At 40.4% G+C, this 251,068-nt stretch overlaps 5 protein-coding genes and 1 long non-coding RNA gene across 8 annotated transcripts; 3 read left to right on the forward strand and 3 right to left on the reverse strand.

Annotated features, from left to right (window-relative positions):
• Window positions 1-58,450: 58,450 nt before the first annotated feature.
• Window positions 58,451-76,072, forward strand: LOC139669304 (uncharacterized). Its single transcript, XR_011697232.1, has 3 exons — window positions 58,451-58,581; window positions 74,322-74,395; window positions 75,559-76,072. It is a non-coding gene; the product is annotated as an uncharacterized lncRNA (long non-coding RNA).
• A 12,996-nt stretch (window positions 76,073-89,068) lies between these two features.
• C3H12orf75 (chromosome 3 C12orf75 homolog) lies at window positions 89,069-108,263 on the reverse strand. Its single transcript, XM_071550053.1, has 7 exons — window positions 108,038-108,263; window positions 100,922-100,946; window positions 97,775-97,843; window positions 94,640-94,675; window positions 93,553-93,642; window positions 92,731-92,771; window positions 89,069-90,170 (listed from the first exon to the last, which is right to left on the reverse strand). The coding sequence occupies exons 1-7, from the start codon at window positions 108,261-108,263 to the stop codon at window positions 90,124-90,126; spliced, it is 534 nt and encodes a 177-aa protein (XP_071406154.1). The 3' UTR covers window positions 89,069-90,123.
• Window positions 108,264-123,712: 15,449 nt separating this feature from the next.
• APPL2 (adaptor protein, phosphotyrosine interacting with PH domain and leucine zipper 2) lies at window positions 123,713-158,287 on the forward strand. Of its 2 annotated transcripts, none has more exons than XM_071551042.1 (21): window positions 123,713-124,202; window positions 129,172-129,270; window positions 138,642-138,701; window positions 139,196-139,267; window positions 140,599-140,686; window positions 142,745-142,786; window positions 142,905-142,963; window positions 143,926-144,072; window positions 146,285-146,367; window positions 149,998-150,156; window positions 151,323-151,511; window positions 151,818-151,860; window positions 151,937-151,993; window positions 152,107-152,195; window positions 152,629-152,781; window positions 152,905-152,957; window positions 154,188-154,362; window positions 154,972-155,008; window positions 155,128-155,268; window positions 155,928-155,975; window positions 156,762-158,287. In XM_071551042.1, exons 1-21 carry the CDS (start codon window positions 123,861-123,863, stop codon window positions 156,888-156,890), a joined length of 2,265 nt encoding a protein of 754 aa, XP_071407143.1. In that variant the 5' UTR covers window positions 123,713-123,860; the 3' UTR covers window positions 156,891-158,287. The 2 variants fall into 2 exon arrangements, with proteins under 2 accessions (XP_071407143.1, XP_071407144.1); XM_071551043.1 differs by lacking the exon at window positions 123,713-124,202 and adding an exon at window positions 127,946-128,146.
• Window positions 158,288-159,275: 988 nt separating this feature from the next.
• Window positions 159,276-201,497, reverse strand: WASHC4 (WASH complex subunit 4). Of its 2 annotated transcripts, none has more exons than XM_071551041.1 (34): window positions 201,366-201,497; window positions 196,974-197,113; window positions 195,866-195,919; window positions 195,692-195,757; window positions 195,482-195,527; window positions 192,393-192,454; window positions 189,567-189,649; window positions 188,553-188,595; window positions 187,922-188,025; window positions 187,141-187,261; window positions 183,967-184,090; window positions 183,745-183,872; window positions 182,915-183,075; window positions 180,606-180,732; window positions 179,175-179,300; window positions 177,952-178,059; window positions 176,189-176,335; window positions 175,989-176,068; window positions 174,996-175,101; window positions 174,102-174,218; window positions 172,943-173,111; window positions 172,650-172,804; window positions 171,069-171,143; window positions 169,810-169,914; window positions 168,796-168,930; window positions 167,961-168,069; window positions 167,458-167,524; window positions 166,650-166,736; window positions 166,053-166,200; window positions 164,695-164,791; window positions 164,014-164,210; window positions 162,893-162,992; window positions 161,419-161,494; window positions 159,276-160,703 (listed from the first exon to the last, which is right to left on the reverse strand). In XM_071551041.1, exons 1-33 carry the CDS (start codon window positions 201,424-201,426, stop codon window positions 161,427-161,429), a joined length of 3,516 nt encoding a protein of 1,171 aa, XP_071407142.1. In that variant the 5' UTR covers window positions 201,427-201,497; the 3' UTR covers window positions 159,276-160,703; window positions 161,419-161,426. The 2 variants fall into 2 exon arrangements, with proteins under 2 accessions (XP_071407142.1, XP_071407141.1); XM_071551040.1 differs by having other exon boundaries at window positions 192,393-192,460.
• A 7,352-nt stretch (window positions 201,498-208,849) lies between these two features.
• On the forward strand, window positions 208,850-243,478 carry ALDH1L2 (aldehyde dehydrogenase 1 family member L2). Its single transcript, XM_071551044.1, is given in 24 exon segments — window positions 208,850-208,995; window positions 208,997-209,077; window positions 214,927-215,068; window positions 217,450-217,684; window positions 221,109-221,274; window positions 222,097-222,198; window positions 223,748-223,837; window positions 224,890-225,024; window positions 225,424-225,549; window positions 227,291-227,382; window positions 228,240-228,387; window positions 229,073-229,192; window positions 230,328-230,455; window positions 234,245-234,395; window positions 235,105-235,175; window positions 235,277-235,382; window positions 235,747-235,834; window positions 236,586-236,679; window positions 236,930-237,026; window positions 238,391-238,489; window positions 239,225-239,390; window positions 240,317-240,422; window positions 241,567-241,766; window positions 242,719-243,478. Coding segments are annotated over 24 exon segments (2,898 nt in total). The 5' UTR covers window positions 208,850-208,896; the 3' UTR covers window positions 242,775-243,478.
• Window positions 243,479-244,560: 1,082 nt separating this feature from the next.
• On the reverse strand, window positions 244,561-248,400 carry NOPCHAP1 (NOP protein chaperone 1). The gene is made up of 4 exons (XM_071551045.1): window positions 248,290-248,400; window positions 247,563-247,649; window positions 246,196-246,332; window positions 244,561-245,305 (listed from the first exon to the last, which is right to left on the reverse strand). Exons 1-4 carry the CDS (start codon window positions 248,357-248,359, stop codon window positions 245,123-245,125), a joined length of 477 nt encoding a protein of 158 aa, XP_071407146.1. The 5' UTR covers window positions 248,360-248,400; the 3' UTR covers window positions 244,561-245,122.
• Window positions 248,401-251,068: the final 2,668 nt, after the last annotated feature.

Here is a 251,068-nt window from a genome sequence, read left to right on the forward strand (position 1 = left end):
AGAAGTTTCCCCCAATATTCCTCTCTCTGTGAGCTACTATTCAAAGCAGAAGCAAAGGTGTCAATGGTCTAATCCTGTCTTACAGTGACATAGTGCCTTGATCTCATTAGTAAAAGCCTTGGCCTCACAGCAGATGCCATACTGGCATATCAGTCCTCTGTACAGGACACTAACAGTTTGCATTTAGTGCTGCAGTAGCGACCAGCTGGGTCAGCATCTGCCAGTGATCATGGTGCTCTAATACACAAGAGTGCCACTTATTCCTCTCTTAAGCCCTCCTGGCCCCATATCTAGGCAAGAGAAAATCCTAGCATCTCTTACTCTATGATACCCACTACTAAATACAGATTCTGCAAAGTGTCACTTCTATGTAGACTTCTGCCTTTCTTCTATAAAATACAGGTAGTATATCCTTCTCATTACACTGAAACTCGGGTAAAATTTCTGCTTGCCTTTCAACTCACTTCCAAAATTAAGTTTAATCATTTGGTTTCACATGTATAAACACCTTCCAGTATGCCTTGATAAGTTTAAGAAGAACATTTTCTCATTTTGATCAGAATTTGTGCCTGGCACTTTCAACTAACACAAGGTTATATTTGTCCACATGCTCTGCATAGGGATAAGGTGGACCTAACTAGCTCCAGTCTAGCAGACTAGAGTTCCCTAATATTCAAGAAGCAGTATAGTCAAGGCAAGAAGAAACTGCTATACCATTGACTTAAAGAGCATTGCTCCTCAATGGATAGATATCTGGAAATGCTATAGTGTAAAAATAAATGCTATTTATTGTATTGCACGGCAGTAGTCTCACAGAGGAATTAGCACTTCAGCACAGCCCTGTACTTGCCTAGTAATTAAACTGTGTGATCCTCTTCTTCTTCCATCTCCTAGTAATGACCCAGCATAGCATCTGTGGAGAGCAAATATCAGAATGTTTTGTGAAATTTTGAAATACATAATCATTCTCATGAGATGGAACAAAGAGAAAATTGAAGATTATGTATGATAAATTCTACATGCCATAACGATATTACCTGGCCAGTATATTTTTGTTGCCCTCCCTTACAATTGTCTTGTGTTCCAGCATGCCACACTAACTAACCCATTTGCTCAAGAAAAAAAAATCCAGAAGGCTTTATGTTCTTTGCAGATCTAAGAAGAATGAAAAACTGTCTCGGGAATGATCAACTTGGATGTTGCACAGCCAAAATAATAAAACTAGTACATGCTTAGACTGGAATATCCATACAGATGTATTGCAAATGTGTCCTGCTGACCAGGGCTACGCTGACTTGCAGAGCACCCAGGCCATTTGGATTTGGTTCTGCTATCCAACCCTTGCCAGGCATGGGGATCAGCAGCTGGGGAAACATTCCTGATGCCTGGTAAACACGCCTTTCAGCAAAGCTTGTCTGGAGACACAGTGCCACACGCAGCACACTGTCGTGACTTCCCTCCAGCCTGAGGCTGCCACGCTGACTGTGCAGCTGACGCAGACTGCAGCAGGAGGGGAGCTGCACCGCAGACGGAAGTGGGAGACGGGGTCTGAGAGCATCAGTCTTGTCCTGACAGCCTTTGACTAGACATGTCTGGTTACAGCAGCTGAAGATCTGATCTGCAACACACAAATGCAGCATGAACAATATAAAAATGGAAAGCATCCTTTGCTAGGGGAACATCTGTTTAGGCGGTGAAAACCCCTTGGAGTGCATCATTCTGGGTGAATCAGCACAGATGAGATGTCTGTTCAGCTGCTTGAGTGGCAGATTTAATTTCTTCCCAGCTCAGCTTTGTGCCATCACTAAGATTTATTAGTCGAAGCACTGTACAATTCCAGGAGGTGCGGTTATCAGGAAGTCCTTGGCTCCCCAGCTCTGTTACTGGGCTTTCCACTGCATAAATTACAAGGTGTGCACTGACTAGAGATAAGCAGACCCTCTGTTATGCCTTGTGGTTCTGAACTGTCATTCCCCACTGTATCTCCACATTGGTTCTGATAGTACTGAACAAGAGCAAGATTCTTTACTGGTGTATATTGGCATCAACCTGCCAAAATCAGTGATGCAATGTGGATTTGCCCTTGCTAAGCATCTGGCCCAGCTTCAAAACTCTCTGGATGAAAATTATTTGGTTTCAGGAACTGAAGCTCTAATGCTTCCTGTAATAAAGCTGAGAGTGTGAGTTGGGACTGTCTGAGCCCTTGTTATGCTTCTGCAGTCACTGTAGATGGAAATAACAAACCTTGTTCTTCAGATGTTCTTGTTCATCTCCTCTGACAAAGCAGAACTGTGGTCACTTGACATGAGATGAGTATTAACAGCTTTCTCAAGCTTATGAAAATGAGCCCAGGAGAAAGAGAAGACCCAGTCCCTGTAGCCTTGAGATGAGTTCTTGAGGGCTCTAGTGCATCTGCTGCTCTCCTGAGGCTATGCCATCCCAGGACTGCTCAGACAGAATGAAAACTAACATTTATATTTTCTCCTCTGTTTAGGCAAGCCTTCTGATACAAGACCATCATTGTGCCAGGTCCATGTAGGTCAGTTGGTCAATATTGCTTTTTGTTATGCGTACCAGAAACTTATCAGCAAATTGTGATAATTTGTGATAATTGTGAACAAAAATGTACTTATAGAAAGGAATTAAGAAAAGAAACAAACAACCTGTTTTATGATACAATACAGAGCACTTGAACACTTCACAGTATCATCTTTGACTAAAAAGTCAGTTTTCTGTTTATTTCTGAGCAAAAACATATTGAAACACTTTCATATACAGTAGACACTTCAGAGGTCCTAAAATATTGCAGGAAATCCAATTCTCTACCAAAGTTGAAAGTTATAAAGCAAAATTTTGATAGGCTCCACCTGCATAAACCTTGAAAAAAAAATCTGTGCCATTGTTTTCTTACTCATACCTCAGCAGTAGCCATTTTATGACCATTGATACAGAACTCACATGTGAGTCAGGATTTGACGAATGCATGAATCTAGTCTAGCTCTAATTTGGCTATAAATCCCAACACCTTGAAAGAGGCATGAATAACCATTTTTCTCCTTCTGGCCTAACCTAGAGTTATAACCAAAGCTTTGGTTAGAGCAGACTACAGCAAAAGATGGTCCTCATCTTCTTCAGAAAACAGGATTTTCAATTTTTTCATCAGCTAATTCCAACTAACATCCAGTTTATCGGTGACCTAAGACATAGGAGACATGGAAATACGCTGCTCTTGAAGAGACTGGTCTTTGACCCAATGACACCACAAGTGCTTGGTCGTACAACACCTATCTACCAGTATTTGAGTATTTGTACCAGTATAAAGAATAAACCAATGCCCAAGTAAAATCTGGAAACTCAAAAAACTACCACTTGAATAAATCTTGAAATCAGAACAATAATTTTACTGAGATTATTTTAGAAATGTCTCTGCTCCATGGAACCAGACTCTAATTCCTTGCTATGCCCCACAAAACTGTGATTACACCTCTCAGCTTAGTCCTGTTTTCATGTCTCCTACTTGTTCCTAACCACCCAGCTGAACATCAAGTGGTCTGTTACAAACACCCTACGAACCCAGGGCAAGTATTTTGCTTGGAAAATACTGATATCTGAAAACACAATTAGCTTTGCTCTAGAGAGACAACAAAACCCCAAGACCTAAACATTTCCAAATTCTCCAGAAGAGATAGAAAAGGGAACAATGCATGTTTCTGAAAGCCAGGGGATGGCCAAGAAATCAGCTGACCCTAATCTTGATGTCCTCCTTCAAGCAGAACTGAGTTCTTGGCAATTTTATCTGACAGTGTTAAACAATTACTAAGTAGAAATTAAAAGGTAAAGTTGTCGGCTCATAACAATAAGTTGCTAAGTCTTGGCATACAATAAAATCCAAATTAGTGGAAAATTATAAAAAGCCCACCAGACAGTCATCTATCTATCAAACTGACACAACACATTGCAAAGTATAGTTTACCTTACCTATACTCTTTAACATGACTTGAGTAATGTTACTTCTCAGCCTGAGGGACAGATCTCCTGGCCCTCAGATCACTTCCCTCCTAGCACTTTGTTCTGTTATTTCTGAGAGCAAAACATGTAGAAGATGAATACTTGCTTGCATCACAACCTTAAACTCAGCACCTTAAATCCAGAAATGAGATAAAGATTATCACAGTGTTTATTTTCGTTTTCCGCAAGGATTTTATCTTCCCAAAGTTTTGTGTTACTGCTCAGCAGGGCAAGGCAGGATGCAACAAGTAACCCTGGCAACAATGTAAATGTGTTACTGTCATGTCATTCTATTGTCATGTTATTACATCGTATTTCCAAAATAAAAACTGGTTCATTACGAATCAGAAAATCAAGAGAAGATACTTGCTGTGAAATCACTGTGGGGAGAAAGGAATTACTTCTAGAACTATGTATTTTCAATGAGAGTTCCTGTAAAGAAACAACTTTTGAACTTTATTAAATTTAGTGTTTGAATACTTTTCCCCTTGGTAAAGACCTTTTATCCATTAATGCTGGAAAACAGCCTTTTGTGGGATTCCTTCCAAATCAAATTTAGGAGAGAAGCAGGGATAGTGTGTTCACAGACACATATGTGCAATTAAATGAGTACATTCTCTCATAACAAAGAGCCAATTCAATTACCTCCCAAGTATAAAGCTTACAAAGAAGATATGAACTTTATTCCAGAAGGTTTACTGAGCAAACACGAGAGAAAGAATGTGGAAGAAATTTATGTGAAAGCAAATACTTCATACCTTATAAAATCCCCATTGGCTGATTACTAAAAACTCTTGGAAATACCAATTAGTCAGGTGTCTCTTTGTCCTTTTTAATTCTCCTATCCTTATTAAATCATTATCTCTGACAACTTATTGGCTCCCCAATGTCTAGGTCACACAGAGAGGCAAGAAGAGGTGGAATGAAAGACTGTGCTTAATTTTATGCCATGATCTAACTGTGGGTGAGGAGAGAGGGAATAATTTAGCTTGATTAAATAACTAAATATGCAGTGCCTTGAAAGGAAAATTGGCCTTCACTCACAAAAGTATCAAGACAATCCCTGACCAAAAACCATTACCCACTGCTGGTTGCAAAGTTGTGACAAATTCTTTTCAGAGGCATTTCTTTTTTTTTTTTTTCTGCCCTGTACATAGGGACTTTTATCTCCTCTCTTATACCACTGTGTGAAGGAGAATCTCAAGACTGGGTCATAGCCCTCACTGCATCCGAAGAACCCTCTACCTGCATGGGCTAGAAAAGATTCTGCTGCCCAAGAGCTGCTGTTTGCCTCAGCCCTCTCCAGCAGGTGTATGAAGCCTGGTCATGGCACCTGAAGGACAGCAGTCACTGTAGACTTTTGTCAGATTCAGGGTTATGTGGGAATTTGGAATATCATAGTGTGGAATACCATACATTATAGGGAAATTACATCGTGGGTCAAAAATGTTCTGACTGAGGAAAGTAAAAATGAGGAGTACCAATCATCCACAGCAAAGTTTGGAAGGACAGAGCCTGAGTTGCAACAAGCTGATACAATTCCACTGACCTTAAGAGAGGTACCAACTATTTGCATCAGCTGGAGACCTGTCTAAGGGGGTGTATTACAATCCACTACTTTTTTAAATGATGGTGTTGGGTCAAGGTAAGTACTGAACTACCTGTTGAATGTGCTGTTCTCATTCCACTTGATTCAATACGACTTTAGAGCAACAAATCTCTTCAATTAAACACTTGATATCTAAAGAGGAGATAATTACTACCTAATTATACTCAATTCTCTCTTCCCATCCCCTCAAGACTGTTTGCGTTCTTGCTAAGAAAGCAGATCTTCCCCAACTCAAAGAACAGACTCTCAGAAAAGACTGTTTTTTAAAAAGCAGTGCATATACGTAAAAATAATGCCATGCATTTCTGGGAATCTAGATTAGATTTACATGCTTCTCAGTAACATCCATATGATATGAAAATGCTTAGAGGTCCCAGGGAGAACAAGAAGTAAGAGTATGCTAATTAATGAATTTTTATCTTAACACTTGCTATTGACTGAAAGCAGGGAGCCATATGGTGCAAAAAGGGCAGAGAACAGGACAGAGAGGGGCAAAAACTTCACAAAACCTTTTCCTTGATTTTGGAGATCAGTTAGTAGCTGAGGCAAAGCACAGATCAAAGTAGGACAGGAGGAAGATTATGACTGCATATGTCTTTGCCTTGATAATGCAAGGAATGGCATCATGGCACCACTAGACACAAGAATTACATCAGGGTTGCAATCAAAGTGGGAAACCTTTTCAATTTGAGAATTTTATTCTCATAATGCTCCTGCATCACAAATGAATAGAGTTATCTTCTGTCTGGAAATTAACATAATAATATACAAAGTGATCCAGGCAGGTTTTGAAAGGCTAACAATCATTTAGAGTGCAATCCACATCAAAGAGCATCAAGTTTTCAAGGAAGTCCATGTGTAGAGCTTTTGCTGTGTTAGTGTCTTTGCCTACTGGTAAGAGAAATTGTAAGAAGTATTAATCAAGAATAGTTTAATTTAAAAGTAGTCTATTAATCTGGAATAGTTTCATTTCAAAGTGATCTGAAACAACTCTTCCTTCTCCCTAGTTGCTTCACTTTCACAATGAAAGCTCGAAGTTGAGGAGGAGAATGACTTTATTAGGTTGACTACAATGGTTTGTTTGGCAATGGTTTGGATAACTAATTTCTTAAATTATTGAAGTGAAATATTAGCACTGAAAGTTAAATTGAAAAATCCAAATACTTAGAAAATGGTAACATGAATGCAATTGTTTGAATGACTAGAAATTGGTTTCATGGACCTATTCAGTTATGAAAGCAGAGCACCTTGTAATGCAAATCCCAGTTTTTCATTAAGAACATTTAAAAAAATGAGACATTTCTACCATGTTTGAGCAAGTGATTATGTTTGATACCAAAGGGAGTGCAAAAAGTAATTCTTTTTGCCATTTTCATCTCCTTGCCTTTAGTCTGACTTGCATGTTCTCTGTAAAGCAGTATAGCAAAGGAATTTGATGAAGGTTTTCAATGTACATAAGTGAGTGTGGCTGATTCATGTTTATTACAATTCTTTGACCTCTAGCACTTGATTTGGTCTGTACAACTCCTAATATTTCCATGCTGATGACATGGACAAAGCAAGGTAACACAGATCTCTCCTCTCACTGAGAACCATTAAAAGGGTTTTTATTCCTCATTTGGACAAATCAATTAATATTTAAGATGTCATGAAAGAACCACTGTTACTTCTTTTCTCATACTTTTGCCTATCAGAACTTTAATGCATGCGGCATAATGAAAATGATAGTAATTTCAGCACTTAGGGAGTTTCAGCTGCCAAAATAAAACCCCACACCTGCATAATCCTAAGGAAGTGAGGCTGCACAACTTAGGGGAATCTGTCTCCATGGCAGAGTTTCCTGGATCAGGGCCATTGCTTATTTTATATCCATGGACTGAAAATTCCTGAATTCTTCTGCTTTGCCTTCTCTGAGTTGCAGCAGTGGATGAGTCATTTTACCTCATACCTAACATGTCATTTCCCATCATCTATTGAGTATGCAACCACAAGAAGATGAAGCAAAAACACAGTTACTTCTTATCTCACAACAGTGTTTATTTTGAGCTAATCAGTCATACTGACATCTGTTTGGCCCTAATCCTGATTTTGTTAATAAACCATTTGTGTAAATCTGTTCTGTGCAAGACCATGCCTTACTGCATCCTGAAGACTGATGAATGCATTTTGGAAGCCAGTAAGACTTTAGGATAAGCCCACATTGAAACCTCAGTAATCTTCCAATAAGTGTTGTCCATGAATGAGCTCATGAACCTCTAGTATGAAGACCAACTTTATCTCTGGGGTCGAAGTCATTCTGTGGGCAAGTTTCCAAACAGGAAAACAAAGTAACCTCCTTACTCCCCAAGATCATCCTCCAGTCTCTGCTACTGCTTAAAAATGGTCCGCTCTTTGATATGAACCCTTGCAAATACTGTGGTTATTTAATTATTCTGTTTCTTGTCTCATGGCAATTCTCCTAGATCCTTGCTACAACAATGGTTCATATTTCTGAAGGCCAGAGCAAACCATACTGATCATCTGGTCTGACCTCTTGCATAACACACACCACAGCATCTCACTCTCTGATCTCTGAATCAAGCCTTGTACCTTGCGGGAGTCTCAGTGTATCTTGATTTTGACTCCAAGTGCCGGAGAATTTTCCACATCTTTGGTTATCCATTCCAGACATGTGTTGCCTTCATGGTTAGGACATTTTCAACTCATATTTTTCTGATTTTTCACTTTCAAGTCTTACATCCTGCTATGCTCAAAGCACAGTGAGGTCTCTTTGGTATCCTGTCCTTTAGCCCATGCAAAGACTTCAGGCTGAGAGCCAGGGGGCCTCTCTGTCTCCTACTCCGATACACACACCACCTGGAGCTTCTCACATCTTCAGCTGTCAGAAGTGGATTTAACACCAAATTCTCTGTGATAATTCCTCTCTGACATCTCTACAGGTTCTCAGCATTTGGTCTGAGGGCAGAGACCACTGTGGGAGGCAGCAGAACTTGGCAGAGTGGAGCACATTTTTTCCAGAGCAGTTCTTCTTGGACACAGGCCAGCCTAGTCTCCATGCTCCAGCCTCACTGCCACCTTGGCCCACTGTTGCACACTCACCCTCCCAATGGAACTTTGTCAGCACTACCCGGGACATGCCAGTTCCTCACCTGAGCTGCAGTGTTTATTCCTCGTCTGCCTAATCTCTCATTCCTCCTCTTAAAAATCATATTTTTTTCACCACTGGGCTTCCTGGACCGCACTGTTTATGTCACTCTGGGTATGCCTTCAGCTACTTATTTCCCCAGGAAATGCCACATCACCTGGAAATCATGTATTGTCTTTGTTACAAAAGAAAGCTTACAGTAATGAATTCTTATTTCTGTCAACTATCTTATGTCCTTTGAGAGGGTCCAGCTGCAAAATGGGAGTTCCAAGGCAGACTTCTCAAAAAGTCCATATTGTCTGGTTCCACAGGCCCTCACAGTCACTGGGATGTGACCACAGTCATGTTTCACAGGGGAGGCACAGGGATGGCTGTGCAGCTATAGCACTTTATCAGTGACTATATTCACATCTACACTTTTCATTCATCTTGCAGTGTGGCATAACCTGTTTTTGCAGCAGGCTTCTGTGAATGCACAAATAAATGTCTGTGAAAAGTCTGGTTTTCTGCCATCCTGTAGATGTTATCCCACAAAATGTCACAGGGATTCAGCTACTCCTGCACCTTCTCCTCCAGCTGAGCAGCAGTGGCAGAGCCTCTAGCTCCAAGCCAGATGCCTGTTTTCCAGAAAATCACAAAACCTTAGCAATGCTGAGGTCTTCATCCTTCAGCTACTTTGGCTGAAATAAGTCAACCACTTCAAAAGTTTCTGAGGGGAAGAGGAATGACATGCAGGCACACAGACACTCACACAGATGGACAGTCAGAGTCTAAAAGGGTGGGGGGGAGATAAATCGTGTGTGTTGTGGGAATTCATTCTCAATTACCTTACCAATCTTTTCTCCTTCACTTTATAATCTCTGCACTGCAGTTGCTGGCTGCTCACTCCTGACGCACACTAAGACAAATCTTATCAGCTTTTTTATCCTTCTGGCAGTCACTTGCCTAGAAAGATTTCTTCTCCTGGGAAATTCATAAACAGGAGCCACTGAAAAAAGCTGCAAAACCCTACGATTTAGTGTATCCAGGCTCCATCTGTTGCTTGCAGCAAGTCCCAGGAAAGTACTGACAGGCCTAATTTGCTCTGAAAGACCACTGAAATCTATGAGATTCATCTGAAGCAGCCCACGCCCTGTGAGTCTGAAAACACAGGAAGCATCCCAAGAGCTTTATTTGGAACCATGCCACACTAAGCACAGCCCCAGCGTGGCTGCAGTGTGCCAACACCAAAATCATTCCAGGCAGCCCCAGGTTGCCACTAAGGGGATCCCACTCAGCAGAAAAGGATAGCTATGTAAGTTTGGGAAGAGCTTCACCTTGGCTTGCCTGCTCCCAGATGGCTGCTGGGCCAATGTAGCTTTTCAGGGTGTAGATCTGGCCAAGTATTTCATGGTCACACCAGTTTGGGCTGGGATCACTCTATCTTTCTTTCTCCCTGAGGCAGAAGTGCTCTAGCAACAACAGAGTAGCAAGGTCAGACCCTGCAGTGGGAAGCAGAGAAACACCCCCCCTAGATGCCAGGTTTGCTTTGCAGGGATCGTAAGTGCAGTTAAAACACCTCCAACAAAGAGCAGGCTGCATGTCCAGAGTACATACAAGGCCTCCTCTATCAGCGCAGTGTGAATTTGCTGCTCTCATGGGAAAAATCAAAGGGCCCAGGGCAGCAGACAGTCTGTTAGCAAGCTACAGAAATAGTGAGTGGCTGATGTCTAGACTCAGGAAAGGAAATTCCTATCCATGTTTAGAAGAGCCACACACATACACATACAAATAAAAAACAGGAAGGCATGTGCTACTGAAGTCTTTGATAGCGGCCCAAGGGAAACGGTGTAATTTGGCAGAAGCAAACCAGGCATCCACTTAGACATAACCTGTCAGGCCTACTGAGGATGGTGCTCTGATAGATGAGTCTTAGAGAAACTGGTTCTGGCACAGCAGCACAGAGCTGCCTCCAAAACAACTGTAGGGGAGAAGGTCTGGGGAGAGATCCCAGACACAGCAAATAGTTCACAATCTCTTAACAGGAGAAGCAGAAGGTTGCAAGTTGTCATATTGCCTGAGAGAGATGCACATTTGAGTTTTTACAGCTTCTATCTTTTGGCCTGGGAGCCCATCTGTGTCCAGATACATTAATCTCTCTTTGAGAAAGGAACTGGCTGATATGCGCATACCCACAAGACCCTAGAAAATCCCTGGCCCAGACACATTTATCACATTATAATGACCTGTGGAAGTGCCAGGTTCTGGTGAGTACTATGTAATGTGGTTCCAACCACAGACTTTCTTGTCCACCATGATGTGGACCACAATCTCTTATCCAAAATAAATAAATAAATGAGAAGGATCAAGGATCTGCCAATCATGCTGACCTGGTCCTCTAATTAATAGCAATACAAAAAGGATTTTTTTTCCTTTTTCTTTCCCCCTAGGATATTTGCTACTAGACTGAAGAACACCTTGCTCCATTTAGCAAAGACCAGAACATAGTCATGAAGACTTGCCAGGTCTCAGACATTATGTGATCTAAAAGCAATTTCTCCACCCAGTCAACAAACACCGTATGTTTATTAATTTCATAAGAGGCTAATGAGGATGCAGGGAGGAGGGAGGGAGACAGAGAAGGAGGGAATAAGGAAAGGGGGAGGGAAGGAAATGCTCTTTGACCAAGTAGAATGCTCAGTGAATTTTTACTAGCACCGTATGGTAAAATTAAAGCTGGGCCATGTCTTTTTATTTCACAGTAAAACTTGCCTTAGGAGTGGAAATTAAGATTTCTGTTCCACTGGGCTGGCACACAGCATACAACACAGGCAGGAAATGAAGATGATTTTACCAATGAGAGGTCAGGGTACATAAATTAAATCATCTTTCTTTTGCAAAAGAAGAGTTTGGACAATAACTCTGGCCTTGCACATCACTAGACTATCTGCTGGCACACTTAAGCTAGGACAAGCCTTTCTGGTTGGCTGGACCACCACCACAACCCTCTCCCACAGACAAGCTCTTTGTGTTGGAGAGGGCAACTGTGAGCAACTTGTGTCCACTGGGACCCTGGATGCACAAAGCATAGCCAGGACTCTCAGAATGCCACCACAGCAGTGCCCACAGCTCTTGGGCAGAACAAGGAGTGTCTGAGTGGATCCTAAAGAAAAACAAAGGTCAGAAGAAAGTGATGGCAATTTGTAGTCTCCACATTCTGTTTCTCTCCTGGTCCCAAGTAAAAGAGTGTCTGTAGAGTCAAATCAGCTTAGAACAGTGAGCTCCGTGAATCCAAACAGCCTTGCTGAAAGCATGTTTTGTTGGGGTTTTTTTTGTTTTTTTTTTTTGTGCCTGGTGTCTCACCCTCTTTCCAGATTGAGCCTCACTGCAACCTTTTGATGGGGGCCAGGAACTGGTGCTTGCTCCTTCCATCTACCACCTTGGCCAAAGGACTGTGTATCACAGCTCTCCTTCCTTACCTTGCCTCCTGAGAACTGCCTTCTTTGTTGACATTTGAAAATTCCCTAAGGACTTGTCAGTGTTCCCACCTTAACAGAAAGGACTGTGAAGAAGATGTGGATGCACTTCATCCAGCCATATCCAAGTTAATGCAAACAGTACTTAGCTCAGTCTGTCCTGCCATTTACTTCCCACATAAAAGAGGCTTTTTGGCTGAACATGTAAATGCTTTTATTCAAGGCAAGTATTTGGTTTAGAGTGTGAGTCACTGAGTGAAAACATCGTAGCTTACACTACACAAGAGAAGGGGCTAATAGATCTATCTAATTCTGTCTTTTCCTCTTAAATAGGCTAGATCTTGCACATTGGGTTACATCTATATGGGACAAAGGAGAAAGATTGCCGGTAGCTCAGCTACCAAAAAAAATCCTTAGTAACATTTCTCCTGATAAAAACACCATAGTATTATATGTGCAGGACACAAAAGGTAATCGATTTTCTGTAAATTATAGTTGATATAGGGCAACGTGTTCTCCTTTGTCTGGTGCCCCAAGCTTTGTCTCAGGGAGGTTCCTATCCAGGAGCTAATGCCATGGTTGCACTCTTCATTGATGAAGAGTTATACAAAAGGGATTTCGAATACCATCAGCCATAAAGCATCTCCTTGGAATCTATTCCTAGAAGCAGATGGCTTACACTGCTTGCCAAAATTTCATCCAGCATGGAGAGCATTCACTGGGTGCTAAAACTTAATAGGTGATTTTTTTCTCTACACCAAAGGAGTTTGCTGTGAATTTCTGTACTGAACAGCTTTCCTCTCTAAGACAGGTGAGGTTGCCAGAATTACAATAAATACTGAGCCCAGTAAAACTGAATTTCATGTTTGTCCATCATGCTTTTTACTTGTCATTTCTGCTCATGTAGGTAACAGTCACTATTGAAAAATCTGAAGACTGTGAAGTCACAGACTAATTAAAAGCTTGTAGAAATCTGTCAGAAGTGTCTTCCTGACATCTTGGGCCCCCCATCACACCCAGTTTAAACACGCACTGTTTGCAAGATTCAAAGCCAGCTAGTAAGGAGAAAACAGGAATGCACCTGGATAAAGAAACACACAATCTGTTTATTTTCTTCCTTCTGTCCTTGCATCAAATTCATTTCTTAACGGGTAAAATATTTTTGCAGTCCCTTAAATTCCACATTCTGTTTCTTGACTTTTTTCTTAACTATATGGTACAGCCAGGTGGTGAACCAATAACATTTTTCACCTCAGTTGACACAATTAAACACTATGATTTTCAACCACCAAGAAAAGTTGGCTGGTTGAGTAAAGGCAGTTTGACAACTGAGATATTTATGTACAGCCAAAATGAGATAGTGCCCCATATTTTAAACAGTTCAAGTCAGAGGAGAAAAATGTAAAATTGGTTCCTAGATAAAAATGCCTAATCTTTGTTTTTATGGCACATTGCTGTGCAATTAAGGTTGGCTCACGAAAGCTGTGCATGAGCTTTCAAATTGCTGAATGGTCTCATAAATGGCAGGAAGGAAAATAAATATTCTACTGTTTATACTTTCTGAAGTAAAATCTTTGAGATAAACAGTGTGTCAGGCTGACAGGTGTGACTTCTTTAGCCTTTGCCTGATGAATTTTTCATTCACAGCTGAGACTGATAGCCTGAAACTGTTGATGGAAAAACCCACTGTTCAGATTTTGATGGAAATATGAATGTCTGGTTTTTAGAAGGATCTGACTTCTGTGCAAAGAATTACACACACTCTGTTGTGCAGGCATGGGGGAAGCCATACTGCATCAGACTGGTGTTACATTCAAGGTAAGCAATATAAGGGTATGGAACTTTCTAGGAAGATGGTCAGATGCTTCTCTCCCAGGATAACTGGAAAGCAGAAAGGTTCTTCAAAGGCTTCTCCTTAATTCTTCATGCACTACCACAGCATTCTTGACTTTGGCAAGTTCCTCACTAACCAATGTCCAGTTCTTTGTGGAACTGCTGTTTGTAAGCAAGGGACAGAAGCGATAATAGCATTTTACTCTGGCTGACTGGGTTTGGTTTGTCCAGGATTTTAGCTTAGGTCAGTCTGGGTCCAAGGAAGACTGAAGAATGGATGGAGAGAAATGGACTTGTACTGAATACAATTAGGGGGAAAAGATGGGCAGGAATCATCTCTACAAGCAATTTCACATTGTAGAAGAAAGGCTGCAATCTCCAGGCTAACCAAATGTGAAAAAAGGCTTGCTGAGCCCATGCCAGTACATGGAAATTCCAAGAACAACAAGCTAATCCAATAAGATCCAATAAGACATAGAGATTGAGAAGTAGAGAGACAAATTGTGTTCATACTCCATGAAAATATAGAGCAATTGTAAGTCCTATAAACTCCCCAAGATTATTTTTCCTGTCCAAGAAAATCACTTCTGTCTCATATGGCTTGAATTTAAACCAACTAGCTTAAATCCTCGCCCTTAACTCAATCACTGAGAAATTAAAGAGAAAGCAGGATCGAAGTTCAAAGTAAAGCTGTGGGGCAGCACATGGAGCTGGGCACAGGGATGGCATGCCAGGCTGACACAGACTCCTGTCCCACCACTCCCACGTGGGGCATGGACCAGATGGGATTTGTTACCTTAAAGGGCTATAACAGTGGGAACAAAAGGTGAACCCCTTCCCTGCCTTTCTAAAGGAATGTCACACTTAAGAGGACTTGTCAGTGGTCAGTGGCTCCATGCAGATGCAGGACAGCTCCAGGATGTCATTTCTGTATTGACAATCATCCGCGAGTGTTTGGGAAGAGGAAGAAGGGTATATGTTACTCTTCACTGCTTCTCTTACACGAAACTTTCTACTCCATATTAGTAGTCTTTGGAGCTGCTTCAGGCATAGATAATTTCAAGTTTTTCAGAGTAATTAACTGCACAATCCCCTTTTCCCCTCTGAAACAGCTGATTTATAATGTGATGGCAAGACTGTATTCCATCAGGTCACCTAGCAGTGAGGTAGAGTTGAAAACTGACTCTAAAACCTTTATCAGTTTTTAGGTGGCAAGTTACAAACATTGTTGAGGAAAGACAAAAAGATCAGAAAGCTCTGAGCATGCCTTAATTGTAAAACAACGGGAAAATCAGGGCTAGGCTATGATTAAATTGCACAGGAGTCTAGACCACACACACACACAAAAATACATAAGCCAGTTCAGAGCTGAAGACCAAGTATGGTTTTTTTCATTCCCACAGATGATAACTGAGAGAATCAATTCTCTCCCAGAAGTTAATTTTTACCTAGAATAGTGACTTGGTTAAATATCTGCTTTCTCTGAGTGTTCAGTATCTACCATGATTACTCCAGCAACCATATGGACATTAATTTTTGCTGTTGTTAACTATGAACAGCCAATGGAGTCATAAGAGTCAATTCCAAAATACAAAGAAAAATATTGTGACCAGCACGTTCCTTACTGTTGGTGGCAATTCTTCACCAACACATCTGGCAGTGACAGCAGTGAAGCATAGGGAATGAAATAGAAATCCTCTAGTCTTCTCCATTTACCACATTTAATCCAGGCTTGGCAATGCCCAGTCAACACAGATCTCCACACAGATGTTTGTTTTTTTCCAAAAGACTTACTATTTTGTCCACAGCACAACACAACAGACATATATAGCACTTCTAGAAGGGTGTATGTTTTCTTATTTCTTTGGGGGTTTTTTTTAGGACTAATCTCTGCTTTCTTCTTCCTACCTTAACTTTTCCTAAAGATTAAGCTGCATAATAACTCCTTTGATTTGTTTTGTTTTCTTTAAAAAAAACCCAAGCAACACAAAACCAAGAGGAAAGAGATTGCGGGTCTCTACAAGGCTATTTGTGTAAGACATCCTATGTTATAAATTTACATGCATGTAACAGTTAAATAAAAAGTCCAAAGCTCAATTTAGAAGGCCAGGACACAAGGATATGGAATCAGGGTGTCAGCCACATTTCCCCAAATGAAAAAACATTTGGTATAAAGAGATGCAGAGACAGAGGGAGAAGTAAATACACTGGGTTTTGCTTTGCAGAGCCAGGGAGCACCCAGCTGACCAGGGAGGGGAGGATTTGAGTTCCCAGCTGGGCATGAGGCACAGCATGGCTGGCAGCCCTGCAGTTTTCCCGCAGCTGTGATGGTGTCCCTAGAACATCTAAAAGGAAAACCTGGCAAGTAATATGGGAGCCAGACGCAAAGGAAAAAAGACTAAGGATTAAAAATGATCACTTTCCAGAAATTAACAGAAAAACCAGCCACCAATTTCTCCCTTGCATAGCAGAAGGCACGGGATACTAATATATATCAACAGTATAATACACTCACTCCTTCATTCATGTTAGCTTGCACTGGCTTCTTCACAATTTATCAGAGGAAAAGGCAGGAGTTTTGTTTACAGAGTGATATAAATAACAAAACCTGACACAAGGAACACGATGCCCTGGCTCTGCAGTAATGACAAAAGCAGAATGGCTGGCTGTCAGGCACGCTCCCCTAGCTGCTGGCAGCACAGTCATCCAACACTACACTACCCAAGGCTGCAGCCACCCACTGCTGGTCCAGGCACAGAACACGACCTTTTCCTCCATAAATAACAGTACTCCATCCAAGTGTCATTATTAAATTCTTTCATATGTGATGCAAGCCATCCCCAGGAATAAATAGCCTAGTGCATGATTATGCAGGATGGTTTTACAGGGAGACAGTTAATGAAAACACTGCCCACATCAGATTAGACTTGGACAAATCAGAGAAAACTATGAAATAGCATACACATTTTAAAAAGTGTTGTATTAAACATACTTCAAAATCCCAAGATCTGATTATTTGTATTTTTTTATCTGAGGCTGTTTAATCCCTAGCCTTAGGTTCCAGTAACTGAAAGCACTTGAGCCTCAGACAAGATGGTGTCAGTCTCACCAAAATCCCACCAAATGCCTAGTTGGAGCTGATTGAGTGAGCATGTCCAGGCAACACTAACTCTAATTCCATGAGGTGCAGCCAAGGACTGCTCTCCCATAATGCACAAAAGCAGGAGTTTGCCAAAGCACTGGTTTGCAGCCCAAACCAATACTCAGACAAAAACAATTTCAAAATAGAAACAATGTCCTAATTATATCTCCCCTGAATATTAATAGAATATTATAGTCATTAAAAACAGATCTTTCTAAAAATCAAGGCCTTTACAAGGTCTTCATCCACCCGCATCTCTCTCCCACACATTTGTTGTGCTCGTTGCCTTTACTCATCTGTTGCCATTCTCAAGATGCAAAAGGTCACACATTAATCCTTCCAGAGCAGAAGAGGTACAGGGTGTCTACCCACACACAGGAGGGATGTCAGATCAGATATTTTGGGAGGTGGAGGGAGTCTGAGCTTCCTCAGAGAAAGAAGCTCAAATCACTTTGGCATTGCCACCTACTTTTTTTTTTCCCAAATTCCTGTGCTTTAGGGAGATTTAGGCATCATCAAGCAACTCTGCTGCTCACCATATAATGCATTGTCCATATGTTTCTCTCTCTTGTCCATACTAGGTTTTGATATCTTGGCAGAGAAGGGTATTTGATTAAATCAAAGGTGTTCATAATTTTCAGAGAGTTCCCTTTATGCTATTCAAATAACAAAACCAATTAAAAATATTTCTGGTTTACCTTTGTGTGATGACACTAAGGTAATTCACTTCTGCTTGCTGCCTGCACTAGCACAAAAGAGAAAGAAAACTGGTATGAATGAGCATAGCTCCCATGACATGGGACAACTTCCCTTTTACCTTAAGTCCTCTCACTTCTCCTGACACCATCACTGCACCCACAGGTCTCTTACAGGAGTGAAGGAAAGAGTAACACTGAGCAATAGATACTATCACCCTGACAGTGCATTACCAGAAGGTGTTTGGAAACTGCCACAAATAAAGCCTACACAGGAGAGAACAGCAAGTGGGGGAATACTCCCATATTCCTCTTTATGGGAGTGGGCAACAGAGGAATTATCCTAATGGTATGTGAAGTAGTGTCAATATTTTGACTGAGGAGGAAGCCTGATCAAAGAAACAGTAACATTCTACCTGGAAGGACAGTAGGGGTAAGAGCACAGGGAATTCAGAGGCATCAGACAGACATTAAAAATTCTAATATGTGGTCTCTCTAGTTCATTGCTTTATAAACTCTAATGGTCCAGGGAATATTTTACAGCACTCCTGCCCCCTTCCCGATTTGGCTTGAAAGCAGTATAATATTTTGATCTTGAAGCTGTGCTGGCTCAAACATCTGCTGAAGAAAAATTAAGAAAAGACCAGCTGTGTAAAGGATAAACAACACTAACTTTATCAGCTCTGTTTTTTCCTCCACTAATATTTTGTTTATTCACAAAACTACTTTATTTTATTTGAAATTCTGGTGTTCAGCTGGTCTCAGTCTACACAAAGTGTCTTCTTCCAATGGCATGATACTGATCTGTGCCAGCTATGGATCAAGCCCTACATGTAGGAGACATACTGTATTTCCTGTTTTCTGGCCCTTGATCTCTGGGTTCTGATCCATCATAGGTTTGCCAGAGACATCTGCTTGTCACACAACAGCTTTGAACTCAGCCTGGGCAACTGCCTGATGGAGGATGCTTAGCATGTGTGTTCCTGGCCCTTGTATTCACTTTCACATGCATCTTTCACCCTCTCAGCTGATCATCACCATGCCCATAAATTTTCCCTGGGACATACAGTGAGAGTCCACAAAGGCATCCAAGCCAGCTCAAGCAGCAGCACAGTGGCTGACAAACAAGAAGCACTTCTCCCCTCAGGTGGCCTGCTCTTCCCAGTCAGCCACACACTGCAGGGGAAAGTAGCTGAAAACCAGCTGTCCGGCCAAAAAGGACAAAAGAATTTCTTGTGGGCAGTGTGACTACTTTATTTATTTATTTTACCTATTCACCACACTATAGTCACAAGCTTGATTTTCCCTAATCTTACAAGTCGCCTGCCAAGGACACAGAGCATCTGGCTTTCTTCAGCAAATAAACTGTTTGCCATGTGTCTGCTGTCCAAAAAGACATGCTGCCCCCAAGTTACAATCCTGAAAAGGATTCTGTCAACATGTTTTATCAACTAATAATAATAATAAAAAACCCTCCTGTGTTTTTCTTGCAGCTATTTATAAAATGTCTCCAGAAGCCAGACAGTGAATCAGCCTCCTTATCCAACTTTTGTTTCTACCAATGCAAATACTCTCGGGTTTGTTATTGGAGGCTTATTCAAAAACAGCTGGGCTGCTGGCATTCAAGCTATTCCTTTATTTAAGGAGTTTTGTTCTGAGTACAAAGACACAGATTCAGGGATCATTCATGGACTTAAAGCCAAGCATATACTTAATTACTTCACTGCACTGAGGCCTAAATCATTTGCATTGAAGCAAAGCTACACACAAACAGCCTTTCCAAACAAGCACACACACGCACCCAGGACAGGCTGAATGCTGGCAGAGATGTGCAGTGGTAGCTGAAAAGGGCTTGTAAATTCCCCTCACCCTGCTAAGCTGGAATGAGTCAAAGCAGTTAAATAAGCTGGGGCAAAGATTGTGTATGCACAGCTTTCCCTTGGAAGGTGGCTGTGGCAGAATATGGAGGGAATCACATCCTCAGAGATTTTCACACTGGTTGCCCACCTCATGCTCAAGCAGACAGCTTGGGTAAGGAATTTTAGCCCAGTGTTTTTCAGCCAGTTATGCTGCTCCTGGTACAAAGAAGCCAGTAGCAAACCAGCACAGTTACCTCCATCCTTCCATTCTCTGTCCTCTCTCCCACCAGGGCTGCATTTGCCCAGGTTCGTAAGTGCTTACTCGCTCTCAGAGTGAAGGTCCCCATTGCATTTCACAGGACCATTGCAGGGAACTGCTCAGCCATGAACTTTCTGTGAGCTAACTCAGTGTGCTAAAGTGTAACAAGCATTGTTACTAAGTCTCATTAAATGCCATAGGAGGATCTGATCCAACCCACACTGAAATCAAGGCAAAGACTCCCACAGACTTAAGTAGGTATTAGATCAAAGTCTCAGAGTTGTAAAATCTTCAGGGCAGGAACGAGGGCTTTGTTACAATACACGGTGTGCATTTAATGTACTCTCTAAGTAATAATAAATAAGAATTTGAAGGTAATTTGATGGTGGGTTGGGGAGAAGTTTCCAATGCTTTCCAAAGAGCCTTGTTATCCCAGCATACTAATGTATCCTACTGAAGCTGCGTTAATCTTTATAAAATATCTTTTCACAAAACTGTAAAATTCTGGTTGGTTACCTGGGTTGCAATCATTCTGCAACAGCTATTCATTACACATTAACAGTTCAACTTGCAAAAAAATACAATAAAAAGCCTCTCCATCTGTTATCATTCCTTTGCACATAATTAATGGCTTGCTGCTAACCTTTGCTGCACAAAATCTTTTTAATTTTTCTGCTCCCCTTCAGCTGCTTTTCCTCCAACATGAGATGCAACTCAAAAAGTTATCTTCAAGTTCAGAAGTCAACAAGCTACCCAGCACTTTCAGGGCTGTGCAGAAGAAGAGAAATAAACACAGGAATGAAGAGACAACAGAATCTCTAAAACACATCCTGTTTCCTTTGACTAACTAACTGATAGACAAGAACTGGCTCTTGCAGTTCACACTCAAGGATGATTGTAAAAACTTTTGACAGTTAAATGAGGTGGGTGGGTTTTTTTCCATAAAGATACTCGATTTACGACTGTTTCTTCCCTGTAAGTTATTAGCTCTGCCAGCTTTGAACGAGACATAGACTGGCCCCTTCAGTCTTACCTGGGAAATGCACAGGGCCACTGTCTGCTTTGTGCTAGTGGCAGACTTTTCCTTTCCATCTCAGCAAGACCCTCAAATTTCAATTCACTGACTGAATCACGATAAGAAGAAAACGTAGAATTCAACCTGAAATCTTGCTTGGAAGATTTAAGGAAAGTAATGTGCAAAACCCAGGCCTGCTGTATATCCCCTGCTTGACGTCAAGCAGGGGAATGTATTTATTTTACTGGAACTGTTATCCCAGGATCTCTACTGAGGTACTGACATTTTGCAAATGCTTCCTCTAAGAGACATTATCAGTTTGCAAAACAGGCTCTTTGAGTGCTCTCATCAGCTGTGGGTACAGATAACCAAAAGTGACAAGTAAGGCAAAGCACAACAGATTATCAGTTAAGTGGGAGATGCTGGTCTCATTTACAGTCACAAGAACTCTGCAGCAACTCAGTAACTCATTTGTGCCCTTCACAAATGTCACAGAGTTCAGGCACTGTCAGAGGAGGGTGGAGGATTTTTGTTTTCTCCGTTTTATAAGCCTAACTATGCACTGGTAGGTGTGAGCAAAAGTGGTCAGAAGTCCTCTTCTCTCTTAGCAGGCCTCTGAGAACCTTGCAGGATTAGAGGACAAGCTGCTGTGTGTAAGCTATCTGCTGGAGAAGGCATACAGCCATGCTCAGATGGAAGAGAGCAGTGCAAATCTGCCTAAAGTATCACAAACTGGGAAGACAGAATAATCTTTACTGAGGTCTCATATATAATTCAGTGAAAATTTTGCTCTCCTGCTTTATTGTTTTTCACCTGAGCAATTGCAGTCATAGCCTCATCTGAAGCTGAAACAAGGGGGTGTGTGGCCCTCCAAAAGCCCTCATTATGGTTCTGCACAGGTCACTTCAACAGAGGCAAACCAAAGTTAAAGTTTTCATTCCTTGTTTTTCCTTTTAGCTATTCTGAAAACAAAGGCCTTTCAGTCAAATGGAGGGTTTAGACAATGTACTGAAAGCCTGTCATCTGACCTTCACTGTAAAACTTGAAAAACTCTCCAGCTCTCCCACCTCTAGTGCAGCCCCCCAGCCAGCAGAGCTGCAGCAGCTGAGGATGAAGCCCTGTCTGAGAGTGTTAGATGTGTTCCACACATGAACTGCAAGACTCATTTCCATTGCCACAAATTACATAAATTCAGAGTTTAAAGAAACACCAGAAAGTAGAACAAAATTGGACCCTTCAGTCATGAAAGATCCACCTGAATCTCCTTTAAGGATGAAGCATACAGTTAATTTCTAGGCTCACATGAGATGTTCTACCAGATTTTTTTAAAAATACTTCCTGCCCTCATTCTTCTTTCAGATCCAACCTAATTTTCCCTTGATCCATTAGTGTTTTCCAGCCTTTACACCAAGTTTTCACTAGTGACTTTGACCAGCTAAGTCTTTCAGACTCAGAGGGGGTTTTTGGATGAGAAGAGGTATCTTCACACAGATGATTTCTTCTCTCTTCATTCTTGCTCAAGACACCATATTACACACTCACTCATACAGCAGAATTCCTTACACTGAACCATGACAAATCCACAGACAGAGCCATCCTGATCACTGTACCAGAACTAGTTTCAGCTTCCAGCTGCATTATTACATTATTCCTCATCTTAAAATGTAACGTTCTCCTAACCCTAATTAGAATTCTCCTAAACCTCTGCTTCATTGGCTAACCCTCTGCCTCTCTGTCACCCCTTCAGATGTGTTGTCTGCTTCTATCAGTGTCTCAGTTAGAGCTATCCTTTCAAGTCTTAATCCCTGAAACATCCTTATTTAGGCCATCCCTGAGTAGCAGACTGTAGCAAGGACAGATCTTTCCATCTGCTTCTCCAAATATCTCCACTGACTGCATAATTGACCTCAGTGCAACAGAAGACTTGCTCTCTGCAAGGAAATGAGAGGGTAGTTTGAAGGAGACCTGTGTGAAGTTGGCTGCAAATATCCTTATTGCTATACCTTCAGGTAGGGTAGGAATCATAATATCATCTCCATAATAAGAACATGGAAAAAAGAATAAAATGTGTCACACTGAGACCTTGTGTGGTTACTGTCCCTGAAGGTATTTAAAAGACATGTAGATGTGGTGCTTAGGGACATGGTTTAGTGTTAGACTTTGCCATGTTAAGTTTATGGTTGGATTCAGTGATCTTAAAGGCCTTTTCCAGCCTCAGTGATTCTAGGACTCTATGAGTGACTGCAGTAGTCAAACAAGGAGGTAGAAGGAGGTTGCAGCATTACTACCTCCCTCTGCCTCCAGCCACATCCTCCTCTTTATCTACAAATTCAAGCTCTGTTATCAGAAGGACAAGTGTCAGCAGCTTTACTCCCTCAAGTGATCCAAAGGACATTTGCGTTAAGCAGGAGATGGAGCTCAGGAAAGCTCAGGGAAGAGGGAGGTGGATTGAGAAGGGTTGTGCTGAGGTGAAGTGACTTGCTTATTGCCACATAAGAAGTTTGTGCCAGGATGCAAAGCAAGGTCTCCTTATCTGAACCACAGCCCTCAACTTTAGCACATACAAATCTTTTTATTTTCCATCTATTGCTACTCACTCTGATGCTATTTTAGCATTACATATAGTTAGACTGAACTAACTGTCCAGAGCAAAAAAGCAGCACTAGCATATCTGAGCTGGGCTTTTATGCACATGTAGGGAAGGTGCTTTACTGTTCATACATCGTTCAGATGGTTGTGAGCATGTTTCCTTAAAGAAAATAAATACAAATATTAGCTGTCAGACAGGGAAAGATTTGCCCAGTTTAGAGAGCTATAAATAACCTTTCTCTAAATGTAAAAGCACCATGAGGCTGAAGTGTTTAGACATGCTAAACAAAAGTTTAAGTAAATTACTTTGGAAGGAAGAACCTGTCTTTCTGAAAACCAAATGATGGGCCAGGGCAGGGAAGAATGGTAAGAGTTGAATCAGAGCAAGTACAGTACAATACTAACCAATTTATGAGCTTCCCGGAAGACTTCAAATATCCAGCACTTGTCATGAAGCCCAGTGAGACACAAAAATCACTTAATGCACTACAATAAAAGTTTAATCACCAAAGCAGGTATTGTAGTTACCATCTGTATTTCTTAGTGGCACATTAGTGAGTGGAATGTCTCCTGGTCACTCGAGTTTGTCTGCATCTCTGGTTTTGGTCCATATAATATCTGTGTTTAAGACAAACTAAAAAGAAATTTGCAACCAGTCTTCCAGAAGGAAAGAGGCAGACAGTTATTACATCTTGAAACACTCTGCAGTTTCAATCACAGAATCATAGAATGATTTTTGTTGGAAGACACCTTAGAGATAATCTAGTTACACTCCCCCTGCCATGGGCAAAGACATCTTCCACTAGACCAGGTTGCTCAAAATCCCATCCAACCTGGCCTTGGATGAAAGTTTCAATGCAGGTTTCATGACCTACCTATCTTAGCAGCATGCATACCTTATTAAACACTCCTGGCTTGGTTGGGTTTCTCGAGGCCTGACATTTCCCATCCCAGATACCTGACACTTAGTGACAGATCTGCTTATAAGTCAGCCTTTACTTTTGAGTGGGTTATTACCAGCACCTCTCCTGAGGTGGTGTACCCTAAAACTGTACTTTAGCCCATGGCAGTCCATTTCAAGGTTCCAGAAGGGTGACAGCACTCTCCCTTTTGCTTTCTTCACAATCTGGCAATCTGGAGTTAACCTTTCAAAAAAACAGGGAAAAGGGGATACTGCAGAGCTTTATTGTGGGTTTCCAAGAGGCTCAATCTCGCTGCTGCAATCATTACCCTTTAGCAAACTTGGAAGGCATAGGCTGTTATTATATCTGACAGAAGCACAGTTTTTTTACTGGGACCAGGCATATAGAAGAGATCAAGCTGGGACATGATGCAGAAATATAGCCAGGTTCTGAGTTCACTGCTATGGTCCATACTGTGTGCATAAGTTTGACAGATAATTGCAACTTTTTAAGGGGAGCAACATGGATATCTGCTCTTAACAAAACTGTCCAAGCTTGCTAGCAACTGTTGTTGCCAGTCCTTGTCCAGAAAGAGCATTACAAGGACACACATTCTTGCAGAGCTCTGATGGGAAATCCCCTATTGAAAAAGGAGCCCATGTTTCCATGCAGGACTGTTTATGTGCTGATGTGAGAGACATGATACACACAATCAGCCTGGCAGAGGGAAGTGCACTTATTTATTCTGCTTATTAATATTTTTGTGAGCCCTTTTATACCATGTAAATGGAACTAGCCTTAAAGCATTTGTATTTTAGGAAATGGCTTGAGTTTCTGGACATGGCCCTGGATTTGCAATCAAGAATTTTTAATCAATACAAAAAAAAAAAACCAAACCCCCTATGATCTTTTAGGCCCAAACTAGCATCAGAATGCCTCCCCAAGATCTGCACTCAGGCTGCAGACTGATAATAACTGGCTAATTTGCAAGAGTACAGCTCGGCAAACACGGCATTCCTCTAATGGATTTTTGGTGTACATTTGAGTGAGCTTTTAAACCACTATCTGAAAAAACAGGCGTAGCAATGGATTCCAGCCAGAGCACAAGAGGGATGGTACAGATAACCTTTCAGGCTTATTACATTTTGAGGTGGAATCACTGTGACCTTTAAGTGAGTCATCAACAGGGGACTAGTCAGACTCATTATGCTGCTCTTTGCCATGAAGCAGCAGGGAGCTACAGAGGCCCTTTTCCTTTGGTAGATAAGCTGCAATAGAGAACAAGGTCCACAGATGCTGACTTTTCTAATTCACCTAAGCCTATCTCTTTGTGACTCTACTCCTCCAACTCAGTGCCTGTCCTCATCTTTCCCCCACCTTCCTCCCCACCCTACTCCAGTCCCCAACACCAGTTGCACCTTCCCTTCTCTCCCCTCACCTGTATGACAACTGGTTTGCCTTTACTTTCTCTTCCTGCTCCATAGGTGAGTCATTTACCCTTTCACTAATTGTGCGATTTACTTTCCTCTTTGATATAGACTCCATGGGGCTTTGAGAGGGCTGAGAAATTTATATTTTATCACACCTGCGTAGCCAGCAGCAGCAGAGAAGGAGGGCCACTGAACCCAAATTGTGAACTTCTCATCAGCTCCTGAAACCACTGGACAGACATTGCATATTCACCCCGGCGCCATGCCTCTCACCTTCCCACTTGTAGCATAAAAATCAAACTCTGTGTACAACTGAGAGTAGTGACTGCAGGAGAACTACTTTGCTTCTCTATCAGAAGATTTGTCTAAGTATAATACTGTCAAGTTTTTAGTGTTTCTCAGACACTTCTTCACACAGGCACAACAGTGTAAGCTAGCTAGTAGCATTATTAAGCAGTCTCCTTTCTCCGACCCGGAGGCTACAGACTGGGTCAAACACTGTTGTAGCAGATGCAAAGATAGGGACCTGCAAGCTCTCAGCTTCATTTTTTAAGCCTAATGTAAATAGCCCGTGGCACCTGGAGGCTGGTGGGATGACCCAGGAGTCAAGAGGAGGAATTTAGGTCAGTTTACAGATCTTATTTTCTATTTGTTTTCAAGCCACTGCTTTCAACTTAAATGACTGCTGTTTGGGGTCAAACAATAACATGTAAAAGATACAGCAAAACCAACATTTGATTATGCCTGGAGAGCTGAATGTAAGCAAGTTGTGAAACTTCTCCCCTCTGAGTATGACTTCTGTCACACCGAAGGATCCCAAATTTGACAATTCAGATAATTAGCAGAGGTGAGGGGAGAGCAGAAAAAAGAAAACATCATTTATTGCAGTTCCCCATTTGTCAGTCTTCCTTGAACTTCATGAAGAGACAGCACAGGGGTGCAAACCCAATTTTAAAAAAATCCTCTGAAGATCTTGGTATATGTGTGCAGGCTAAAGAAAATTGCGAAGAAGATGGCAAAGGAAACTACTAGTCAGAGGAAAGTACAGCATACCTTTTGCAGATAGCACTCTTGCCTCCATATCATCATTAATTTAAACATCCTGGTAGAAGCTGCCTGGACTGTGTGTTAATGAGGTCTGTCTCTGTCAAACTGCAGGGAAAAATGACTATGGTCCGACCCCTGGGGGTCACCAATAATCCCACAGCGCTTCTCAAAAATATGAAGTTAAGCCTCGTGTCATGGGCAAATTGGCTTTATCTATCCAAAATTTAAAATATCAAACAGCAGCCACCATTTTAACAAGTTTGGCCCTCCCAGGCCTTGATGGTCAGGGCCACTGTTAACAAGTGATCAATTAGCCTGCTTAAAAGCACTGATAACACCATTTTTGTGTCAGGGTGACGGGAGGGCTGACTGCCAGTACCTAATTTCCTCCTTCCTCATGCAATAAGTTCTGAAAACTAAACAGCTGGAAGGCTGGATGACAACAGCACTAAAGCATCTTGCCGGGTTTCTTTTCAAGATGCACTCAGAGAAAGTAAGCAGAATTTTAAGACAGGTAAGGCTGAGGAGTGGGGTCAAACCCCCTTGGTGCTGCTTGTCTTGAGTGGGAACCAAGGGAGTCAAGCCCTTCCACCTTCCCTGCCTGTGACACACATGCCCTCTGAGGACTCTGCTGCCTTGGTGGGATCTAGGTTCGGAAAACACAGGTGGAAATTACCCTTTTATGCAAAAGACTGAACGAATGGCTAATACTGCTTTGGCAGCTGGGTGAGGATTGCAGATCCCAGCCTCGCTGTGAGTAGATCATTTACTCTTCCCATTGTTGATCTTCCCACTCCCATCAGACGCTTCCTTTACTTTCAGTCCCAGGGCTTCATTCAACATTGCTTGTGGTTTCACCTTGCTTTACATAAGCTTCAACCTGGCACTCCTTTCAGTCTTCTTAAGGCAGAGAAATGAAGCTAAATTTTGCCCTGGTACAAAAGATGCAGCTTCCGTGCCTGCACTTTGGCTGCAGCTGGATGAATAGGATCTAAACTCAGATTTGTAGGCAAAGGGCCAATCACAAGCTTTGAGGCAGCATGGGCAAATTGCATCCGGTGGGAACAATGGGTGTTGCCCCCTTTTACCCTAAATTCTTTGTTATCACCAGAGCAGCAGACTGCTAAGGCAGGAAGCTGCCTGTCCTGTCAAACTGTTTTCTTTGAATATTTGTCTCTATCTACACTGGCATGGATGGCCAGGCAGAGGCCATGCTTAGGGCTGGGTGCACTTGCGCCCCAGATGTGGAGTGCTCAAGACCACAGGGCCACATGAGTGTTGTAACCCCGGCTACAAGGCTGGAACCTCAGTTTTGCCTTGTACTGTAAAATGTCTCACATTATTCCTATCCTTACAATACAAAAGAACATTTCTTAATCACTCAGAAATGTCTGTGACCTATTATTTGAGGTTTTATAAAAGAACACTGCCTATTTTCTTAAAGATTATGTTGTCCAAACATGCAGGTTACCATGCAAAAAGACAAATCCCCAGCAGATCTGTAGAGAACATCATATGATGTGATCTTTACCTGGGTGAAGATCTTAAAAAACAAAAAGCAAACAAGCTGGCACAGCAGGGGCTACCACATTGCCTGAAGCCCTCAGCATTGCAGTGTTCAAGGAGACACAGAGCTGCAAGCAATGGCTTGAAGCCACAGCACCCTGCCACCTGCTTTTGCTCTTCAGTTGAAGAGGAGGAATCACAGTACCAGACCTATGCCTGACAGTGCAAATGCCACCTTTCCCAGTGTGCTTTGACTCTTTTACAGCAGTTTGGGAAACATAGGGACAGAAAGCAGTTACTTCTCTCCTCTCCCTCCCTCTTCTGCCTCCAGATATAGAAAATGTGGCCACCCCACAGATGCTGCTGCCTCCTTTTTGTGTATCCCTGCACCAGAAGAAACTGATGCAGGCAGCAATGGCACTTCATGCATATGCTCCTGCTGGCTTGTGTACCCCATCATCTGTCCCTGAACTGCCCCTATACCTAAAAACAAACAAGACCTTAGAATTTTCTCACAAACCCCATTTTTAACACAAATTCTTCACTGAAATCAACAAAACAGAATGCCAAGCCTCAATTTTACTTTCCACTTTAAGCCTCCCTTATATCCCTGGATAACGGCTGTATGAAACCCAATATATAAAGTCACCCTCAAGATGTCAGCCTAAGCAAAACAGTATTTTCTAATAAAATTCAGCAAACCAGGCCAGTTCAGGCAGAGACCTACCTGGGGGAGAAGCCTGAACCATGATGTTGTTGCCAGCTTGAGTACTGAATGGTGCCTTAATGCACCAAGAAGTCATTTTTATAAGCATTTCTTTGCAGTACAGCTGCTTTTGGTCTCCACATTTCCACTAATTCCTGCCATTTCAGAGTAATTTAAAATAATTCCTGTTACCTCACTTTCTCCCCTCCTGCCCATTACATTTTTTTAATCACTGATGTCACCTCAACTCTTTTCTTTAGTTTCAGCAGAAATAGTTTCTCACTCCCACTTTGACTTCTCAGTTTCTAGTCTTGTCACCTCATTCTTTCCCTGTTTCTGAAAACTTACACTTGTTTGGACTTAGCAAGTTTCTTTTGCTGCCCCTTCTGACCACCTCTGGTTTTTAAAAATGGACTCTACACTGTCCACCTCTCCTTGTCCATCCTGATATGGCTCTGAGAAGGTGCTCTTTTCTTTCTCAAGGCATGTTCCTTTATTCTTTGATTTTTATACAAGAGGATATTATGATTCATTCCCAAAAACTACCTCTTTTAGACTTCAAGAATGCTATTGCATGCAAAATCAGCTCCTGAAGTGTTGGTAAGATTAATTAACTAATGTTCAGAAAAAATTCTACTAGGCACTCCCTACCCCATGCAAATGCTGCTGTTGCCCTTACCTTGAAAGAAAATTGGTGTAAATTTACAGATGTGTTAGAGATATGCCCACTCAGGCCTAGTTTGTCATACAATTCCAACTCCTGTCCTTTGTCAGATAAAGCTGTTCGGTGTGTGTTCATAGTCCCACTGTATGTGAGAGCACTGTCTGGCCACCAGACATAGAGCTGGTGCTGGAGGGCTCTTTCTTTCCAGCCAGCTATGACTTGGGGGTGGGATTCACAGCAGCCAGCTTCTCACCTGCCCATGGCCAGTGAGAAGAAGCCAGAGACTCTTCCTTCATGTGAAGGGACTCAGTTTGGCTCCAGACTGGAGGCCACAGTTTGCTGTAGAGCTAATAATAAGAGCTTTGGTTCTCAGGAGGATGGTTTGAAAGTGGACCTAAGAGCCATTAGGTTGGAATTAGGTCATTGTGCAAGCAGGACTTTCTCAGGGATAGCACATATAATTGCCAAACACAACGTGAGTTCTGCCTTGATGATCTCATTGCTGAATAATTCAGTGATTCAGTTAACATCAAAAGGGATGACCAGTCTTCAAGGGGGGCACTGCCTCACCACAACCTTGTAATAGTTATCCCAGGTGTGAGGGCTAGGGGAGCATGGGGAAGACTAATCTGACAATGTGCTTTTCTATGGGAACATAAGAAGTTAATCTGCAGGTCCAAGGTCACCCAGCCAGCTCTTTGAAGACCTTCCTCAGAATTTCTCTCCACCCTACATTGGAAAGTGCTACAGACAGTTAAGTTGGGATGTGCAGGCATTCTGATAAATCACACAAGAAGTTAGAAAACAAATGTTGGCTTCTCCTCTCTAAATTATTTTACTCCATTTTGTTTAAATCTTAGAAGTTATTTGATTGTTTCTTTTAGTTTCGTTCTTGGCAGTCCTGAGACAGTCACACAAACAGCTGCAGAGAAATTGCAAAATAAACCCTCCCCCTTCTCTTTTATTTTCTGGTAAGTTATGTTGGGAAAATAAATATGAATGGCACAGATGTTCCATTTTTCTCTTTTTATAAAACAGTTTATGACATCTTGCAAATGCTGGAAAAATATTTTTTTAAGAAAGATTTCTCTTTCTCAAGCAGACTGTGCTTCAAAGAGTTCTAAGGACAGTAGTAGAGCAAAGACTGGTTTTTTTAAAGCCTTTTTTCTTGTTTACTAATAACATCAGAGAAGTAAACTGAATGTTTTCAAATTAATTTTACTGATAATTATTTTGATTAGAAAAGCTATTAAACTTTTCAGTGTCATTGATCAGCTGCAACAAATTTGTGTATCTCTGTAGGCCTCCAGACATAAGGAACAGAGTTTCAAAGCAAAGGGTACATCAGCTGCAAAGGATGACGTTAAGCACAGCAAGTAACACATTGCCCAAAAAATTGCAGAAAAAACAAGGAAGGTAACTTTTTCTCTTTAATTATGTAAAACAAAGATAACTAGAGTGGCTGAATAAAGCACTTCAACCAAAAGTATCTTCGTCACAGTGTACCAAAACGCCCACAAGCAGAGAAAACAGTAAGGGAACTAGATAAGGTACCATTCATCATGCATTTCCTCTGCTGTCAACTGACTGTCGCTCCCATAATAAGTAATTGGACCTTTCCCTCAGTCAGAACCACGTGGGCTGGGAAGGACCTTGAGAGGTCGCTGGCCCATCCCTCTGCCGTGGGGCAGCATCAGCTACACTTACTGTCACTCCTGACAGAGGCTTGTCTAACAGATCAAAAATCCTCCAGACTGGATTCCACAACAGCCCCGGGCGACCTATTCCCCTGTCACGGTCCTCTGGCCTTTGAGAGTTTTGTCTGGTGTCTCATCTGAGTCATGCCTGTCGCAATTAAAATTCTTGGCTGCAAGGGCATGAAGGAGAGGTGATTCCGACTAACTGTGCCACCAAACCACAGGTCTCTTTGCAAAAATCTCTTTCTGCAGAATATTTTCCATCCTCTGCATTCAGAGGCAGAGTTTTGGCACAGTAGGAATCAATGTCCTGAAGTCCCCTGTTGTCTTCATAAGGTTATAAATTTAACTAAGAAAACGTGGGAGTGAGTGGATGGTCACTTTATCTCAGGGCATCCCCTGATTAACAGTAATTTCAGAGCGGGCCCTCTCATTTTTCACCCTCCTTTATAGAATCATAGAATCATAGAATCGATTGGGTTGGAAAAGACCTCCAAGATCATCGAGTCCAACCCTTGGTCCAATTCTAGTTCATTTACTAGATCATGGCACCCAGCGCCACGTCCAATCTGTGTTTAAAAATCTCTACGGATGGTGAATCCACCACCTCTCCGGGCAGCCCATTCCATTGCCCGATTACTCTCTCTGTAAAAAATTTTTTTCTGATATCCAACTTAAATTTCCCCTGGCAGAGCTTAAGCCTGTGCCCCCTTGTTCTATTGCTGAGTGCCTGGGAGAAGAGACCAGCCCCCACCTGGCTATAACTTCCCTTCAGGTAGTTATAGACAGTGATGAGGTCACCTCTGAGCCTCCTCTTCTCCAGGCTAAACAACCCCAGGTCCCTCAGCCTCTCCCCATAGGGCTTGTGCTCCAGTCCCTTCACCAGCCTTGTTGCTCTTCTCTGGACCCGCTCCAGCACCTCAATATCCTTTCTGAACTGAGGGGCTCAGAACTGAACACAGTACTCAAGGTGTGGCCTCACCAACGCAGAGTACAGGGGAAGGATCACTGCCCTGGTCCTGCTGGCCACGCTATTTTTGATACAGGCCAGGATCCCATTGGCCTTCTTGGCCACCTGGGCACACTGTTGACTCATGTTGAGCTTCCTGTCAATTAGTACTCCAAGGTCCCTTTCTGCCTGGCTGCTCTCCAGCCACTCTGTGCCCAGCCTGTAGCGCTGCAGGGGGTTGTTGTGGCCAAAGTGCAGGACCCGGCACTTGGCCTTGTTGAACTTCATCCCATTGGAATCAGCCCATCTCTCAAGTCTATCCAGATCCCTCTGCAGAGCCCTCCTGCCTTCCAGCAGGTCGACACTCCCTCCCAACTTGGTGTCATCAGCAAATTTGCTGATGATGGACTCAATCCCCTCATCTAAATCATCACTAAAGATGTTAAACAGGACTGGACCCAATACAGAACCCTGGGGAACACCACTGGTGACCAGCCGCCAGCTGGATGCAGCTCCGTTCACCAGCACTCTCTGGGCCCGACCCTCCAGCCAGCTCTTAATCCAGGAGAGGGTACACTTGTCCAGGCCATGGGCTACCAGCTTTTTCAGGAGTATATTATGGGAGACAGTGTCAAAGGCCTTGCTGAAGTCCAGATAGACCACATCCACAGCCTTCCCCTCATCCACCAGGTGGGTCACCTGATCGTAGAAAGAGATCAGGTTGGTCAGACAGGACCTGCCCCTCCTAAACCCATGCTGGCTGGGTCACAGCTCTGGTCCAACCAATTTGCTCACTTTGCTTTTCAGACACCTAGCAAACAAGAACTTATCCTCAAGCCTCAGAAAGACCTGTAAGAACAAAGTAACACCTTGTTTGAAAGGTACTGGTAATTAGCATTCCCATAGACTCCCTCAACGCTGCCCTTAAGTTGCAATCAGGAGTACAGATTTCCATGGAAAAACATTTCTTGAAGGAAAAACTGTCTTCAGCTAAGTTAGTGAGAAATGTTCTACACTGACCACTTGTTTTCTCCTTGCAATAAGTTCACAGGTTTTATAAAGTAAATAGACAGCCCCCTTTTTTCTGAAAGAAAACCACAGGATTTTGACACAGAGAACATGAAGTAGCCTGCACTGTTCTTAGTACACAGAAAGAATCCACAGTATGAGTTTGTGCCCATGCACTTCCAACTTGGTAGTGAGCATTGTTTTGTTGTTTAGATCCAATCTGAATCAACTCTGATACCATTCTGGTACTCATAGGTTATAAAAAACCTATTGAGAAAAATCCTTTTCTCTCCTAGTAATTATAAATCATACTAATTTTCATCAGTACAGTAGTGCTGAATCCACAAGACTGGAAGTTAAAATAGAATTCACAGTTTCTACAATTAGAGCTGAGAAAAAAAAAGACAAACCCTTAAAGGTGATTGTTAACTGAATGATAACAATTTTAAGATTTATTGGGCAATTCAGTGTTAAAACACTACATGGACAGAGCACAAGATAACTGTGATTGTGGTTTCCATATGAAAAATGGAGAAAGAAATCAAAAGCAGGAAGAACAATCATGGGAGAAAACAAACAAGCAAACAGAACTTAACAAAATAGCACATACCCACCTTCTAAAATCAGATCTTTTTTTTAGCCAAGCTCAGACTAGTAGACTCTGATACTCTACACAGAGGTTCCTTATTTTTCAGTTACAACTTTCTAAAAAGATATTATGAGGTTAAAAAAAATGTTCACTAGATCAAGACTTTCCTGAGATTTAAATGTTTCCATCTGCAGTATAAATTGGGGTCACCTGCTATCATGATTCACTAGCAAACAAGGAAAGAAGAAAAGGAAAATGCAATCAAGCAACCATAGCACAGACCATGAATCGGGTCTCATTATTTGGCTCTGCCAAAGGCTTCCTGTGGGAGCACTTCACTTCCCTACCCTCAGCTTCTTCCATCTGCAAAATAGGAGCAATACCTCATGCTGTGAGACTTGTTTCAGACACTTATGAAGCAGTAGGGCACCCTAGTGCAGCAGTGTAAATGGCCATTTACTAATTATCAGTACTATTATAAAATAGAAATAATTTAACTTTTGCTGACATCTGTCCCACTTCCAAAGAGATCTTGCTCAGTCATGAGCTATACATTTACAATAATTCCTGCCTTTTGAAAAATAAGCTCCTTTGTGACTCTTGGTATGTTGTACTGTAATTTGTAAGGAAACAAAGGCCCATAAATGAACACAACAAGAGCAACTGATTGATTTGCACCTGACTTTTGAGTCATCCACATGTTTCTGTTTCTAAGCCTGACAGTACAACTTACAAACTCATGGCTTTTGCAGAACCACTGCTGCTCAAAATATTTGCATCAGAAGACAAGACCAAATTAAACAAATGAGTTGTTTTGTTCAAAGCCAATGCTCACATTAAACCCTTGAATGAAACAGATTAAAACAAAAGATAAGGTTTCCAACAATCCTGAGAAAAGAAACCACTAAAGCCATGAGAGCATGAAATAATACAAACCTGGGGGGCGGGGGGGAGGGGGGGAGGAACCACAAACCAAAAAGAAAAACAAAACCCCAACAACTTTTAGATACACTAAGGACAATTTTTAATCCATTTATTACTCTGATACCAAAATTCTTTTATGGCTCAATTGGGATTTAGGCATAGCAACAAAGCAAGCAAAATGCATCCCTACAATCACAGATCAGTCACTGTCTACCAGGAAGGTGCCTAAGCTTCCACAGCCACACAGTTTCTGACCTAAGACTTTCCCAGCAATTAACATGCACTTGGGTGTCACAACCTTGATAGGACTGAGTTTCACTCCTTCTACTGCACACCTAAAAATCCTGTTAAGTTCTTCTGTTTAGTGAAAGGATAAGGCTGAGCAGTTTTGGAATTCATAACATAGAGCAAGAGGTCTGAACTCCTCACAACATGCAATGACAATTTTTTTTTTTTAACAACCAGTACAGTTTTCCATTTGATCTTAGATGTAAAGTTCAATGCAAGCTGCAATGTTCCTGAGTAGAGGGTTTCTTCATCAACATGTCCTGTGAACATTATGATGATAAATGTTCCTGCCATCCTTCTTTCCCAAATTACCTACGCTATTCACCATCTGTGAAAGCGTGGGCATTCAGTTAAGGAACAGGAGAGAAGGTGAAAAGTGAGGAACAAAGACGAAGCTGCTTATCACACATTTCCATGAACAGAAGAAAGGAAAAGTATATTCCATAAATTCCAAGCCCTAATACAAATTTTCAGTAGGGCAATGGCTCTGCTCTTGAGGCTGAAAACATGGTCCATGTGGAAATAACTCAGCTTCATATCAAACAACATTTTTATTGAAAATTCCACTTATGTTTTCACTTTCCTAAGTGATATTACACAGGAAATGCCAGTAGCTGCATGGATCTTTGAAAGAGAGGGTAGATGAAATAGGTAAGAGTGTACATTTCAACAGACAGGACTTAAAATAATACGTATTACGACTTTTATGAAAAGCATGATACCTCCTTATTTTGCACTGATTTTTTTTTTCATTTTGAGGACTCGCAGCTTTGTCCTATTCTCTCTCTTTTCCCATCCCTCCCTTGAGGTCACCAAGCTGGGTCACACACTGTCCATTGCTAATAGTGAGCAGAATCTTCTTTACCTTTGGGATGAATGGAACAAGCAAATTCTCATTTGTGTGAGGTTTAGTTTAAAATTCATTGGCTCCCATATCCCCAAAATCTTTGAGTTAATTTGAAATTAAAAACTTGAAGTTATTTTTCATGAGTTAGGACAATAGTTTTTATATCTGTTGGCACATATCACTGACAGGGTACTGGCAACAGGCAATTTGCAGCATGAGTTGCCAATGCCTGTATGCTTATTTCTAAGAATAACTCAGTGTCCAAGAATTTGGCTTGTTATATCAGAAGCCAGGACTAGCTGACAGCTGTTTTGAATTACAGTGGACTGAATGACATTAGCTTTATTGTAGTTGGACTGATGCTTTGCTTTCTCTTAATCGTCCTAATGTACTGATTTGTCCTTTAGCTAGCAGTTGCACAGCATTTATTTATAACACTCAAGGTTTAAGTCACAAATGACAGATTGGTTGTATTGTCTTGTACACATGGAACATGATCAAAATAAACGACTACACAGTCAGTGAAATTTAAGCTTCTTTGCAAGGAACAACCTATAGATGCAAAGCTAGGATTTTCCTTGCATAGCAGAAAAGACTGGCTCTCAAACAGACCTGTTCTCATTTTCCTAGAAGGAAGGCATTTCTTCCAAGACTTGCACACTATTGTGAGCTATATAATCACATCCCACTTCAATTTCTTCTTGGGGAACAAGACAAAAAGTTAGACATGAACCTGTAAACTGCTGTGTACCTCGATTAATTACAGACTTTGGAACTCAATTATTATATCAAGCACTGATGTCTACTCAGGGCCAAATCTTGATCACATTATAGACAATAGTTAATTTTCCAAAGACTTTTCTGGGACCAGAGTATGGCTATTAAGTTTACTTGCATGTTAACTTTTAACAGGTCATTAGAAGTTTCCTATTGCTTCAGGAGAAAACAAATGGACACAGTTTGTTTTGTTCAGTTGTCAAAATAATGAAAGAAATAATTTATAAGGAATAGCAAGAAAAAGGCACAAAACCAAACCAAACCAAACAAACAAAAAACCCCCTCTGGATTCTGATTCAAAGTACAGGATGGAGTTCTTCTAATCTGCTTGGCACTGAGAAGAACCAGGTAGGTTCCTGTGTTCAACTTTAGGCACTACACTTCAAGGAAGATGTAGATAAATTTCCACAGGAAAGCAACAAAAGTAATCAGTCTAAATATAAGTCATATAAAAAGTGAGAGCTGTGGGAAGGTGATGGCAGAATAGAGTACTACATGTTGACAGTCTTCAACGATGTGAAAGAGTATGGTATGGTAGGAAGGATAAGCCCATTCTCCATTTCCAAGCATACAAAACCCAGATGCAGCAGGCTTAAACTGCAGCAACAAAATCAGTATAGACTCTTGAGATGGGCTTTCTCATGGAAAGGTAGGAAAGCAATGGAACTGCCTGGCAGAAAAACTGTTTGTCCATGCATGTTTTTGAGAAGAGCTTGATTATGTCACAGGTGGAGAGATGAGTAAGGTAATTGCCTAAGACACTCCCAACTTTATCTGCTAAGATCCTGTGATCTGTAGGGGGTTTTATTACTCTTCTAGTTTATTTGAACATAATACCCTGGATAATAGCCTTTACTATTTGTCATTACTATTACTACTTGAATATACTTGGAGTCAATAAGCAGAGTGATACTGTATACTATTAAAAGTATGCTGTTCAAATGCTTTCTTGGTTCTGCTGAAGCAATGCCATAGCACCGGTAGGACTTCACTGACATGCAGAAATAAATGTATAGTAAGTAAAACTAACAAAATGCCACACTTCCAGACTGATCTCAAAGAACTCCATTCATGGAAAGTTGTGCCAGACCCTTCTATGACAATGATTTGAAGGCTAAGTCCTTCAGTTTGTTCTACTCTATATTCAGCCTACAAAATGAAAAATAAAGGAAGCACAAGACAGAAGCAAACATATGAAAATGACAATACCTGTCTCCTTGTTTTGAAGATATTGGTTGAGCACTGGTGCAGCCAATGTAGACTTGAATCTTGCATTTAGCACCCACCATGGTCTACCTGTCTTTTTATATAAACAGAAGCCCATTATGGCCTATGAAGCTTCTGCTTAATTACACTTTGTCAATTGTAATTTAGTAAAGCTGAGTCTCTGATATTTACTCCTAATAAGCAAAATTGTGGCAGAAAAAAGAGTACCACTTTTTTAAAGGAAGTTCAGGTATCTGTTACAGGCTCTCTGGATCCTTTATGGTCTCCCTGATAAATGTACAACAGAAAAAAATTCCATGTTCATACAATAAAGTTTCCTGAACAGTGGTGGCTCAGTGGTCTCTTGCATTACAAACCTCAAAATACACAGAACATGATATGTTTTGTAAAGAGCCAAGAAATGGTCAGTAGAGCCTGCTAGTTTTGCAAAAACAGCAATGAAGAATGAAAATAAGTAAAACAATGCTACAGTGATAAATGGTAATGATAGCATCAGGGCTGCAGCTGTGGCCTCCTTCAGCACCACTCCCTCCACAGGTAAACCAGAACAGACACTCTTTCCACCAGTATTCCTTTTTCCACACACACACATACACACACACACTCTATCGTTTTCTTACTTATATTTGTTGAAAAAAAAATCCAGGATCCACTTTATTCTTTTGGCTGAAGTCCCATGTCCACACACTTAAGTCATTAAGGTATTTATTCCTTTGTTCCATTGTCTCATGGGGACTCCCTCTAATTCAGTATGTAAGGATTGCAAGGGATTAATAGAACAGAGAGCAAAACATCCAAATCTCTCATGATTCCGGAAATGGATCATTTCTCTTCATCTTTTCAGCTATTCCTCTTTGAGTTGTCCATTAAAGTAACTGCACTAAACCATTCTTCCTTCTAAAGGTGGTACACTTTTGGAAAGGGATTTATTTTTAATCAGTGCTAACAATCTATTATGGTCTACAGATCATGCTCAGTATGAAAGGGATAAATCTTCAAAGGGAAGTATAAAAATCTGCTAACCATTATATGGATTTTGCGGGTGTACCTCCAGCTTGCTACTTTGAACACTTGCCCCTTTGCCTGTCTTGAACTGACTGAGGAATTTCCAGATCAGATGTATCCTTAGAAATAAAGTACTGGATTGTGCACTAATGGTACTGTTTGAAATTTAAACATACTGGGTTTTCTATCTGTGAAAAAAGAAGTATTTCCAAGGAATGCTTGGAATGTATTCAGCAAGGAAATATATTTAATTATATTGAAACTGAATCCTAACTTTATTATAGATGACTACCCTTGCTGATAGCAAAGGACAAAGAAGTATTTTAGGAAAGAATTGCAAAAATATGGTCTAATGGCAAAAGCATTAAACAAGGTTAAGGAATAGAGGAGCTAAACTTACCATACTTAAGTCACATTAATCTTTTCATTAGTACTTAAAAAAAAAAATCACAACTTTCCATCTCAAGTCATTATGTTGATGGGGCATCTTTGATCTGAAAAAACAGCAATGATCCCAATGGGAAGCAAGAAATGTTTTTGATTTTTATCTGTAAAGTCTAAAATTCCTCAGGTGAAATTCAGTATGAACTGCATCCATGCAATGATGAAGGTGAGTGAATATGTCAACATCTGTGCTTTATTAAAGCTGGACTATTTTTACTAGGCACTGAACCAGAGAGACCAAATACTCTGATAAAACCAGAAACTCCAGGAAGGGTTCTTTGAAGGTATTTCTTGCTGTCATATAACTGAAAAATACATCTTAATGTTATTTTCCTACATCTTTAATATAACCAGTTTGGCCCAGTGCACATCATGATCCCAAACTGTCATCTAAAAATGTACAGGGAATGATGTAGATTTCTCTTGCTCACCATGGGTATCGAATGGATCATGAAAATGTGTTTTCCAATTCTCTGAGAAATGACATTTCCAATAAAATACAGTTAAGTCTGTCTAGGTCCAGAAATCTAAAATAAATAATCAGTATTTTATCTCATTAATATTAATTACTAGGACCTTAGGCTACCAGAGATGTAATGAATGAATACTGTAAAGCGAACGTTTTTATGTTCAAAATTCAAAGAAACTATACTGATCCTGTCATTTGAGTTCCTGTTTAGCAGAGATTACAATGTTCTGCCTAGTTAGCAAATGCTGGAGTTAAGCAGACCTAGCAGAAAGGCAATCAGCATTGACCTGGAGACACCAAAGATGGCAATTTTACCAAGAGAAAATCCAGCATAAGCGCAGCAGAGAAATGGAAATTAGGAAATGTGGAGGCTGCTGGTTGAAACTCTGTGTTAGGTAATGGAATCATTCCTCAATCTAAATGAGCTTCAAATTAGGCCATACTCACAATGCAGATGCTCTGTCTCAAGAAAGAGTAACTCCAAATGCATCTCTGTGCACAGACGGTAACCAGAGCTTTTCTTCATGGCTGGAGAAACATTAATAAATGTTAATTTGTGCATTTTTACTTTAGCTAACCTTCCATTTCCATATATTCATATATGGAAAAATTCAATTCTCATTAAGTTGGCCAAAGGCCAAAAATGAGGTGTCATGCAAAATACAAAACCCACTAAAAACTGCTGGAGACATCCTCACTAAGCTACACAAGGAAGATCTGTTGTTAAAAAAATCTTGTTATCTGTCTAATTGATTTTAATTCAATGCATTATTCATGGTACACTTCTGTTTATTTCCACAGAATTTCTCATGGCTCTTTGAAACTTGCTTATTAGCCATGCCTAGAGAACTATGGTGGACTTGCAAATTTCTGTGAGCAAGTAAATAATTTTAAACAAAGGTGTTACTAACCCAAAAGTAAATTACATACTAATTACAGAAGCATTTTAACACTTCATAATTGAATATAGGTGTTACAGCCTGTCAAGAGGTAAAAAGAAGGAAGATTAACTCAGTCTTTCACAGTTCAAAGAACTTTTGTTGTATTTCTAGCAAATTGCTCTGATGGAAATACAAAAACATAAATCCAAAAATAAAAATTGGTATCAATGTCACCATTAATATTGTCTCTGGAAGTTCAAAGGAATTCTGTGACACATTATCAAGCCAGGCTAAGGCCACTAGATCTGATTTTAAGAGCCAAAGATTTCTTTAGTCAGCACAGAGAAATTGTGATCATCTGTGGGTCCCTGATGTTTTTCCCCTTGGATTCCCCATTTGAAATACACAGGGATGTAGGAGCTAAAGCAGGAAAAAGATCCATCTCAGTCTTTTATGCCAAACCTCGACCTCATGTGCTTAGACTAACTGCTGCTTGGATATATATTTATCCCTCAGAGGTCCCATCAGATTCCAATCCTCCACATGAATTCTATGAAGATTTGCTCCACTCTCCACTCTCAGCAGTAGGTGGACTTATTTTCACTGTAACCATTGGGTTCCTTCAATAGAAAATTCATCTGGGCTCTACAGCTCAAAGCTAGATACAGACAATACCAAAGTTCAGGATGGCACATACAATTGAGGAATTGTGATTTCCATTCTAGAAAAGCCTCACCTCTACTTTACTGTTAGTACAATCACAGCAGAATTTATTTTTTCTCCCAGTATTTGAAATGTTCAGAGTGTCACATGGCCTAATAGTCCCTTTCTTTTCTCTGTGAGCTCTGGTGATTTGTCTCCTTATCAAAGATCCAAAGCTCACTGAAGGCAACAGAAGTCTTGAAGACAGATTCAAGAAGCAAAAGTAGTTGCAGTGCATGTAGGCGTTGTGTTATCTCATTTCAGTGTGTTTTCCAGTGTGAGATAATGTTTGCCTTTCTTGTTGCAAACATGTTACTATCTTCTATCTCTTAACATGCCTGCCAAGACCTTGTACATTCCAGCGATATTTTAAGCCAGGTCTTAAAGTAAAGGTCATGACACATTGCCCAAGGGCCATAAACCTATTTCCCTTCCCTGTCTCTGTTCTCCTTCTGAAACAGAGTTGCTTAGTCACTTGCCAATAGTCCTCCGATTCCAGCAGCGCTCTATAAATCACTGTACTCATTCCTGCCTGTTTACTTTGAAGCCCCGTGGGGATCAGCCTGGAGGATTGTGGGACACATTTAAGAAGGTCAGATAGAAAATAAGCAACAGCAGAGTCACAGCAGGGAGTGAGGATGAGGACACTCATCACAGTGATTAGCAAGATAGATGATACCAAAGATCTCATGATCCAGTTAAGTTTTTAAGTGTCCAAGGATCTCTGAAGGACGCAGATGGAGGGATACATATCGAAACTCACAGGAACAAGCTTCACAAAAGCACTTTCTGTGGGGATCTGCCCCTCAGTGACACAAGTTCTTGCAAGTGTGTAAGAACTGTGCTCACTGGTTATTTTTGCACATTATGGACAAAGGAGAACAAAAAGACATCTTTGGTAAACTCTGCCTTCCCCTTTGATGCTCAGATTGTCCAATCTGAGCAAATTATGAAATCCCTGGTATATGTCTTAATGGTGCAGGTTACAAGAAATTCCCTGTGCATCAGAGCTGTCTGTACCCAGTTCCTCTGGTGTGTTTGGCTGATGACTCCCTGTACACAGGCAACTCCTTGGCACAAATTATAACATTGGAGTCTTAAGAAAAGCTCTTGCATTATATCACACAGGTGTGGGGCATGTAAATGCCAATCGGCAGTAACTTGGATGTCATAGGAAGGAGAAATAAAAAGCCTGACTTCTGCTAAAATGAAATAACATGGATGGAGAAAGCAAAGTACTTTATGCTTGAAATTAAGTCCCATCTGTGTGCCTGACTCTGAAAATATTTGCAGAGCTGCTTTCATTAGGAGTGTTTTCTTTTGGGCTTTAGACACTTGAATGCAACTTTCTTAACCTTTTGATACAGAGTAATAGCAGAAAAAAGTCAGTTAGAGATGATCCTTTGTATGGTGATGTGGAAGAAAATACAGTTTAGGTCAGAGGGATATTAGTGCAGTCTTATGGTTGTGTCACTCGGTAGCTGTACAGGCTTCATTTTGAAGGGGGTTGTTATGCCAGAGGTGTCTGTATGCGAACAACTCAGAAGTGAAAGCCTTTCAACAGAGAAAGGTTTACAGAGAAAGGCAATAGCTTTTCTTATACCCATTAATAATGCCCCTTCCTACAAACTTTGCCTTATTTATATCCTTGCATCATCTTGGTTCAAATGCTGTTTACTTCAACAGCAATATATTTAAATATTTCAAAATACAGGAATCTTCTCAGTACTTTAAGTAAAGAGGCACACTGAGAAAATAGTGTCCCAAAGAAATACATCTGCTGCATGTGAGGCAAGATTCCCAGATGGATATCAGGGACCTTGAGAGAAGAAAGTGGGTTTAAAATGCAATGTACCTTTTCTGTCAAAAATGAGCAACGGTGTCCAGTTATCTCTCCACAGGAACATGCCTGATGGCTACAACATCTTCCACAGGAAAAGCTGAGCTACTTTGAGGCTCTCCTTCTTCCAATCTACTTCAGGATCCCATTTGTGAGAGGAGAAAAATGACAGCACATAGTACGTGAAAAAGGAGATTGTGTAGAAAATTGCAACACAAAATACCCGCAGGAGGTTGAAACTGTCCTGGACACATTTCACAGGTGGCCATCAGTACTTATCTCAGCCCAGGGGCTTTAGCACGGCTGTGTGTTTACACACTGTGCAGCAACAACCCTGGGCGCTAGCATGATAAAACACAAAGATTGTGCTGAAGCTTAAAAAAAAAAAAAGAAAAAGAAAAGAAAGAAAAAGAAAAAAAGAGGAAAATAAAAGGAGGGTTTCTTTCTCCATTTTGCCTTGCATGAGTGAAATCAAAAGACACCTAGTAAATCTGATTGAAGCCCCAGCTTCACACCAGGGAGAGAGCTTAGTCCTTCTTTGTTTGAAATTCAGACTAATGCAGCAGTGTGCTTCAGAGAAGCACCCAACCCACAGATGCTTTTAAATCCTTTACAAAAGACTTTGGTATTTGCAATGACAAGGTTAAGCCACTGGCACATGCAGTCACTGCTTTGCCACTGACACAGGTCCTTTTTTAAGCACAGTCCAGCCCACAGGACTAGGAGAGTTTATAACAATAACTTGTGGCATGATTTTAAAAATACAGTCTTTGTCAATGACAACAACAACCCTAAGGTCTACAGTGACTATGCTGGGGGAATGACCAATTTATATTTTCAGAGACATGTTGCAGTATTCCTGCCAGAAAAGACTGACCAGAGCAGGAGCACTGCTGTCCTGGTTTGAATTTTTGTGAAAATGCCTCTACCTTTAAGTAGACTTATTTAGTTCATGTTTCAAGATACATTAAAGTAACTGAGGAAAATTATGCTAAGCCACATCCTGCTTTCTGAAGTGTGGATCCAGGGCATGGCTCCTCTTTTGTGGCAAAATTTTCAGAAACACCAAGGATTTAATTCTAAGAAAATAATGTAAATTTTGCTCTAAGTTGATCACTTGGTACTGCAAACCTTCTGGATCCTTGTTTAACTGGTTTTGTGATGAGATCACAGGTTCAAGAGAAGGGGTGGCTCCACTTGTCCTAGTGTGAAATGTGCTTAGAAGAGTGTTTTGAGAAATTATTTCTGTGAAGAAAAATGCAGTAAACGTGCAACATTTTAATCCCATTAGCAGAGTAAAAACTGAAGCTGGGCATGTGATAAAAAGGAGGTAATGTAACGATTTCATTGACTGCCAAATTGAGACAAAGCTACTAATGGCTGGCAACAACTCAGCAAGCCAGAAGTTATATTTATGCCTTTTGGCTGGTCAGGAAGATTACATTTGAAGTGTTGCTAGAACTAGTAAAGGTGTAAACACAGTGTCTCTCTTCAGTAGATCACAATGAAATAGCGCAGATGATCTCAGTGTTCAAAAGCACCTAAAAAATAAGAGAGGGAATTCATTTATTTCTAATTGGTGATCTTGTATCTGATTGCAAATTTTGCAGTACTCCAACTCCCATAAATATTAGATTGGTTTTATGTTGTTTTGAATTAGTTTGGATGATTAGTTGACAATTTTTGCAGGATTTCTTATACATACGAAATGTTCTCATGGCCTGTAATTATTTACTGTGCTCCATAGTCTCTGCTATATGAGCCAAAGCAGGAGCAGGGCTGAAAAAGATGTTATATCAACGTTCATCACAGCTGGCCTTACATTAAACTATTCCTCAAGTTTTGATGGGGAAATTCTTGGTACAAGCTTGAGGAATTGGTGCACACAAAGTTGGCTCCTGCAGTGCTGAACATGGAGGAATTCCAATGTGGACATCCTTACATCTGGTCATTAAAACAGGCACTGTAATCACTTTTGGGCTGGTGCCTACCTACCCATTTCTGATGTATGTTAGTGGTCTAGTTTGTGTAGATATATGTTCCCTGTTGAGGGTTTGTCAGCACCTTAGGCATCCTAATTTGTTCCAAAATCTAACCCACTGTCATCAACACTCTAAGTGCTTTGAACACTTACAGTGGATGATTTCTGCCCATGTAATACCTTGTAGTGAAGGGAATAGCTGCAATTGTGTAGGAAAATCAGTTTATATTTGAAGACACACAATCACTAATGTTGCCCATGGAAGTTGCAGAATGTATTTTGAAAGCAACAGAAAAATTAACTCCATTCTGCAAGTTACTATCTCCTGTAGGGCCTTTAAATAGCTACAAATTCTGTTCTTCCAAGCATTAACTATTACACAGTAATCTACACTCAACCCCTTTTCCACTCCTACAACTTCTTGCGCTCAGGCACTATTTCATTCAAATCTCTTGTATCTCAGCATTTCCATCGCTTATAACCATGTCTTTATTTTCTGAACTGGCAAAATATTTGGAGTCTACAATTAACAGCTTTTACTGAATGTCGCTGTTTAAAACAACAAACTTTGCTCTTTTCCATTATATTCCCAGTATAAGCAAAGGCAACCACGACAGAATGTATTCAAATATGCACTTGCTTGTTGAGCTTAGCAAGAAAAGTAGACTGTTCCAATACTATTGGACTGTTCCCTGCATAATTTAGAAAGATAAGAGAAAGAAGAATGTACTTATTTTTGAATACCATATACCTAATTGCACTAGATTTATAGAACAATAAAGCTTTCATGAAGTTCAGCAATAGGAAGGGATTTTACCCTCTCAGCTATTGCTCCTCTCAGTGAGTCTAATCCTCCCAACATTCTTAGGAGATGACTTATAAACCAGTGAGTGTGTACACAGAGCTGCATAGAAGGGGAAATCCTTCCACAAAGAAATGAAGTGACTTGCTTAAATGTGGAAGCGCCCTTAATGTCAGACAAGGGACTGTAGAGTCTTGGCTGAAAACTTCTGCCTTGTGAGTGCTCAGCAAAACCTTTCCTTATTCGTTCACTTGCACAGCAAGATTGAAAACCACACAAGAGGCCAATAAATAAAATGAGTTGCTGAGTAGTGGAGCACAAACATCTGCTCTTCTAGGTGACAAGGGCTGAGCTGGGGAGAGCAGCTAGCAGGCACCCCTTTCGGACAGCTCTTACTGCTGTTCAGTGTAAACATCACGGAGCATCTCAGAGTAGTTTGAGCCCACACCAGTGAAATAATGCCAGTCAGAATGAGAAACTCATTACCAGGACTATCGAATAACCCCACACGTTCACTTGATGCAGGACATGAACTTGTCAGAATATTTCTATCCAAACTCATCCATCACAGGGGCTTTCCCATACCAGGAGAAGTAGCAGGACTATCTTTACTTCCAGAACACTGAACTCCAGGACTAGGAGCAGTACTACAAACTTGATTTCATGGAAGTTCTTCACAGGTGAAGCCACATCTGTGAGTAGATTGAATGGACTGAAAGGATGCAAACCTCAAACAGACAGAATTTCACTGGTAGTACAGGGGGTGGCTACTCTGCTGGAAACTTTTCTCTCAGCAAGAGAGGAGTTTTCAGAGGCTCATTGATTTATTGCCCTCTCTGTTCCAGATACACAGCACTGGATGAGAGAAGAGTTGGAGACAAAAGCACCTTTTGTACAATGAGAAGCTTTTGTACAATGAGAAGCTGGTTTCTTATCTTCCACAATCCCATTGATGTGTTCATGGCATCATCTTTTCTGCACATCTGGAAGTTTAAGGTAAACCTGTTATATTTATCCAGGCAGAAAAGAGAGCTTTCCAAAGCCCAAGGGGATTCGCTCATGCAGCTTTAGCTTAGTGTGTAGTGGGTACAGCAGGACACTGTACACCAGGCACACTGCCAATAACCCACCCACCATAAACTTTCACCTCTCAGAAGGGATACTTGACACATGCTGCTCTCTACACCTGTCATACTCTGCCGAAGAAATGGCAAACAGCAGCCTCAAAGCATGGGACCTGCTCCATGCCCACAACATATTTGCAGTCCATCTTTCCTAAATTCTGAAGTGGGGTGGAATTCATACATACATTTACTGCACAGGCAACTTGTTCACCATGAGGCTCCATTAATACTTCTGGGGGATCACAGGACCATCCCCTTGCTCATTCTAAATTCAACACTCATACTGAGTTCATCCTTCCTTCATACAGGATGAGAAGTTACATAAACTTAGTGGAGAACAGAAAACATTGTAGAATGTGTCAGGTACAAAAGGAAAAAAAAACACCACACCTCAGCAGCCCTAATTCATCCTCAACAGTCCAGTTTTTCCTCAAAAACTGTGCAACAAGTCCCAGGCTGTTCTTGTCCCCTCACAAAGCTCTGGGTGCTGGTAAGAGGACAGAGTTACAGCCCTGATATAATGGCAGGAGTGCATTCCCTGTTTCTGGGAAAGGAATAAGGGGTATGCCTTGAATTTGAATGCATATGCTTTTTCTACACACTAGTGCATGTCCGTGGAATAATTTCCCTTGCTTCTGCTGTAAGCTTATGTTGTTTGAGCCACTCCCAACTTCCTGTTCCAAAGTGTCAAGATAAAGGAGAGTTTTCTCTAAAGACCTGGTATATCAACTTTCTTAGGTTCCTCATTATTAAGGTTATATGAACAGCAAAAAAAATATAAATGAACCTCTTTTAGCAACTCACAGCCACTCTGATTTTGACAGAAATGGGAAATCACAGCTAGAAAATCTAAATCCCGCCTTGGTTTCCTAAACTTTAAACTACAGATTAATTTGACAGATGTCTGAGCCTCATTAATATTGCTATTGTCTGACTCTGAATAATGAGCCTGATGATCACTGTGCTCTTATGAGACATGCATACTTTAACAGTACACTCATTACTACAAAATAATGAAAATGTGCATTTTTTCACATGGTCATGAAAAAGGCATTTGAAAGGGAAATTTGTAATGTGTCCAAGTTTGTCAAAAAACTGTGGAACCCCCCTGGAAAATACTTAAAATCTGTGTCTAAGGAATTGACATGGCTGGGAATGCTTTCAGCTTCTTTTGTAGCCTCTCTACAGTATGGTTAAGCTGCTTTGACTTCCCAAAGATCCAGTGGCACTGCAGCTGTGTCAGAGTGACTGGACCAGGAGGAATTCCTGGGAGAATGGGGCCACAGCCAGTGCACTTCCCTGTTCTGGTGGTTACATGGCTCCTGCAATGGCTTTGCCAAACCAGAAGTTTTTGGGCATGATCTCAAGAATCCCCGAGACTTATCTCTAAAGCTCTGAGAGGCTTGCTGGCCTGTGGCACTGTTTTCATGGAAGAGTCGTCATTTTGGCCCCAAAGTTCACATGCAGCTTATTCAGACCCACAGGCCCAGCTGTCAGAGAGTGGATTTTCAGAACCACCTGCGCAAATGGTCTCTTTGCACCAGCTGTTTGCACACCCCATGGGGCTGCATTGCAGCTTGAGGTGCTGATGCTTCTTTGTGTCTGGAATCCACTGGATCCAAAACTAGAGCAGGAGGAAGCAAAACTGGTGGCTACTTGGAGGTCTGCAAGCAGGCCGTTGAGGATGAAAAATTAACCACAGCCTTTCAGCCAGAGCCACTGCTTCAATCTAACCTCTGAGCACATTCCAGCAGTTCTCTGTACTTGCATCCCAGGCTGGGATGGCTTTCCCCTTTCCACAGCTAGTCCTTTGTTCAGAATGGAACCTATCAGCCTGATTTGGGAGTGCAGACCCACCTCATCGGCCCTTCTTCATCTTCCTGCATGCAATTCTCTTCTTTCCACCCATTCCAGGCAGACACAACCTGAAGCATGTCTGGATCCAGTAGCTCTTTAGTCTCCTCCATTCTGCTGACACCAGACCACTTTGACTTTAAAATCTCACAACAGAGGAAACTCAAAAACAATTGCAAAATGGAGTTCTATCTTTAAGTTCAGTTCAGGACTTTACTGAGGGAAAGGAGACACGGCTGGAAGAGAGACAAGAGAGTTAAGGCAGACGAGATCTGTTCAGGGAGTCTGTTTTGGTTTGGGAATAAGGCCAGCTCAATTAGTCTACTTGAAGTTCCCAAAAGATCTCAAGAGGACACATAAAAGATGACTGATGTAAGGCTTTCTGGGTTTTCTGTATGCCAAGGTCCCAAGGCACAGGCCCTGCTTTCCTGGTGCTCCCTTCTCCATCACTTTTGGTTAAGGTGACAAGAACCACTTGAGGAACTGAATGAAGAAGTCAGGAAAAAAAATCATCTCTCAGGCCCTGTTAAATAGTTTTGTCTGATTTTTCATTTCAATCAAATCCCATGGGAACTTTTAGGCTCCTTCTATTGCCACTTCTACCATCCAGGCTACTGACTTATGTTCCCTTTTCCAAAATTCTCACTCTGATCCAGTTTTTCCCCATTTTTGTCCTGAAGAGAATTCCATTAATATCTGCCTTCCTTTTGCTGGCAGTCTGTTCCAAAATGCAAAATCCTTATTTCCTCAGTAGTGATATAATATATTCTCTTATTAAAAATACCGAAACACAAGCTTACTCAGAGGTGTGTTTTATTTGACATGAAAAGATGCAGTAAAAATGCTTCCCTGGGACAGCTTGTGTTTCAGCCGTCCTGCATGGATTTGGCAAATGTTTCCAGGGACTGGACTCTCTGTTTGACATTTTGTTAACCCCTTTCCAAAATGGTAGTTTCCACTATTTCCAAGTGCAGAGGGACAGAAATTTCCAAGTCTTTTGTCTCAAGCTATGGCAGAGGCAAAGAGCAAGCCTGAGTGTCTTTGGACACAAAGGAGAATGGAGTGAAGAAGGATGGTTAAAAGCTTTGTTTCTCAAACTGGCTCCTGCAGCATTTTACAAACAGGCAGTGAATTTGTCCTCCTGAGACACTGACCACCAGTGTTCTCTCCCATCATCAGCCCATAATGCTGCAGAGTCTCACTGTAAACAGGCAGGATAGAGCTGTATTCCTGTCTGCACAAGGTCAAGACAATAATAATATAGGAATAGTCAAGGGACAAACGTTAGGTGGAGTGCCAAAAGAGTAATGCTCTGAGCTCAGCAAGTACAAGGTCATGTTCACAGAGGGAGAGAGGAGTAAGCAGATCTCCCACATGGTGCATCTGTACAATGGTATGGCTATCCCAATGGAAAGATGTTAGGAACATGCCAGAGAAGTCTGTCCCAAAGCCAAGGTTTTCTGCTGAGAGCCCCTGGCCTTATTTAAATACTTTAGTCTCTTGCTGTTTCTCAGAGAAGAGGATATGAGTCTTTCCATTGACTTAAGTGGAAACTGGGATGACTTGCTAGGTTCTTCCCCTCCCTTTTAGTTTAGACATCTTTCAGATGTAGTTCAGTAGGTGTTTAACTTTCTCCTGAGCAATTTTCCAAGACAAGAAATTCTCCAAGTGTTGGTCAAATTAGAAAGGTCTGGCTGTGATCCCCTATGGTTTGACAACACAAGTACTGTTTTGGCAAACACATAACCTACCAGAATGGGTGTTAAAGCTCCTACCCCCCTGACCCTAGACCATGATACCTGACTCCTGATCCCAGATTTTTCACCTGATCTCTGAGCTTTGCTCCTGACCCACAACCCATGACTCCTACTCCAAACACCTGACCAGGAGTCAGAGGTCAGGATCTCTGATCCTGATCCCTGACACTGATCAGTGACCCCTGACCCCAGCTCCTGACCCTTAAACCCCAAAGTGACACCTTACCCTGACCTGTTACCTTTGCATCTGCCCCATCTTTGCCATTGACCTATGACCTTTGGCACCAAACCATGACCCCTGATACCAACCTGTGACCACTGGCCCCAACACATAATCCTTGACCTGTGAGCACTGAGCTCTGATCCAAATGCCTGACCTTTGATCTGACACATAACTTTTGACATCGATTCAAGGTCTCTGACTCTCTGACACCCAACCCCTGATTTAAGCTAGGCCCAGACCACAACGCCTGAGCCCTGACTCCTCCCAGCCTCCAGAAAAGAGCATACTTTTGTCATTGACCAGGAACACAGCAGAGGTACCTCAATGAGAACACCATGGTGAGGTTGTTTTTCACACCATTGCACCTGTCTGAATAGTTTGCACATGGTTTTCTTATTTCATTATTGAACTCACAGATACTCCTTGAAGACACCAGTTATTCCAAAAGCATTGTACTTAAAGCTCAAACCTATCATCTGTCATATCACATATCACCTGGGACTAATATGTATACTGCTTTTGACCACTGTTAATGATGAGCAGCCTATATTCAATCAACAAATTTCACAGGCACCACTTTATTCCAGTGGCATTAATGCAATTTAATATTTAAAAATTCAGGCCTTCTGAAAGAAAGAAAAGTATTGCTTCTCAACAAACTGATACACATGCTAAGAACCCAAGGTGCAGCAAATTTTGCCTATGGTACAAATGAGAAAGGTGTTGTCTCCTGGGTGAAAAGCACCACATAAGGAGATAGAGGACACATGGACAAAGAAAGGTGTCAAACAAACGCCAGGGAGCATCAAGTGGTTCAAAATTATGAGGTTGAGTTCATGGCTTGCAAGGGAAAACATCAGGGGTGTGATATTTGTAGGGCCAGCTGAGTTTGTAGAAGGGGACCAAAGACCTGCAGCAGGGTGCTGGGTGCAGATACCAGGGAGGAGGCCTGGGCCAGGCATTGTGGAAAAAACAGTTTAAGAGGCAGTTGTCTCAGGATATTTACAGGCTCTGCAACTTCTTCCTTCGGCATCAAACATTCCCAGAAAAATCCCAGACTCCTTTTCTGCAGGGGACATATTTCAGGTGCATGGAGCAGGGGATTTAAGGAATGACACCTTGACTGAGTGGCAGAGTGTCTTTCTGCAAGGAAGAGGGAACCAGACACAGGGAAATGGGGGCTGGGTGCTGCAAACTCCCCTGTTGCACAGAGACTGGCTGCAGACAGGTTTTCTGTGCAGCAAAAGCAGACGTGAGGGTGAGAACATGAGTCATAAGATTCTTTCTGTGATGACCTGGAAATTTTATCTTCGCCTGGACTTGCTCCATGTGGTGCCACATCCAGGAGATGGTTGGGAAAATGGGAAACACTGAAATCCCCAGAGATATCTCCTGAAACCAGAAATTAGGGGAAAGCTCAGTAGATTTGCTGAGAACTGTAGAAACCATTGAAGGCCTGAGATGCCTGAGATCCTTGAAAGGGCATCATCATCTAATTCAGTGACCAGGCCCAGCTGTAACCACATCACTGACAGCAGCTGAAGGTGGGCACCTGTGAGGCTGATCCCCCTGAAACCACTGCTGATGCTCAGGGCTGATGAGCAGCAGAGGGAGAAAGGTCTAGGGGCTCCTGCCTTGCCTCAGGACACAACTGAAGTGCTAAAACACTGAAACCTAAATAGGTAGCAGGGGCTGTTGGAGGAGGTGGCCCAAAGGGAATAAAGCCCTTGGGGCAAGAACGAAGGGTTGGACCACTTGTCTCCTGTGTGTGGAAGGCAAACCAGCAGCACACAGCAGCTGTGTCAAAGGGTAACTATTTCTCCCTGGGGAAATCTGCTTTTGATCTCTGATGCTGAGCATGCAGTGGCTGAAAGGGGACTGGATACGCTCGTGTGTTTGCAGAAATGCTCTGGTCCGGCTGCCTCTCGAGCACAAGCATTACTTTACCTGGCACACAAGAAGGGGTCACTCACGCCAGCTCCAGTCCGCCGTTCGGACCCCAAACCGCGGCGCGGCCGCCGCTGCACCGCCCCCGTGCCCGAGCGCCGCTTCCCCAGCAGAGAGCAGCGTTGCTCCAGCGGCGAGCGCTGCCCGCGCCTGCCCAGCTGCTGGAAGCGGGTCCTGCAGCTCTGGAGACAGGCTCTGATTCGGGGGCAGCTGAGGGGCAAATGGACACAGGGAGCATCGATTTTCTCAAGGCAGCCGAGGAATGACAAAGGCCAAAACATTTACTGTATTCAGAGTATTTAATGGAAGGAAAAACAATCTATAGCTTGACTGAAAAGCTTGTGGTCTGTGTGCCAGGGAGGTGAAATGTAAAGCCACTAACTCAGAAAGGTCAGAGCTTCTTATTTGTCTTTTTTGATTCTAGGGTCACCCTTACCATGAGAAAAATTAGAGTTCATTACATCATATACTTTCCATCAGAAGATTTAAACTTCTGCTCCTGCAAGCAGGGAGATGTGCCAATGTCTCTGCCTTGGGCCTGACCAGGAGAGGTGAAGGTCACTTAAAAATGCAACTGAGCCCACCTGGGGTCTGGGCCACCAACACTGGCATCATTTTCTACCTCCATTTATGTCTGCTAACAGAGGTGACCCAGCAAAAGGGAGCACTATTCCAAAGGCTGAGCAGCCTTTGGAAGCATTTAAGACCATGTGGTTAGTCAGGAGCAAGTCTGAGTGGACCTGGTGGAAGCCAGCTGTTGATGTCACACTGTGTGAGCTGGCAAAGTTATCCTTCTCAAGGGCTCAGTGAGATATGATCAATGTACAGTCAATATTTCCTTTACAGCCCCTGACGGCCTCTCCTCCAGGGGCTGAAAATGCAGTGGTGGAGTAATTTCTTTGCTGGGAAGAGCAAAGCAAGAGCTGTGTCCTAGGGCAGGGCTGGTCAGCCTGAAGGGCTGTGTCCGTAGCTGCTGTCCTGGGGCACAGCACAGCTAGTGGTGGGATATGTGGCATAGCACCATGAATCACTTTCTGCAGTGGTGACAGCAAAGAAACCATTTACCAGCACTGAATCCCCTATTGAGCCCTTTGGGACTGCACCCCTCAGCGAGGGACCGGCCTGCACAGGTCACCCTTGGTGTCCACCCCACTCACTTCTGTGGTTCCCTGGCAGGCTGCTCTCCCTGGCCAGCCCGTGTCCCACTGATGTCTGAGGTACATCTTCCTGCAGACTTGTTGAGGTTTCCCTGTTGATGTTTCCCTGTTGTTTGTTTGCTTTTAGCCTCTGAAATCTCTGGGCTAATTATACCTGCTGAAATATGAACCTTGTGCCAGAGGGGAAAGGACAAAATTAATGTTCCTGTCCTCTTCTGGCTCATGGATGTGAATTCTACTTAGAAATCAGTCCTGTTCCAAAGAAGCACTTTCATTTCTGGGCTCTGCAGTCCTTGGTACAATCCACTGTTGGGTCAGACTGCAGTGTTCTGGATGGGATCTAGTACTTTTGTTGCTGTCTTACCTTGTAGTAGCACTTCCTTAGGGTATGTCTTGGCACAGCAGAACTGGTGCGTTCATTAATCAGGCCAGCAATGAGGTAGCAGAACACCAAGAGAAACCACTGTGCTAATGAGCACGTTGGATTTGTGTCAGACCCATTTTTGCCTGCTGGAGATAGAGAGGTAATAAATCAATGTCAACTGTGTGCTCAGTGCTGTAGATGCCTCCACACTATTAGCCACCTTGCATTGCCAGTCCATTTCTCTTGGGCAACTACTTAAGGCTCATTCTTCATTTGGACTAGGTTTGAAATGGCATCTGGAGGCAGCCATGTCTCTCTGGTCCATTCAGCTCTCCTTGGAAGCCCAAGGAGCCTTCCTCCTTCTGACACTTCCCATCACTTCTGGCATCTAATCTCAAAAAGAAGTTGTGTTACATCAGTCAGTTTTCCATATATATGTAGTGTTATTTGTAAAATACATATGCCATCAGGAGCATTCCACACTCCAAACCAGAAAGAGAATGAAATAAGTATTTGGGGTGATAATTTCACAGGAATAACAAGAGAATTCTGGAAAAGAATTCTTTCTGCATGAGCACAGCCTAAGTGCAGCATCTATTATTTGACTTGGTCTATTTTACAGCTGTTAAGGGGAGTGGATGACCACTCTTACAGAGCTTTGCTGCACATGTTTCAGTACAGGGAGACCTGAGTCACAACAAAGCCTTCCCCAGCTCTTCAGATACATCTCTGTGCTGCCAGTCACAGGCCTTATTCCAGTTGCTCTTCAAAGTGATTTATGCATAGCGAGTGCTGCACATCCCAAGGCACTTTAAAGACCTGCCATTACTCATTCACATCACTCCATTTGTCCAAATGCTGTGCAGGGCTTGACTTAAAGTGCTTTATCAATGCACCGAAAAACCCAGAAATGCAACCAACACAAACCTCCTGCTAGAGGAAAATGCCATGGACTCAGCTGTCCTGCAGGACTGAGACAAAGAGAGAACAGGCATTAGCTGTGCTGCCCAGTGATGTGGTGGGGGATATTTAGAAACCTTTGTTTATGTTTACCTTTGTAGGATAGATAAAATCAGGCAGATGACTAAACAAGCCCTTTTTCTGAAGAAGAGCGAGTGAAAAGTGGTTACACTTTTTAAAGGCCAAGACTGAGAGAAAAATGAATTTTCTCCATTTGTTAAAATGAGGACACTGTGGAACTTGTTTAACATGCATGCAGTCCTACTGGGATGGCTGGGAATACAATGAGACGTGAACTGGTCCTGAATCTGCTGTGCACACAAGCGGTTGGTTTCTCTGTGGAGAGGAGTAGTGCAGGGCATGTCCAGTCTTCCCTGAGTTTGTGTTTCTGTGGTTCTTTGCTTTCTAACAAGATATAAAACCGGCTTTTTCCATGTCTGGAACATTAGTAATGGCTGTATCCCATGCAGAAGTTTGCTTTCTAATGAGGGAAGGGCTTTTGCTACAGCCTCAGAGGGACAAAATAGAAGGATTAAGGAGGTCTTTCACCCTCCTTTGACCTATGTATGATATGATCATCAATGACTCTTAGTTTTAAAAGACATTTTTATGTTTCTTCTTGCAGTAAAGTCACGTGGCAATTTAATTTGTTCTGCAGCAGTCTTGAGGGGAATAACAAAGGCTCTGCACCTAGTGACTGAGCCTATACCATGTAAGCTACTCCACTCTTTAAAATCTCACTGAGATAATAGTTCTAGTATCATAACAGTGTTAATTTCTCTGCTGACAGGATGAACACTCCAGCAGAAGCTTAGTTTTAACTACTGAAATTAGGAATTCCTGCTGAGATCCAGTGACCATACCCCAGGCTATGTCCCTACATCTTTCTGCCATTTGGCTGATGGGCTGTCCTCCTTCTGCCAATGCTCTGAGTGTAGGAAGGGAGCACATTTACTCTTGAAATAGCTGAGATCTGTTGCACATCCCATTAAAACTGATGCAACTTTTTTTTAAATGGATTTCAATAGGTTTGGCTCAAGTCCTCAGCAACACTGCTCTTGCTAAACATCAAACTGGAAGGAACCTTGGGTAAACAAGCCAGGCTAATATTCTACAGGCTAATCACAGCTGCCTGAAGAACAAGATTAGATGTGAAACAACATGTGTGTAAAAAATGAACAACCACTAATTTTAAAAGCTTTATCCATAATTATCCAAGCTCCCTCAGCCTTGGTTTAACTTTGGTGAAACCTCTATTTTTTTATTTGCATGTGGGTTTTACACTAAAACTCAGGAAGAAGAACTAATTTTCATTTTTCAATTTGTGGTATCTCAGCTTGATGCATAGGCAAGGTAGCAGCCAAGAGGAGAAGTTGCCCCATGGACTCCTTTGCTAATTCCAAGCTCCTGGAGAGCTGCCCTTGATGCTAAGACAAAGATGGAAGTGACTGTAGTGCAGCATACAAAATAGCTGAGCAAACTCTCCAAAAGGATCAAACTGGGGCAAAAATTTGTTCTTAAGGAGCCTGGTCTATAGCCCATGGAAGACAATTGTAGGGGTGTTGCTGATTTCCATGACCTTTGGCTCATACTCCAAGATCTCTGCTAAAGCTGGTATACTTTTTCTGTTGTTTACTTATGTTTCTGCAGTACTATCTCTATCAAAAGCAACTGTTAGACGTCTGTAAAGACAACCTGAACCATTAGGCTGGATGAACCTTTGCTGTGAATAAATTGCCAGTAGTAACTCTGCCCATGGCACCCTGGGTATTAGTAGGGACTAATTAATGGACTTAATTTGTTGCCACAGGGGGAACATCACAGCTTTTTGTGCTCTGACATAAATTAAATGTCAATGAGTCCCCAGAGGTGTTTGAATTTGGGTTCCAATCACTGTAACCAAATGTATGGCTATACCCAAGCAATGCTCAAGGTTTGTGAATCTTGCTGCCTTTACTTGACTGTTTTTGTGTGAGCTATCATAGGAGTGGGGAGTGCAATGCTGAGCCCTCTGGGCCAGGGCTGCACAAGTTAATCCCAGATCAGCTGGGCTGAGCAGCATCGCACAGAGACTGCCATTCCATGTATCCAGTGCTGTAGGCCCATGCTGGCATGTCTGGACAGTGTTGTGCTTTATGGTAGAGATTCACCCAGCCTGTGTCAGCAAAGGCATTTACCTCCATCCTATTACCTGTGGGTAATAGGTACATCTTCAAGCCAAAGAGTGAAACTGTGTTAAATTGTTCAGACCCCACTTAAAAGTGAGATCTGATAAAAGTTGCTGTCTCAAATCGGGTGTTTGCATGACCCTCGAATTCCAAACTAGTGCATGGGGAACTTGCTTTGCAAGAAATTTCAAGACATACATACCTGTACATATATGTGGATATAAAGTTAGTTATACAGAGAAAAGTTACAAAACTAAAAAGATTGGTTCAATATGATGCTAATTTTACAACTCTTTAATTGACTGTGTATCTCTTCTGAGGAGAAAAACACACATAGCTTGTCTCTAAGCAAGATAATCCTTCTGGAATCTCAAAATGTTAAGGGCAAAGGGGTCCCTAGGAAGGGAGACCTGAAGCCCCTGAATGATTCCTCTGCTGGATCAGTCTTCAGAGCAACCTGTCTTATTGAAGGTGCAGATGTCAACCACTCTGCTAAGCACAGAGCTGAGTGTTGAAAGTGAGGCGGCACACACTGAAAGTGATGCAATGCACACACAGCTTCCCTCTCTTTTCAGGTAGCTCATGCACAGTCAGCTCCTGCAAGTGTCACTGCATGAACTCAGAGCTTCAGCAGTTGGGGGCAAAAATAGAGAAGACCAGCTTGGCCAGCCAGCATTGCAGGTCCCAGTCCATGAGGACTTTGAAGTCTTTCAAAGATTCAGCTTCAAAACAGGTAGGCTGGATTTGCTTTTGCAGTCAGATGCGCTAAAAATGTGGCTCAGTTGATACTGATGCCTCTGCTTATCCAACTTTTTTCTATTCTGCCTGCTGCAAACATCATGATTGTAGCTGGGCTTCTAAGTAGTATTTTCTTATTCCGCTGGGTTCTTCTTCTAGGACTGAGCAACCTGGAAGTTAGCTGGCCCTGTCTGAACTGCCCACTGACCTCTCAAAGGTAGCATTGACACAGAAAATGTCTGTTACTCAAATGCTTTTAATATACCCTTCCAGCATTAAAATAAACCTAACCAGCTTACAGGTTTTTGAAAATGAGGTCCTGCATGAGCTTGAATTTATGAATTATCTGCGTTTATTTTTTCATTTCATGAAGGTAAAAGCAATGCTGTGGCTGGAATAGGACAAAGGTAGCTTGTACATGTGTCTGTGCATGCATGTTTCTGTGATTGCATAACTTAAAACCCAAACCCAACAAAAGGCATGAGTAGAGTCTGCTGAGTAAGGTGGTAACATCACGATCATTGGAGATAATCATCTGTAAGGGCTGATCTCAGTTTAATGTGGGTAAACATGCTTGCTCTGCAAGGATGTGGAATAAGGAACTGCAAAGAAGCTTCCTTCTAGCTCTAACACTTCTGTGGAAGACCTTCTGGAAAGTGGATTAAATGACAAACAACCCTTTGCCCTTATGTTGTCACTGAAAATAGAAGATGGTATTTGGTTTCACTGAAAAACTGTGTGGAAAGTTGTGTATGCTGGAATTGCAGGATCATGGATGTCAGCAATCACTCAGGCCCATGGGTCTCATTGAAAAAGAAGTTCTTTATACTGCTGTTGATATGACATCTACTAGCTAGCTGTCTCTCCCATCAGAAGGCCAAGTTGTCTGTCCACAAACATTTTTCAGCAAAGGAGGGTGAAAGTCTGGGCTGTCTGACCCACATCAGTCTCCTCAGATAACAAATAAAGTGCAAATCCTGTGAATTTGGTGAAACTTGGACTAATGTTGTGTTCAGGAAAAGAACTTCAACATCTAGCAAGCTGTCCTGAATAATGATGAATAAAAATAAAATTATTCAAATTCATTAATTTTTATTGTTATTAAAACTATTCAAATATTACTAATACACTTTAAAAGAGTAGTAAGATGTGATGTGACCCCTTTAGTGAATAGTCCTGTTTGGTTTGAAAAGGTAACTACTGCAGAAAGAAGAAAGGGAGTGCCCTACTGCCTCAATGCCTGTCTTCTCACAGCTCTATGGCACATATAATGTAGACTATACAAAGATTTGTGACAAGACAGTTTCTTGGGGGCCATACCAAGCAGGAACAAGAAGGTTCTCGAGGGATAGCAGTTTTTTTTTTGGCAAAACTCTAAAACAGCCTTGGCAGTGAAGCCCTAACAGAGAAAATACAGGCCAAAATGTGTCTTAACAAGTGAGCCTGAGCTGATAAGAGGGGACAGACAGGTTCAAGTAAGATTTGTAGAGGCCTCCGTTACCAGGGTCCAATTTCTTTTGGGCAAGGCTGACCCTTTTACGATGATGCCCTGCTGCCCAAATCTTCAAATGTATTGAATATGCAACACATGGCAAAACACGCAGCCAAACACCATGTATTTGGAACTTCCTTGCTGAAACTGCAGTTGTTTATATGTGAAAAGTGATATATACTCTTAAGCTAATCTAAATCTGGTGCAACAAGGTGAAATTCTTCTCGGACTGGAAGCAGTATTGAATGACGTGATCTGAGAAACATAAGAAAACACACCAAAACCCAGGTATACCTCTTCTGACAGCCAAAAATACTCCTTCACTGAAGAATCCCTCTCTTTCTTCCATGGCTTCTCCTTTCCTTGTGGGTATAATTCAAAACTGCACTGTAACAGATGGAAAGGTTGTTACTGCTGTCAGTAGATCTTGCTTTGTAACCATATGGTAAGTACAAGCTACTTCCCAGATAATTTTTCTGGAATTTCCTAAAAATCATAGTTTTATGGAACTATAAATTCCCTTCTTCATGCCATCTGGTGCCTCATGATTCTTCTTCTTAACTTCCAAGCAAGCGCATCAAGCTTTTCACAGTTCCTTCACCTTGTGCCCCAATAATGCTATTACATGCCTGACGCGCAGACAGGGAATGTGATTAGGCATAAAGATACTGATCCTGTGGCAGAAAAATCTTGAAATGGGTCCCTCAAACCAGTTTTAGACATGTAGACATATCAGGTTTGAGGATACAGATATAGTGGGTGAGATGATCAGTGGTTATGCACAGGAACCTGGCACTGTGATTTTTAAAAGACACTGGGGAATATCAGCAACTGGATTGTTGTCAATTGCTTTGGGACACACTTTGAAACCTATAAAAAATGGAATTTTAGCTTTGATCTCAAGGAACTAAATGTGTCAGGAAAAGTTGCTTTAGTTAGAGATTGACATCCTCCAAAAGAAAATACATGGCTGGTTAATTGGCAAAATCACAGTGGTGCCAGCCTGGAGGATTAATGAAATACTCTCCTATTTTGGTAGATGGCAGAACACAGAGAGCTACTGGGTCTTCTTTTAGCCTGGGGATAGAGGTTTTAATTGCTTTGTCTAGGAATGTGCTGTGCATCCTTAGGGATAAAACAGAACATAGAAGTGACTAGAGTAAAGGGAACAGCAGTGAATAAATAATAGTGTGGCTTGCTATATGGTGCACATATGCAATCAAAGTAGTAGTATGTAGTGTATGAACTCAGGCTATTAAAAGGGGATGTTGCAGTGGTGTGCTCACTGGACTCACAGTGATGGCATGTTTCTCTTTAATGTGTTTCAATGAGTCTGTAATTTTAGTGCTAATAGACCATTTCTGTGGGTTGCTTTATTCCATGGAACCTGAACAGTCACTTTTTCTAAGTCACTTTGGCATCTCTTCTAGTTGGATGAGAACAGCTATTGCAGTTGGATGAGAGAATTGATGGAGGGCTGAAAACCAAAACATATCAGAAAATAAATGCCAGCCAGAGAACACAATGGGGATCATGTTAAAGGCAATATGCTCCAGCTACAGGGTTAATACTATTACCAGGGGTAAGGAATCCTCAAGGCTGTTCATGCAGAATGCCTGTCCTCTCTGTGCAACAAAGGACTTGGATCTAAGCTGTAACATGTAGGCATAAAAGAGAAGGAACTTGAAACAGAATCTTCTAAACTGCCCCATTCATGTCTACGTAGGAGAATGAGACAGTAAAGATATACTTGGTGCAAGTATTTCCAGCAGAGACCTGTTTGATGCTGACTTTAAGAGCTGGCAAGGGACAGAGCACTTTGGCTCCAGTTCAGGAAAGCATAATGTTCAGCACTCAGGAGGATTTCCTTGCATCCTTGAAGTCAAGCACGTGTTTAAGTGTCCCATTGGCCCACAGCCCACTTGTGTAGTACCTTGCAGAACCAACTTTAAAATGGTGGAGTGGGCAGAGAAGTATTCGCTGATGTCATTGCCTTAAGTCCCTCCTCTTGATGTTGCTTTTGCTGTTGTTATTATTGCTGTTGGTATTCCTATTCTCCTTCTTCTGAAAACTTTCCAAAGTAATATGGGAAAAGTCCTTGTAGAGCTGAACCCTTGTTGATGACTTCATTGGGGCAGGGTTTGGTAGTTGGTCTTTGGAGTCTAATCAAAAAGCAATGTTTATCCTGTGGCAAGGGAGAGGCTTTGATGGCTGTAACTCTCTGTCAGAAGCCCAGCAAATGTATCTTCCTTCCAGTGGTACATGGTCAACAGCTTTGTGGGCTCTGGCATGGTGTGTTCTTCCACAGCTGGTTCTTGCAGGCTGCAGTGGGCAGCTGGGCACAGGGCACTGCTCACGCATCTGCAACCAGGTTGCAGGTTGCAGGTGAGGCAGAGCCCTGGGCCATCTTCCTCATCTCTCCCTGCCTTCCCCATGCAGTGCCACACTGCCCATCCACAGGCACATGTGGCAGGGCTCAGTCTTGGGGGTGTTGTGGCAGATCTTTTACTAGTAAGCTAAAAACATTAAAACCTTTCCCAGTGACAGGCAGGTATGTCCTGGGTCCTGTGATCTTATGAATCTGAATCAAAAAATCACCATTTCTCTTATGGGTAAGCAGGTATGAGCTGCAGTGGGGTCTTTGTTCTCATTCTTTTAGTCTAGCAGGAGTTTGCTTTCTTTGGTACAACACAACTGCTGTCTTCTCCGTGGCATGTTATGCCTGGCAGGAGTGTGAATGATGGAACTGAGCCTTGGAGCACCTTCTTGCTTCACAGTGGGGAGGCTGAATTTCTGCTAAGAGGAGAACCTTTCTTCATATATTAATGTATTTTTGTCAGCTATAGCAACCACAACCTGTTTTCTTAGATACTTACATGTGGAAATACTCTGCACTCTGGATACACTTTCACAGAACTTCTACAGAACCCTGTGCAAGAGCTCATAACCCAACAAGGAACTGGCTCCTACTTGCAGAAGGTGTCTTTAGAATGCCATTTATTGGTGTCTGTTTTCATGTAATTTTCCCATTTTCCAAGGGCGTTAAATAGAAAACTAATGTTTTCTAGCACCAAAAAGCCTGAGCTTTGATGTTTATGATCATCAGGCAGAGTATGGCTTTGAGAGATCCTGTTTCAGCCCATTTCTCCTCTGCCTTGAGACAGCTCCCTGGCCTCCTAGTCTCTGTGTGTTTGCATTGCAGATAATTAGTTGGTGAAGTGTTCGATCGCACAGCATTTCAGAACAATTCTTAACTTCAAGTTTGTCTACATGGGAAATAAAATTGTGCTCTTGCTACAGAAGCCATAAGTAACCTGTCTTTCATCATACTATGTAATTATTAAGTGTGCTGACTGAAAGTCCAGTCACGTGCCCTGAAGGCTGCATGTAAACACCAGTGTGGTTTAAGGTAGCCCAGAGCAGGCCCAACTGCTCAAGATGTGAGCAGCAAAGTGAGCACTGATGGATGTGTCCTGTTATCATTGTCTTCCTTGTCCAGTGAAGTCATTCCATTACCTCTGCTTGCTGGTCTTCCAATCTCCACCTGTTGTTTCATGCAAATGCAGCACCATCACCACTGTTGTTCATTTGCAAGTCTGTTTGGTGCTACAAGTTGTTAAGTTCAAATTACAAGCTAGTTTAAATTTTATTACCCTCTTTTGTATATTATTTTCCTCATCCCAGATTTGAGAAGGAAAGCACATCTTTTTCCCGTGATTAGTAAGGAAAAAATGGTCAAAAAACATGTTCAGTTGCAAGTCAGTGGTCCTGTGAGAATAGCTTGAGCAATGTGCATCAGAATGCAAACAAGTTCTGGGCTGGGAATGGTATCAGCTTTAGCTCTGTCTGGTCACTTCTGTGATCGTGGGCATGTGGTAGCATTTCTCTAAATGCTCAGCTAAAATCTTGTGGTGAAGTATGAAGTGTGCCACCACAGCTTCAATGAGTATTTTCCTCATCCACAACCTTTCAAACATTTATGCAGTCAGGGAATACTTTGTGTCGGTTTTGATAGAGGACCATGTGAGTCTTCAGTTTCTGCTCTGTGTATTGATGAGAATGAAATAGGACAGGAGATGTTTGGAGCATGTCTGAGGGTGGCCTTTCTTCTTGATGGGACTCGTGGTATTTCTTGGTGAGGACTTATGCAGACATTCAGGTTGTAAATGCTCAAAATGTTCAGTGATTCCTTCTCCCACTGTGCAGAATGGAAACTTGCAAAGTATCCCAGCCAGATCAGGACACTTGAGTGGAGTTCTGGTGTGAATGCTATTTCATTTTCTGAATCAAAGAACAAATTACATAAACTTCCTGTGGGTGAACGAAAACCTTTTCTTTCCCTTCATTTTTGGTTCTTTAAAATTTCTTTTCCAATTTCCAGTTAATTTAACAATCAATCATATAATCATAGAACCATAAAATAGTTTAGGTAGGAAGGGACCAGTAAAGGCCATCTAGTCAAACCCCCCTGCAATGATCAGGGACACCTTCCCCTAGATCACATTGCTCAGATCTCCATCCAGTCTGGCCTTGAATGCTTCCACAGACAGGACATCCACCATTTCTCTGGGCAACCTGTTCCAGTGTTTTACCACCCTCATGGTAAAACACTTCTTCCTTAGAACTAATCTAAATTTACCCTTATTTAGTTTAAAACCACTTACCTCTGTTCTATTACAACAGGCCCTGCAAAAAAGTCTGTCTTCATCTTTTTTAAGGGCTCTCTTCAAGTACAGAAATGCCACAATAAGGTCCCCCCAATGATTTCACTTCTACATGCTGAACAATTCCAATTCTCTCACCCTTCCCTCACTGGACAGGCGCCGAGATCATTGTGGTTGCCTTGTTCTGAAACCACTCCAACAGGTCCATGTCCTTCCCATGCATAATGATGGGAGAGAAAACTTTGGTGGTCACTGTCTCAGGAGGACAAATTCATTGCCTGTTTGTAAAATGCTGCAGGAGCCAGTTTGAGAAACAAAGCTTTTAACCATCCTTCTTCACTCCATTCTCCTCTGGTTAATCAAAAGACACTCAGGCTTTCTCTTTGCTTCTACCATAGCTCTAGACAAAAGACTTGAAAATTTCTGTCCCTCTGCACTTGGAAATAGTGGAAAATACCATTTTGGAAAGGGGTTAACAAAATGTCAAACAGAGAGTCCGGTAGAACCTTTAGCCAAATCCTTGCAGGATGGCTGAAACACAAGCTGTCCCAGGGAAACATTTTTACTGCACCTCTTCATGTCAAGTAAAACACACCTCTGGGTAAGCTTGTGTTTCGGTATTTTTAATAAAAGAAGATATTATAGCCCTCCCGAGGTGTCTTAGTTGAGAAGACAACTGAGATATTTATATGGACCAGAAAAGAAGGGCTTCCCCCCAGAAATCACCACAGGTTTTTAATTTAGGAGTTTTAATCAGAAAAATGTATGTGAATGTCAGATAACAGTTCCTAACTACAAATATATATATATTTATGTGTATATGTTTGTGTGTATAAATATATATACATAACCAAAACTAGGACAAAACAAACAACTACCCTGTACTCCCAAATAAAAAAACAAAGGAACAGAACCCTTTAAATGACACTGAATTTTTTGTCTGTTCCCTTCTGATGCAATTAGATTTATGGACAGCAGGAGTAGCTGCCACGCCTCAGCTGGCAGCAAAGTGACTCAGTTTCTCTGGTGAGATAAAAACAAAAGGTGGTGTGTGAATTGCTCACTCCTCTGAAAGACTCACATGGAGGGATGGAGGCCACAGAAGAGGATAGGTTGGAACCCTCTAACAGGCAGTGCAGAGTCTTCTCTTTTGTCCTCCCGTCAGGGACAAGAGGGCTCTCAGTGGTCGTGCTCTCTCCTCAGCAGACAGAAAGCTGATTCTTCTCCCTCTCTCCCTCCAACGAGCAGCACAGAGCACCAGAGTTGAGCTGGGGTCGTGGGTGGCTAAAACCAGGGCAATTCAGCTCCCTCCAAACACCTTCACCAGTCCCACAAACGGTGGGTTTTTTCACTCACCTCAGCTGGCTAAACACAAAGTGATGTCCCACCGCCCTCAGAGAAACCTCTTGCTCCCCCCTCAAGCAATCAAGTTGGAATTGAAAGCAGTTGGCTACTCCTTTTCTTATCTAGCGGCATGGGGGTTGGGCATTAGTTCCAGAATTCTGTGGTGGCAGGGAGAGAGAATTCCTTTAACATCCAAAACTACATTATCCACTCCAAATTCTCTTCCATGCCAACACCAAATAACGAACTTAAACTTTTCAAGTATATACAAATGGGGAAAAACTGCATCAGAGTGAGAATTTTGGAAAAGGGAACATAAGTCAGTAGCCTGGATGGTAGAAGTGGCAATAGATGGAGCCTAAAAGTTCCCATGGGATTTGATTGAAATGAAAAATCAGACAAAACTATTTAACAGGGCCTGAGAGATGATTTTTTTTCCTGACTTCTTCATTCAGTTCCTCAAGTGGTTCTTGTCACCTTAACCAAAAGTGATGGAGAAGGGAGCACCAGGAAAGCAGGGCCTGTGCCTTGGGACCTTGGCATACAGAAAACCCAGAAAGCCTTACATCAGTCATCTTTTATGTGTCCTCTTGAGATCTTTTGGGAACTTCAAGTAGACTAATTGAGCTGGCCTTATTCCCAAACCAAAACAGACTCCCTGAACAGATCTCGTCTGCCTTAACTCTCTTGTCTCTCTTCCAGCCGTGTCTCCTTTCCCTCAGTAAAGTCCTGAACTGAACTTAAAGATAGAACTCCATTTTGCAATTGTTTTTGAGTTTCCTCTGTTGTGAGATTTTAAAGTCAAAGTGGTCTGGTGTCAGCAGAATGGAGGAGACTAAAGAGCTACTGGATCCAGACATGCTTCAGGTTGTGTCTGCCTGGAATGGGTGGAAAGAAGAGAATTGCATGCAGGAAGATGAAGAAGGGCCGATGAGGTGGGTCTGCACTCCCAAATCAGGCTGATAGGTTCCATTCTGAACAAAGGACTAGCTGTGGAAAGGGGAAAGCCATCCCAGCCTGGGATGCAAGTACAGAGAACTGCTGGAATGTGCTCAGAGGTTAGATTGAAGCAGTGGCTCTGGCTGAAAGGCTGTGGTTAATTTTTCATCCTCAACGGCCTGCTTGCAGACCTCCAAGTAGCCACCAGTTTTGCTTCCTCCTGCTCTAGTTTTGGATCCAGTGGATTCCAGACACAAAGAAGCATCAGCACCTCAAGCTGCAATGCAGCCCCATGGGGTGTGCAAACACCTGGTGCAAAGAGACCATTTGCGCAGGTGGTTCTGAAAATCCACTCTCTGACAGCTGAGCCTGTGGGTCTGAATAAGCTGCATGTGAACTTTGGGGGCAAAATGACGACTCTTCCATGAAAACAGTGCCACAGGCCAGCAAGCCTCTCAGAGCTTTAGAGATAAGTCTTGGGGATTCTTGAGATCATGCCCAAAAACTTCTGGTTTGGCAAAGCCATTGCAGGAGCCATGTAACCACCAGAACAGGGAAGTGCACTGGCTGTGGCCCCATTCTCCCAGGAATTCCTCCTGGTCCAGTCACTCTGACACAGCTGCAGTGCCACTGGATCTTTGGGAAGTCAAAGCAGCTTAACCATACTGTAGAGAGGCTACAAAAGAAGCTGAAAGCATTCCCAGCCATGTCAATTCCTTAGACACAGATTTTAAGTATTTTCCAGGGGGGTTCCACAGTTTTTTGACAAACTTGGACACATTACAAATTTCCCTTTCAAATGCCTTTTTCATGACCATGTGAAAAAACGCACATTTTCATTATTTTGTAGTAATGAGTGTACTGTTAAAGTATGCATGTCTCATAAGAGCACAGTGATCATCAGGCTCATTATTCAGAGTCAGACAATAGCAATATTAATGAGGCTCAGACATCTGTCAAATTAATCTGTAGTTTAAAGTTTAGGAAACCAAGGCGGGATTTAGATTTTCTAGCTGTGATTTCCCATTTCTGTCAAAATCAGAGTGGCTGTGAGTTGCTAAAAGAGGTTCATTTATATTTTTTTTGCTGTTCATATAACCTTAATAATGAGGAACCTAAGAAAGTTGATATACCAGGTCTTTAGAGAAAACTCTCCTTTATCTTGACACTTTGGAACAGGAAGTTGGGAGTGGCTCAAACAACATAAGCTTACAGCAGAAGCAAGGGAAATTATTCCACGGACATGCACTAGTGTGTAGAAAAAGCATATGCATTCAAATTCAAGGCATACCCCTTATTCCTTTCCCAGAAACAGGGAATGCACTCCTGCCATTATATCAGGGCTGTAACTCTGTCCTCTTACCAGCACCCAGAGCTTTGTGAGGGGACAAGAACAGCCTGGGACTTGTTGCACAGTTTTTGAGGAAAAACTGGACTGTTGAGGATGAATTAGGGCTGCTGAGGTGTGGTGTTTTTTTTTCCTTTTGTACCTGACACATTCTCCAATGTTTTCTGTTCTCCACTAAGTTTATGTAACTTCTCATCCTGTATGAAGGAAGGATGAACTCAGTATGAGTGTTGAATTTAGAATGAGCAAGGGGATGGTCCTGTGATCCCCCAGAAGTATTAATGGAGCCTCATGGTGAACAAGTTGCCTGTGCAGTAAATGTATGTATGAATTCCACTCCACTTCAGAATTAAGGAAAGATGGATTGCAAATATGTTGTGGGCATGGAGCAGGTCCCATGCTTTGAGGCTGCTGTTTGCCATTTCTTCGGCAGAGTATGACAGGTGTAGAGAGCAGCATGTGTCAAGTATCCCTTCTGAGAGGTGAAAGTTTATGGTGGGTGGGTTATTGGCAGTGTGCCTGGTGTACAGTGTCCTGCTGTACCCACTACACACTAAGCTAAAGCTGCATGAGCGAATCCCCTTGGGCTTTGGAAAGCTCTCTTTTCTGCCTGGATAAATATAACAGGTTTACCTTAAACTTCCAGATGTGCAGAAAAGATGATGCCATGAACACATCAATGGGATTGTGGAAGATAAGAAACCAGCTTCTCGTTGTACAAAAGCTTCTCATTGTACAAAAGGTGCTTTTGTCTCCAACTCTTCTCTCATCCAGTGCTGTGTATCTGGAACAGAGAGGGCAATAAATCAATGAGCCTCTGAAAACTCCTCTCTTGCTGAGAGAAAAGTTTCCAGCAGAGTAGCCACCCCCTGTACTACCAGTGAAATGTTGTCTCTTTGAGGTTTGCATCCTTTCAGTCCATTCAATCTACTCTCAGAGTCACCTGTGAAGAACTTCCATGAAATCAAGTTTGTAGTACTGCTCCTAGTCCTGGAGTTCGGTGTTCTGGAAGTAAAGATAGTCCTGCTACTTCTCCTGGTATGGGAAAGCCCCTGTGATGGATGAGTTTGGATAGAAATATTCTGACAAGTTCAGGTCAGAAAGTGGGCAAACAAGGATGATGATGCTGCGGATCGACTCGGACTGAACAAATTAAAGTCTGTTACGGTTTTAGTTAGTGAGTTATGCATTTAATGTACAGTTTCTGGGTTTTAGAATTATTGTCACCCCCTTGCAGTTTTCCCCCTCAGGTTATGCTCCCTCATTCTCCCCTTTCCCCATCCTCCATGTTGTCTTCTTCCTTTCACAGCAGTTTTCCTGTCTTTCTCCAAGACCCTGTTTTCTCATTGGTTAGTATCCCTGTCATTGACAACTTTTGGCTATTGGCTCTCCTGCTTACATACTCCGCCCCTGCTTTCACCCGATCGCATCTAAGTTCTAGAGCCTTCCCCCCGCCTGAGCCCTATTTAAGCCCAAGCTGCCCCTTAATAAAGGCTTTTCACCATTTTGTCTCCTTGTGATGCGGAGTGTGTGACAAGTCTGTCTGTGTCAGTCAACAGATCATCAAAACTACTCTGAGATGCTCCGTGATGTTTACACTGAACAGCAGTAAGAGCTGTCCGAAAGGGGTGCCTGCTAGCTGCTCTCCCCAGCTCAGCAGTTGTCACCTAGGAGAGCAGATGTTTGTGCTCCACTACTCAGCAACTCATTTTATTTATTGGCCTCTTGTGTGGTTTTCAATCTTGCTGTGCAAGTGAACGAATAAGGAAAGGTTTTGCTGAGCACTCACAAGGCAGAAGTTTTCAGCCAAGACTCTACAGTCCCTTGTCTGACATTAAGGGCGCTTCCACATTTAAGCAAGTCACTTCATTTCTTTGTGGAAGGATTTCCCCTTCTATGCAGCTCTGTGTACACACTCACTGGTTTATAAGTCATCTCCTAAGAATGTTGGGAGGCTTATACTCATTGAGAGCAGAAATAGCTGAGAGGGTAAAATCCCTTCCTGCTGCTGAACTTCATTGAAAATTTATTGTTCTATAAATCTTGTGCAATTAGAAATATAGCCTTCAGAAAAAGATACAATCTACTTTCTAAGTTCCACAGGGAACAGTTAAATATTAGCCTCTTTTCTTGCTTAGCTGGACAATCAAATGACTTTTTTTTTAACATTTTTGAATATATTCTGTCATACTCACCTTTGCTTATCCTGGGAATATAGTAGAAAAGAGCAAAGTTCGCTGTTTGAACAACTAGAGGCAATAAAAGGTGTTAATTGTAGACCCCAAATATGTCACCAGTTCAGAAAATAAAGATTCATAAAGACATATGTAAAGGAAATGCTGAGATACGAGAAATGACTTTGAAATAAATAGTGTCTGAACTCAAGAAGTTGTATGTGTGGGAAGGGGCATAGAGGTTGATTAGTCTGTAATGGTTAATGCTTGGAAGAGCAGAATTTGTAGCTATTAAAGGGCCTGCTGGATTTACTAACTTGCAGAATGGAGTTAATTTTTAAGTTGTTTCCAAAATACAGTCTGCAATTTTCATTGACAACAGCTTACAGACTCCGTAGCAAGAGCACGATTTTATTTCCCATGTAGACAAACTTGAAGTTAAGAATTGTTCTGAAATGCTGTGCGATCAAACACTTCACCAACTAATTATCTGCAATACAAACATACAGAGACTAGGAGGCCAGGGAGCTGTCTCAAGGCAGAGGAGAAATGGGCTGAAACAGGATCTCTCAAAGCCATACTCTGCCTGATGATCATAAACATCAAAGCTCAGGCTTTTTGGTGCTAGAAAACATTAGTTTTCTATTTAACGCCCTTGGAAAATGGGAAAATTACATGAAAACAGACACCAATAAATGGCATTCTAAAGACACCTTCTGCAAGTAGGAGCCAGTTCCTTGTTGGGTTATGAGCTCTTGCACAGGGTTCTGTAGAAGTTCTGTGAAAGTGTATCCAGAGTGCAGAGTATTTCCACATGTAAGTATCTAAGAAAACAGGTTGTGGTTGCTATAGCTGACAAAAATACATTAATATATGAAGAAAGATTCTCCTCTTAGCAGAAATTCAGCCTCCCCACTGTGAAGCAAGAAGGTGCTCCAAGGCTCAGTTCCATCATTCACACTCCTGCCAGGCATAACATGCCACGGAGAAGACAGCAGTTGTGTTGTACCAAAGAAAGCAAACTCCTGCTAGACTAAAAGAATGAGAACAAAGACCCCACTGCAGCTCATACCTGCTTACCCATAAGAGAAATGGTGATTTTTTGATTCAGATTCATAAGATCACAGGACCCAGGACATTACCTGCCTGTCACTGGGAAAGGTTTTAATGTTTTTAGCTTACTAGTAAAAGATCTGCCACAACACCCCCAAGACTGAGCCCTGCCACATGTGCCTGTGGATGGGCAGTATGGCACTGCATGGGGAAGGCAGGGAGAGATGAGGAAGATGGCCCAGGGCTCTGCCTCACCTGCAACCTGCAACCTGGTTGCAGATGCGTGAGCAGTGCCCTGTGCCCAGCTGCCCACTGCAGCCTGCAAGAACCAGCTGTGGAAGAACACACCATGCCAGAGCCCACAAAGCTGTTGACCATGTACCACTGGAAGGAAGATACATTTGCTGGGCTTCTGACAGAGAGTTACAGCCATCAAAGCCTCTCCCTTGCCACAGGATAAACATTGCTTTTTGATTAGACTCCAAAGACCAATTACCAAACCCTGCCCCAATGAAGTCATCAACAAGGGTTCAGCTCTACAAGGACTTTTTCTATATTACTTTGGAAAGTTTTCAGAAGAAGGAGAATAGGAATACCAACAGCAATAATAACAACAGCAAAAGCAACATCAAGAGGAGGGACTTAAGGCAATGACATCAGCGAATACTTCTCTGCCCACTCCACCATTTTAAAGTTGGTTCTGCAAGGTACTACACAAGTGGGCTGTGGGCCAATGGGACACTTAAACACGTGCTTGACTTCAAGGATGCAAGGAAATCCTCCTGAGTGCTGAACATTATCCTTTCCTGAACTGGAGCCAAAGTGCTCTGTCCCTTGCCAGCTCTTAAAGTCAGCATCAAACAGGTCTCTTCTGGAAATACTTGCACCAAGTATATCTTTACTGTCTCATTCTCCTACGTAGACATGAATGGGGCAGTTTAGAAGATTCTGTTTCAAGTTCCTTCTCTTTTATGCCTACATGTTACAGCTTAGATCCAAGTCCTTTGTTGCACAGAGAGGACAGGCATTCTGCATGAACAGCCTTGAGGATTCCTTACCCCTGGTAATAGTATTAACCCTGTAGCTGGAGCATATTGCCTTTAACATGATCCCCATTGTGTTCTCTGGCTGGCATTTATTTTCTGATATGTTTTGGTTTTCAGCCCTCCATCAATTCTCTCATCCAACTGCAATAGCTGTTCTCATCCAACTAGAAGAGATGCCAAAGTGACTTAGAAAAAGTGACTGTTCAGGTTCCATGGAATAAAGCAACCCACAGAAATGGTCTATTAGCACTAAAATTACAGACTCATTGAAACACATTAAAGAGAAACATGCCATCACTGTGAGTCCAGTGAGCACACCACTGCAACATCCCCTTTTAATAGCCTGAGTTCATACACTACATACTACTACTTTGATTGCATATGTGCACCATATAGCAAGCCACACTATTATTTATTCACTGCTGTTCCCTTTACTCTAGTCACTTCTATGTTCTGTTTTATCCCTAAGGATGCACAGCACATTCCTAGACAAAGCAATTAAAACCTCTATCCCCAGGCTAAAAGAAGACCCAGTAGCTCTCTGTGTTCTGCCATCTACCAAAATAGGAGAGTATTTCATTAATCCTCCAGGCTGGCACCACTGTGATTTTGCCAATTAACCAGCCATGTATTTTCTTTTGGAGGATGTCAATCTCTAACTAAAGCAACTTTTCCTGACACATTTAGTTCCTTGAGATCAAAGCTAAAATTCCATTTTTTATAGGTTTCAAAGTGTGTCCCAAAGCAATTGACAACAATCCAGTTGCTGATATTCCCCAGTGTCTTTTAAAAATCACAGTACCAGGTTTCTGCATCCTGGTCTGCCATATAGCTGTAACAGAATTTGATGCCTAACAGCTGATGAACCCACTAATGTCTTCCATGTCTGTTGTAGTTTGGGATTATTATGTAAATTCTCTCCCCTGCCACTTAACTGCCCAGGCCAGCGGTTAACAAAAGAAGTAGTTAACTGTGATCGCTGGGGTGGGGGCAGGTTTGTCTCTTTTGGTTTTTTTTTTTTTGGATATTCTCCTCAGTCTTGGCTCGGCGGAACGGGGGAGTGGGGGCTCCAAGGAGGCAGGCTGCCCTGCTGGTTACTGCTGGGGTTTTCCCTGGCTGTCTTGCCGCTGCCTACTTCGGATTACTTTTTCCTGCCGTGCTGCTACCTGCCTTGGATTTGCTGCTGGTTGCTCGTACCTGTCTGCTTCTTGGACGGGGAACACAGGGGAAAGAGACCGAGTCCATCTGAAAGCTCACTGCTCGTCTGTTTCGCTGGAGAGGGACTGAAACTCACTCTGCAGCCAGCGGGCTGTGACAAGGACACTTAAGTATAACCTTTTCTCCCGGAGGAAAACCTGCTGGGTTTTGTTGTTGTTGTTTTTTTTTTTTTTTCCTCTTATGGTCTTGGGGAAGTGGGTTGCACTAGTCTGTTTACATATATATATATATATATAGCAGTTATCCTTCTTGTATTAAAATTCCTTTTCTTAAATTTGATAAAGAGTGGTGTGATTATTGAGGAGGAGGCCCCTCCCCCGCTTGTGGGTAAAACATTTTATGTCCTCAAACTGCTGATGTGCGTACAGGTCTAAAACTGCCTTGAGGGATCTGTCTCAAGATTTTTCTGTCCATAGGAACAAGATTCACTGCCCTACTAATAGTGTCACTCTTGCAGGAGGTCTACACCTTAACAATTTAACACCCTCTGGCTTGAGGACCATCCAACTGGGGGGGACCCATCAGATGGAGGTAAATGCCTTTGCTGACACAGGCTGGGTGAATCTCTACCATAACGCACAACACTGTCCAGACATGCTAGCATGGGGCTACAGCACTGGATTCATGGAATGGCAGTCTCTGTGCGATGCTGCTCAGCCCAAGTTATCTGGGATTAACTTGTGCAGCCCTGGCCCAGAGGGCTCAGCATTGCATTCCCCACTCCTGTGATAGCTCACACAAAACCAGCTGCAACAGTTCTGCTCCTGGGGTGTTGCAATACAAAGTCTGACAATGTCTCTGCCCCTCTGCAGGTTGTTGACAAGAAACAAGTTATTTTCAGAGGAATGATAGGACTAAACTTCTGTGCTGCATGGTCCTCTAACAGTTAATGCTCCAGTGACATTTCAGAGCACCATGATCTTCTCATAACCGACAAGTAAAGGCAGCAAGATTCACAAACTTTGAGCATTGCTTGGGTATAGCCATGCATTTGGTTACAGTAATTGGAACCCAAATTCAAACACCTCTGGGGACTCATTAACATTTAACTTGTGTCAGAGCACAAAGAGCTGTGATGTTCCCCCTGTGGCAACAAATTAAGTCCATTAATTAGACCCCACTAATACACATTTCCTGGTGCCATGGGCAGAGTTACTACTGGCAATTTATTCACAGCAAAGGTTCATCCAGCCTAATGGCTCAGGTTGTCTTTTTCAGAAATCTAACAGTTGCTTTTGATAGAAACAGTACTACAGAAACATAAGTAAACAACAGAAAAAGTATACCAGCTTTAGCAGAGATCTTGGAGTATGAGCCAAAGGTCATGGAAATCAGCAACACCCCTACAATTGTCTTCCATGGGCTGTAGACCAGGCTCCTTAGGAACAAATTTTTGCTCCAGTTTCATCCTTATATAGTGAGAGATACTCCAGCCCTTGCTTGCGTGGAACAGCTTGGTTCCATGAACTGAAATGGTTCTTGTGAGCAAGTACTCTTTTACACACAGGCTACATACCAATGTCTAAACAAGTCCAGGAGAAGGGAAGAAGTAATTTGTAATACAGACACTTTCCTCTAAAGCTACATCCAATTAAACCACATTGGTGCCAGTATTTCAGATGTCGTTATCATCCATGTCACCCTGCATCTCCCATCTCTTTTAAAACTGCCTCCATGTTTTCAATTTCTTGCAGGTGCCTGGAAGCACAAGGGGAGGAACTGTGAGCAGATTTTTCCTTATTATGTTTCAGAACATTTTACCCTGCAAATGTTGAATACAAAGAGCTTTCTACTGTGGCAGACCTACTAGTACACATCAAGTACTCCTAGATCACAGTGGCAACACCCTCCCACATGCCAAGGAGAAGGAATGTTTCTCACATGTTCCTCTGGCCCAGTAGCACAGGAGCCTCAGAAACAATTAGTTTGTTTGGACAGAGAAGCAAAGTCAGACTCACCACAACTTTGCTGCCTTCTGAAAAGTAGTAGTTCATTTTATGAAGGCTGGGTCTGGTCTGCAGGTTGTGAAATACTGCAGTAGTTTTACAAAAGTGTGAAGGCCAGGGGCAACTTCTGCTCTTGGCAGTATTTCCTATGCATCAAGCTGAGATTCCACAGACTGAAAACCTCTCTCTCAGAAATGGAATTTGGCTCTTGATTCTGAGTTTTACTGTAAAGCACAGATACACGAGATAGCTGGGACAACTTCAGATAAATCTTTTAAAATAATGATTGCTGATTTTTAATACTCTCACTGTTGCACACCTTATCTTGTTCTTCCGGCATTTATGATTAGCCTGCAGAACATTATCCTGGCCTGTTTACCCCAGGTTGCTTCCAAGTTTCATGTAGAGCCAAACCTATTGAAATCCATAAAAATAGCTCCAACAATTTTACTGGGATTTTCAACAGGTCTCAGCTATTTCAAGAGTAAATGTGCTCCCTTCCTACACTCAGAGCATTGGCAGAAGGAGGACAGCACATCAGCCAAATGGCAGGAAGATGTAGGGACACAGCCTGGGGTATGGCCACTGGATCTCAGCAGGAATTCTGAATAGCAATAGTTAAAACTGATGTTTAAAGTTCGAACTGAGCTACTGCTGGACTGTATGGCCTGTCAGCAATAAAAATTACCACTGTCATGATACTAGAACTATTATCTCAATTTAAAGATTTTAAAGAGTGCAGTAGCTTACATGATTTGGGCTCAGTCACTAGGCACAGAGCCTTTGTTATTCCCCTCAAGACTCCTGTATTAAAAAATGCATTTAATTTTCACATTGCTTTACTATGGGGAAAATATAGAATGCCTCCTAAGAACAAGAGTCGTTGAAGGTCAGATTATAGGTCAGCAGAGAGAGAAAGACCTTTTTAATCCTTCTTTCCTTTTGTCCCTCTGAAGCTGTAGCAGAAGCCCTTCCCTCATTAGAAAGCAAAGTTCAGTATGGGATATAGCCATTAATAATATTCCAGACATGGGAAAACCTCTAAGCTGGTTTTATATCTTGTTAGAAAGCAAAGAACCACAGAAATACAAAGTCAGGGAAGACTGGACATGCCCTGCACTACTCCACCCCGCAGAAAAACAGACCACTTGTGTACTCAGCAGATGTAAGACCAGTTCACCTCTTAGCCATCCCAGTAGGACTGCCAGGATGTGAAACAAGTTCCAGAATGTCCACATTTTCAGGAGTGGAAAATTTTCATTTTTCTCCTAGTCTTGTCCTTTAAAATGGGTTACCACATTTCACTCACTCTTCTTCAGAAAAAGGGCTTGTTTAGTCATCTGCCTGATTTTACCCATCCTACAAAGGTACATATAATCAAAGGTTTCTAAACATCCCCCACCACATCACTGGGCAGCACAGCTAATGCCTGTGCTGTGCCCCAGGACAGCAGGTACGGACACAGGCCTTCAGGCTGACCTCCCTCTGACATTGCCAGGCTGCACCAAAGGGACCAGCCCTGCCCTAGGACACAACTCTTGCTTTGCTCTTTCCAGCAAAGATATTACTCCACCACTGCATTTTCAGCCCCTGGAGGAGAGGCCATCAGGAAATATTGACTGTACACTGTACATATCTCACTGAGCCCTTGAGAAGGATAACTTTGCCAGCTCACACAGTGTGCATCAACAGCTGGCTTCCACCAGGTCCACTCAGACTTGCTCCTGACTAACCACATGGTCTTAAATGCTTCCAAAGGCTGCTCAGCTCCCCTTTGCTGGGTCACCTCTGTTAGCAGACATAAATGGAGGTAGAAAATGATGCCAGTGTTGGTGACCCAGACCCCAGGTGGGCTCAGTTGCATTTTTAAGTGACCTTCACCTCTCCTGGTCAGGCCCAAGGCAGAGACATTGGCACATCTCCCTGCTTGCAGGAGCAGAAGTTTAAATCTTCTGATGGAAAGTATATGATGTAATGAACTCTAATTTTTCTCATGGTAAGGGTGACCCTAGAATCAAAAAAGACAAATAAGAAGCTCTGACCTTTCTGAGTTAGTGGCTTTACATTTCACCTCCCTGGCACACAGACCACAAGCTTTTCAGTCAAGCTATAGATTGTTTTTCCTTCCATTAAATACTCTGAATACAGTAAATGTTTTGGCCTTTGTCATTCCTCGGCTGCCTTGAGAAAATCGATGCTCCCTGTGTCCATTTGCCCCTCAGCTGCCTCCGAATCAGAGCCTGTCTCCAGAGCTGCAGGACCCGCTTCCAGCAGCTGGGCAGGCGCGGGCAGCGCTCGCCGCTGGAGCAACGCTGCTCTCTGCTGGGGAAGCGGCGCTCGGGCACGGGGGCGGTGCAGCGGCGGCCGCGCCGCGGTTTGGGGTCCGAACGGCGGACTGGAGCTGGCGTGAGTGACCCCTTCTTGTGTGCCAGGTAAAGTAATGCTTGTGCTCGAGAGGCAGCCGGACCAGAGCATTTCTACAAACACACGTGCGTGTCCAGTCCCCTTTCAGCCACTGCATGCTCAGCATCAGAGATCAAAAGCAGATTTCCCCAGGGAGAAATAGTCACCCTTTGACACAGCTGCTGTGTGCTGCTGGTTTGCCTTCCACACACAGGAAACAAGTGGTCCAACCCTTCGTTCTTGCCCCAAGGGCTTTATTCCCTTTTTTTCAGTCTTCATCCACTCTTTACTCTCATCACATTCAGGACCAGGTCTTGAACTTTCTCTCAAATGGATTTCTGCTCCCTTTGGGCCACCTCCTCCAACAGCCCCTGCTACCTATTTAGGTTTCAGTGTTTTAGCACTTCAGTTGTGTCCTGAGGCAAGGCAGGAGCCCCTAGACCTTTCTCCCTCTGCTGCTCATCAGCCCTGAGCATCAGCAGTGGTTTCAGGGGGATCAGCCTCACAGGTGCCCACCTTCAGCTGCTGTCAGTGATGTGGTTACAGCTGGGCCTGGTCACTGAATTAGATGATGATGCCCTTTCAAGGATCTCAGGCATCTCAGGCCTTCAATGGTTTCTACAGTTCTCAGCAAATCTACTGAGCTTTCCCCTAATTTCTGGTTTCAGGAGATATCTCTGGGGATTTCAGTGTTCCATTTTTCCCAACCATCTCCTGGATGTGGCACCACATGGAGCAAGTCCAGGCGAAGATAAAATTTCCATGTCATCATGGAAAGAGTCTTATGGTTCTTGCTCTTACCCTCACGTCTGCTTTTGCTGCACAGAAAACCTGTCTGCAGCCAGTCCCTGTACAACAGAGGAGTTTGCAGCACCAAGCATCCACTTCCCTGTGTCTGGTTCTCTCTCCCTTCTCAGAAAGACACTCTGCCACTCAGTAAAAGTGTCATCCCTTAAATCCCCTGCTCCATGCACCTGAAATGCGTCCCCTGCAGAAAAGGAGTCTGGGATTTTTCTGGGAATGTTTGATGTCAAAGGAAGAAGTTGCAGAGCCTGCAAATATCCTGAGGCAACTGCCTCTTAAATTGGTTTTTCTACAATGCCTGGCCCAGGCCTCCTCCCTGGTATCTGCACCCAGCACTCTGCTGCAGGTCTTTGGTCCCCTTCTACAAACTCAGCTGGCCCTACAAACATCATGCCCCTGATGTTTTCCCTTGCAAGCCATGAACTCAACCTCATACTTTTGAACCACTTGATGCTCTCTGGTGTTTGTTTGCCACCTTTCTTTCTCCATGTGCCCTCTATCTCCTCATATGGTGCTTTTCACCTAAATGCTACACCTCTCTTACTGGACAGCTTAGAAGAGGTGAGAGCAGACTTTGTTGTCTTCAATCTTCCTGCTATGACATCTGCTGACAAACTCTTCAGTCGGTGAGGAATACCCTAAGATGCTACCCTTCAAAGAACCTCAGGAAAAGAAATCTTTCCAGGCTGTAATGGCATTGACAGGGCTGTTCACCTTGGCTAACTTCATGAAAATGTCTTGGTTTCTACTACTCAGCTGATGTCCAGCAAAACATGGTACCCTGTTGGAGTGTGAAAACATCCCATAACACACTGTGGGAACACGCTGGGATCTCTCCTATCTTTGCCACCTCTGTGAAAGGGCTTCTCCTGCCCAGGGTTGCAGCTGCACCACTAGAGGAGTTGGAGCCCTGGATACAAGACTTTCCCCATGCCCAGGGACAATCCAGCCCCACCACTTGGTCACATGTCTTTAGGTCCCTTGAGAAAAGCAAGAGCTGCTGGTTCCCTTTCAATTTCATCCACTGGAGTCTGTGAATAATGAAAGGAAAACTTCTAATGCTAAATTGAGGCCCAAAGTGGTTGCAGGCTGGAAAAAGGGAAACACTGAAATACCTCTTGGTTACCCCACCACGCATTCTTTCCCTGGTCATCGTAAAGAATAAACAAACATTTTGTCCAAATGAAACCTTTTCTTCTGAACAAATTTGGTCACAAAATTCACACGTTTTCTTGGGCAAAATGAGGTTCAGTCTGGATTTTTTTGATATTGGAGATTTTTTTCTCATGCTTGGACCTCTGCAAACCTGTCAGATCTGTCCAAACAGTTTGGGAGCAGTGGTGAGTTTAACACTTGCCCTTAGAGTCAGAAGAGACTCACGTGCTCAGACATAGGTATCACTGGGAATATCACAGGTTTCACATCTAATATGGGGGAAAGTGACAGTCTCAACTGAGACAAAAAACATCTGTTTACTCAGTCAGTGTGTGAAAAGCTCACTCTAAGTCCTTGCCATGTTTGGATTTTTGCTAAAATCCATATCAAAAACATGCAATGCTGCCAGGGCTTTCTGTACAGGTGCATTGGCAGCTGTTCAACCCTGAAAGTGGGCACTGTTGGAATGAATGATGTCAAATGAAAAGAAACACAGACACAGACATTCCCCTGAACCAAAAAAGCATTGACCCACCATCTCAACACCCTTGCATATGCAGAGCTTTGCTGTGCCTGCTGCTCTGACCTCAACAGAACTGCAAATGTGATTGAGAATTCATAAAAGGATCCTTACTGTTGTATTTTAACAGGAAATGAAATCGGGGATTATTTGCTTTTCCTACTTACAAAAAACCAAACATAAAACCAAAAAACAAACCTCATTTTCAAGCGGTTGCTGGAAAATGTAACAAGTTCTGAGGCTTTTAAAGATAAAAAAAGACAGAACAAAAAACTGTTTTGCTAACATGAGGAATGGTTTTTGGCATTTGTAACGAAGTCAAGCTACTGATTGCTTTTCCATCTAGGAAAGAGACATTTTCACTGAAGAAGTGCAGAGAGCAGCATTTCAACAAACAGCAATTCATCAACATCATTAACACACTCTTGCTTTCTTGCTGAAACTCCCTCCCTCACCTTCCTTTACTGCACAAATAAGAGATGCTAAATTCTTACTCTCAAGCTGATGTAACATACACTGGGTCTGTGTCCCTCGGGTAGAGAAACTTCTTTGAAGCAGCAAAAAGGAGGGAGAGGGAAGAGAGGAAGATCCAGCCCTGTGCTGGGCTGCCTGCTGGCCGTGTGCGGACTACTCACCGTGTCACCCCACCTCGATGGTGCTCCCAAGAGCCTCAGAAATATGAACAGTGCTGCAAACTCTGCTCGGCTTTCCAGGGAGGAGTATCAAGACATCATTCAAACAAAAGCCCTTTGCTTGAGCGTTCAAGTCTAAAAAGCATTTTTGAAGGATTCCACGTAAGTGATTCAGCCAAGACTAACAAGCCTGTGGCATAAGGAAGGCTAGAGTTTCTGATTCCCAGCCCCTCATGTCTATTTTTAGATCTGAAATAAGATAAACAATAAAAATCAAAACCAACCAGGCAACCAACACAGAACCTGCTGAAAAATAGCAATTGTGTACTTTGGGTTTTTTTCCACAGATTACTACCTTTAAGTAGTAATAGCAGTAACAACAAAAATAAAATTAAAGACACAGAAAGGATAAATGAATAATTAACTGTTTTTACAGGCTTGTCATCGGAGTGGTTAGGAAAACTTTACATTTTCACATCACACTTCTGAAGAGTGACTGTCCACCCAAAGGCATGTACTGGGTTTTCTTTTCAAATGTCTCTCATACTTTGATGTACCTACACTAGTTTTTGTGAAGCAGTAAGGGTGCCACCCTTCTTGTTCTTCTTATATTTATTTTAACCCATTCAGCGGCATGATGGAAACATTTGAGTTCCCAGTAAATTATAGTAAAGGCAAAACAAAATAATTTGAGATGTATCAAGATGAAGACTTGACATTTTCATTCTGAATTCTGGATTACAACTGACAATCTTTAGCAGATGTTGCTCTTGGTAATAACCCCATCTTTGGATAACAAAGAAACAGCTTTTAGTAGTTTAAAAATAAGGACAGAAAAAATTGCATTTTTATTGTCAAACTTGCACAGGCAAGGAAAGCATATTCCTGGGCAACAAACTGGCCCAAAGCAATGATAAAATGAATGAACAAGTATTTGTAAAATTTCAAGAGAAAATATACTTCTTCCTAGATACCTAATTAGGTTAGTCTATTGTAGCATGTATCCCATAGAAAAAAACATTGATCACATTGTCAAAATATGTCATAATACAAATATATCAAGAAGCTTCATTTTGTCATTCTTCAAATTTTTTTGAGCATGAGACAGTGGACCTCTGGATCTTATTTACAGTTTAGTAGTGCCTAAAGTACATTTGAGATCATAAGAACACAGCAGGGTACAAGTATTTATTTTAAGCTATCTTGCTTTTAAGACTTTACAAAGCATCCAGAAATGCCTGGTTGCCTTTTTTCATTGCAGAGTAATAGTAGCGTCTGTAGAGAGGCTAGACCAGAGCTCTAATGAATCAATGGACAACAGCATGACTTTCAATACAGAAAAAACTCAGAGACATATTTTTATGGCTTAGAGGACAATCTGAAGTGGCCCAGAGACAACGCTCTTATATACCTTACATAATCTGTCAGACTTGACCTAAAACTCCTTTAGAAACAAGGTTTTTTAAAATAATTTGATTTTTAAGTTATGTCCATAATCTAGAACTTTGTCACAGGGAATGCCAAAGTGACAAGTAGATCTGTTAGCACAGTCACTACTAAATATTTTGTAAAATGAGAAACCACTCCCTTTAATACCAGCACTTGAGTCTATCTGTTAAAATAAAACCCTAAAGCAAAAAATAAATAACCATGAGCTTGGAAGTGATTGATTAATTAATTTAGGAAATTTTCTGAATATAGGGATAATAGTGCCACATTTTTTCAAAATTTGAAATAAGTGTTCTGAAAAAAGTAAATTTTTAACTGCTAAAATTACATTTATAGATACTTTGAAATCAAAACTTCAGATATTTGCAGCTTTTAAGGAGTAATCAATTGAATGTTACAGAGATGAGTGCAGCAAGGGTATATCAATGTTCATTATAAAGGATTCCTTCTATAGGATGTAGTATTTTTTTAAATACTACATCTGCTGCTTTGGGATTCTCTTTCATCAGAACATCTTTTCTGTAAAGTATGCCAGAGTTTCAGGATTCAGGAAGCTGGCATTGCCATCCAGGTCTGTAGTACTCTTTCTCAAAAAAAAAAAAAAAAAATTGAAGAAAATTATTATGAACAATAGCAAAAAATTTTGTCATAAGCAAAGCTGTTTCTCAAGGACAGGCATAGTTTGCTGACTTACTTTGGACAGGGATTTTATTCAGCCTGCAGCCTGGGATGAAACTCTAAGACTGCTGGGAGAACCGGACAAAGTGCAGCTGCCAACGGACTGATGATTAATTTGATTGTCACCAGCACAGCTCTGAACATAATGCTTGTCCAGGAGGCACTTAAAAGGAAACTCAGTGCAGTTACTTGCATTTTGCTGCTAAGAGAAGAGATGCAGAAAAACAAAACCTAGCACTGCTGAAGAGTTTGGCCAGCCAAAGACCAGCCCAGCCTCTGCAGCACAGCAGTGTTGTTTGTCCTGGCCTGCCATCCTGGGTGGGTATGGTGTGATACAGCTGCGTGGGGAGGATCGCTAACATATGGTTGCTCCTTTGGTGGGTGTGAAGTTGCCATACCCCACTGAGAGCAACAAAAAGACAGTGGGATCAACAGAGGGAGCATGTCATGGAGGTATCCTTCTGCCCCACCAGTCAACCAGCTGGTTTTCCAAACCACTTTGACTATTCACAGTGGCAGACACCACAGAGGTGCACTGCAGAGCCGCATTGCCAAACCAGCAGGTTGCAAAGCAGGGGTTCCAAATCATGCAGAGATACACTCTGTGCACATCAGCCAGACCCCATGACTTAGGCAAGGAAACCTGTAGGTCAAATGATCAGCCACTGTTTACTGGGAGTAATTTCCCTTACTATCTATGGAGGTGTGCAGGTGACATTACAAGACGGCAATTATTTTGTGTCAACAGCAATGACAGTACACAGGATACCACTATCATTTCTAATGTCTAATACAGGCATTTCTGATACTGTATGAGAGGACTCGATTCCTTATTTTCTTGCCCCTTCTGTCATCACTTCAAACCACTCCAAAGAGACTCTGAAATGTGGCAAAGTCCAACCATCTTCTGCCTTTCAACTTGCAACAAAATACTGCTTGTCCACAGGCTTATTTGAAGGACTATACTGGTTTTGGATGGGATAAGCATTTATTTTCTTCAGAGTAGCTAGCATGGGGCTGTGTTTTGGATTTGTGCTGGAAACAGGGATGTTTTCATTACTGCTGAGCAGTGCTTACACAGACTAAAGGCCCTTTCTGCCTCTTACCCCACCCTGCCAGTAAATGGACTGAGGAAGCTGGGAGGGGACATAGCTGGGACAGCTGACCCCACTCTGACCCAAGGGACATTCCACACCAGCATATAAAGCTCAGAATATAAAGCTAGGGGCAGAAGAACAAAAGGGGGAGAGTTTCAGGGTGATGGCATTTGCCTTTCCAGGTCAGTGCTACCTGTGCTGGAGCCCTGCTTGCCTGGTAATGGCTGAACACCTGCCTGCCCATGGGAAGTGGTGAATGCATTCCTTGCTTTGCTTGCCTCATATGTTCAGCTTTTGCTTTATCTCAACCCACAAATTTTCTCACTTTTGCTCTTCTGATTCTCATTCCCCATTCCACCAGGGAGGATTGAGTGACCAGCTGTGTGGAGCTTAGTTGCTGGTTGGGGTTAAGCCATGACAAGGAGCTGTCATGCAATAGGCAAGATGAGCTTTCAATATCTTCATGGGTAATGAAGATTCCTAAAACCATCCCAGTCCAAATCTAAAGATGACACAGTCACATGGGCAATAAACACACCCCCTAGAGAATGATCAGGCAACTGAAGTTGGAAAAAAACAGTGTTCAGGATAAAATATTCTCTAGAGGCACCCACTTGGAATGCTTACCTGAGCAAAGGTGTGAGCTCTTTGGGTAAAACCTAGTCTGTGGCAGAGTTTTATGCCAGAAGATGAACTCAAGATAAAAATGGGAAATTGTGCAAGAAATGTTGCAAACTATAATGAATTACACAGTCTTACAACAAATCGAGAAGAAATATTTTTGCCAGTGATTATTTCTACCAACAGGAAAAAAAAAGAAATAATATCATGTTTAATGAAAATACTGGAAAGGAGGAAGCATGAAATCTGGTCTAATCTACCCTAAGTTGTTAAAGATTTAGATTAATTTCAAGTGTATGAATATATATGTCCCCATGATAGATCAAGTTAAGACCATTTGTCTTTTTTCTTGTACCTCTGAATGAGAATGGTCTGCAACTGTTTGCAGGCAACAAGAGGTAAATTGTTTCTCTCCTGTCTCAGATGAGAATTTGGCTTCCTCATGAAATTCAAAGAGAAAAATATAATTCTGCTCTTGAGAAAATATTATCATAAATCAAAAATTATTTTCCAAGTAGTGAATTTCAGGGTGCTTTTCAGTGGCATTCTTGGGTTTCTCAAGAAGCAATGCTTATAACAAGCAATGGCTTAAACAAAGACCCTTTAACAGTGCTGTGTAAGTTCTCCAATCATTATTCATCCTATTAAAAATCATTTGGAATTTATAGAACCTCCATCTCCCCTGGCTGACACAGTCTCCTTATTAAAAATTAATTCCCTGCCAAAAATACTTTGGTTTTATCTGATGATCTAAAGCAGTTCCCCTGTAAAACTAAAAGAATTTAATTATTTATTTATTAGAGTAATCCACAGTTTGGAAAAGGAAAAAGAAGTAGCCCACTTGTTTTATGTGACACTTCAAAGATGAAGTACATTGCTATAATAACCAGATATTTGGAGTTTGATCAAGTTGATCCTACTCATACATTAAGACCTGATTAAATCTTTCGATTTTAGAGAAAACCTATCGGTGCATTTCCCAAAAGTATGGGAGTCTCCTACAAAGAAACCAGGTAGTAGGAGTCCTTCCAAGGATTCCCTACAACAATATCATTTGAGGAATGCAAATCTAGCTGTAGGTAAATAGTCACAGTGTCCAGCATATGTAACCATAAATATGATATTAGATGTAAACTTAATGGTATGCATTACCTCCCTGATTTTGTTTATTTATGTGAGTAGTGTTATGCTACCAAGTAAAGTTTAATAGTGACACAGTGTGGACTCTCTCCAAAGTTTGAATACCTCCCTAAATGCAACAAATTCTTGCTATCCCCCACAAAACAGTTATCAAATATGACCTGCTGCTAATTAACATGTCGTTCTGAATCACAGCCTCACAGCAAGAATCCAGTGAGCTCAGCATTTATGGAGCTGAATCCATCCTGCAAATAACACTGAGATTTGGCCAACATAAAAAGTGGGTAACAAAGGGAAAGTGTGGAATTTAGTATTACACATTACTGCCACCTCCTATAATTTAAGAATCAGACACCAGAAGCAAAACCCTGGGTGTAGACTGATAATTCCCAGAGTACTAAAAAGGGTGCTGTGACCACACTAATCACTTGCACAATGATGTATTAGTTACATGAGAAACTTAAAATACATGGCATAACGGAACCAAAGCTTAGGTTCTAACTCTACACTGTTTTTCAGATTAAGCTTTTGCGTCATTTTCACATGTTCTGTAATCTTTTCTTGTACTAATCCTGTTAATTATTTTTACATCTTGTGTATTTTCTCAGTCTGGGAGACATAAATTAAGGGAACATCAACAGAAATTTTGAAAGAGGTGGCAGGATATTTATATATCCTGATAACACCCAAAAGGACCTATAAGGTTCATGGACTCGCTACACCGGCCATGAAGCAAATAAAAACGAGGCAAGTTACTTCCCCAAAAGGTTTACAGTCCCAGACATCTGAGGGTTGGAACTAACTGATAAGCCAATCCCCATTTCTTTTCATTCTTAAAACAATTTGGCAGTGGTCTACTTCTTGCTCTATTTTTAACATATTAGAATCACAGAGAAATGGAGCAGATAATAAGGTATTTCGTTTTTTACATCATTTTCTGTTCCTAACCTCTTTCTACATCTGTCTTCACTGCATAACATTATACTCCTTATTCCCTCCTTTCTGGCACACAAAGTGCTCTTTCATCCAGTCTTCATCCCATGGTATATTTTCTCAGTATAGTTATTCTAGTTGAGAGTTTCACTGCATTTCTCAGAATGATCTGTTTCACAAGCAGGGTCCCATCTTCAGCTACAGGCATTTTAATAGAGACCGGATAGTGACCAGCATGCAGACGGTCCCACAAGATGGGTGACAGGTTTCTGCTGTCTGGGAAATACTCCTGTGTTTGAAGCCCCTAGAGTTACAGCCAAAATTGTCAGATCACATAAAATGAAACGGCTCCTATTATGATAAATCTAAGTTCTATGCATATTTGGTCTTAAAACAAGGGTTGAATCATTTGGCCCAGCCTCAAAAGGTTTCCTGCAATGCTGGCACACCATTGTTCTACAGAAAGTTTACAGAGATGTTATTTTCTTGGTCTTGTTCTAAATAAATTGCAAACAAAAAAACTCCAAAAATCTCCCTCTTCCAGCATGTTCTCCGCAAAGCCAATTCACCTGAAGTGTTTAAATTGCTGTCAGTAGGAAGCAATGATGATGTACTGCAAAACACCAAGAGACTGTAACTAGGTAAGAGCTTCTTTTAGTGGGTACACACAACTAAGAAACTGTAGTAGCAGTCCATAATAATTGTCACTTCTGATCACCATGGGAACCAAAGAGAGGTCTACTTTGCAGAAAACAGATCAGCAGTGACTCACCAACTGCTTGGGAAGCATGATTATTGAGAATTGCTAGACTTGTGTGGGTGACAGGGAATAGTGATGCCATTTCAACCACAGTCTGATACACCAGAGACTCCTCTGCTAGACAAGCAGAATGAAATGAAGTAAATTAGTACTTGGTCTTTATGCTCATTAGAGACAAATTTCACCTTTATGATTTTCTGCAGCTTCAACCTTGTGTGGACTCTTTGTGATAAAAGGATTTGGTTCTAGTGAATGAAGTCCTATCTGAGCTTCCACCAGCCTTTCCCAGGTCTTCTGCAACCCCCTTAGTGACAGATTTAATCCTTGAGCAACACAGAGATTTAGAGTTATGTCACATCCTCTGAACTACACTAGGATGTGGATGGCACACACAAGATGGGCAGTATCTCTGTCTGGACTAACCAGATACCAAGAAGTCAGGCCCTTACAACAGAGCTCCAGGTCCTGCATTAAGAAGAAAGCAATATAAATGCACTGTCTCACCAGCATAATTCAGTTGTCTTTGAGGAAATAGTTTGTATTAGACTAAAATTTGCAATGCAAGATATTTTGATTGTTTTTCAGCTAATCACAAGCCATAATTTCAAACCTATGGTTTCATACTCCAGAAGTTTCAAGATTCACTTCTCTGAGTTACTTGAATTCAAGCTTAATATTTCTGGGCTGTCAAAGAATCTCAGATTGGAGATTTCTGAGATTACTAAGCCAGAATTCTGTCTTTGCTGAACTATTTTCTCTGGCTCCCCAGCTCTGTCTGGAGAAAGTGACAACTGCAAAGGAAATGGTAGTACAGCCCCAATATTTAAAAGTTTCCTCTTCATACCCAATCATTTAAACCAAAATATATTTATTAATAATACCTCTGTCATTCAGTGGCTCCTTGTGTTCTGTTCTTAGTTCTCACATTGAACCCCCATTTGAGTGCCTAAATATTCTCCAAGGATGCCACCAAATGCACAGCTGGTATATAGGGTTTCTGTTCCTCCTCTAAGAGAAATATCCCTTGATTGGAAGTTTTGAATAAGCAGATACACTCATTTCTCCGTAACATATCATGTGCTTTTATTAACAAAGGCTGCTCACCACAGAGGAATTTTGATGAGCAGAAAATCAGTTCTCTCAGTGGGATTTGGCCAAGACAGGATATAGTGTCCTGTCAAGCAGTTTCTAGATCTTGTCCTTGGGAAAACAAAAGACAAGAGTCTGCAAAATGAAGACAAGGGCATGGCCCTACCTACTTAGTTTGAAGGGTACAGGCACATATAGCACAAATAAATGTGTATCTATTTTAGAGACTCCAGTCCACAATGCCAAACATTTGTCAGTTGATCAGTAAGCTTTTGAGACTAAACGATGCAGAGGAAGAAAAATATTAAGAAACAAGTGTACCTCCCACACATTCAGAGGATGAAACATTAAAAGACCAGTTCTGCAAAGTGCTCCAAGCTTCCCTGTAGCTCTATGCAGCAAAAACAAGCAATGACAAACCAAGAAAAGTACCCTTTGCAACTGTCCTTCCACCAACTGGTGGGAACTACTTGTTGGCAATCACTTCTTTTTTTCCTCTGCCCACACATGGGTTCAGATGTCAGTAGCAAAACAAGTGATGTTTGGGTTCAGCCCTGTCCACCTTTTTGATGATTCTTCCTAGCAACCGAAGGATAGAAGTGGACAAACAACTGGGTTGATTACTGGCATCTGTTGTTGGCTTTTTGAGCACAAGCTGAACAATGATGTATCCTAGGATGACTGGTGTTTTTTCTGCTTTGGAAAAGGTGATCGTGATCAGGTCAGGCATGGGCCTAATTGCTTTGTACTAAATAAACTTGTGCTGTGCAAACCATTTAGACCATTTGTGGAACAAGTGAAGTGGAAACTATACCCTTATCCTATGGTAAGCAGGTGGGAAGCAAGCCGGCACGTTTATTACTCAGTGCTACCTGAGTTCTCATCAGCTTGGCTTGCAAGAACAAGACTCTGCAGATAAAATCAACAGACATTCATTCATACTGAGATATTTTAACACCACATCTTAATCTTCAAGCTTATTTCATCTTGGTTTGAGGCCGAAGGGGTCAAGAATGAGATGCATATTTGTCTTCAGGAGCTGGAAGCCTGAAATCGTTGATAACCCAAGCAGCAGATTTCTAGAGAATAGCAATAAATAATGTCACAAATACTTAAAAGAGGACAAGCAAGGAATATTTTTAAAGATCTACTTTTGCAAGCCTCACATCAAACTACCACTATTTAAAAGTCAAAGCTGCAAGTTACTGGAAATCATAGTCAAAGGTTGTTCATTGGTCACAATCAATATCAGTTAAATGTGCAGGAATTTCATGGTTCACAGGGGTTTACTTCTTTATGTTCAGATTTTCTGGTTTTTTTTTCTTTTATTTTAAAAGTGCTCATTAATCTACAGTAATATATTAATGTGGTGTGGTTGGGCTTTTTTTGTTTATTTGTTTGCTTAAAGTGTATGGCATGCCATATCCCATTAAAAAAAGTTTTACTAGAGAATTTAATAATTTAAATACTTGTTCAGTCATATGGAAATGTACAATCTGTTTTACGTTCTGTGAGAAACTTATAGTTGCTATTAACTTCATGAACTTTAAAACCTCAACAATTTGCTAAAGTGAAACACTCATTCTGTATCAATTTGCCCTACTGGAGATGCTTAGGGTTGAGTCAGAGATACAAAAATCTAATAGTGATCCAAAATCCTCTAAAGGTCAGGAGGATGAAGCACTGGAGTTTAGTCCCACTACCTCTGAAAATACCACCACTTAATCCTTATGCAAGGACATGTCATTATAACATTGCAGAGAATGGAACACAGAAGAATTCAGTTCATTAGTATTTTTTACATGTAATGCTTTATAAAAGAGATATAGCTGGAGAAAAATATAAACAGACGCAAATATTATGATGCAGTACATTCTTCTTATTGAAATAAATCTCCTTGAGCTGTATCTTTTTAAAAGGTGAAAATTAAACACTAGTATTTGTCTCACTGTATAAAAGTGACAGTAGTAATTATAAAGAACCTGATGATCTTATGCTTATTTCACCCTATTCTTAAGTTTTCACAGCAAAAATATTAAATTTTGCAATATTACCAAAAAGATGCAAACCTGTCAAATATATTACTCTGAAGTAAATTAACAATTAATTTACAGGAACCTACCATAGGAACTATTGAGTGGGCAGTAGTGATGGGTTTCTATATAAAATCTATCAAAAATTGTTGGAGGAAATATATGAAGCGTAGCTGATAGCTGATGAAATCTGCAATATGGCCACAGAGAAATAAGTTGCAGATCATCAAAGTTAGCTCTTGTGCAGAAACACCCACCATGAGTTCACTATGTCATTTTTCACTGGAGAACAGCAGGAGTTTTCCATAATGCAACCATCACAGGAAACTGATTCAACACTGTACTTTAAGCTTTACCCGTAGTTGGAATTTGCAACAGTTTAGACTTTTTGGTGCTCTGATCTTTCTTGCTCTCCAGAAGGCTATGTAAATATAAAAATCTTCAGCATAAAGACAGCTCTCTCTAAAGCACTGGCAACTGGTTTGAGCAGACTGTTCAAAAAAAAAAAAAGAAAACAAGAAAGAAAATACATAAACCAGAGAACTAGGTCATCACTAGAAGGTGAGACATTTGTAGTCTATGACTTGCAGACACACAGGCATGTAAATTTGTGGCACTCAGAGAACCCTTCTCAGATTTAAAGCTGCTCATCTGTGTAAGACTTGAGTCAGCAGCCAAGCTCTGATCTTGCATAAGCGAAGGCAAAGTGCACTTTCAACTATTCTAAATAGCAAAAATGTCAAGTGATTGATGCTACTCAACCTCAGGCATTTAACTAAAGCACCTAAACTAACTCAGGCTCTATTCATAAACCATAGATGGAAAGCTGCAACTTGAAGAAGGTGTTTCAGCCTTGCCCTGGTCAAGGGTGATGGTGTTTCTAGCTGAGACATTTCAGCCAAATTACTGAAATTAGATATCAAGACCAACTGAAGGTCCTCCTGCTTAAGACTGCTCCTAGAAAAGCTTTAACTATTCATGTGATTAAAGACAATATAAGAGTGCTCTGCTCTACTAGGCCTGTATCCAGCACTGGGACCAGCCAAAACTGTTTCTGTCTCTTCACCTAAATTAGGAAAGGACTCTGCTTCTTATGGAAATTGTTGACAGCTTTATAATTTCCTGCTCCCCACTGGCTAGACATCAAAACAGCTCCCTATCAAAAATCATCAATGTTTACTTAGTTCAAATTCTGAACAGAAACTTAGCTTCTTTCACTTTTCTGCAGACATGAACTTACAAAGGACTTCTTTTCAGTTAGCTTTTCAAAACCCTTAAGTCAGGAGAAGAGGCTATAAATTGTCAGTGCCTTATTTTATCTGGTGGGAAAGGAAACCCTCATAGATTCTACCCTAGCTAAAGGAAAGCTCCAGTACATTACTTAGTGAGTGACATGCTTTGGTCATCAAAGCCCTCCTCAAAACAGAGATGTTTTTAACTGCAAACTGCTCATTCCTGGAAAACCATTTGTCTCTACAGATATGGTCTAAGCACTGCTGATGTACCTCACCTGAGAGCAGCATAGGCAGCATTGCTACCTTGTTTCCATTCAACAAATACATGCCAAGCACATAATGCACATAATGTTAATTAAGACATACTCTACCTCCAGCTGTTTGCATCTTGATGTATTTAGTTCCTTCTAATCTTAATGAGAAAACAAAAGATAAAGATGGTTAAAACATTGTAGCATATCACTAATTTAGAATACCATTTTTAAAAAAAACCTATGCAACAAAGATAGTACTGTTCCAAAATCAGCTACTATTAATTTGGTTAATAATGTTACTGGTTTTCATTTTCTTGTTTTGCAGCAAATTTTAGAAGCACCAGTCAGTTACTAAACTCCATGCTGTGCATGTGTGACAGCAGCAATTGCTGTATTAAATCAAAAGAATATTACATTATTTCATAATCATAGGTTTATGACTTTTCTATTAAGTATCCATAAATGTAAAGCTTTTTCCCAACTGCCCAAAAATATATCATGGAAAAGAAACAGTTTCTGCTGGCTTTCACATAAGAACAGAAACAAACCTGAAAGGAAGCACTTACTGTTATTACTGGAATTCACCACAATGCAAGTAAATATCTTCAAAACTAAAAATAGCACTGAGGCTCTACAAGTGCATCTATCATAGCCTCCTAGTCCTAACAGGGTTTTGTTTTCTTTCAATTCACAAAGCACTCAGAGCGAGAGAAGCTGTTCTGAAGACAATGTACCCTACTGTCAGCATCTGCTCCAGGATCCTTCTGCAAAAGCGTGTTAAAATTGAAATAAAGGGGAACAATCACTTTCGCAATTATAAATAGGCCCACTGCCTTAAGAGGCTCCAAGGCTAGCCAGCCTATCTGAAATAATAATTGCTTTTAAAGGACATTCTAGATAATATTAACCATAGAGAGCAGAAGAAATGCAATACCCAACCTGTCAATACCTTTCGGTGCAGCTTTCGTCTGACTGGAGACCATGGCAGCTGCATCTGATGGCAGGCCAACATAGACACCACCATAGTTCCTGGTTTAAAGAAACAGATAAGGAAACATCAGAGCTTAATTGTCACACTTCTCCCTATAATGGCAACATCACCCCGCAGCATCACAAAGGCCATGGATGGTCAGTGAGATGAGCAGCTCTGCACAAGTTTCCACAGAGGAGCCCTCCTTTTCCCATGAACATGGGAGAAGTGCATATTAAGTGCCACGTGCTTGTTAATATGGTGTCAAGCAAAAAGAACCAAAAAACCTTGAGGCCACATCTTACTCTTATTTGGGACTAAAGCCTGTGAAAGGAGCTTTTTTTTTCACTCAAGTTTCTGATATTTATCATTAAATCACAACTGTCTTGTGACAATAAACCCCACATGCCCAGCTTCTTCTAGACACTGAATATATTCAACTGAGGACAGTGCTAATCTCATACCAGTGTCTGACACTGGACCACCAAAGCACTCACTTCAAACAAAAATTAAACAGCATTTTGACTTCATTAATAAGTAGGACCTGCTTCCACCTGCTTAGGGTCACACTGACTGCTTAAGAGCCTCTGCTGTGCCTGGTGTTACTTGCAGAGGCTCCCACTACACTGCTCTGCCCCATTAGGGGTCAAATTAATCACACCTGCTTCAGCTCCTGGGGCTCTGAGTTGATTTCTAATTTATTTGATGATAGACTCATACTTTCTTCAACTTCCAGCCCTGCAGAGATCTCCCACAAGTGTTAATGGCATCTTCTGTGGCAGAGTTGGTGTGAAGGTAGAAGCCACTGGCCTTTATCCAGCACATCACCTACAGCTGTGAGATAATGTGCTCTTTCTGCCACAAAGTTCCCATCTCCCCAGCTCAGCAACAGGATGGGTGGACTCATCAATACCAGGCTCTGTGTGAGATTTCCTCCTCTCTTTTATTTTTTTCTTTGCTTTGTGTTGGTAGGAATTAGGAAGGAAGGATGAACACAAGCTGGCAACACTTACTGCAGCCTATTGCAAATAAAGCCAGCTTCAGGTGAGTACCTACCTCCTTTTGTCATCATCTGATACAGATTCTTCTGCTCTGCAACATCAAAAGATACAAAGCACATTAGCAGATTGATTCTTTCGAGTGCTCTGTGACCATCTAGGTAGATACAGGAGTAAGAGAAGAAGGGGATTATTACTGACCCCAGTTTAATTCAGGTCATCTCCCATTCAATAAAGTACTCACACATGGACAGAAAGAGTGTCAATTTTCCAATCTAATGTACGGAAGAAAGAAAGGATTGAGAATAAATGCAGCTTACTTGTCATGACCTCTACCAGTGATGCCTGAAAGTAGATTTGGGAGCTGAAAGAGGTAAATTAACACTTTTCCTGAATGAGTCCTCACACTGCTTCACACTGAACAGAAACAAGCCTGGCATGCTATTCCCGCAAAAGAGGACTGGGAGGGAATGGGTGTCCCTGCTGGAATGGGAGTTAGGATGAAGAGAGAGAAACTTTCACAGCAGAAGTCCAAAGAGCTGCTACAGGGCCTCTCTATAGAATGAGATACTGCAATTCCTGAATTCTGTTGCTTGCAAACCAAATGACTATTATTAATCCCTTATAAATGGGCAATTACCTCTCTTTTATCTTTAGAGTAAAATCATGAGTCAGTCTGTAGATCCACAGGGAGTCACAGAGGTTGAATTCCCACCACTGAAATACTATCCAATGTAGCTGAACCAGAGCAGGGAGTAAAGTAATCAGCATTGATGTGAAGGTAAATGTAGTATGGGAAGTATAAAAAATTTATTCTTACTCCCTCAGGGTATAGTGCCTGTGCTGCAGTCTGTGTATCATTATCAGTCTCCACACAAATCACTCATCCACCTTTGATTAAATATTTGGATTTTGAGCTCTGCTTGCATGGCTGGGGATGGGTGGAGCAGCAGCTGCACTTTAGCTTGATCTGTAACCTACCAACCTAGTAATAAAAATAGATGCAAGATAACTTGAGTGCCCTTCAAGTCCCCAGACATCCTTTATGCCTTCCCTACTGCTGAGGGCAATTGTGACAACTGCCCAAGAAGGAATCATGCACTGCAGCAGCTCAGGGAGCCATGAAATATGGCCACAGTGGTGCCCCAGGGAAGGCTGCAAAGAGCAAAGGTGCACCATGATCCAAGGAGGGCTCTGCTGTAGAAATGGTCATGCACAGGCTCTTCATCCAGATATCCTCACTTGAATATTCCCATTGAAGGACTAATTGCCTGGATTGTGGGAGCAAAGCAAAGATACTCCCTCATCATGAGCTGATCCATGCATTTCTGATCTGAGAGCTGGCCTCTACCCAGCATTAGGGCTAAATCTGTACTGTAGCCTGAAAAGACATTTCTGAACTATGACCTTGAACAATAATGTACAATTTTCTTACTGTAATTTATTTATTCTAAAAGGTTGATGTGCCCACTGTCAAATCCTTGGGGCTGTATGCCCTTATCGGCCCATAAAGTCAATGGGATTTTAGTCTGAAGTGATTTTAGTTTGTAGCAAGATGAAGTCTTAAATGCAAGAAAAATACTCTTAAAACTCACTCAGCTCTCTTTTGCAAGGGTAGCAAACACCTTACAAATACTGCTACAAGTTGGAAATTTTCTTACATCTACCTTTTTTCTAAGTGGCAGAACATTACCAACTATCCTTTCTGCATCAGCACAATGAATAAGGGTACACAGGTCCTTTTAATAGTAGAGGTTTGGGATAAATCTAATCATGCTGCAATTTTGCTAAATGATATCCAGAGCATAGCACTGAGCCTTCTCATCTGCTGTCTTTGTCTATATCTTAGCACTCAAGAGAGACTTAGCAATAAAGTCTTCATTCGTGGCCTTCCTGCCATCCCTCCCTGGAAGAGCTAGTGCCATTTCAGAAACCATTTTCCATCTCCTGTGACCCCATGAGTCACCTTAAAATCCTTATGTACACAGACAGAAGAATGCAGAGACAATTTTCCTTGAATTTTGTGAAGCTGCTCTGTCCTAGTGTGGGCCAATTTCTCCTGAAGAAAATGGAAAGCCTGTGTATATCACTGGGTAGAAATAAGGATGTATTTTTAGGAAAATAAACACAATAACCAAACATTACTTTAAGAAAGGGACTTCTAGTGCCAAAAGATCACAATCATTTCTGTTGAAATAACTGAATGTGTCACAGGATCGATTTTCTCATACAACTGGAAACATTTTCTATAATCCAGATTAACTACCATCCAGAGAAAAGAATCTTTTAAAAGCCCTGCAACTTCATGCAGTTTGAAGCCCCTAAAATAGAGTTGCAAGAGTAATAATCAATATTGTCCAACAGGAAATTAATGTTTAAAAAAAATTCTACTAGGCAAGAGGGCTTTTTCTTCTGTTCCAGAAATGTTTGGTAATGGGGCATCACTGACCATTACTGTCATTCTCTCATCAAAACAAATTATTCAGGTCTATGATTAAACAGATAAGAGGTTTTTTTAAACATTTTGCTCTCTTCCTTTCCTCTTAATAGCTATAAATCAAAGTCTAATTTTGCAATACCTTTTCCTTCAAATACGCAACAGCAAAAATGATCTGAGATTGTACAGACCACAGCTCTTGGGCTTGGTAATGATTGGGTGCAAACTATTGTGGTCCTGCCGGGAAAAAGGAAGTGAGCAGAGAAAGAAGGAATCTGGAAGTGTGAGAGGGGAAAGAAAGAAAAGTTCTGGTGATGGCACTTCAGGAAAAAGCCATTTTCCACACCTTTTAGGGACTCCCTTCCAAGCAACATGGGAAGGAGTGCTGCTCCAATTTATTTATTACACATATTCACACACCTCTTCCCTTCACACACTGTGGCTCAAGGCCCCCTCTTGAAAGGTGCCCACTAATTTCACATGTTCAAATGAGTGCTGAGCCACTGTGGCAGCTGCTGCTTCTGTGCCCAGGCTTGGTGAACACAGGTGGCTCTGCGGAGCAGAGCTACAATGGCAACACTCAACCACACGGAAACGAGAATGGAAAGAAGAAACTTTGGTTTTGGCAGTGCTCCCATTGCCACATCCCCTGGACTCACAGAAAGGGTATGCAATACAGGAGTTCAGCAGTCCTTCAGGGAAAGCAAGCTAGGATAGCTTTTCTGCACCAGGAATATACAGCAAAAGGAACTTAACAGTCCAATGTGCTTTGTGCTGATCTGCTGCTGTGTCGCTGCCTCTTCCCTCAGATGTTGTTGGCATCTTCTGCAGAGGAACCGAGAGCATGGCTTTCAGCTGGTAGCATAGGTGGAGTCCTGTAGCCAGATTTAACAGCAAATCCACATAACAGAATTCTATTTTCAGCTGAGTAAGTGTTTCTTTTGGTAGGGTTTTGTCTGTCCCAAGAGGCTTCCTGTCATCCAAAGTCTGAAAAACACTCTTGGTTCAACTGTCAGCTTTTACAGCCATCAGTCCTATGTCCACTTGATGGTAAAAGACACTGCCATTTCTCACATGATGTTTTAAATATCAAAGACAGGCATTCACATTAATTTGTTCAATCCACATTTTTCTTGCCTCACCTTTTAGGGCTCTGTTTGTGCTGACCATTATACAGACTCTTTCTAGCTGTCCTCAGTAGTCCCACCAGAAATGACTCACTAAACTTTGCACAAGTGACAGACAAGTACTCTTCAGATTCTCATTGTTTCTTGGGAAAAAGGGGCTGTCATTTGTATTTGATGGATTTCCTCCCAATATTTTAAAACAGGCTTGAATTGCTGTGTCCTTTTCTTCCTAGTGTTACTAATCATCCTTCAGACTTAGCCACGCTCCGAGTACCACAGGCATTGCAATACTTTGCAGCACATACTTTACCCTTGCTATGTCTAAGTTCTTCCAGTTAGCAGCGAGGTACTTTTCCTTATTAGTGGGGCAGGAGCACAGGCTGAAGCTGGCTGACAGATTCTGGCTTGGAGCACACAAGGGAGATATGTTTTCAGACTATATGTCCTTCTTGTCACCACACAAACCTCAGTCTCACAGAACTCTGCATAGGAAGATCATATCATCATCCCTATCCTACTGGTGGAGAAACTCCAGGACCAGAGGGCAAAGCACCTTCCCTGCAGTCACCTAAGAGGGCTCAGAGCAGGATCCAGCCCAGCCTCCTTCCACCTGGCTGCTCACTCCAGGAGATGCTGATGCCTTGGCAATGAGTCACAGTCAAGAAATGAGAAATCTCTTGACTAGATTCTGTATCAAAAAGCATGCTGTAAGTAAGGACACACTTAAATGCTTTTCTGAATCAGAATAGGTATGACTGAAACCTCATGGCAAAAAATAATGTGGGATTTTTTTAAGAGAAACTTTTAATCTTTAGCAGATGAAAGTAAAAAGGTGTAAAATAAAACCTTTTGTGAATCTCTATTATTAGTTAATATACATCTGCTTTGTTCATTTCTATGAAACCAAAACAATTTTTCTGGTATTTTACTTCCTTCATAAATATCTGCTGTGAAATATTAGAATGACTGATTTTGGGCTTCTGGCTCATCACGGCTATTCCTGATTGGCAGATCTGTGTTTTTCATGCCTGATGAGAAGGTTCAACCATGCTGTTACTGACACAGGCAGTTTGGCTGGCTCCACTAATCTTAATCTGAATGAGTACCCTGAGCTTAGCTGTGTTGGCTAGAGCATAGTGCTATATAACACAAAGGCCCATAAATCCCTGTATGGGCAAGGCATTTAAATGCTGGACTTTGATGATCCTTGTGGGTCTCTTCCAACTCAGAATATTCTGTGAAATTTCTGAGTTCTGAGAGTAATGGCTCCAGGATTCACTCCTTCACTTTGTTGAAGACTGCACTAGTAAATAATTTTTTTCTAAATTATCTCAATACTCTTTTGAAACATGATAGATTATCTTACACCAGTAAGTAGGATGCTCACATTTTAAGTCCTGAAGCCTGGCCCTATAAATGCTTACACACCTGAAAACACAGTTCTATATATCCCCATATCTTAAAACACAGAAACATGCCAACTATATTCATAATTTAACAGTGTTTTTGATTTTGAATTTTAAAACTACTAATGAGCAAAGAGAGGGACGCAGTTCTAAGTCAGTCCTTAAAACATCTAAATTAACAATAAAAAAAGGCCTTAATATAAATTAAATCAGTGGGTTTATGTATCTAGAAGTACTGAGGGCATGGATGCTGCAGGCTGCATCAAGAGGATGCTCCTGACATGATTGCCTTCTATAATTTATTTATTATTATCTGGCACTGCAAACCCAGAAAACAGACCACACAGGTAACACAGACCTCAAGAGTATCTGTGACAAGTGTTCATCAGCCAAGTGACACCTGTTGTTAGTTCTCGGCCATGCTCTGTAACAGCAAGGACAAGCCTGTTGTTAAGCTCTTCTCTCCACTTGTTTATCTGACTCAACATCTGTCTAATTACAGTAGTTATTCTAGTGAAGTAAATAGAAGAAATGTTCCTATTGCATAACATAACAATCTTTCCCAGGTCCCTCAGTGCAAACTCCAGTGGAAAATGCCAATTAAATGAAATAGAAGAAGACAAGACCTCGGGAGGAGTTTTTTAATGTTTCCTTTGATAGAAAAAATAAATTTATGGCTGAATAAAGCTTTTCCTGTACATTTCTGCTCCAGCAAGTGAAAAATGGGCTGAGAAAAGTTGATTTTTCACTGCTGCTTTTCTGAAAACTTGAAGCTGGCACAAGGCAAAAGGACAACAGAGGTTCAGACCTTGCACATGTAAAGAAAAACAGGATGGGTAGGGCTGCCCTCTGCTACCCAAGTGTCAAAAGGATAGATAGTATCTTTAATGCAGAGAACATCTAGAGAAGGTGGGTACTGAGAAAAGGAAGTTGGATGGGTTACTGGGTCTCATGCAAAGAGGGGAAATTTGTCTCAGTGGCTCTTTAAATCTCTCACTGGGCCTAGTGGAAATTTAAGTGGTTACTTCATACAATTATGAGGCCTTTGGAAAAAGGTGTACTGGCACATGATGGGGGAAAGCAGCCTGAAGTAGCATGACCACCTCTGCTAGACAACTATCTCAACAGAAGCAGACAAAAGACATTTCTGCTGGAGAAATAACAAGGGGAGAAATCTGTAGAAAAAGTAAACAAGACAAGATGTTGTTTTGTGGAGATGGAAGCTGTCACTAAAGACAGTAAACATCTGGTTCTGTTGATTATATGTTAGGAGCCAGATGAATCATGCATGACTAAAGTATAAGGCTAGTAGGACTGAAAATAAGCCCAGAGTAACATACTTGAAACAGAAGAGTAGAGTAAGTACTTACACATCTTTAGTAGTCCCTGTAGAACCTGGAGGGAAAAAAAAGTACATTTTTACCAAATAATGGCATAATCCTCTAAACCTACCAATAGCACAGTAAGCATTTCTCTGTCTTTCTGTCCTAAACAATGCAAAACTAGCAACAGAACTTTGCTGTTGTCAGAGAAGACATTTCTCATGATTGTTCAGTTTCTCCTTAATGAAAGTCCATACTATCCCCAAAGTCCATCACACTTAGACCTCGGCCAGAGCCTCAGTGTGTCACAATGATGCTGCTGTGGACCAGTGCCTGGTACAGTCAGTCAAGATGAGAGCAACATAAACCAAAACTAATCTTTCTGAATTTTAAATGCTTTATTTTGCTCAGTCTTCTGGTGGTTTTGTCTGCTACAAAGTTGCTACAATTAACCAAGCAGTTACTCCCGAATGTCTGCTTATTTTGCCATTTGATGCAGTCGTAGACTTGGCACCACATGTGTAAAATGCTGCTTCGTTCTTCTTGCCAAATAAACAAAGTTTTATAAAATGATCAGACAGAACTAATATAAACCTTGGGACACAATTCATTCAAAGCCCCAGACTTCTAAAAAGATCAACCATCCCTTAATTGATCTTGCTGTTTAACAAAAGAACCCCAAAAAGACAAAAGCTACCACCAGCCTGCCAGTGATTTTTTTTTTTTGGTGGCTCGGATGCTTCTTGCTGGGAGAGAAACATCACTGAAGTATCAACTCTTTCCTGTTTCTCCCAAGTTATAAATGCCAAGTAGCTCTTGCTGGTATATAATTCAGCTCAGTAATGAGCAAGTTATCCTTTCTATTAATTACACAAGCTCGGGCAGACATTAGAAAAACCTTTCACTTCTCCTTTCCTCTTAGTATTTAGCTGGAATAGGTGATCTGAGCTCACCCAGAAGAAACTCCAGTTGCCAATTCAAAAGATTTTATGAGTTTAGAAGAAGATTGGGGTTTTTGTCAGCCATGGTACTTCATTTCTTGGCAACCTTTTTTTTTTTCCTGGGCTAAAAAATATACATAAATAGCAAACACCTTTTATCTCTCTCTGAAGTGCAAGAATATGCCTTCTGCATTCTTACTTTAAATGAAAAGAGGAAGAAACAGTCCTACAAGGCTTCCCAGCTCTCTATACCTGAATGGATATCCTGAATTGCAGGAAACATCACCCTTTACAGCTAACTGCTGAACGTAGTATCATTCCCATGTCCTGTGACTTGACTACCCCTCCTTTTCCCAGCAACAACATAGAGTAGACTTACATAAGACTGTACACATTTCTTCTGTTAGTCTTGTTTCCAGAATCAGCAAAATCTCAGTACAGCTACAAGTACCAGCAGAAACTCTTAATTAAGTTCGAGGGGGTATCTCTATTCACAATAAGCTCAGGCCCTTGCTTTAAAACTTTATGCTACCAGGCAGCCTTCTGAGACTTTTTGACTTTAAAGGCATGTCTATAAAGCACTACATGTAAACCTTTCAAATTCACTGTGTCCAGGTGTAAGGCTGACCTTGCCATGCTGCACGGAAACTCAATCTCAGCCGACGAAGGGGGACATTTTCTGCTACCAAGGCTAGTTCATTTAGAGTCAGCTCAGTTATGTCCCTCCAGGGTACCCCCCAGGACATTTAGATGGAGCCTTTGAATCAGAAACACATCAGACAACCTGTGTTTTGAAAAGACTAACTCCATAGCTGGATTTTTATTGTTTTTCCAGAAGAAACTATTCCTGTGATGTGCCTATTCAGCACCAGAGTTGTGACTTTTATTTTCTTAATCTAAGCTCACTGCAATCAAACTCGGTTTATCCAGAAAAGGTTTATGGTCTTTTGCCAAGACTTTTCTAAGGTCTCAGCACTTCAGACCCCCATTTGAAAAACTAATGCCTCCCTTGCAGGAAGTATATGAAAAGTGTTTAAAACACAGACTGACACCTTAAGCTGAGTGAGAAGAACTGTGTGCCTACAGTACTGCTAACACTTCCCAGAGGTCATACTCAAGTTCCAGTCAATCACCAGGCACACCTCAAGGCCATGCCCATGTTCAATGCCATCCCTGCCTTCAGTGCATTATGGTACACATACTTTCTCACTCTGGGGACAGCAGATACCACTCAGATGCATCAACCTGGGCTTTGTGGAGAGCTGAATGTAGCTGTACAGCTACAAACCTGTGTCTGGCAATGTGCCACTAGCATTCACACATGGCAGCACTTGCTTCCCTTGAATATCAGCAAGGGCACCACTGCCGAAAAATCACTGCAGCATTTTAAATGCATTTCACACAAAACCATTGAGAACTAGGTAAGATAAAAACAAATCCTCTTTTAAGAGATCATTTTTACTTTTATAATAAATAAATACATATAATAAGAAACACACTGTTTTCTACTCTTTTATAAGCACAACAAACCAGTTTATCCTCCCTTTCATTGATGGGATTCTATTGATTTCAGTGGTGTTATTTCTCATTTTCACTAGCAAAAGTGAAACAAGTGTTTAGTTCAAATTCACTTAAGTACCACTAAGGTACCTGACTATATGTTTGAAAGTATTTCCAGTTCAGAAAGGAATTTCTTCCTGCAAGAGTTCTGAGCTTGCAAATGAACATAATTTTATTTCAGTGACTCAAAAAAAATCTCTATGTAAAAACTTCTCAGGTTTTCTTTGTTAGGGAGCCTGAACAGTCCCTACACATAGATATTGTTTAACAAGGAACCCAATAACATCTCAGCTCATGTTCATGTTTGTTTATAAAGTACAATCTGTTCACCCTCAGTCCATTACATCACTGACATATTTGTCTAACTCTTGCATGTTTAGTGAGCAGCACATAATTTTATAGCTACTCAAGTTCCTCCTGCCAGAAGTTCAGCCAAAGAATCTTGTTTACTATTGATCCACAAACACTGTATAGCTGTTCCACAGCAGCAAGACTCAGTGCTCTCATAGACATCTCATGCTGTTTTAGATATATGACTTGAGAAAGCTTGTCCATTTTTTTCCATTATATCAGTTAGGCCTAAAAAAAGGCAGCACTTGTCCCTAAAAAACTTGTCTTGATAGGATCTTGTTAATTTGGTTTTCCAAAACCTGCCTAATCTCAGCAACAGATTGAAGAGCAGCCAGGAAGCTGCATCCACAAAAAACAGGCAGTACTGAATTGTCCTGAATGACCTCTCTGCTCACACCATCTACGCAGCAGGACCGCGGGTGCATTTTGGAGTTTTAAAGCTGCAGAAGGAGGAGTACAACCTGCAGAATAACCGAGGCCTGTGCAGCCCCATACTGCTCTAAGCCCAAGTGATTACAGAAGAAAAATACTCTGCCTGGAGTAGTAGGACTGTGATCCCTCAAAAAACCCCATAGCATTTAAACAGTCTCAAATCAAGAACAAGAACGTCTTCCAAAGCATCTTCCATTCAGTGAGAGGAGGTTTTGAACCTTCAAAACAACAGCAGCTTGCTATCTGCAACTGTGGGATTTCAGTAATTGCGGAAAAAGATTGCAAAAGATTGCTGAAAAACAAATGCAAAAGATTGCTGAAAAACATTGATAGCCACAGACAATAGCTCTGTGTTGAGAAATGTATCATGAATGAAGGTGAAAGACAAAAGTTTCAAAAAAACATAAAAAGCATGAGAGGCAACTACCCACATGAATAAAATCATGAATACAAAAAAATGCTCATATCTGACTTAAAATCAAAGTACAAAACATTTTCCCATTGTTTTTAATTACAACTTTCCTACAATATCTTCTTGTACATACTTCAAATTGTTGCAGAAACCAAATAAACCCCTTCAAAATTACACATACATCTATGCAACTGTTATGATTACAAATAATTTTCCAATGTAAGCTCTTTTCTGATGTGCTCCAAAAGTCAGCAATATGGAATCAAGTCCTAACATCAATGAATTCATTCTATTTATAACCCACTGTAACTAAGGACAGAATTATACCAATTTACTTCAAATTGATTACTTCTTCAGCTCATCAGGTGGGAGTTCTGTACACAGACTTGACCTAATCAATAGAATGGCAGGACGATTTCCTGGGCATACCAACAAGCCTGAAGTTAATAAATCTGTTTAAACTTGGTGTGAAAGTTCTCCATCATAACTCAACTGTATTTTAAGCTTTCCACAGAACAACAGCTTCTCTGTATATTTAAACTAAGGCTACACTGACAGCCTCCAATGAGTATCATAATTTAAGGTGCTGTCATTGCTACTACAGCACATACAGAATGGAGGAGGCAATTAAAAATTGTTAGTGAAGCAACACTAAAATCTAGAACTCGGGGGGGGGGGGAAGGTAATTAAAATTTAGGAGTATATTTTTGAAAGAAAAAAAAAAAAAGAACTATTTTTGAGCTTCTAAAATACCAGAAAATAACATGAAAGAAGGATATGTAAAATGAGGTAGCAAAACATAAGGAAAATAGTCAAGTTGGGAAATTTTTAAAAAATAAGCATAATCCATAGTTGGCACACAAACTGGACAGGTGATTTAAGAAGGCTGTGTATACATCCATTTACTTGGATAACTGAAGTTGACATTTCTCAATTCAGGAGCCTTTTGCTGCTGCCTAATGCTCTGGGAAGAACATTTAAACTCTGGGAGTTACATTGGTGTTCTGGAGTACCACAGACAGAAATGTTATTTTAGATTACGTCTTATTAGTTTAGATCTTACAGACCATAGGGCTGGTAACTCCTCTGATGTCATTCTAGCCATGCAACAGAGGATAATATGATTAGCCGAACTATCACTGTATATACATCTGCTTAGGAGAAATCAAGCCAGGCTACAACAGGAATTTTATCAGAGTATGAAAATGGGGACTGGTGTAACACATTTAATGTATTCTGTCAATACAATGTTATCCTTAGTCTTATGATATGACAGAGTGTTGCAGGTTAATTACATGTTATATACCTTTAGCTTTGACATTACTGACTGCAGAATAATCATAACTTTAGCACTAAAGATGTAGTCATGCTGTGCACACCACAAAATTAATTTGTATTTACACAGTATTCACATCTTTTGGTAAAATAGCGAGTGGTACTTTCCTTACAAGCTTGAGGATTCAGAGTAAAACCAGTACATCTGCTCCTTCTCCCATATAAAATAATTGTAATTAGACACACTTTTTAAGGAATGCTAAATGAAGCAAATACATAGTAGATATCTGACATCTTACTTTTATTACCAGTTTGTTATTTTAAGACCATAGACTGCACAGGGTACTTCCTGACTGACTGTGGTGAAAGTGAAAAGAGAACTGGACTTTTCAGAGCTGCATTTGCTTTGGAAGGGTCTATTAGTGCAACAGTAATAATTTAATTATACTAATGGTGTATTTTACATGGCATTTTTTTCACCTGCACTAAGCACTGGAGATCTGTGGGCTATTTCTAAAGAGCATACAAAAGGTTGCAAAAAATGCAAATTCAAATATATTATAAATAACAGTATAATTAAGTTTAACTGTTAAGGGCGTCATACTTTCATTAAAATTCTTTATTTATCTACAAGCCAAAACCTGAAAATAACTGCCTTTTACACAACAGGGCAAATTAAGAAACCTTTTTGTTCAAAGTAATTTGCTAAATAAAACTACTGTCAGAGTTATTTCATTTGACATTTACCTGTTTGTACCCTGGTACAAGTTCCACAGGGTGACCAGATCAACATTCATTAGAAACTATCACAAATGGGCTAATAATGAACTGAAAAAATTTCTCTGAACTTCTCTGAAGCTTGCACTGATGCTTTTACTCAGGAAGCAAAAATGGGATGGGAACAAGCATCACCCCAGTGGTATGAAGCTAGACTGGTCATATACAGAAAGAACTTCCACTCACCTCAATGCAGGAATCAACTAATGGGAGAGGCTTAATTAGTGCAAATAGGACAGCTCTAATAGAAGCACTAAAATTTCAAGCAAATTCATACAGTGCATTCTTTATGGATGAAAGAGGCCTCTGATAGATACACATGATACCTAAAACCTAATTTATAATCATGAATATAAATCAAGTAAGCAATAATGGCAGAAAAGCCATTCTTCTGGGAGCATGAAGTGCAGAGTTTAACAGGTAAGTCAGCAACACACCACACAAACAAACACACATGTACAACTTGCACAAGGTACCATCATTCACACTCACAGGCATGCCCAAGTCAGGACTAGCACCACACAAGACACACAAGCTCTGGACAAAGTGAGTAAAAACAGGGAGAGACGGAGATCCAGTAATTCTACCTGGTCCAGCCACTACTTTGCTGGGTATTTTCAAGAGGTTATGAAGCTCACAAGTGCATCTGAAAGACTTAATACAGATACTGGAACAGGTGGCAATGTTTGTCAAGTGCAGTTAGGATGAAAAATGGTTGAGAGATGCTCATATTATAATTACATGGTGAAGGTCCACTTATCAGTTTCCAGGTACTTTCCTTTTCTGCGGGGGCTGAGGGGAGGAAGAGTACAACAGCACCATCTTGTCAGATCTTATCTCTTTTGAAAATAGCAATGAACAAATAAGGGAGCCGGCTGGACGCACCAGTCAGCGGTTCACATTAATATGCATGAACCTCTACCATGGAATATCCTCCAACTTCTCCGACAAGCAAAGGAGAAGATGTGGCACAAATTCATGTCAGAAGTGGCATTCGTGGCCTTATAGGGAAGCAAAGAGGATGGAGCTTACACCCCGGGCGGGATCCTTACGTCCAGTTCCCGGCCTGGGCTCTCCGTGCCTTGGGCAGCTCCTTTCGAAGGTGGTGATCCTGGTGACAACCGGGCACGAGAACGCCGCCGGTGTCCGCGGCAGGCCACATCACCCTCTGTTCCCGGGCAAATGGATCAAGCTCGGAAAAGGAAGATGCTCTTGCAAGAGGGCGGACAGCGATACCCGCGGCTCGGACGGGCATCCCCCAAACCGGCGTCTGCAGCCCCACCGCGGGCGGGTGTGTACCCGCCGCGACCCGCAGCCCCCCGACCCGCAGGGCTGCCCAAGGCGGGGATGCTCACATAGCCGCCCGCCCACCCAGCCCAGCCCGGCCCGGCCCGGCCCGGTCCGGCGCCGCCCTACCTCGCCCGCCCGCGCCGCCGGCCGTGGAGTTGCCGCAGCCCATGGGCGCTGCCCTGCCCGGCGCCGCGCCCGCCGGTGCGGTGCGGTGCGGTGCGGTGCGGTGCGGTGCGGTGCGGTGCGGCGACGGGAGGCAGCCAGCGGCGGGCGGAGCCGGGTGGGAGATAAAGCCGCGGGGACCCCTCCTCCTCCTCTTCCTCCTCCTCCTCCTCCTCCACTCCCCACCCATCGCTCGGGAAACCGCCAGTCCCGGGCGCCGCCGCCCGGCCCCAGCCCCAGCCCCGGCCACTCACCGCACCCCTTCACCGCACCCCTTCACCGCACCCCTTCACCGTACCACCAGTTCGGCCCCGAGGAAAGCCACCGCCCGCCTCCCGGGCTTTCCTCTCGTCCGGCTGGGCTGGAGCTGTGAAGCTGGAGACAGGGCTCAGCCCAGCCACAAGCCTGCAGGAATCCTAAGGACCCCTGCCCAGAGCCCTCCCGGGCAGTGCAGATGCTCCTTGGCTTACGCCTTGCAAGGGAGCTTTGGGTCACCCCTCTTTCACCACAGGAAACGGCTGCAAATATTACATCTGCTATCAATAACATCCCATTCACTATTTTAGGCAAATATTTATTGGTTGGTTTTGGTATTTCTCTTCTTACAGGAAACATGGTAGTGAAACTGAAGACCCACTGGGTAGATAAGAGCTACAGATTTGTTTTTCCTAATTAATATCAAGAGCACCGAGAAATGGGCAGGTTTACAAATTCTGCAAACAGACATTTTCATTCAACAATTGCATAATTTACCAAAAAGAGTATGACTTTCTGCTATAGCCCAAACCTGTCTTCAACACAGAGAAGTAAAATACATTATAACTTTGATGGCTTGCTTACCCTTATTCAGTCCAATTAAATGACCAGGGAGCTGAAACTCAATGAATACATCCAGATACAACTACAAATACTGTGACCAGATATTACTGCTTCAACAAATCCGTTTAAGAAAGACTTCTGGCTCAGAAAGATGCTTTAGTGGTGCACACGACTGATAATTGCCATCTACAAAAGAACCAAATATAAAGTGTTGCTGCCTGATCTTGAAGTCTGTTCAGAGAAGGGGGAAAATACATCATAATTCTCTTACAAACTTCCCAAAAAGCACATATTAAAACCAAGCAGCTCCATAAGCAGCAGAGTCAGTAACATCTAGTCTCCTATGGATTTGTGCCCTGGGGATGCCCATCTACATGGGCTCACTGATGGTTCACCTTGGAACAGGAGGGACATTTGTAGGATCTCCCTGCTCTGGCCTGCCACCTATTTCTATGTCATTTGTAGAAAGTCATTATTTTCAGGGTCTTTGTCGATACCTTCCTGACAAATAGCCTGAATCTGAACAATTAGTTTAAAATTTAATAAGACAGGGCTAACAGGCACATAGGCATGGCCACACAACTCCTTCACCACCATCAGCCCCCAAGCAGACAGGCAGCACAACTGTGTGCATTTTGCTTCAGAAAAAAAATCTCACAAAGGTTCACAGTCACCTTTTTTTGAGGGTCAATTATCTGAAATTCACACATAGAAAAATTAACCCTGAGGCTGAGCTTTCAAGTGCCAAGTATGAGCCAAAAGTGATTTTTTTCATGGCAGAGTAGGAAGGAAGAAAGGGTGCAAGATATATTGCTTAAGATCCCATGTGGTTTGCTAATATAAAAATTAGAAAAAAAATCCCAGCAACCCACACTGACCATAGACTTGCTACATTTTGAAGGATCTGTGAACATGTTTTTAATCTATAATTTACCTTGGAGGAAACAGTTGTGGTGAGCACAGAAACCGAGCCACGTCCTCACATATTAGAAGAGGCAGCTGGGAGCCAAAAATCCCCTGGAGATGCCTGGATCTCAAGCTATTGCCTTGTCCATAAGGATAAGACAAGAGACTGGTTCAGAAACCCACAGAAGTATCAAGGATGACAGAAAGATGCTGTAACTTCTAAGCCTCTTACAAGTTCAGTGTATCATGCACAAGCCAAGCATCCTGTGTAGGCAAACGAAGGGCTGCATTAAGTTCAGTAAGGCAAGAAACTTCCAGCACACTTATCCAAAGCTGGAGTTAGTAGCAGTTCCAGGGGATTTAAGACAAAGGGAATGTGATGTATTCCTCTATATACTGTCTGGGATTGTAATGAGTCAGCCCCTCTCTTGACAGCTCTATTGTAGGTGCCTCCTACTTCAAATGAGAAGACAGGCTTTAGTTTCAACTTTACTTGTGTTTTACACAAACTGAGCATTTCATTTTATTACTGAAAATAACTGCTAGCAAAATATAGTCACATAAGCAAGTTAATTAAATGAACACTTTACATCAAAGGAAAGGAGACATGTACTCCCCACATCAGCAAAATCTCAGTGTCTGCCACTGTGCACCCTCTGTATTTCATATCCTCTGAGGAAGACTGGGAGATATGTGGATGTCAGTGAGCTTGTCTAAGTATTTCAGAAGGTATAGTGAGAAACAACTGTGTTATTCTCTCCCTAAATCAACCTAAGCTTTACCCAGCTTGGAAAACAGATTGGTTAATGGGATTATCCAAATCTGAAATTCCAGCGATTTTCCCTTTTTGGACATTTTTGCTAGTCTGAGTGTTTGAAATATAGATATTCTGTCTGTCAGGCTGGTATGCAGGTCTAGGGAAAAGGATTTTTAAAACCCACAGTTACTTCTGAGTATTAGGGAACAGCCCTTATTTCCACAATAACACATACTTTTCCAAATCCTTTTTTATCTAAGTATCCATATAGAAATCTGATTCACCCATGATTTTTTTTTCAAACAAAACATTTACTTCCAAAGGCTTGGATCACAGCTTATATATATATATGAGCTGGAATTCGATGATCCTTGTGGGTGCCTTCCATCTCGGGATATTCCATGATTCTATAGAAAGAATATAGTGCTAATTACCATTACTTCTTTAGAAGAGTGTCATTTACATACAGATGTTCTCAAAACCACAGATGTCCTGAAAAAATTGTCAGTTCTTCATCAATAGATAGTATCCTGAGATTAATTTTTTCCTAATCAAATTTACAACAGGAGTTTAATGTAGATGAAACTTACCCTCTTTAAGAGTTGCACCGCAAATCTGTGGTCAGAGTTAAACAGAGTTAAAACCATCTGGTTCATGGTAAATTCTCAGTTCCAGTGTTCTCAGGTTCTAACTCCTGTGTTTTCAGATTGCATTGTATTATGTTTCTCCCTGGGCAGCTACAGCCTTGCTACAGCACTGTTGTTTTATAGCTGGCAACCTCAGCTTCTAGTTTTCAGTGACTTGCTCAGATATCATGGTGCTGTGTAAATAGTGGTTGTGATCACTTAAGGATAGGGAGTTACAACCAATTTCCCAGTAAATCTGCAAGGATTATTCTGCTTGAGAAAATCATTATTCCAAATCCTAGTCTACCACCAAAAAAACTCCAAAACAAACAACAAAACCAAAAAAAAAAACCCTCTCTGGGATCAGCTGGAGGTTGTTTGATTTTACACATCAGCAAACAAAGCCAAATACATCAAGATATTTAATTATTTTCATTTATATAAAGGGGGGGGAGGGGATCAAGAACTTACTAGTAAAAGCTGTCATGATTTCACAACCCTCAAAGTTGCTCACTGTATGGCAATGGGAAACACTGAGAAGAATTCCATATTGCTGGGAACATTTTACTCATAACAAAAAGGGTTAACAAATTTGATTTGGGATACAAAAGCCAAATGACAATTATAAAAACAAAACAGAAGCCAACAAAAAGAAAAAACCCTACAACCACTCATGTCTCTACAGTATTTCTTAGTAATGCTTACATTATGAAAGCACTTGATCACACCAGTCTGACCCCAACTGTGCAAGGTACCATCTGGACATATAATGAATGTTCCTCTCTGCTGGCAGTCAGAAAGACAAGAAATAGCTGATGGGTGAGATAATAAGAAGCCAAAGTAGGAAGTAGTGAGATAACATTACTATTTTAAAAAAGGATGTCCCTAACAAGAACATAAAAAGAAGAGCTGCCTTGGGTCAGAGGAAAGATCTACCTTGTTCAGGATCCTGTCTCTGACAGTGGCTGAAAGCACATATGAAAGTCATATGGTTCCTCCCCCTCCCAAACTCTCCCAGCATTTTCAGGTCATAGTCTGCCTGAGACAGACACAGTTGGTAGGTATTTAGCAATCTTTAACACATTTCTCTTCTGTGAACCTGTCCCGCCCACACTTGAACCCACATAACCCCTGGTACCCAAAGCATCCTGTGTTCCATTTCTCAGCCACATGTGATTTGAAGAACCTACTTTTGTTTGCTTTGGGCCTGGCTCCTGCCCACTTCAGCTATTGATGGTTTGTTCCTGGTATTAGGATAAACATTGAAGAACCAATTCCCCACTTCACGCCATTCATGATTTTTGTTCTTCATAGTAGAATACACACCATAGAACCAATATGCCATGCCCCCTGTCCTAATCTTTAGTTAGCAGTAGTGATAGCAAGCTGTCATTTTCTGGAAGTTGATCAATAGGTAATTGAAATACTTTGGAAGAGATTTTCTGTGAAAGAATCTAGAAACCCCTTTCTACACACTAGATCTGCTGGTAATACCAAGTTTATGCAAGAAGCAGTGCAGGGAATTTGCATGCTTTGCCCACCATAGACCTACTGCAATCCATGCAGTGTGTCCCCCCTTGCACTCCTTGTTAGCAGTAAGAAAATGTGAAAACCAGCATTCATTACCATCCCTCTCTTCCTTTTTCTGGCTTCCTGGGAAGCCCATGCTCACCATGGGAACTTCCTAACACAAACTCCAAACTCCTCTGAGCCATGAGCTGGTTCCACATGATATTATTTATCACAGCAACACAGCAAGGGACAGAATCTACTGCAAGAACTTAAGAGGAAAAGCAATTTTTCTTTCTCCTTGCAAGTCATAGTGGAAAATTTGACTTGAATATTTCTTTTAAATTAAAATTATGACTCCTTCTATTTAAAGAAACAGTAGAATGTGTTGGTTTATAATGGCCCACAGAAGCTGACTTAAAAATATGATTTAAACACCTCAGTTTAAAGCATAAAAGTGTATTTGCTAAGACCAAAGGGGTTTTTTATCCTAAGTCAAGAAGATTTTTATTTTTATATCTGTTCTCATGGAAGTCACAAATAAAATTCTCATTTTGGGCCAAATCAGACATGAATTGAGACAAAATCAATGACATCTCCTAAAAAGCACATGGGAAGAAATGAACAGGGAACCCAGTGGTCAGCCATGGAGAAACACAATCATATTACTATATAAAAGACCAATAAGCAGCAAAGAAAGGCAAATATTTGGTCAGTGAATATGCCAGCTTTACAAAAAAGTCCTCCTCACCCAAATCTCTGACAGAATAAATAGTAATTTATTTTGCAATAATTCTTTCTGAGTGTGATTATTGTCCAATCATGAAATCCCCTTTGTTTTTCAAAGCCAACAATCCAGCATATGATTCTTAGCTGATTCACAAAATGAATGGAGTTCAAGACTAAAACTTCCAAAGGTAACTTCACTAGGAAGAAATAAGTCATAATTCAACACTAGTATTTTCACATCAGTGCTATGTCTTTTCCTAAAAAAGTCTGTATTTTAGCACACAGACCTGAAGAATTTGCTGCTGAGCTCAGCTGTCACCCCCACCCTACAAAGATTTTTCTTTCAGAGCTATTTTCAGGTGCTCTTGAACATAAAAAATGGCCAAATGCTTACACTGGATATTCAGGATCAGTTTGGAATCCTTTCTGTGCCCCAAAGGTTGATATATGTGATGTAACAGATCCTTCTATTAGAGGTTTTACAAAAGTTCTGGAGGTTCTTCTTACCTCTGAGATCACTCAAGCTTCATTTTACTATCTGTGATAACAAACAGTCTCCCAAAGCTCTATTCCAGAGAAAAGCATCTTACTCTCTTATTTCAATATACTATGCAGACAGAGTAATCTCTTTTCCCTATCTCTTACTTTTAAATTAATTTGCAAGATGCAGCTAAATCAGCTTTTACAAAGACAGGATCACAAAATGAAAATATGAAAAAATGACAAAATGCTAGAAAAAGGATCATTTTACTGAGATGTCATTAAGATGTCAGTGCAGCACTGCATCCTTTTGAAACAAAGAGTGTGGATCCTTTCAGGCTTACGTGTACCTAACACACACTTGCTCCACTTGATAAGCCTGAACAAGCACTCAAGTAGTGTAAGACAGCTGGCTCTAGATCCATATGAGAAAACTCTCTGTCTCAGAATTGTGTATGAGAAGGGCACAGTCTCAGGAGATGTTCCTCTGCCTAGTATAGCAGTCTCTCATATGGAGCCCCACACTTTTATTTCAAGAGAGGTCCTTCTGCATACATGATTCTTATTTGCTCAGTATTGTGGGAAGGTGATATCACTGCTTTTTTATTATTATTACTTTTTATGCACTTTTTCAGATGTAAATTCTGTCTCTGCTGTTGATATAGATTTCCATTACAGTCTTCCACACATAATAATTGCTTTTGCCTTGTATTGGTAACAATACCAAACAGCACAGTCACTGCCTTGCTTTTGAATGAAGTCTGCCTGCAGATTGTACAAACAGGAGATACATCCTCATGACAAAAATGTCTTCATCAAATCTGCGTATTTATCTACCTCTGCTTAATTAACACTTCAGTTTCTGAAAACAGGAAGGCTAAAATTTGGCAGTATTTGTACAGTGGCTATGTATAATTCATACTGGGTTGGACTTTCATAACTTGCATGTGACATTTTATCAAAAAAATAGAATTCTATTTCAGCAAATAGCACCCAAGTTAAAAAGGATAAATACTCTATCAATACAGCACCTCTTTATCTAAATATTCACTTAATACAAGAGAATGCTAATCATTTTGATTAATAAAAACTTCTGTCACGTTGGGCATACAATAAACAGAAGTTGTTCATAAAATTAGCAATATGGAAGCAGTGTTTAAGGTCATTCAAGAAAGAAACCCATGTACAACAGTTATATTATTTTTGCATTGACTGACAAGAGCAAGAGTATGTTTTTTACACAGAGTTTTAATCAGAATGTGTTTTTTGACAGATAAAATACTAGTGATTTTTAAGGATTTAGAGAAGGGTCTTGTATACATAATGTCAAGTGTTTGTAAGAGCAGTGTATTTGTACCCATGAAGCAAAGCAAACTGTAAACAATCAATAGGAGTAGTTACATGATATTCTCATGGGAGACATCCTTTTAGCATCTATATAGAGGTGACAAACTCCTCTCACTTATATTAATAGAGATTAAGCAAATCACCCTTGTTTAACAATGAGACAGACTATGGATCCACAAGTAGAGGCAAAGATTAGAGAGAGGCATAGAAATGGACAGTTTGGGAATTTCTGTCTTAAATATCCACTTTCATTCATTCCAGGTTTAACAGCAATATTGAGGCAACACACCAAAACCTGAGACTAAATGTTCCTCAATATATCCCTGGAATTACTCCCAAAACACTGGTATTTTGTTTATTAGTATTTGCATCTGTAAATGTATCCAAAAATCATTACTTGGGGCTCCTAAAATGCATGGGATTGTGTAAAAATGATGAATTTGGTGTTAAATAATTGCTGTGGAGTTTTAATTCTTTGGTGTCTGATCAGTGAGCATTTAGGTTTCAAGGATTTCCATTTCTCTTTCCTCCACAATGAGAAGGGCTAGTTCTTTTCCAACCAACCCAAAAACTGTCTCATCTCATAATAAGAAGCACATGTCACCCAGGGAAGTGGTGATGGGGAGCTGACAGCCCTGGTAGCCCCTCACAGCAAACCTGCCCTCGAAGGCTGTGATATGGTGAAACCACAGGTGCTGGCAGCACTGATCCAGATGTATAACAGTGTAAATGAGAAGAGATCTCGACTCACATCTAACAATAACCAGAGCGCTTGTTTGAAATGAAGTCACTCTTTTTGATTTAATTTTCAAAATACTGAACATTGTTCCATTTGGAAATGCTATGACATAGTGTAAATCAAATGCAACAAAACCTTTGAATTTCTGTATGCACAAGCGGTTCTGTTCAGGCAAGTGATGAAAAACTCTGGTGACTTTTCTTTTGTCACAGATTCCATTCAAAGCAATTAAGTTAAACACTGACAAGAACATTTTCCATTGTATTACTAGGCATGTTCTCACAGTCACAGATATAACACTGCCCTCTGTTTGGGGCTTTTTTCTGTTTGTTATTTCACACGAGCTAATTAGGAACCATTGGTACCCTCTAAGAAAAAACTTGTGCTTATTATTATGTCCTGTTGACTCTGTTTACAGTACATGCTGTCTGCATGCTTCATGGTTTTCACTGAGAGATACTTGCTGACCTAGAATCCTGTCAGCACTTATGTTTACAAAGTGTTTAAAGATAATGACTGCATGTGACCCTTGGATTAAATGTTCTGATTTTAAAAAGTGAAAGAAAAACAAAGAAAAACAATGCCTTACAATAAATGAATTTGAAAGACCTGGAAAACTATTTACCGATCCAGCCAACATTTATATGCCCAATTAATCTCCAGGAATTTGACAGGCTAAACACAAGTTTCTATGTTTGCAGGACAGGACCTGGGTTGTCAAGTGCACAGGTAACATACGGCACTGCTACAGGGGTTACAAAACACCTGCCTGCATGGCAAATCACATGGTAGAAAGCAGAAGGGCAGGGCAGCTTCTCTGCTGCAAGGCAAATCCTACAGAAGTTGAGGTGCTTGAACAGTCACATATGCTGTGCAGTTTATAGCCAGAAAGCTGCCCAGAGCTTGGAGAGAGAGTTCACCTTGATTGTACCTTAGACACAGTGGTCTTTATCGTGAGAAAATACTGAGAGAGGTTTGCCATCTGGAAAAATTATTTTGCTAACAGCAGCAGCAGTCTGGCCCTGTGTCAGCCTTCCTAGGAGCTGTGCTCTCCCCCCTGGTGTGACCAGCACACCTATCTAAGTGCTACTAAGCTGTGAAAGGCAAAACCAGCGTGTGGCTTGCAACCTCTCCTACAGTGATTCAACTCTGCTCCCCTTGTACTCCTGACTGGCCTCTACTAAAGCAAGTCACCTGCATGCCAGGGTGGCAACTCTGCCTCCAGCAGTAAGGCTGGACACAGCATCTCAGTGCACATGCTGCAGAATTCCGTCTTTCTGGAATTTCATTTGCAGCAGTAGGTCCAGTCCTATGACAGGAAAGGGTTTCCAGTATTTGGCTTTCTCCAGACAGCAGATGAACTTCTGCCACAGGAAGAAAAATTGGAAACATCTGATCTGGCGGCACTAGAACCAGCTGAGTGCTATGGAGGAACACAGAGTTTGGTGAGACAGTTCCTGCTGAGCAAGACTGTGGGTGTCCAACCCTTCTGCCTGGGCAGCAATGCAACAGTGTCTTTTTCTTCTATGCACTGGCTTCTAAACATATGCTCATGATGTTGTGTTGGCAGCCTGCCACCAGGAGTCCCTCCCCTTCAGGAAACAAACAAATTACGGTATCAGTGCCCATTTGGGCACTGCCTGGTTTCCTTATTGCTTTCTGTATCATCCTCTGCAATTCTGCTGTTTCTCTAAAAAATCAAAATGACACCCTATTGCACCACCATATCCTGTTCTGCCTTTGCCTTGGGCAGCATTGGCAGGCTCCACTCAAGGGGGAAGCAAGCAGGACAGCTGGTTGGGGCCTCTGTAGTCTGCAGTAGCCTCAGTTATGGACCAGGACTCGTGTGTGCTATGCTGCATATGTAGAACAAAAAGAGCCCAAACAGCAAACAGGATCGCCAAAAAGGATAGAGTCACTCTGGCAGACTTTTGTGGACTTCTAATAGACCTTATTGCATGTTCTGCTATATATAAATGTTAGGCTTTATCATCCAGTGGTTTTAGCCCAAGGAGCCATAGACGGGTGCAAGAGAAGGTGAATCAAAGGAAGCACTCAGAGTTAGGACAGTAGGAATTTTAAATTCCATTGTTCAGAAGTAAACACAAGTGCTGGGCCTGATTGGATCTGGTAATCTCATGATAAAATATTAGTCTAAGTGCTGGCTTTAGACACAGTGACAACATTGAAGTTGCTTCTTATATTTGTATTGACATTGTAGAAATTACAAAAGTTGGGCTGTCATCCAGTGTCCCCTCTGACACTAAACTGACAGTCCTACCTGCAGATCCAGCCTGCATCTGAATGCGGCATTCTGGCTTTTGGTAACCTTTATGCCTAGCATTTCATAAAACAATTGTATGTCAGGCACTAGATGTCTCTTCTTTTAATGCACAGAATCATACAACATCTGCACTTCTTTGATGAAGTACTTGTATTACTCTGCCACTTGTCATATTTCATCCAAAGATTTTTCACCATTCCACAGATACCCCTAAACTCCACTGGACCATCACCTGAAGAAGTGTCTCCTAGGTTAGGGAGCAACATATATTACAAAAAACATGGTTTGAAGGAGAAAAGAGCCTGTATCTTAGCATTTGCACAAGCACTGCAAAAACTGGACAAAAGGTAGTAATTCTAGCTTCAAATGTTCCAGCAATTCTCCCTTGCAATGAACCACCCATTTTCTCACTGTTCCTGTTCTTTGTAAAGCAAATGCAAACTCTCCGCCAGGTCGGCCACCAAACAAAAAGTTGTGCCAACACTACCTGAGTCCGTACACCATAGGGCAGCAACACCTCTCACTGGTACTGTCATCTGAGGCGCCAGCTTTTGAAACCATATTTTTATTCTGGATCTGGATGGAGGTTGCTGCTGTACTCAGTTACATGAGGGAACTTAATTGTCCTTAAATTACATGAAATTAAAAATGGCAGTTATACCCTTCACCTTCAATGAGATTTTAATTCGATCCATCCCACTAGCCAGTACATCTGTGCATATCCATTTTGGTATATTACTAATGTGTTTAATGGAAATAAACAAAGCCATGTGTTTTACATTAAACCAAAATTATATCTTGGTTACACAGCAATTAATAATTTCAGTGGAATTTTATTTCAGTCCGATATTATCTTGTGGGTCACACACAAAATCACAAGATATTCCCTTTCTATTTGTCCAAGACTTCTCCTGTACATTAGATGCTTTATTAATTAAATGAGTAATTTATTCAGATACTATTAAAAAATTTGTTTTGGGATGGTTCTAGTAGTGAGAGTAGTAAGAGGTTTTTTCCAAATCTTTCACTTGTATTCATCTGAAGCCATTTATTGCTAAAATCATATAACATTTAACCCTCTATATTTATATAAAAACAGCTGCACAACTTAGGATAAATTATTACACCTCTAAAAGTCGTCTGTAGTTCAAAGATTTCTTTGTTACTGAGCACAAAGGAAAATATTAGAAACTGTGTTAAATGCATAAATAGAACTCAGCTGACTTAGCAAACATGTGACTAGCACTGCTCAGAAATTTCTTGTGAAGTATAAGGTAGGAAGCCAAAAAGGAAGTATAATGCAATATGTTCTTTAAACTTATAATGGAACATACGAGAAAGAAAACACAAAGCAGTATGACTTACTCTGTAACTAGTCTAACCAGAAAAAAATAATTATAGTCAGCTCTCCATTAATACTGGGTGGATTATCAAATTTGGAAATAAATTAGGCTAAGGATGCACAACAGCTGCCTTGTTTCCAAACAGGCCAATTAAAGCTGACAGGGCTTATTAACTCATGCACAGCACCATCCAGGCTTGGCACTGCTGCTTCCAGCCCTGAGCTGGTCCTGGGCGGTTAGGTGGAAAAGCATTTGGGCAAACCTGGAAACATGGCACTGAGACCCTCCAGTCCTGCAGAAGGCACAATCCCAGCTGCCATCTCACATTGTGGTCCCTTCTTTCACATGAGCAAAGACAGTCTGGGGAGGACCAGACTTGATTGGCTGGTTACCAAAAGATGTTCCTGATGATCCTCAAACAGGAAAAAGACTGTCCCATGTAAAACTTCAAATTCAGCTTTGAAGGTGCACCAGTTTCTGTGGAAGGTTATACATCACTTTGCAAAAGAGACTTATTTAGCAGACGAATCTTAAACTTACAGATCAATTTCCATAAGTAAGACCTTCTTCTTTCCTTTAAAATTGCTTTTTCTCAACTATGAAATTTTTGGGCTGCATTTAGGCTTTTGCTAGAAAGAAGCATCATCTTAGAAACAATATGATTAGTTCATGTAATTTATTACTTCATATTCAATGCCCCATGATTGATTGATTTTATTTGATACTATGATTTCTTAATAGTTTTATAAGCAGTATTTATAAATTTCATTTTGGACATCCCAGGATTTTTACCTTAAGTTTTCACATTTTAAGAGGCATTTTTCTTAACATAATCAAGTCATCTGTAAGTTACACAATACATACATAGAAATTAATTGGACTGCTTACTGGAAGTGTTCTCCAGTTCAGGCTTTTTGAACATTCAGGTGACTGATTCTGGGTGCTGTGTCTACTGTTCCTCTATTCTCTTTCTATATTTACACTGTTCCTAGAATGACTGTAACTTTTCATTTGTGAGATTTTTTGTAGTATGTGAGTATTGCATTCAACACCTGGATACAAGACAGAGGAGCTGAAATGTTCAGTCCACTGCACTGCCCAGTACAGTGAGCAGCACCTGAGCCACAAGACAAGACAAATGCCATGCCTCTTGTCTCCCAGATGGGGATAAAATACCGGGCGATATGATGCTACTGAAACAGCTCTGCAGAAGCTCCCTTGGGTACCAGTTGCAGCAGAAGTACTGCAGAGTGCCTGGGACATGTGTCCCCTGGAGTAAGACTGGCCAGGCTGCTTCAAGCACACTTCTGAGGCCTGGAAGCCCAGTACTGCAGCACTGGTACCATGCACAGAAACCTGGGAAACCCAGGAACAGCATCTTCTCATCTCAATGGTTTGGACACCCCCTATCTAAAGGTTCGCCTGTGCACAAGGTATCTAAATTTTTTTTTATAATACTGCTACTGTTGTATAAATAAAGTTCAATAAAAATGTTTTGATTGCTATAGAAAGGCAATCCACCAATTTCATAGCTGTGTGAGGAATGATGCAACAAAGAATAACAGCTAGTAAAAGCAACACCCTTCAGTAAGTTCCTGAAGTGCTTTTTGTTTTATTTAAATAAAACTAGTAGAACCTGTTCTGGAAATAGCTATCCTCAAGTTTGGAATGACAATAGGCTTCCACACTTGAACCTCAGACCAAACAAAGCTATCAAAAGGTACAAGATAAAACCTTAAAGATTATAGCTCTTGGGATGGAAGATGATGTGAAATAAAACCACAAACCACATTGATGCTTTCTAGGTGAGGGAAATACTTCAACCCATGGGGAAGAGCTGTTGCTAAAGTATTTCAAGACTAGAAGGGGAAAGAAAAGGGCAGAGTTGTAACAGAAGTATTTGGGAAATATTAAAAAATGCCCATAACATACATTAACAAATACAGCTTAATGGTCTTCTTGTCCTCCATGTATTTAAATATGGTTTTCAAAATCTCTGAAGAGGGAAAAATAAGATTTAACATAGACTGACCAAATTGGCTCAGAAGTGGTTATGGATTCTTAAGTCTAATGCCTAAATATTGACTTACTTCATATTCTGTAGAAAAAAAAAATAATTCTCTGACCTCTTTTCACCATTCTAAAATTCTCTGAAACATTATTATATAAAGCCATATCTATTTTTGTTTTCTCTTTATGTAAATACATACTGCCACACTTGGTATTTTTGGTATTAGCTAGAGAATTTTATTATGGCTTAATGTCTATTCAGGCAGGAAAAGGGACTGAATGTAGGAACTCTGTTGTGACTCAAAGCCCTGGAACAGGGAGTCCAGCTCAGGACTGTGGAGCAGTCACACCCTTTTGAGTTGGCACATTGGGTTAAAGGTCCTATCACAAGCTTCAGAAGCAATATCAATCAATGTCAGACACACAAATATCTTAGCCAAAACTACAGGGTTCAATGGTCATTTCTCACACATAATTAGAGCAAATAATCATCCAGCTGATCTGCAAAATGTTCTTAAGGCCACCTGCTTGTGTACAGTCTTTTAATCAGCAAAAAAAAATCTTTATTAGCAATCACCTTGTCATGTAAAATGTTTGCTATTGTTTAATAATGACAGAAGTGGAAAAATTCACTGGGATTTAGATGTGAAAAGCAGGCCAATGTTAATGTTTGGAGTTCTTTTACAACTCAAGCTGCATTTTTTAGAATTATTTTTCTTCTTTTAAGAGGGCAGTTATCTGAAGACTGAAGAAGATAACATCTTACAAACAGTATTTTTGTTTACATACTGTTTAATTGGCAGGATTCTTCCTAAAGTTTTCAGAAATGTGGGGTTTTTTACTGAGCATCGGGCTTGGAGTAGCTCCATTTTTGCCTCACGGTAACCTGGAGCAAGAAAAGCTACAGCTAAAAAGAATGGCTCAACTAACCTCCAAAATCTGTAGCTCTGGACTTTGCAAGAAGCAAAGCCACCAAAAAGCAGAGGCTACCCTTCAAAACATGAACATAATTAAATATTCATGCTTGAGAAGGACTGTGCTTACTTTGAAAACAGTAGTTTCATTCAACTAAGCATCTGGATTAATGTCCAGATGCTGGGGTTATCAAACACTGAGACAGTCATTAAACCCCTGCTCAGTACATGAAGGACTAGTGACTTAGAAGTGCATCCCTTCTGACCTGCCCAGTGTAGGGCTGTGTCTGAGCGGGAATTGGCATGTCTGGAGCTCCCTGAGTTCTCCTGGCATCACTTGCAGAGTTTTCCATGGACAAGAGCAAAGGCAGATTGCTACTGTGAGAAAGAGTCTCACCCTTGTAGGTTTTCAACTAAAGTTTATTATATGATAAAAGCAATTTCAGCATGCTGGGTGTGACGGATGCAAGCATTGCTCACCATCGCACCCCAAACACAGTGTAACTCTAACATTTATTTAGTTTCTACATACATATTCATTCGACTAATGCATAAACTTTCTAAGTACATTGTTAAGCACTGTAACATATACCACTATAACTAAGTCACTTTTACAACCCTAGTGATAACCCCACCATGTTCCCCTTAGATGTGGGAACGTCTTAGCTCTTCAACCTTCCTGTTACAATTCATGTGGTCCTTGACAAAGTTATAGGACATAAAGTGATTTATCACTATCCTGTTTATCTCTCCATGTGGGTGTAAGCTGGAATTTTTGTTTAATTGGCTGGCCATATGTTTTTTCTCATGTCACTATAGGAGCCCCAATAACCCATTCGTTTTTACCGACACGAATCACACTCATACTTTTCACACCATGAACGAGGGTCGGCCACTGATAAAGGTCCGTCTGAGCAGTGGCTGTGCCGGTGCCAGTGCCGGTGCCAGAGCGGTGGCGGCCCAGGGGCTGCATGCAGCAGGACAGCCCTGCCAGAACCCCAAACCTGCACCTGAGCAGGGATGCCGCGTCCGCAGGGGCACAGCAAAGGGCTTGCCCACAGCTTGGAGCTCCTCCAGCCCCGCAAGCCCAGGCTGGAGGGCGTGATCTGCCCCTGGTTTTCATCACACCCACGCACCCTCGCAGCCAGGGAGACCTCCCTCAGCAGAGGCGGGATCCACAGCCCCTACTGCATCCCCCTTCCTGCTGCCCAGGTGATGGAGTCAGAAGGGCGCTGTGCGAGGCCACTCCTGCCCTGCGAGCCGCGGCTGGGGAGGGGGGGAAGGAACGCCCTCCCAGCAGGACGCGGGCGCAATCCCTGGGGGAATGGGTGCCACGGCCCCAGGAGTTAATGGCGCAGACGGCCGCCCCCCGCCGGGGCTGCCCGTGACTCGCTTCCTCCCTCGGACGGGAAATGGGCGGAGTGGGCGGCCCCGGCCCCGCCAGAGAAGCCGTCCGGTCCCCGAGCCGCTGCCTGCAAAGCGCTGCGGCCACCCCCGTGCGGACGGACGGACAGACGGACAGAGGCACGGACGGCACCGAGCTCCGCCGCCGGGGCGTGTCAGCGCCAGGCACCCCGCTCGCTGCCAGGGCTCCGCCGCGCCCAGCGCCAACATGCCCGCCGTCGATAAGCTCCTCCTGGAAGAGGCTTTGCAGGACAGCCCGCAGGTACCGGCACGGCGCGTCTGGGCGGGCGCTGCCCGGGGGAACGGGCAGCGACGGGTACGGGGGGTGTCAGGGGGCACGGGGGGTGTCAGGGGGCACGGGGGGTGTCAGAGGGCACAGGGGGTGTCAGGGACGTCAGGGACACGGGGCATAGGGTGTGTCGGGGGCATAGGGTGTGTCAGGGAGCACGGGGGATGTCAGGGCCACAGGGATGTCAAGGGGCACAGGGGCTGTCTGGGGCACAGAGAAGTAGGTCGGGCTCAGCTCGCCTGTCGTAGCTGGGGTGGAGCAGGGATACGGTGGGGCAGGCACCGTGTGCCCCGCCTGGCATCTCTCGGGGGAGAGCCAAGCAGAGTGTGCTCCTGGGGGTCCCCAAGGCGGAGGGCACAGCGCCTTTCCTCTCACCGCCCTCAGAGAGACTCTTGTGGGTTTTCCCTCGCACTGTCCCGTCTCGGTGTGCGCTCGGTGGCTGTAAGGGTTGCCCCGGAGAGGGGAGGTGTGTGTGGGAGGACAGGTGGACATGGCTCGGTGCCGCGGCTTCTCCCGAAGGGAAAGCGACACCTGTGCGCAGTGAGTCACCTGGGCGCGGTGACAAGAGCGGGCTGGAGGAGTGTCACCGCCAGCGTGCCCGCTCCTCCCCATCGTGGGAGCGCTCCCAAAGGGCCGTGCCAGGATACAGGAGCTTCCCGTGAGGATGGATGGGGTGAGGCGGATCCCAGCGAAGGTGATCTCCTGGAGGAGTCTGAGAAACCAGGGCAGGCGGTCGCCGCCCTTTCCCTCCAGCCGAAGGGAGGACGTTCCGCCTTCACCCCAGGGCAGCAGCCTGTGCCCCGCTGCGGGTCGTGATGGGGCCCAGCCGCAGAAATGGCCCCAGAGCACTCTGCAAGCCCCACAGCAAAGAATAGAATGACACAGAGTCACAGACTATTCTGAGTTGGAAGGGACTCACAAGGATCATTGAGTCCAACTCTTAAGTCAATGGCCCATACAGGGGATTGAACCCATGACCTTGGCATTATTACAACCAAGTTTTAACCAACTGAGCCATAATGTTTCCAGGGGCTGGAGGAGGTGAGGCCTCAAGAGCTGGGAAAGGAGGATGGCAGGAAAGAAGTTTGCGTGGAAGAGAGAAATAAAGGGAAGGGGAAGGATTGGAAATTTCACAGGGGAGTGGGAAGGGTGCACTTGAGGACAATCATGGTGCAGACAGAGATACAAAAGCAATGGGTGAAATAGGGAAAGAAGAAGGGAGGGTGAGGTGGATCAGCATGGATCCTGCTTCCCAGGTAGCCCTGTGTTGTAATCCTAGCTCATCTGCTGATGGATGAGGACGAGTAATGAATAGGTAAGCTGTGGAACAAATTGCTGTCACGTGTTGTGGAGTGTCATGAGACATTTTAAAGGGAAGATTGGATATGCATCTGTCAGGACTTAATGAGCCTTGGGATTCATCTTGATCACCTCTTCTTACCCTATTTTCTTATAATGTCATGAAACCCCCATCTTAGTAAGGAAGATTTTCATCATCTGTTTGATAAGTCATGTTAGATAATCAACCTTGGGAATTTTAAAAACTGAACCAGAAAGCATCTTGAGTAACCTGATGTAACATCAGAGTCAGTCCTGTTGTGAGTAGATGTTTGGACAAGGTGACCTTCAGAGTTCCTTACCAGCCTGAACTTTTCTGTGACCCACAGTTTACCAAAGTGTGCTAGATTTATGATAGGCAGTTACTGACATTTTTAGTGTTAACCTTCCCACTGCATCCTGGAGCTGAAGAACTTGACACGCAGGATAAGTGAACTCATTTACGTCCTCAGTCAACACTTCCTTCAGTGATTAAAAATGTAACACTGACTGCAACTTGCTGAACAGTGCACTGAATTGAATTTAGAGGTCTTCATCTTTCTTCTGACCTGAAATGAAGGCTGTTAACATCTCCTTTGGAATTACTGGAATACTGGGCTGTGCATAAACTTGAATATTTTCAGAATGTTTTGGCTTGATTCAGTCATTACTTTTTGTTCAGGTTCTACAACTTTGGGAGAGAGGGACACTATTTAATTTTTAGACCAGCCCATTGTTGCTAAAATATATTTTTTTTATGAAGGAAACAGGAATGGTTTTTTTCAGTCTTTTATATTTTTTATCATTTTTTTTCCTGGGGAGAGCTTTAGATTGACAGCACAACAGCATTTCTCTGTGCCAGGTGCTTCAAAATCAAGGCAAAAAGCCAGTCTCTGTCCTGCTCAACATGCAGCATAGCCTCTTACAGGATCATTTACTTCTGTTTAAAGGGACCTGATTCTTCTTTCTCTGTGCAGTCTCTTAGTGCAGTGGTGAAGTGAGGATATAATCTCGCTTTGTATAAACTCTGTGAAGTATGTGCATTATTTGCAAGACAAAGGAGAATTAGGCCAAAGTTATTTCTTCATCAGGTTTCTGAAACTTGTTTTCTCTCCCCAGCAATACAGTGCTTTTGTCTTGATTTGTGTCCAGGCACTGGCTGAAAGAAGCTGTAAGAAGTGTCTTAATTTTGAAGTATTTGGCCACAAAATGGAGAGAAATTTACGTCAGCAGTCATGCTAAAACCAAGGGAAATACAGGAAAGTAGAAAGTTTTTTTTTTATCTTCCCAGCAGCAGAGATAATGTTGCAATTAATGGGGCCTCCTAAATGTTAACTTAATATTTGGATTACTGTTTTATTTCAGCAGGATTAGCTGCCATTCCAGAATTTGTCAAAACGACAACAACGAAAATACACTCATGCTGGTATTTCGTTGCAGTGATTAAAAATGGTATTCTTAAATGTAAAACTTTCCAAGAATAACTTCCAAACTGCCTGAATCATTCATTATTTTTATTATTTTTAAACAATGTGCTAATAACTGAGGCCAAGACTTTCAGAAATTATCTCCCAGAGCTGTTCTACCTCAATCTGTATTTAGACGTGAAAAAATGAACTTGCAAAAATTGCATATGAATGTAGCTGGCATTCCTGTATTTGAGAACCTTTTCCAGCATGCAGGAGTATGTGATTTGTAGCCTACTTCAGGCAATTTCTTTATAACCATTTAGTTTTGGCTTGATATTTGTCTTGATAAACATTGTGACAAGTTTTACAATTTTTGCTTTCCCTAGATTTATTTTTTAACCATCCTCATGCCCTTTGTGTTTCATGTGTCACTGTAGTACAAAACAAGGGAGCTGAGCACTGCATAAATACAAGATTGTTTGTCGACGTTATTTTGCATCTTTTAAGGCATCATTGAAGATAAAACATTTGAAACCAGATATTTTTGAAAAGCAATATGTTTTCAGTTACTGAAATAATAACTTAATGTGGAAAACTCTCAAAATCATTCCACTGTCCTTGTAGGGAAGTTCTGCACAAAGGTCCTTTATACGTTTGGGTTCTTGGTATCCTTGTCATTGACTGGGCCTTCTCTCCATTCTTTGGTTTTTTGGTTCTCTTTATTTGGAAACAGTACTTTGTATTATGTATCCTCCTTACGTATCCTTACCTGCTAAGATCTCGAACTGGTTTCCCAAATGCATTGACTGCAGTGTCTCTAAGGCAGGAAGTATTGTGGCAGCTTAGCACATTGGAGAGTGAAATGTTGAGAGCTTTTAGAGTTACTGAAAGTAAGAAAGTACTCCTGTTCAATGCTTAGAGCAGAACATGAAGACTGACTCCCTAGTCATGTATTTTAACTGCTGAGCAACACTAATTTCTGGCTGAGATACTTCTTGGCAGAGATGAGGTGATGGTTAATCGTAGGCCAGGATTCTTGAAGGATGCTGATGCTGAGTTTTTCAGGACAAAGAAAGTCTGGGCAGAGAAGTTTTGCAGTGAAGAGTGCCTTGGGGAAATGCATGTGTCTGCTGTTGAAATAGTGGAGTAACTTGAAAATAAGTTTCCCAAATTCGAACCTGGATTTTTCAGGTACATTAGAGATTCCTGTAATAGGGGGATAAATAAAGTACTTTCTCTATTACAGGACTGATGTGGTTATGAAAGTACTGGAGTTTATGCATGTGCTTCATGTAAGCAGATGAAGCCAATTAATGTCATGCAACTTAGAGGTACAGATGGAAAGACATTTCCAGTTAGCATCAAATAGATTGGATTTATCAAAGTTAAGACTAAGGATGGATCATGACTTTGTTAAAGGGACAGCTTTCCTCTTTAATTATTGTCATGATCTAGCAAATTTTGGAGCTTGGCATTATTCTGAAATATCTTTTGTTTCCCATCTCAGGAGCTGTTTCAGCAACATAGTTCTTTGTTCCCGGTGATTCCACCACAACAAACCAAGGGAATTCATGTCTTTAAGATAACACAGTCATTATGTTCTTCCCCTGTCCCCATTTGCTGACCAGGAGGAGTTAGCAGAATGGAGAAAGTCCCGGGTATCTCTGAATGGGTGTATCCTTCTGTGCCTGTTGTTGCAGATGAACACTCAGTTGTTTGGTCTGATTACATCAGCTCATTTTGGTGGTGGCCCCATAAGAGTTGCTCAAGACAGCTGAGAGGGAATAATACTGTGTAAATTATCTCATTGGAAAGGGGTGCTTTTAATGCAGCCTGACATTAGAGAAGTAAAGTGAGCAAGCAGTGGCGTTTGACCCAGAGTCCTTAACGTGGTTTGAATTACTGTATTCAGCAGGCAGATATTCAGGATTTTTTACATTCCTAATTATGTTGGAAGGACTGTCTATTAGTTGGAGCAAGAGCCTGGGAGTCAAAATTTGCCCATAGCATTTTATCACTTCTCCTTGTGTCTCAGTTTAACTATCCGTAATAACAGAATTAATGTCTACGTGTGTTGAGATTCTGAATAAGCAGCATCATGCAAAGTTAAAGGCTTATTGTTTTGGGTTGGTTTTTATTTTTTGCTAATTACTTATGATTGTTTTTAGTATTTCCACTCAGGATTAGAACCATCTGCTTTTTTTTTTTCATTGAAGACTCGATCTTTGCTCAGTGTCTTTGAAGAAGATGCAGGAACCCTCACTGAATATACGAACCAGTTGCTTCAGGCAATGCAACGAGTCTATGGTGCTCAGGTAACTTTTCCGTTTGCGCTTCTTTTGTTCAATGTGGAGTAGAAGATAAATCGCTACTATGATGCTGTTATTTACATGAAAGTTGCAAAGTACCTTCACCTCTTGGTGTAAGAGGAGTTAGTGGTGTTTTTCATTTGGTATCTCAGCTGCTTCCTGCCTTAATGCTTAGAAAAGTCATATTCATGAAAAAGATCTTGTTTGCTTTGCCTGTCTTCAAACAATTCACGAAGGTAAGATTGTGGTATGTCCTTACCTTATGATATATTGGAAGGCCAACCTTGACAAAGCTGCTTACCTAAATGTAGGCACAATACAGAGACATTGACACTGACTTTAGATGTCTAACTTAGGTGCTGTGACTCACCTTTTGGAAGAAACTGTTTATGTCCATTGATCACAGGGAGAATGTGCACTTTGGATCGTACTGAAGTCAAGTCCCTCTAGTAGCCAGTGTGAAAAGTATGGAAGCAGGAGCAGAAAAATTAACATTTTCTAAAGTACTTACATGACCTAGATGACTAAATCCCTTTGAAAGTAGAACTTGTAAGGTAAATTATATCCAATGCTTTGGAAAATGTTGCTTTAAATCTGAGTGATTTTCAGTGAAACTGATTCCCCTGTGCCTAAAACTAGGTATTTCAAAATACCATATCTAGGTCTTGAAAGACATACACAGTATGTCATGGAATTTTTCCAGTAGTTATGTAGGTTAGATACCTGAGTTCCCTAGAAACAGCTTTTCTCTTCTTAAACCAGTAAATCAGAGTACACAGAGAGTTGAGAATACGTGTATTTTGAATTTACTGGATAAGTGCCTGTTTCTGATTCTTGCACTATTAGGAATCCGTTCAGCTATAAAACTACTTCAAGTGTCCCTTTAGTGGGATTATGCTTTGAGTGAGTGATAGTTTGACTTGGAAGAACTATTTGCCCAGGATCTAGCTACCCACACCTGGGAAATCCAGCTATGGAGAGCTTCAAAGGCTTTATGTCCTAGATCTTGTGCAAATGCTGAACAATCAGAGGCTTACAGTACAGCTTAGGTGCATAGCAAACAGTGCAGCACACAGAGGCTGGAGAGGTGACATGAAATCAGCACTGAAAGTCAGTGGTGGGCATTTTGGTAGAGTCACTAAGGTTTAAGAATAGCAAGAGTGTGGGCACGTTGAGTGGAAGGCATCTGACACCAAAGATCAGGTAGAATTGGAATGGATGCAAGAAGGAAATCAGAAGATAAATTTAATTTTCAAGTGTCCAGCTTGTAGACTACGTGCCCCTTTCGCCTGCTGCTGATGTTTTTGGGTGGCGTTTTGGGAAGTGGTTACTCTGGTCTGTGATTCAAGAAAAAACTTCATCTGCTTTTGTTTGCATCTTCCTTTTCATCTTGGTTTTTGGCCTTCTCCATTCCTGTTGCCCCACAGTTGTGACATTTCCTCTTTCTTCTCACTGTCTCAGCACATTTACCCATCTGTACTTTGCAGTACTACTGAGTATACTTAATTTTCCCAGCACTTCTTGGCCACTTCTTTCCTGAACACTGCTTTAGTTTGATATCCAATACTCACAAGTGACTAAATATTTATATGTTCCTTGAAGTATGTCTTAAAAGTTTGGTGCTATTTGATGCCATTTTGAGATGTAGAAATAGAAGGGTGATGCTGAATTGCCTATTAAACCTAAATGAACAGTTAAGAAAAATCCATGTGCAATATTTCTTGGCTGCCTAATTACAGTTGGAGAGAAAAAGAATTATTGTTGTTGTGTTGTTAGGACACCCGTTGTCTGGGCCTCAATAGCAGTAGGTGCTACCAATCCTGTGAAAGCTGAGAGTGTTGAGAAGCCAGTTTCTGAACTTGCCTTTTTGTTTTTCTGGCTTAAATTTTGTCTCTGCAAAGTCAAATTTTCTTTTTGCAAAGTCATTGTCCTCCCCTGCCCTGATTTCCGTATCTGTAAAACAGGAATTACAGTTACTGACCTAGTTTAAAGCAATAGTCATGAAAATGGCCAGAATCACAGTCATGGCAGTTAGACAAAGGAGCAGTGGGTTATAACAGTCCACAAAATTGGAAATTTAAAGTTTATGCCCCCTCAAAACAGTTATGACAGTTTAAAAAATGTTGAATTTTTTTTGTCTTCCTAACTTTATTCTGAACTTTAACATTTCCCAGATATCTTAACATGTTTTCTAGATTTTTTGAATAGTTTACTAGAAGTTTGATGTTTCTTGTGATGACAACTCAAATTTTCACAATTCAAACACTGTAGCTTGTGATCAAATAACAATAGTTAATGGCTCTGAACTGATTCAATGCCAAGTCTCAGGGGAGTAGCAATAATTACTAACTGCATGCTGTTAATTACCCAAATGGATATATGCATGTCGTTGTCTCAAAATGCTGCTTTGTGTGCAAAGCAACAGTAAATTTGTAAATTGACAGCTCAAGCTGCTTTGAACTCTTGGATCAGGGCATTTGAAGGGAGCGTGAAAAAGAAATATTTGCCCAGAGTTTTTAAAAACACTTAGGAAAATAGGGATCGTTTTAAACGTTTTTTCAGACTTATGTGTATTCAGTCAGGACTTAAAGAGTGTAAGGAGCGATCTGCAGCATCCTATTGCAGGGTGTAGCAGTGGATATGCTGCCAAGGCACCTGGAGCCACTGGACATGGAAGGGCTGATAACACACTCTAGGCTGCAGCTGGATGGGGCATTTGCCAGGGAGTTGCTTTTGGGTGCGAGGCCCTCAGAGTGTGACAAGCATCTGCAGGATGAGAATAGTGCTCTCACCTCTTTGTGTACCCACACCAATGTGAGGGGACGGTGATTCTCTCCTGCATGTGGAGTTCTTTAGTGAGAAAGAGGCTGCAATGCTGTGAGGCAGATGCACTGTATGATGATGCCATGATTAAGAAGTCACAGGAACCAGAAGCAGTGCTTGAGGAGTGAGGTTTGGTTGATCTGGCAAACCCATGTGTGTAAATATATTGAAGCATTTTTATAATCATCAAATAAACCACATCCTTGTGAGTACATATTATACTTCCTGCTGTAATTCTGCCGTCTGTGTTGTGGTACCCTGAGGTAGTTATCATGATAGCAGTCTTGTAGTGGAAATCTTCCTTACAGAATTTGTTCAAGTAGTTCTCCTTGCAAGTAAGCCCTGGCAAATCTGGCATTACTGCTATCTGAATTCTGTGACTGTTTGTCGTCCTGGACCTTTTATTACCTGAGCAATATATAATGCAAGTAAATACTGTTAGAAAATTCAATTTTCTCAAGTTCCAATGCTGAGGCTGTTGCAATGGTGTAAGAGCAAAGTGTGCACAGTTTACCTTCCTGACTTAACCACTGTGATAGTAAGTTGTTTTCAGAGCTTTACTATAATTTCCATTTCTCCATCATGCTATGGAAATTGGACCTTCACTTGAAACAAAATGCCATTTAGGAGACTCAGGACACTGCTGTGTCTGTACCAACTATTAGAAGGGATAAACAGTTAAGCAGGTTAGAGGAAAGTAAGATGCAGCATTTTGTCATTGTAAATAGGTTTCATGTCATGAGTCCTGACACACCTGTCTAGATACTGGGGACAGTGATGGCAGAAGAGGAGTAAAAAGAGATGCCTGTTGTCTTTATCGATGTATCTGGAGAGGGGAGAGCATGGAAACTGAAGCATAATTCTGTTCAATATCTTTGTCTCTGTGAGCAGGTGTCTTGTGATTCCTGAGTCACACAAGGCAAAGCTGCAACAACCTCTGGGACTCACTGCCTTTTTATGTCCAGACTTAAGGAACTCCTGGCAATTATGGAATAGTCTTGGTTTATCGGTACCACATTACATTGGTATCAGCACAGCTTGAACTGTCCAGTGATGTTTTAGGTAGCACTTCATAACAGTGTTACTTCTCTACACAAATTCATGACACCTCATGTCTGCATTTTTCAAAAGTGCTGCTTGTTTAATTTTCCTGTGCATTGGTTTCAGTAGGCTGTGACTCAGTAAACAGCTGTTAGGCTCTCTAGGATATGAATAGATTTTCATATTTATTGTATTGCATGGCTAATCCCAAGTGTTTGGAGTTCTTAAATTAATTCTTGCTTAAGTAGCAAGTAAGCACTGATACAATTTTTCTTTTAATTGCTCTTTTAATGTGTAACGGAACTATTGTGTTGCCTTTTCAAATGATAAGACTTTTTCTCAAAGCCTTTTAAAGAAAAAAATTTAAATTAGTGTTTTGTAAACTTTCAGTTCCACATAGAGAAGCTTCAATAGATATTAGATAGGGTAAACATTTGCAATAAGCTACAGTTGTCAGTTCTGACTCCTGTGAAATACTATATGTATTATTGTTCCATATCATTATGAATTTGCATCATATATCTCTTTCCTTCCTCAGATGTATTCACCATATGTTGCTAACAGAGATAAGCAGAACATTACCATGTAAGCACTAATGTATTAACAAAGGCATGGGAGTTGGTTTTAGTACTGCCTATAAAGTTGGAGTTGTCAGTATGCCTGGATGAAAGTTAACATTGCACTAAGCAGGATCTGGAGATTTGAGGAGGCATAAATGTGTGGATATCTTCCTGATAGTAATTGTTTTCAAAGAAACTGAAGAGATTATTTCCATGTTGAGCTAGCCATCCTATTGTAGCTGCTTTTGCTGTTTTACAGTGGAGCTTTGTCTAGTATGTTCTGTTTCTTGAAGCTGTTAGATGATCCTCTGCTGACCTGTTCCTGTTTGAGAGGATGGAATGCTGTGCTGTGAATCAGCAGCAGGGCAAGCCATATGTTAGCCTGATCTTGTAAAGTGCTGTGCAGCCTGAGCTCCCTGGTGTGGCTGAGCTTCTTGCAGTCCTGGATTCATGTTTCCAAGCCATTCAATATGCGAACCTAAGCCCCCAGAACTGTGCCATTTACTAGATTGCTGGGGAATTCTATTTTGTAGGAAGATGATAAGCACATGTAAATAGAACTGCATAAAACAGTTGTATCTAGACCCAGTTCTTTCTCTGCTGTGCCTGATTTGAAAGTAAATGTGCTGAGTTCTCAAAGGATGGGAAGACTGCAATGGCCCCATGGACCTTCATTTGTTGGGTTTTTCCTCATTTATGAGGCTCTAAGCTTTCTCAGATATAACCCAGGGTGCATGAATAAACACTTTTGCCAGTATCTTGCTTGTTTACATGGAGAAGCTTTTGCCAGTTTGGTATGCTGGTTACTTGTAGAATTCTTAAAATGCCAAATTATTCTGGCTTAGGAAAGTTGCTTTGCAGAAAGCTTTGTTATATTGGGATTGGAACTGGACATGCTGGAGTAGTTCTGTGTCTGTGGAAGTTAATTTATAGCTCCACTTAATCCTTTACATGCCCTCAGGTTTGTATTTTGTTAGACAGCTGTCTACAGAAATATCTTTGGACTTCAGCACAGTAGTCCTCAGAGTTTATTATAGAAAAATACAGAAAGAGACCCTAGAAATGGATGGTCTGCCTCACCAGTAAATGGGTTAATGGCATGGTTATTTTATTACAAAGAGGTTATAGAAAAGTCATACTCTCTTCTGATGTTATGACACTTCGGCAAATAAAGGTGATAGTGAAGATGGTGGAATCAACCCAAAAATCACATGCCTTTGCTCTGGCACTAGATCAGAACATAAGTTGGATGACTTTTTTTTTTTCTGACTTATTTGAATGTAGGATGAGGTACTGAAATAACTTGAGAATTAAATTGGTTTTTTAGTCAGTTGTTTTTTGGTTTTGGTAGATTAATGATAGATTTGAGACACCATTTCCACTTTCTTATCCATTTGAATTGGTCTTAGTGAACTTTATAAAAATCTGTTCCTAGGGCTATCATGCAAGCCAAAGTTAAAAAAAAAAATTTAGCACCTCTCTAGTCACTGCTGATTGCCTTACGCTTATTTATATACAATTTTAATTCCTTCCTTGCAGTTGACCTTTTTTACATTAATACTGCAGTGATGTTTTCCCTGTTAAATAAAATCTTTTATGCAAAGGAATGTATTGGTGAGGCCCAGTACTGGTTAAGTTTGCCTTCATTTAAAATGCTTTGATTTCTGTTCAGAATTTTATTGAGTTTTTGCCTGATATATCATTTCATAGATAGCTCTCCCACTCCATAAATGTGTGATGAATTCTGAAATGTCAAGGTAATGTTGAAAGAGATATGGAGTCAGGGTTGTATCACAGCTTTTCTTTTGCTGTGGTATACTGAATTTCAGTCACTTCAGGATAAAGGAAATGAATGCTGCTGTACTCCGTGGGAAAACGTCTTGCAAATAGATTAAAACCTGTTAAAATAATTTGCCTGGATTTAGTGGATCTGTCAACTGGAGCAATGCAAATTCTTCTAAGACTTCTACCTCTTGAAACTGATTGGTAGCAGAGGAGAGGGAAGGGAAAAGGCTGATTAGGAAGAAATGGGAGGAGGATCAAAGCAAACTTTCCCAGATTAGTGTGCTTAGCAATGCAGTATTACCACGAGGTCAGCAGAGCATTTTGCCTGTTTCCTGTTCCTTATGCAATGGACTATATTTCAACTTACTAGCTTAATTTGATTTGTTTACAGCTTTTGTGTGTGTGTGTGTGTTTGGTTTTATTTCGATTTGTTTGTTTGTTTGGTTTTCCCCAAGTGATACAATGAATGATTCTGTGCTTCAAACTGGAACTAAGTCTGGCAGGTGTTGGGAGGGAGGATGAGGGGCCCAGGATTAACTCTTTCACAGGAGTAGTGTTTGAGTAATAAGTTTGTGGTGTTCTGACACAAAGAGCTGAGACTATAAATGAGAAATGTGACCTGCTGGCACCAATGGTTTATGAGTGATGCACAGAACTGTTGTCCCCAAATCAGCCTAAAATGCCAAAGTAACTTTTGTGTCAGGCACATCTGACAATTTGTTCTGTATCTGGAGTAGCATGCTATGAATGCTTGGTATCTGTAGTTAACTACTGTTACCTCATTATATACTTGGTAAGGTGTTGTTAATTTACATCCCTTGAAGACCCTCAGGGTTTATGTATTCCCCCATTATCCTGCCACATACTGGAGACTGCTCCTGGGCCGTAGTGATCACTGGAAGTTGCTTATTCCACACGTATCTTTGCATTGCCATCTTCAAACTGTCCCACACAGATAAGTAATAATGCTCTTTGTTACTGTCTGGATATTATGTGAGGACACTGAGGGTTGTCTTTAAAAACCGAAGCTGATAGAAGCTTTGGGGATGGCTAACACAAAAAGATGCCTTTGGTGTCAGCCCATTATCCTGAAGCTTTTTCTAGTGTTAGCAAGTTTAAGCCAGAAGAATGTATTTTCCAAATTCAGAGCAGATCACACAATTGCAGACATTGCAGGAATAAGTAAACTAGAACAAAAAGGCAGGGTTGGGGGAGGAATAGACGTGTTTTTAATACTCAGTTTATTTCAAAAGATTTCTCTCACCCTGACCCAGCTGTACATCTTACAGGTGGCATCACTGTTGCTGTGTGAGGACTTAGTCTTCTTGCAGTTCTTACTCGGCTCTGTCTTTGTGGTTGTGATTATGAAAAAGATCCTTGGTCTGAGAACCTCTGCTTCTTTTTTGTAATCTTAAATTACATCCATATGCATACAAGCAAAACCCAAACCCCTTTAATGTCATGTGTATACATACAAAGAGTCCCATCCTTCCTGTCATCAACTCATTGCTTGCCAACTCCCCTTTGAAGGTGGTGAAGTCTCTCAGGTGTTCTTACACCTTGGGGACAAAGAGTTAGGGTTCAATCCTATTCTTGCCTAAACCCTTAAGAGGGTCCTTTTCCATCTTCTGGCTTGGGAAATACTTAAATACTAAGTGTTTGTGCAAAGCTTTTTCATATTAAAAATAATACAATCTGCATGACCAACCTGCAAATCTTACAGGAATCCTTGGCATTATCGTTGTATACAAGTGTAATGCTTATTACTAACTGGTCTGAGACAAGAAAGAAGGCCAGTCCATCATTGTGAAGTGAGAACAGTCACAGGATGTGCATGATCTGAGTTTGGACCCAGGTTATCTCAGTTCTGAACCCTTGTTTGTCCCTTGGAAGGCTCTGCTGCCCCATCTCCACCCACCCCTGAGCGTTACCACCACAGTGCTTTAAGATGGTCAGAATTACCTTGCTCAGCTTTCCCTGCCATATGTTCAGATGCAGCTGCTGTTACCTGGGCTGTGCCTGGCTGTTTATTCTGAGCACCTGAGCACACTTAAGACTGACTAAATGTTTGGGCTTTGATGCTCATATTAGCCCTCCTTCCTGACATGGCAAGGCGGTGGGGAAGCACCAGGCTGGAATACAGTATGTCAGAGGTGGCATCAGGCCAAAGTAAAGGGTGTTTCAGAATCTCTGACCCAGATAGCTTACTGAGCTGTGTTCTGCTTGCTCAGGAGGACAAGGAACAATAAGAGAGCATAGAAACTCTGCCCTGCCCCAGTTTTAGGTGTTTTCTGTATCAGCCCCAGTATAAAGAGTTCTATTAAAGCCATTCAGAGATAGCACCTGGTTTTATAAACTCTCTGGGGCCTTATGTATTGGGAGACAGGAATAGTTTGTTACAGTTAAAATGAAATTACAAGTCGTTAGTTCTCTGCATTACTGAGGAAGAGAAAGACCTGACAGGGGTTCAGACAGATCCCAGTTAACCCCTTCCCCTCTTTGTATTATTCTAGTTTTAAGTCATTGTTAACAAATCAGGGGCAGAGCAGTTGATATACTAGTGTTAGGAATACATTGATTAAAAATTGACATACCCAAATGCTTGTCTGGTTTTTCCAGCTGTCAAGCAAAATTATATGCCTTCCCTGCAAGTCTTGCCTTGAGGATGTGTGTACCTTCATTGGCTGGTGAAGCCATGAGCACAGAGATGAGCTGTTTTGTGCTCCTGTATCCACTTAAAGCACTGTAATTACATTCTCACATTCCCTGAGCATGAGTGCATTATGAAGGCACAGGTTCTGGTTCTCTTTATTGATGTAGATTTTGGGGAAAGATATAAACCATTCTTATGCTGGTATGGCAGCTTACATGTTTGAGGTTGTTCTAGCTTTGTTATTTTTTTGGACTGGGGGAAAACCCAAAACTAACACCCAAAACTTACTCCTATTCAGAGTAGTGAAGCTGAAACTGTGTGTTGATTAGGTCTGAAATATACCTGTTATTAGTGCTTCTCCATGGAGGTATTTTGAGACTAGTTGTTTACACACAACTAAGTCTTTGTGTAGGTAGATTCAAGTTCAGTGAAGACACTGGTAACAAAGTAGTAGTAACAGCAGAGCTAGGGACCTTTCATTATTTTTATTAACCTATCTTTTTTTTTTTTTGTAGAATGAAATGTGTCTTGCCACACAGCAGCTTTCAAAGCAGCTCCTTGCCTATGAAAAGCAGGTATGTCCAGCTTATGAATTCAATTTCTTTTCTGCCTCAGCACTTGTGAAGAAGTCTGTGTAAACACTGTGTATTCCAGAAGTGCTCAGGGCATGCACTTTACTTGGTTTCATGTGAAAGCTGTTGTAAAATTCCCCAGTGTTATGTTCAAGGAAGTCAGGTCATTTTTGAGAATCTTAGAAAAAGCCCCAAACCCCAGAAACGATACAAAATGTGAGTTAACAAACTTATCAAGATACAAACCAGTTTGCTCTTGTTAAATGACTATGACTTCAAAATGAGTATAATAAGAATTAAGTGTTGTCTAAAATTCATTCATTTAAAACAAGAACAACAGGGTTAAAGGATGTGTAATAATGAGTTCTGTTTTCCATTTAGTTTTCTCATTTATTGCAGTTTGTAAGAGTATTCCTTAGCTTTGTAGTAAAATACATTGTTGTATTTTATATTCACCTTTATTGATTTACAGACCAAATGTGTGTTTTTATTTCCAGCATTTTGCCTTAGGTAAAGGAGATGAAGAAGTGATATCTACTCTTCATTATTTTTCAAAAGTTGTGGATGAGGTAATTTGAGTCGCTAATAATCTATTTTACACTGTAGAATATTAGGGATTTTATTTGGGGTCTGTCCTTTTTGAGCCTTTCCACTGAAGGCTAGATTGTACCTGAGTTTTAGAGAGTCATTTAATTCAGGATAAAGAAGTACAATATCATCCTTTTGTAATGATTAGAGCTGTTTCTGTGGCTTCATTCTACATTCTGTGCTGGGAGCAAAGCTGAACTTCCTAAGGGAACTTAGAAAAGACGCTGAAACAGGAAGTGTTGTCTAGGCTGGGGCAATTTTTTATTTAATTCGATTTAAAAATGACATTTACATTTCTGAACTTTAAACACTGTAGTTTGAGCCAGAACTTGCCAGGTATGGATGCAGGGCAGCTGTGAATTAATGAAGTTGCAGTTTACTTGCTGTGAGATCGTGCAGAACCCAGAGATGTCTGGGAGAGGCTGCAGTGCTATGTGATGAAAACACGTTGGGTAGTGCAGCTGTGTGCACTGAACACTTCAACTCCCTGTAGGTTTCTGCTAAGTATTGGAAGTCTTCTAAATGCTTCTGTTGACCTGCCCATATAGCACTTCAATATAATCTTGGTATCGAGGTCCTTCCTGCTTAAGTATAATTTGTCACATCACTCTGCAGTGAACAGGGCTGTGCCGTCAGGAAAGTGTTGTTCTTATTAGTCTACTTTCAACTTTCATTAAGAATAAGAAGACAAAAGGTTGTATTGAGCTCTGCTGTGTGGGAGAGGAGATAGAGTTGTGGGACAAAAAGTAAGTTAAAAATTTTAGAGACCATGGATAACTCTAATGATACAGCGAGAGGAATCCCAGAGGTTTGCTTTTTCTTCCGGCATCTGTTGCTGCACTGTGTGCTCTCAGGGGATACTTGAAAGGAGCATTTGTTGTTCCTTTTGTGATTGTATCCCAGGTAACCCTCATGAATGGAAAGAGATCCTAGCCATCCTGGTAGGAATGTAATTCCATGGTGTAGAGACTAACAAAAACAGGTTAATAGGGGCTAATTACAGTTTTAATCCTGCTGGGTTAAGCATTTTAGAATTAATGGTCAAGTGAACTGCCCTAATATGTTATGTGGGAACTGAAAAGTTCTTGGATCCTTGAAAAATACCAGGCGGGAATTAAACATTTAGGAGAAATCCCCATCTATCTTGGATATCTTGAGAAATGTATTTTATGCACTGAAAGACATTATATCCTCTTTTTTTACTTTTTTTTTTTTTTGTCTTGCTGGACATAAATGGCAGGCTGTGAAGTGCTGGGGTGTTTTTTATTTATTTATGCTGTGTCTTAGAACTTTGCTCTATTCTCTGTTTCAGCTCAATATTCTTCATTCAGAACTGGCAAAACAGCTTGCAAATACAATGATTCTCCCAATAATACAATTTCGGGAAAAAGATCTCACAGGTAAATTTGATTCTGTGTTTTAATTTTTCTCACGTGCTCCTTCTTGCTTATTTCATCATAAACTGAAATTATTTGTTCTTTGATGATTAACAGAAAAGTTTCCATGTTACATTTTTTTCCTGCTACCAAATTTCATTGAAAGGTGCATACTTTTACCCAAACACAAACACATAACATTTTGTGCACCATATAGTGGAATTTTAAAAATACACAGGTTTGTTCTTTGCTGGATCACTGATTTTACTCTAGTCTAATTCTGCTGAAGTCATTGATGCTATAATTGTCTTAAGAAGGGCAGTTTAGCAGTGGATCTGGCTTGCGAACTGTATTTATCCCACCTCAGAAATTTGTGGGTGTTTGACAAGCACAAGCAAGAATTTTTTTTAATTTCAGAGAATAGTGTATTCCCTCCCATTTAAGGACTCAGTCCTCTAAATCCTTGCTATGCAAGGTTAGTTCCAAGTAACCTGATTGTGCAAATTTGGAAATTCATTTCTTAAACAGCAACGTAGTAATGCAAATATTTGATGTAGTTTCAAAAGAAACAAGCTCATATTCAAGGTCAAGGACGCTCTTACCTACTCATGCAACAGAAACATGAGTTTTTACTGCAGCATTTTCTTTCTCTTTTTTTTTCTAAGGTTCACTAATCTTAGTCCCATTTACATACTTTTTATAGACATAATTTTGATGGGAGACAAATCAACTATAGGAAAACAATGACTTTTAAGTTCTTCATAGTATCTCATTTGAAATTATGAAGACATCCAGGTGTCATTGTTAATGACTATCTTGTTTGTCATATAATGTCAAATATAAAGCAGGATTTGGATGGTACGATGTTGGTTATATAAACACTTTCCCACCTGTTTAATGTGGCTTCACTGATACAGTAGTTCTGTTCCCATTTTTATGGATTCTTCCCTCTCATTCATAAAAAATAAATGAAAATGCATATGAAGCCTGCAATGAAGGCCTTGGCTGCTTCATGACAAAAAATGAAAGTTTCTTCAGCTTCCCTGGATGTCAAAATTTTTCATGTTCTATCCATCGCAACCTCCAGTTTTTTTCTGACGCAGCATTTTTAGCAGAGGCCTGGTCCTATTGAAATTTCCTTGAGGGATTAAACTAGGAAGCAAGGAAGATTAACTGTGTTATTGTTCTTGCTTTTAACCTTGTTACATCTTTGTATTGAATACTGTAGACACCTCCAAGTACAAGTTAGTCACACATGGAAAGAATTTCTTTTTCAGCATCAGTCATGAAATGTTCTGGACAGAAAAAAAAAATGGTGTGAAGCTGATTAATGAGTAGGGTATTAAATATAATCAGAGACCATGATGACATCCTAAAATCTCCCCTTAGTATTTTCACAGTTGCATAATGTCTATTCTTGTGAATGTGCTTTCTTTGTAGCATTTTGAGAGAGCTTTGTCAGTTGCGGCAGACATTACTGTGGACACTGAGTAGCTTGTGCCCAACACTTGCCAAGTTGAGTTGCCTGTTTGCCTTCTTAATACCTGTATCAGAAACTCATAGCCAGTTTGTTATGTGAGCATCATAGCCAGCACTCAGATGTGTTATTTCTTCTCACAGAGAAACTTAGCAAAAACTGTTCCACGTTGAGCAAGATTCATGTGCAAGGAAAGGGGCTTTAGTTTCATGTGTCTCTGGGTCTTAGATTTTGTGGTGTCACATATGCATTGTCAGGAAGTTGTTCAGAACTGCTGATCTTTTGTGATAGTGGTCAGGCTTTTGTCATAACAAACCTACTGAAATGGTACTTCTTTGGGTAAATAACACTTTCAGATAAGGCATCTTTTTCATAGTGACACCTTGCTCATTAAAGTAAACTCACTTCACCTTTAATTTGCTGTCTGCCTACTCATTTGTCTAGCAGCTGATCTGCGTTAGCATTTTCAATGCAGGCACAATCTATACATCTCTGCTGTGAAAGGGCTGGAATGATTTGGGCAGTAAATGTACCATAAGTGGTCCCAGTTGAACAAAGTGTTTACAGCTTGTTTTTATTTTGAATATTTGATTTCTCTTTTCCAGAAGTAAGCACATTAAAGGATCTCTTTGGCCTTGCTAGCAATGGTATGTGTCCCTGTTTTGATGGTTTCTATTTGTGTGCACCTGTTATATCACTGAAGACATTTTTAATCTATGCACACACACATCACATTTCTAAAAAAATAATATTCCTTATCTGCAGAACATGACGTGTCCATGGCAAAGTATAGCAGGTTACCGAAAAGGAAAGAAAATGAAAAGGTAACAAACATTAAAAGCAAATGTTTTCATCAGCCATCCTGTCTGCATCATTGTTCACTTACGAACTTTGGAGAGTTCATCACTTAAATTCGCAGTAGCTCAAGAGTACTTGCCATTTTGTTTCCAAGCAGACACAAAGCTTTTAAACATGAACTCAGCAAAGTTACACCTGTTTTCTCCAAGTTAGACAAGTTACCAAATATTGTGCTGAACCAGAGCCCTTCTGATCCATTGGAGCTTTTCAGACAGAGGCAATCCAGATGGCTATAAATAGATTTGTGTAGGCCTACTGTTGTACTGCTGAGGTGATGGTGCAGTATCACTGAATGCAATTTATTGTGAACTGTCATGAAGCCTTGTGTCTGCTGTTTCTAAAGCATTCCATTTCTTCACATCTACCTTCCTGTTAAATTTCTCTGTATGAATTGTCATTCCACTTAAGAGCACACATAACTGTGTTGGTGGGATTGTTCTACATTTCTTCTTCTTTGCCCTCTGGACCACTATTCCAAAATACATCCCTTTATGCCAAAAAGCATGGGACTGGCCCTATCCTAAGAATGAATCAATTCCACAGTGAGGTCCTTGAAAGGAAATGCATTACAGAACAAAATGTCACATAGCATATGGTGATTTATTCATCTCTGAATTCTGCACTTGCAGACTTGTATTGTGATCTCAGCTGCAAATAAATTTCTTTCACAGAGATCAGATCCAGATTTTTAGTTGTGGTCATTATGTAGTTTGTAGTCACAGGGACTTCCTGAAAGCTTAAGTATCTTGACAGAGAAAGGTTTGAATGCTTGCTTTGGGGTTTGGATTTGCTTTCTTTGTTTCTCACCCTTCCTTTTAACCTGGAGAAGTTCTGTAAAACAAGAGTTATTTAAGGAAAACTAGAAAATGATCAGTAAACATATCCATATATGCAGTAACACTTTGTCAACCTCTTAATTTTTATTCAGCTTAAGGCAGAAGTCGCAAAAGAAGTGGCAAATGCAAGAAGAAAGCAGCACCTTTCATCCCTGCAATATTACTGTGCCCTGAACGCTCTGCAGTACAGGAAGAGAGTGGCAATGATGGAACCTATGCTAGGATATACACGAGGACAGGTATGGACAGTAAAACAACTTTATCACTTAGACATGTTCCTGGGAAAAGTAAAACATTGTAACTCAGGATTTACTTTGAGAACTGACAAATTGTAACGGGGTGTGTGTTGGGGGGAGTGGAGGAAAACAACTTGTGTTCAGCTTGTCTAGATTCTAAAAACCGATTTTGTTTGTGGCAGATATATGAATGTTGAGATATTCAGAAAAGACAGCAACGAAAATAAAATCCAGTACATTTATATGCAAAATCAGGCTGGGGTTAGTTTTTTCACAGCTAAGCTATCAATGCAGTAGCATTTACTTCTGCTGTTTACTCTCTCTGCACAGGCTCTCCTATGCAGCAGTTCCCTTCCTGGCACATAATGTTCAGCATACTGATGAGGAGTGTACATGGTAGGGAACAGAGCATGCTCTGGAGAACTGGAAGGACTGAACAGTAGAGAGGATTGAGCATAAGGCTGGCAAAACATTTTTCTAATTTTTGTTCTACCAGTAATTTGGTAAAGCATTTCTCAAATCTGTAAAATGTAGTGTTACTGGTAATGTGACTGTCCTGGATGTCAGGAGGACTAGTATTTCCATGGCACTTGATTCTTATTATCACTCATTTTAAGGGTCTTTTATGCTTTAACACTGATGAAAAAAAACATTGGGCAAAAGAGAAACAGGCTATGAAACAGGAAAAATGGATGCAGTGCTCTGTTTGAGACTGCAGTGTGGATCATCATCATTTCCATTGCCCTGTCTTTTGCAGATTATGTGCCCATTTAAAACAGGTAGGAAATCAGGATTCAGTCACTTTACCCACCATGGGAGTCACACTACTTCTCTGCTCTAAATGGTTTAAGTCAAAGAACTGCATTGGTTTCCTTTACTGGATGTCAAACCCAACTTTCTTTCTCTGCAGTTTATCTGACAGAACTGCTGTATCTCACTGTTTTATACTCAGGTTGTCATGGGAATGACTCAGTACCCAGAAGCCAGTTGATACTGATGCTTAAATACTGTGAACTGCCCTTCATCCAATAAGTATATTTTTTTATTAATTACTCAAAACATGTCTCCTATTTCACATTTCCAACAAATGAGCAGTCTGTAAGAAATTTTTGGACGAAGCAGTGGCTAATACAGGGTTCACTTGACTGAAAACTGACATCAGTGTGTAATCTAGGCATGTCAGTCTATCATCAGTGGAATTTAGAGCTCTTCCCTCCTGAACTGGGCTTCAGAAATAGACTCATTCTGAATCATTCTTTAGGAGGGCATGATTCCTCTCCTTTGTCTGTACAGGGAGCCTGTGGCCAATGATATAGTTGCAGAAATAGTAGTTACAGGTAGGAGGAATCCTGCGTCCCAAGTTTAGGGGAAGGGAGTGAAATCACAAGTAAAAATGGATGAAATAGCTAATAAATTGCTTAATATCCAAGAATTTACTTTTACATCTCTTTTCCAGGGTCGTTAATTGGGTTTTTTTAATCATATTTAATTGCACACACATGCCAGCTGTGTTCATGTTTCACTTGGTTGCCAGTAGGCCCTAATGATGTCTGTGTGCCCAGCAGCTGGAAATCCAAGTTCAAGTCTACACTGAGTGCTTTTCTGCTGTTGCATGCCTGCTGAGCCACACCAGCTAAGAGAATTAATCTGTCAAAAAATGTGCACCTTGACCATAGTATCTTTTTTTAGCTCCTTCAGTAGAACAAAGCCCATGGTGAATCTGTAGATGATACAGCCAACTGCCCTGGAGGCTTCTGCTGGCACATCTACACTTCATCACTTTCCTGACTGACTTTGCTATAGCATTTTAAAAATTTTCATGTTGGAGTTGGTAGTCCAGGTTGGACTACTAAAGCCTCACGGATGCTTTGTGTCCCATTCCCTTTGATATGGTGGTATTGCATGCAGCAGCTCATAACACCACGAGACCCAATTCTGCAGTGCTAATATGAAAGAAGTTACCTGTTCCCTTATTTCAGGCATGTAGAAAGTTCCTTGGAAACACACCTGTCAGCTTGTCTCTTTGTGAAAGGGTGGAAGGTTGCAAAAGTGGGAAGTACAAAGAAAGGCAAGGCAGCTGCTGGATCATGTGTGTGATCTCCTGCCAAAAGTATCCATCATAATGGGATTGCTGCTAATGCTTCCCACAATCTGTTACTTGTCTGTCAAAGCCAGGAGAACTTCCAGTGTCCTTTCTTTTTTTGGTATTTTTCAGATCAATTTCTTTAAGAAGGGAGCAGAGATGTTTTCCAAAAGAATGGACAGCTTTTTGTCATCTGTTTCAGACATGGTTCAAAGGTAATCTGGTGCTTTTGTTTCCTTTTGTTGTGCCATTGGATTCTGAGCAGTACTGCTCTAACCTTCAGCATGCTGCTTCTTTCTTATGAGATTCCTTCCATGCTTGCATTGCATTGTTGAGCATATTTTGTCAAAGCAGTGAGTAGAAAGGAGATATATTTGTACATGGAAAGGAAAATACTTTCTGTACACTACAGAGAATACTTTTACAGTATAGCCAGGAACTGTACAGGGTAAAGTGTTCACGTGCTTGCTTACATCCCTATGTCTTCATAAATACAAAAGCTTGGAATTTGAGCTACAAATAGGTTAACAGAATTAATAAAATAGACCTAAAGTGCTTTCTGAATTAGAAGCATTTATACTTACTGGATCCTCTGTAATAATGCTGTGACAATAATCCATTAACCTCTCAAAGAAGGATTTAGGGCCTAAAGTGTTTGTTGTAGCCAAGCAAGGCAAACAAAACTCCTCACCCAAGGGAACATAGTGCATACAGTGTAGGCTGTATTAGTCCACTAGGTCCAACCTGGTTTGGCCAAGTCTTAATTTCAATAAACTGCTCTGCTTTTGTACTCCTAATTTTGTAGTAATTTTTTTTTATACCTCCCCTCCACTTCTGCTTGTAGTCAAGACTGACATTTTCTTTATAACTTAGTCCCTGTAAATGTAAACTTTACATTTAAAATGTAATCATAATAGAACATTAATCATGGAATCATAGAACGTTAAGGGTTTGGAGTGCATCTTAAAAGATCACCTGGTCCCAACTGGGTCCTTGACTTTATTGCTTCCTACCCTTCCTATCAATCTGTAGTCAAATAATCAGTTATTCTGACTCTGGTGGCATTTTAAATAATGCATATTGTTAATTTGAGAACTGTTATAAATAATCACTCCATATCATAGATTCTTTCACTAAATGATTCTTTACTTTCTGTTCCTTTATACTCATTTATATATCCCCACACACTCATTTCTGAAATAAATCTCTCTACAGTCCACACAGCATTTTTACAGATTGGAGAACAGATTTTAGACTCTGTTGAAATCCTGTCCTTTGTTTAGTAAATCTAGAGCAACTTCCTTGTGTCTTACAGACACAGTGAGGATCCTGCCATTGGATCCTCACCATAGAATAAGCCCTTGTTTTCTGAAGTCTCATGGATTTGGGTTTTGAACAATGTACAGTAATAAAGGAGGTACAGCAAAACTAGGCTGCTCAGTTATTTTGTTGAGTCTGGGTTTTGTCTTTTAAGTCTGTCACATAGTAAAGCTTGAAAGTACAACTCAAATGTGGCTAGTGCAGGAATGTGACATCTTTGGAAAAACCAAAAGAGAAGCTTGTAAAATTCTGAGTGGCACTGTGCAGCACAGCAGTCAATGATACAGGACATGGTTTCATGACTTCAGATTATACAGCCAGTGAAAACTGTGCTGCCCACTCCTCTCCTCCTGTAGTGCTGGGGATCACGAGGCCTCAGTGAGTCAGATATGCTTGCTAATCAAGCCTTTCATTTGTCAGATTTGTTCTCTTGGAACAAGAAACTGATGTGACCCATTGTGCAGCTACGGAATTTCAGTGGTATTGTGGTCTTGCATCAATTTAAGTTCATTGTGAAACTGAGTCTTCACATTTAAAAGCATTTTCATTTATACAGTGAATATTGCTACAGCGTGAAAACATGAGAGGAATAGATCACTAGCATAATCTCAGTAACCAGTTGGCCTGATTGCCACAAATGCATATAACTTCAGATTTGTCAGCTTTTCTCTCCTCTCTGCCTTGGAGACAGGGGAAACACATCTTAGGAAGAGGATTCTGGTCTCGGGAACCAGGAAGATGACAGGGAAGTTCTGTCAAAAGTATTTTGTTGTGTAACAAAAATGACTTCTGAAAAGATTCATTAAGTAGCACTTAGGTAAAAACTGACAGTATAGTTCCATTTTATTTAAAAATGGAATTTAAATAATTCTTATTCTGACATTAAATGATAGAGTTGAAAGGCACTGGCTTGCAAAATGTTGTCTAATTGAATTCAGATCTGATGTTATTACTCAGCCTTTATAACTCACCCTCTCATGTGACTTGGCTAGTTGGCAAGATGCACTCAGCTGGCCTCATTGTGGGGGTGATGTGGGAGCTTAGGAAGTCTCAGCTTTTAAAGATGTGGAAAAGCCTCAAATAAGCTAACATGAAACAGACAAACACAGTGATGCGAGTTGGCTCTTCATCTGGCCAGTCAGATACTGCTTAGCGCTGACCTAAATGCAGCCCTGTCTCCAGATTCCTTCAACAGTTACAGGATATCACCAACTTCTACAAAAGACTGGGGAGGAGAGCGCGGGAAGAATTGTCCCTACTTGCCTTATACTTTTTCCAGAGTCTTCTTTCCACTGTCAGAGACAGGATAGAGGACTACGTGGATCTCTGGTCCTGCTGTGCCCCGTGTTTTGTGCTTATGTTCTGCAAAAGGCTTAAACACCTGTGCAGGAAGTAGGGAGAAAATTACTTATGGCATAGCTGTAGGTGTTAATGACTTTCTAAGGTATGCAGTGGCAAGCATCCTTATGTTCTGATCCGTGAATTTTCCTAGTATGTATCCTAGCCGGGATACAGTTAGTAATTCCTCAAGTTTGGAAAAATTATGAAAGAAATAAAACATTTGCTGGTATTGTTTTTCCAACAGTCAAAGAGTAGCTGCTGCAGTATGAACCTTGAGAGGTCATCTAGTCCACTGTCTGCTGAGAGCAGGGCCAGTTAGAGCAGAGTGATCAGCACTGTGTCCAGTCAGGTTTTGAGCATCCACCTCTGACTCTCTCTCACACATGGCACACACAGTGTCTGGTGACAGCTTGTGTCCATTGCCTCTCCTCCTGTCACTGCACACCTCTGAGAAGGGTCTGGCTTCATCTGCTGCATACCCTCCCATCAGGTGGTTGAGCTGCCTGTAAGGTCTCTCCCTTAGCCTTCATTTTGTGAGGCTGAAAAGCAATTCCCACAGCTGCTTCTCATGTCACATGTTCTGGTCCCTTAGCCGTCTTGGTGGCTTTTCACTTGACTTTGTTTCTGTCTTTCCTATGCTAGGGCACCAGAACTAAACACAGTAAATTAAAGCTAAAGTTAGACTTGAGCTGTAGATTTTGTTATTGCATTGTTCTGAAATCATGGAAAACTTACTTTTGAAAAGCTGTAACCAATTAATAGGTGGTCTCTTGGCAGGAATTCCTGTGTGGTACACATTTGCAGGAATTTGACAAAGTTCTATGAAAGCCAAGAGATCCTGTAGTATAACCTACTTTGAACTGTGCCAGTACACTAAGGCAATGGCTGTATATGTTCAGGAGTGTAAATTCATAGAAGTATTGCTTTTAGCAGCTGTTTCTCAAAAAATAAACTTAACTCTTCTTTCCCAACACTTAACCATTTCTCATGTGCCAATTTCAGTGTTATAAAACAGTATTTCCTATAAAGTCTACTTGAAAAATACACTTTATCTTTGCACTACTTTCCAAAATAATCTCAGCTGGTATTTTTGTTCATTTTGGTTTACAAGTGTTAGTTGTATCCTGGTATAAAAGGACTAATGATGGCTTTGGGTTTCTTTTTATGTTGTGTTTTTTTTCCAGTATACAAGGAGAGCTGGAAGCAGAAGCTGAAAAAATGAGGATATCCCAGCAGGACTTAATTGCACTTAATGAATCTGTTTATACCCCAGATTCTGATGTATCTTCACCTGCTATCAATAGAAATCTTATCCAGAAGGCTGGCTACCTTAATCTTAGAAAGTAAGAATATTGTTTCTATCTGATCATTTGTTTAGTTGCTGACCAGTGGCTAAATTTTTTTTCAGGTCATAGACTCCTCAGGTAATGATTTTGAGGCTCCTGAATCAATGTGTTAGTTCTACTCTTCAGCCTCTGAGTATCTCTGTCATATTTGGAAATGGATTTTAGAATCTTAAACCAAAATACAGGCATTTGAGACTATTTTCTTGAAAACAGAAGTTTCCCTCTGGTTGAATTCACCTACAGGAATAATTTCCTGCATTGAAGTGGCTAAAAATTAGAAACTGATGGAGCTGGATTCAGATTGTTCCCAGATCTTAGGGCTAAAGAAAACATAGTGTTTTACAAAAAGAAACAGCTATTTTTTTGTAGTTAATACATATTTTCATAAATTACCTCTTTCACATAAATAAAAGCCTTATGGATAATGCAAGTGTGTAACTTTGAATGGGCACCATATGTAGAGTTACCTCTACAGATTTACTGAATAAAATCTTCCATCAACATCTGCAGAGGTTATGTATATTGGTGGCATAGAGTAACCCTATTTATGTGATTGATTAAATATCAGTTTATTTCTGTTTGACTAGTAATTTTTGTTTTGCAGGTGGCATTTATTTATTTCTCATAGTATTCTAAGAGCTGGATTACACTATAATAGGACTCCATCTTTAGGAAGGAGATGGTCTCTGAGATACTCTTTGCAGAAGAGTCTTTTTTAAAATTACCGTTTTCTGTGCTCAGACTGCTCTTCAGCTTGAAAATACTTTTTTTTTTTAATCCAGTTTTACAGAAGCACAGAATTATTTAGGTTGGAAAAGACCTCTGAGATCATTGAGTCCAACCTTTGGCCAATCACCACCTTGTCAACTAAATAGCTTAATAGTATTTTATGTCAGTTACTCAATACTCTTCTATTTCTTAGCTACAAGGTACTGTTTTTAACTTGGCTGTTTGTAATGAATTTAATTCTTCACCTTTCATTAAGGATTAGTCTTTGGAAGGAATCAGGTGCTGCATTTTCTTCTTAACAGAGATCCATCATGAAAAAAATGTCAGTGTGAACATAAAGTTCTGATTAGCATCAGGATATGTTTGCAGTTTCATACATGTTTGGAGCTATTTCTAAATAATAATGAGTCTTTATCACTGCATCTTCCCTTCAGTAAAACAGGTCTGGTGACTACAACTTGGGAAAGATTGTATTTCTTCACTCAAGGTGGCAACTTGATGTGTCAGCCAAGGGGAGCAGTAGCTGGAGGATTGATTCAGGACCTGGACAACTGCTCTGTTATGGCTGTAGACTGTGAAGACAGAAGATACTGCTTTCAGATCACTACTCCTACAGGAAAAGCGTATGAGACAGGTTTTATTTAAGGACAGCTAGTCACACCTACCCCTTCAGATGCTCTTTCTTGTAAAACAGGCTTGGTATAGTAGTAAGCTTTTTCTGGGTTTCCAGAGGGGTGTTTCCAAATTAAAGCATGTTCCTTCCAATCCTCGCCCACAATTGACTGTACAGCACATGTGCTATTTTTTAGCTGCACTTTATTCATGATTTTTGTTCCTTTAATGGAAACAGATTAAAAGAAAGGCTTTGTGATGTTCTTATAAGCCCTGAAGTTCACTATTGGCACTTACACACTATGCTTATATTCTAGGGGTATAACCCTTCAAGCAGAAAGCAAGAAAGAATATGAGGAGGTAAAAATATTTTCTTAATGTTGTTACTGTTGTATACAGTGAGCTTGAAGAGTTCAGTTTCATTTTTCCCTTCCAGTGGATATGTGCCATCAACAACATCTCCAGACAGATCTATCTCACTGACAATCCAGAGGTGGGAGCTTGTTTCAATCTTTTGGTCTGTTCTTCCAACTTCTCTCCCCGTTATTCTTTCCATGATAATGTAAAGTATGTATGTAAAGGAGCTGTTCTGTCTTGTGTTCATAGGCAGCTGCAATCAAGCTGAACCAGACAGCTTTGCAAGCAGTGACTCCCATTACCAGCTTGGGGAAAAAACATGAAGTTCACCACCCCAGGTAACATTCTCCCTTGCATGTTTGCTGTTTTAACAAGCCTGGGGCCGAGTGGTCTTAAAACATCAGGATTGTCATTGACACCTTTGGACACAAGTCTGAGTCTCTGCTGGTAATGCAGCTGTGAATATGGACACTGGAGGGCAGGCAGACAAATGACAACCTATTGCTGAAAGTCCAAGAGTTGATCTGCCTTCAGGTCTAATATACTAGTATTTACTTTTTTCCTAAGCAATATCAGGTAAAAAAACCCCAAACAAACAGATAGAGATTTTACTAGAGTCCTCAGTAACAGATCAATAGGAATATATCTTATTTATGTGTTTGTATAGTGGTTCAGTCTGCTTTGGATTTTTGAATAATTGTGTCTCCCTTCCAGAGCAAAGGGAAGGTGTCACTGACTGATTGAAACATTTTTTTTCCATTTTCACTTTAGCCAGAATGTGAAGAATATGGAAAATGATAAAATAATTCACAGTGAATCAGCAGGCATACAAGACTCCACAGAGCTCATTGCTCCTGGAACACCAATTCAATTTGATATTGTATTGCCCGCCATGGAATTCTTGGACCAGAATAGAGGTGGCAGGTATGGCCAGAGACAGTGATTGATCACTTTAACAGCGTGATTTTAGGAGAGAAGATGAAGTATTGCAGCATGTGTTTGTGGTGGCCAGAATCTGTAATTAAAGTTTTAATTCTTATTTCATAGGCGTGCAAACCCATTTGGGGAATCTGAAGACAGCAGCAAAGATGAAGAGGAAGGTCAGTGCTGCTTTTTCCCCAGATAAAGTTAGTCAGGATTTTAGGCTGTCAGTTACCCAGTGTCTCTTAAGGAAAGCACCTGACACAGTGGAGCAGTTGTAACAGATCCATAGCACAGCTGAAGGGAGTTACCTTTCAGAAGCCAGTCTTTTAAACAGTGCTGTGAAAACAAACACCTTTTTTCTTGTGTTCCAGATTAGGTTTATTTAAAATATTTAAAGGCAAAAAGATTTTGTTTGCTTTTTCTTTGTCTTCCATTCTCTTTGTTTTAAAGTAGGTTTTGACTTCTTCAGAAGAAGGGTTGATGGGACTGTATTATAATTCTGTTCAAGTCTGAGGCTGTGTAGTAGCCATTCCTTACTGACGTGTACTCTGAAGATCCGCAATGTAAATCTCACAGGGGCCCAGCATAATGCTCCTCCCAGTGACATGCCAGTAAAAGACAATGGTTCTGACCTTCCCTCAGCATGTGTAGGGCTGGACCCTGACTGTTCTCATCTTTGTGCCAGTTATAAGCAGTCTAGAACCCACAGCCACATCAGAAAACTACTCACAGAACTAAAGCAGTACGTACTGATGTGAGCCCTCCCCCCTGCATGTGCTGCCCCTCTGCAAACTGGGGCTGGCTGCAGACAGAGCTGTTGTGGCCTTTGAACAGACATTCACAGGACCTGCTTTCCCTTGCTCACCACCAGCAACAAAGGAAGCCTAAGAAATGATGGCTTTGCTGCATAATAGCTGCTCATAGTGACAGTCAAGGAGCAAGCGAGGTTTTAATGAACACCTCATCGGACACAGCTGCATGGAAGGTCAGGAGGACAGGTGAAAGTGAGGAATGTATAAGGCTTACAGTTTAAGAATTAATTTGATGGAAGCCAAGGCTTGTGCACAGTCATGAATTTATCACAGTTTATCACAGTGTATGTGCACCTGATAGAAAAATAGGCAAGGGAATTTTACTAGCTAATCAAATAAAGCATAGAGGTTGAGTTACACTTTTAAGGCTCACAAGCAACTGCAATCATTTTGTTCCCCACCTCCACACTGTGCCTGTTCACACACTTTAAAACTGGGTCAGGGCACTGTGTGGCTCATGGCAGGAAGCCACCACTTGCAACAGTCATCAACCACAGGCTTACTGCTGAATTTCCAAAGTGAATAAAATAATTCCATTCATAACTTGAGCTGCTGGAAAATTGAAGTAATGCAGTCATGCCTCTTGTCTTCCAGATTCGCTCCTGCAGCAGATGTTTGTAGTTCGGTTCTTAGGATCTATGGCTGTTCAGTCAGATGACACGTGTGAGGTGATTTATGAAGCTATGAGGCAAGTGTTAGCTGCTCGTGCCATCCACAACATATTCCGTATGACTGAATCCCATCTCATGGTCACCAGCAAGAACTTGAGGTACTGTCAAACCTTTAAAAACTTCTCAACATTCTGTTCCCTTCATACAACTTGTGATTAATAAAATATTTTTGGTTCTGTTTTCCCGAGACATACATCCTTTGAGGAAGCAAGATCCCCAGTCACTTTACTTACACTGTAGGATCTAGAAATCATCCTCCTAAGTTGTAAGCACGTCCAACCAAATTTTAGGGGATGCCATGGGGCTGTAAGGCCCCACAGAGAAAAAGATAACAAGACAATTGATTGGAAGATTCTCTTTCCTTACACTGTTCTGTTGTCAGTACTGACACTGTAGAATAGGGAGATACCAAACATTCCCTTTAGCTGGTGTGTGGTTATGTCCCTCTGCATTATGCCCATGAACTCGGGATCCTTTTTGAGTGAGTGATGCAGAAAGGTGCTCTAACCTGTGCATGTCAGGCAGCTCAAAGTCAGGGGCTGGAGTTGACCTTTGCTAATCACAGATAAAGCATCTGACTCTATGCATATGTTTCCTCATCTGTAAAACTTCTACAGCAATTTCCTTTCTATCATCAGGCCCCTTGAAATTACCAAGAATCACTCTAAAATAATTTTCTTTTTTTTTCCCACTATGTGTAATTGTAGGTTAATAGATCCTCAAACCCAAGTTACACGAACAAGTGTAAGTAAATTTTCTTTCTGAATCTGGTTTTCCACTGACTACTCAGTCATATGCACTTGAGCTCTTGACCAAGTGAACCATATGCTGGTTAGAACCAATAAATTATTTTGCTTTTCCAGTTTGAACTCGCTACTGTGACACAGTTTGCTGCTCATCAGGAGAACAGGCGACTGATTGGCTTTGTGGTGCGCCTCACTGAGCCTCTGGGAGAAGAATCCATGAGCACGTATATTTTTGAGAGCAACACAGAAGGAGAAAAGGTTTGCATAACATATTTTATTTAGAAAACAGGTCTTTGGCTTCTTCCCTTACACATCTGGGAAACAGTGTTATAGAAGCAAGAGCAGCTCAATTTCTTGCCAAGGAAACATGTTAACATGCAAGCCTTTGATGGCTTTTGTCTAAAAAGGGGCAGATTTACAGATAATGCAGCAGCATGTACAGGGATGAAAGGATGGGACTCCTAATACCAGCATTAAGAGAGAGGGTAAAGTGTGCTGTCTAGCACCAGCATTAACAAAAGGGAATGTCAGCTGTGTTGAGACAGGTACATCTGTGAAGCTTTCAAAGACAAGACAGCCATACTGTGCAGACACCACCAGGTGTTTGCTGGGTGCCATAACAACACAAATATGGAAGGAGGTGGAGAATTTTTGTCTTAACAAACAGTAACACCCTTACATGCATTCCCCACATTTGGAAATGAAGTTTGGTGAACACAACTAATTGAGTTGAGTACAAAGATTTACCAACCTCAGTGAGCTTTGAACCCAAACCAAAGATAGTTCTATTTTTCTGTAGTTAGCATAGCAAATTGGTATTCACCTCTGCTTTTGGGTCTGGATTTAAGACTAAGTCCTAATTAAAGAACAAAAAAACCAAAATTGAACTGAACTTTGCATATATTTCTTCTTTTTAGATTTGCTGTGCCATTAGCTTGGGAAAAGAAATCATTGAGGCAAAGAAGGTAAGTTTGTTTCATTGCCCATGTCTGTGTGGTTATACATCACATGCTACTTTTTGGGTGCACTGTCCAGGTACCTCTGGTGTGCATAAGAAAAAAGAACTGCTACCTCTCCTAATGAAAAAGTTTTGCAGACATTATTTTTGCTGTCAAATAAACTGTTTATTTCATAGTAGCATGATTTGAGATAAAATGTGCCACTTCAGACCAAATTCAGAATTATACAAATTCATTGTTCATCTTTGAAAGGAAGCTGTGAGCAGTTTTCAAAAAAACAGACCAACTTTTGGGATGAAGTGTAAATCCCACACAGTGCTGTTTCACTTTTAGAAACTCATTCTTTCCTCCCATAGTGTTTTTCCACTTAAAACAAATGGGAAAGTTACCTGTCCTTTGTAGATACATCTTACCTATATAGACATGACACTAATACATTAATATTTGCTGTATGTTTTTGCTGCTAAAATTTCAGAACAAGCTGGGGAATGAGGTTTTAGTCGCAGGCAACAAGATTGGGTATAATAAATTATTTAGACAGTTATTTTTCTCCTTGTTTTTCAGTAACTAAAAAGCAGCAAAATAAAGGCTCAAAATTGGTAGTTTTTGTTTTACAGACCCAAGGGGTGCCTTTACTTAATCAAAACATAATATTTATGTTTGAAATCCTTGGAATAAAAGTGGCCCAAAACAAAAAAAGAGTAGCAAAACCTTAGCAAGAAGTACTGGGAAACCTGTATGCTCTTCAAGGGCTACTGCAGCCTGCTGACCTCTCTTCTTCTTCTTCTTCAGGACCCAGAAGCATTAGCTCAGCTAATGAAGTCTGTGCCATTAACAAATGATGGAAAGTTCATGCTTCTGAACGATCTGTCAGAAGAAGATGGCACCATGCATGAAGGAGGGGAGGAATCGGAAGCATAGAAAGCTCCTGTCGCTTCCTGCAGCCTGTGTAGGAGCAGCAAAAGCAGGGAGTCGTTTCTCAAGAATCTCTTGTTTTCAGTCACCTGCGCACACCCGGGGCCAGCTACTCCTCTCCTGCCAGAGCACACGATGTCCTTGCAGTGGAGTTCCCTCTGGATTTGCAGTGGAACGACAGCAGGACTTGGCCTTCAAGGCGTTTTGCATTTGTGAATGTGTAGGGTTGAGCTGTGTCTGGGAAGCTGATAATCTTCAGGAACGTTTCAGCACGAGCCCCTCGCTGCTGGGAGGAGAGTGCAGCTGTCAGCCCCGAGGGGCAATGGCATTCCTGCACACACACACAGTCAGCAGCCTGCAATTCCACTGAAAGTCGTGTGAGCTGTCAGCCCCTTCGGCAAAGATCAGGCCTCAGACTTCCTACTATAGTCAATTTCCATAGTTTGCATGATTATGTGCATCTGAATGAAGGTTAAAAATGCACTATCTGCTTTATTTCAGATGAAGTTATTTTTAGTCTCGTTTAAGTGTAACAAGAGTTTGTGTTAGCCAATTTACAAAATCATTTGTTAAACACTAAATTTTTCTTAATATAATCTATTTTTATATTGTCTCTAGAATAAGCTTACAAAATAAATCTAAGTGCCTACTCTTACCATCATGGGGACCCCACTCACATTCTATAGTTAAGTAATGGACATAATGTACCTCCTTGATTTATTATTCTAAACACCAATGACATGCAAACCTCAGAAGTAGACAACAAATGTGGAATGTTAGTTGTGTGCAGTTTTTCTATAGTTAGGTTTCTTAAACTTTAAGTTGCCAGCGATGTAATAGTAGGACAAATAAGTACTTTTATAGTAAGAAGTCTTTGTATTTTTAACATTGTTGTGAGACATGCAACAGCTGAGTCTACCAGCAATCTTTTGTTTTAAGAAACTGAGCAATAAAATGTTAGATAGGTCTACAGTGTATTGATAAGTCTCATAGTACCTTCCTAGAGACATTTGGCTAATAAGTTTACATTTTTTCCCTCCTGAAAACATGAGCAACTATACTTTGCAAGATCAAGCAAAAATGAACCAAGTAAACAGCTGTAATTTGGGGGAAGGGGTGTAATCTGTAGCATAGTTTGTATTAATCAAGATGAGGCATCTAGAAAAAATGGCTGCAATTCCTCAAACTTAACTCTTCTCAGTCACTAGGAAACTACATTTCTTATAATGAGAATCTGTGCAGCAGTATCTGAAAGATCCCAGGTTGGAAGTGTTTGATGTGGAATAAATTAATATAACTGGTTACTGAATGTCTAAAAGAACCCTGGAAGAAACCTGTTAGTAACTGACATGAATACTTTTTATAAATAAAAGTTGAAGCTGTCTTATTAAAAAAATTAACAACTGGTGTTACTGAAGACACTAAGAATGAGGTTCTCAAAATTGCATTTATTAACACAGTTTTATGTACATAATGTTCTCTACTCACAAACCAAGGAGACTTAAGTAACAAAATACCCTTTTGTACAATGAGTTAGGAAACAGTATTACATTTGGTCCTTTGTACCTGAGAAGCTGAAAACAGCTGTTGATGGATATCTGATGAAACTCAAATTTACTTCTGCTTACAGACTGCATTAGGACCTCCAGAATCTACCCTTCAGCACCAGCAGTTTGCACCAGCTGAGTGCTGCTGGGGCCATCACTGGTCACAGTCACTGCAAACACCCTGATCTCGGGCCTGGAAAGGAGTCCCTGCTCTGCTCCCCCAGCCCCATCCTGCAAAGGGGATGGGTAAGGCAGCCCAGGACTACTGGCATGAAGGGCACAGCACAGTGGAAGGGAGGGTGCAAGACCTCTGACAAAGCAGCTGCTGCCACTTCCACATGCAGCAGCCTTGGCACAAGACTGAACACACAGGGGGAGTAGTAGCAGCTGCCCTCTGGGGGAGAGAACCTGGCCCTAAGCTTGTTCTGCCCCTGTTCTGAAGGGAAAAAACCCTAGAGATCTGTTTTATGTACCTGCAACACTTCATCATCCTCACTTGCACCATCCCTGGGAATTTCAAGTGAGCATTTTGGTTTAGTTTGGGGAATATTTTCGTATTGGCTCTGTTATCTCCAGAGAGATGAACCATTAGGGTCCATTTTGGTCCTGTAACTGGAACAGGAGGGCAAAAGCAATGAAAAAAGTAGCACCACAGCATGAATTTTGCACCCCTTCCATATCCTTGGGGGAACAATGGATGTAATGCGATTCAGTGTCACATGTGACAAGCGGGGCTGTGACACCCAAACCCAGGACACACCTCGTATCTCACATGAGGAAAGTCCTTCTGCAGGTATATGCTGCTACATGACAAAGAGAAAAGAAAATACAAACTACAGTCCTGTATTAGCAAGAATAGCTCTATTATCACTGTACATATTTGTGTATGTATATATTTTTGCCACACAGAGTATACATTCAGGTCTCCCAGATTAAACAAGCTTCTATAAAAACAGGCTCTTTCCTCTAGAATGTCCATCACCAGAACCACATGAATTTGTTAACTACCATACATTAAGACAATGCTCAGTTCACCTTCTGTTCAACTGCAAAGTCTGATCTTTCCAAGATAATGTGTTTCCAAAACAAAAATAAAAAATGAAAAAGGGAGAACAGAAGTGCAGATTAGTGTGGGTTATCTTGACTGTACACAGCTACCTAGCAAGGCCAGCCTGGGGGACGTGAACGCCATCTGTATGTGATTCTGCTGTTGCTGTGGAAGAAGGAAATGTAGTGCTTGGCCATTCAACTCCAAGAACTTACTGTGACTTCAGATGGGACAGGAATATGGAAGTTAGTGCACAGCAACTGCAACAGTATGGACATTAGCAGTAAGAATGCTGATCTTGGCAGTGCTACCGAGTGTTCAGTGCGGGCACAGTTTGGTCAAAAAAGAAAATGTACACAAATTAAAAAAACATCAAAGTAAAAAAAGCAAAAATATAAATCAAGTAATGCAGCATTCTTTAGGGCAGTTATAATGAATTAAAAATAAAAACTCTAATGAGCCCAGCTGATTCCAACAGTCCATGAAGTTTCTGTGTCCTGTCTTCAGAACCAACAAATGGAACTTTCATATCAGTCTGGTCTTTCCAGTTGTGACAAAACATTCATCCTTGCTGTCTGAATGTTGAAGTGATGGCAGGAAAGGGTGAATCAGAAGTACATCAGGAATTGTCTTAACCAGTGACCCAAGAGTGGGTGGAACAATTTGAACCATTTAAAACAAGTGTTAAAGCAAGTATGGTCTAAAAATACAGTTAAGAGTGCCAAGAAAAACCCCCAAAGATAATTCTCAATTGGACTGATTAGAGCAGGTTATTCTAGTTAGTAAGACCTAGAAGTGTTTTATGTTCTGGGAGATTAAAACACACCTATATCTTCTAATGAAAGTGGAGTTTTCTTATAAGCTAAGTCTAGCTACTTAAGAATCTGAGTAATTTGTACAATCTAGAACCTCTATTTGCAGGCATGAACAGATGTTGTAATAGAGTTCTCACAGTGTTCAGCAGCTTCTGAGTCTGCAGTGCAATTATTGTTAGTAAAGAGGCATGTAAGACTGTATGAACAACACAGACAGTAAAACAGACCTACAAAGGCTGGAAATACAGAATTGAGGCTGCAACTTGCAATTAGGCACAACATATTCATGAACTGTAAGATCACTTAATAGTTACAGACACCCATCACAGTGTCTGGTCCAAAAAGGAAGAGCTGATTGTGGTTCTGTCTTGGCTCTGGATTTCCGTACTTCTGTGGCTGCAAATCAGACCTTCGGTATGAAATGAGAAGTAATTTGTCATGTTAACTTTTCTGGTTTTCCCACTCTTTGATAAGGGGGTAAACAGCAAGGGGAATTAAATGCCTGACAGGATCCTAAGTTCCCACAGTACAAACAGTATCTACAGTAATAATAAGGGAGTTTGGAATAAAACAGCAATAAGGACTTCCACTTTGTGTAATAGCTTTAACTTATATTCACAACATACACTTTTAAACCTACGGTGTAATCTGTGACTGTATTAAATGCAGTGGGACTGCACAACACACAATACCTTGATTCCATTGGGTTTTTTTCTGATTGAAGAGATGGACCAGTTCAAATCTTGGACCAACAGCCTATGAGTTTGGGTTTTTGTTGTTTTTTTTAATGTTATGTTAGAGATGCAAGAATGCATCTAGAAATTAATAAGGGTTTTTTTACCTGCACATCTGTACTTTAAAATAACTACCTCCAAGGGCAACATTTTATATACTTATTTTCAATCTAAAGAAAGTGCTGTAAAAAATGTAAACTCCTGAAAAATAGGAGTTTCTACAAGAAATATAGACAAACACAGACCTAGCCTCACTGATGCTAGTATACTACTGTACATTTTCTCTTGGGTTTAACAAAGCAAGTAAATCAGCTCTAGAGCTTTTACCCCTACAGAGTGTTACTGATGATAAGAACATGAGTTATTTGATTAGGTAATCACCATTCGTACCAGCCATGTCATTTCACAACAGGCTCTGCAGGCATAGAGTTGGAAAGATTTCCATTGCTTGCTTTACCAGATTCCTCTAGAAAAATAAAAAACAAAGACATGCATCATGTTTTGCATTTTATTCAAAGCAACAAAACGAAAATCTTAGCATATATATATATATTATACTGTTGTCATAACAACACTTGATGCTGTATACCATGGTCAGCATTTGTAAACTGACCTGAGAGCACAAAGGGTCCTGGCCCTGTTAAGAAATCTGTATTTGGGGTGAAAGTACTTGTCTAAAAGTTGCACACATTTTGCAGAATTCAAATTCAAGTGTCACAGTAGAAGGCAAAGATACTACAGTGTTTAAAAGTTTCCACCCTGGTATGCACTTCAAACTTTTCTCACCACAAAACACATTTCTTGTGGAATTGAACAGTTATCACAACAGTGAATATTCATCCTAAAATGTAATTTAGTAACTGATATTCCACAGAATGTCCTCCTACAGACACTAGAGTGGCATGTCTATTCTGACCACAACGTTTGGGTTGGGTTTGTGTTTTTTGAGTTGAATGATTATTTTAACAACTTCACTGAATATGATCAAGTATATATTCATGCTGAAAGATTTCTTTCTTTGCAAACTGTTTTCCTAGTGCAGAAAAAACCCTGATCATTTCCTGCAGTGACTATGATCTCACAGGTCACTTGTGCCTTTGTCAGAACTACAGTGGAAAATTATCTAATTCAATTTTTAATACACTGCTGTCTGTGTTTCTAAGTAACTTGTGATTGAACTGCATTTCAGTATCTTAATCCATAGGAGCATTCCTTTCTTTGGAAAGAATTTTCCCATACCCAAGAAAAAATTTTAGAATTCATGAGGGAGAATATATATGTGAGAATAATAAATGCAAAAGACTCAGGTTACCTAGTCAAGAGACTGTAACACAAATTAGGATCTCTATCTACCCTTTGAATATATAGTTCAATGGGAGACCAAAGCATATCATAAACATTTGAATACATATAGTAACTGCATCATTTGCCTGTGTAAGTTGAAAAACAGCTGGTAAACAGCATGTGAAACACCACTTTATTTCACAGGAGCTGGAGTTGCACAGAAAAGGCTGACATTGTCAACATCAGTAATTGAGAGGGTAACTGATGCTGAAGTTCCTGAATGTAGTATGACTGCAAGTATGCAATTCTCCATGTCCCAGATTTTTTGGGGTTTGTTGGGATTTTTGTGGTGTTGCTTTTTTCCACACCCCACAAGACCAGTCTGAAATTCATCTGTTTCAAAGAAGGCTTTTGTGTGCTATTCTTGATTTCTCAATCACTCTTGACCAGATAAACCCCCTTCTGGAATACTGAATCAACCTACTAGCAAGAAAGCAGCTATGGAAAAGAGGAAAAAAAGCACCTTCCCTACTAAGGCCCACACTCCCATATGGCAAAATGTTGTGTGTGTAGCACTCACCTTCTTTTTCTTTCTTTTCCTGGGTTTCTTCAGCTGCAGTTTTATCGGCTCTGAAAAAAATTCTTGCACTACTTAGTGAGAAATAAAGGAGTTCAAATTCCTAAGGGAGAAGATAAAGAAGAGAAGCATCAGCATATTGCAGGAATGAATTTGCAGACAGATCCAATGGGATTTTTCAGGAGCATCTGAGGCAACCAGATTTCAGTATCTAAATCACTTATATGCTCTTGAAAAACCTTTCTTCTTTCATACCTTATTCACATGCATTTCACAAAACAAACGCCAGCCTTTCCTTTAAAGGGCAATCTAATCAAAATAGCATCACTGCAATAAATTTGTCACTAATCTACTGAGGCTGAAAATGAGGTTTATGGCAGCAGTGAGAACTTGCAGCAACTTGCCCATGGAAAATCATGCAAGCTGGTAATTTAAACAACCACAACCTTGATCAGTTTATGAACAAGGTTCAGACATGTGGTTCTTTTAACAGAGGACTAAACATAGTGCACACCACTGGGAATCATGAGAACATACAGACAGGGCTTTAGCTATTTCAACAGCAGATGCACTTTTAAAGAATGCAATCATGGGCTGCATGAATTGCCAACCACAGATTTGTCCTACAGCCTTCTCCAAGCAAGAGAGAGAAAGCACCACACCACAGAGGAAACCCGAGCTGCTATGCTTCAAAATTCAAATGCATCTTTCCTCTATTTGACAGCTAATGCATCATTCAACGTAGCAGCTCAGAATTAACACACAGGCAACTCTGAAGGTTATGTACAATCTTTTTATAAGAAATTTAACCAGAAGGTTTTTCTCTCCTTTTTAGGCATTTAGAATTCAGCTGCATTATATTTCAAACTCCATAAAACAAAGAATTCCAATCAACCGGGTCTTCCTGCTCCACTCAAATATCACAAACACTGATGACATCCCCTTCAGATCACACACCTCAAGTGTTTATACTCTTTTTGCATTGTTGCTGTAGACAGTACTTTGGGTTTTGCTCTTGATTAAGCTCCATTAGAAAACAGATATCTGATTGGTGACAAGTAAGTGTTGAACTAAACACAGAACAGATATTGTTACCAGAACAGGTAACCAGGCCAATGCTGTACCTGTAAACAAACTTCCAGTCGCTTGTGGGTAAGGTTCATGGTTTGTAGTAGTTTTTCATCTTGATTAGTGGACTGCACGTTCTGTTGCTTTGCTACTGCTCTTATTTCCTTCACATACTTCTCTCTAACAGACTGGAACCAGTGCAGAGAATCAAACTCCTGGTATTGATCCAAAAGCTTCAGAATGTAAGCCACACCTAAGTCATTAACAAACCACGTACCAAAGTCAACAGGCAATTTGCAAAATGTTTTGTGAACATCTTTGATGGATCAGCCTAAGCTGACAATTCCCACACTAATTTAATTTAAATTGCAATTAATTTAATTTAAATTAATCTATCAGGAAAAAAAACACAAAAAAGAAAAAGCTTCAATTTTTTAAACCCTCACAACTCTGAATACTTGGATTCTTTCTCATCTGGCCAAGATCAACAAGCTTTGAAAGAAGTTTGCAATCACCAATATATGATAACACTGTGTGTTCCCATACACATCTATTCATGCTCAGGAGATTCTGAACACAACCATAACCCTCAAATCCACTGTGCTAAAGCCAAGAGAAATCAAATTTAAATTATGGCATTTTTAATTGTGGGAACAGACAAAGTATAAACAAATTTTTTCTCACAAATATCCATTATGTTGGCTTACCCAAAGGCTAATGAGTGTGCTGCAACTTACCCATGGCAAACCCATCATCAGTGAAAGCTGCTCCACTTTTGTTCTTCTTATTCAATTTCTCCTTGCAACTGATTGAATGCTCCACAAAATTGACAGTCTGAAAGAGTGAAAAGCTGTCTTGAAATCACAAAGAGAGACTCACAAATTTCACATGGCATTCACATACATGCTGCTACTTATGGATATAATGGCATGCCCAGAGCTATGCTAATTGTGTGGTGTGGCCCATCCTTAGGCAATTTTTTATGAAACCATCCTTTTTCTACATTTTTTTTTTTGAAGAAAGTAAGTTAAGCTTTGGAAAACATTTGTGTAAGTAAATAAAAACAAAGGTAGATCTTTATGTTCACTGTTCTTGTCAGACTCTATTACTTCACATTCTCTTGGTGATTACTACAGGCAAACAAATGAACAACTAAAGAATAATTAAAATAGCCAAGGTTCCTGGAAAGCTACAGTTGTTATTTCACTCTGTTTAGAACACAGTAGAAATATTTCAATAGTCTTAAAATTACAATGATGTTGAACAATAGATTCAGATAGTAATGCCCAGTGATTGGTATGTGATTGTATACACAACAACAACCCTTGAGACATGGAAATGTGAGTAAATTAACATCTTGAAAATGTATGATACATAAAAATGCCTTTTTAAAACTAAAATGGATGGTATATTCCTGAAACTGTATTTCTGAGAAAAAAAACTTCAGAAGAAAAGGAAGAAGAACAGAAGTGTTTTGCATGAGTCTTTACTTTTCTTCACTTCTATAACATAACTGTTATCTCAGTCTTAAGTTTATGGCTCATTGACACTGCTGAATTAGTTTCTAAAAGGGGATGTTACACATCAATCTGTCTAGATCATTTTGGCCTTCAAACCGAACTGCTTCCAAATGCCCAGAATCCTGGACTCAAGTGTGCATCACCTCCACTTAGCTGGACTGTTTCTAACCAAACCTTATTAGCAAGAGCAGATACAACTGTAACAGAGAGGACTCCAATTTTACTGCACTAGAACATGTCACTAGAAGAGCCTAAAGTTACCCAAAGTGATGAAAAACAGCAGGCACATAAGGGAGCTAAAGAACACGTTTTAAACTCACTTGGCTTCTCCAAATTTCATTCAAGTAGAGGATGAAATTTCTTAAGTTACTTCTGAGTGCTAGTACATTAATTGACATAAATAAACAAGAACATGGCTTTGGACAACTTATCAACAAAACCACACTCAAAACAGTAACTGTGATCAGGGAAGAAAGTAGAATATGATAGTCAACAGTCTAATACAAGATATTTAAACACAAACCCGACCTGAGAGATTTCTTTAAAATAAGTCCTGGTGCAATGCAAATACTCACCAGTGGGGGAACAATTATGTAGAAGTTCCGCAAATGCATATTCTTTGGACTGCGGAATTCCGGAGCAAACACATCCATGAGCATTTTGAAGTACTCTGTTCCTTCTGCAAAATTACGAGTGAGGTCACTGAGCACAGAGTCCAACTGCCTGCAGAGGATAAACAATGCATTACCTGGTTTCTGCTGGGTGTTTCTTTGCTTAGTCAATTCTTGGGATTACAACCCTCTCTTCCCCCACAGCCAATCAAGTTTTTCTCAAAAAAGCTCTATGAATTCAATATTTGCATCTGTTTTACCTGAAGCCCTAAACATTCTAAAAGTAGAAGTCAGACACATGGTGAGGAAAGCTTGTTAGCCTTTGAACAATGAGGATTTCATCAAGAAACAAGGTTCTAACAGTCTATTAGTATCAATGCCATTTCACATTTTCAAAACAAACACTTCTGTTTTCTCTGCTTCAAAGCAAATATTTTTGCATAAAGGCAGCTAAACTTTTAATACACACACACACAAATTAAACTAATAGCTGCATTTAGAAAGTTACAATTCCCTCATCCCATCCCTGCCCCAGACCTCAAAGGTATGATGTAAGTGTACCTTGCTGCTTTTTGCGTTTCTTCTGAGAGCCCTTCTTCTTTCACCAGCTCTTCAAAGTTAACAATATCTTCCAGATCAGGAACAAACCTGAAAACTTACTGTTTGTTAGGATTATGCTCAACTTTCTATGTTCACTGACATATCTACACTAATTCATAAAGTAGTTAATTTAATCTTCTGGGTCTAAACTACTTACTTTCAAGTTGCATCATATCTGCCATACCATTTTCATCCAGGCACTATTAATCTCATTTCCAAGCACATATATACCATTATTTGTACTTCTGCTCTTACTGGGCTACCATCTCATTCCTCTACCTTTTGATGCCCTTCGTAACTCTAAGTTTACTGTTATTTGCAAGAAAACTAACTATTTCTTACTATGCAAAAGTCACTATGTTTTGATGACCTTCTACGAACATGGTCAATATCGATACAGAAAAAAAGCATCCAAGAAATACTTTTTCCAAGTTCCTCAAGGCTTGTATTATTTTTCCTTAATACACTCTTGAAATGATTAACATCAGCAACTGCTGACTTAATTAAGAACTAAAGTCTTACATGTAGGTTCTATTAACTTTTTTGCAGTGTCTTTTCATAAAATTTGTTTTACTTTTGGTGGTCTATGGCAATGATTGTACAGTTCTGAATTCCAGCACTGTCTCATAATTTCACTTCAATGAAGGCATGTAAATAGACCTTTTCAAAATTTATTTGGGATGGATAAGAGTATAGGAAATATCAACAAGAATAGGGAGCAAAGGAATGCAGAGGAATAAACAGAAAAATGAAATATTTGTGGAAATACCTAATTGCACTACTACAGCAGTGAAGTCCACCAGATCTTATCATTCGTACATAACCCATAGCATTGCCTTTAAAAACAAGAAAAAACAAAGAAGCAATTTGTAATTACTTGAATACACACACTCTTCCCAGCTCCTATAAGCTCTGAAATAATATTTCAGCTCAGTATATGGCCATTTTTTGAAACACATGAACTTAACAGTACTATGTTTTTACTAGGAAATACATTCAATATGGACAACAGTCAGTTCCAATAACATAAAGAAAAGAACGGAAAAGGGAACAGGAATCTATGCAAGCTGTAACTGCATTTTGTATTAAGGCATGCAAGGCCATTTTTGTGTAATTAGATTGGAGCATTTATTTAGCATGGGCCATAAGTGAACTACTTTTCATCTGACTGAAATTAAATGTAGGTTCAGCTAAGCTAAAAGTTCAGTTTCTAGGTGATGAGGATCTCTTCCATTTAATAACATTTATAACATCTTAAGCAGCACTTCATACCAATTTGACTTATGAGTTGTCTGAACTGGTCAAGATAGCTCTGGCCATCCGGAGTTATTCCAAGTTTTCTGATGCCACGGTTGAATTTATCTGCTCTTTCAAAGGGATACTAGAAAAATATTTTGGAATAATTTGTAAGAATAATTACCTATCCTTAGGGAAAAAAAATTAGTCATTGTATCAATACAATTCTATTTGCAATGCAGTCACCACATCTAAATTATACACCTGCTTGTGTGTATTAATTCACAAAAGTCATTTGGCTGAGTCACTTCTGCAAGTTGAGAAGTGAAACAGAAATGTTACTGAGAACGAGACAGTATTTCTAGAGGAAATAAGCACTTGACATACAAAAAAGTTGACAGTCCATTTTACTAAATATGTTGCCTCTCACATTTTTGAGACATCAATTTTCTAGCAGGGAAAATCAGACCCTCATCTCCAAATCCTGACATACTGGAATGAGTGCTACATGTTCACATCATTTTGGATTCAATTTAAAAAAGCTTTCTATTCAAAACTGACAACTGTTAAGCATGATTTGGACCAGAAATTTAGAACCTCCAATAGATTACTACTCCATCAAATCATGCTTTTCAGGTCCCTGAGAGAATGACTTCAGCCAACCTCATATTTACTGAGTAAACAGAATGAAACAAAGCCATCCTTGAATATGGACATCCATAAACTGCATTTTGCTAGGACAAAAACTCTCACTTTGCACAGAGATACACATTTAAATAATAGAAGTGTTATGGTTTGGTGCACCTTCAGTCACACAAAAGTAGTGCTTCTTTTAGCAAAGTTACTCTGAAGCCTTCAAAAACTACTATACCTTGTGATCATTTTGATCCTTGATTTCCCTGAAGAATCTGATGTCTTTGATAAGTCTGGATTTGATATGTTCATCATACATGAATTGGCTAAAAATATAAAACTTTTTCCTCAAAAATTGGTAAGTGAAGTTCACCTAGAGGACAAGAAAAAACAAGTCAAATAAAGAAAGTTAGCAAAGTAGCACATCTAACAGCCATCTCACAGTTTTCAGAAGATGCCTGAGTAACTTGTATTATAAGTTCTCAACTTATTTTTTTTAATTTCACTGGTTTAAAAGAATAAAGAGAACCATTCTCCTAGAAGAACCACTCTCTTTCAGGAAAGGCAGAGGGATGAAGGGACATGTTCACTATTTTACTATGATGTACCCTTTTACAGCCATTAGTTTGTCTGGAATATCCTGTAACTGTCCTTTTGAAGCAACACAAACATTTCAAGTTGAAATGGGCAGACATGCTCAATTTCCTTAATCAAGTAATAGGATCTGCATAACCTCCTGATACACATTTTCCACTTGCTCAGTTTATTAAAACACTTTTCCATGAGGCCGAAGTACATTTCTACCCTACACATCTCAATACTTCTCACATCTGCATAAATAACTTTACTCACAATCAGAAGTGAGTAAATCCACATCGCCAGAAAAAGTGAGTAACAACATTTATTTGAGAACCTGAAGTCCCCACTCTCAGAAGAATGGTGCAAGAAATAATTTAAACTTTATTTTTCTAATAATTTCCACTTTAAAAGTAATGACTTGAGAGTGGGTTCTATACGCCAGCAAGTTCTTTTTTTTTTAATAGGGCTGGAAGAACAGAAAGAAGAAAATGGCAAAGAGGTAAAAGTTAAATAGCAGACTGGAAAGCACCTCAAAATACCTTTGGCACTGTATTGAGATTACTGCATTATTAAAACTGCATAACAAAATAAAGTATTAGAAGATGCATGGTCTTGGAGGCTTTTGTTCACAATTAAAATAAAATAATCCAACAACAATGCACAAGATACTCACTGTTGTGTTCATGATTCCTGTTCCATGAGTTCGAATTGAATTAGCAATGTGTCGGATATTGATGGTGTTCAAGTGTTTGTTATTACTTGTTCTTTCAATGAAGATCTGAGAGGCAAGGAGGGAAAAAATAAAGTTAATTACTCAAAATTGGTTCTGTGACAAATTACCAATCAAGTAGCACATACCATGTTTCTGAAAGCAGCTGATAACTGGTCATTAGGGAAAGAATTGAGGAAATACAGCACGCATAAACTTTATCTGGTAGGTTCTTTCAAATTCTACAAAGCTGTGACTCAACAATTCCAAGGCAGATGTTCCACTCAGACTCCCGTATTTATTGAGACAATATCCTACATTAATGTAACCGTGGGAGACGGGTTTTTGGACCTGAGAGATGACTCCACAGGAGTTAGCAGCAACAGGCCACTTTATTCATACGCACACACACTAATATACATCTTTAAGACTGTAACCTTTCGCAGGTGATGACACTTTGGCACTCATTATTGGTTAACAATGTTGTTTATATTACAAAGCCCTTCATAATTGGCTGACCATGCACATCTGCTGAGAAAGTCGGCAGCAGCCATTTCTGATCTCATTAATTAGTTCTTAAGGCTACAGCACTTATTTACATAGGCAGTTCAGCATATGGCTTGCTTTCTAGGTGAAATACTATATAAAATTCCAACACATTAAGGGGCTTGAACTGTTTTGGCACCTTTTTGTACTTCTGGACCCACTATTTACCATGGCAACAAGTTCCACTACTGAATTTTGTGCTGTGGGCAAAAGTATTTCCTTTTCTTTAAGGAAGATGCTCATTTTTGTAGTGGGCCCCTCATTCTCACAGTGTGAGAAGCCCCAAAGGTTTGTTCCCTGAAGCTGTTTCTCAATGTCATTCACAGGTTCATCTCTCCAATAACCCATTTTCAGATACCCACTTCGTAAGTTCAAAAATCACATACAGAGTATGTCCTCACAGAGCAGCCAGTTATCCTTGCTGCCTTCTGGATCCTTGCTGCCTTCTGGAAAATTGACATGGAGTGATCCTACTGGCACACCACATCCAAAATGTGCTTACGCAACATTCTCAAAGACCGAGCTACAGCATCCCCAAAGATGTTTTCCAGAGCAGCAATACCTATTGCACAGTTTGTACATTTAGCCTGGGTTTTTCTTATATGTATATTACTCTGCATTTCTCAATCCCTTCAAATTGAAGACAATTGGTGGGAAAACTATGGGATATACCTTACCTGATTATTCAGATTGTAGAGGTAGCGGGATACAAAAACATGGATATTTCTCATGATTTCCAAAACATCCAGACCCTGAAACAATATTATTTATTGAGAAATACTATAATAAAACTCCTCAAGAACTACTGGCATGTCTAATCACTAAGGTGCAGAAATACTATCTCTGTAGTTACTTGCAAGTGTTTTAGAAAGCAAAGTTTTCCTTTGCAAAATTAAGAATCTCTCAACAATTTTTGTTCAGTGTCTGTAAGATAATGTTTAGAGGAGAAAAAAAAGCAGCTCAGCCCATATTTTAACATTTACACTCCTGACTGTTTCTTTCCAGCTTCCTCAGAAAGTAAGGAATCCCTCAGTCTATTCCACAAGGCCAAATTAAAAAAACAAACAAACAAAAATTTTAATTTTACTGCTCTCAGATTCAAAAAAATGGAATCTTGCCTTAAAGATTTCTACAGACATATGGGTGCCTAGAGAGACATAAGCAACTAGCTACTTTTTTATATTGTTTTGCCCAATCTGTCTAGAAGACTGAAGTTTTGCTATTTACAATATAAATTTCACAATTATTTGGCCTAATGTCATCCCCTAATTATCAATGTCCATAGAGAGGACTTAATTTATATAACCTTATTTCCAGTTGTGCCATGGATTTTATCACAATTTTGCTGGGGCTGGGGGGTTGTGTAGTGTGAGATGTCTTTGTTTCGAAGTAAATTAACTTTTTATAACAACGTGCTGACCAAATATTGTCAATAGAAACCCCAAACTGGAACCAGAACCTGATCTACAGCAGTTTTGTACTAAAAAGCACCTAAGAGTTCTTAGTTCTACTGTCTCCTTCCACTTAGGAAGACGCAGCCACCATGAACATTAGAAAAAAAGGGGCTGTATTTCTACAAGCTTTCACCAATGTGCTAATCCCAGAGAGGGAATGAAGGTAACCACCAAAATGTCCAAGATACTAAAACTCTTAAAGGAAAGTCTTCAGAAATATGCTATTTGTAGACCCTATAAAAGTGAATATGTTCACTATTAACTTGATGACACTGCAACTTTATTCTGTATGCAACCATGTTTAGCAGTTTTGAGTAAGATCTAAGTCACTCTCCTATTAATCTCAGCACAGATGTCCCAAACGCCTTCAATGTCCAGCCTGCGAAATAGTTTCTCTCAATGATCACTGTGGAGAATTCACTGAGAAATAAACAATAAACCAAGGAAAAGCCACACCATTGAAAAGTCACTCCAGATTGTGAGAGTTGTATTCCAGATGCACTGCTTGCCAAATTGCTGACACTGAATTTTCAAGAAAACATCTTTGACTTTGCATACTTGAGTCATTTCATTAAATCTTATGTTAAAAAAATGAATGATACAAGTCCAACAAGAAAATAACTGATATCAGTGTGATCTCCAAAGGAGGTTAAGATCCTGTCTCACAAGTCAAGCAGAAATCAAAAGTCACTTTTTTTCAAACAGTTCTCTGCTCTTGGATACTTTAATTTCAGTGACTCAGTCCTTTGAATAGCTGGCTAGTATGACAGTGGAATGGAACAAATAATACTCTGGGCACAGTACCTGTTCCAGGGTCTGGCTGGGAAGATGTGCCTCAGTCATACTTAAACCATAGCGCTGAGTTGCCAGGTTTCTCATTTCACTGTAGGTGGCCCAGTCATGAAGAGCTACAGTTGTTAAGTTGTAGAAAGTCTTGTCCAAATAGTGAGTTACATGTGCTGTAAACACATAAAAAGATTAACTAAAATAATACTACCTATTTACTTAGGGAAGTGTGGAAAAAAGTGGAAAGATATGCTCAGTCAAAGTGTAACAGAAATGAAAATAATAGAATCAAAAAACATGTAACTCCTCACCTTTTATGTCAATGAACCGATTGAAAAAACGAATGGGGTTCAGAAAGAAGAAGTGAGCCAGATCCTTCATGCCAACTCTGAAGGGGTTTCTGTCATCCAGCTTTAGGTGTGTATGAACTGATAAGCGTAGGTCCTTTTCTATCTCTTTACACAATTTGTCCAGCAAGTGCTATTAAGGAAATTTAAAAAAAAACCAACAACAAAACAATAAAACAATAACAGCAACAACAAAAAAGTCATGTTCAGCGTCCACTCACAATGCTCTGTTAGCAGAATCAACATTTCTCTCCACAGATATGTAAAAAACTGATTAAACTAGTGAAGACAACAAGTCAAAGTGAATCAATACTTGGGAACCAGAAGGATATTTATTTCCTGTGTTCTTGTTCTAGTACACTATAGCAAGAAAAAGCTACACAGCTCAGAAAATGCATAGGTTTAACTACCAAAGGCCATTGTTTACATTATGAAAATCTCCACATAGGAGTTTAACACATTTTTAACTTGAGTTACTCTCACTTCTCATCTTAAGGGGAACTAGCCTGAGTGCTGCCTATCTAAATAGTTAAGACCTAATTCAGTAAGGAAGAGTCTTACAATAAGCAATTTGGTCTGATTATCTGAATAATATGTAATGTTTGGTTTTGAATTAGTCAATTAAAAAGAGTGGTTTAAAGGTTAAAAACTAGGACTTGCAAAATCCAAATCTGCATGTTCTCCCTGTCAAACCTCCTTCATAGTTCTAGATAATAATTCACCCAAGAAGCCATCTACATTTGCAGACACTTGCCTACTAAAAGCCACAGAGACTAAGAACAGTAGTGCTTATTTTAGGTATTCATTCAAGCAGAAGCTAACCTGACAAGAGGCACTCTCGGTCTGTGTAGTCAAATCTGTAACTGAGGTTTTGCTAACTTGTGTGATTTAGAGTGGCATTTCCATATTCCCAGCCAACAGAGACACCATTAGCATTAACAACAGATCTTAAGTAACCAAAATCGTCAAACCAATCACTTCTTATTTATTAAAATACTTCATACCAATCTCAAGTTCTCTGTGCTATTTTTATAGATCATATCAGGTTTGGTACAATAGATGCTAGCTTACAAAGATATTCCAAGCATAGTGGTGTCTTTAATTTCCAATCACAACAAATTACCTCATTGAGCACTTCCATGATCTCTTTGTCATAGCATTCCAGAAGCACCTCGTAGGATTCCAGGTGTCTTGCATGCATCATAGCAGGTACACAGTCCCGCAGGGCACTAAACATATACTGAAAAAACGTATCGTGCTCAACAGGCTGACAGACATCACCAGCATCTCAAAAAGTGTTCAAAGCTAACAAAAATCAGAATCACTAGTCTTCCCACTTTTATTAAAAATGGACTTCAAAAACCCTACTCAAGTTTCCTGTCCTTAATTGTACATCTGAAATATTCAGTTGCTACTGATCCATTGACTGGAAAATCATAATTATTACCTATTTCCTCAGAAATTATTTGCACTATATTAATTTCAGTACTGTAACTGACCATGGCATATGCAACTCTAGAACAGATGATTGATTTTTATCAGAATTATCATGCCAAAGCAAATACATAATATTTCAATGAGGGGAAGAGAGACCAGGGGTGGAAAAAGCTACAGGACAACTATTCCACACAGAATCACTGAACACAGTAATATGTGCTTTAGAAATGTGTAACCACAATGAGGAACAAAGGTTTTTTCATGTTTGGCAAAAATTCTTCATTTCAAATTAGAATGAAAAGAGGAACAAAGAGACAGAAAGATATAACAGAGACCCAGAGTTAACAGTGGCAACTCCTGATTTTTAGAGCATTGTAACACATGTACTTAGATTTAGAACAAAGATTGCTTCTATAACCTCCAGATTAAGAAGCAATTTCTGGCTCAATAGTTTCCTGGGTTTGTTTGGGTTTTTTGAGCTTTTCCTTTAAGAGCTTTGCCCTAAGCTTTACCCTCTCTTCAAGCAAATCTCTCCCACAGCAGTGACTTGTTAAACTAAGTTGCCAACATTATTACTTACATGTAGTCTAGCAGAATCAACTGCATTTTCATACACATCATCTAAATAGATTGGAAAGACTGCTCGATGCCAGTATAAGAAACAACAGTCGCATTGTGCTCGAACTCTAGAACATAAGATTACTTATTAGACACAGACTCGGAAGATATTTAGTGTGTTTAAAGAAAACTGCTTTTTCAAGCTGAAGATTTACACAGTTACTTTAACATTCCAGATGCACTGTCCTACAAAAGAAAGTTCTTTACTAAGGAACGTTTCATTCTTGTTTCCCAGTAGCCTATTCATAAACAAAAGGTACCTGCTTTAGAAAAAAGGTTTGCTAAGTCTCTGAAAGACTTAAATCTTACATTACAGCAAAACCCTAAATAACTACTTTTTTATTACATGCAATGAGTAGCCTAGAGGTCAAACAGATCTTCCAAGTTTCTCCTGCAAGCCAAAGGAGAAACAGGTCTGTCCTGATACAACCTGTGTACACTTTTCCCATGAATTTAGCTGATGAGTCATCCACCGAAAGTGTTTGACTCTCTCCATAAGTTATGTATGGAATCCAGGTATTAACCTGGCTTTCAAATGACCAACATTACGTACCCTGAGTGTCCACCTAAATGACAGCAGCAGTAAAACATGGTGACAAGTGTGAGCTAACAGCCTGATCTCACAAACAAACTGGTTCTAATTTAAAAAATGTTGGGTTTGGGTTTAGAGGTTCAGCTTATCATAAAGCCAAGTCATCCAAGGAAGTGACAGAATTTCTGAACAATCAGAAAAGTTAATTACCTAATGGGCAAACAGTTCAGTAAAATATGACTTGACCAAACACCAGTGAGTTTCAGGCTTAACTCTGAAATTCTTTCTGTCCATCCCTGGTCTACAAAACATGTGAAAGTCACCACCAGCACACAGCAACCAGACTTTGCCATTCACACAGTGAAGATCCAGCTTCCCTAGAGACCCTATGCTGTCTTCTATATTCTACACGACACTGCTTACCGCTCTGTAAGTTCACTGATCAAGTCTAATTTTTTCAGAACTAACTGGAGGGGAATGAGTTCTTCATCTTTAAAGGTTTTCTGTGAAAAAGAAGAAAAATTAAAGAAGGGGGAAAAAATAAACACAAGATTCCAAGATTATATTCCTTTATAAGACACTACACCAAACAAGTAAAAAGCTGGAAAAATCATTGCACTTACCATCTGTCTTCCCACACTTAGTGCAAGGGAAACAATCAGTCGCCTCTGTTTTGTACTGGGCCCATTGAGGGTGTTCTCAGCCAACACCAAAGCAGAGAGGACATCCAGGCGCTGCTCACTGTACTTTTTATCAGAAATGACTCTTTTCTTGATGACAGAAAGACACAGAAATTCAGAGTAAAGTTACTTAAGTCCAAAAGGAACAGCTTACTGCTTCTTTCCAAAGCTTGTGGACTTGTCATAAATTGAGTATTTCTGCAAACAAAGTATGTTTTGGGAACAGAGCTAACTGAATCCAGATGAACTCACTCTGTCAATTCAGCTGATATTACCAATCTATACACTTGGAATATGCGCAGTTCAACATGAACACAGGTCCTACAGTATCCAAACACTGGAGAAGCTGCACGTAACTGCATGCCAATTTTAGTTCTAAGGAACATGTAATTTAAATTTTTAATCAGCAACTCCCTGTTGTTTGCAATGAAATCCAGCCTGGAGCTGAAAAACCACAAGGCACACATGGTAATAACAGCTTGCAATTTTCTACAAATTCTGATTTACCAGAAAGATTAAGTGCAAACACATTTGCATGAACAAATGTAGCAGTGTAACTCAGAAGAGGCACAGTTTCATGAAAGAGTTAAAGGAAATGTCTTCTGATTCTATGAAAGTGTGTTCAACAGGAAGCTCCCAACCTCACCTGCCATATGCCTTAGTCCTTGTACCACTCAGAAACAAAGTGGAGCAGACAAAGAGTGGTACTATTGGATCATTCTACTTAACAACATTTGCCTTTTACATATTTTCTGATAAGCAAAATATCAAGAATTGTTTGCATATCTGTTCTCTTTAATATGCTTCAATGCACAAATCTTAGAGTATTTCTATGCAATTAGAAATAACTGTAATTACAGATATACTAATGTTATGAAAGTTACTAAACATATGTGAACTTTTTGAGGAAACAGTTTTTCTAAGTAGCTTTGAAGCCTGGAATGTCTTCTGTCCATGCTACTCCTCATACATACATACATAAATAAATTTTTTCAAAGTACAACTTTTTTATTTTTTTTATTATCTTAGAAAATACAGAGATGCCAGATATACAAATTGAGATTGCAGCCAAATAAATGGGAAATTTAATAGCTGCAATGATAACAATAGCATATGTCCTTTGTCATTCCGCTACTGAATGTGATGAAACAACAAAAACAATCAGTCACATATTAAAACAGGAATACTAAAAACCTCATTTTCCCCTTTGTGCTGAAATTCAAGATGATAAGCAAAAGGAGCCAATTTATCCCACAATGAAATAGTGACTCTATGCCCATATTAGACTCCTGTAAGCCATCATGTGCTGCTATTTTGTCAAGGAGGCAAAGATTTAAATGACAGCCTGTTTGCTTAGACCTGCAGCAGATTGCTTTAAAATTGTGCATCAGAAAAAAGGTAAACAAAGGTCAGTTTGTGAAAATCACTAGAAATAAAAACTAAAAAGAATATAAAAGGAAGATGACAAGAGATGCAGTAGTTTAGAGTAAGAGGGGAACCTATTCCTCATCAACAAACAGATAACCAATGATGCCATACAGTTTTCTAGGATAAAGTTCTGAACTACTGGAAAGCTTATATATCTGTGGATTATGATAGAGCATTACACTAAAGATCTTGAAAAATACAAAAAATACTTTAATTTAAAATTAGTTTTTTTAAAGACTTGGAGAGGAAGACGAGTTATTAGAACTTGGATTACATACCTTGGCTACAGAAATAGAGTGAAGAGCCTGATACTGCAGATGCTGAGTGATGTGTGTCACAGAGTCTGCCACAACCATACTTCTTCGGTAAAACATGTGTTCTATTGCCTGAAGTCAATGCCAAAACACAATAGTTTGTGTAGTTACTGAAATTGTTGCCTTTACAGTCTGGTTTTATGTTGGGTGACTCATCCACACTGCAAACACAGACTCTTTCCACTTTGCAATGTACTGTTAATAGCAGTTGCAATTAACCCTTAGAAACTGAGAAAATCAAACTACTCAGAAGCATGAAGAAGTTTCAAGACTGATCTAAGCAGTCAAGCTGGTGAGCAGCTTGGCAGAAAAGGACCTGGTCACCAAGCTGAATGTGAGGCAGCAACAAGTCCTTGGCACAAAGACAACTAATGGTAGGTTTGTGTCCATTAGACAACATTTTGCTGGCAGGTTGAGGGAGGTGACCCTTCCCCTCTACTCAACACTGGTGGCTACATCTGGAATGCTGGGTCAAGGTCTGGGCTCCACAGGACAAGAGAGACATGGACACACTGAACAGAGTCCAGACAAGGGCCATGAAGACAATTAACAGACTGGAGCATCTTGTGTATGAGGAAAGGCTGGGAGAGCTGGGACTGTTCAGTTCAAAGAAAAGGCTTGGAGGGCAATCATATTGTTGTATATAAATGCCTGAAGGGAGGGTGCAAAGAAGATGGAGCCAGACTTTTCAGAGATCCCCAGTGGCAGAACAAAGGCCAATGCCATAAACTGAACACAGGAAGTTGCCCCTGAATGTCACAAAACACTTTCTTACTGTGAGGGTAACCAAGCACTGGCATAGGTTGGTTTCCTAAGAAGGTTGTGGAGTCTCCATTCTTGGAGATATTCAAAAGCTATCTGGACACAGTTCTGGACAAATGGCCCTAGGAGGCCCTACTTGAGCAGGGTTAGGTTGGACCAGATGACCTCTGGAGATCCCCTCCAACCTCAATCATTCTGTGACATCAACTAAGGAAACCAGTTAGAAGTTACGGGGTTGGGGCAGGGGAAGGAAATTCAGTCCTAGCCTTCCAAATCTCCTGTTCTCTACCCAAACTAGTTTTGAACAAGAAGCCATCCCTTCAAGACCTTTTCTTTTTTCTTTTTTTTTTTTTTTAATATGGGATGTGTGATCAATGTTCTTTCTAATGTCCTACATGGAATAAAGTTTTCATGTGGTGACCTACCTTCAGAAGTTCCACAAGTCTGCAGAGGGCTTTCACTGAGGTTTTGGTCATAGGTTTTTGCATTGACATGTAAAGATTCATTGTAGTTTTCACGATGGTGCTAAGACTGTATGCATAAAGAAAACCCTAAAAATAAAATGAAGACAAGGGGAGAAAAGGAAAAAATAGTATTTCCATGTGTCAATCAAGTAAGTACTCTCTGTTTTGTTTCATTCATGACAGACAGCTAATTTTTGCCTCTGCACGCTGAAGGGTCTACCACTCCACTCAAATAAGCAAGCCTGAGATCCCAAAACTGAATGAGACCCTTTCATTAGAAGACATATGAAACTGCCTATGATTCATTAGATCATCTGATTAACCTCTTCTAAAGCCATTAAAATTAAACACAGGTTAGTTAATTAATCACAGAGCCTCAAAGGTGTAATAATTTCAGACCTACTGCAAACCAATCCACCAAACAATTTCCATCCCCCCAAATGCCATCCTATCATGAAAATAATCTATGTTTTCCAGATTCTGTGGAATAAATACACTGACCGTATTTATACAGTTTTACACTTTCTAAATAGAAATGTCCATCCCATAATGAAGGAATCAATCATTTCTACATCAATATATGCTAAGCTTTTAAATACAATATTTATCATATACAACATGACAAAAATGCTACTAAACTTATTTAAAAGAAAAAGTAGTAACAATATCAAATTATTAGGAAAAGACAGGTGTTGCAGGAAACTCAATTCAGCATGGAGGAAAATTTAAAGTCCACTGCAAATAATCTCAGCGTAAAAACCACAAATCCTAGTACATGTATGTCTTTAGCTAAGGAAGATTCAGGATCATGCTTCTTTCACACACCAATTCTCATCAAATTTCTATCAGGCAGATAGATACATATAAAGCTAGCAAAAAATAAATTCAGAAATAAGATGCATCTCACATTAAGTCTACATGCTGTTAGTAGGCCAAAAGAAAACCAGCTGTCTTGGAACACAGTAAGACTCTTGGAAAGCACCATCACTAGGCAGATCACAGTGACACACAAAACCTTTACTGGGAGTATGTACTGTCCTGAACAAAACTAAATTAGACACTGGTTTGGTCCAACTTAAGTTCCTTATCACTCAAAAGGGAAAATCCCAAAACTTTCCCTACAGAGAAAATGAAGCTTTCATGATTTCCTAAGACAAAAAGCCAAAATTTTAGCTGCTGAGTAGTCAGATTCCCTTTCCCCACAACCTTTATGGAAACACCTTTTGCAGATTTACTTAAAGAATGTCTACTGAGCATTAAAAGTTTCATTAGAATTCCCACACTGTCAATTAACACACCAAAGATCACAGAACTCTTGTGATCTCTTTTTTATGTTCAACAACTTGCATCAGAACCAGTTTGTTGCATCACCACATTTAAAAGACTGCACACCTGGATGAAGACATTGCAGCGGTTAGAAAGATCTTCCGAAAACTTGGTCATGCGTTGCTCCTTTGACAGGATGGATTCCATTTTTGTCATCCACGAGCTCACAAAAACATAGTATGACTGCATATCTCTGGGGAAGGAAACAAAGAATGCTGCTCACTTCAAGTAAGAACAGTATGAAGATTTTCTTTTCTCTTTCCAAAACTTAAATTCTTCCAAGGGAAATATGTTAAATCTTCAGTCCCCAAAATACCAACTCACCATTCCCAAAAGTAACAGAACTGCATCCTCATTTACATTTTAATTAGAATTAGCCTGCCAATTTTATGTGTACAATGAGTCAAAAATCATCTTTCAAGAGAACAAACAGCCCTCTTAGCAGTATATATACCACACCTTCCTGAAATTAAAACAGTAAATAAAACTGTTAGAAAATGCTTTTAAAGAGCAGACAAAAAAGTCCAACACCAGTGTTAAGTTTTTTCATCCAAGTTTGAATTTCTGTTGTATTATACACACACAGAAATATAACTTGTCATTACACCAATGCCAGACTGGACTGCTCTTAAGTAATACTTCCACAGAAGTTTATCTGCTTGAATTAGAGTAGTTTTAATTAAACATAAATAGAGTTCACTTTTATAAACTCTTTTTCCATGCATCAAATTGTGACACTGCAATACAACTTATTGCAGCAGTTGTAGCAGGAACATACTCAGGTCATTGATTCTGTTACCAAAAGCAATTATCAAAAACAGTGCAAGGATTTGTAAAAGAGCAAGAAAAAATTACTTGTACAATTCAAATCAGCAGATGAAAAGTCTAGATTTTGTTGCAGTATCCTCAAAACTGTGTGTACAAAGTAGGGCAACAAAGCTGGTGAAGGGTGTAGAGCACAAGTCCTGTGAGGGACCTGGGTTGTTTAGCCTGGAGAAAAGGAGGCTCAGGGAAGACCTCATTGCCCTCCACAACTGCCCGAAAGGAGATTTTAGCGAGGTGATGGTCAATCTCTTCTCCCCGGTACCAGGACCAGAGGAAATGGCCCCAAGTTGCGCCAGGGAAGGTTTAGATTGGATATTAGGAAAATTTCTTCACCAAAAGGGTTGTCAAGCACTGGAAGAGGCTGTCCAGGGAAAGGGTTGAGTCACCATTCCTGTAGGTGTTTAAAAGCCACATAGATGGAACAAGTGGGGGCGTGGTTTAGTGGTGGACTGTGCAGTAACCAGGTTAATGGTTGGACTTGATGATCTTAGAGGTCTCTCCAAGCTAAATGATTCTCTGATTCTGTGACATGTCTGTTTTTTTCTCAACTTCTTAATCTTAAGACTTGTACCACAGCACAAGACCAGATGCAAAGCAGCAGTACAATTATGCCCTATCCAGGAATTAAAGCCCAGGAAAGAATGAATCAGAGCTCTGAAATCTTTCTGGGGATATAGGACACAACCAGGAAGAGATGAATTGAATAAAGGCAGCAGAGAAAATAATCTGTCAGAGAATCACATAGGCACAGGGTTGCTTTTCCCCCTTCCCTCCTCCCCTCCAATTCAGTTCTGCCAGCTCGCTTAAAGAGTTGGAAGACAACATGAAAAATTTAAGTTTTACTGCTATTCCACAGACCCTAGTTTCCACTTTCTCGTTTTGGTCTGAAATATAAACAGAAACTTTAGCCTTGTTATCTTCCAATCCAGTACAGTTGTTCTTAACAACTAAAAAAATTCCATCTTATCTTAAGCATATTTTAGAAGAGAAGGATGTGAGCTGCAACCTCCATGCAGAGCACAAAACTAGAGAAGCTTTTTTCAAATACAGATAATTTCAAAGATCATTAAACAAGCAATAAAAATAGTCACAAAGAAAGAAATGCTTGAAAAGAAAGTATCATCACCAAGCAGAGAAAAACTCAATTATAGGCCTACTAGCAACTTAACCTCCATAAACACATAGAAAGCAGAGTGCCCTAATAGAAAACAGATCAGGTTGGGTTTCTAGACACTAGTTTAAAATAAAAAGGAATTTGAAAGTGTGGAGATCGAAGTAACTGAAACGAATATTTAGAACTGCCAGGAACATTGTTATTTTGGTGTCATAATACACATTTTTCTGAAAGCATGACATGACAAGCAGCTTAGTTTTGACTTTGCAGCAACACTAACACGTGAGCACATTGCTGCAGTGAGGTAGAACAGGAGATTAACAGCACTGAGCAACACTACAGAACAGGTTAGTACACTAAATGAAGAAACCCAGAAACCCATAGTTTATAAACTATTTGCCAAACAGCATCATGAAGCCATATTTACAAAGCATACTTGGTAAGTGACTGTGCCCTCTGCTGTAGAAAGTTCTCCCTTTGTGTTTTAACTGTATGAATACTTTTCTTGTCCAGAAGTTTGGCAGCAGATGGTATCTTCTGAATTAGAAAGTTGTCAGCAAACCAGATAATGTTAGCTGTTAATGTAATGGCTGGCACCTGTGAAGACAAAAAAAAAGCAGGGGGAAATACTACTGAGTAGCAATAGACATCATTAACTACAGAAATACTATGCCAGGATGCATGGGTTTTATGCCTCTTTTAAGCCAAAACACATAGTTCAATTTATTTCTGCATAACTGTTTTCTGCAAAGTATTACATTCATGTTAAAAAAAGCTTCTTCCCTAGAAGTTCACTAAAGACACCAGAGGCAAAGTTAACACCACTCTCAGTGACTCTAAACAGCATTAGACTATTTATTAATTTCTTAATACCATCCAATATTAAAAAGCCCCAATCCCCTTTGGTCTTAGAGGTCTTTCAAAGGACATGTTTACAGCCAGGTTCAAATCCAGAGCATTTATTCAGTACCAGAGTACTCATAACTCAGTTTTTTGTCCTCAATACCACAATAATCCTGAGAAGAAACATTTTAATGGTAATTTCAAGTTATTTTAGAACCATCCTTGGAAAGAAAATGGAAAGGGGCAAGGGTTATAAAAAGTAGAAAATTCTTAATTCCGCTTTCTGACCTTTTTATTTTTTTAATTTGTGTGTTCTTTGTTGCCCAAGTCTGTGCTATGCTATTCAACTAAGAAAATTATCTACTTCATAACTGAAGATTTATTTCCCCCCCTTAATTATTGACAAAAGAATAAAGCATTCACCTTTTTACAGACATCCAACAATGACTTGTAAAATTTCTTGTCTACAGTCCGAAAAATCTGAAAATGCAGTACAAAGAGGCCACAGATGCCCACGTATTTATCTCTCTGGTCAATTTCTGAAGGTTCACCTGCAAAGATATACCTTTTGTTAAGTTTACTCCCATACAAAAAGTACAATTTTAGAAACAGAGAAGCTGGAAGGAAAAGCATGAGTTGCGTTACCAAGTTTGGCTTCAACATTTGCAAAAGCTGTGCGGAGAGTATGAGCAAATTCTTCAGCAAATGTGCTGTTCTTCGACACTGACACTCCACCATTTAAGGAATCAAACTGTTGCTCTATACAGGCCTGAGCAAAAAGGGAAAGAAAGCATAATGATAATGTCATGAATTTTGGACCCCAAAAGAGTGATTTTCAAGAGATGAATACTGGAAGAGCAGACTGATTTAAGACTAACCTGAAGTCAAGCTTCTACAACATACAGAGTTTTAACTGTGCTTTTAACAGTTGTTATTATTATAATAACAGGAAATATTAAAAAACGCTTATACCTGACATTCAATCCTCCATTTTATTTATTTCTTATCTTCTTTAAGGAGCATTTATAAAGAAAATATTTGATGTGTTAATGCTAAGAAACTAGATGCATATTTTTATTATTGCACTTTCATCATCATCATGGCTAGGCTTCGCTAACAAAGATTTGGGAAGGGCTCTCCCCATGCTTGTTACAGGTGTGCTGGTGGCTAAAAAAGCCAATGTGGGATAGACAAGTCTGGTCGCAAAAGGCACAGCAGAAAGTCTCTTTAGGCGATATTGGTGAGGAACGGTTCTTTCTGCATTGTCTTTTCTCCTCAAGACGGACTCTCCGTGCATTCTCAAAGGAAGCAGCAGCGTCGTGAATGGTGTGTCTCCATGAATCCCGATTGGAGGCCAGAGTGGACCAGTGGTGGCAGTCAATATGGCCAAGGCTGAGGTGTTGTTTCAGGGAGTCCTTGTATCTCTTCTTCGGGGCTCCTCTCTTGCGGCAGCCGGTGGCGAGTTCACCATAGAGCATAATCTTCGGAAGGCGGTGATCCTCCATCCTGGAGACGTGCCCTGCCCAGCACAGCTGTGTTCTCATCAGCATGGCCTCGATACTGCTGACCCCTGCCTGTTCAAGAACAGACACATTGGCCACATAATCAGTCCAGTGGATGTTTAGGATTGAACGGAGGCAGCGCTGATGGAAGTGTTCGAGAAGCCGCAGGTGGTGGCGGTAGATGACCCATGATTCAGACCCATATAAGAGAGTAGACAGAACAATGGCTCTGTAGACACTGATCTTTGTACTTTTCTTCAGGTGTTTATTGGACCAGACTCTTTTATGGAGTTTTCCGAAGGCTCTGTATGCCTTTGCTAGCCTGTTGTCTATCTCTTTGTCAATCTTACTGTCTGAGGAAATGATACTTCCCAGATAGGTGAACTGCTGGACTGACTTGAGCTCTGATTCGCCTATGGTGATGTGGGGATAATGGAAGACTTCCTGAGGTGCAGGTCGGTAGAGAAATTCTGTCTTCTTCAAGCTGACTTCCAGTCCAAAAAGCTCAGCAGACTCTGCAAAGTAGAATGTTAAGCGCTGCAGAGCTGCTTCTGTGTGAGCAACGAGGGCGGCATCATCAGCAGAAAGCAGCTCACGGACAAGGTGATTCAGGGTCTTGGTGTGGGCCTTCAGTCACCTTAGGTTAAATAGGATTCCATTGGTACGATATCGGATATAGATGACATTTTCTTCATCGAGGTCTGCTGTGGCTCTTTGGAGCATCATGCTGAAGAAGATTGTGAATAGAGTTGGTGCAAGAACACAACCTTGTTTCACACCATTGGTTATTGGAAAGGGCTCAGAGAGTGCATCGCCATATCTGACTTGTCCACGCTGATCCTCATGTAGCAGGATGATCATTTTGAGCAACTTGGGGGGACATCCTAAACGTTCCAAGATCTGTCACAGGCCTTTTCTGCTCACAGTGTCGAAAGCTTTGGTGAGGTCCATGAAGGCTACATAGAGACCTTTGTTCTGTTCCCTACACTTCTCTTGCAGTTGTCTGAGAACAAATACCATGTCTGTGGTGCTCCTATTGGCTCTGAAACCACATTGGCTTTCAGGTAGTTCTGCAATAATGGGTACTAATCTGTTCAAAAGTATTTTTGCAAGGATTTTACCCTTCACCTAAACAAGATTATCATGCAAGTTGCTTGCTGGATGTGATCTATGATCTTGTAGCATAAAATCACACACTACTGCTCATGGCTTTAAAAAGTCGCACAACAGTAAAAAATAGAGACACATGACCCTGAGATTAGCTCAGTTGGTTAAAACTTGGTTGTAATAATGCCAAGGTCAGGGGTTCAATCCCCTGTGTGGGCCACTGACTTAAGAGTTGGACTCTATGATCCTTGTGGGTCCCTTCCAACTCAGAATAGTCTGTGATTTCATACTTTTTAAAGATTTTAGAAAAGTCTTTAATAGAATTGCATTTGAACATAATTTTAATGTATTTTTGTTAAGAAGAGGCATTTACAGCACAGTAGGGGAAACTTCCTGAATGAATACCAGTCAAATCTTACTGATGTCGCAACCATATAATGAAGTCAAACTGTGCTTAACTATTTACCTACAATTTCCCTTTTGAAGGCTTTTACAGAACAAATCTTCTTCCCTATGCCATTGTAATTGCAAGAACTGAGCAACTGACTCTGCTTCGACCAAATTCAGCAACACTATCCTCTGCCCACTGTGCCACAACCTCCAATTTCAATGTCTTAAATACACACCTTCCTAAAAAATGATGGCTTCTTATATGAACACATTTAGGTTAACTGTACTCAAAGTGTAATAATCCTTCTCATCCACCTGTGCACTTACATATTTCAGGGGTATGTACCACTGAAGCAGTTCCTAATGACACCTAATGACATTCCTAATGACACCTAATCTCATTCTTAGGAATGAGATGTCACACAACATATTTTTGAGATTCCTGAGGAGACTAATTAATTTGTAGCTAAAATGAAGTGGATCTATGATATGTAAGCCTGCTCACTATTATGTGGACAAAACCAGACTTCCTGATAATACAGAGTCCTAATGCAAAGCTGTCTGTGTTTCTCTAATTCAGCAAAACAGTCAGCATTTCCTGCTACCATTCAAAGCTTGGCACAGTTCAAGCACATGAAACGAGCAAGGAAGGATGTTACAATAGACTCTTTTTTTGCCTCCCATGCACAGATTCAAGTGGCAAATTCACACATCACAGTAATGGAACAAAACCAAAATACAAACAAACAAACCATTCTAAAACAAGGGTTGTTTTCATGTAAGTTTCCCCTGTTATACTGGGGAACATTAATTTCATTACCTGAAATATCATTCCTTCAAGTAACTGACATTCCAGTTTTAACAGCAGTTTTTCAAATGGCTTTATTTTATCTTCCTGAATTCCAAACTTGGAAGGGTTGTGATGGACAGACTTTAGCAGCCTGTAAGGAGTAGGTGTGGAACACATACATACATGACAATTAAAACACAGTCACAGATTTATCACATCCTGCACTATTTTGATAATAAATTTTGATTGTTCACACCTGCTGCCCTTAGCAGCAACTGCAAAATAAAAAAAACACAAACCAAAAACACCCAAAAACCCCACAAAAACCCACTAGGTCTGTACAAGTAATTTTCACTTGAGTAACTCCCACTTAATTTAGGATTTCAAGGAAACAGTTATAATTTCACTAATTTAACTACTTCTGTAATTGTTGACTCTTCAGTTTTTACTTAAGATAACATTCTTTCTTAAATCTGCATGCCCATCCCCATGATCAGTACAGACAGGTGTAGTTTTAGATCAGTTCTGTACACAACTAAATTTCTTACTGAACATACTTTAAACCCCATCAACTATTCCTCTGTCTGCCAAAATGTTTACCATGTATTGAAAAGGTAACATCCAGGGCTTTAAAAACTTACTCATGCTGCTAGAAGGGCACTGCTGGGGCTTAGTCCTGCTCTTCACTGAAATTTCTGGAAGACTCTCAAGAGTTTTCCAGAAATCCATGTTTCAACACTAACACTCCCGCACAGACAGACATGCTTTCATCTTTTATGTTGTGGGAGTATTTTTCACATCAGAGACACACCTCTTATACATGGTCCAGTGATCTTTCAGCGTGGCATGATTGTCAATTATTTCATCCAGAGTGATCAAGACTGTGAGCAGCTCTCCTAGATGCTCATACACTGCCTGTTTCAGAAGGAGAAAAAATAAAAAGGAAAAGGACTGTACTTAATAAAAACTTTATTGCAGTCAGATGGGGCATATAAAATTTCAGTTCCTTTCAATATATTTTCAGCCAGCAAGACATCAGCTAGAGAGTTAAATAGGGGATTTCATGGTCTGGTTGCTTAAAGATTTTGTATTTCTTGTAGTGACACAAGGAACACAAAAGCAGTGTTTGCACACAAACTCAATTCATTGATGTATTTTGACACTGGATATACAATTTTTAAAATTGTCTGTATGCAGAAGCACATATTGCAACAGGGGAGAATGCAAACATTTTACAGCTAAGAAAGCAAGAATATGACAGAGATGGAGATACCAGCCTTCCCACAGAACGGCCAGAAAAAGCTGATTAACAAAATAAAACCTTTAAAGGAGATTCCAAATTGAAAGTTGTATTCAAAAGGCCCTTTCTTGCCGCTCTTCTCAGGATTAAAGATCAAGACATATCTATATTAGGAAATGCAAGAATTCTGAATCATTCCCACCTGAAAATGAACTCCAGACGTCTCTATAATTTTAGGTGCATTCCTATAAATAAAGTAAATATTTTAATGACTTTTTAATCCTTAGAATATATCATATTTATCAATACTGTATCATGATGTGTTCTTTGTTTCTTGGGGTATATTTTTATTCATTAACATAGTAATGTCAGGAAACAAAAGAACCTCCAAACCTGATTAAAAGTGTGTGCTATAATCAGATTTAATATTGTATTTTATATGTAATATTGTGTTTTTAAGTGTACAGCATGTGACTGGTTCAAAGCACCAGTTGTATTCAGTTCACAAGTGTCTCAGCAATTCCCAATTCAGTTATGTTAATGACAAGTACCCTGGATACACATAGCCTTGGGGCCCAAAAAACAAAATCACTTCACATATTTAATCAAGCCATGTCCAAGCTACACATCCAGCACCACATGGAAAGTCTGCCTTTGTGCTGTGGTACAAGGCAAAAATAAGAGCAACAAACAGAACTGAGAAGAACGATGCTATACTACTGGAGGATGGGGAAGGAATTAAGAGTCTGGCAGTGATATTCAAAGCTAAATCCAACAATTCTATTCAGAACTAAACTCTCCTCAGTTTTCAAAGGAGCTAAGTTCAACTTCAGGTGTTAAAACCATGGTTGTTCTCTGGGGAATATATACCAAAACTTACATATTTAAAACAGACTGTGGAAGTGATTTTTAAGCTTCTGAAGGTACTGGTGTCTTGCTGTATCAGACAACAGGATGAATCTTTCAACAAAGTAAGGATGAAAAAACCCCAGTATCTCAAACATAAAGATTAACTGCCCCTCCTTGCAACTCATTATATATAAGCACTGTTTTTTCTGAGAATAAAACCAGTTTATGAAGCTCAAATTTGCACAGCAACAAACTATCTGTATCTATAGACAACAATATTCCAAAAATGACCATATCTTAAATAGAACATTCATATTTTATACATTGAACTACATTATAACATTACAGCATTTTAGGGAATAATTACTTGTTGCTGGTATACAGAACAGCCAACTGGTGCACTACATTCACCACCACTTCATAACATCGTGTGACAAAGCAAGATAGCTCCTGAAAAACAAGAAAATAAAATGCATATATATGTATAGACCCTCCTCATACACAAGTTGTCGTTACATCAGGAATACCAAACATAAACTACTGAATTTGCAGCCCAAGCTCCAACTACATCTCTAAGCCAAGTCAGCGGACAAACCTACAGGAGGATGGCAAACATCCTACTAACAGCTCTGAAAAAGAACCTGGGACTAAGCTAGGAAACTACGAAACACAAGCTTCCAGTGTAACTATGACTATTTATGCTATTGGTTCAATTTATCGAAGACAATAAGAAGTGACTTGACAACAGTGCCCAATTACTCGCAAGGGACAATATACCTGGTAGCATAGTCTGTGCTTTTTCCCCACTAAATTCAAGAGTCACACTTTGGGAGTTGGTGATAGTCTAATACAAATTAGGAATTACCACAGAAGGCTGCACCCACCATAGGAGTGGTAAGCCACATAGTATTGCTTTAAAACAAAGGAAGTTGATGTCTTTAGGAGGTTTGCTTGACTAAAGCAGAACTTAAGCTCAGTTACGTAACGCACAGTGAGTAAGAGCATGTCAGCTCCAACCATGTAGAGAACTATCTTGATTTTGATAATGAATTTTAACAGGGCATTCCTCGAGCAACAGGATAAATTAATCTGAGCTTCCCTTATCTGCAATAATACTTGGTCATTAATGCACCTTAGAATCGCATTGGGAAAAGTCAGTGTGTGATGGGTCTGGCCAGTCAGCACACAGATGGCTTTACAGCAGACAGCCCACACTGGCTAACGAGCCAGCCTGCCACTGCTGCCAGAAAACTGGCTACCAGCTGAATTCTGTCTCCCTCTCCATCAAAAATAGATCTTATTTTGGCTTCTGTAGTCTATTAGTCACCAGTTTTCACAAAACATTACTTCTTATGCTTGTATTGCTGTAACAAGTGCAGTTGAAATAAGTCAACAGATTCCAGAGGAATGGATTAACAGACAACAGAGCTCATGTCTCCTGGCGAGGGAGCCCCAGCTCCCATTTTAGAATTTTCAGGAAATAGTGCAATTTAACAGCATATGCATATTAGCAACTACATAATACAGACAAGACTATAATTTTAGAGTTCTTCAAATAAACAGTCTTTGGCACAATCAAGTCTAGCTAACTAGTGTTTTAGAGTATTATTTTCACCATTTTTGGCATAGTTTTGACATAGAAAATTTGAGGCTATTGCATCTAGCTAACCAAGGAATCCCAAACCCAGAAAACCAACAAACCAACAGGTTGGCATTAGCTCTACAAAAGCCACTTTTCACCTCTTTTGTCAACTTTATGTTTTCACACCATCCTTGGAGATATGCTTGTAACATTGGCCAGAAAAGCATTTCCTAGTCTATGGATATAGACTACTCTGAGTGGATTTAGGAGAACACAACAGGTGAAAAAGAACAAAGTCCATAAGGAAAATGTTTTCCTCATAGCTTTACCCTAAGCAATGCACATCTGTTAGCACAGTAAACTCTCCCTTTGGGGTAACATCTTGCATTTCCCTTTCTTCCACAGTGTCTCAACAACTTCTAACCCACTGCAGCATATATACCATGTGGGCTCACAAGAAAAGCTCCTGTATTTCTGTGTAGTGTTTACCCTATAAATATACACATCAGCATATAACGCATACATAAACAAACTTGTTAACCAGAGCGGGTTTGCAATGCACACAGACATCCAGACCCTGCTCTCAACTTTCACCTGACTCTGCAAAAACACAAATGTACAGTAGCACCATCTCAGAATCACAAAAGGTCTCAAGCATCTGATAGGAAAGAAACAGAGAATGAAGGACAAAACCTACAAATTTCATGGTACAAAAAACCTTGAAAATGGGAGAAAAAACCTAAGAGATCCTAACTGCAATTGGGCACAGTAAAAAAAGGTTTAGAAACAACTTCCTATAGCATTTGATCTGTTATGACTCGGTTAATGACTACTGTCATGCTACGATACAGCAAGGAGAGAAATTTTAACCTTTGTTAAACTAGGATTTCCTTAAATATTCTAGAAGCTTCCTGTATATTCTCTACTTGAACACAGATATTTCATGACAAGCAATATTGCATAAAAATAGAAACATTTTTGGGAACAGGACAGTCGTTATATCAAGGTCAAAAAGCTTCACAGTAGACTGAAACCCAAGAGCACAGGAAATCCTCAGAAGAAAAACAGATTCTGTTTTCATGCAAAGGACTCTGAACAACCAAACTGTATAAGAAATGAGTGTTCTTCCACAAAAGTTTGAATGACTCACAAGTAATTTTTTTTCAGGACATGTTTTAATTTTGATTTCTTCTATCAGCTAAAAAAACACATATAAAAATTAATCCATTGCCAATATTCAATGAAAACCAAAAGTTGCTAATCAGAACCATAAAAATGTTTAACCTATCTTTAACCTTACCATCAAACATATACAATCTCAATTTATCTCCTCATACAGGAATTTTCTTAAGTAAATTCTAATTTCTTTGAGCAGTTACACAAAGTGTAATTTGTTCTCTCATTAGACTTCCAGAGACAAGTATAAAAAGCCTCAAAACAATGTGTGACACGTCAGCTGGTTGTGACAGGTCTGCAGGCAAAACATAGTAACATATCAAATGACTGCAATGCCTTTCAGCAAAATGCAGACAGGACAAGGCAGGCTGTTAAAACCACTTTGCAAGCAAAATGAACTTTATAATTGCTGTAAAAAATCAAAACATACTCTACCTGCAAGAAAGAAACAAATCTTCCCATCTGTATTTGGCAATCTCCCTCCACCATGCTTGAATCTGTGGCTTAAAAGAGAAACATTTGTCAACGCTTCCAAAAGCCTGTGTTACACCTGTTAGGATTGAAGCTTGACCTCTAAGCCATCTGTCATACAAGTCGAGTGCACTATTAGGAGTGCATTGATGGAGCCTCAGAAACTCTTAACTTTGCTTTCCTAAACTGGACTTATTTTTGAAGTTTCTTTCTCATTAAAAATTGCATAGTTTATAAATCAGATACAAAGCAGGAAAAAGTATCTCCATCATCTGAAAGAAAATAAAGAATATGAAACATAATTCTTTAAAGGCATATGTATTATGTAACATCATGTAAAAGTTTCCTTTTTTTAAAAGTTTGTATGAAAGCACTAGGTATTTATACTGCAAGGAAAACACAGATGTTATTTACTGAAAGAATATACTATATGACTAACTGTAGCAATGCATTCTCAATACACGGCTTTAGAAAATAAAAAAGGAGATGTAGCAATGCATTCTCAATACATGGCTTGGAGAATGTCATGTCAGAAATGGGCTGATGAAGAAAATACACCAGTCACGGAGAATGCTTTAACAACCGATGTTTTTAATGTGGTTTGAATGTACTGAATGTAAAAACTGCATTGTCACTGCTTCTTCTTCCCATAACCCCCTGCCAGGCCAGGGGCCTGGGGAAAGGACAGTGACCTCATGTTACCTGAAACCCTCTCCCATTGAATGTAAATACCCTTACTCCTTTTGGCACAAATTCAGACTGCCCCCCTTGTCCCTTTTGGTGAGTTTGTATCCCTCCAAAGTCCATATAAACCTGTACCCCTGATTAAACGTCCTCTTTGTTCCTGCCTTCTCCGGTGGTCCCTGCGTGTCCTTTCTGGGGGCTCTGAGAGACCACATGGTCGGGGTAAGCAGAGAGCACACACTTCTCCCGGGTTAAAGGACTGATAATACAGGACCAGGAGAAGTTCCATATCGTTGCAGATTCCTTCAACACACAGCATAATGAGGCTACAAGAAATCAACCCTCATAACTAACTAGAAGGAATATCTTTCCTTGAGAAAGTGATTTTCTTTTTCCTACATATCCTCCTGCTCAATAGAACAGGCACATCATCACAGCTGTGCAGCATTATCTGTATGACACAGAACACTAACAGCATCCTATGAAAGACAACAATTACATCACCAGTGCCAAATTGTTTCAGTCATTTGAAGCAGTTTTAACATCACCTGAAAAAAATACTATCTTTTTAATGTGACTAGAGATTGATGTTCTAAACTTGAGATTTTCCTGTTGGGCCACTCTAAGCAAAAAAAAGGCTTACAACTGCAAGTTTACCTCCCTAAGAAATGCAGGTCTTATTGCTTCACAAAATATGTTCTTTCAGAGCAGTTAAAGATTAAAGGAGTCTCCATACGTCTTTAGGATGGAGCATCTGGGAAAAGATATTAAATATTGCTTCCCCTTCACACATTTTATGTCACCTTTACTCTGTTTAGTCTATGTCCCAAAAAAACCTATCCAAAAACCTATTGAATAAAGTTTCTAGAGTAGCCCCAGCCACTGCAAAGACAAGATGGGAGAAAATGCTTTTTTTACACAGATGGAAAAAGCCAGCACAGTATTTGTTTAAATTTCATCCATCCTTGAGCCAGTAATTTTTCCAGTGCTTTAAAGTAAGCAAGCTTGCTGTTATCAAAGCAAATGCTACAAGTAGGGATACGGAAATGGAGAACATAATTTCTGCATTCCTACCTAGCCCAAAGAAGGCTGACCTCTCCATTCCTGCCATTCCCAAGTATTGTCTGCACAACACCCTTCAGGAACAAACTGCTGCTGTAATATATTAATCTGCTACAGTCTGACTTTTTCATGCTAGAGACATGAAGAAGTTTTAAGGGATCTCCTAGATAATTTTGGCAGCAATGACTAAAATCTTTAAAACCACTTCTAATAAATCATGAGAATCTGCGAAGAAAAAACCAAACATCAAAAGAACTGACACACAACAAACCCCCACACTTTTTCATTTTCCTTAACCACGAGTGTCATCTTATACAGCACTTAAAGGAATGATAAACAGTCCATAGCTCAAAGATTTCCCACTGCCTGACATTTCTGGTACAGTCCAGGCTCTTGAAAAGCTTTGTAAAAACCCTTCTACCATACTGCTATGAAAAGGCTTTACTTTTCTCTCCAATTACTGAAATAGAAAATAAAGTTGGGTGATAGGTCTCTGAATCAACTCACCAATACATTCAGTCCTCAGGATCAAGATCTGCGCTTATTCCCACACTAGTATCATATAAGGTGGACACTTAAGGCCAGTCATTCAGGAGTTACCAGTTTAATTCCAAGGCAAAAAGCAGCTTTCACCTAAAGCAGGATCTCATGATTTGTCAATTGAAGTGACTTGCAATCACTTGTTCCTGTCTTACATCAGGGTCTAAACAGCACCATGAGCACTGTTAGCTGCACTTGAGGGACAGGTGACATTAACACAATCCAACTTCTCTTGGAATAACTGATTGCATAAGTAAAGTTGGTCAAGTTATTTATTAATCGTTCACTGTTTTATTACAATCAAATCACAGATTTATTGTTTTACTACAACCAGTGTAAAATCTAGTCCTAGTAGGAAATAAGTTGGTTTAGGATGCATTTACATGTGAAATACATGCATTCAATGCCATACTTGGAAAAACAGCTGCTGCAATAGGTAAGCTGCATGTTAGACATTTAACACAACCTCAGCATCCCACACTCCCTACTTCTACTGTAAAGAAATTTTCCTGTTAATGTAACAATATTTACTTGCAGGTAACAGGGCTTTGCGGATAAACCTTATCAATTATCTTAAGCTAACTCAGGACAGGTACAAGGCACTAACATATACACCTATAACTTCAAATTCATTATTTAGTGTGCATCAGTTAAAGACACAGAAATCATGTATCCATATTATAAAATTACAGTTATTGCAGCACTTAATATAACCTGAAGCAATAACTTAAAACCACAAACTTTTTACAGTAAAGGGAGCTACTTACCTCCTTCTCCATAAAACAAGAGGCCATTATAAAATTTAGTTTCTGCCTAGTAACAAAAGCAGAAATTTGGTTTTTAATAAACAGGATAATATAGTCATGCTACAAAAATTATTTAGACATCATATTTTGTTTCTAAAGAATAAATCTATGTATCAGCTTTCCAATCTGCAAACATTTTCATACATAGTAATAAAAATTAGCTGAATTTACCTCATATTTTAACTTCTTGATTTCACAACAAAGAGCAGCATACACAGTTATTACTTTGTTTAGAACCTAGACTCAAAGGGGGAAAGAAACACACAGATTATCAACAGATTCACATTTAGAGGGCTTGGTTTTAGGTAGAATAACTGTTTTATCTTTTAAGCATGAAGTGCTTACCTTGTTTTCAGTCTTTATGAGCTCCAGTAGGGAGGACTGTTCATATGGTAAAAGCTAAAATTAAAATTTTTAAAAAATAAAGTCACAAACAAAACCAACAAATTAACAACTTTAGAAAACATTGGTCAAAATTACATTTATCCAACCAGGCATGTATTCCCTCCAGTTTAATCTCAAACAAGGTCTGCAGTAAGAGAGCAATAATTGCACACTACTGGCAATCTGCACTACAGGAAACTTTTGCTCTTCACATTTCCTTTCACTCTAGGCAGAATATAACCAGGTACCCTTTATACCATTTACAGCAATTTACTTACAAACCTTGAAAAGCAAAAACATGGTCGCTATAGAGTATGTAGGAAAAAAACAGAAAACATAAAACATGAATTAAGAATCCCAAAGGCCAGAAATAGGAAGCAGAAAATGTATCTGTATGCAGGCACTGACATTTTCTACTGAAGTCAGCCATGCTATTGACTAGTTTATACATATTCAGCACTGTGGTGACCCCACATAAGTTACTCAAGTTATTCAGACAAGGCGGTTCCTTGAAAGTGCCCCTTCAGCACAGACAAGTTCCACAGGGCAACAAAAGTGCTTTTATATTTTGTCTGCAGATTCAGCAAAGAGAAAAAATAATGCTCCACAGAGGACAGAGTACTTAATGACCAAGGAAACAGCCACCTCTGGAAGATAGCAAATACTGCACCAAGGCCATTAAGTAAAAACACAAGCTATAAATACACACACAATTCACTCTGTGGTTTTACAACTATTAGTGAGCTTGCCAGGAACCCCAAATCCCAGATAAAAACATCAACACCCAGAAGAAGTTTGCTGGAACTCCCCTCCCCAACACATGAAGAATTAGAAATTCAACTTCCACCAGTATCCAAAAGACTAGAAAATAATTATATGAAAACATCTTCTCTTGTAATATGCACCAATTTAATAATAATTTGATAATTAAAATAATATTGCATAGGTTTCTCAAACACAAAAGTCAAGACTTTAAGAGCACAAAACAAATGCATCAAGCTTTTACTTCTCAGGTTTTGAAGAGGACAAACTAGGAAAGTAACAGCTGGAAGATATATTAAATATAGACCTTTAAAGCAATGGGATCAAGACTGAAGTCCCAAACATCTCCAACAGAGTCATCCAAAGCATCTTCAATTCTCTTCAGCTGAGATGTATATTCTTCAAGAAATTTTCCGTAATTCTTCAACTGCACTTCAGCATGAATTTCTGCAAATTGATAACAATTATACAGTTTTATGGACAGTTCAATAAACTGCAATATCAAAAAAAAATACTAAAAAGTATTTAATCTGCTTCTATTTAGCTTTAGTCCCGTATTCCTTATTTTGCTGCAGCAGTTTTCCTTAATAGAACTGCTTCTTTAATAAAAGGTTCTTACTTGTTTAAAAACAATCCTATAATTTAGCATCAGTTTAAAAGAAATTCAAATACTACTTAAAGAATACCAAACACCTAAGTAATTTGCAGAAAACTATAAAGTTACATATATTGACAAACTAAGACCTTAACAATCACATAAGACTTTGAGCAAAGAAATGATTGCAGAAACTGTAACACAGTAGGTGATTTTACCCCTTATTTGAACCAGTACTTATGCAATTATATTAGAAATTTGCGGCAATGGGTCTAATTATTTTGGCCTGAGTGACAATTGAAATACCAGCATCCTCTTCCCACTCTCTCCCTGCTACAGTTATTAGGGCATTACACAGGAAGTTTATGGCTTTTAATCATTCCCCCTTGCCAATTCACCGTCCTCAAGCAGAATTTTCTGCTGCTGGATGCTGCATGCACAGCTCTCTTGTTAAGTGTCAGGGGCAAGGAGCTTCAAAGGCCAATATTCAGCTGGTCAAACACCAATAATGGTGATATTAATTAGCAAAGTAAGTCTAACAGCAAAATTGGTCCAGTAAAAGTTTAATTCCCTCTATCCTGATCTTTTTTTCTTTCCACATTAAGATGCTCCCCATTCCTCCCCAAATTATATACAATTACTGATTTAGCTGCACAATCTGAACTGCAAAGTGAATGAGTACAGTTTAAGGCTTCTACACTCAGTAAGAAGGTACCATCCTTTTTCATGTGAAGACTAAAGTGTCTTCCCCATAATTAGATAACAAATCAAACAGCTGGTGATCTGCTATTTGTTGAAAATGCGATTCTCTAAAGAAAATTATAGAATGAAGGTCAGCTTAACAACTGAACTTTTCTTAAACAAGAGGCCAACTTTCATGTAACTTTATGTGCCCTTTTCACATTTCAGTAAGTACATTGGTCTAGAAAGTTTAAAATAATACATTCTTTTATTCTGCACATTCAACCTCTTACTCATCTTTGTTACAAATAACTGAGCCAAATAGTAGTCGATGGCTACTTTGTTGGGAAAACACTGCTGAATGCATTATCTCTTAAACACTTTCTGCAAAGAAAACATCTGACTGAGACACTGCACCAGGCAAAAGTGGAGGACTGAATAAAGACAGATTCATAAGGAAAACATGAGAAAGACTACGCAGAGAAAGGTTGAGACTGAGAAGGAGAAATTACTGCAATGAAGTACTGAACAAATTCTAAGATGCTGCTTTGAAAGCATGAGCAATGCCAACCATAAGGACACACAGCCTGCAAAGCCTATCCAGCCTCAACAGTGCACAGGCCTTGTCCAAACAGGAGACAAAATTTCATGTAAACAGATAAGAAACAAGTGAACAAAACACTCTTCTCCATCAGCAGTATGCACGCCAGGCACTGATGCGGAGTCCTTGAGTTGAGCAACAAGGCTGGTGAAGGGACTGGAGCACAAGTCCTGTGGGGAGAGGCTGAGGGAGCTGGGGGTGTTTAGCCTGGAGAAGAGGAGGCTCAGAGGTGACCTCAGCACCGTCTAGAACTACCTGAAGGGAAGTTCTAGCCAGGTGGGGGTTGGTCTCTTCTCCCAGGCACTCAGCAACAGGACAAGGGGGCACAGGCTCAAGCTCTGCCAGGAGAAATTTAAGTTGGATATCAGAAAAAAATTCTTTGCAGAGAGAGTGCTCAGGCATTGGAATGGCCTGCCCAGAGAGGTGGTGGATTCCCCATTCCTGGAGGTTTTTAAACTGAGATTGGCCGTGGCACTGAGTGCCATGATCTGGTAAATGGACTGGAGTTGGACCAAGGGTTGGACTCGATGATCTTGGAGGTCTTTTCCAACCCAATCGATTCTATGATGTTATTCTACTCCATCAAATTCATCTCATCTTTCAGGTTCCTTCCAGTGCATCTCCTGGAAGCTTTGCAGTAGAAAGCCAGTAAACACCAACAGATGCACAGCCCTGCTGAATGGAGCTTAACTAGCACCATGTCAGCTTCAGTACTTTACTGCTAGAAAATTTGGAGTATGGAGATCTTATTATAGAAATATGCTGTGGTATTCCCTTAATCACATCTCCTCCCTTCACAAAAAAGACCAACTAAGAACAGATAAACTGACAGTCATTGAGGCTTTATAGGTAGAACAGGAAAAGCTTCCAAGTCACAAACGAGTAGGAAATTGGCACTGCTGTTCAAATCGATTCCCTACAAAACAGGCATTTCTCAAACAAAACCTCACAACAGCACTCTGCTAGACACCCACAGACTGTCACCTTTCCAGCAGCCAAATGAGGCACTTCAACAACAATATAGCTCAACATAGCATTAAATATTTACAAATACTTAATTATTGATAGAAATCAATTTGCCACCTTGTACTGATCATCTATAAAATAAGAGACAGGTGTGAAAAATTTCTTGCTACCTTAGAGAGGCAAGAGAGTAAAAGCTCTTAGCTAGCCAGACTTAGGGTTGAATTGTTAAAAAGATTACTTGGAGATGGGGGAAGCTTTTTAAGGTGCAGAAGAATTTTCCTAAATAAACTGGCTCACATGGATGAAGAAAAAGAAGTAACAGAAAGCAGATATCATCCTTTTCTTAAGAGCAGCATACATGCTTCATAAGGCATAATCTGTTTACCATAAAGTTTGATTTAGTTTCTCCTCAGATGATGAAATGAAAGCATTACAGTTGGAACAATGCAAGTTAACAGCTCAGCAGCATAGATCCCCCAACTTAATCTTAACTTCTTCCATACAATCAGTAATATCAGTGTTCAGTGAACTCATTGCCACAGCAGGATTTGCAAGTGCCATGTCCATAAACATCCAGAACATGGATGCAACAAACCAGACTTATTAAGTGTCTGGTGTCCTCAGTTGAGAAGGTTGTAACTGCTAAAGGTTAGTGATACAAAGTGAAAGTAGGCAACAAGAACAAAAAAGAGCTTTTCAAGTCAGAATTTTTCTCGGAGTTTTCCCTAGGACAGAGTGTGCTGCTCTCAGTGGAAGATCAGCCTGTTTGTTCACCACGAAGATGGTGTCAATGGAGCATATTATGTCATATAAATTTCTTGCAGCTGCACTTAAGGTCATTGTGAGTAAAAGCTGTATTTTCCTTTCCACAAATAAGAACTGGTAAAAAGCTCTGCTCAGGGCAGCTGCAGTTTCCCATGAAATCCAGACTAAATGAATATGTCATAAACAGTATCATCTCTTGGGATGACATTGTAAGTGAAACGGTTGGGCCAAGAGTGACATATTTTCACAGCAACACCTGGTATAATTAATTTGGCACAGTTCAATTAACAGTGTGTATTACAGTGTGACAACCATATACGTTCCCTGTTTAGAAAGTAGGTCACCACCACAGGCTGAGTAAAACACGAACCCGCCGTCAAAGACTTCAGCATTGCAAGGTCTTTTTACTTAATTCTATTTTAAAGGTTAAACTGCAGGTGACCACCCGACTCCATGCCAGAACGCCTTTACCAATGAAAGCTGCCCACAACAACTAACTGCACACAACATTATCTGGATGTGACTTCTCTAGACAGCCAAGGAAGAAACTGCAAAAAAATTGTGAGGCTCGAGAAACGACCGGGAAGGAAAGAAACACCATCCCCACGACAAGCATCTGTTCCTTTGGGCTGGTTCGTGCAAGGGAAGAGTCACACGGGCAGAATGGTCCTGCCCGCCCTACGGGGGCACCGGGGGCGATTCCCCCGACGGAGTAAAGGATGAAGAACTGGAAAAACCCCTTTCCCACACCCCAAAATAAGCCCCACAGCTCTGGAGGGGATGGTGGGAGAGAAAGGTGGCGGCGCCCCCCGCCCCGCAGGCCCGGCCGGAGCGGGACCGGCGCTGGGCTGAGCGGGGCAAGGGCGCGTGGGGATGGTCTTTCCTTCCCGATCGTTTCTCGAGCCGGGCTCGCCTACCGAGTCTCCCTCCCACTCCCTGCCCCGTCCCTCCCTCCCGGTCCCGGCGGCGCTGCAGGGGACGCCGGGGCCGGGAGGGGAGCAGGGTCTGCCCAGCCCGCGCCTGCCCCCGCTCCGAGGCGGCTCCGCCGCAGCCCAGTCCGGCCCGGCCCGGCCCGGCCACCGGGCGCTCACTCTGCGAGCCGTCGTCGAGGCGGTCGAACTCCCAGTCCGGGGAGAGGGTCTCCAGCGCCATCGCCCTCCGCCGGCAGCGGCCGCCCCTGACTCAGGCGCACGGGACTTCCTGCCCCGCGCCCGCCGCACGCCGGGAAATGGAGGCGGAGGGAGAGCCGGGATCGGCGCGGGGAGGAGGAGGCGGCACCGCCGCGGCCCCGCTCGCCAACCCGCCCTCCTTCTTTCCCTCCCTCCCTCCGCCCGTGGGGCCGGGCCCGGTACCGGCAGGAGCTGCCCACGGCTGAGGGGAGCGCGGGCGGCCAGCGCCGGCCGGTCCCTGCGGCGAGGAAGGAGCTCTGTCCTTCCCCGCTCCCTCCGACTCCCCTGCGGCTGCGAGCGGGTCCTTTGCTGAGGCACCGGCGACCCCTGAGGCACCGCCACTTCGGGAGCTTCCCCGCTTTGCCCCTGGGACTCGAAATCCCCCGACCCAGTCCCTCCCACACCGGCTCCGCATCGCTGGCGGCAAGGATCGCTCTGCCGGGTAAAGTCCACAGCGTAACACAGAGAGACAGACAGAGACACAGACACCTACACACACAGACACCCACACACACACAGACACAGAGACACACAGACACACACACACATATGATCTCCACTTCCCCTTTCTGGGCTGGAGGAAGTGGGGGGAGGAACTGTCCCAGCTCCGGGGCAGGCTCTGGGGCTCAGAGACAGCTGTGCCATGTGACCTTGCGATTGTGCCCTCTTGTCATCCCACTGTCACTTGTGGTCTCACAGGGCCATGAGATGCTCACCTCCATGTGGGCAGGCACTCTCTCTTTTTTTTTTTCTCCCCTCCCGCCCCCCCCCCTCGGGCCCTGGTGAGTGTAATATCAGAATAAAAATGAAGTACTTTGGATAGGAAGAGAAGTAGCCGTTCAGGCCATTAACAGTGACCACAGCAATTTCATTAGCTCAGCAGAATCTTTAGCATCAGCAGAAAAGGAAATGGCTTCAATAGCAGGAACATCAGAAATCTCAGTGGGGAAAGAGCAGCAAAAATAGCAACTCCGATGGGTGATGCATCAGTAAGTGATGAGTATCAGTAACTTCACCATCATCCAGAAAAGCTACCTCGGTAATGTAGCAGGCCTGAAAATAACACCTCTGATTAATAGGAATCCATCCTTTGGAATCCATTGATTTTAAAAGTTTCTAGGGATGAAAGATGTGGTTGGCAGGTTTAATGTTGATTAGTTGTTTTCCTATTTAAACTGCATTCTGTGAGTCCAACCTGGGTCTGGGAAAGAAGAGACCAAATTTAACTTTGTCTGAAATGACATAAACAATGTTGACATGAACAATATTTAGAGTAAGTTTTTAGGTTGTTTGGTTGGGTGTGTGTGGGGGGGGTGGGTGGGTGGGTGTGATTATTTTTTTGAGGAGGAGAACTCTGTCTTCAAAAATGTTGCCAAAAAATCATAATGTAAATCACAATATGGCTCCTCCACTCATTGACTTCTGTGCAAACTTAAGATGTTCACACTGGGGTTTAACAGAACCAGCAGTTTAATTGTGCAGAATGTTTACAGCTGGCACTGAACACAAGTGTCTCTAAGGAGATGATGAGTCTCACACAAAATGAAAGCACAACTTAATGCTGGACGTTAAGGATTGCATTCTGTCTACAGCCAAGCAGATGCAGCTTTCATTGAACTCTGTATAGCTGCTATACATTTATTCAAAGCTAGTATGTGTCTTCCAATTTTGGAAAAAAAACCAAAAAGATAGAAGAGTTTTCTCTACAAACAATACATGCTTTCTTTGAAACAAATACTGTTTCTTTCAGCTGTGGAAGACTGCACATAAAGAGGCTTTCAGACTGCTTAATAAGTAATCATCAGGCATTTTGTTCTCTCTCAGAAAAGGTTGTCCTTGCATTCTGCAGGATGGTACAAGAGTGAAACTTGTACAACTGACACTTGGCTGGGCCCTGCCTTCCCCACATCTGAGCTTAATTTGTAAAGTACTGTGGAGTTGGTTATTGCAAGGTTGTGAGATCATCAAAACTGCAGGCAAGGTAATCCAGCTGGTTAGTCTGTGCAATGGCCACACCAAAGAGTGTACTGTGACCCCCACAGTGTAAATGATGCAACCTTTATTTTAAATATAGAAAAAGATAATTATTTTAAAAGAAAATGTATTGAAAGATTAAATTTTTTTAAAGGAGCAGGAGGATCCATAACTGAAAAAACCCCCACAATTATACTTAAGTAAGTACACCAGTTAAGTTTTATGCTGTCATTCATGATCCTTTCATTTAAAATGTCTGATAATTGGTTTTTCCTTTGGCTCCCTAGGTGTTTTGTTGCTTATACTGAAATTAATCAGGTCAATTCTAGATGCTGCTAGAATTTGTTTCCTCTGAAAATCTGATTTAGATTTTATCTCAAAGTCTGGCTTACTGACAGTAAGACTGACTGAAATTTGATTGGTAAGTTTGCTATGCTGTTTTATCAGTGAATGGCTTTATGCTGTTCAGTCATATAAAATTATTGACATTTTATAAGCATCGTTTCTGAAAACTGGATGACACATATACCCTCCATTTGTACCAGGAAACTTTCATGTGGTGCAAGCTCATAGGAATTGCTAAGATTGCTCAAATATCTGTTAGAGTAAGTCTTTAGACTTTGTTTAATACAGGGATTTTTGCTAAGTTGATATTAACTGAACACAGGCATAGTCAATAAAATTACCATTTCTTTTGGTCAGATCAAAAAGATCATGGAATGAAATTTCATAATGAACTTTCACAGGAACTGGGTGAAATGTGAATATAAATGTGTTCTGTCTGGAATTACTTGTTACACTTCAGTACTAGAAAGAACAGGTGAGAGAATAAAGTCCAAAATGCAGCAGAATTAATATGGTACTGACTGTTTTATTTATGGAGTGAAGTGGCTAGAATTCATCAATGAACAGGAGCTTGATTCCATGAGGTATTAAAAAGCCTGTTATCTCTGAAATTATCCTGATTGGAAATATCACTCTGCATTGAAAAATAGAATTACCTGGTGTTTTTAAACTGTATTTTTCTGATACTTGAAAGCTATGGAAATCTTTAACAGAGCATCCAAACAGGAACTATTTTATTAAAAATAAAAAAAGATTGAAAAGCATCCAGAGCAGAAATTGCTTCTCTTGTATAGAGATAAAGAGGTAAAGCTCCACCCAGACTGATAAAATTAGTAATTACTAGAATTGTAACTACTCACAGGAGAAAGAATTTGGCTTGCTGGATCTGCAGGAAACCAACTACTGTATACATTCCGTATCTGTGGAATGTTGATGCTCAACTCTGAATATTTTAAATAAAATAAAGTTCTTGCTTGAAGCTTTTGTGGCAGAATTCCCAGAAAGGATTTGTCTTCTGAGATCTGCTCTTTGCAGCTCTATTCCACCAAGATAACAAGAACTTTTGCAGACATAGTTTCTATTCTATTGTATGGAATTTGAGAGACTTCTGTTTATGCATATGAGTCAGGCATCTGCACATGGTAGTTCTTTCTATTGGTTAAATTGGCAAAATAATTCCCTTTTCTCATCAAATATATACCTCCCTTTGGTTACTCTGGGAAAAGGAAATGTCAAGCATAAGGTTTTAAATGGTTGTCTAGTTAAGACCTCTGGGAAAACAAAGTAAAATGAACAAACAAATGTTAAATACAAATGTTGCAGAGATAAAATACCAAGTAATTTTTCCCATGAAATCTTTCTTCAGAAAGTGGAAAAACACAAAGTGTTTCTATTGTTTAAAATTTTAGTTGAAACTTGTCATGCAATTAACATACTTAGGAAACAACCATACAAAGCTGTACTCTTTTTTTGTTGTTTTTTTTTTACTTACTCAGTCTTTAAAACTGGGTGAACTCTAAAGTACTCCTGAGGAATCTGAGTCTGAATTATGACCAAATCTTTAATCATCGTCAAAAGCCCCATCAAGGCTGATTTCCAACAACAAAAACCCTAGGCAGAGCTAATTTAGTTGATTACTGAATCCCAGGGCATGATTTTCAGAAGAAAGGAAATCCTGGAAGATTCCAAGCAGTTTCCCAAGCATTTCAGTATGTGCACATACTCGGTGTCTTGTGGAACACAGTCTTTCCTAATGCTCTTGCCAAGTCTTGATGATGTCTTCAAAGATACTAAGTAGCGTCTGCTTCACAGAAGTCAACAAGGATTTATAGCGTTCAGCTCTATTAGGTCTTACATTTTTTTCTCTACCTTTCTGCACATACAGACACATTTGGCTTCATGAGCATACTATTGAACAAGCAGGTTTAGCTCCAGAATAATTTTTGCCACTTGCTGACATATATCTCTTGAAGGTTTTTGTCCAAAGCTAAACTTTGGCTTTAAGAACAAAGACCAGAACTTGGAGGTGGGAGGGAATGTATAAAAAGTCCTCCAAAAAAAGATGCATAAATTTACACTCATAACACTGGACCTGGATTTTTTTTTTCCACGTTAAGAAACTGATCATTTGTAATATACTTTTCTGACTGGGATACAAAAATCAATGTGGAATGCTTTGTGTCACTTTTTCCAAACAACATAAAGCCCAGAGAAATGCACTGTAACAGTTATAATGCTCAACACTGATCAACTTTACTATGTCACATGAGACACCTTGCTCATTCTCAGACAGGTCAATGTAATAATTTTTTTGATACCAAAAAACTTAGAATTTGAATTGACTGTAACTATTTACACTGACCCTTGAAATTCTTAATAGCCAGTTTGTTGTTGTTAAAATCTATGACTATGAATTCATCACTGTGATTATAAGTAAGAAGCCGATGGTATGCAGATACCATCCTTGCCTGTGATTTAGCACATCCTTATCCCTGTTTGTATCCCTGCCCCTCTCACTACTATGAAATCTAAAGTAAAGCCCAACTCTTCCTTATACCATGATTCTGCTCACAATAGACACCTTCTCTTGTAATTTTGCCCCTTTGTCTCTTAACATTTTAGCAGTTTGTGAAGTAAATGGAGATACATGGTTGACTCAATAGGTTTGGAATTGTGTTTGGAGTTGAAGGTTTTGATATTGAACCATGGTACTTCACACATGTACTGTTGTATTGTCTGTGTTGTGTGTGTATAGGGAATAGAGCCAGGAGTTACTACGAATTCCTTACTTAGGAAAACCAGATATTTTGCTGTAAGTTTCTGTGTCATTGTTTAAATGCCAAGTGTGAAATGTTCTAGTTGGAGAGGATTTGGGATCACAAACTGGGATTTGAAGGTTCATGAACTTCAGCAATGCTTGAATCCATTTCCAAACCTTGCATTATAGGACCATTTTGATGCCAGCTGTTACAGTAGAAGTTGATTGTACTCTTTCACATGGAATTTGTGCCACTTCCAGCAAGTCAGAGCAAGACACATTCATTCCTTCTGCTGCCAGAGGGAGTGAAATCATTCCTTTAGTAAGGACTGTCTGTACATTTATTTGAGCAGATAGTAGGTTTGATCAGTTGCACGACTCTCTTGTGCCTGAGCATTATATAGTCCCTCTATTGCTGGTTGTTGAGTCTGCTCAGTGCCACCTGCACTTATGGGTCTATCAAGAGCCTTGAATAAAGGGCAGAATATAGTTTTGATGTACAGGAGTAAATAAGGGAATGAACATGTTATGAGAGTTGTATGCAAGCCCTTCTATAACTTTACTCTGTGGGGGGATTGTGTTGTGCCATCCTGACTTACTTTGAGACTGGCACAATTTACCTCTTGCAGCACCTCTCCTTCCTGTGTCCCTGAACAGGGAGGGAACAGCTGTACTGCAGCAGTCCTCATCTTCAAGGTGCGGGCTCAGCGTTTGAAGTTCCCTGGGGAAGAGGGTGGGGACCTTGGAATTAAACCCTGAGGATTACTATCACAGTTCTTTTGCAGGAAAGCATCAGAAAATATCAGTGAGAAGTGAATGTTTCCACATGTTAGGCAAGACTTTATCTACTGTATTTTCTACTGTAGAAAGATCTCTGCAAGTCATCACTTTGGCTTAAGCATTGCCACTGACCTCTCTGAAATGGTTCACAATCCGGCCACAAGAAAAACTTTCCCATTTTTGCCTTCTTTGTTTTCTTGATAACATGTATTTTAGTTTATTACCCACTCTTTTTTTTAAGTGTAGATGAAATTTAAACCTGACCCAGTTTGCAATGATACTTATACTCCTGCCATTCTGTCTACTTTTGGGTTTGCTATTCCTGTACCTTTTGGGGTCATTTTCACTTGCCTTCTGATCTTTTTAGCACTTTGAATTTCTGTTTTCAAGACCTTCTCCATATATCTGGCGAGAAGATTTTGTTATAGTTTATGAATGATATTGAAGTTGAAACATTTGTATTAATAGGAATCAAATGCTAGAGGTTTTATTTTTTTAAATTAAGTAGAGTAAGCTGCTTTAAAAATACTTGGTGTATTTAAAAATACAGATTTCCAGAAAGTCATTAATGTTTTTTTAACCGCATGACTAGCAATTTTGGCATGGAATAAACTAAAATTTAATGTCATTAATCTACATAATCTTTGACTGCCACAGCACATTCGAGGGAATGTCTTGCCAACACCCTTGGTAGAGAGAACAAAGCTGGAAGTGAGGGGCTCAGCCCTGCTCTGAGCTGCAAATAAGCAGGGCACTGCTGGGGGCACTGCATACACCTCAGACCACAAAATGCCACCTGGGTGGCCGTGACTACAAGACAAGGGGCTACTGGAGAGGATCCAGCAGAGGCCACAAAGATGATGAGGGATCTGAAACATTTCTGTTATGAAGAGAGACTGCAGGAGTTGGGCTTGTTCAGTGTAAAGAAGACTGAGAGGGGATCTCATTAATGCATATAAATATCTCAAAGGCGAGTACCAAGAGGATGGTGCCAGGCTCTTTTCAGTGATGCACAGCAACAGGATGTGCAATCAATGGCAGTAAACTAAAACACAAGAAGTTACACCTCAACATGAAGAAGAACTTTACATTGAGGGTGACAGAGCACTGAGGCAGCTGCCCAGGTAGGTCAGTGAGTCTCCTCTCTGGAGACAGTGAAAACCCCGCCTGGACACCTTTCTGTGTAACCTGCTCCAGGTAACCCTGCCTTGGCAGGGGGATTGGACTGGATGATCTCCAGAGGTGCCTTCCAACCCTAACGATCCTGTGATTCTGTGACTTCCGTTGTCGCGGGCTGGGAAAGACTCACCCCCAGCCTCAACTCGTCCCCGTCCCCGGGCCCCGCGGCAGGGGCGGGGAGGGCTCAGCCCGCCCGCGGGGGCCGCGCCCCGCGGCGGGGAGCGGGAGGCAGAGGCGCTCGCCTGGCTCCCCGCCCCTTCCCCCCGAGGCCGCCCGGCCCCGCGACCCCTGCCGTTCCGCGGCGCCAAGGGGGCGGAGGGCGCGGAGCGGGGGCGGAGGGCGCGGAGCAGGTGCAGGCTGCCCCGCTCCCCCCGGCGCGCCGCGGACCCGGGCGGGGTTGCGCCGCCGCGGCCGCGGATGCAGCGGCTGGCGGGGCGCCAGCGGCATCGGCGCGGGTTGCATCAGACCAGGCGCTTCGCCGCCGCCGCGGAGCCAGCTCTGTGTTCGCCGGGCGGCTGAGGGAGCCGGGGCCCGGCGGCGCCGCAGGATGCTGCGAACAGCCCCGCGGCTGCTGCGGACCATCTGCACGACGGCCGCGGTGAGCAGCGCGGGGCGGGCGGCGGGGGACGGCGGTGCCCCCGGGCTGTGCCGTGCCGAGTCCGGGAGCGAACGGGCTTGGCGTGCCGCGCCGGTCGGGGGGCAACCGGGAGCCGAGCGGGGAGTGGCGAGAGGGGCATTTCCCAGGATGTAATGCGTATTGTCTCTGCCGAGGTTCTAGTAAAGCTCGTACAGACACGGGAGGATCGGGAGGGATCGGGTAGGGGCTTGGTGTGGGTGCAGAAGCTGCATCTTGCCCGGCTGTTCTGCAGGCAGGATCGCAGCCATCATCTGGTCGCTGCATCTTGCAGGGATGTGCTTGGAAGCTGCAGTGAACAGGCATCGGAGATGCTGATATAGCGGCCAATAACCGTGTGTCAAGAACAATGTGAGTGTAGCTGTTCGCTGTCTCACTCACGCTGAGATTTGCCCTGCGAGAAGCTGAAGGCTGCCTTCTCAGTTCGGAAGGACCACGCACGTTCCTAGTGCCAGAGAGATGCCCCTCTGGCCTAGGAAGAGTGTTTCGTTTGTGACCCTCTCACCGTCAGTCCTCGCTCTAGGGTGGTGGGTTGCTCAGGGTTGAAGTTGGTGGCCTAAACTCTGCGCTCCATGGTTTAGTTTTTTACAGCTCTGCGCATTTGTTTCAAGCTGTTCTTTATGTTCTGTTAAATATATAGACGGCAGAACTCCTGAAAGTATCTGCTCCCTGAAAGCCTCGCCCAGTTCAAATTGTCCAGATGTGCAGATCTTGCAAGTTGAATGAGGCGAGGAGAAGGGTTTTTTTCTTTCCTAGAGGCTGTTGAATCTTTTGTGTTTCACTGCTCAGTCTAATATGAGAATAGCAATCCTCTGAAGGTATCTACGTGGAAGGGGTTAGAATAAAGAGGTTTAACACAGGCTTTTAGGAAATGCGATCAGCAGTGCCAAAAAATGAGAATGAATGAGTGAATGGTGGGAACACGTTGCCCGTGGATGTGTATGTAAATGGGGGCGGAGCTCTACTATAGGTTTCTATTTGTAGGCACTGGAATTTTAGCACATGTAGGGGGATCTCAGTAGAAATAAAGTTGCAGTACTGTTTTTTAAAGAAGGCATAATTCTATGTTACTTCTAAAAAGATGTAACATTAAAATAATTATTATCCTCACTAAATTCTTACACAAACTAAGTAAAACACTGCAATAATTTTTTGATAGTAAACCTCATAACCAGAGTAGCAGTTAGTAACTCTTAGTTTTCAAGAAATTTGATTAGAAACTGATAACCAATTGAATGTTAGACACACATACAAAAGAGGCAGTAACAGGAAATTATTTTTATCTATGAAATAAATATTCTCCTATGGAGAGCTTTTGTAACTTTAGACTCTCTTAGAGAGAAAATGTAGCTGTTGGACTTCTCTTCCATTTTTAGGAACTAGAACTTGACAAGATAGTTACCAGCATTTGTCAGGCTGCTTATCTATGCAGTGCTTAATTCTGTTTGTGAGTTTTATTTTTGGTTAAGTGTTTTGGAGGAAAAAAACAAACTAGATCGGAATAAAGCATTAAAATACTGCATATCTTCTAATGAGCTATTGTAAAATCAATTTCAGTATGGAACAGATCATGTGGACACAATTTTTAAATATGGAAGTTAAATCTGTGCTTTCATATTGAGGCAGTCACATAGACGTGGATGGCTTTCTGGCACATTGAGCATTCAAGATAAGATTGCTTGTGCAAACAGTTCTCAGGTTTTATGCTTTATATTATTTTCTTCATTCAGATCATGAGTACTTGAGTTAAAGAAATATAATTACTGTTAATGTGTTTATGTTATAAATGAAATAGAAAGTTAAGAAATTAAAAGTTGAGACAATGACAACAACAGAATTACAATAGTGTGAACACCAGCTTTCTTAAATTCTTATATTTTGGCAACACTGTCATAATAACTACATTATTCTATGATTAGTCATAAAAGGAAGGCCAGATCTTCCTAAGCCACCTGAATTTCACTGTTTCCTATAACTAGGAATTGGGTAATCTTGCAAAAGTGCAGCAAAAGATCCATTCTGATATTACATGGTCATTAATCTTCACTTGCAGCTGTTCGTGTGTGCTACACATTCATACTCAGCCAAGCAACTGAAAAAGAAATGTAATATAATTTGTTAACATCACTTTCAGAAACAATAAAAAGTTTGATCTTTGTGTATGTTAGTCATAATGATGAAGTATCCAGCTAGTACATTATTCAAAACCAAGATTGTTTTGGTGATCTTTAACAAACTTATTTTCTACAGATTCTTGATGAATGCTAGCAATGGTACACTGGCCCAAATGAGCCATTTTTGTAAGAAAGAAAGCACCAAACTGTTTTTCTTTTATGTATAATATCAAGCTTTTTGTTTTGATTAAGTGTTATATTAATAATAAATCCTTCTAAAATAATTCCCCACTTTTGGAGATCTAAGTAAGTTTAGGTAAAAATGCTTCAGGAGAGTTTCCAAAAGAAGATGCAGGGTGGCTATAAGATCTCATACAGTTGTTCAACTAATTTTTCAAGTGAAACAGAAAATGGAGGTCTGAACTTGTTGTCTGACCATGCAAGCCATTCCACATAGATTTCTCTTGTTTTTTGACTCAGTAGAAAATCTGTATGTAATGGACTTGTGGGTTCACCTCCTGCTTTCTACCGATGGCATTGTATCTGTTAATGTGCTACCAGTCTAAGCCAGATGTCATGCAATACACATGTACCACTCATTGGAGAGGTAATTCAAGAATCACTGGTCATGGCACAGTTACCAGATCCATCTTGCAATTGAAACCACTCCCCATTTGAGTTACTTTCTGTATGGATGAGACAGCAGAACTGATTTATTGCCAGGCTAATGTTTTTGTACACTACAATGAAGAAATGGCTCTGCAATTTTCTTAGTCTTGCCAGTTTTGGATTAAGTTGGAGTTTTAAAATTGTTTTTGTGTTTTGTTTGGTTTGGTTTGGGGTTATTTGTAGGAGGTTTTGTTTTGTGTTTTGGTTTCGGGTTTTTTGTTACTCATTTGGGGACTGTATTCTCTGTTTGCTTCTCACCATTTGTTTACTCAGTTCCACAACTAAAATAAATCAAGCATGTGTAGCTTTACTGAAACTGTGTCAATTTAAAGCAACTCATGATTTGGAAGCAGAACTGGTATGCCATTCTGTGTAATGACAGAATCAGATTTATTCACCAGGTAATGTGAACCAAAAGTTTCATAATGGAGGATGCATATGTTATTAACACCTTCGGAGTAAATGAAGAAAAAGTAACTCCTAAAATGGTGATAAATTTGGAACTTAAAATTAGAAGAAGATTGGCCAAGTATCAGAAAAGCAGCAGAGTACAGCAGTGGGTGCTTTGAAAGTACTTTAAAAAGAAGGTCAGGTAAATTTATAAAAGCAATCATATGACATGACAGAGTGTGATGGCAGAGGGCTTGATTTGTTAGCTAAGAAGATCCCTTCCAGACATGTGTCCTTACTGACAGATGTTAGGAAAAGGACAGAAGTAGAATAAATAAGTCTCATCTGGACTGCCTTTTACATTTCTTTAGTATACTAGCTGGTCTACCCCTGTAAATTAGAACAGTACAGAAATCAGAGGATTTCACACCATGCCAGACATGTTCAGTGATCCAACTTGACTGGTATAATGAAAATGTTTGCAAAAATCTGATAGATGGTTTTTTTAATGCAGCAACATTTCTGCTGTATAGGTAAGGATATCCATCACAGAGCATTGATAGTGAATGATACCTGCATCTATTGAGCCTTGTTGCATAAGGATTGCAAGGACTGTGCTCATGGTAAAACAGAACAAAGTCTTGTCTTTATTAAGAACAAAATAGTGGATGGACTATTTTAGGTATAGCTGCCACCACTGCAGTGTTGGTACCAGTCTCACAGATGTTTTTTACCAGCCAATTGTAACCATTTGATTTTGCAAGAGCCTGAGTTATGCCCACCTTTGCATCTTGCTGCCTATTTCTACTGCAGTGACACTGGTGGCTGAGTAATGCTGCAATACAGGGACAGTTTTACTATGCAGTTTTATTCTGAGGGAAAATATTGTCTCTGGAAGAAATAGTTATTTCCTATTGTTACATATCAAAAATAAAGAGCACAATTCAATATTCCTGTAATGGAACCTACCAATTTTTAACTCCTTTTTGTAAGACTGGCTGCACAACTACAATGTAACTTGAAGACACATCCATAATATGTCATCGTGAAATAAATTTTAATTAATGGACTGTGGGTTTGAGTAACCTGTTTTTCAGGACATTTCACTTTGTCATATGATCTGATGGCAGTGTAGACCCTTTTTTATCCAATCAATAACTGGCTTAGTCAAAGTATCCTAATGTACCAGCACCACAAGAAAGGGAAAAGAGGAGGAAAGAGAAGAACATACAAGTGCCAACATACAAACAAAACAAATGTCGGTGGTTAAGACCTTCAAACAGTGCTTTAATTCCTTTAATGGGTCATAAGGAAAAAGTGGAAGTTAAAGTCCAGTTGGGAAAGATGAATTTAAGAATAAAGATGGGGAGAATGTGGACTTACTTTCTACCTTTCATTCAGGCCTCCTAAAAGGAGGGATCTGTATGGTTTGAGTCAGGGAATAGTTTGTACCAGATTTACCTTTGAGGAAGATATGTTTTCTGTTTATTCTCTGTGGAGCTTTCCTTTTTAACCAGCTCCACTAGTCCATTTGTTTTTCAAAGGTTTTTCATTTTCCTGAAGCTGACTATAAATGCAAAGACAGTGCATACAGAGACAGCTCACCCTTCTGCCACGCTTGCATGCTCATTCTTGCTCCCCTGCTGGACCTTTGTTAGGACTCGTGGCAGTGCAATGAACCAGATCAGTGAATAGATCCAGTTAAGAATAAGCCACATTTTGTCAGGTCAGTGCCTTCCTACTTCAGTAGCGTAATCCAGTTTGTGCAGCTACAGGAATACCAGTTCTGGAATAAAGGAGGTATGAGAGGTGGGGGACTGGGGATAGGGAGGGAGAGGAGCACAACTGTAACCTAAATCTAAAGGGACTCTGAATGAATTAGTAGCTTTCTCAGGGTGCAATCACTTGAAAAACAAAGCAGGACCTGATATCCTGATACCATCATGGTGTTGTGATTCTAACTGTCATAAATAAGAAAAAAAAGGTGGAGGTGGTTACTTGCACCTACTCATCCTGAAGAAGTTTAAAATCAAATGTCCAGCGTACTGGGATCCAAACACAGCAGGCAGTGGAAGTCCAGCAAGGGAACCTCACATTTAGCAGAATTTCCTTGTAGAAGGATCAAATGGATGATCATTACTTTTAACCTAGCAGGAACAATGCAAGCTTGTCTTTAGCCTATACATGTTAACCACAGATAATACACCCCTGTTTAATTATGGGGATTTAGAGGGCATGTTACAGGCATATAGTTTATGCCTAGAAAAAGTGTTTTATGTACCTGTTTCAAAAAATGTATTTTCATTTCTTGTCTTTTTAGTTCTGAGTATGAATAAGATCATGGAGCCTCTTAGGGGAAGCAGTGTAGTTGTCTGATGAAAATTCTAGAAAAGCCATGTAAACATCAGTGACAGTATCAGATGATACTTCTGCGTGAATTATGGTCTCTCTGAAATGTATGTTGTCTGTCATTAAGCTCAAAAAATATTATTTCTACAAAGGCATTTAGGGTAGAAAGACTGTTTCATTTTAAATAAAAATGAACATTGATAAAGAAAGAGGAAGAGAGAAATGTAAGCAACAATGTAAGATATTTTCTTTGCATCCTGGAACATGTTTTCTTTTAATTCTTTTTACTAGGCTTATCAACATAAGCTAAAGCTAGCCCTTATAGGTCAAAGTATTTTTGGACAAGAAGTTTATAACAAGCTGAGAAAAGAGGGACATAAAGTTGTGGGTGTATTCACAGTGCCTGACAAGAATGGACAAGCTGATCCGTTGGGTAAGTGTAACCTTAATTCAAATGTTAAAATTACAGGCATGCATAACAAACTTGCCTTTTCGTGAGAAGGTGGTATCTATATGGGAATGACTTGCATATATTGCCTTTATTATACTGAATTCAGCACAAGAATTATGCTTTAGCAAACAGAAGTCCCAGAACCAGTTTAACCTTGTCAGTGTATCAGTATTTAAAAGTTGTTTCTACCCATGGTACTGGAAAAATAAAATTAATCTGGATGCTTTATTTGAGTGTACATCCCAGGGGTAATTGTCCTGAACTTGATCTCTATCTTAAAGCAAATAGCTGTGAGCCTGTACTCAGGCACAAATGTCTGGCCCTTGCTTCACTGTGCTGTCTGGGACACTCAAAGCATGGAGCCAAGACTGTCCCTGATTTCTGTCCTTTCTGACAAGAGTGTGTGCGGCAGTGTACCTGCAGAGTCTATTCTTCTTCAACGTGGAGTATGGAAAACACATTAAAAAGGTTAGAGGAGGCTTTGCTCTCCCTTTTTCCATTGCCAAGTGCATAAGGATTTTCTAGACTTCCTAAAGAAAGTTGTTTGACAGTTATTCAGAATTGTACTCGGACAAGAGAATGCAGCATGACAAAGAAGCCATTGTGGAACCATCTGAATTGTAACTTTTTGTTTTGTTTTGTTTTGTTTTGTTTTATTTTCAGAGGCACAAAGATAGTGAGTTAATATGATTAGCAAATAGAAGTGCCAGAATGGAATGTACCTTTATGGATAATCTAAAGTTGAAACTACATTCCCTGAGCTGTCTCAAGTTTCTTTTGGTTGTTTGTTTGTTTGTTTTTTTTTTTTCTGGTTTTGGTCTGGTCCTGACACGTTTTTACAGAACTCTTATGAGGGAAGAATCAAGCACAGATTTTGCTTACCTAGGCTAAGAAACCCACAGGTTAGCATATGATTCTCAGCTCTACCTCATTAAAAGATTTAATCACACTTTGGAAGAATTAAAGGAGGCACCTTATAGTTTAGAAGAAGAAAATTTCACTACCTGGCTCTGGGTGGATTAAATATCATAAGATTATATTAGATACAATGTAGCATAATGTGGTTACATTATATCAATTATTCTTGTACAGTTATTACACTAACAAATGCAACTAAATAAATCTTCCGATCTTTTGATCATGTTTTTATTTCAACTAAACTATTGAATTAGTTTATGGCTCTCCTGATTGAAATAAAAAAAAAGAAAGGAAATTACTAGATACTTTCTTGCTTTTTACTTCCAGATGACTCAAAGTGCTTAAGTCTCAAGTAAAATTTTCTGAAATTTCTGTGTCCTCAGACGGCTCCAGTTTTTGTTTCTAAAACTTACTGCAGCACACACTCACTTCCATGGAATGACATTTTAGTAAGTGTTTACACAAGACCTCAGTTAACACACTAAAGATACTTCAAGTCACTCTCAAGATCCAATTTCATAAGTGAAAAAGAGAAAGTAAAGGATAAATATGTTTTTAGAAATATAAATTAAGTTGGGTGAATTTCCATACCTCTTCTTTTTTTCCCTTTTCTTCCTATTACCCAAAAAATCAACAGACGTAAAATTTGACTTAACTGTCTTGTTGTGTGATTAGCTATTAAGTGGTTGTGCAATGGGATTTATCAAACATCTCTGTGCAGTTAGTGCAGTTGTTTTTTCTCACCTTTGAGTGTAGTTTTGGGTGTAGCTATTGTGTCTCACTGACAAGTGAAAGCATACCCAGAAGGCATCAGTAAACAGAATTTTAAAGAAATTTCTGAAGTCCACTAGCATCTGTAATTATTTGCACCATATGGCAAAATGCTGCTGACATGAAAGAATCTTAGTTTTACATAGTCATATTCTCATAAAAATTGCTGAAGATAGAAAACTAAGTTCTGCTAAACCAAACCAATTGCAGGAAAATGTAATGACTGGACAAGAAATGAAGTGTCACTCTCTCTTTTTTTTTCTTTTTTTTTTTAACTGAGCTTGGCCATGGCACTGAGTGCCATGATCTGGTAAACGGACTGGAGTTGGACCAAGGGTTGGACTCGATGATCTCGGAGGTCTTTTCCTACCCAATCGATTCTATGATTCTTAAGCAGTCATTCTTCATTCTTTTCTGCTTTCATTGGTACTTATTTTGCCAAGTCATAAGAGTGAACGTAAAGTTGAGAATGACATAAGCTATAGGAATGAGAATCAAATACAGGATGAATCAAAGGACAAAGGATTTTAAATAGCACACAGAACAGTACAATGGGCTCTCTGTAATCACATACTTGATGATCTACTTGAGTTGTCAGGCCATATCTCTCCTGATTTCAGTTTGAATTTTTAACACAAAACATGAATTAAAAAAAATTTGTTCTCACCCCTCAGCACTGGCAGCGGAGAAGGACGGCACTCCTGTTTTTAAGTTCCCCAGATGGAGAGCTAAAGGCAAGCCTATCCAGGAAGTAGTTGCAGCCTACAAATCAGTTGGAGCAGAGCTAAATGTCCTTCCATTCTGTACACAGTTTATCCCCATGGATGTTATTGACTGTCCAAAACATGGGTCTATTATTTACCATCCATCCATCCTACCTCGCCACCGAGGAGCTTCTGCAATCAACTGGTGAGTTTTGTACTCCAGACTATGTTTGTCCTGGTAGGATGTTGGTCTGCACCCATTACTCATGTAAATGCTGGCACAGTTCTGTTGTCTTGCAACTGCTCTGAAGGAACTTCTCTGAAGCAGCTGACTATTTGGTTCGTGAACTGCACTTCATACCTAAGATTCATTATTATTTCCAATGCCAGTGCAGCTGTTATTCTGGGAAGATCAGTGATGTGATCTGTACATTCATGTATTTTACTCACAGAGGCAAATTGACAATCTGGAGTTTCTATAAACAGGACACTCCCTTTGTGGCTCATCCCCCACAAACACTAGTTAACTATTAGAATAGGGTTTATGCAGTGCCTAAGATTTCACAGAATGGGAGAACAGAAGAGAATTCACAAGAATAAAACCTTTTCTTGCTGTCCTTCTGAGCAATGCACAGGGCTAGGTTCAAACTGTTACCCTGAAAGAACTACACTGCAATAATGACCACAGAAGACTCAGATCTAGCATTCTTATGACAGCAGAAATGCCATTATCAGTGTTTAAATTCAATAAGAAATTGTCTAAATATAAAGAAACAATTTAAAAAGAATCTTAGAGGCAGCGTTGTGATTATCTAAAGGCAGAGTGTTGTGGTTTCAAAGTAAAAGCATATTTTGTTTTATTTTGTTAATTTTTATCCTTACTGGAAAAAATGCTAAGCTGGAGTACTTAAACAGACATGTAAAGGAGACTATTACAGATGTAAGGAAATCCTTCAAAAAGTGTCACTTGTGTCCAAGTGAGTAAAATAGCAAAAGGGCGTAAACTCTGGCAAATCAGGTGAAAATTAAGTCAGACAGTCCAGAAAAGAAATAAAGAACCAACTTTTTAAGGCATAGAATTGAATAATAACAGTTTCTCCCAAATACATTACAGGTGGGAGGTATATAGGGTTATAGAGGTGTTTGATTTAACAAAGCTGCTTATGAAAGAGAATATCATAGTAGGAACTCTGTATTGGTACTCAAGATGAAGGAGGTTAAGATGTTTCTATCCTACAGCCCTTTCTTGTGTAGCATAAGTCAAAACAATTTTCTTGAGCTAAACTGTAAATAGAAGAGATTTTAGGTAAACTGATGAATGAATAAGCATCTCATATTCATTCAGGATCAGGGAACTTTCAAGCAAATTTGAAGCTGCAGATTTGAGACAACCTGCAGAATTTCTGTTTCCTAAGATTATGTTGGTACAGATGACTGGAAAAACAGCAAGAGCAATACCAGTTTTAAAGGGGCTGAAAGAGAAAGCCAGGGAACTTTAGACCAGTCACTCTGATTTCAAGCTGTAATAAAGAATACACTTCCTATGCAAATGGATAAATGTGGTAATGTGAAAGTGAGATAAAGAAAATGAGAATTCAAATTCAAAATTAAAAGCCATAAAGTAATGTATACAAGCAGCAAACCTCCCTGATTATATATAAGCAGTATTAAAGATAATTGTTGCAACTCAGAAAAGAGGCCATCGAAAGTTCTTAGATACTGTCTGCATCTCAGTTGGAACATGAACTAGATATGTTTAAAAAAAGACTAAGAAAGATAGTCAAGGTATAGAACAGCTTTCACATGTTAGCAGACAAAGCATGGAGTCTTCAGACTGGAAAAGAGGTTGTTGGGAAGGAAATACTCTAGCTGTGCATTAAACTGTGAAAGACATGGAAAGGTGAACAAGGAATGAATGCTCATTCTAAGTCAAAAGTTAGGGGGCAGCCAGCAAAGAGACCAGCTAGCAGGATTTGATGAAATGAAGGAGATGCTTCCACTCCATGCAGTCTGTTCTTAGAGTTTGGAACTTCACACCTAGAGAGCTCCAGAAGGAGGCTTTCATGGAGGAAAAGTTCATCAAGATCTGTTACACAGGAAGTTACAAACTCTTTCAGGAAGTTCCTGAAGTGAAGGTTCCTAGAAATGGGAATGTATCACAGTGCTGTATCACCACTTCTTGCTCTGTTTTGCATATTCCTCCTGCCCTTCCCAGGTAAAGACTTGTCCTGAGGCCTTTAAACTAAACTAGGATTTGGCCTTGGCTAACTATTCTTGTGTTTCACCTTCTCAACCTTTGCTCTCATCACTACTTCTTTCGTATGTTATGGCTACAGCCCTGGTGCTGTTCAGACCCTTTATCTCCTCAAGACGGCCAAGAAAACCTTTGGGAATTAGTCATGGCTAAAGGACCACTCTGTTATCAGCAGCCCCCTGCAGGTGGACAGAGGAGGGGGCACACAGTAGTTTTCATACTGTCACCTATTCAGAATCAGGGGCATTTGCCCATGAAACCTTCTCATCCAGTGCCATGCTAACAATATCCACTTCTCACCAGAGTGCTCTTTTGGAATTTTGAGAGTAGAAAACAGAAGAAATGTTGCTTACATGATTGAAAGGTCAGATATGGGCTAGTCAAACTTGTGTAAGCTCTCACTTCTGTTACATCTGACAATTTCCCCAGTTGTCTTTGGAGTTTGTCCCTTGTTCTGCATGATGTTCTGTGTGCTTTACATCTTTCAGTAATGTAGATTTCAGTGCTTACGATTAATAATGAATTTTCCTATGTATAATCCAGGTCTTGGATGATCCTGTTACAGTATGAACTGCCAAGGGAATACTTACATGAGATATGCACTACTTAAAACAGCACTGGTGTTTGCAAGGAGTTAAAATCGTGCAGGAATATTTTTTCCTCTCCATTTCTGGCTGCTCCCTTAAACATGCTTCAGTCTGGTTTTCCATCATTCTGAGGCACATGCCAAAGGAGAACTGGAAAACTTTAAGTGGCAGAAGTTCCCTTTAGATTCAAAAGCAAATCCTGAGCTGAGGTAAACCAGCATAGGTCCATTGTAAGCATTGCTGTGTTCATGCACAGCACCTGAGAATCTGGCTGGGTACCCTTAATTCCCTTAATAACTTTTCTTTGAACAGTTGTATGTTCATCATTTTTCACTCTGAGCTTAGCTCTTTTTCAGCTGCGTGACAACTGTATTTCCCTTGTTGACCTGCAGATGAGGCTGGGCTAATTACAGTAAGCAACCATGAATTACTAAGATAATATGCTGTTAGATGCTTCCATCTTTCAAATTCTGTCATAACTCTTGCAGAACTTTTGCTCAGTATGTCTTACCGCTAATAATACTTCTAAAATAATCACCATAATGATCTGTGTGATAGCCTGGGTTCAGTTGCAGCTTGTGTTCATATGTCACCTTGTGACAGCCACATACCAACAGTACCAAAATGGTGGGTCTTTGACTGTAAGGTGAGCAATTAAAGTATATTGAAAATGGTTAGGATTTTCTTTTCTATCTCCCTGAAGAAAATGATTGTGTAACACATGAGGACATCCCTGGCTACTTTCATACTGTCTGTATTTACTGCAAGTTTTGGTTTTTTATGTCCAGGACTTTAATTCAAGGAGATAAGAAAGCAGGATTTACTATTTTTTGGGCTGATGATGGTTTGGACACTGGACCAATACTTCTGCAGCGAGAATGTGATGTTGGCCAAAATGATACTGTGGATGACCTCTATAACCGGTTTCTCTTCCCAGAAGGCATAAAGGCTATGGTATGTTTAGCTGTACTAAATACCAGCTTTTTAACAGGAAAAGAGCTTGAAAGTAAAGGAAATATAAACAAGATGTATGCATTTGGAAAGACAGAGGTTGTGGTGCTCAGCCAAATTCTAGACTTCGGTGAAGCTGTGCGGCTGCACAACAGCTGAGGATGTGACCTCAGAATATTTGTTGCTGACAGCAGGCAGAGCATATTCTGTTTCCACAGATGGCAACAAGTTGAATTTGTTTGGAATGTAGCTCTTCCCATAGATTTTTAAAATGTTTTTACAAGATGAAATCTTTTAAAGCTTAGAGAGAGCAAAAAGTTAGGAGTGACATTTTTAGAGAAAGGGTAGGGAGTTGGTGTTTTAAGCTCCAAGCTTTGGTGGATTGGCTTTGGGTTTTTTAAGCTTGTGGGGTTTTTTTCTATATTTTTAAAGTGAATAAAAGAAAATGAATCAAAAATACTAAGCATTGTTCATTAGAGATTTTTTTCATCTCTCCACTGAAATACAGAGAAGTAACTTTCTGCAGAAAGAAAAAGAAGTTGAATACAATCATACTGAGCCACGTTTTTGTCCTGCAGAATTTTAGGCAGCTGCTCTAAGTTTTTTGACTGGGTACTCCCATCAAATTTTGGAGGCTATTTCTTTTGCCAAAGAAGTTAAACGTATATGTATGTCAATCAGGGCAGCATTGGTCCCTTAGATTTTGGAAATCCTAGTTAAAAAAAAAACCAACAAACCAATTCACCTTTTGCTGTCATTCACAAATATGACTGAGGAAAGAAAGGTGAACCAAGCTAACATTAAATCTGTTACTTTCTCACTTAGGTGGAAGCTGTACATCTCATTGCTGACGGGAAAGCCCCTCGTATACCTCAGCCAAAAGAAGGAGCAACATATGAGGGTATCCAGAAAAAGGAAAATGCAGAGGTAGAGTTAAATAACACTGGAGTTTGTGCATAGCATTAGAGAAGTTATTAACTCTGATTGCAATAGCAGCAATATGAAGTTAACATGAATTTTAACTGAGTTGTTTCTGCACCTCCTTTTCCTGGGATAACTCAAAGGATGCATGTAATGGAGCCCTAGTTTTAGTTCCTATTACCTTTCAGCAGTTACATGTATTTAGAAACTTGGTGTCCTGTTTGGGATCATACAGGCAGCCAGAAGGCATCTGCACTTTCAGTGGATTCTCAATATATTACCATACTTGTAAATTCAACATTAAATCAAGATAGCTGTCTTTGTTTACCAACAGGCCATATGAAAGTCTCTATCAGAAACAGACTTGATGTTAGGAAAAGCAAGTGCTGGCACCTTTCCTGCTAGCACCAGGAAAACCCAACACAGGTCATGTAAACAAACAACAGATAAAAAAAAATATTTAAATACCTATATAGGAATTATTTTATCTTAGCACCACCTGCATGAGCTGATATTCTATGTGGTTGGAAAGGTCACCATAAAATGATAGTGAATGCTGCCCAAAATACCTGCTCTTCCTTTTCTGAACCAGTACAAAATTTAAAAAAAAAAGAAAGAAAAAAATAGAAATTATTCCAACAGTTTTGATCTCTTGTCCATGCTTAATGAAATCCTTTTGACCTGAAGTATTGTAGGTGATGCTTTTTAATCACACTAAAATTCCTGGCTTACCTTATAAACAAATAACTTTTCATAAGGATATTTTTCTTAATCTATAAAATATAGCATAACATAATATTTAAGGGGCTTTCTTGGAGAGAAGTAGCCTAATCTCCCTGGTGTAAAATTATTTGTATTGTCTTGAAACTTGAGTCTCAATATTCTTTCTGTTTAACCTAAGAAGGATGCTGAATACCGGAGTTTTGTTATTTAATAGCTATTCTGATATTTTAATTCATTTTGGCAGATTTAGTCACAATTCTGCAAAGATAAAGCAATACAATTTCTCTGGTGTTTCATATTAAATGTACGTGGCATTCTTAAAACATTATTTCCTTTTTCCTCAAAGGTTTGCAGGAATTGCAAGTTGTAGTCGCGATTCCATTTATGGAACAATTTATAAAGGAGCAATACATGATTAGAGAATATTTTAATAGAAGTTTGTAGATTTATTAGAGAACTTATTTTCCAAGAAATATAGATTATTTTGAGCAGAAGGTGATACCCCCGACATACTCTTATTTTTATTCATAGTATGCTTATTACATTTGTTAATCATAGGATTCATTAAGAATGAATACTTAGTAGTAAGAGTTATATTTTCATTTTATTAGTGTGAGAAGTGTTAGGAGCATTTGGTAGGTCTTTGATCTCCAGTCATCTGGAGATCACTGATCCTCCCTCCTTCATTACACCAGACCCTTTCTGCGTTCTTAAACACATGAATGGTTGAAAGAGAAGGAAGGAGAATTTGTAACTCTTATATAGGAAAACATTACTAACTTGATTTATACCTAAACAGAGAAGAATTAGCTGACATGTCTTGATTTCTTAGATCTCCTGGGACCAACCTGCAGCAGCTTTACACAATTGGATTAGAGGGCATGATAAAGTGCCTGGAGCATGGACAACAATAAATGGCCAGGTATGCTCTGAACACCAGAAGGGTATTGTTCTTTTCTGCACCCTCTTTTTTACCCTTTTTTATTGTAAAAATTAAAGGTGTCTGCATACAAGTGAATACATATGAGAGTTACATTGGAGTAGCCCTAATTTTATGACCGTATGTTTTGTATATATCTAGAACAGAACGTTCTAAACAAAATGTACAGAACACAGTAGATAAGAGTTTTTTAATCATATATTCATTTAATTTGAAGAAAGATAAGAATAATATCTGAAAAAATAGGGCATGGCAAAAAGGTAAGAGAAGAACCAGACAGTGCCAGTCATTTTGGGAAGCAGACATGCATTACAGTATAATGCTGTACAGTGGACAACATCACAGTATTGATAATAAAATGAAACACTGTGAACTACGGAAATAACAGAGGGTTTTATTTTTAAGGAGATTTAGGCCGAGGTCATTTGCAGAAATAAATCTTATCTCATTTTATCCAAAAGCAACTAATTCCTTCCAGTGTATTAAGGATACTATATATTTTATATATTTGATTGTACTTACATATTTTAAAACTCACATTATCATTCCTGGATGTGATGTCCAGATTTTGTTATTTAACTATTAGTCATCTGCTGGTAGGCTGCTCCAAAATCCCAGTTCTGCTCTAATGTCCAGGAACTGTTGCTGATTTGAGAGGCCAGAAGGAACAGAAGTAGCCAAGAGAAAGGCAGTGTTCACCACTGCCAACCTGGGAGCAGAGCTGGACCCCACCAGTCACAGTCAGGCTGCTGCTGGTCTCACTCTGGGTGTGCACTGACAAAAGCTGCTTCCCTTCCTGCCCTGGTTCCAGCATGCACGTTGTTAGAGCTCAGCAGCTTTGCAGGTTTAGGCAGCTTGTGAATTTTCACGTCCTGGGTTGTAAAGATCTAGAAATAATTTTGTAACATGTTTTCCATCTACAGGTACATATACTTTATTTGTATTATATTAAATTTTCAAAACAGTGTCATGTAATTGTTAAAATTTTAGAGCATGTTTAGAATCTGCACATTTTTGATTATACCTGTTTTTAGGTGGTTACTTTTTACGGGTCATCATTATTTGATGCTTCAGTGCCTGCTGGACAAGAGCTGGCAATAAAAGGTGCTTCAAGACCAGGACTTGTAACCAAGAATGGTCTAGTCGTTTTTGGAAATGATGGGAAGATGGTAAGTGCTCAGTCTGGCAAACATAAGCATGGATAGAATAACTTTATCAAGAAGTACAAATAGTGTGGAATTGTCAGGCTACACAAATCCAGCTGCTAATGGCAGACAGCTAATTTGCTTGGAGGTTATCAATCCCCTACCATCCTATAGAGAAGAAATTAATGTTTTGCTTCTCAGTCAATCCATATGCATTTCCAATACAGAGTAAAATGTCCTAATACTAGGAGAGAATCTGAAAAACAGGTAGGAGTGGCCTGTGCTAAATTGCCTGCATCATATCAACTTTTCTTCAAGTTATTTATTTTACCATTTCAATAGAAGTATTAATACCTAAAAGCTCTTCACATAAGGATGTACTATCTCCTAGACAATTTAAAATCATATCCTCTTATTTTCCAGGTACTAGTGAGAAATCTGCAGTTTGAAGATGGAAAAATGATCCCTGCATCCAAATACTTCTCAGCTGATGAAACAACTGCCCTGGAACTTACAGAGGAGGAGAAAAAGATGGCAGAAGATATTAGGGTAATTCAACAAACTGCTTTAGTAGGATATTGCTTCACAATAAAGCATTGCATACTTATTATTGGCAAGGCATTTCTTTTATCTAGTCATGCAAATTGCTTTTTGATAAAATGTACTTAGTATGCGGTCCCGTGGTGTAATGGTAAGCACTCCGGACTCTGATCACAAGGTCGTGAGTTCGAGTCTCAGTGGAGACCGTACCGGGCAGTTCAATGCCTCCCTGCCATCCCATCCCGGATGCTCAGCAGGGTCAGCCCCGGTTAGTACCGAGTGCTGTAGACAGTCCTGAGGACTTCACTGTCACCGTCCAAGCTCACTCGGCCATGGCAGATGGACCTTGGGACTTAAACGGTGGGGCCAGTTCTGCGCACGCTGAGCCTCACCTAAAAAATCCACTGCACAGGCTGGAAGGGCACACCCCCACCTGGGGAAAGCCCTTCCCAAATCTTCGTTCGTGAAGTTTGGCCATACATACATACTTAGTATGGGGATGAATGTTGAGCTATTGACATTAATTTAGGTGAAACAGGAATTTCACAAAAGCACTCGTATGTCACTTTACAAAGTTTTCTTTCAGATAAAAGTGATAAAAAGACAGTGATTGGGGCATCAGTTATGATAAATATCTATGAATGATGAAGGTGGTAGCAAGGAAAAGCAAATGAACCTTTGCCTCATAGCAGTGAGGTTTTCAACACTGAGACACTTGGACAATTCTGGAATCCTGTTTCACTGTGCTGTTAATCACTAGGATGTGTTCAAAATGGTCCTGTTGAACAAGCCCCAGGGTGTCTTAGAACAGCAATCTGAAAGCAAAAGCAGTTTTCTCATTGTACCTGTGCGTGCTGTCACTTCTACCACAACCACGCATATGGGGGCATCTGGCAGAGGGATGGGACAGCTGGAGCAGAAAACTTTCATAGCCAGAGAGGCACTTTTCTGCCCTCTCCTGAAGTCCATCCCTCTGTAGTAAATGTCAGGGGCTTAGCTGAAAGCCGCATTTGTCATTGAAGTTCTGTGCCAGAGCAGATGAGTCAGTCATAGATATGTTCTCTTTTGTTAACTCTGCTACAGGTTTATTAACTTTTGGCACAGATAAGGCAGCTTGATGCACTAATATTTTAAACTGCTGCTTCCAGATTACCTTGAACCTGCTTGCCAGCAACCTAAGGGCTGCCTGGAGCTACTGACTGACCGAGAAAATAGCAAAAAGAAATATAAAGTCATCAGTTCATGACACTACCTGCTAATTCTGAAACCTAATTATAATAAATTGAAATATACATTGACAGTCATTTATTCATTTTGCCATGTCATGCATGCAGCTTAAGCTACTTACCTGCTCCGTCCAGGGGCCTGAAATGCCATCAATCCAGCCACAAAGTGCTCCAGGCTGTCCTTGCCTCTACGGACAACGTATTCCATAATGAAATGGGAAGTTGTTATTTTAAGGATAAAAAAATCTTTTAAAAATGGGCCTGGAAATTGTAGTTTCTTGCCTGATAAGGTAAAATTATCATGGGCAAAATAATATTTTTTGATCAGCTAGGCTGAGAAAATTATTTTCTGACGTCAGGTCTCTAGACTGTTCTAGACCCTCGTAAAATAACTTTGTGTTTTAGAAACCTTAGAAATAATACATGTTGTAGGACCAGATACCATAGAAAATAGAGTTTGATAAATACTTCTTGTAATTAGAAGATTATTCATTATTGTCTCTGTTAATTTTATATATTGTTAGGCTATTTGGAAGGGAATTTTAAGCAATGTTGCTGTAATTGAGGATTCCACAGACTTCTTCAAATCTGGAGCATCGTCTATGCATGTTGTCAGGTAAAAAATACTCAAAATAACAAAATTTTGAAGACAAAGTTGATGAAAATAAAGTTGTTACTGTACTTTTAAGTCAGGGTTGACAAAGTTGTGTTAAAAAATAATCCCACTCTGTTTTACAGTACTCTTAACTATTCCCCCTCCTACCTTTGAAAATGTAGTACAGTTCTTCTCCCAAAGTTAGGACATATTGATGTAATCCTGCTCTTTCTACTGAAGGAAGATTTCTGTAGACTTCAGGAACATCAGACACAGAGGGGAGCATGGGGATGCTCAAACTTGTCTGCTTGCACTGACAAGTATCTCAAGACCAGGGACTGACTGGAGACCCGAGCAAAGAGCTCCCCAGATGGATAAAGGAGCCTTTCAAAGAAAGAATTGGTCCCATGCTTACAAGTGCACTGAGTTCTTCATAGTTTGGGTTACCTAATTTACCTTCTGTTTGCAGCTCAGATATTCCAGGCCATAATATAAAACTAGCATTTCAGGGTTTTTTAAACAAACTGGTTACTATGCTTATTACTTACCAGTCTCAATGTCTTCCATATATTGGTTAGAGTAATCCCAAATACTGTTTTTCAAAAGTGTATCAGTATCTCCTATCTGTCATTTCTTTCCTAAAGTTTACCTAGGAGCCTTGCAGAACTGACGTTTTCTTTTCCATAGCACCCCAATTAAACTAACATGTTTCAGTACAATGCACAACTTCTTGCCCCTGTTGTCAGAGAAACATACATACATATTCATGTGCATAAAAACTGGTGCTCAGTTTGGTCCCTTTCAATCTTCTAATGATTCTATTATCTGAAGAATTCTTTAATTTGTAATTTAACTTATTCTTTCTTCAAAATCTTTAGAATGCTAGAGGAGATCAAACAGAAATATAGTGGACTTCAACTACAGAATGAAGATGTGTATATGGCCACTAAGTTTGCAGATTTTATTCAAATGGCTGTCAGAAAATTCAGAGGAGAAGACAAAGAGGAAGAGTTAGTAATTGATTATGTAAGACCTTTTATTTTGCATTTATTGCTTAGTCCTTCTTGGGCTGTAGGGAAGGGTAGACAATGGATTTTATTAGACTGTTTATTGCAGTAGGAAAGCAAATAAATATTTGGTTATACAAAATTTTATATATTTGTATTTTGGAATGGAAGTATATTGTAATGTCACTTACAGCGTTGCAGAAACCAGGAGACAAGAACAAGCAGTAGAGTAGATCACACCTGGGCACATATTCCTACCTCCCCTGCACTGTACTGCCAGTGTGCTTCAGCCAGAATTGTTCCTGACCCTCTGCTTTCCAGGGGTACAGTGCCAGATTTTTCTCCTAAGAATCTGAAAAATTTGTGTGAGAGGAGGATTCTGTGGGTTTTTAAGTCATTAAGCAAGTCAGATTTTCTTGAATCAGAGAATTATAAATTTGACTGTAATCCACTAAGACTGGTCTTAACCAGGACCTGGTAATAGTTTAAACATAGAGATCCAGTGATAAAAGAAATACAGAAATCTGCTTAACTGTGGTCATTAGCATTGAGGGAGAACGTGGTTTCTGTTATATTTTACTTCAAACAGCCATATATAAATGCCAAAATGCATCTGGATATTGGCTGCAGATATCAAAATCTTGTTAAACTGCATTAAAATATTAAATATTAAAAATTTAAATTAATTTGTTTATTTCTTTCAGGTTTCAAAAAATATTAACAACATGACTGTGAATATGCCATACCAGTGTTTCATAAATGGGCAGTTTATAAATGCTGATGATGGAAAAACATATGACACTGTAAATCCAGCAGATGGATCAGTAAGTGATTTCTAAATTTCATTTTTTTGCCTATTAAAAAAATCTAAAACATTACCTGAGTATTGCTAATTTTAAAACCATATGATATGTATTAAAAAATCTCTAGAAATAATTTCAAGTTTCAATTTACTTCACAGTCAAAGCAAAAATATCCTACTTCCACTTCAATTACTACATCAATTTCCATACCCAGCTATATGTTTCACCTTGCTTTTATTCCAGTTTAGCTTTGCAAACAGAAATTGCTGTAGTTTAGTTGCTAAGGAAGTGTTTCTTTGAGGAGAGTGTATATATATCCTCAAAGATATATATATGTAAGTAATATATAAAAGATGTATATATATCAGTAATAATTTTCATTTTGTTTTTACTTTTTTTACAAATCTGATGTTGATAAGTGTGACATTAAAATGTCCCTTTAAATTCCCAGTAGGAAAAAAATTACTTTTCAATAGGAAAATACGGACAGTTGCGCTTCAGTCCTGAATTAATGAATCTTGGCTGAGCAGCTCAAAACTATGATTTATAAATAAGAGATTCTGATGTCCATGTAATTGTCATTTATTTCTAGAGTAAATAAACTTTGCTGAAATCAATGACACAAATCTCTCTATCATCAGAAATCAGACTCTGATACTCTTCCTGAAACTCACTAGAGAATGGAATAAAAGCCATAACAATTCTGTATTAGAATTTACAGTTTGTGTTATTTATGGAACACAGTCATCATAAAATACTGTATGTTTATGGTGCTTTATGGTAACAGAAGCTCCATTCCTTAGAAGTGTAACATGTGGGAGTTGGTTTAGGATGTTTAGATATTAGATTGTAATACCACATGTAAAGATTTTCAGCTTTTGTAGTATCACATTGGTTTTACATATAGAAAGAGAGGGTGAAGTCCAGTGGCACCTTGCTTTGAAAAAGATCTACGAATATGAGTACTGCAGTGTCCTCCAAATTCTGCCACCTCAGTTGTGTCTGAACTTTTTGCAGCCTGACTCACCCATGACAACTGCCATTGGTGAGGATATGAAGTGTCTGCTTATATCCAGTCAAGAAGTTTAGGAGGAAGGAATAACACTCTTCATCCCAGTGTTTCATTTTGAGCTAACACAATGCTTCCTCTGGACAGATAATAGCCAGTGTATCTTCTGCCTCACTGGCTGATGTTGACAAGGCAGTGGCAGCAGCAAAGGAGGCATTTGAAAACGGTGAATGGAGAAGAATGAATGCAAGGGAAAGGGGGCAACTCATGTACAGGTATGTAAAGAACAGCTTGTGATTGTTTAATTTTCTCAAATCTTACTGGCTTGTTTCTCTGAAGAATTGTTGTACATATTTTCTGAATATGAGGGATGTTCATAATCCCATTGTCAGAGGATCCAAAGTAGCCACCTTCTCATCCCCTGTTTACTTCAGTGTACCAGCCTCAGGTCTTAGCTGGCCAGCCTTCCTTGTGACAGAAAAGAATGTTGTGTTGTCTCACTACCACCTTTCTGTCATTATTATTTATGAATGGAAACAAAGAATTTGAGGAAAATATATTTTAAATGCACGATGGTTTCATTTAATCTGTATGGGTTTTGTTGAAAGGATTGCAAATTCCCTTGTGAAGTCCAAATCCTTCTGTAGCAATGAGGCTAAGTTTTAAAGGCAGAGTCTGTTTGGGTTAGGTAGGCAGACACTTGGCCTTGCTAAGCTTGCCTGCAACTACACTTCATACAGTAAACATACAGCTACATTGCCACTGATTATAAAATAGACTGTAATTGGTGCTAGATTTTTGGAGGATTATATTCCAGCATACTTGTCACATGGCTGAAGACCCACTCTAGGAGGTATGTTATGGTCTACAGTGGAAGAATTGTCCTGTTCAGAAATTCTCTAAGCTAAATCCAACGTTTATCTGAGACACTTCTATCTCTCTTTTGTATCTGTTTCACTGTGTCTAGATAATGCCTGGTTCTCATTTTAGCTGTGTTATTATTGGTTCAGGAGATAAGCAGAGGGTTTGGTAAATGAATGGTATTTAAATGGTGGGTTTTGATGGAAAGGTGGTCATGCTGGCCATATATTGTGGGAGTGATACTGGAGGCAGATAATAAAAGCCCAATTATGCTCCATATGCAGCATGAAGCCTCTGGTGTCTGACAGCAAGCAGAGGGGAGAACACTGTCTTGCAAACTTCAGCTGACTGGAAGCTTCAGAGCTTTCCTACAAAGAAAACCTCTTTTGTGGAGCTATATGAAGAGCTTCCATTGCTTTTTTTAGTTCTAGAACATGCAAATGAATGAGAAGACATGAGTAAAGAAGCAGATTGCCACTCCTGAATGCCCCAGACTTGCATTTAGCTAATGCGATGGTGGAAAATCAATTGTCAGCACAGAGGACAAGTACTAGGCAAGTTCTGTTCCTGTTCAGGAGATGGAAAGCTACTAGTTACTGTACTTGACATACCTGTTGGCTTTATGGAAGTTAGGCACCTGAATAGACCTAAAACTTCCTGCCCCAGGGAGCTCATGAAGGAGTAGATCCTGTGTATTGAGCAACTTTCTTTTGCAGGGTGTAATTTGCAGATTCATCAACATCACTGTTGGATGTCCTGGTACTGAGGAGACTGAATGTTTATCTGTAGGGAAAAGAAGGAATTTTTTTCACCTTCAGAAAAATACCATCTCCAGTAGCGTGCGCATACACACTGCTATGCCAGGCCTTTATTGTGGTGTGCTCGAGGCTTGCCCTGGACATCAGAACACACAGCAGAAGGATCAGTGACACAGTTGGTAGCTGCAAGATGGCAGCAGGCCGTGAGTTCAGATGGCAAGGTGGAATAGCAGGCTGGGAGTTTGGCTGGGTGCAGGGGTGGGTCAGTGCTCTCTGCATAACATCTGGGAGGATTTGGAAACTGAAGATCAATCTGATCAGAGGTTTGGAATATGCAACTAGAAGATGACCCTTTCCTCATACGGGTTTAGCCTACTAAGACAGGAAGGAGTAGGAAATCCATTCCATGTTTGTCTTCTGGCAGCAAAGGAAGAGAAGCACAGGGAAACGTGATGCTGCACTTGAGATACATGGATGTGTGTTCTGCTTTGTGTATGCAGCAGATCAGTTGCTATCACATTAATAGAGCTGTAAGACTTTTTACTTAGTCGAATGTTTTGGATGTAAATTCCCCTGCCCTCTTTTACTATGTACTTATGAACCAAGTAGATGCAATAAAAAAATAAAAAAGTATCAAAAAATGCCACATGTTTTACAAGACATTGCAGGCAGCTTAGCAAAAGAGGATGAAAGCAAACCCAGAAATTCTGCTTGTCTTATAAAGGGTGTGCCCAGGCTGTGGAAAAAGGCCTGCAGGACCGTTTTAGAGTTGTGTAGTCATCCCAACAGAAAATGGGCAAGTCAGAACAGTATTAAATATACCTGGTCACTTAAATTTTTCACAAGTGTGCACATATTGAAAGCATGCACAAAGTTGTGTTTAATTCATATTAGGAATGTAGACTGCTTGAGAGCCCAAGTTAACTCTACCCTGAAGAGAAACTTTTAAGGTCTTAGAACTACTAGTCTGTGTTTTATACTTGAAAGATTTGCAAACATAACTATGTTGGGTATATGGAAAATGCAGCTCCCCTACACCACATAAGTTATCCCTGGATTAAACTCTTCACTTAGAGGACTCTTCACTTAGAGGATAGCTACACCAGAGTACTTATGTTGCAAACCATTCCCAATACAAATGAAGGCTCTCTCTGGACCACTTTAATTCAAGTAAGGGTCCTTTTTCTCTGGCCTCTGTTCAAACTAGAGATTTTGAGTGCTCAGCCAAAGAGAAGGTTTGTACCATTAAAGCTCCTGGCTCTGCTACTTCATCTTAAGAAATCATTCATAGAAGATACTAAGCACACTTTAAATGGAACCTTCTCCTTTGTTCCTGATGTGCCATATCTATTCTTTAACACAATGCTGTCAATGCCCTGATCTGTAGCTGGATCTCCAAGTTACAGTTAAACCAGGTATTAAAGAGCATTTTTCAAATCTCTGCAAATGCTTTACCTGGGCAGAATTTGCATAACAGAAAAATAGGTTTCACACCCAGTTTTGAATACTCTTTACAGGATCTCAAATGCAATTTTTTAAGCTCTTAAAATCACATGGGAGCACTGATTATATGTCTGAGTACCCAATCACAGAAGGGAAGTTCAGAAAAACTTCGATGCATGTGAAAGAATTTGAATGTGAAGGACAGAATGTGAAAATTCATTGATGCAAACAGACTTGAACTTAGACTTGAACTAAAATAACAGTAGTGCCTTATAAGTATAGGTATCAGTCTGTGCAGGTGCATTTTTGAGACAATCTGATAGTTATTATCAACTTACTAATGTTTATCACAGTCCTACTTACACCTCATAAATCCAACAGTTGAAGAACTTGAAGCACAAGGAGACCACTGAGAGATTTGCAAATGTACCAAGGCATGTAAAATTAAGTTTGTATTACAGCTTAAGAGCATTGCCTTGGGGCATGTGGGTGCCTTTGAAGCTTCTAACCTTTAAGTGTTTTAGTCCAAGTTCAGACAATACAAAACAGCATTCTGAAGCTGGGTTTCTCAAATCTTAAGCAAGAATCCTAACTACTCTTCCTTGGTACTTCTGATTACTTTACATTCCTTGTTATTGTGTATTTGCTTTCTAACTTACTGGTCTTATTTTCTATTAGTGGCTCCTTGCAGTAATAGAGAAAAAGTAGAGCTTTTCTAATTATGATTTTATTTACAAAATCATAATTGAACAATCAGGCAAGTTTACACTGTTCATGTCTTGATCCAGTGTCTGCTACAGCTGATGTGAAGACATTCGCACACTAAAGGACAACTGTTCAATCCCTTACTTAGGTTAAGAAGTAGTTGCTCCACTACTCCACCTCCAAGTTCAGTGGGAATGCTATTTTAATTATGTGTCTTTGCCATACCAAGTATAATTTTATGTTGTCACTGGTTAGACACCATTTCTTTTTGATGTGGATTTTTAACACTTTTATTAGACTTGCAGACCTGATGGAAGAACATCAAGAAGAGTTAGCAACAATAGAGTCTATTGACTCAGGAGCTGTCTACACTTTAGCTTTGAAGACTCATATTGGAATGTCTGTGCAAACATTCAGATACTTCGCTGGATGGTGTGACAAAATTCAGGCAAGTGAATATGCAAAGGAGATAATCAATGGCAGTACTTCTCTACACTTCTTTTTTGTTGTTTTTATGAAACAGTGCCAAAAAGCAGTAAAAGAAAAAGTAATCAAGGAATCAAAAACTAAAGCAAAATCAGAATTTTACCTAGAATGGGTCTCCCTGTCAATATAAAAGGGTAGTCTGCCTCCCACTGGAGAATATGGATTTAGAATGTGACTCCAAATATCTAAGAAATCAGCTGAGGTGTCACAGTAGATATGCAAGCTCAGTCAGCTCTTGATTACTCATGGGACAGAATGTTATTGTGCTTATCATGCAGGTAAGAGCAGAGACTCATGTTCTATGCTACAGTCTGACCCAGGCTTCCTGGCACAGCATGTGGCACAGGTTCAAGAGCATTTCCCCAATTATCTTTAAGATCCACAATTGAGAATGTCATTCATCTCATTTTTGTCCACCCAATACTCACTTTATGTTCATCCATACTATTGTTATCTATCTCTTATTTTATCCAGATGACAGTCAGGAGCTGATTGTAATATACACAGTAGGAAATAATATAGTAGAAGCATCCCTGCCCCTTTCCCTGGTGCAAAAATGCTTGTGGCTTTGAAGCCTGCTCTGTATCTTTCCAGAACATTAGTACATGGCAAAAATACTTGAGTAAAAATTATTGAGCAGTACGCAGATTTGTCCCTCCTCTGCCTTTTAGGGTGCTACAATTCCAATTAACCAAGCCCGGCCAAACCATAATCTAACATTCACAAAGAAAGAGCCAATAGGGTAAGTATCACTTTTTCTTGGTAGTGACCCCCATCAAAGAAAAGCCATTGAAAAGCTGCCATCAACTATGTAATCTTTCCCCGTTTTTTCCCTGCCTTAAGTGTCTGTGCAATAATTATCCCTTGGAACTACCCACTGATGATGCTTGCATGGAAGAGCGCTGCATGCTTGGCTGCAGGCAACACACTTGTACTCAAGCCAGCTCAGGTAAAAGCAAAAGGGAATACAGAGGTGCCCCTGTTCAGGAAAAATAATTCAGACAATGTAGCAGATTTCACCCATAGATTGATCCACCATATGAACCCATAGGTTGACTGTATCATATGTTTTAAAGTGCATGTATAACACGACAAATTGCCATGATGATACAAGGTACTGATTGTCTCCAACTGTGCTCTGGTGCTACTCTCATTTGCAAGAATGAATTATTTTCCACAAGAAGCCATCACTTTTGATTTGTCAGTACTGTAAGAAGAGGAATATTGTATAAAAACTAAGATGTATTGAATGTAAAAGATATTGTCATGCATTTAATTAAAATAGGAGACCTAATCTAAATGTTTCTACTTAGGTCACACCTCTGACTTCCTTGAAGTTTGCAGAACTCTCAGCCAAAGCTGGATTTCCTAAGGGTGTTATAAATATTCTGCCTGGTTCAGGTAAAACTTCAACTAGTCATTTTTCTGGGAAGAGAAGGTCATGCTAAAACTGGTGAACTAGGACTTTACCTATTACATAAGTGCATGTATCTCCACAGGCAATAGACTTGCACCTACGTCACACAGTGATTTCACATATTTTCAGAAGAGAATCTGAAAAATTTGTATGTCACCTGGCTCTAGTTATTGGTAAGAGGTATCAGCCTACGCCCTTTGCAAATTCACACAAATAGCATGAACAATCTGAAAAAGAATGTGTTACAGAGAAACATGTTTCACTTGCCTGTAGAACTTAATTTTCTTCTAATCTTATGATTGCTTGGAAGTATTTAAATGTGACTGTGAGACTTCGAACAAATTGATAAGATGCATATTAACCACTATAGGTAAGTCACAGTCCCACTGTGTTACTTGAAGTCACCGTTTTCCTCTTTGCCCCAAGGAAGAAAACGGTGACAAAGCAACTGTATGGGTCAGGCTTGCTTAAAAATTAGATAATTCCACATACAGTGGAATATTGGGAAATTCTTTAGTCCAAACTGATGGGGGAATTTGGAGGCACTAATGTTATCTGAGTTAACTAATATGAAATATTTCACAGTCGTATGAAAAAAACTGTAAATATAAATAAGGATGTCTTATTGTACTTGACTGACATATTGTTAGCTCCTTCTGTGTTACAGTGCTGCTGCTGGAGTAGTAAAAATTGCCTATATACTGTCCAGTGATACTGTTTTCCTCACCCTGATAGGTGGCCTGGTGGGACAGCACCTCTCTGAACATCCAGATGTTCGCAAAGTTGGATTCACTGGTTCAACACCAATTGGTAAACAGATCATGAAGAGGTACTTTCAGCAAAAGATTCATAAATTAACACTTCTTAATCTAGTTCTGAAGTATCTTATTAGCTATATTATGCATGCAGTAGCAATGAAAAAGCGTAACTGCATATGATTGTTTACCACTATGTAGAATTCTACTAAGTCACTACTGGAAAAATAGAGGTTTTATACATTTTCACTAGTTATGATTCAAAGTAAATATGAAATAAGGTATTAAAAACTGGGTTTATGTGATTATTTTTATTTTTTACAGTGCAGCTGCTAATCTGAAGAAAGTTTCTCTTGAACTTGGTGGTAAATCACCACTGATCATATTCAGTGACTGTGAACTTGACAGAGCTGTGAAAATGGTAATGTTACTTCAAAGTAAAATATATTTAAAGCCGTTGTGATACGTCCTCACAGTATTGCAATATTCTCTTTGACTTGCCAAAAAAACATAACCAGGGAGGCCTTGCATGAAAAACCATGCTATCTGTTAGAAAACAGACTCAGATTCTTTTTCTACAGGATGTTTCTTTATGCCAGCACAATTAAACTGTTCATGCTGCACCAAAAAGGCAGGGATCAGAACTAGAAGAAATATATATTAGAAAATACAACAAAACAAAGAATTGAGCTCCCTGTTGCCATATAGTTCTAAATTCACCAACAGTAATAATAATTCACCCTCCCAACCAGCCATAATGCTTCAAGTTCATAAATAAGGTATGCAAATGATAAATTGAGTGCATTTAAGGGGATTATTTCCTGCTTAGGTAATCTGATTCATCAAAATGACAGCAGATGCAGTTTGCTCATGAAGAAGTTCTTTCACACTGTACTTACCAAAGTGCTGTTTCTGTGGATTCTCTAAACCAGCATAAGCAGGTATTTCTACTAGGAAGAAACTAATATACACTTTCACAATTTTGGGAGTGTCTTTTGGCAGGACAAGAGTGTGCGTGACTCCACAGTGAACTATACACGGAAAATAATAAAAGCTGGAACTTTGCAGTCAGTGCAGTGAATGCACATTCGCAGCTGTACAAGGGAGTGGGTGATGCAGAGCCTGACCTATTCCCTGCACTGTACTGCTGGCTTTAATGGTTGTGAAGCAATGCTTTTTCTGCCACACACTCAACACTAACACACGTGTCTGGTTTATACCTACCAATGCCAGGACCCTAGGTCTTTGCAACTGCCAGAAAACTACTTTTTAGGAATTTTATTTGTCCTGCTTTTACTTACCCCATCTCCCTAACCCCCTGGAAAATCAACGGCAAGTATCAGTTCTTTGTAAATAAAAAGGAACAAACTGCATAGGGTCTGAATCCACACTTCTGAAAGAGGAGTTTCTCTGCAGATTAGAGTTAGGTAATGTCCACCCAGTTCCATGTGACTTTTGACACAAGCAGTATTGCTCAGTGGATTAGCACAGTTTTGTATTTAGTGGTCATGCTGCCAGCATGATGTGATGCTGCAGCCAGTGTTTCTGGGGAAGGCTGGTGGAAATGGAAAGAGCAGTGCTCATGACTTCATCCTGAGCTATTTGGCTCCATGGAAGCATGTTTGGCAGTTGTAAGATCAGTCTGCTTGTGGCACTGATGATATTCCTTTGCACTGCACATTCCATTGTCACAGTTGCAAACACTGAGTGGAACCCAGGGGTACAGAATGAAAGGGAGACTGAATAAAAGGATGAATGTAAATATTAATGTTTTTTCCCAAACAGGGTATGGGAGCAGTATATTTCAACAAAGGAGAAAACTGCATTGCAGCTGGCAGGCTGTTTGTGGAAGAATCAATCCATGATGAGTTTGTTGGAAAAGTGGTAAGATATTCAAGGACTAAAGTTTAAGTAATGTTTTACTGTGGCAGAAAGATCCCCTAGTTTTATAGACACTTGTATTTCTTATTTTCAGTTGCTTAATTTCTTGTTATTGCTTATGATAAGCAATGCTGTTTCTCAGGAACTTCTTGCACGGTTAAGAGGAAGCATTGAAGGAGATATTTTCATCAGTAATGCACAGATAAGTGACATTTAAATAGTTATTGTACCTTCAGTGATAGTTCATATTTGACAAGGAAAGTAAGATTAAAAATAATTATTGAACTTAGGTCAATGTAGCTGAAGAAGCTGCTATGAAGTTTAAAAAAAAAGGCATATTGGAAGTATAACTAGAATAATACAAACGTCGCTATTAAAAATCCATCAGTCACTTAACTGTACCAGTGGAGAATTCATTTATTTTGCTCAAGAACAGGAAATCAGTGTTATAACTCATTTACTACTGATGAAAACTAACATTTTACATGCCTGTCTTAATAGCAGAAGAGAATATATACATAAGCACAGCATCAAAAACTTTCAGAAGTTACGAGAGATTATGAAACGAAAGACAAGGCCTCATTTTTAAAAGGAAGGAACATTACATCTTCTAAGAATCCAGTCCTTTCTTAGAGTCTGTCTTCATAATACAAAAAAAAATCAGCATCCTGAATCTCTGGTCACTTTAACAACTATTTGCAGTGTTATGTAATTTCATTTTAATTGGGTAACCCATAGGTTGAAGAAATAAAAAAGATGAAAATTGGTGACCCACTTGACAGATCTACAGATCACGGCCCACAGAATCACAAGGCACATTTAGAAAAGCTGCTGCGTTATTGTGAAACTGGAGTAAAAGAAGGAGCCACTCTAGTGTATGGAGGAAGACAAGTACATAGACCAGGTAAAATACTTTTCAGAGGTATTTGGAACTTTTACACTTGATGCAAGAGCCATCACGATTGTCTCAGCTGCAATATGTGAAGTTGCAGTATCATGAGAACAGTACCAGGTAAGCTCATGATACCACAGGACTTTCAAGTCTCACTCACATTATGAGAAACTGTGCAAATGAAGTGTAAATTGTGACACCAAATTAGAATCTAGTCTGTATGGGAAGGAGAAACATTTCCATCAAAGTTTCGAATCATGATTATTGCATCCTTAAATAGAAGTAAAGACCTGCAACTATAGGAAATCTGTGTAACAAAACTAAATGGGAAATCTTAGAGAAGGCATTTATATAAAATCTCTGAAGATGATTTGACCCACTTAAAGTGGAATATACTCACCAAGGCATAGGACCAGGACAGTCTTTGATTGGCAATAATGAGCTAAATCTTGGACAGATCTTTACACCCTTCAGAAATGAACAGGCATTATGAGGTGGTCCTTCACTTTAGGCAAAGTTGCTGCCCATGGCATGTTTTTTCCCTTTTTGGCATATACAGATCTTTATGGCTACAGTCTGTTCTTGGGTAACAAGAGAAACAGTGGCCTCTGCCACAAGCTGTAACCTTGTCTTCCTGCTGTCAGAGTGCAGGGTCATACCCTGATGAGTCACCTGGGCTGTGGCATTGCAGACCTGGCCTGGCAGCGAACAGCATGTGTTGTCACTGATCAATACAAACCATTTTCTTTTACCCAATTTTCTGCCATTTCTCTGGTGTTTATGCACAGGCATTTCCATTCATACTTCATTCATACCAATTTTCTCTTTCAAGTCTCAACTTATCTGTGACCTCAAAGTATGGGAAAGAGATGGCCTGGACAATAGGAAACCATTAAGAACTTTTACCATGCTCAGATGATGTTCTATCCTCTATTTAGGTTTCTTCATGGAACCCACTGTATTCACAGATGTTGAAGACCATATGTATATTGCCCAGGAAGAGTCCTTTGGTCCTGTGATGGTGATTTCTAAATTTAAAAATGGGTATGTTCTCCTCTGGTTACTGTTAGAAACTTTATTTTCCCATTTTCACCCTAAGTGAAGAAGTGATAGCATATGCAGTTGTTTTGTTAAATCTTGTTAGACCAATCTGAATACTTAGATGCTCCTCAAGCTAAATTCTGAGAAAATAACCCTTTTTAGTAGGGGGATCCTGTTCCATGTGGAAATAGAACTAGTGCTGTTGGCAGTGTGTGACAGGATAGAATGCATCCGTAAGTGCCATTTTTAAAAACACTTAATATTCAGTGAAATGTTTTACTGAAGTTGATGCGATAATTGGAACAGTTTGAACAAATCACACAATGTGTATTTTTCTCAGTAGAATTGCTTATTTTGTCCATCACCAAAGACTGCATAGTGTTGTGCATTGCGTAGCACTGGCACATTATTGTTGCAAATGAAAATTCCTCTGCATATTTTTAAACTACCAATTTTAACATCTTTCATTCCAGATCATAAGAATTATTTTACACATGGGGGAGATTGAAACCCTACATAGAAACTTCATATAAGTATTTCTACCAGTTTTCATTTTCACCAGTTTGATAATGCAGTTAAGAACCAGCCACATAGATAACCCTTCACATCCATTATGCATATGTAAATTATATACTTACATGATAAGGGTCTGCACTGAGTTTTTTAACGTTTTAAACTATATGACGATGAGATGTAAATAGAAAATATCACTTTGGAAATGGCCTGAAAAGTTTTGTCTTGATACAAGTTTGAATTTAGCATTTATTCTACATTAATTTACAAAGCTGGCCAGAATTTTAGCAAAGTGATTCATCATCTGCTGCCAAGCTCTGCTTTACAAGTATTTTTGTATTGCTTTAATCCCGGAGTTGTAGAGTAGCTGAGAAAAGTTGGTATGCATACAGCAACACTTCCTGTGGCATTTCTCATTAATGATTGAAATGTAAGACCAGGTTGAAGAATGGTGTGAATTCCTGTGGATCTGTCAAACTGACACACAGATTTGTCCTTAGTAAGTTGTCTTTGAAAAAGCTCCCAGGAGAAGAAGGGCTATGGAAAAAGGTGCTTCAGTGACACTGAAGGTGGCAGGTTGCTAACACTTGTTTATTTTACCTAGATGCAATTAGACAATTTCTTTCTCCCACAGGGATGTCGATGGAGTACTGCGACGGGCAAATGCCACAGAATATGGCTTAGCTTCAGGAGTTTTCACAAAAGACATAAGCAAAGCTCTCTACATCAGTGAAAAGCTAGAAGCTGGAACGGTTTTTATTAACACATATAACAAAACTGATGTGGCAGCACCATTTGGTGGATTCAAGCTCTCTGGCTTTGGGAAAGATTTAGGTAAGTTGTTCTCTCCATGTTACTTCTCTTGTGAGAGTCTTTGCCTGTGTACAGTGTAAAACATGAGCTATGTAGGCATTTCCTGCATCTCTTCCATTCCTCTAATCACAGTAATCTAGTTCCTCTCCCTTACCTAAATATTCCCACCTCAACACTTCCCATCCAGCCCTTCCTGCACATTTGCAAAATTATAGCTCGCAGAGTATTCCTCTCAAATTCCCCTCAGACCAGTCAAATTGCAGCTTGTCCAGAGCTGAGTAGAGGCCACAAAATGCTGTCAAGTAACAAAGATACTGGCCAATTTTCCCCTCAGAACACTCCTCATCTAAACTTTAAGAGCATGGGAAACTTTTTATGCCTTAAAATGTCACCAAAATTTGCCAACAATCACAGAGAAAGATGCATTAAAAAGTATTTCCTTTCCAAAACAAGTTTTTTAAAAAGTGAAGTCTACTCTGTCAAAGAAACTTCACAAATCTGGACAGCTCAAGTCTCATAACAAAGAAAAATGAAAAATCAAATTTCACTGACACAGCAGATTTTTGTCTTTGTAATCTCCAAAGACATTTCGTGAAACTGAAATGATTGATGGTATCAGGGGGAAAAAAAGATTACTGATTTTTACACAGCTTCTCTACAGCTGTCAGCTTTAATAAAGGCACTGAAAAGTTCATAAATTCATCTATGAGTCCCCAGTGGCCATCTAGAGTCTGCTGCTGATTCAGTCCCACCTGTGGGGCTGATCGTTAAATTCCAGCTTTTTTCTTTCCACATCTGTTGGGTTTGGCCTCTTCTTGTCAGACCAGTTCTGTCAGTGGGAAGATAATTAGTTCCCATTGCTCCTTAAGGACTCAAATGCTGGCTACAGAATTTCAATTTTTTTTTCTGAATAATAGTCTGACAACATTCTCTCAGTTGCTATTCTAACAGGTGAAATATTTTGCTTGTACAGGTGAAGAAGCTCTTCATGAATATCTCAGAACCAAGGCTATCACTGTGGAATATTAAAGTAACAGCTTCATACAGGAAGTAAACTTTCAGCAGAGTCTTAATGTTAATGACCACACAAAGCACTCAATACCGCCTAGGATGTGCTGTCTGCAGTGCTACAACTAAACAAACAAAACACTGATTCCATAGATAAGTTTCTATAAATCAAGTCCAAACTTTAGTCTTATTGACAAAAAGACTTTTGGAAATTACCCTGAAGTTATTTAAATTATGCAGCAGCAACTGTTAGTAGCACAATTCATCCCTCTCCCCCTGAAAAAACCCCAAGAACATGGTTTAGTTTACTTTTTTAATAGAACTGAAGAATTTCTCACATGTCTACTTTGTATTTCTGTGACGTAATATATACATGATCATTTCAAATCCTTAGTCATTGGCTTCTAAAGCTGAACTAAAATATATTGATTATGCCACTTCTGCTATAAACCAGTTCAAGTTTTACAGTAGCAATTAAACACTCTGCTCTGGTGACTTCAGCAGTACCAAACCTTTGTGCCCTAAGTAAATCAATGCAAGAAAGTGCACTTACTTTGATCTTTGTATAGTACATACAGAGTTCAACATTGGTGTTAAACTATGCATCTCAAGCTAAAGTTACTGAAAATATTTTCTACCTTTTTGTTGATACAGAATGTGTGATCTGCCTGCAATTTGAAAGGTGGTTACATTAACAGATTAAAATCACTTTTTGTGTCTGTGCACATGGACTGTTATCACTGTTTCATACTGCATGATTATTGTTTTGTATTTTGTACTTCTGGGGTTTTTTTTATCTATGGGAAAATCCCCTGTGAAGCGACCAAGGTAAGATGTTGGCTTTAAAACTTTTTTTCAGTTTGAAGGAAATTTTCTACTGATCGAGACCTTATCTAACAAACTAAGCCTACTATTTGGTCTGAGAATGCAGCACCACCCAAAGCTTTATCTGATCTGTGTGCTGCCATTAAAGGTAGCAGTCTGATTCTTTGATTCCCATCCTTCCCCTTCACTAAAATATAATAAGTTAATCCCAGTAAATAATGTCTTCATTCTATATTTAAGACACATTGTGAAAGGAAGATCAGAATCCTTGTTATTTCTTATCACAAATATTACAGATACTAAAACTAAAGCTTTTAGTATGAGATTCAAAATAAATTTTGCAAATAACTGCAGGCTTCAAGTCTTGACATTAATATTTGAGCAAACACAGTATAGAAAATTTTATTTTAATGGTGTAGAAAATACAAAGTTCCTTTAAGAAACAAACAATGACATCCGGGAGCATGACAGATACTTCTGAAATGCAAACTGATCCATGAACTAAATACAACAGCCCAGATCATTGTATTTGATCAATCTGAGGTAAGTATGAATCCAACACACTTTAACACACACTTTAACTTTTTCTAGTTTCAAAATTGTTTCAAACTAAATTAAGTACAGGCCAGCTGAAAGTTCACCTTTTTATCCTCCAACAGTGACAATTCTTGGCGAAACAGAGAGAAGAAGAACAGGGCAGAGCAAGTGGGGGATGAAAAGTGTAGCTTAAAGCAATTGTAGCACCCCAGAGGCAGACTGGACCATTTGAGTATGGAGAGTATTTGCACTGCAGCCACCAATGTTTCACATACGAGCTTGTAACCTTCCCGTAATGGTGCAGACTCAGTGCAGGTCTGTAATCCTTTGCTGAACTCTCTTGTCAGTCATGGCTGTCCTTACCCACAATAGCTCAGCTTGAGAGGACCTCAGGCACTGCTCTGGTGTCCAACAGTCATTGTCACAAATGCAATGTAGACATACCTCTGGCGTACGTTAAGATAACTTTAATATTGAAGATGTTGCACATAACACTTCACAGCACATGGAATATAAAACCAAAGCATTTTTCCTAGTTAACTCTTTCTTGCCATTGAGGCAAAAACATCTGTCATACTATAAAAAAAGCCGTTTCACAGAATCACAGACTATTCTGATTTGGAAGGGACCCACAAGGATCATTGAGTCCAACTCTTAAGTCAACGGCCCATATGGGGGATTGAACCCATGACCTTTTTCTTCAACAAAACAACAGAACAAGGATTTTAACTTGTTCAAGTGATCCTTATTCTAGCTGCTTTCTCAGTCTAATCCACTGTGAAGTTAACTTCAGTGGTTTTGGATGAATTAAATCATACTAAAATCTTCAGAAACCCAGCCTCCCTCAGTCCCAAGTGGATCCTGAATTCACCACCGTGTAAATTATGGCATTTCACAAGATTCTGAGATGCTACACTGGGACGTAAAGCAATTTTAAGGGCCAAGTCTTCAAAGTAAGAAGAAGTGAGTTGGTTTGCTTGGGATTTTTAAAATAAAATAAAATGGATCTAATCATTCACGTTGCTGTCCAAAATTTCTATCTTGCCCTTTTCTCCCTTTTGTTTAGGAAACTTAATGTTGTCTATTGTCACTTCATCAGTTACAGAGTCATCTTCAGATTCCGTGTCATCTTCTGAAGTCAGTATCTCCTCATCTGTATCAGAATCACTCAGTTCAACTACAGCCACATTCTGGAAAAAAAAGACCTCGGTTAACACAATATACTTTTGTATACCACTTCTATCATTGGAGTAAAACATAAAGCAAACACATACTACCATAAGAAAATCACAGCCAGAGTAAGAAATACTTTTGGTTTTTTCTAGGATTATGACAAATACAATGAAGAGATGCCTAAATACTTAAATTGTACTTTATGTTGCCCTATAGCAAATATAAAGCCTGAATCCAACCAGTGGCCAGTAAATTCTTCTGACAGGTCACACACCAAACCCCACACTGCCTCATCTCTGCAGGCCAGAAGGCACTTGGCTGGCTCATGCACACATCATAGCACCTTCATACGAAAATGGCCTTATATAAGCATGTAGCTGCAGCACTTTAGTTAAAACCAGAAAGAAAATATTGACGTGACTGTAAATAAATAGACAAATACCAGCAACAAAGGATCACAACACAAACAATTTTTCTAACCCCAAAATCTGTAGTCAGTCCTAAAAATACCAAGAGAGCACAGCTGAAAGCCAGTTATTATTCTTACTCTAAAGCCTTGTTATGCCTTACTAGGCCTTATATTGTCCAGTTTCTGAACCAAAATTACCTGTGAGATCTAAAATACAATCTGTGGCTTTTGATTCAGAGTTGATGACTCAAAAGTATGCCTTACTCTGGTCTTAAACTACTCCATCCCCAGTCCTGTAATTCTGCAAGTTTGAAAACCAAGTTGTAAAAATCAACCAAATAAGCATTATTATTATATTTATGTTTTGCATTAGCAGATCACAGACTAAAATGGTAAAGACTTCACCTTATCTATGATATTAGCTCATTCTAAGATCAGAGAGTTATTTTAATCATATCTAAATTTATTTTATTAAAAAAACCCATAATAAGTATTTACCATTTCTATAACTTTTTCTGTTGCACTGTCTAGATTTTCAATATCAAACTGATGAGCTGGTGCTGTTTTCATTTTTCTTCTGAGCTCATCATTTGCCTGGGCCATCTGTGGTAAAAAGCTCTGTACTCGGTCCAAAACTGAAAAACAATTTCCACATACATATATTCAAAGAGATGCACATTAGTTTTCACATTTATGCCTCAGAAAGCTGAGCCTTTAAACAGATTCCATTTCAACTGTAATTTTCAGCTGTCTACAATAATTAGAATGTTTTAATAGAAGCATTTATTGTAGTATTCAATTTTCCAAGACATAAACAGCAAAAATAGATCAGATCTATTGGTCAGCATGTGGTGCAGGAAGAAGTCACTTCAACAGTTCCATTTGGATTCTTAAAACGAAATGTGACTACTTTACAGAAAACTTGCTTGCAAATTCCATGGTTTAAAATACATGTACCATCCTGAAGAACTTCCATGTCAGCATTATCTCCAATGAAAATATAGTTATGTCTTCTTTTCTTCCCTGTTAAAGTACAGGCTGAAGGTCTCAAAGATGGAAAAATTAGCTGTAGCACAGATGCCATGCTAGACTAATGAAAGAGCAACATAATCACCACAAGGAACTCTGAAATTAAGATGGCAGGAGAGAGACAGATGCTCTAGGTCAAAGTATGAAGCACTTACTCTCTCCAGAATTATCCCTCTAAGCTCAGTGGGGCTTCCCAAGAGTTTTAAGGTAGTCAGTGTCATTAGGAGAATCACCCTCATTTCTCTTCTATGGAGGGAGTATCTTCAGCTGTCTCCAGAGTTTCTGCAAATCAACTTTTCTCCACACATGCAGGTGAGCCAATCACTAGCTTGCTTTCTCTGAGAAGAGGTACTATGCCAGATGAGTCTAACAGGTATAATCTACATTTGAAGTACTATCATCCCTGTAGAGACTTTTATCCCAAAAAGAATTTGATCTAACAATTTTTTTTGCTATCACTTTTTAAACTTCATCTCAATCACAAAACAAAAATACAGTAATTTTCTTGGAGTCCATTTTAAATTAAATGCTTTTATACAACAAATATATCATACAGAAAAATTAGTTCTAAAAAAGAGGTAAGAATCCCAGATCAGAAAAAAAAGCAACAGCTCCATACTGAAAAGGAACAATCTGTCTGTAAACTTGCAGCTGTAATACCCAGCATCAAAAAATCTAATTAATGTAATTTACATGAACTGCAGTGGAAGACCCAGGACCAGCAGAAAGTGAACACAAGAGTCTCTCCCTTTATGCAAGGAAAGCACTGAAGAAAAAGTTATGTCACAGATGTTACCTGCTACTTGACACTGTTCCAGTGACAAGCTCCTACTCACCACTGCTCCTCGGCATCCTCACTGTCTCCAAAGTCGTGGCCTTCTTGCTGCCACGTTTCGAATTAATCAGCAAAATGTCTTCCAGGCCTGCAAACAAGTAAGTATTACAGCTGACAAGTTCTCTGTAGTTGTCATCTGCTATTGGAGCTCTTGGGAGACATACTGGGCCATAGGAGCCACTGGTCCGACCCTGCAGGCCGCCTCTTACACACTCACGCTGTACTTGAAGTATTTGCCAAAGCCTAATTAAGTGAGGAAAAACCAACTGCAATCCGGCACAGCCGAGCACAGCGAGGCGAGTGCCAGTCCGGCCGATTTAAATCCCTTCCCTCCCCTGCGTGCCCAGCACAGGCCACACATGGTGCTGGTGCCCTGGGCAGGGACAGCGCCGGGACACCCGAATGGGGCGGAGAAATCCGGCATTAATTACACAGGCAGGGTCGCCCGCCGGCATCTTTAACTAAAGAGAAGCTTTCTGCCTTTTCAACACGTTTTTTTGTTCTTATAAAACCGTCATTACGAGGATCGATATTAATTTAAGGTTGACTTCTCTCCCCCCCCCCCCCCCCCCTTATTTACTTCGTGTTACTACTGTAGCGGTGCCTGGGAAAGCAGTTCCTCAGTACACGTGGGATCGGCGGCCTGGCGAGCGATCTGCCATGGGCTGCCCGCCGGGGAGGTCACTCCCCACGAGCCGAGCCGAGCCGGTCCCACCCCTCCCACTCACCTGCCCGCTGCCGCACGTCCAGCAGCTCCCGGGCCGCCGCCGGGCTGCCCTCGCCGCCCGGCCCCGCCATGGCCCCGCCGCGCCGGAAGCGGCCCGGCCCGGCCCGGCCCGGCCCGGCCCCGCCCTGCCCTGCCCCTCAGGCCCCGCCGCGCCGCGGGACGCGCCCTGCCGGCCGGGAGGGAAACATCACCTTATAAACCTGAAATCGTTATGGAAGGATTTAAACCTTCTGAAATGCAACAAGGGCCCTGCACCTGAAGGGGGGCCGACCTGCCGGAAAGCAGCTCTGTGGAGAAGAACGCGACAGCCCTGGTGGCCAGGCTGTCCCTGAGTGTGCCCTGTGGCCAGGCTGTCCCCGAGTGTGCCCTATGGACAGGCTGTCCCTGAGCCAGCAGTGTGTCCCAGTGGACAAACTGTCCCTGAGCCAGCAGTGTGCCCTGTGGCCAGGCTGTCCCTGGTGGCCAGGCTGGCCTTGAGTGTGCCCTGTGGCCAGGCTGTCCCCAAGTGTGCCCTGGTAGCCAGGCCGTTCCTGGTGTGCCCCGTGGCCAGGCTGTGCCTGAGCCAGCAGTGTGCCCTGGTGGACAAGAAGGCCAGTGGTCTCCTGGGGTGCCTCTAGGATAAGCACTGCCAGCAGGTTGAGGGAGGTGATCCTGCCCTTCTGCTAGCTCTGGTCAGGCACATCTGGAGTGCTGTGTCCAGTTCTGGGCTCCTTAGAACAAGAGGGATGTGGAGATCCTAGAGTGGGTCCAGTGGAGGGCAACAAAGATGATCAAGGGAATGGAGCATCTCTCTTATGATGAGAGATTGTGGGAGCTGGGCCTGTTCAGCCTTGAGAAGAGACAGTTGAGAGGGAAGCTCATCAGTGTGTATAAATATGTAAAGGCAGTGGTGCCACGAGGATGAAACAGGTTCTTCTCTGTGTCAAGCAACAGGACAAGAGGTGACAAGCTAAAACTGATGAACAGGAAGTTCCACCTGAATATAAGGAAGAACTTCCTTACTGTGTGGATGTCTTGGTTTGAGGGGAAAAAACCAAAATGTTTTACCCACAAGCAGGGGAGGGGCCTCCTCCACGATAATCACACCACTCTTTATCAAATTTAAGAAAAGGAATTTTAATACAAGAAGGATAACTGCTATATATATATATATATGTAAACAGACTAGTGCAACCCACTTCCCCAACACCACAAGAGAGGAAAAAAAAAAACAAACCAAAAGAAACAAAACAACAACAAAACCCAGCAGGTTTTTTTCTCCGGGAGAAAAGGTTATACTTAAGTGTCCTTGTCACAGCCCGGCTGGCTGCAGAGTGAGTTTCAGTCCCTCTCCAGCGAAACAGACGAGCAGTGGGCTTTCAGATGGACTCAGTCTCTTCCCCCTGTGTTCCCCGTCCAAGAAGCAGAAAGGTACGAGCAACCAGCAGCAAATCCAAGGCAGGTAGCAGCATCAGCACGGCACGAAAAGTAGTCCGAGGTGGGCAGCGGCAAGACAGCCAGGAAAAACCCCAGCAGTAACCAGCAGAGCAGCCTGCCTCCTTCGAGCCCCCACTCCCCCCTTCCGCCGAGCCAAGACTCCCGAGAAATCCAAAAAAAGAAACCAAAAGAGACAAACCTGCCCCCACCCCAGCGATCAACAGTTAACTACTTCTTTTGTTAACCGCTAGCCTGGGCAGTTAAGTGGCAGGGGAGAGAATTTACATAATAATCCCAAACTACAACAGTGGATGACTGAGCACTGGAACAAGTTGTGCAGAGAGTCTGTGGGGTCATCCTCACTGGACACAGTCCTGTGCTATGTATTCCAGGATAACCCTGCTTAAGCAGGGAGGTTGGACCAGATGACTGATTCTGTGATTCAGTGATTTGGCATAAAAAAATTCATCCCATCACCTGAAAGAGCCATGAGTGTGTGGGACCAAGGTGCCAGCAGGTGATATCACCTGAATGCCTGCCCGTACTGCTTGTCTCTGAAAACTCTCATTTTCATTGTCAGAATTTGGCAAATTTACCTAAAATTAAATTTCAGAGCCTGAGAGAATTTTAATCATCTCTGGGAAAAGAAACTGGCCAACCTGTTATTCAGGATGTGTTCTACAGTTTCTGTCCTTGTCTGTTTATACCCTAGACTATGTGAAAACTGTAAAAAGAAAACTGAATGCTTTGTAAGAAATGAGATGGGAAGTCCAAGCTGAAAATAAGAAAAAATAGTAATCAGGTAAGTGGTGTTTATAGGCCCTCATTGCAAAGAACACAGGGAGGGAAAAAACCAAACCAGCAAAACGCCAACAAATCACTCAGATCCCAGAATCCTGGAATTAACAAATCCAAAGGAGTAAGAAGCAAACCTTCTACAAGGTCTCAGCCAAGAGACCGCCCTGCTGTTTTCTCAACGGATCGGCCCAAACAGGTGTTGCCTGCCAATTCCCCAGCCCACCCCTAGTGCCAGGTTCATTCCATTGAATTTGCACCTTTCTACTCAACTGTGCTCCAGAATTTCTGTTTCCCAGAAAAATCCCATTGCTAGCTTTGATGACTGAAAAATTGTGAGGACATAGGTTTTTGCCTTGGGCCTCAAGCAGGTCTTTCTGAATTCGCACACATATTTACACAAAATAATAGTGTGTGAACCTCAAATAATGTATTTCATCCATGGGTATTATGCGATCTCAGTGGAAGGAGTGTCATAATGCTATCAAGGAACTTGTAGTAGGATGTCATGGAATGATTGCCCAAGATCACCAGACAGGCAATTAGAAAAGCCAGAAATAGCAGCCTCA

Source organism: Pithys albifrons, chromosome 3, assembly GCF_047495875.1.
Source record: "Pithys albifrons albifrons isolate INPA30051 chromosome 3, PitAlb_v1, whole genome shotgun sequence".
In the NCBI taxonomy this organism is placed as follows: domain Eukaryota; kingdom Metazoa; phylum Chordata; class Aves; order Passeriformes; family Thamnophilidae; genus Pithys; species Pithys albifrons.

Coding starts and splice junctions, on each gene's coding strand:
- C3H12orf75 (XM_071550053.1), bottom strand. CDS start 108,263: ATGGGTGGGGAGTGGAGGAGGAGGAGGAGGAGGAAGAGGAGGAGGAGG. Junction 92,772..93,552: donor GCACCGAAAGGTATTGACAG/GTTGGGTATTGC, acceptor TTTCTCATTAAG/ATTAGAAGGAACTAAATACA. Junction 90,171..92,730: donor CAAGATGCAAACAGCTGGAG/GTAGAGTATGTC, acceptor GCTATTCTCTAG/AAATCTGCTGCTTGGGTTAT.
- APPL2 (XM_071551042.1), top strand. CDS start 123,861: ATGGGTGCCACGGCCCCAGGAGTTAATGGCGCAGACGGCCGCCCCCCG. Junction 139,268..140,598: donor TTTCAAAAGTTGTGGATGAG/GTAATTTGAGTC, acceptor TCTCTGTTTCAG/CTCAATATTCTTCATTCAGA. Junction 155,976..156,761: donor AAATCATTGAGGCAAAGAAG/GTAAGTTTGTTT, acceptor CTTCTTCTTCAG/GACCCAGAAGCATTAGCTCA.
- WASHC4 (XM_071551040.1), bottom strand. CDS start 201,426: ATGGCGCTGGAGACCCTCTCCCCGGACTGGGAGTTCGACCGCCTCGAC. Junction 172,805..172,942: donor TCGGTTCATTGACATAAAAG/GTGAGGAGTTAC, acceptor ATGTGTTTACAG/CACATGTAACTCACTATTTG. Junction 161,495..162,892: donor GGAAAAGAAAGAAAAAGAAG/GTGAGTGCTACA, acceptor TTATTTTTCTAG/AGGAATCTGGTAAAGCAAGC.
- NOPCHAP1 (XM_071551045.1), bottom strand. CDS start 248,359: ATGGCGGGGCCGGGCGGCGAGGGCAGCCCGGCGGCGGCCCGGGAGCTG. Junction 247,650..248,289: donor GGACGTGCGGCAGCGGGCAG/GTGAGTGGGAGG, acceptor ACTTGTTTGCAG/GCCTGGAAGACATTTTGCTG. Junction 245,306..246,195: donor CAGAAAAAGTTATAGAAATG/GTAAATACTTAT, acceptor TTTTTTTTCCAG/AATGTGGCTGTAGTTGAACT.